The sequence below is a fragment of the Pongo abelii genome, chromosome 4 (genome assembly GCF_028885655.2).
Source record: "Pongo abelii isolate AG06213 chromosome 4, NHGRI_mPonAbe1-v2.0_pri, whole genome shotgun sequence".
NCBI lineage: Eukaryota > Metazoa > Chordata > Mammalia > Primates > Hominidae > Pongo > Pongo abelii.
In genome coordinates this window covers 171350353-171638710 of record NC_071989.2, presented here as the reverse complement: position 1 = coordinate 171638710, position 288358 = coordinate 171350353, and the positions used below count along the sequence as shown (strand labels likewise).

Sequence of the window (288358 nt, the reverse complement as noted above, 5' to 3'; positions counted from 1 at the left end):
TATTTGTTTAGCTGAGTGAAATAGATTTATCCTAAAACACCCTGGAAGAGTACACAAAGCACTGAATTAAAGCACTGATGTTTTAGTTTAAAAAGAAATGCCAGAGTGGTGCTAATGAAGTTAGATTCATAAATTTGATGCTTATCAAAATCCATTTTCTGACTATGTCTGACTTTCTGACTATGTCTGACTGAATTTGAAAATATTGTATTACTGGTCTGGATTGTTTTTTCTACTTTTCTATAATGGACAAGTTTCTGTTCTTCTTTTACTTCTCAGTTTAAGTATTATCCCTTCTGGGAAATCTCACATCCTCTAGATATCTTTTCATACTTCTCTCTTACTCTTAAAGCTCACTGTGAATAAATAACCCTAATATAATACTTATCACGTTATGTTATAATTACTTATTCAGGTATCTCTCTGCAGGTTCTTAAGTTCAATACTCCTTGAGGGGAGGACTTTTTTTCTTCATTTTTTCCCCCTCTCGCTTTTTAACCATTGTTTAATACAATGCTCAAAGTTGGATATTGGATATACCATTTAGGTTCTTCACTTGCTGGTCTCCACCATTGTCTCAGAAACGTGTTCCATGGATGATAAGTAGGATTAAGATTTAGAGAACAACTCACAAATTATCACCAACGAGAGGAACAAAAGCTCAAAGTACGTGATGGCTTCAAGGGCAGCAAACATTGGATTCCCAAACCAATTTCTATGCCAGCACATCTGCTATGGAGCCTAGAGACCTGGCTTTAAATCTTGGCTTGTCATGTATTTTGGTGTCTTTGAGTAATATATGTGACACATCAGAGTTTAACTTTTCTAATCTGTAAAATGGAATTAATTAATAAAATGTTGGTTGTAAGTAATAGAAATCCAAATCCAACTACATTGACCAGAAAGGGAAGCTGATTGACTGTAATCCAAGGGGCATTTTGGCTTTAGGCATAGTTTAGTGCAGAGGTTCAAAAGATGTTTCTGGGTCAGTGTTACTCTTTTTGTCTGTCAGCCTTCTTATCCTCTGCTCAGCTTCACTCTCAAACTCTTCCAGTATTGGAAAAGAAGGCCTCTGTCACCCCCAGACTTATATCCTCACAATGAATATGCCCAGAAGAACTTCCCATTCCAGCCACCTAGGCAATTACCTGATTGGCCTTGCTGGGGTTATTACTGTGGCCAGGAGATTGATGGTGCTCTCAATGGCCAGTCTAGGGTTTGCCCTTCCTCCCTTTGGTTGGAGAAGGTAGGTTTTCTTAACAGAAAACATCTTGGAACCAACCCATATGTCCATCAATGATAGACTGGATTAAGAAAATGTGGCACATATACACCATGGAATACTATGCAGCCATAAAAAGATGAGTTCATGTCCTTTGTAGGGACATGGGTGAAGCTGGAAACCATCATTCTCAGCAAGCTATCGCAAGGAAAGAAAACCAAACACCGCATGTTCTCGCTCATAGGTAGGAATTGAACAATGAGAACACTTGGATACAGGGTGAGGAACATCACACATGGGGGCCTGTCATGGGGTGGGGGGAGGGGGGAGAGATAGCATTAGGAGATATACCTAATGTAAATGACGAGTTAATGGGTGCAGCACACCAACATGGCACATGTATACATATGTAACAAACCTGCACGTTGTGCACATGTACCCTAGAACTTAAAGTATAAAAAAAAAGAAAAAACAACAACAACAGCAACAACAACAAAGAAACATCCAGGAGACCACACAGGGTATGGTATAATGTCCCAACAGAAGCCAAAGAAAGGAGAGGGACATTTCAGACAGACAAAAACCTCTGTCTCCCAGGGTCTATTACATTGAGTTGCTCTAACAAATATTTATTGAGATCATCTCTTAAAGAGTTGTTGCAGAGATTAAAGCTAATTCATGTAAAGTGCTTAACTCACAATTTAGTATATGCCCAAGACTCCAAAAAAGGTAATGGTTAGTGTCATTAATCAATTTAAACCAAAGGGAATACATTCCATATCGAACCCATACCTGGTATTCATTTACATTAAAAAGTAGTTTCTGAAGGGATTATTGATTCAAAGATTGAGTTTTAAAATGGTGACATATAGGCACTATAACTCTTTTACATTACCTTTCACCATTCAGTTTTATTTCTTTGAGAGCATTAAAACAACGATAACATCCAAATTTCAAAGCCTATTGGAAAAGTCTTGTTACAGTAAAATAATGAGTCCTCTAAGTATTTGGTATAAAAATGATTCTCATTATGAAACCCTACTGCCTTTGAAGCAACCTCTCCCTGTAGTATCCTCAAATGGATTTAATTTTCTATGACTCTCTAGAAGGGTCATATGGCTGAAAGTCAAGATGTCACTCAGTTGTGTCCCAGCATGATGAGGAGGCATTCCTCTGAAGGAGCTTTTGTATTTATCTCATTGCTGGCTTTAATTTGATTGGGAATCAATGCTTCAGAGATAAGCAAGAATCTAAAAGACTTGCTGGCCTCAGTGAAATGTAAATTCTTGGAGGAAGGTAGAGATCTAGGACCTGGTGCAGAAAGCTAGGGCCATCTGCCTAGAAAAGAAACAACTACCAATCAGGAGAGGATGTTTTTAAAACAGGCTATGGCTTCCATCTGTGGTTTTGAGCTAAATACTTAATATCTCTGGTTGTTAATGTCCATATTTCTAAAATGGAGCAACTTACTTGCTAGAGTTGAAAGATATATGCTTTAAAATATACACTCTGATCTTTCTTTAGAGGCTTTCAGATAACTCAGGGCACAATCTCTCAAGTAAAATTATTAATTAAGCAAATAAAAAATACAATAATGCTTAATTCTTTTTGCTTGATAGGGTTAGATCTCATAATGCAGAAGTTCTCATACAATGGTAATATTGGTTAATTACAAGGAACTTCCTGCCAGGACATTACAACTTTATCTATTTTAATCCACTGTTAACTCTGTGAGTTGTTTTAATAAGTCACAGAGCAGGCATTTGAACCCTGACCTTCTCTCAACTTTATTTTTCCCATGTGCTATGCTGCCTGCTCTATCTTCAATAAGAAAACAAATCAGCTGGGTGCGGTGGCTCACATCTGTAATCCCAGCACTTTGGGGGGCCGAGGAGGGTGGATCACAAGGTCAGGAGTTTGAGACCAGCCTGACCAACATGGTGAAACCCTGTCTCTACTAAAAATACAAAACAATTAGCCGCGCATGATGGCGGGTGCCTGTAGTCCCAGATACTCAGGAGGCTGAGGCAGGAGAATCACTTGAACCCGGCGGGTGGAGGTTGCAGTGAGCTGAGATCGTGCCACTGCACTCCAGCCTGGGTGACAGAATGAGACACTATCTCAAAAAACAAAACAAAAAACAAATCATAAAAAAAAGACACAGTAAGACACAGTAAGATAGGATGAGAATAACAGTTAGAAATTAGGCTATGTTATAAATGGATCAAAAGGATGTAAGCCCTTGGGAGCCAATGAAAGTATCAAATGTTTCCCCACTGTTCATAGAATGGATCCACCTCATCTGGATATTACAAATGGGACACCCAAAGGCCAGAGGGCTTTGAAATATCTTGGGTATGCATAGTTTTTCAATGACTGATATATGTATGTAAATGAAATTCCATTTCTACTCACTTTTTATGTTTCCTTTAATGATTTCTAGGCAACTGTTCTTTGCATTACTTGAAGGGCCTGGAACTATTGCTACAATTTCTTAGAACCTGAGCTTCCTCTCTAGATTTGAGCACTATGATTTGGCACCATGGGTGTGGGTCTTGCTGGACCACGCTGGCAGAATATGAGCATTCTAAGGCCCTACACCAAATAAAGGTGCCTAATTGGAAGGATGATACTTCCATTTTATTTTAGCATTATAAAGGATTACAGCTGGAGGGAGGAAAATCAGCCCAAGCAATCTTGTCTTTTGCCTCCTCTCAGGCATGATTCTTACACTCACTTCCTTTCTTTCTTTTTTTTTTCTACTTCTGGTTTCTGCTGTTCAGTTTGTTATTCTGATAAGCACATACTCAAGAGGGAACAAAATTGCAGGGCTGCCATCCTTGATGCATATTAAAACTTTCTCTGTGTTAAGGAGCTAGAGGCATGGTGTTACCAAAAAATAGAAAATCACATTGCACAACTTACTAAGTCTACCAAAATCATAATGTGTCTCCATGGTAAGCTATTGATTGCTTGCTTTGAGATGAAGCTATGCTGAATCTGTAGTTCAGTGTGTGACATTGACTAAAAACAAAACTCTGCAAAGGACTGAACACTGTTTGTTCCAATTGCCATTTTTCTCTGTATTTTTAAATGCAAAAACACGACCAGACCTAGTTTGCATTTGTGCCTTGGAACCACTGTTCATAATTTGAGTGACTCAACACAAATCATTGAAGCTGAATGTGTCATGTCATGCGGCAAAATTAAAATATACCTTATTGCTTTGTGGGGACATGCAGTTCCCCCAAAATTTGGGATATAAAAGACCATTTTGTGTTTTAAACAATGAAATGCTTATTAAGTAACTGCTGCATGCGAATAAAACACATTAGTTCAAGGACCGATGAAAAGCAGATGGTGCTGTCAGGTCTTCAGCACATTTTGATGGTCTCAATGCATATGTAGTTAAAGAGGAGTTTATTAATATTGCCTTACTTTTAGTATAAGTGGTCATATAATCCCATTGAAAATATCTGTAAAGCCCACTTTACAACATAAACCTCTAGGGGACCGGATATCTTTGTTATTCATTTGGAGACAAATCTTCATCTATTTCTATAGCCTTCAAATTAGAGATGTCAGGGATTCAGTTTAATAAATAAATTCAAATTTCACTTTTCTCCTTCCCTTTTTCTGCAGCTATTTTCCTTAGGACCTTTAGAGTTTTTTGTATCTAGGAGCATTTGGTCATGTGCTAACATGGAATCCTATATCTAAGATGTTCTCTGTTAAGATTTCTGACTAGTTGAGGGTGGGTTTTTGGCTTGATGCTTTTATTTGTTTAGCTCTTCTATAATCTTTCTTTATAAAATCTGTTATCTGTAACACATGATTGTTTACTCCTCCCTAGGGCTGTATATGATCTCTCTTGGTATCTTTAATAATATCCTATTACTGATAGTACTAAAAGTGGTACCTGATTTGCTGCCTATTATGTGGAGAGCAGTCTGGTAGGCACTGGAATGTAATAATGAATGATTGAGTGATCAAGGTGAGGTATTTTATTTCAAAGATCTTAAAATCTAGCTTGCCTCCCATTTGAAGGATAAAGAAAATAAGGCTCAAAGTTAATTACACACCCAAATTAACACAGGGAATAATTTCTAGAACCAAGAGTCATAAGCAGATCTATCTGACTCTAAAGCCCATACTATTTGCTCTCTGTTATACCTATTAAATTTTTTTCACACTTAATAATGGAGATCAAATGTCTCAGATTAAATACTGGAAAAGGAAAGACTGAAAAGATAATCTGTTTTATCCAGATATGATTTAGATGCCCTTCTGCAGTGTATATTCAAATGTTGTCCAATTTAAAAATAGATCAACATGCTAAGCAAATATAGAGAATGTGTAGACAAATCAAGTGATAATGGCACGTCATATGAAAGGTGCCTAGTCTGGATGAGCAATCAGAAAGGGGCATAAAAGCATATGTCAGATCTGTTTAAGAAGTTTTATGGTTCAAGAATGAAGAAAATGTTATAGGGACTTGGAAACAAGATTTATGATATTTGAATATGACAGTATTTGCCTTGGTTTTGGGTAGGTTGAGGTAACCTATAAAATTAAAAATGATATGAAAAAGAGTAATAATGATACTCATTATTTTTTATTTAACATTTATTTTGTACCATGAACTCTGCTGTCCTTTTTACATAGTAATTAATTGCTAAGAATCCATATGAACAGATGCTATTAATTCCACTGTAGAGAAGAGGAAACTGAATCAGAGAGTTTATTTGACTCTCCCAAGCTAACACAGCTAGAAATACACACAGCCTTAATTTAAATCAGGTCTGTCTGACATTTTTGTGATATTCTGCCTCTTCAGTGGAATGAAATAGCATAAAATAGCACAACTGTTGACCACAGATCCAAAAATTGAATTTGTATTTCTTCTTTATAATGCTCTGCCAATATTTTGATTCTTTCCACTTTAAAATTGTGTGTGCTGTTTTCCTTATTTATTTACATTGATTTTGAATGATTGGTTTTTGGAACCTATACTATAAACATTGTGCCTTTGAAATTTTGTTGTCAGTGAAGCTGAATTTTATTTTTGTTGATCTGTGATGGAGATGACTAAGTGGCAGTCAAAATGCTTTTTTCTTTTCTGTAGCAATAGAGACATGGTTGTATGATGGCTTCCAAGACCAAGACTACCGTTCTGGCCCCTTTCACATCTATACATGGCCATGAACCTCGTTTTTATTAATGAAATATGAGTGGAATATCTATGTACTTCTTCTGGCTTATGGCCTCTAAAAAGTGGGTGTGCTCTTTATCCTCTTCATCTGCCAGATCATAGGCATTGGCAGGGACCTACGTAAGGCAGAAGAGAAGTAGGAGCTCTATATCACTGTGAAGAAAAGAGCCACCTGCCAACACCACCTGCTTTACACCGAGAAAGAAGTGAGCGGCTATTGTGTTTGAGCTATTTGAGTTTTGTATATTTTTAGAGGACTTTAGCCTAATATAACTAACATCTCTACTATCAATAAAATAGGTCTTGTTTTCTAATAGTAACAATGGAACATTATTCTATGTTTTATCTTCTATAGAACATCTTAAAATGATGCCTTTGCAAGCTACCTAGTAACTATTTTAATTTCTTTATGACATGAATTTAGAATTGGGTTGTAAACTGTGGCCTGAATACTTAAGTCAGACTTTTTCTGCTGCAAAGTGAAGAATAAATTTTGATCATGCTTTTAACAATCATATCATGCTCTAGGGCATAATGAATAAATGTTTATTGAAGTCTTGTATGTGTCCAATCACAGAGCCTTAGATGTACTTTGCAGTGAATCCATCTTCAGGAAAAGACATTTCTTTTTACAAATGTACCTGAATATTATGCAACATGTTTCATATTTTCTTCACAACCAGATAATTTTGTTCTTTCTAAATTGTTATTGTTCTTTAAAAATTTAATTTCTCATCTGAGTAAAAGTTACCTGACCATTGTAGATGGCTTTGAGAGAGAAGCTTACGGTTAGGCAAATCCTGAGAGGCATTCTAGATGAAGACTTAGGTTAGGAGCACTGCCACCTACAGAGTCTTTAAGTAATATCCAATCCCTTCTACTTTGTGTACACTGGAAGAGTGGCCTCTCATGCAGGCATTTTGAATACATGCTAAAAGTAATTATTTTCAAGCAATTTCTCTCGTGGTCAGGAAGAACAAAGGACAACATTCTCTCAATTCAGCTTTTATTTGAATTTAATCATTTATTCCTATTTTTTGGTCAATAAGACTCCCCAGTACTGATTTGGTGGCCAGAGCCTACATTTATTGCCTTTCCTGAGTAACCGTGCCGTGTAGTGCTTGGAGAATGATCAGTGAAGGTTTAAAAAATTAACTTACCTAGGGCTGGAGCAGAACACTTTTGCTAGAGAACAACTTCTCACTTTGAAACCCAATTAACAAATTCTCAGAGCAGAGAAGAAGGAAAACGCAGAAAAGCAGAGCAGGCAAAAAAAGAAAAAAAAAAGACTGTTGTATAAGTAAAGTTTCCCACCTTCTCTTGAGCCTCCAAAGATTTTCTCATGGATTTCTTTGTCATGGCCTTGGAAGGCAGTCTCATTAGCAGATTGAACCTGGGAACATCTGACCTATGTTCATATTAGTATGTTTGTAATGTTTTCTTTTTCTCCGAAAGGTTTTTAAAGTAATCACTTGAGTTACACTAAATTGGGTTCAAATTCTAGTCCTCAGGCTTTCTAGCACTGTGGTTCTAGTCTCAGTTAGCTGCCTGCAAATTACAGGTGATAATATTTATCACAAATACAGTTGTTGTGAGAAGCAAATAAGTTACTGCCTTAAAGGGCTCTGCTCAGTTTTTCTTTCTTTTTTTTTTAATTATACTTTAAGTTTTAGGGTACATATGCACAACGTGCAGGTTAGTTACATATGTATACATGTGCCGTGTTGGTGTGCTGCACCCATTAACTAGTCATTTAACATTAGGTATATCTTCTAATGCTATCCCTCCCCCATCCCCCCACCCCACAACAGGCCCCGCATGTTCTCACTCATAGGTGGGAATTGAACAATGAGAACACATGGACACAGGAAGGGGAACATCAAGTTTTATTTTTTTTAATAGTAAATGCTAAATAAATGTCAGCCCTTCTTCTGTTGTTGTTGGTATTGGTTGTTTATAGCACAAGTATGTCGTCGTAAATTCTGTTTTCCCTTCAGATTAATGCCTTCTTCTTCTTTAGTAGTTGTAATGCATTTAATCCTGTTTGTAGCATTAAGATAATTTTATATCTTTAACATGACTCTCCTCTTTTCCTTGATACCTTCCATTTCATAGTTGGTTAGTGATTCTATTTCCTCTATGTCCAAACACTTTAGAAGAAAGCGTTATTACAACACACATTTAATTGAAAATTTTAGATGGTTCCTAAATGATAGCAATTGAATGCTTTTTTTCATCTAATTTTTATGGTGTTTACCACCTTAAAAGTGGTAAGAAAAGTCCAATTAAATAAAAATTCTGGTGTATATATTGTGAGCTAATTTAAAGTCTGACATTATTGAGAGATATTATAGTGTGATTATCTAGATTGCGGACCTGGAGCCAGACTATTGAGATTTGAATCTTGTCTTTGACTCTTAATGGTTGTGTGTCTTTTTAAGATCACTTCAACTCTCTGAGCCTCAGCTCTTCATCTGTAAAATGGGCACAAAGATAGTGTTCACTTCGTAGGGCTGCCATGAGTATGAAATTAGCTAATGTATGTAGAACACTTAGAATAGTACCTACTTAATAATAAACCTTCTATGTTTTGGCTTTGTTGTTGTTAGTATTATTATTATAGATCTCACTGGTTTTATAGCTTGATGATGAGTTTGCTATTGTGCTTTGTATATGACTTGCTTATTATATAAACTTTAAGTATTGTGTGTTTCACAAAGCACTGAGGAACCGTTTAAATTTTTAAAGGTATAGTGTGTAATGAGATCAGTGATCCCCATTGTAAACATATATCACTTGACTTACCTCTGGCTTACCTGCTGGAGTGGGCCAGAACGGATTCAAGTGGACCCACTGCCACACTACTGTCATAACTCCTAACTAGCTATAAGAAGAAGGCAGTATGCTAGGCTAGAACTGATAAATATTAAAAAAATGGACAGAATTGAGAGGTATTTAAGATTCATGTAAATCACTAACTTTACATATTTTATGATTAACTGGATATGAAGGTAAGATGTAAGTTTTAAGAGGGACACATGTTTCCCACTTGCACAACAAGATAGATCAAAGATCAAATTACTGTAATAAAGAAAGGGACAAAAAGTAGGTTGGAAGATGAAATGACCTTAAGTTTTATTTTGGACATGTGGAGCTTCAGGTCCTTTAGGATCTTTGAAAGGAAATGTCAACTCGTCAGTTGGACACACGTGGTTAGTTGAAGCTCCAAGGAGAGAGCTAAGAGACAAGCATACATTTTGTGAGCCATCATCATATATGCACCTATAAAGCTAGGGGATGAGTGAGATCACTGAGTCAGAGAAACTTGAGTAATAGAAGAATAATTAGGAATTAGCTTTGAGAAATGCCACAATTTTATAGCCAGGCAGTGGAGTCTAAGAGAGAGAGAAAGGAGAGAGCGGAACAGAGAGAGAGAGAGAGATAAAGAGAGGTTAGAGAAGAGAGTCAGAAAAGAGGTAGAGAAAGAGGTAGAGAGATAGTGAGTGAGAGAGAGGGGAAGAGAAAAGGAAGGAGAGGAAGGGAGAGGGAGGGAGAATAAAAGAGAAAGTAAGAGAGGGGAGGAGAAAAGGAGAGGGAAGTAGAAGGAGGCAAGAAACTTCCAGAGAGAAAGGAAAATCAGAAACTTGTACACAGGACCCAAGGAAAGAGAGAAAGAGAAGGATAAGCCAATTTAAGATGGGGATAAGAAGAGAAAGGAAAGCGGGCAAATGAACACAAGTATAGATGGCTTTTCCAGCAAATTTATCTAGGAAGGGGGGAAGAGTGACAGGACAGAGGTTAATACAAACATTAGGGTCAGGAGAATATTTAAATTAATTAATCACCATTCTTAAAAGGGAGTTTCTTGTGTATTTAAAGCCAATGGAAATAAACAATTGAAGAGAATTTAAAGATTCTAGAGAGAAAAGTTATTATAGACAGGTTATATATGCCATATTGCAAAGGTGGCAGGGAGGGTACAAGCAACAGGTGCAGAAGGGAGTCACTAGAACAGTGGTTCCCAGCTGGGAGTGATTTTGCCTCTTCTCTTCCCTTAGCACTTTTGGGTAATTCTGGAGATACTTTTTTTTTTTTTTTTTATTGAGATGGAGTCTCGCTCTGTTGCCCAGGCTGGAGTGCAGTGGTGCAATCTCGCTGTAACCTCTGCCTCCCAGGTTCAAGCGATTCTCCTGTCTCAGCCTCCTGAGTAGCTGGGACTACAGTCTCCCACCACCATGCCTGGCTAATTTTCATGTTTTTAGTAGAGGCATGGTTTCACCATGTTAGCCAGGCTGGTCTCGAACTCCTGACCTCAAATGATCCACCCACCTCAGCCTCCCAAATTGCTGGGGTTACAGCCATGAGCGACTGCACCCAGCCTGGAGCTACTTTGGTTGTCACAACTGTGGACAGTGCTGCTACTGGCATTTAGTGGGTTGATGCCAGAGAGTGCTAAACATCCTACAATGCATAGGACTGCCCCCTATGACAAAGAATCCAAAATGTCAGTAAGGTCAATGATGAGAAGCCATGTATATAAGGACAGAAAACAACTTCAATGTAGGAGAAAGGGAGAATAGGATGGGGAGAGAAGTAAGTATATTTTTAAGTTCAATATTAAGCACATCATGATTACTCAATAAATATTAGCCATGATTTTTGTCATGTGGTTAGATTTTGTAAATACAAAAATAAATACAAAAATATTTCTCATTATGTTGTTACTTCCTAGTAACACCTAAGTAATAAGAATTTTTTTAAAAAGGCTCTCAGTTGATTTTGTTAGAGTTATTATAATTTATTTTTAAGCATGAATTTGAATATTATAGGTGCTCTTGGCCTCGCCCATAATGAATTTTACCCTCTTTTATTTAAAAAGTTATTGACATCTTCTGTACCTAAGTCACCTGAATTAAATTTGACATACCTAAGAATAAACTAGATTTATTTTTCTTAAATAATATACAAAGTGTCTGGTGGTTTTTGTAGAATTATGGCATAGTGGAAAAAACCTTGGGTCCAATGAGCCTTTCTTTAACCCCCAGTTTTAAGCATTTGCTAGCTAAATAAGGTATGTTACTTAATCACTGTAGGTGTTCATGTGTTTATCCTATAACATGGAAATAGGGCCATTCTTCTCACAAGTGACTATATGCATTAGAGACTGATATCTGCAAAGCATCCAGCTCTAGGTCTGGAATATCCTGAAACCTGAGAAAATGCTAGCAATTGGTGCTTCTGCTGTTGGTGATAATAATAAGGATTTCTTTTAGGCCTACTAAGCACATTATAAAATATTCATTGGTCAAAATGCCCACTGTGGCATATTGGGGATGTACAACTGTTTTTAGTTGTTCATGGTAAATACAGAAATAATTCTTGAATCCTTATTTTCACATCAAGTTTAAAAGTTTATGTATCTAAAAATCAGAAATTATTTGCCCCTGAGTTTTATAAAATGAATTTTTCTTGTTTGATACTATTTCTGTTATAATGAACTCATAGACCCATAGGTACTGATGCTCAGAAGTTATTAGCAGTAAGTTATTAGGTTTTTTTTTTTTTACAAAACTAAGATAAAAACAAACAAAACCACACCAGTTTTTAGGCTGGTCTTTGGTAGTTTCATGTCTGTCCTGTGATATAAAAGTATAAAACAGCAAGAGTTCCCAGGTACAGGCCTGGTCCCAAATCAGAAGTGTTGAAAATACACTTTTGGTCAGAAACCAAGGCTAGGGTAAGATGGAGACAAATCAAGAGGCCTGGACAAGAGCCTGTGTTGATGTTCTTGGCCTCTGTTGGAATCTGTGTTCTCAATCTTGCATTGATCAATGACAAAAAATATAGAGGACAGGACAGTGTAGTGCATACTTAATTTCTTCCCCCTCCCACGTGATAACAGCACCTCCTTTTCCTTTTGGAAATTACCTTTCCTCTGTGCAGTTTTGTTGAAATAACCAAAGTATTCTGGCTTGTCTTAGCATAGTGTTCCAAATTAAGCCACACATGTTCCTGTGGGAATTTGACTATTGAGCAGAGTTTCCCTAATTCTTGTTCTTTCCTGAATCTGGCTCACTAGTATTATCTTTGAATCTGTGTTATATGACAACCTTCCATAAAATTCCTTACCTTTTGTGCTTATTTAACGTTGGTTTATATTGATTACAACGAACAAAATCCTAATGGACACATGAAGTACTAATACTAGAGACTAGATAAATAGTAACAGTTAGTCATGGGACTGGGGAATGACTGGAGAAGTATAATTGTTTAGTAGCTAAGGGCCAATGGGAAATATCTGCCTATCATTTTCATACTCAACAAGACTATCTAACTATGTCTTTAAAAAATCCCAGGGAGAGGGTGGTTTCATCTCCATTAAGATATGAATATCTCACTGACTTCCTTGCAAATCGTTTCCATTTTTCTAAGACTCTTTTGCTTGGATCACAGTATTATTCAATCAAACAAGACGCATTTTTTTTGAATGAACACATTTATTCTGATGCTTTGAGTTTGCAGTTGCCAAAAAGGAAATCAAAGCAATTCATTCATAAAAATAGATTGGGTTGCATGTGCTCATCTTTCATCATTGTGTTCAAGGTAGAGCTATGCTTCTATTTTAAGAATGAAAAACAAATTTCTAGAAGAGATAAATTGGCATTGAAGAATCCCTATGTAATCGGAAGACTTAGAGGCAAATAATAATTGTAATTTGGACCCAGAGATTGAAGCCACTTCAATAATGATTTTTTGTTTCTCTCCTCTGGCCTATATAGGAGTAACAAATGCTTAATGTCCTGATGGACATAACCATCGTAAACATGATGATTATTCCTGGTATGATGTCATCCTTGCAGATCACTGGATTGAAGGCTCCAATTGCTTGCCATGTCTCATCTAAGCAAAAATGAATGTTTCTGAAGATGCAGTAACATATGTTTAGGCTGTGAAAAAAAAGTGGGATGATAGTCTATCTATAAACGACTTACTAGCCAGAAAGTATTTATTATTCTTTGGTTTTTTTCTAACAGAGTTTTTTTTTTATTAATAGCAGACTGTGAAGATCCATGCCAGGTCAGTCATACATGGGATTTCAAGATTGTTTATTGTTCTCCCCAAGGAAAATTGTATGCAAATGTAGCAGAACTGGGTATAAACAGAGTATGGCAGGCTCAATTTTCATTATCAACTAAGTCAGCATCTCAGAATGTATTCCAGTTTTGGATTTTTTTAATTTACAAAGTAGTACAGCATTTTCACCAAGATTTAGAGGGGTACCTGCTAAACATGTTTACAAGATTTTTTCACTATGTTTTAACTCACACAGTAGTCTTTTGTTAATAGAAAAAGCAAAAAGAATAGGGAATTAGTATTAGACAAGACATCAATGCACAAAGAAACACAATCTTTATATACATGAAAATATTTTAAAGGTCAGAACCATAGGCTCTGGATTTCAGTAATAGAGTCAAACACATAACTTAAAAGTGTCATGCAACCAAAACACAGCACATGTAGAATCTAGATCTGACTTTGCCATAATTTACTATATGACCTCGAAAAAGTCACGTATTTAACTCAACATCCATATAGATAGTATCGGGGGAAATTCAGCCAGATGTCGGGGGAAATTCAGCCAGATGTCGGGGGAAATTTAGCCAGATATTGGGCAAAATTCACCCCCGATATTTCACATAGGTTCTTTTCTATTTTCCCTAAGCATCAGCTGATTTGAGAAATAAAGGGACAGAGTACAAAAGAGAGAAATTTTAAAGCTGGGCAGCCGGGGGATACATCACATGTCGGTAGGTTCTGTGATGTCCCCTGAGCCGTAAAACCAGCAAGTTTTTATTGGAGATTTTCGAAAGGGGAGGGAGTATATGAATAGGGCGTGGGTCACAGAGATCACGTGCTTCACAAGGTAATAAGATATCACAAGGCAAATGGAGGCAGGGCGAGATCACAGGACCACAGGACTGGGGCAAAATTAAAATTGCTAATGAAGTTTCGGGCACGCATTGTCATTGATAACATCTTATCAGGAGACAGGGTTTGAGGGCAGGCAACCCCTCTGACAAAAAATTTATGAGGCGGGAATTTCCTTGTCCTAATAAGCCTGGGAGCGCTATGGGAGACTGGTGCTTATTTCATCCCTACAGCTCGACCATAAAAGACGGCCGCACCCAAGGGGGCCATTTTAGAGGCCCACCCTCAGGGACCCATTCTCTTTCTCAGGGATGTTCCTTGCTGAGAAAAATAATTCAGTGATATTTCTCCCATTTGCTTTTGAAAGAAGAGAAACATGGCTCTGTTCCACCCAGCTCACTGGCGGTCACAGTTTAAGGTTATCTCTCTTGTTCCCTGAACATTGTTGTTATCCTTTTCTTTTTTCAAGGTGCCCTGATTTCATATTGTTCAAACACACATGCTGTACAAACAATTTGTGCAGTTAACACAATCATTACAGGGTCCTGAGGCGACATACATCCTCCTCAGTTTACGAAAATGATGGGATTAAGATTTTTTTTTTATTATTATTATACTTTAAGTTTTAAGGTACATGTGCACAATGTACAGGTTAGTTACATATGTATACATGTGCCATGCTGGTGCACTGCACCCACTAACTCATCATCTAGCATTTGGTATATCTCCCAATGCTATCCCTCCCCCCTCCCCCCACCCCACAACAGTCCCCAGAGTGTGATGTTCCCCTTCCTGTGTCCATGTGTTCTCATTGTTCAATTCCCACCTATGAGTGAGAATACGCGGTGTTTGGTTTTTTGTTCTTGCAATAGTTTACTGAGAATGATGATTTCCAGTTTAATCCATGTCCATGCAAAGGACATGAATTCATCATTTTTTAGGGCTGCATAGTATTCCATGGTGTATATGTGCCACATTGTCTTAATCCAGTCTATCATTGTTGGACATTTGGGTTGGTTCCAAGTCTTTGCTATAGTGAATAATGCTGCCATAAACATACCTGTGCATGCGTCTTCATAGCAGCATGATTTATAGTCCTTTGGGTATATACCCAGTAATGGGGTGGCTGGATCAAATGGTATCTCTAGTTCTAGATCCCTGAGGAATCGCCACACTGACTTCCACAATGGTTGAACTAGTTTACGGTCCCACCAACAGTGTAAAAGTGTTCCTATTTCTCCACATCGTCTCCAGCACCTGTTGTTTCCTGACTTTTTAATGATTGCCATTGTAACTGGTGTGAGAGGGTATCTCATTGTGGTTTTGATTTGCATTTCTCTGATGGCCAGTGATGATGAGCATTTTTTCATGTGTTTTTTGGCTGCATAAATGTCTTCTTTTGAGAAGTGTCTGTTCATGTCCTTTGCCCACTTTTTGATGGGGTTGTTTGTTTTTTTCTTGTAAATTTGTTTGAGTTCATTGTAGATTCTGGATATTAGCCCTTTGTCAGATGAGTAGGTTGCGAAAATTTTCTCCCATTTTGTAGGTTGCCTGTTCACTCTGATGGTAGTTTCTTTTGCTGTGCAGAAGCTCTTTAGTTTAATTAGATCCCATTTGTCAATTTTGGCTTTTGTTGCCATTGCTTTTGGTGTTTTAGACATGAAGTCCTTGCCCATGCCTATGTCCTGAATGGTATTGCCTAGGTTTTCTCCTAGGGTTTTTATGGTTTTTGGTCTAACATTTAAGTCTTTAATCCATCTTGAATTGATTTTTGTATAAGGTGTAAGGAAGGGATCCAGTTTTAGCTTTCTACATATGGCTAGCCAGTTTTCCCAGCACCATTTATTAAATAGAGAATCCTTTCCCCATTGCTTGTTTTTCTCAGGTTTCTCAAAGATCAGATAGTTGTAGATATGCAGCGTTATTTCTGAGGGCTCTGTTCTGTTCCATTGATCTATATCTCTGTTTTGGTACCAGTACCATGCTGTTTTGGTTACTGTAGCCTTGTAGTATAGTTTGAAGTCAGGTAGCATGATGCCTCCAGCTTTGTTCTTTTGGCTTAGGATTGACTTGGTGATGCGGGCTCTTTTTTGGTTCCATATGAACTTTAAAGTAGTTTTTTCCAATTCTGTGAAGAAAGTCATTGGTAGCTTGATGGGGATGGCATTGAATCTGTAAATTACCTTGGGCAGTATGGCCATTTTCACAATATTGATTCTTCCTACCCATGAGCATGGAATGTTCTTCCATTTGTTTGTATCCTCTTTTATTTCCTTGAGCAGTGGTTTGTAGTTCTCCTTGAAGAGGTCCTTCACGTCCCTTGTAAGTTGGATTCCTGGGTATTTTATTCTCTTTGAAGCAATTGTGAATGGGAGTTCACTCATGATTTGGCTCTCTGTCTGTTGTTGGTGTATAAGAATGCTTGTGATTTTTGTACATTGATTTTGTATCCTGACACTTTGCTGAAGTTGCTTATCAGCTTAAGGAGATTTTGTCCCGAGACAATGGGGTTTTCTAGATATACAATCATGTCATCTGCAAACAGGGACAACTCGACTTTCTCTTTGTCTAATTGAATACCCATTATTTCCTTCTCCTGCCTAATTGCCCTGGCCAGAACTTCCAACACTATGTTGAATAGGAGTGCTGAGAGAGGGCATCCCTGTCTTGTGCCGGTTTTCAAAGGGAATGCTTCCAGTTTTTGCCCATTCTGTATGATATTGGCTTTGGGTTTGTCACAGATAGCTCTTATTATTTTGAGATACGTCCCATCAATACCTAATTTAATGAGAGTTTTTAGCATGAAGGGTTGTTGAATTTTGTCAAAGGCCTTTTCTGCATCTATTGAGATAATCATGTGGTTTTTGTCTCTGGTTCTGTTTATATGCTGGATTACATTTATTGATTTGCGTTTATTGAACCAGCCTTGCATCCCAGGGATGAAGCCCACTTGATCATGGTGGATAAGCTTTTTGATGTGCTACTGGATTTGGTTTGCCAGTATTTTATTGAGGATTTTTGCATCAATGTTCATCAAGGATATTGGTCTAAAATTCTCTTTTTTTGGTTGTGTCTCTGCCAGGCTTTGGTATCAGGATGATGTTGGCCTCATAAAATGAGTTAGGGAGGATTCCCTCTTTTTCTATTGATTGGAATAGTTTCAGAAGGAATGCTACCAGTTCTTCCTTGTACCTCTGGTAGAATTCGGCTGTGAATCCATCTGGTCCTGGACTTTTTTTGGTTGGTAAGCTATTGATTATTGCCACAATTTCAGCTCCTGTTATTGGTCTATTCAGAGATTCAACTTCTTCCTGGTTTAGTCTTGGGAGAGTGTATGTGTGGAGGAATTTATCCATTTCTTCTAGATTTTCTAGTTTATTTGTATAGAGGTGTTTGTAGTATTCTCTGATGGTAGTTTGTATTTCTGTGGGATCGGTGGTGATATCCCCTTTATCATTTTTTATTGCATCTATTTGATTCTTCTCTCTTTTTCTCTTTATAAGTCTTGCTAGCGGTCTATCAATTTTGTTGATCTTTTCAAAAAACCAGCTCCTGGATTCATTAATTTTTTGAAGGGGTTTTTGTGTCTCTGTTTCCTTCAGTTCTGCTCTGATTTTAGTTATTTCTTGCCTTCTGATAGCTTTTGAATGTGTTTGCTCTTGCTTTTCTAGTTCTTTTAATTGTGAGGTTAGGGTGTTGATTTTGGATCTTTCCTGCTTTCTCTTATGGGCATTTAGTGCTATAAATTTCCCTCTACACACTGCTTTGAATGCGTCCCAGAGATTCTGGTATGTTGTGTCTTTGTTCTCATTGGTTTCAAGGAACATCTTTATTTCTGCCTTCATTTCGTTATGTACCCAGTAGTCATTCAGGAGCAGGTTGTTCAGTTTCCATGCAGTTGAGCGGTTTTGAGTGAGATTCTTAATCCTGAGTTCTAGTTTGATTGCACTGTGATCTGAGAGATAGTTTTTATAATTTCTGTTCTTCTACATTTGCTGAGGAGAGCTTTACTTCCAACTATGTGGTCAATTTTGGAATAGGTGTGGTGTGGTGCTGAAAAAAATGTATATCTGTTGATTTGGGGTGGAGAGTTCTGTAGATGTCTATTAGGTCCGCTTGGTGCAGAGCTGAGTTCAATTCCTGGGTATCCTTGTTGACTTTCTGTCTCATAGATCTGTCTAATGTTGACAGTGGGGTGTTAAAGTCTCCCATTATTAATGTGTGGGAGTCTAAGTCTCTTTGTAGGTCACTCAGGACTTGCTTTATGAATCTGGGTGCTCCTGTATTGGGTGCATATATATTTAGGATAGTTAGCTCTTCTTGTTGAATTGATCCCTTTACCATTATGTAATGGCGTTCTTTGTCTCTTTTGATCTTTGTTGGTTTAAAGTCTGTTTTATCAGAGACTAGGATTGCAACCCCTGCCTTTTTTTGCTTTCCATTTGCTTGGTAGATCTTCCTCCATCCTTTTATTTTGAGCTTATGTGTGTCTCTGCACATGAGATGGGTTTCCTGAATACAGCACACTGATGAGTCTTGACTCTTTATCCAATTTGCCAGTCTGTGTCTTTTAATTGGAGCATTTAGTCCATTTACATTTAAAGTTAATATTGTTATGTGTGAATTTGATCCTGTCATTATGATGTTAGCTGGCTATTTTGCTCATTAGTTGATGTAGTCTCTTCCTAGTCTCGATGGTCTTTACATTTTGGCATGATTTTGCAGCGGCTGGTACCGGTTGTGCCTTTCCATGTTTAGCGCTTCCTTCAGGAGCTCTTGTAGGGTAGGCCTGGTGGTGACAAAATCTCTCAGCATTTGCTTGTCTGTAAAGTATTTTATTTCTCCTTCACTTATGAAGCTTAGTTTGGCTGGATATGAAATTCTGGGTTGAAAATTGTTTTCTTTAAGAATGTTGAATATTGGCCCCCACTCTCTTCTGGCTTGTAGAGTTTCTGCCGAGAGATCCACTGTTAGTCTGATGGGCTTTCCTTTGTGGGTGACCCGACCTTTGTCTCTGGTTGCCCTTAACATTTTTTCCTTCATTTCAACTTTGGTGAATCTGACAATGATGTGTCTTGGAGTTGCTCTTCTCGAGGAGTATCTTTGTGGTGTTCTCTGTATTTCCTGAATCTGAATGTTGGCCTGCCTTGCTAGATTGGGGAAGTTCTCCTGGATAATGTCCTACAGAGTGTTTTCCAACTTGGTTCCATTCTCCCCATCACTTTCAGGTACACCAATCAAACATAGATTTGGTCTTTTCACATAGTCCCATATTTCTTGGAGGCTTTGCTCATTTCTTTTTATTCTTTTTTCTCTAAACTTCCCTTCTCACTTCATTTCATTCATTTCATCTTCCATCGCTGATACCCTTTCTTCCAGTTGATCGCATTGGCTCCTGAGGCTTCTGCATTCTTCACGTAGTTCTCGTTCCTTTGTTTTCAGCTCCATTAGCTCCTTTAAGCACTTCTCTGTATTGGTTATTCTAGTTATACATTCTTCTAAATTTTTTTCAGTTTTCAACTTCTTTGCCTTTGGTTTGAATATCCTCCCGTAGCTCAGAGTAATTTGATCGTCTGAAGCCTTCTTCTCTCAGCTCGTCAAAGTCATTCTCCGTCCAGCTTTGTTCCGTTGCTGGTGAGGAACTGTGTTCCTTTGGAGGAAGAGAGGCACTCTGCTTTTTAGAGTTTCCAGTTTTTCTGCTCTGTTTTTTCCCCATCTTTGTGGTTTTATCTACTTTTGGTCTTTGATGATGGTGATGTACAGATGGGTTTTTGGTGTGGATGTCCTTTCTGTTTGTCAGTTTTCCTTCTAACAGACAGGATCCTCAGCTGCAGGTCTGTTGGAGTACCGGCCGTGTGAGGTGTCAGTCTGCCCCTGCTGGGGGGGTGCCTCCCAGTTAGGCTGCTCGGGGGTCAGGGGTCAGGGACCCTCTTGAGGAGGCAGTCTGCCCGTTCTCAGATCTCCACCGGCGTGCTGGGAGAACCACTGCTCTCTTCAAAGCTGTCAGACAGGGACATTTAAGTCTGCATGGGTTACTGCTGTCTTTTTGCATGTCTGTGCCCTGCCCCCAGAGGTGGAGCCTACAGAGGCAGGCAGGCCTCCTTCAGCTGTGGTGGGCTCCACCCAGTTGGAGCTTCCAGGCTGCTTTGTTTACCTAAGCAAGCCTGGGCAATGGTGGGCGCCCCTCCCCCAGCCTCACTGCTGCCTTGCAGTTGATCTCAGACTGCTGTGCTAGGAATCAGCGAGGCTCCGTGGGCGTAGGACCCTCTGAGCCAGGTGCGGGATATAATCTCCTGGTGCTCCATTTTTTAAGCCCATCGGAAAAGCACAGTATTTGGGTGGGAGTGACCCGATTTTCCAGGTGCCGTCTGTCACCCCTTTCTTTGACTAGGAAAGGGAACTCCCTGACCCCTTGTGCTTCCCGAGTGAGGCAATGCCTCGCCCTTCTTCGGCTCACGCACGATGCGCGCACCCACTGACCTGCGCCCACGGTCTGGCACTCCCTAGTGAGATGAACCCAGTACCTCAGATGGAAATGCAGAATTCACCCATCTTCTGTGTCGCTCACGCTGGGAGCTGTAGACCGGAGCTGTTCCTATTTGGCCATCTTGGCTCCCGACCAAAACAGGGATTAAGATATTAAAGTAAAGACAGGCACAGGAAATCACAAGGGTATTGACTGGGGAAGTGATAAGTGTCCATGAAATCTTCACAATTTATGTTCAGAGATTGCAGTAAAGACAGGTGTAAGAAATTATAAAAGTATTAATTTGGGGAACTAATAAATCTCCATGAAATCGTCACAGTTTATGTTCTTCCACCATGGCTTCAGCTGGTCCCTCCATTTGGGGTCCCTGACTTCCCGCAACAAGATAGTATTGGTTTACTATCTATAAAATAAAATAAAATGGCTGAACATTAGGTCAGGATTTTATCTTCTTGACTCTGAGTTAGATCTAGGTCACAGAAATGTTTTATTTGATCACCATATAATTTTTAGAAATTGAGGCTGATGCATTTCGTCAGGGGATTATCTGTCATTTTCTACAAGCTCTATCACTGTCTGATGTCTTTTATCTTTTCATTACCTGACTGGTCCCTGATGACAATTGATTCTATGACTCCTTTCAGGAGATAGTATGTGTGGACAATTATGGTCTCAAAATCTTATTCTGAGTATCTGGATTTAGAATGAGCCAGCTAATCCTGTTTGAGCTTACTCAATGCACTTGAATAGCAGAAAGAATAAGGAGACAAATTATGTAATTAATTTGATTGTGTAGTCAGTTATGACTTTAGAGTAAATTTCTAATTTTCCCAGGTATGTATACAAAATCTAGGAAAGTTTTGGTATTTATTTGATTATGTATAACCTCAGAGAAATATGTGCATCCTGTATAAACCAAGAAGTTTTCAAATTGCACAGCTCATGGAAAATTCTTTATTTAAATGTATGCAAATGGTCTGAAATGGGATAGTGAGCTTTACATTAAAAAAAAAACAAGTCATTTTCAATTGGGCTATAGCTTATTTCACGGAACAGTTTTCATTTTTACAATATATCTCAATATTGTATTTCTAGGATTACCTTCTAATAAAATCAATTTTTCTCATTTCAAGTAATTTCTGTGAAGATAAGTTTTAAAAAGTTTATTTTCAAAATAGAAGCAATTCTTGCCTTCATTAATAGGAATGATAGACAAATTGCATGTTCACATTGCAAAGTGTTTGTTTTTAATCATGCACTTGGCAGTAGCATCCAAGCCACAAGCGCTCACTGTGAAAATGGTGTTGTGAACAGGAAGTAATTGTTCCTTTTGTCTCCTTTTACCATCCAGAAGCATCGTCCTCAGAATAATGGCATGTTAGCATATTACTCAAAGATTTTTATACTGGAGAAATCTATTTCTACAGGATGACAAAGTCTTTCCTTTGTCCAATACAATTAGTTTAAAAATTACTGTTACAGCCTCAATTTTAAAATTGTCTGGTTGTAAGAGTCTTTGGAGTATACCTAGGATATCTTCTCTAGAGCACTCTGTCAGTTGATTGATTATCTAGCCTATGCCTGAACCTTTGTAATGACAGAAAGTTCATTACTTTGTTGCATCATCTTTTTACTTGTGGAGAGCTATAATTGCTAGGCATTTTTTTTTTTGAGACAGAGTCTCACTCTCTCACCCAGGCTGGAGTACAGTGGTGTGATCTCGGCTCACTGCAAGCTCCACCTCCTGGGTTCACTCCATTCTCCTGCCTCAGCCTCCCCAGTAGCTGGGACTACAGGTGCCTGCCACCACGCCTGGCTAATTTTTTGTATTTTTAGTAGAGATGGGGTTTCACCTTGTTAGGCAGGATGGTCTTGATCTCCTGACCTCGTGATCTGTCTTGCTAGGCATATTTTAATTCACATTTCTTTTGCTAATGTACTTTTCTAATGACAATACTAAAACTTTACTTGTCCTGGGTAATCATCCTTGATGGCTTCAAAGTTTGTTCCTGTGGCACAGTTTCCAAATACTTCACCTATCCCTTCTTAAAGGCTCTCAAAGTTCTGAGCGGTGTCTCCTTGATGTGACCTGTACAGAATATTGTGCCCTGTTGTGTCCCTTGAGCTAGACAATAGTTTTATTTTTGTAGTCTCAGATTTTATTAGCTTTTTAGCACCCGTTCATTAAAATGTCCATGAGAGATTATAATCTTTTTTATAGTATAGTTTTAAGTATATTCTCATATCCTATATTTAGACAATTGACTTATTTTGTTTTCTTGTTGTTTTTGTTTTATTGATTTGATACATTGCAAGATCTTCATAGACAGTTGACTTATTTTGAACAATTGAATTTTTGACTTTAAATGCATAACTTCACATTTACCTACTATCTAATTTTATTATTGCAATAAGTTTTAAAGATATGGAGGAAATATGTTACTTCCATTTTTATTGATAAAATAGTGATTTACAAAGAAACTTGAACTTATATAACAAATTAGCAGCAACATTAAATATCAGAACCAACCAATGCATTTTTGATTTGATGGGATAATGTCCAGCATTGACTAATAATTTAGAAATGCTTTAACATGGTAACCTCTGTTGGTAACAAATAGTTGGGATAAGAAACAAAACTGCTGATTATTTAATCCATTCCCCTCTTTTTACTTGATTACTGTCAAAATTTTTTTCATATTTCTATATAACTCCTTAATATTGGAAGACTTTTTCTTTATCCAGTTATGCAAATCAGTCATGCAACAGAGAAGATCTACATTTGATATTGCTTTATGCTATGGAGCTGTAGGCATTATGTTTTAGAGCTACATGGTTCTTTCCGGATCTACAGCTATAACAGGCATTTATCTTACCAAACTGAATATTTGCTCAGTTTGAGTCTCAGGTTTGGCTGTTTATATCCAGTGTTTAAATGAAAATTCTCTGGTGACAAAGCTGGAAATTACTGCACGTTTTAGCTTTTACCTAACAGGAACAATTAGAAAATGAGAAATTAGAGTTTCAGTGACTTGTAGATTAGCATCTTCCTTATTTTCCAAAAGATTCCTTAAATGTTCTGCTTAGTTGTCTTTTCTGCAGATATTTCTGCACTGAATAGTACCTTCCTCTGAGTTGGAATAGAGTACATATTTATCAGCCTCAAACCAACAGTGCAGACTCTCTTTAAATACATGAAATAGCTGGGAAATGCTTACCTGAAAACAAGTTTTTTCTTTACACAGTCATGTGTAACCCTTATGTGATGGCTTGTCCCATCCCCGTATATAGATTGGTGTGGGCAGGTGCTACTGACAAACCTTTCAATTCTAGCTCAGAGCTACAAAATTCCTTGTCCAAGGGCACAGAATCCACTCACTTAGTATTAATGTTCAAAAAATGCCAAAGACGGTTCTGTTCTCTCAAGCATTCCATTTGGTCTAATTGAGCTTCACTAACCTTTTCTCTTTGACAGAACAACTTTGAATGCATGTCAGGAGGAAGCTTTATAAATATTTATTGAATAAAATAGCTTATTTGGATACGAAATGAGTTTAGAGATGGGAATTAAGGCCAGTGAAACTCTAACTTTCTGATGTAGAAAGCGTGTGCTGGGAGAATGCCCAACATCAAATTTTAAATAATAACTGATTTTGTTTTCAGTATTAAATCTAATATACTGCTATATTAGAACTAGGGAACTTGCATTTGTCAGTGGCTTATGAAAACTTATGGAAGGAATAGAAATCATCAGTTGGTATATCATTCATTTGTCTAATTATTCATTCCTCAAATTTTTCTAGGAATGACTTAAGGTCATTTACAAAAATACATGTTTTAATTATATAAGGAAAATCTAAACAAAGCAACAAAATATAATAAATCTGGGGATGGTGTGTGTAACAAAATTGTGTTATTCGCTCTGTTCCAGTAAATAATGTAGGTGCTGGCCTCTGAAAATTTGAAGAGGTTTTACAATTTGTTGTCCTGTTTAATATGGATCAGAATGAGTCACCATGAATTCATCTTTTTAGGCTACAGAAATGTTGAAAGACATAGACTTCCCAAAAGTATATAAAGATTAAAACACCAAGTCAGAACTTGCTTGTTATATTCATATGGGTATTATTAAGAGATGAGGGATTGTGGAGAGAGAGGCATAATTGTCTGGGGGTTTAGAGTTGTGGATTTCTGGACTTGTCCCTTCTAAACATCACTCATTCGTTTCATAGGCCCAAACTGTGATGGATTTTGGGTGCAGAAGATTTCACAGTTGAATAGAATATGGTCTCTTCTTTCAAAACTTTACAGTGCTGTGGCACAGAAAACACTGAGGCAAGTTCTAAAATTAGAAAGTGTACAACTCTACAGGGACAGAATTCTGTGAGATGGAATGCTAAAGCCCTCATCATGTGATCTGAGTATTAAAGATTGACAATTCGGAAATCACAAAGTAAAGAAAGAGGAAAAAATACAGAATAGGGAAAACAAATTTCAAAGAGATATTGAACAGCATACCTATCTTAAATCTGGTGCTGGAAGAAAGGTTGTGAATATATTTTTGAAAGTAGTACAACTTACTTAACAATGATACTGGGTTTCCATGAGTTGTATTTTCCGTACTACCCAAAATAAGCATCTCTGATAAGCAAGACTTAGTGCTTTAATTAACATTACAGGTTTAAAATAAAAAAATAAGAAATATACTTGTTTTAAGTTAAATAAGTTTTTCTCTACAATTCTCATTCTTTTGCTTTATATAATCGTGATAATTATTGCTGATCTCTCTGTTGCTATCAAATACCACCCCTGGAAAGTTTAGGATTGTTCCTTAAAATGTACGGTTAATAAAATCTGAATAAATCTACTTTGGTTAGAATACACACGTGAAGAATGGGCTGAGTGAGTAAGCTGTAGCAGGAAGAAATGGTTTTCTGGAAATAGAAGCAGAGGAAGCTTTTGTGATTAAACATAAATCCTTTGAGTATTCTATTAGTTAGGGGGCCATTTTTGTAAATAATGCTCTCTTTTGAAGATGCAAAGCTAAGAAAACTTTTTTTATTTTTTTTATTATTCTTTAAGTTTTAGGGTACATGTGCACAACGTGCAGGTTAGTTACATATGTATACATGTGCCACGTTGGTGTGCTGCACCCATTAACTCGTCATTTAACATTAGGTATATCTCCTAATGCTATCCCTCCCCCCTCACCCCACCCCACAACAGGCCCCAGTGTTTGATGTTCCCCTTCCTGTGTCCATGTGTTCTCATTGTTCAATTCCAGAAAACTTTTCTTTCATGGGAGAGCAGTTAAAATAATTGTTCTTAAAGTGAAAAAAATGAGTCATATTCTGTCTTTAACATATACTAGTTTAATGTAAGGGAAAATGCTCATTTTCTCCAACACTGTTTTTGTTGTTGTTGTTGTTTTTGTTTTTTTGTTTGTTCCCCAAAAGGGAGATAATCCAATCTGATTCTTCAGACCATGGAACAGTGGTTGGGCTATTGCTGCTAGTGGTCAGGGCCACTGTGCATCTTTTCTTTCTACTTTCTTTTCCTTGTTTCTAGGACTTGTAAGGCGACTAAGTTGAACTTGTATATGGGAGGGTCAGTTCCCCATCTTATACCTCTCTGCTTCCTCTTAGAACATTCCCTAAACCTTAGGAAATCATCCTGATTGGATTGCATCTGGTAGGATAGAGAAGCCCTCTTAGGGCTTGAGTCTAAAGTGATGTGTTTGATCCAGGTTACAAGAAAGTCTTGAATTTGGTAGGAATACTATCCCACTAAGAATTAAAGCAACTATCAAATTTTTATCCAGGAATTAAAGGCAGTATACTATAACATTTCTTCACTATCAAATGTTTTATCTCTTTCTAAATCCATTCAACAAACGAGACTCTTTCAGCAGAGATGTTTTAGATACTAAAGCATCCCAGTAATTTCTTTTTGCATAAGGTGGTGGGTTTCTTCAGATATAATAAAACTAGCATCTTCAAACTTCAAAAAAAAAGCAACATTTTGGGTTTCTGTTTCATAGTAATGTATGTATTTAGCTTCCTCAGCAATCATACAAGAAATATTTGATGAAAGGGGAATGTGGGGTCCTAGACTTTTAATCAAATTTTATGAAATTGTGCCTCAAATACCATCGCAATAACTAATATTTGCTTTTGAAGATTAGATATCCAGAGACTTTAAAAAATGACACTATCTGAGCTTGGGCTTGTTAAATAATTTATCACATCTTTAAAATGGTATTAACCCTAGCTCAAAGGGTTTAAAGAATAAAATGAGATACTATACATTGCACATTGCCTATTGGCATATAGTCAAACCCTAAGTATTTGAGGGCAGGAAATTGGTTTATTCACTATTGTTTCTTCAACACTCAGTATATTGTGTACACACACACACACTCTCTCTCTTCCTAAATGAATGAAATGAAAGAAGGGAATGTTAAAACTTTTTCAGAGTGCAGAATAATCAATCATCTGTTTGGCTTTCTGGAATATTATTTCTAATTGGTATGGGAAGGAAAACAGAAGAGACCTTTTGCAAAGTAAAATAAAAAGACCTCGTGTTTTTGTTAAATTTGACAGTTTCCCAGCAGCAGAGGACAATGGTTATCTGAAGAATTTGAGAAGAAGCAAGAGATAAGATACTCATTTATGATGCAGTTTTAAAGCTAATTTTTAATGTTTTCATTCAAAACATACTGTGTGCTTACGTGTGTATACATATGTGTATATTATACAGCTATGTATATAAGTTGTACATTAATTATCAAATAATGACAAATTATATTAAAATTATTTTCCCAAATCAGAATGCAGTTGGATTTATTTAAACTAGACTATATAATTGGGTGATATGTCCTGCATACTACATAAAATGCAAGCTATACATTTATTTTAACTTGATATTTTATGGACAAATCACAGTCATAAATGGGGTTTCTCCTGTCAGAATATTTAATCTGTGGCTTTTTCAGGAAAACGCTAAACTTTTGCAAACTTTCTTTTCCATCTGCTTATGAATTGGTTGCTTGAGCTATTTAAGTTTTCTTTTCCTAAAAGAAAGACAAAGGAAGTAAAACAATCGAATACAGAAGAAAAAAATCATACATACTTCTATTTTTATAACTCTCATTCTGTTTTTTTCTTGTCATATCATCATTCCAATAAAGAAAATGGTGCTTCAAACATGTGATTGTGAATAAGTAATCCCAAAGATTTTGGAATATTTCCTTATGTACAACTTGATTTAAATATACATTATTTTCTTACTCTTCAAAATGGTCAATAATATCACTCAGGTCTCTACTTCATCTTTTAAATGTAATTTTTAGGGCTTTTAAAATTACTTTTCTGTGCATGGTTTCCTGAGGAACCACTTAATAAAATATTTATGTTTCTAAATAGGGGATTGTTATTTGAAAATTTATTAATCATCTTTATCATTCTGTTGTCAAGAGCTTTGTAGTAGCTACTTTTTTGAGATTTCTGCTATGGACATAGACAACTGTGTATATACCCCTCTCCTCAAATGACCATCAACAGTTGGTCATAAATTACCCAAATTATTTTGATTATTTCTCAAAGTAATTTCAAATTAAAGTATGGTGAGATAACATATTAATTTGGATGCTGCGGGGCTGCCATGTGAACTTGGAAGCAGAGAAACCAGTCTCTAGGGAAAGAAACATAAAGCAGATACACAAAGAAAAGAAGAGATGAGAGACTGTGTGAACATGAACAAGAGGGTGAAAGAGAGAGGGAGAGAGAGGAGAAGCAAAGACAGACACTGATGCATATTAAGGAACCTTCATCTGAAACCAATAATTAGAGAATATACATTCATTCTTTTATTTGTTTAATACATTTTTGCTATTATGTGTCAGGTACTGTTAAAGATTCTCATGATAAAAGTGGTAAATGTGAGACTTAAGCCTCTTTCTCATGGAGATTTTATTCTAGTGAGACAAGTTCTCAGTGAATAAACAAAGATATATTATAATTGAGTATAATGATGAGTCATGTGATGCATCAAGAGTAGAATAAAGGGTTAACTTGTGAGTGGAGAGGAGAGAAAAAGCTGTGATGAGGTAACATTTTCAGAGCCTATACTAGGCAACTAACACTACTAATTTTCTGTTTTACAATTATTTCCCTGGAGTTGCTAGCTCAGTAATTATATGATCATAAGTTGCTGTAGGTAATGGCATAATCACATGTTTTCTTTCTGTATACGAAGGATTAATACATTTACAACCTCCACTATCCCTTTCTTGGCTGTCCTGACATTTGACTCCTGAGCAGACACCACATATTTTTGTTTTCATTTTTGTTAGAGAAGTCCCCGCCCATTCCTGGTACTGATCTTGTTATTTTTAGAGTAATTACTGCTAGCTGCTACAAAACACAAATCCCATAATCTCAGTGGCTTGACCCAATATAAGTGCATTTCTTATCTCACAGTCCAAAGCAGTTTGGGAAGCTCTCCAAAGTGGCCCTCCTCCAAATGGTGAGTCAAGAATCCCAGCATCTTCAATCTTCTAGCTATGCCATCTGGAACATGCGGCCTTTAAGGTCATTACAGCTGAGGAAGAGGGAGATAGAGGATGCCCACCATTTCCTAATTGCCTTGGAGATAGTCACTGTTGCCATTCAAATTTCTTTGAATTAATCTCATGGCTCCAACCCAACTATATGGGGATTAGGAAATGTGCAAAAGAATGGGGATGTTTGTTGAACATTAACAATGACTTCTACAAGGGATATATTTTGAAACCAGAGCCACAGGTTTTGGTGGTGGATGGAATGTAAGGATGGGAGAAAAAGTGGAAAAGCAGAGGTGATTCCTAAGTTTTGGCTTGTGTAATTGGGAGAATGGTTGCAAAACGTCATGGGTATAAGTACAAACCTGGCTTTGACAGTATTCAGAGGTGGGCTTTACTATATAGCTGCAGCCATAGCTGTTATTTCTTGGTACCATTATAATTGATTTAGAGATATGATTATATACCTTATTTTATAAAATTCTTTTTAGTTCATAAAGATGGGGTGCTTATTTTCTCTAAATTTGATATTCAGCTCCATATTCAGCTCCATATTCAGCTTTTATGGCATGTAGAATTTTGTTACATTTATTTATTCAACATATCATTCCAGAACACATATTAAATGCTTATTATGTACTAGATACTAAAGATTTAAAAATAAATAAGATATAATTCTTTATCTCAAGGAGCTCAAAAGTAAGTACAAATTTTAAAACAGTGATAAGCCTAAGTTTGTGACATTTTTATCTCATATGAAGACAGGGGAATATATCAAGTGACCTTTTAATATTTCTTCCGAATCTGTCTGTGGTTTGATGAGTCTAGGAATATTTGGAGCACTTTCCACCATCTAAATTTATTTTAACTGTCTGGTTTGAGCTCTAAGCTGACTGAATCTGGCATTGATTCTGCTAAGATTGTCCCTTATGGGCTTGGTAGCAAATATAAAGCAGATGTTCATAAAATATTTTAGGATAGCATACTTTGGCTATTAAAAGCAGTATGTAAAAACGAATTTCCTTCTAGCATGTTATGTGTAGCCAAATAAAATAACTTGATGAGGTGGAAAAATCTCCAAAATGCTCATCGCCTGTTGGGTTCATCTCAGCTTTGGAGGAGTCATAGGTCACTGAATTAATAAATTAATTAAGCAAATTGTTAAACAACAAAAAAGGTGCTGCTCTAGGTACGTGGGATAGAACAGTGACATACATGGACAGAAATCCTCTCTCAGGGAGAATATATTTGAGAGGAGGAAGTATAATAGGCAGAATAATGGTCTCAAAGGATGCCTACATACCAGTCTCTGGAACCTGTGACTGTGTTACCTTATATGGCAAAAGGGACTTTGCAAATATGATTAAGTTAAGAATTTTGAGATGGTAAGATTATCATAGATTATCAGGCTGCCCATTATAATTACAAGGATTCTCACGTGAAAAAGTGGAAAGCAGAAGAGTTAGCTCAGAGAAGGAGATGTGACCACAGAAGTAGAGGCCCGAGTACTGGGACTGTTAGCTTTGCAAAAGGAGAAATGGGGCCACGAGCCAAGGGATGCCAGCAATCTCCAGAGGCTGGAGGGTGCAAAGAAATGGATTCTCTTCTATAGCCTCTAGAAGAAACAAAGCCCTGCTGACGCCTTGGATTTTAGCTCGGTAATTTCCATCTTGAACTTCTGACCTCCTGAACTGTAAGATTATAAATTTGTGTTATTTTAAGACGGAGTGTGTAGTAACTTGTTACAATGGCAATAGGAACCTAGTATAGGAAGCTAAGAAATAACAAATAAGTAAAACACCTATAATGACATATAATAAATGCTTGGAAAATTAAAAGTTTTGAAGAAGGAGGGGGTGGGGTGATACTTTCAAATAGATAAGTTGGAAAATGATTAATGGGTCAGTGAAATTTGGCAAAGATCTGAGGCTGGTGAAGGAGTGAACCATCAGATACGTGAGGGAAAGCGTCCCAAGCAGAGAAAACAGTAAGCTCAGAGTCCAGAGTGTTGCTTGGTGTGTTTAAAAAATGAGAAAGGGTCCAGTGAGCCTGAAGCTCAGTGAGATATGGCCAGGTGCTAGGAGAGGAGATCAGAGAGAACAAGGAGTTAGAGTTCTAAGGCAGTGCTTCTTAAATCTAGAGATGCCTGTCAGATGCTCTTATTAAGAGCTGCACAATTAGTGAGGACCACATATCACCTCCAGATATTCTTATTTAATTCATTTGTGCTGAGTTTCAGGCTGGAGTAGTGGTTAAAGATCTCCAGGTGATTCTAATGTACATCCAGGGTTGAGAACCACTGGTATCAGGTCTTGCAGACTATTCTAACAAACAAAACAAAACAAAGAACTGGGTTAGACTCTGATTGGGATAAGAAGTTGTGGAATGGTTTTCAGGAAAGAAATGAAATAACTTGGTATTTTAACATGACTGTTTTGGCTGCTGTATTGAAAACAGATTGCATGGTATTTAAAGCAACAAAACTAGCTAATATCAGCAAGAGAATGTGGGGAGAATTTTTTTAAAATGGAAAAGGACTAGGAAGTGATTTTGGGGGCATGATGAATTGGGAAAATAACTTACAAACAAGAAGAAATAGTGTCCAGGGAAATAGAAAAAAATGAAAACAGATGACTATGGTGTCTATAATCTAAGTAAATAATGTGTTTCAAGGAGTACAAGAAATAAAATGCATGTCACAACTGGATGGATTCTCAGTCAAGCAGACTCTGAAACCAATTGTAGCATATGCAATTTTCATTAGGGGCTACCAGTGGGAGTTAAATCTGTGGAAGGAAGTGGAAGGAAGCAAGTCAGGGCAGTGAGAGAGGTAGAGCTGAAATGCTGGTATGATGACAGCCTAGGTTGATCCCACAGAATTAAAATGGCCCATCAAAATTGTCCCTTTCTGGGCAGAACTGTCTGGGCTTTCACCCCCCACTCCCACCACAACTAGTCTTTGAATGTGTGCTTCTTTGGGAAGGGTGTATCCTTGAACTCAGTGACTCTCTACCACTGAGGAAATCCCTTACGGGTCTAACCGCTGAAGGATGCTTAGTTGCAGTCACTCCTAGTAGCTGAGGCCACAAATCTTCTTGAGGGGCACATCATTGTGCCTACTAAAATTCATCTCTGGCACTCAGATTCTTTTCATTATACATATTCAAAGAGCAGTTCCCCCAAGATTCCAATGGGCCCCTCTGCCTGGGGTAAACCACTTCTCACCAAGTATCAGCCTGTAGGAAGAGTCAGAGGCCTATGGAGTACACACCCACTCCTTTTAAAGGCAACATCCAGACATTGTACATTTAATTTTTTTTTCACTTCCCAATGGCCAAAACTTTATCACGTGGCCAAGCACAGATGCAAGGTTTGCTGGGGAATGTGGTAAAGCTGTGTGGTTACATGCCCATCCAAATCTCTATGAGGGGTAGGGAACTGAATGTTAGGGGACAAGCTAAATTCAGCCATACCTGTACTATGCACAGTAATTTCCATATCGAAATTTACATTCAACCTACCACGTGATTTTATCTAAATTTAACTGTAAGATTAGCTCAAAGTAAAATTTTTCGTGTGTGATGGACTTCACATTTGCACTAATCAGTCTAATCCCAGAGCTTAGATTAACTACTATGGTGTACTGCTATTCTATAATAACATTGACAGCAGGAAAGGAGTTTGTTTTTCCAAGTTTTCTTTATCTGCTACCCTTAGTATATGTATTTCTGATTTATCTCAGGGTATTTTCTTCTAAGTCACTCCTTCATTTCTCCGGATTTCATTGTAGGGCTTTTGACAGAGTAAATGGTTAAGCAATATTAACTGACAGATGTATCAACTGAGACTTTATATTACAGGTCAGCTACCACTTTGTGTTTTTATTGAGTTGAAATTCAAGTTCCTGAAAAGTCAAAAGCAAGGAACATCTACGTGTAAATTTGGCATAGGATTATTGCTCGCAGAACAAAAGATGGGGAATAATAGCCATAATAATTCCTGATGGTTGTGTTTGAAATCTTTTAAAAAATGTTTTTGGAGAGTCTTAGTTTCTCTTCAGTTTTTACTATTATAAACTATGTTGATATAAAATTTTTGTGCTTCTTTTGTGTTTACTCAGTGTTTGTGATATGACATTTTTCTAAGTGCATTTTTCTTCTTCATATTTTTCCTTTTGAATTCTGAGACTAAATTGGTGTCAAAATTGGTGAAAATAATCGGAGTGGTCCTGTAAGATATTTTGGCAAAATATATCAGGAGCTTTATACTATTTATTCCTTGATTTATTAATTTACATTTGGAGGAAGTGCAACTCAAAAAAAAAAACCACTAAACATGAAAAAATCATGCACAAAAATATTTATATCAAATAAATAATAGTTTCTAATAGTAAAAACTGAAACTAAATATCCAACTATAAAAGAATTGTTGAATAAACTTAGTCATTCAATACAAAATAGGTAGTCATTAAAAATAACAAAATATTCATAATCATAAGTAAAAACAAGATACTGATAGCCAGCATGTACTCAGCGTTTACTATATGACACTTTTCTAAGTGCATTACATTTTTAACCTCATTGAATTCTGGTAACAACTCTGTAAAGGAAGTAGTGATATCATTCCTGTTATGCACATAAGGAAGTCTAGGAACAGAACATTTGTAGTATTTTGACAAAGGTCATAAAGAAAATAATTGACAAGGGTGATATTTCAACCAAGACATTGAGGCTTCAGAACCCATGCTCTTAATTGCCAAATGATGTTGCCTCGTCTTTATAGTAACTAGATTTGGTGAGGCAAAATTTTATCTCCTTAAGGACAGCAACGATTTTTGCAACTGGAAGTTTGTCTTGAAATTAATGAGCTCATTTACATAAGGTACCCCGGAACATTTTCAGAGAGATAGGATCAAGACCCAACTCTTTTCTCCTAAGATAGTTGGACTGAGGTAGCCCTGAGTGAGGCCCTGGGATCAGGTCAAAGCAATGTGACCTAAGAAGTGAAATGTCAATAAAAGTAGAAAGGCACAGCATGATTGAATAGGCTCTTTCCTGCTCTAAAACTACAGGTCAAAGGAAATGGTATTGTTCTCTTATGGGTGACATGGGGATATACTCTATGCAAGCAAGGCTTGTGCTTCAGCAAAATGGCTTTTGTGACTGAATCCAAATAGTTATAATATTGGAATCCAAGGCCAGTGATGGTGTAAAACATCCTTAGATCCTATATCACTGATGGAAAGATTGCCTGCCTCCCATCTTAAAGAAATTCTGTGACCTGCCTGGAAAGGCATTAACTTCTTCTAAAGAAGGTTCAGGCCCAAGCATTAGCATTGGAACTGTACAAGATGCTGCTATGTTTCAGCATTGACAGGGGCAATTGCCTTTTTTTCAGGTTTCATTTCAACCCCATGTTTTGGGAACTGTTTGGACCAGACTAATCAGCTCTAAATTCTGGAATCTTCCACCTTCTTTATCTTCAAAGGGATGGGCACATATTCTGGCTAAGGTAAGAAAACTAGAGCAAATAGTACTTGTCCTTTGGATGAGAGAATGATGGGTGAAGCGTGTGTGTGCGTGTGTGTGTGTGTGTGTGTGTGTGTAAAGAACATGACATTCAGATTTAAATACTGTACATTGGACCCAAACTATAAAGATAAACAGCATGGTTTCAATAGATGATTGATGCTTTGAAAAACAAAACAGATCATACTTGAGGAAGAGAAATGGGAGGAAATACACTAACACATTAACGTTGTTTTATGCTAGTGGCTCTTGGGATAGTAAAAATGTTCTTTATATTTAACCTTTTCTTTAAGGCATAGGCATTACCTTTCTGATAAAAAATAAAGGTAATATTAACTTTGTAATAACTATTATTGGGGAATGAGTTGTGTTTCTTCGTGATTTTTAAGTTATTAAACATATCAATTTTCTTACTCTATTATTTAAATAAATTTCCTTATTCACTGGACCAGTTGAAGAAGAATCAGTATTTAAAAAAAATTGTGTTCAATATCTCCATAGACCGGACATGATTCAGCATTTTACTTATATAGTACGCTGCCTTCTAAACAGACCACAGAAGGACCTTAGGGAAACACCAAAGATGTGTATTTTTGATCTATGCTCACCGTAAATCTCAAGGAAATGAGATCAGCCCTTTACTCAATTCATCTCAAAATGCCCAAATCGGCCATGCATTAAAATTTAGTGGTTCAGGAAAATGCTCTCCAATGTCATCTTCATAACCTCTTACAGGGAGCAAGGGTAATTCTATAAAGTTGTTCCCTGCATTTTAACATCCTTTTAGTCTGCACCTTTGGCGTGTGAAAATTAAATTAAGAGAAACAAATTAAATTACCAAATGTTATCATATGCTGGCTTTTTGCATTCCTCTAAATCTAAAATGATTTAGGTTTGTTTTTGAAGGTTGCATGGGGTTGCTAACCTGGAGAAAATCACCAAAACAGATTTATTCACCTAGTGAGCAGTCCCTGATTTCACTGGTTTCTTTTCAGAGAGGTAACTTGAAGTAAATGCTGTCAGTAAAGGCTTTGCTTTTCTTAATGCTGATTTTATGGTCCTGGGAAAAGATAATAGAATGCAAGATATATGGTTAGTCCCAGTAAGCAAATCAGGGCGCATATAACCTTTGAGAGTTCAAATACTTAATAGTAGACCTCTTTTACATTTTGGAGTGGTGATCCAATCAGGGTCACTGTGTACTGCTGTTTGTGTAGTGCGCTGCAGGATTCCACGGAGTGATATTCACTGTACTATCTGGTGAATGCGATAAATCAGGAGAAATTATTAAGTGTTATGGTGGTGTACTAGAAAGAACATTGCTCTGAGAACTAGAAAAATGTGATTCTTTCCCTGACTTTGCTAAGGTTGAGCCATGATTTTGATGGAAATTGTAAAGAATAAATACATAATCTGGGTTATCTTCATGATTACTTTATATCAGGAATGGCCATTCTATTTTCGTGCCTGTTTTTTCATTTCATTTAACATGATATTGACAAGAAATTTAAAATGGAAGCAATTGGCATTTTAGAAATAACAGCTTTATTGAGATGGACTCACATAGCATACAATTCATCTGTTTAAAGTATACAGTTTTTCATATATTCACAAAACTGTGCAATCATTGTCACAATTTTAGAACAATTTCACCACTCCAAAAAGAAGCCTCATTCCCACACCCCCTGCAAACAAGAATCATACCACTTGACTAACGAGCCACCTAGAAGCCTTATTCCAATTAGCAGTCAGGTCCCATTTCCCTCCAACTTCTCAGAAACCCTAGGGAAACACTTATCTTTCTGTATCTATACATTTGCCTTTTCTGGACATTTCATACAGATGGAATCATGCAATAGGTTGTCTTTTGTGACTGACTTCTTTCATTTAGCATAATGTTTCAATGTTTGTCCATGTTGCTGCATAAATCAGAACTTCATTCCTTTTTATTGTTAAATATATTTCATTGTGTGGATATACTACATTTACTCATCAATTCATCACTTGATTGATGCTTGAGTTGTTCTCACTTTTTGGCTATTATGAAGAATGCTGCTATGAATGTGTGTTAACAAGTTTTTGTATGAACATGTTTTTTATTTCCTTGGGATATATACTTAGGAGTAGAATTTTTGGGTAAATGGTGAATATGTTTAATATTTTGTGGCATGTCTAGATTGTAAAATGCTGTAGCATTTTACAGTTCTACAAGCAGTGTGTGATGGATCCATTTTCTCCTCAAGAACAGTTGTTATTACCTGTCCTTTTCATTATAGCCAACCTAATGCATACAAAGTAGTAACTCAATGTGCTTTTGGTTTGCATTTCCCTGGTGGCTAATGATGTGCTTATTGGCCATTTGTATACCTTCTTTGGAAAACTGTTTATTCAGCAATCAATTTTTAATTGAGTGTTTCTCAAACAGCAATACTTTTATAGAACCTTGAAAGATTCAAATTCATAGTAGGTTTGAGAATATTTGATGTTTTTCATTCTAGCTTTAATATTCCATCATTTTATATGATATGTGTGATGTGAAGGGGTTATATAGCCCACAGTATCCCTCCCCACCAGGCTGTAAGCTCCAAGAAGACAAAGATGGTCTCTTCCAGTAATTGTTGTTTGTAGCAACTAGTAGAGTGCTTCTAATATGATAGATACTAAAACAATATTTGATGGATGAATAAACTGAGACACTTTTGTTCAAAGACACTGATTCTATATTTCTGGAGCTGATTATATTATCTTTTCTACACCCCCTCCCCCTAGAATATATGTATTTTGAAATCCTTAAAAGTTATATAAATCTTAATCATTTGCAACTTAAACAAAAAATTACTACTTTGATCTGAGAGAAATGCCATACCTGTCAGGAAAAAAAGATGACTCAGATCTTAACTTTCAGATTTTTAGAAGTATTTTCTTATTTCTGTCACTGGTCCGTATTCACCAAGGGCCTGGCACAAAACATCTAGGTTAATGCTGTAATATAATAATCAGAGGCTATTGTTTTTCTGGTGAAGTAATATTCTATATATCCTGGCCCTGGTTATTCTAAGCAGTCTCTTTTATCGATTTTGCAAATGGAAGATGAACCCCAAAATGCCTCCCGGCAGCCTGCTCATTGGTAAGTCTCGGGGAGTGAAATGTTGTCCCTCCTATCCTCAGCAAGCAGCTATAAAAGAAGCCAGGGGTTATGTGCTAAATTGTGTTCCCATAAATTTGAATCATTGAAATCTTAATTTCCCATTATCTCTGAATTTGACTGTATTTGGAGAAAGGATCTGTAGAGAGGTAATTAAATTAAAATTAGGTCTTAAGAGTGGTCGCTAATCCAATATGACTTGTGTTTTTCTGAGAGGAGGTTAGTAAACAGACACACACACAGCAGAGACTATGAGAAGCTACAGGGAGAATAAGGCTATCTGCAAAACAAGCAGGGAGGCCTTGGAGGAAACCAACTCTACTGACACCTTGATCTCAGACTTCTAGCCTCCAGGATTGTGGGGAAAATAAAATTTCTGTTGTTTAAGCCACCAGTCTCTGGTACTAATCTGCCCAAATGAGATCTGCCCAAATCTCATGTGGAGTTGTACCCTCCAGTGTTGGAGGTGGGACCTGGTGGGAGGTGACTGCATCATGGGGGTATGTGTCTCATGAATGGTTTAGCACCATCCTCCCTTGGTGCTGTATAGTGAGTGAGTTCTCATGAGATCTGGTTGTTTTACAAGTGTAAAGCACCTCCCCGCTGCCCCAAACTTCCTCCTGCTCCAGCCATGTAAAACCCAGCTTGCATCCCCTTTGCCTTCCGCCATGACTGTGTTTCCTGAGGCCTCCCCAGAAGCAGATGCTGCCATGCTTCCTGTACAGCCTGCAGAACCATGAGTCAATTATTCTTTTCTTTATAAATTACCCAGTCTCAGGTATTTCCTTATAGCAGTGTGAGAACAAACTAATACAGAGGGTTTATCTTGAATTTACTGTGGCAGCATTCTTGGCTTTCTACTAGGGGAATAGAGAGAACTGGGAAGATGAGATGATATGTGTCTACCCAAAAACAGAAGAATCTAGAACAAAAGCATTCATATCCTTTATCCTTTCATTAAACATTTCCTCAATATTGCTCTGAGCTGAGAGCCGGGACTACTTTTCTAGTTTCAAAGGCCACATTTTAAATAAAAAAGAGCAGGTAGGCATTCAAAATAACAAATGAAAACTTTCTGTGTTTAGCATTTGAGCTTAAATGATGGACTGCTACAATGTGGCTATGGTTTTCTTTTCTCTTTCTTTTGTTTTTAATTTTTGTTCCCTTAATATTTTCCTACGTCATTAGGAGTTATTAGAACACTAAAACCACAAATATCCTGATGTTAACTTTTTCCTTGGGGTAAGATATAAATAACAAAATTTATTATATTAACTGTTTTTAAAGGTACAGCTCCATGGCATTAAGAATATTCAGGTTGTTGTGCAGTCACCACCATCCATCTTCCAAACTTTTTAAAAAAATCTTCCCCAACTCTGGTGATATCTTTTAAAATAAGTGTTTCCATTGAAACCGTACCCCTTTCTTACACCTTGTAGAAAAATTAACTCAAGATGGATTAAAGACTTAGATATAAAACCCAAAACTATAAAAACCCTAGAAGAAAATCTAGGCAATACCACTCATGACACAGGCACGGGCAAAGATTTCAATTTCAACAAAAGCAAAAATTGGCAAATGGGATCTAATTAAACTAAAAAGCATCTTCACAACAAAAGAAACTAACATCAGAATAAACAGGCAACCTACAGAATGGGAGAAAAATTTTGCAATCTATCCAACTTACAAAGGTCTAATATCCAGAATCTATAAGGAACTTAAGTGAATTTACAAGAAAAAAACAAACAACCCCATTAAAAAGTGGGCAAAGGACATGAATGGACACTTCTCAAAAGAAGACATTTATGTGGCCAACAAACATATTAAAAAAAGCTCAACACAACTGATCATTACAGAAATGCAAATCAAAACCACAATGAGATACGATCTCACTCCAGTGGGAATGGCAATTATTAAAAAGTCAAGAAACAACAGATGCTGGCGAGGCTGTGGAGAAATAGAAGCTCTTTTACACTGTTGGTGGGAATGTAAATTAATTCAACCATTGTGGAAGACAGTGTGGCGATTTTTTAAAGATCTAGAACCAGAAATACCATTTGACCCAGCAATCCCATTGCTGGGTATATAAAGGAATATAAATCATTCTAATGATATATACATATCATTTAGATATATATATATAAATATATAAATATAGTTATATATATAAATCATTATAATGATACACACATGCGTATGTTCATTGCAGCACTATTCACAGTAGCAAAGACATGGAATCAACCCAAGTGCCCATCAATGATAGACTGGATAAAAGAAATGTGGTACATATACACCATGGAATACTATGCAGACACAAAAAGGAATGAGATAATGTTCTTTGCAGGGACGTGGATGGAGCTGGAAGTCATTATCCTCAGCAAACTAATGCAGGAACAGAAAACCAAACAGCACATGTTCTCACTTGTAAGTGGGAGCTGAACAATGAGAACACATGGACACACGGAGGGGGAAAAACACACATTGGGACCTATGCGGGGATGGGGAAGGGGAGGGAGAGCATCGGGATAAGTAGCTAATGCATGTGGGGCTTAATACCTAGGTGATGGGTTGATAGGTGCAGTAAAACACAATGGCACATGTTTATCTATGTAACAAACCTGCACATCTTACACATGTATTCTGGAACTTAAACAAAATTTTTTTTAAAAAATAAATTTTTCCTTTTAATTTGTAGCTGGATGAGTAATTCTTACTGCTTTTGTTTTAGTTTTTGCTTTTGAGACCGTCTCCTCTGTCACTCAGGCTGGAGTATAGTGGTGTGATCATGGGTCACAGCAGCCTCAAACTCATGGGCTTAAGTGATCCTCCTGCCTTGGCCTTCCAGAGTGCTGGAATTACAGCCAGGAGCCACTGTACCTGGACTGTGTGAATAATTCTAATAAGCATGGGAGGAAGTTTCCAGTGAAGTCCTATAGGATTTCTCTCTCCTTCCCAAGCTCTCTTCTTCCTCCCTTTCTTCCTGTCTCTCTCCACTTTTTCCCATCCAATGTCCTTCATAAATAAGACCCTTTATAAGTGTGACTACAGAATGATTTCTTTGTTTTCTTTCATAATATCTTTTGTGAATGCTGTCATTGTTTATATTTAGCATAACAATGGATATAATAGATTTTCTTTCTTCTGGTTAATATATGTCTACTGTTTATATTACATTATTGTTTACCTTTTGCCATTTTATTTTTACTGGTGGGGACAAGCTGCTATTTTGGAGTTTTATTGTATATTCCATTGCTCTAATGACCTCATACCTTTGTCATAGTAACATACATTTATCTGCTATATGAAAGTAATTTATAAATAATTTCTCCTTATAATAAACTCTATTTTTCTGTTTCCTTATTGTCCAAAAAGAGATATTGAGAATAGTCTACCTCTACATCCTATTCGTTTTTTAATGATCTATTCATTTGTTTATTTTTTTCTGAGATATCTTAGTACTTCTAGCACCAGACTATTATGATGTTTTCACTAACAGTATGTATTTTCTACGCCAACAAGCCTCACTGGGTGCTTAAATTATGTATTTGCAGCCACTGTATCATTATCCATTTAAATTGAACTGTGTGCTCTGCAAAGTTAATTGCTTGCCCTTATTCAGTTTCTTCTCTTATAATGATGTCTCCATCCTAACATTTGTATTTCCGGTTACAGTTCTTTCCTAAATTTTTTTCTCAGAAAAATTTTAAAAATTTATTTAATCACGGTTTTTCTATGTTCATGTGTTGCTTTTTCTTTCTGGATTACCTATTATTTGTGGTTAGTACTCTTGGATTTATCCTCCAACTCTCTAATGTTTTCTTATTATTTCCCTTCTTCTTTATTATTATTTTTGCATTATCTTATGGCAAAATCTTAATCTTTTTTTTTAATGGCATCTTATGTGGAATTCTTCAGTGGTTTTAATCTCTTAATTTTTCAGGTTACTAATTTGGATTTCAACAATGCCCATTCAATTAATTCCTGAACTTTATAGCTGTATACTTTCAATTTCAATTTCTGACTCTTAATGCTCAAGTTGAGCTATAAGATAGATATCTAAACTTAGTATTATTGGAAAGAATAAAGCTAGAAATCATCTGTATCAGTGATCTCAGAAAATATGTTAGCATCGACAATCAACACTTATCTGCTCAGTATGATTGTTTCATGGCCAAAAGCCCAGGTTATATTTCACTGATAGTTCACACTTCTTTAGAGCTTCCTCTATATGTCATACAAATTAAATATGTAAAACAATAATGCAATCTATATAGGAGATGAAGAGATTCTCAAAAGCATTTAAATATTACTTAATATTTATGAGATATTTCATAAAATTTTAGACCATCTCTTATACTGCCGATTGCTGATTTCACAATTTTCTATCTTCCCCTAACAAGGTTTCTTAAGAACAAGCTTTGTAATGACTAAATGGGAATATAATTGAATTGTCATGTACATTAATGAAGTTAATTCAGAGAAATATTTTCTAACCTTCTGTTTTTAAAGCAGCAAAACACTTAAAAATGGTATCTTATGTGGAATTATTTTGTGATTTTAAGATACGTCTACAAATTTTTCAATGCCCCTTCCTCCAGCAGGTGGAGTCTAATTCTTCTTGCTTTGAGTGTGGGCTAGACTTAGGGACTCATCTCTAATAGACAGAATATGGCAGAAATGGCAGGGAGCAACTAGGTCAAGAAGGACACTGCTCGCTCTCTTGAGTCACTCACTCTGAAAGAGGCCAACTGCCATGTCATGAGCACCAGCCATATGAAGAAGCCCATGTGGAAAGGAACCAAGGCCTCTAGCTAACAGCCATGTTAATTAGTCATCCTGGAGCCAGATGGTGCAGCATTGGCCAACATCTTAATTGCAACCTCATGCGTGTCCCTGAATCATAACAACACATCTCAGCTGCTCCCAGATTGCTGACTCTCAAAACTGTGTAAGAAAATAAATAATAAATTTTAAGTGGTTAACCTTAGGAATAATTTGTTACACAGTAATAGCTAGCTAATGCTAGTGCCAATATATAAAATAGTGTTAAGTAGAACTGCTATTTTCACAGAGGATGAGGGAGAAACCAGAAGAAATTCAACTCTCTGGGCCTCTCCTTCATCCCCAGCTGTGATCTGAGAAACACCTCAGCATGGCCATAATAACTTACAGAAAATGGATTGTGATACATTTGTGTAAAATCCACTTTGTAGTCTTGAAATGATGATTCAACTTGATATTATTTGCTGAGTCAGAAATATCTTCCTGTAAGGAAAGGAAAGAAGATCCTTGCTCTACCACATCCTAACTTTCCCTAACTTGTTCTTTAATAGCCAAGGCAAGAGATTACCTACAAACCGAAGTGATGTATCATTTCTTTCCCAGTTTTTGAACATGGAGAGAAGCTCTTTGGTATTCCATATGCTGTGTGTGTATACATTGGATGCATGTATATGCGTGCATGTGGATATTCTGAAATTATATTTATTGTTAAAGCTCTTCTTTGGGATCTATGAAAGCTGTTTTGGTGTAACAAGACCAAAATTCAATCCTTGGCATATCACCTTCCTGTAATGGGAAATTTGAAAAACTATTCATCTTTTGGAAGCTCAGTTTTCTTAACTGTAAAATGAGAATAATATTTATAGCTCAAAGAATTTTCAAAATGACATGAGGTCTTTTTGGCAATATATATGTTTGTATGTCTTTACACAATTTCTATCACAAAGTAGGCACTTAATAAATGTTTTTTATTTTTCTCTTTACCACTGCTTTTCACTTTTTCCTTGTTGCAAAAATATTAACTGAAATAATAATTCACATTCTTCTCTCTCTCATTCTTTCGTCTTGTCTCAAAAATAAAGCAGCTTAAACCTAATATAAATTAAAATCAACTATGTATAGAAACCCCATTCGCTGGATTTTTTTGCTTCGTCCATGTTTTCTTTTTTTAGTTTATTATTTCTATTTCCATTCTAAAGAGATTTATTGTATGTATGGTGCTTTTTTTGTTGAATAAGCTGATTCAAATCCTTTCTTTTTTTAATTTTATTTTATTATTATTATACTTTAAGTTTTAGGGTACATGTGCACAATGTGCAAGTTAGTTACATATGTATACATGTGCCATGCTGGTGTGCTGCACCAATTAACTCGTCATTTAGCATTAGGTATATCTCCTAAAGCTGTCCCTCCCCCCTCCCCCCACCCAACAACAGTCCCCTGAGTGTGATGTTCCCCTTCCTGTGTCCATGTGTTCTCATTTTTCAATTCCCACTTATGAGTGAGAATATGCGGTGTTTGGTTTTTTGTTCTTGAGATAGTTTACTGAGAATGATGATTTCCAATTTCATCCATGTCCCTACAAAGGACATGAACTCATCATTTTTTATGGCTGCATAGTATTCCATGGTGTATATGTGCCACATTTTCTTAATCCAGTCTATCATTTTTGGACATTTGGGTTGGTTCCAAGTCTTTGCTATTGTGAATAGTGCCGCAATAAACATACGTGTGCATGTGTCTTTACAGAAGCATGATTTATAGTCCTTTGGGTATATACCCAGTAATGGGATGGCTGGGTCAAATGGTATTTCTAATTCTAGATCCCTGAGGAATCACCACACTGATTTCCACAATGGTTGAACTAGTTTACAGTCCCACCAACAGTGTAAAAGTGTTCCTATTTCTCCACATCCTCTCCAGCACCTGTTGTTTCCTGACTTTTTAATGATTGCCATTCTAACTAGTGTGAGATGGTATCTCATTGTGGTTTTGATTTGCATTTCTCTGATGGCCAGTGATGGTGAGCATTTTTTCATGTGTTTTTTGGCTGCATAAATGTCTTCTTTTGAGAAGTGTCTGTTCATGTCCTTTGCCCACTTTTTGATGGCATTGTTTGTTTTTTTCTTGTAAATTTGTTTGAGTTCATTGTAGATTCTGGATATTAGCCCTTTGTCAGATGAGTAGGTTGCGAAAATTTTCTCCCATTTTGTAGGTTGCCTGTTCACTCTGATGGTAGTTTCTTTTGCTGTGCAGAAGCTTTTTAGTTTAATTAGATCCCATTTGTCAATTTTGGCTTTTGTTGCCATTGCTTTTGGTGTTTTAGATGTGAAGTCCTTACCCATGCCTATGTGCAGAATGTTACCATGCCTGGGTTTTCTTCTAGGGTTTTTATGGTTTTAGGTCTAACGTTTAAGTCTTTAATCCATCTTGAATTGATTTTTGTATAAGGTGTAAGGAAGGGATCCAGTTTCAGCTTTCTACATATGGCTAGCCAGTTTTCCCAGTACCATTTATTAAATAGGGAATCCTTTCCCCATTGCTTGTTTTTCTCAGGTTTGTCAAAGATCAGATAGTTGTAGATATGCAGCATTATTTCTGAGGGCTCTGTTCTGTTCCATTGATCTATATCTCTGTTTTGGTACCAGTACCATGCTGTTTTGGTTACTGTAGCCTTGTAGTATAGTTTGAAGTCAGGTAGCGTGATTCCTCCAGCTTTGTTCTTTTGGCTTAGGATTGACTTGGCAATGTGGGCTCTTTTTTGGTTCCATATGAACTTTAAAGTAGTTTTCTCCAATTCTGTGAAGAAAGTCATTGGTAGCTTGATGGGATGTCATTGAATCTGTAAATTACCTTGGGCAGTATGGCCATTTTCACGATACTGATTCTTTCTAACCATGAGCATGGAATGTTCTTCCATTTGTTTGTATCCTCTTTTATTTCATTGAGCAGTGGTTTGTAGTTCTCCTTGAAGAGGTCCTTCATGTCCCTTGTAAGTTGGATTCCTAGGTATTTTATTTTCTTTGAAGCAATTGTGAATGGGAGTTCACTCATGATTTGGCTCTCTGTTTGTCTGTTGTTGGTGTATAAGAATGCTTGTGATTTTTGTACATTGATTTTGTATCCTGAGACTTTGCTGAAGTTGCTTATCAGCTTAAGGAGATTTTGGACTGAGACTATGGGGTTTTCTAGATATACAATCATGTCATCTGCAAACAGGGACAATTTGACTTCCTCTTTTCCTAATCGAATACCCTTTATTTCCTTCTCCTGCCTAATTGCCCTGGCCAGAACTTCCAACACTATGTTGAATAGGAGTGGTGAGAAAGGGCATCCCTGTCTTGTGCCAGTTTTCAAAGGGAATGCTTCCAGTTTTTGCCCATTCAGTATGATATTGGCTGTGAGTTTGTCATAGATAGCTCTTATTATTTTGAGATATGTCCCATCAATACCTAATTTATTGAGAGTTTTTAGCATGAAGCGTTGTTGAATTTTGTCAAAGGCCTTTTCTGCATCTATTGAGATAATCATGTGGTTTTTGTCTCTGGTTCTGTTTATATGCTGGATTACATTTATTGATTTGTGTACTTTGAGCCAGCCTTGCATTCCAGGGATGAAGCCCACTTGATCATGGTGGATAAACTTTTTGATGTGCTGCTGGATTCAGTTTGCCAGTATTTTATTGAGGATTTTTGCATCAATGTTCATCAAGGATATTGGTCTAAAATTCTCTTTTTTTGTTGTGTCTCTGCCTGGCTTTGGTATCAGGATGATGCTGGCCTCATAAAATGAGTTAGGGAGGATTCCCTCTTTTTCTATTGATTGGAATAGTTTCAGAAGGAATGGTACCAGTTCCTCCTTGTACCTCTGGTAGAATTCGGCTGTGAATCCATCTGGTCCTGGACTCTTTTTGGTTGGTAAGCTATTGATTATTGCCACAATTTCAGCTCCTGTTATTGGTCTATTCAGAGATTCAACTTCTTCCTGGTTTAGTCTTGGGAGGGTGTATGTGTCGAGGAATTCATCCATTTCTTCTAGATTTTCTAGTTTATTTGTGTAGAGGTGTTTGTAGTATTCTCTGATGGTAGTTTGTATTTCTGTGGGATAGGTGGTGATATCCCCTTTATCATTTTTTATTGCATCTATTTGATTCTTCTCTCTTTTCTTCTTTATTAGTCTTGCTAGCAGTCTATCAATTTTGTTGCTCTTTTCAAAAAACCAGCTCTTGGATTCATTAATTTTTTGAGGGGTTTTTTGTGTCTCTATTTCCTTCAGTTCTGCTCTGATTTTAGTTATTTCTTGCCTTCTGCTAGCTTTTGAATGTGTTTACTCTTGCTTTTCTGGTTCTTTTAATTGTGATGTTAGGGTGTCAATTTTGGATCTTTCCTGCTTTCTCTTATGGGCATTTAGTGCTATAAATTTCCCTCTACACACTGCTTTGAATGTGTCCCAGAGATTCTGGTATGTTGTGTCTTTGTTCTCGTTGGTTTCAAAGTACATCTTTATTTCTGCCTTCATTTCGTTATGTACCCAGTAGTCATTCAGGAGCAGGTTGTTCATTTTCCATGTAGTTGAGCGGTTTTGAGTGAGATTCTTAATCCTGAGTTCTAGTTTGATTGCACTGTGGTCTGAGAGACAGTTTGTTATAATTTCTGATCTTTTACATTTGCTGAGGAGTGCTTTACTTCCAACTATGTGGTTAATTTTGGAATAGGTGTGGTGTGGTGCTGAAAAGAATGTATATTCTGTTGATTTGGGGTGGAGAGTTCTGTAGATGTCTATTAGGTCCGCTTGGTGCAGAGGTGAGTTCAATTCCTGGGTGTCCTTGTTAACTTTCTGTCTCGTTGATCTGTCTAATGTTGACAGTGGGGTGTTAAAGTCTCCCATTATTATTGTGTGGGAGTCTCTCCTTTCTAAAAGTAGGGAAGGTTTATATTTATAAATTAAACAGTTATGCAAACAAACAAACAAACATACTTTGGTTTCCTAAACGGAAAGATATTTAGATTAATAGAAAATAAATTGAAACTCTTGAACACTGGACATTCAATATCCTTTAAGCTGTGACATATTTGTTTTTAATACACATAATGGTTGAGAATGACAGCTATAAATGACTTCCATGGACTCTCATAGGCTTAAGAATAATGCATTTATGTAACACTTTTTCTTATTCTTAGTATTGAGAACTATAAGAAACTTTCTGTTACTTTTTTTGATTGAAGACTATTCATAAGTTAAAATTGTACTGACCTGGGGCCTCAGCCAGATGCTTAAGATGAATCAATACAAATTTTAGTAAAGTGAGGTGTAGAAAAATTCCTGAATGTCTGTCCTCTATTCTCCCCTTAGGATTTAATATTCTTTTTTCAAATCAAAATACCTGATGCTTATTTAATACATTTTCTATCATTCCTTTTGTTGCCAGCTATGTATATCAGAATGCATTTGCTAGTTATCTTTGCATAGATTCAGTTACAGCCCCACAAGAAAAGGAATATATAGATAGGAATGTGAAGATTTTAGATTGCCCTATTTTATGCATACAATTAAGGTCATTTTTGTTATACAATGTGGATTATTGCCAAGTCCCATGTGGTAGGGTTCTGAATGATTGCATATTAGATATAACACAAGCTCTAGCCTTTGTTATGCTATCAGTGGTGTAGAAGAGGCTGAGAATAAGAGACTGAAGAACACATGGTTTTGTTAGAGTTTACACATTTCTAACTTAACATATCTAACCGGGAACTAAAGGTTATCTCTCTCCATTTTATAAATCACATTTAAATGGCAGGAAAACATTTTAAATATCAAAAATATTAACACAGGTTCTGCTTAAATCAGTACTCCATCTGTAAAAACAAAACATTCTCTATAAAAATCTAACTAGAAGCCAGTTTCTTATTTTATTTTATTTAGAGATAGAGTCTTACTATATTGCCCAGGATGGAGTGCAGTGGCTATTCACAGGTGTGATCCTACTACTAATCAGCATGGGAGTTTTTTTTTTTTTTAAGTTGCAAGATTTTTGAAAATTTTATGTGTTGTGTGTTTTATTTGTATGTTATTGTATTGTACTGTATTTTTTTAAGTTCCAGGATACATGTGCAGGATGTGCAGATTTGTTACGTAGGTAAACGTGTGCCATGGTCATTTGCTGCTCCTATCAACCCATCACCTAGGTATTAATCCTAGCATGCATTAGCTCTTTTCCCTAATGTTCTCCCCCACTGACCCCTGCCCTTCCGCAGCAGGCCCAGTGTGTGTTGTTCCCCTCCCTGCGTCCATGTGTTCTCATTGTTCAGCTCCCACTTATAAGTGAGAACAAAGCGTGGGAGTTTTGACCTGCTCTGTTTCTGACCCGGGCCAGTTCACCTCTCCTTAGGCAATGTGGGTGGGGGTCTTCTGCTCCAGAGAAGTTATCATATTAATGCCGAACTCAGTGCCTTAGTGCAGCCACCAAGCAGTATAGTGTTCTGCAGCCCAGAACTCCTGGACTCAAACTGTCCTCCTCCATCACCCTCCAGAGTAGTTGAGACTACAGGTACACGCCACCACACCTGGCCTATTTCTCATTTTAAATGAGACAAATTATGATAATCCTCCCAACCAATTTCTTAAAATACAGATAAAACACAGGGAAACACCCACATATAAATATAAACTATTATTTTAGGATATAACATACTTTAAACATTAATTTGTAACCACTAAAATAACAATATGAGTTTTAACTAAAAGGGTAATAAAAGGAAACCACCCTCCCCCCAATTAAGGAATTTCTAGAAAGAACCAGTGGCCTATACAGAAGAAAGAAATACTTTCCCCAAAGTGACCTTTCCCAGAAAACCCTAGAATAACATGATTATTAAAGGCATCAAGGTCTGGGAGAGCAAGTGGGCTGTGAGCTGTTGCATAGGATGATTGATCAATGCCTTCATGCCCCAGCTTCTGGGAGGATGGCTTAGTGTTTGCCCACAGGTTAACGACTGAGCCCATTTCTCCAGATAAAGTTGGAGATCTATAGGAGGACACTGTCTTAGTGAGCTTTGAGACAGAGAAAGTATCAGGCTCTGCCCCACATAAATTTAAGGACAGGTAAGGAGCTTCCAACACTAGAAAGGCATGCTTCTTCTCTTCTCTAAAAGAAAACTCCAGGAGATTTGTTTCCCTTCCCTCAACACTCCCTCAGGTGACTCTTGGAACTTTAGTTCTTTATTCACTGCAAAGCAGACAAGACATTTTGCTTAGATGTAGGAAATACACTTTAGCTTCTAATAGGAATCAAACTAAAAGCTCATTCATATATATCCACCATGAACAAAGATTTGTTCTGTAATAGATTGATAATCAGACATATATTGTTTCTAATCTGCATCACAGGATGAAACAAATCAATAAAGTGATGTCTAAAAATGTGCTGAAGGAGAAGAACATTAGAGTTAAAACCCAATTTCAGTTAAGCTTCACAAATGAGGACAGAATAAACCAAATTTTAGACTTAATCAGGAATTAAAACATTTATGCCCAAACCTAAATCTGGCTTTTGCTTAATATACTTCATCAAAAAATAAGTAAATTTGAAAAAAAGAGTAAAGTTTAGTATATAAAATATTGTGTTGAGTGTAATCATGTAAACTCATAGTTAATTCTAAATAAATGTTGATAATGCAGATTTGACAATCTGGAACAAAAATTACAAATTATTTCAACTAAATCTAGGAAATGAAAAAAGGAAAGATAAAATATACGGTAACATCTTAACTCATTCAAGGGATACAGTGTAGATATTAATTATAGTCAATAATACAATGTAGATAAGTATAATAGTTACATAATTAACTATTACATTTGTGTGTATATAAATATATATGCATATACATATATATAGGTATATATATATCTCTCTCTCTCCAAACAAATAAAAGAAAAGGAAGAGGAAGTAACGTAAAGTATATCCAGCTTGGCAAGTTTTGAAAAAGAAAATGTATACCACTTGGAAATATGATACACAAAATGAGATGAATAACTGACTCCAAATAATAATGATTCTAATGTTTAAAGTATATTTTCCCATGAAAAGTTTATCTAAAGTGATCACACAATTCATTTAGTGTGTGATCCAGACTTTATGCACTATATCCATGTAACAAAACTTCACTTGTACCCCTTAAATGCATACAAATAAAAATAAACAAATAAATCAATTTAGAAGATATTTATAAGAAACATGTAACAATTTAAAATATAGATTGAGCATCCCTTATCCTAAATGTTTGGGATCAGAAGTATTTTGGATTTTGAATTCTTTTTGATTTTGGAATGTTTGCATTATACTTACAGGTTGAATATTCAAAAATCCCAAAATCTAAAATTCAAAATGCTATAATGAGCATTTCCTTTGAGCATGATGTCGGTGCTCAAAATAATTTCAGGTTTTGGACTTCTTTGAATTTCTGACTTGGGATCCTCAACCTGTATAAGAATGTGGAAATTATTATAGAAATAAAAACACATAGAGACAGCAATGATTATATAAGAAAAAATTGAATTCAAGGCAAAAAGCATTAGATCAAATGGAAATATTTAATATAGTTTAACTACAGAAGTCACTGAGAAGTTATGGAAATAATATGGAAACATAATACAAACAACAGCTTCTAGCATCATGGTGTCAATTGTTAAAGAGAAAAAGAGAACTTGATAAAATACATTAATTAATTCATTTAATCAACAAATATATTTTGAATACTTCAACTGTTTGTGTTAGGTATCAGGGATATAGCAATAAAACAAAACATAAAAAGTCTTCATCTTCAAGGAATTCACATTCTATTGTAGGGAGAATAATCACTCACCAAAATACATCCATTAGATGAGATGTTAATAAGTAATTTAAAGAAAAATAAAGCATAAAGAATAATGAGTCAGGGCTATTTTATACAAGGTAGTCAGGGGAGGCCTCCTCAAAGATTTGATATTTGTGTGCATAGCACAAGGGAAAAACAATACAAGCCATGCTTGTATCTTATGCAGTAGCATCCCAGGAAGAAGAAACGGCCAATACAATGCAAGGTAGGATCATGTCTAGACAGGAGGTCAGACTAGATGGAGTGGAATAAATATGAAATCAAAAAGCAAACAGGAGGCCAGATCATGCAAGGAATAATATGTCATAGTAAAGACTTTGGATATTATTCTATGAAATAAGGAAATAAGTCTTATAATCTGATTTTGTATTATGATTGTATATTTAAAGCAATCTGTACTGCAGTGAAGAGAATAGTCAATAAGGGTGCAAGCATTGACACAGGCAGAATAGCTAAGAGATGATGATAGCTTGAATCAGAGTGGTAGAAATGAAGGTTGTCAGAGGGTAATGAGACTCTGCGTTTTGAAGGCTTGTGTTTGTTGACATATTGTCATGAGATGAGAGTAAATTAAAAGTCAAGAATGACTCTAGAGTTTTGGCTTGGGCAACTGAAGGAATGGAGTGCCATCTATAAGATAAGAAAGATCGTAGGAAACACTAGTTTGAGGGAACTACTCAAGAGTTCTATTTATGACCTGATTAGGTTGAGATGTCTATAAGACAGTCAAATGGAGATGCTGATTTGGCAGTAGAATATATGAGTCTGGATTTTACGGATAGTGTCTAACCTGGATGTGGAAATGTAGAGTTGGCAGTACTTATAATATACTAATACATACATTGCTTTAGAATGGGTCCAAAGTCTGACCTTGAGCACTTCAATGATTAGAAGAGAAGGGACTAGAGGATAAAAGAGTGAAGGAGTAGGAAGATAATCAAAGACCAAGTGAAGTGCTTTAAGAAGGAAGGAGCTATGAAATGACAATTGTTATTGATAAACCAAGTAAGATAAGGATTGATCATTGACTGTTGAATTTGGTATTTTGAGAAATGATATGAAAAATACTCTGATAAGAAGAGATAATGTAAGAAGAAGAAATGAACACTGAAATTATAAATAGCTTTTTGGAGGGGCTTTGTTGTAAAGAGGAACAGGGATACGGGACAATAGCTGGTATACAGGAAGAATTCCTTTTAGTTGCATAGTTATGATTTTAGTATGTTTTCATGCTGATGGGACTGAGACAGTAAAGAAAGGGAAATTGAGAGGGAACCAGAGAAAAATTGCAATAATAGTGTTTCTGAGATACTCAGACTTGACATGTAAGTGAACAGGTGCACAGCCCTATGTTAATCAGAAATTAATACAAAAAAGATAAGTTGAGTTATGCTAAAGTGAAAAATGTCCCCAATCTTTCAGTGGAGTAAAATAACAAACGTTCATTTGTCACTTAAAATTTATTTGCATTGTGGATCTGACCTGGCTTTGTTCTGTGTTGTCTTTGTTCCATAATCCAGGTTGACAAAGTAGTCTTTAGCTGGAACATTTCCTACAGACAGCAAAAACCAGACATGTGAACCATGAAATGGCTTCTATACTTCTGATCAGAGTATACACGTTTTATTTCTTCCAAGATTTCATTAATGAAACCAAGTCATGCAGTCACTCCTGGGCTGAATGAGATGGGGATGTATAATCTTCCCATAAATTGGGAAGTCGATGAAAGTTTCTGCTGGTAACATTGCTCCTTCTATGGCAAATCTCACTGGTTGTTTTTTGTTTGTTTGTTTTTGTTGGGGGGGGTAGCAAGGGGGGGGAGTTATCAGTACTTTCTTATCTTCTTCTATTTCTTAGAAATCAAACTCACCTGATAATCTTTAGTAATTTATTCCTTTTCCATAGACTCCTCTTGGTTTTACTATTTATCCTCCACTGCAAATCATCCTATTATTCTCTTACTTTTCATTAGAGCATTAAATACATACCCCAAATTACTAGTGACTGTGAACAATTCTTTTTTTAAAGGAGGGCTTTATCTTCAAACACCCGCAGAAGGTAAGAGAAAATGTTTGCAATAAAGCAAAGGAAGGAACTCAGAACAGTTAGATTTCCATACAAAACAGTTTATGCTAATCCACTTCTGCCTCTTGGAATATGCAGTAAATGTACTTTTCCCTATTCAACCAAAAATCCTGGACATTATATCTAAAAAAACATAAGAAGACTGAAATGAAAATAAATAGGCAGACCAGCTAAAGACTTTGGTACTCAAGGCATGAGATGGTGGTGAATTCCCTAGGTTTTCTTTGTTTCTTTCTCTTTTTTTTTTTTTGCCTCCCACATCTCAGACATGGAGCTGAAGAAGCTGGCAACCTAGAAACACCAACTGATGCAGTCAAAAAAAGCTTGAACGAAAGCAATCTCTCTCTTGTCAAAGGACCAGGAAGAGTGTGACCTAGCAAGGCAAAAACATTTAGATAACTGCTCTATTCTAGCCAAACACCACAGAAAGACTGTATTTCCACTTCCATCCACACCCCAAAAATAAAGCCTAGTGGTGAGCCTAGTCTCATGAGGCTCCCTCCCACCAGCAGTGGGATAATGTCAGAGAAGGTCAAATAGGGACCTGGGACTTTCCTTTCAAGAAAACCATAATGAGCTTCCTCTGCTGTGATGTGGCTGATAATCACCTGGGGAACCTGAACTTCTATCTCCACCCATCAGTAAAGAGGTGACACCTTGACCCACCGAGGTGCTGTCAGAGGTGGCCTAGTTGAGACTCAGAACATTCACTAGCAACTGAACATTAACAAATACTGACCCTGCACTGTGGTCTCAGTGAGGCCACATGGGAAGCAATAACCAGGCACTTTTACCCCTCCCAGCCAAGGAGGCATCAGTGGAGGCCCAGTAGAAAGACAGAATTTCCAAATACCCAGCCATAAAAAGGAGCCACCCCCTGAGGTGTTAGTAAAGAGCAAGTGAAGAACCGGGACTTCTACCACTGCCTGGCAATAATGAAGCAATATATCTCCCTTCCTCTGCTGAAGCAGTACCAGAGAAAGCCAGCAAAAACAAAAGGTTAAATAAAATTCAGAATAATACCCAATATATCCAGACTTCGTAGAAAATAACTTGTCATAGCAAAAGCCAGGAAGATGGCATACTGAAAAAAAATCAACATATGTCAATGTCAGGATGACGTGGATGTTAGAACCATTCGAAAAATATTTTAAAGCAGCCATAATAAAAATGTTTCAATAAGAAATTATGAACATACTTGAAACAAAAAAAGTATCAAAAAAATAGAAAGTCTGTATTAGTCCTTTTTCATACTGCTGTAAAGAACTGCCTGAAATTGAGTAATTTATTAAAAAAAGAGAAGTAATTGACTCACAGTTCAGTATGGCTGGGCAGGCCTCAGGAAACTTACAAACATGGCAAAGGCGAAGGGGAAGCAAGGCACCTTCTTCACAAGGTGACAGAAAAGAGAGTGAATGAAGGAGAAACTACCAAACAGTATGAAACCATCAGATGTCGTGACAACTCACTCACTGTTACCATAACAGCATGGGGGAAACCACCCCATGATCCAATTACCTCCACCTGATGTCTCCCTTGACAAGCCGTGATTATGGGGATTATAATTCTGGATGAGATTTGGGTGAGGACACAAAGCTTAACCATATCAAAGTCTTAGCAAAAAACAAAATAGGTTTATAAGAAACCAATAGATATTTCAGAGCTGAAGAAATACAACAACCAAAACAAACGACTCAGTTCATGGGCTCAGAGCAGAATGGAGGGGAAAGAGGAAAGACTCAGCGAACAGAAAGATAGAACAATGAAAATTACCCAATCTGAGCAACAAGGAAATAATGCAATTAAAAAATTAAGAAGGTCTCTGGAACCCAATGGACTGTAATTAAATATCTAACATTTATGTCATTGGCATTCCAGAAGGAGAGAGTAAACACAGCAGGGATCAAAAAGTACTTGATGGCTGCAACTTCCCGAATATGGCAAAAAAAAACTTAATTTTACAAATTCAAGAATCTGAGCAAATTCTGAACAGGATAAACCCAAAGAAATTCACACGAAGACACACCATAAAACTTCTACTACTATTAATACATACAAAGAAAAATCTTGAAAGCAAGGAGAGAGAGAGAGAGAAAAAAAAGTCATACCTTACCTATAGATGAACAAAAATTCAGATACAGTGAATTTCTAATTAGGAACCATGGAGGCCAGACACAAGTAGCACAATATTTTTAAATGCTGAAAGGAAAGAATTCTCAACCCCAAATCCTAAACTCGGTGAAAATATCCTTTAGGAATGAAAAGGAAATCAAGATATTCTCAAATGAGGAAAAACACTGAGAACTTCATTTCTGCAGACTTACCCTAAAAAAATGACTAAAATAAGTTCCCTAAACAAAATACAAATGGCAATAGATGCTATGTTGAAATATAAGGAAAAAAGAATCAGTAGCAAAAATACAAAAAAAAGTCTCTTGAATTTTCTAAACCTTTTATGGTTGAAGCAAAAATTATCTAATTTCATTATAAGTGTACATAGTGAAATATTTAAGAAAATTATATTACTAATGGAGGAGTTTAAAGAGACTGAAAGGGAGGTATGGTATATATACTATACATGAATTTATAAAATCAGGATAGTAGCAGATTAGATAAATCAAAATTGAATTCCAAAAAATGTTCAAGTATTCTACAGAAAGGCAAGAAAGAGAAGAGACAAACATAGAAAAAAATACCAAAAAGTGAAATGGCATATTTAAGTTCTAATATGTTAACAATGATATTAATGTAAGTGGTCTAAATACATTAGTTAAAATACATAGATTGGCAGGGTAGATAAAAAAAAATCACCTCCATGTCCACTAACAAAAAAATAATCCAAGGACTTTCTGTATATAAGAAACTCACCTCAAATATAAAGATATAGTCAGGTTGAAATTAAAGGGGAAAAGATGAATCAAAAGAAAGCATATTAACATCAGATGTTAATATCAGATAAAGTAGGCTTCAGAACAAAGTAGTATTCCAGAGATAGACATTATATAATGATATCTTCCACAAACATTGATTATATAATCAGTCTTCCACAAAGACATAGGAATCGTAAATATGACACTGTACAATACCAAACAACAGAGTAACAAAATATGTCAAATAAAAACCAAAAGGAAAAGAGAGAGAGAGTGAGAACTGAACTAAAATGAGTACATAAATCCACAATTATAGTTGGGCTTTAACACCCTTTACTCAGCAATTTATATAAATAATAGAAAATCAGCCTATAGAAATGCCATAAAAACTATTTACAAACATAATGTAATAAATAGTTATAAAATATTTCACCCAAAATATTAGAATATACATTTTTTAGTGTACATGGAACATGTGCCAATGTAGAACATATCTAGGGTCTTAAAAATAATCTGAACAAATTTTAAAAAATTGAAATAATACATATTGCATTCTGTGACCAAGGAATCAAACTGGAAATGAATAATAGAAAAATATCAGGAACGTCTACAAACACTTGACAACTAAACCAAACAGGTCTAAAAAATTTCTATGGGTAAAAGAGAAAGCCTCAAGAAAAAATAAAAAACAATATTGAACTAATGAAAAGGAAAATGCTATGTATCAGAATGGTGAAATGTGGCAAAGTAGTGCTGAGAGGAAAATTTATAGCACAAAATACATACATATGAGATAAAGAAATATGATAAATCAGTAACCCAAGCTTCCATATCGGTAACCTAGAAAAAGAAGAGCCAAGTAAACCCAAAGTAGAAGGAAGAAAATAATAAGGATAAGAGCAGAAATAAATGAAACTGAAAATAGGAAAACAGGATGATAGAATATATGTTTGAAACAGAGAGTTAACTCTTAGAAACCATGATTGGCAAACCTCTAGCAAGAGTGACAAAGAAGAGAGAGAGAAAGAAAGAATACATTTTACTAAAATCAGGAATGAAACAGAAAATATCACTACAGACCTTGAGACATCAAAAATAACATGCGTATATTAGAAACATTTCTACAAAAATAAATTTGACAACTTAGAATAAATGGATGAACTTCTCAAAATATACAAACTGATACACATCACCCAGCATAAAATGGTAGTTTGAGGAGCCCTGTAACTATTAAGGAAATTAAATTTGTAAATAAAAATCTTCCAAAAAATTAAATTAATTCCAACAGCCACATGGTTTCTCTAGAGAATTCTACAAAACATTTAAAAGAGAATTAACACTGAATTCTATATAAATTCTTCCAGAAAATATGAGGGAATATTTTTCAATTCATATTATAAAGCTAGTGTTACCTTGATACCAATGACAGGCAAAGACAATATAAGAAAATGCTGTGTGTGTGTGTGTGTGTGTGTCTATGTGTGCATGTGTGTGACATATAGGGAAATATAATTGAGCAATACATAAAAAGAATACTATACCATTACCAACCTGGGTTTATTTCTTAAATGCAAGGTTGGTTTAATATTGAAAAATCTATCCGTTAGTATACTATATTAACCAGCTATAGAAAAAAAATTACCTGATAGAAGTATTTGACAAAATTTTTCATTTCTTAAAAATTTACAGAAATCCACAGCTAGAATTTTACTTAATATTAAAAGACTAAATGCTTTTCCCCTAAGATTAAGAACAAAAAAAGGATAACTGTTTTCATCACTCTTATTCAACATATAATTCTGGAACTTCTAACCAGTGCAATAGGCAAATAAAAGAAATGAAATACACACAGATGAAAACAAATATATAAAATTGTCCCCATTTTCAGATGGCATGGTTTTCCACACAAAATATCCAAATTATCTAAAAAAACTCCTAAAACTGACAATTGAATTTGTCACGGTATTAAGATACAACATAAGCTTCCAAAAATTTGTCTTATTTGTACATATTAGCAATGAACATGGGACATCAAAGGTAAAAATACAATGCTACTTACAATCATTAAAAAATTAAAATAGAGGTAAATCTAACAGAACATGTATGCTGAAAACTACAAAATACTGATGAAAAAATTCAAAGAAGAATTAAGTGGAGAAATCTATAGCATATTCGCCAATGAGAAGACTCAACATCAAGATGCCAATTTTTCCTAAACTAACATACAGATTTAACACAAATCCTATCAAAATCCCAGAAAAAAAATACAGACAATATCATTCTAAAATAAAAAGACAAAGGAACTGGAATGGCTTAAAAATATATAAAGTGGGAGAAACCAGTTTACCTGATTTCAAAACTTATTTATATGTCTATAGTAATACGACTCTGTGATACTGTCAGAGACAGAGACCAATGGAACACAACAGAAACCCAGAAATAGACCCACACAAATATGTCCAACTGGTTGCTGACAAAGGAGCAAATTGATTTCATTGAGGAAAGATTTTTTTTAAAATTTTTTAACAAATGGTGCAGGATATCATAAACACAAAAAAAGAACCTCAACTTCAGTCTTACACACTATACAAACATTAAGTTAAAATTGATCATGAGTTTCAGTGTAAAACAAAACTATATAACGCTTAAAAAATCGTAAGAGAAAATATTCAGGATCTAGAGAAAAGCAAAATATTCTTAGATCTGACATTGAAAGCATAATACATACAATGAAAAACTGACAAAGTAGACTTCAAAATTAAAAACTTTGTTCTGTGAAAAGTTCTACTAAGAAGATGAAAAGACAAGTTACAGCCTGGGAAAAAAACATTTGCTAACCATACCCCCGACAAAGAACTAGAACTACAGTATATAAAGATCTCTCAAAGGTCAGCAGTAAAAAACAAAACCAAACAGTCCGATTAGAAAAATGAGCAAAAGGCAAAAGAGAATGTACAGATGGCAAATAGGCACACAAAAAATATCATCAATGTCATTTGCTTTTAGGGAAACACAAATTAAAACCTAACATGTGAATACCTAATGGTATACCTAAACATAACAACACTAAATGCTGGTGAGGATGTCAAGAAACTGGATCATTCATACATCACTTGTGGAAATATTAAAGGGTACATCCATTTTGCAAAATGGTTTGTCAGTTTCTTAAATAACTACGCATGCAACTATCATATGACTTATTAATTGCATTTCTAGGCATTCGTCCCAGAGAAATGAAAACTGACGTTTACACAATAGCTTGTAAACGAATGTTTATATAAGGTTTATTTGTAATCATCAAAAATTGGAAACAACCCAGGTGTCTTTCAGTGAAAGGTTAAATAAACCATGATACATCCATACCATGTTATACTATCTACCAATAAAAAGGAACAAACTATTAATACATGCAAGATCCCGATGATAGGTCTGTGTATTGTGTGGTTATGTTTATAAAGAGGCAACACGAGGGATCCTCTTGGTGATGGGAATGTTCCGCAACTTGATGGTATCAATGTTGGGATATCCTAGTTGGAATATTGTACTACAGTATTATAGAATGTTACCATTGAGAAAAACTGGTTAAAGCCTGCACAAGAGCTACCTACATTATTTATTAAAAGTAAATATTAATCTAAAATTATCTTAAAATAAATGGCTTAATTAAGAAAGAAAAAGTTATATTATTTTTTCTTATTTTTTATAGACTGGTATTTAAGTATACTTACATAAATCAAAAGATACACAGCCATCTTCCTCTATGACAAGTAGGAATTGACTCAGTACATATCTAACAATAACATTTATTTATCTTTGTTTTTGAGATGGAGTCTCACTCTATTGTCCAGGCAGGACTGCAGTGGCATGATCTGGCTCACTGCAACCTCCACCTCCAGGTTCAAGTGATTCTCCTGCTTCAGCCTCCAGAGTAGCTGGGACTACAGGTGCCATCAACACGCCTGGCCAATTTTTTTATTTTTAGTAGAGATGAGGTTTCGCCATGTTGCCCAGGCTGGTCTCGAACTCCTGAGCTCAAGTGATCCTCCCGCCTTGGCCCCGCAAAGTGCTAGGATTACAGGTGGGAGCCACCGGACCCGGCCAATAACATTTAAAGCTCAGACACTTATTCATAAATCATTCACACAACTTAAGCAAATACTCCACAGCTGTGAGCCTATGTGCAAAAGCTCCAATCATGGAGTTGAGAGCTCAGCATAGTGCTTAGGAGAGATTTTAGCTTTCATAAAGACAGCTAAAAGTGAAGTCACAAATTTGACACTCAAATGTTAAACAAACAGAGCTTTGTAACTCTGAAGACATACCCTCTACCAAATATACTTGGCTACTGCCAACCTAAAATAATTAAGAATTCTAGGCCGGGTGCGGTGGCTTACGCCTGTAATCCCAGCACTTTGGGAGGCCAAGGCGGGCGGATCATGAGGTCAGGAGATGGATACCATCCTGGTTAACAGGGTGAAACCACGTCTCTACTAAAAATACAAAAAATTAGCTGGGTGCAGTGGCGGGCGCCTGTAGTCCCAGCTACTCGGGAGGCTGAGACAAGGGAATGGCGTGAACCCGGGAGGCAGAGCTTGCAGTGAGCCGAAATCGCGCCACTGCACTCCAGCCTGGGTGACAGAGCGAGACTCCGTCTCAGAAAAACAAACAAAAAAAAACAACAAAAAAAGAATTCTGTAGAAACATAGACAGTTTAATATATATGATTTTGACTTGAGTAGATTGGATCTGGATTATCAAAAGGTTGCTTTTAGATTTTTATTGTATAAAAACCATATTTATCTTTTGTGCTTTCTGGAAAGTTGAGGCCAGAAAGACAATTTATGCTAAAGGCTTTGCTACTGACTTTTTTTTTTTTTTTTTTTTTTTTTTTTTTTTTTCGCAAAAACAAGGTCTCACTCTGTTGTCCAGGCTGCAGTAGCGTGATCATGGCATCATGGCCTACTGCAACCTCTACCTCCTGCACTCGCGCGATCTTCCCACCTCAGCCTCCCGAGTATCTGGGACTACATGAGCATCCCACTAAGCCCGGCTAATTTTTTGTATTTTTAGTAGAGACGGGGTTTCACTATGTTGCCCAGGCTGGTCTCGACCTCCTGGGCTCAAGCAATCCACCTGCCTGGGCCTTCCACAGTACTCGGGTTACACGCATGAGCCACTGCACCTGGTCCTATTGACTCCTAAAGTCAAGTGGCTAGGTTTTCCTTGTGTTCATAATTTTGCTGACTCATTATTCAGACTGGCAAAATGATTTCTGTGTAATGATTTTCTGTGAACATGCTTTTATAGTTACTTTCAGGCTCTTTTGAGTCACTGTTCACCAATGCAATCTATAATATTACATGGTTAGATTCACAAAGGAGTTCTCATTTTTGTTCTCAAATTTGAATATCCAGTGACAGAACTAACGGTTCTGGATCATATAGGACCGCAATAATGACTTATTGGCTCCTGTTGAGTTTATGCAGCAGAAATTAAATGTTTTTAAACATTTAAGCTTCTCAAACTAGGTTGCATGTTTTCTAATACCTTGGTTTCCCACCCAATATCTTTCTTCTTCCAAGGTTGAGATCTGTGATTTGCTGCAACTAAATCTCATATCCTGTGTGCTGCAAAGAGCCTTTCTGGGCTCTGACAATTTGGGGATCCATCGGCTGTCACAATTTGTTGGCGTTACCTGCCCTTGAGTCCACCTGTCAATCACAAGCCATATCTCACACTACACTTCTCTCAGTCTTTTGGTTCCTGCTTGCTCTGTCACGAATGGCACCTTAGTCTTGACAGAAGCTGATTACCCCAGCCTAAGCAGGGTTATGCCTTGTTTAGGTGTTGAGTTGGGTTATGCAAATAAGGCATTGAATATTTTGAAATCAACTACATTTTAAAAAGGGGGGTTAAAGTATAATAAATCATAAAGTGGGATATTTATTTTGGAATGAGTGAAAGCTCAATAATTATTTGCTGACTGGTATATTTTCTACATTTTAGTATTGACCCAAGAGGTCAATTACATATAGGTCAAATTGTACAAATGAAGCACTGCAAATGAATGCAGTGATAATGCATACAGACTGGACAGGAAAAAAAGCTGGCATTTAACCAAACAAAGCTGTAACTTTTAATGACTTGTCTTTTTAACATGCTTCTCTGTCAATTACTGTCACAGAATCATATTAACATAAAGCAGTCTTTGTTTCTGATTTACTTTTTGTATTAAGGCCATGCATCTTTTGTCTTCGTTGCCTTGGCTTAAATGTGTGACTTCTAACATCATTTATGCATTATTGGAATCAATAAAATATTGAAACAATGGGGATTATGTTCTGGGTGTTTCTGTGATCATAATTTTTATCTTCAAAGTAAAAAATGCAGGTCACAGGATAATGAGATACCAAAAAACAAGAAACTTCTTTATTTCTATGGAGACTTATGCGATGATTTTATTTGAAATTGGCTGTTTCAAAGACATAATTTTGCAGTGTTTTGAACACAAAAGTGCTTTAAGTTAGATTCTTTCCTTTGATCATATTCTATCTGATCAGGGTATGTCAGCTAAACACTAAACTCCCTATGGGAGCTTGTTGTCACCATGGCAACCAGAGTGCAGTTTCCAATATCTGTGTAATGAAGTTCTGACATGTTTTCAGCACAAGGTGCTAAGTGGAGGTTTGTTTCACTAATTAGGTGGCAAAAATAATCAATTCCTTCGTCATCAATGATTTCACAAATTATACAGTAGATAAACCTGAAAAATTTTCTTAACTAGTACTTTGTATCTTAGAGAAGTAAAATAATAAAGTCATTTCTAAATTTCTCTGGTTAACTAGTAGGATAATTATTGTATCCTGAGGATGAAATTAATACTATTCTAGTTCTTTAGAGGTTTATAATTGAATTTATACTATTCTAGTTCTTTAGGGGTTTATAATTGAGGTAAACTTATGAGATACGTAAACCCAAAAATAGGTTGCTATGAAATTTTTCTAAATAGAATATGGACCAAGGTCTCTTAATTCAGAGCAAGTAGGAAGAACTACATAACAATTCCTAAATACGGACACCCTTAGTTCAGGGACTTACAAGTGACCAGGATTGTTGAGATAGTGGGTTTTCCTTAAATGAAGGGTCAACCGTTCCCTAGAACAATTGGAAGAGTTGCCCTTTCCACTCGCCTCTCCATGGTCCTCAATAATGAAAACTTCTTTATTCTACAGTTAATCAGAACCCTCCACTCTTTTCCCCTTTGTCTACTCCTGGCCCTTTCTCAAACCCTGTTTTCATAAATGCACAGGGTTCATGATTGAGAAAAAAATCAAAGGGAAGCCTAGTGATAATTACTTTGTCTAAGACTCAAGGAGCGACATGTTCACTTTTTGATCAAGGATGTACACTTAGGCCAAAACCTTCTTTGAGTCTTTGTTTCTACTTTAGCCTGGGCTAGGGGAGGAGAAAGACTGTTCTCAGGATATACGCTGAGATGTAACCCTGAGATATATTTATGAAGCACCTAATATAGCACCTAGCACATAATATGTAAAGAATAATGGGTATCTATTTTTCAAAATAATAGTGATCATGGTGAAGTTAATACAGTGTGGGCTATATATGCTGCCATAATATGGGATAGGCTGTGCATAGTGAAATAATCTAGGACAGACCATGCATGGTCAAATAATGTGGGGAAGACTATACGTTGTTCAGGAATTCAGGGAAGGAAAATATTATGTCATAATGAATTGATTGTATTCATTGATATAAGAAAGAATGACATTTTAGTGAGCAGAAGAGAGTTTAGAAGGATATTCTTTTTTATTTTATTTTATTTTATTATTATTACACTTTAAGTTTTAGGGTACATGTGCACAATGTGCAGGTTAGTTACATATGTATACATGTGCCATGCTGAGTGCTGCACCAATTAACTCGTCATTTAGCATTAGGTATATCTCCTAATGTTATCCCTCCCCCCTCCCTCCACCCCACAACAGTCCCTAGAGTGTGTTGTTCCCCTTCCTGTGTCCATGTGTTCTCATTGTTCAATTCCCACCTATGAGTGAGAATATGCGGTGTTTGGTTTTTTGTCCTTGTGATAGTTTACTGAGAATGATGATTTCCAATTTCATCCATGTCCCTACAAAGGACATGAACTCATCATTCTTATGGCTGCATAGTATTCCATGGTGTATATGTGCCACATTTTCTTAATCCAGTCTATCATTGTTGGACATTTGGGTTGGTTCCAAGTCTTTGCTATTGTGAATAGTGCCACAATAAACATACCTGTGCACGTGTCTTTATAGCAGCATGATTTATATTCCTTTGGGTATATACCCAGTAATGGGATGGCTGGGTCAAATGGTATTTCTAGTTCTAGATCCCTGAGGAATCGCCACACTGACTTCCACAATGGTTGAACTAGTTTACATTCCCACCAACGGTGTAAAAGTGTTCTGATTTCTCCACATCCTCTCCAGCATCTGTTGTTTCCTGACTTTTTAATGATTGCCATTCTAACTGGTGTGAGATGGTATCTCATTGTGGTTTTGATTTGCATTTCTCTGATGGCCAGTGATGGTGAGCATTTTTTCATGTGTTTTTTGGCTGCATAAATGTCTTCTTTTGAGAAGTGTCTGTTCATGTCCTTTGCCCACTTTTTGATGGGGTTGTTTGTTTTTTTCTTGTAAATTTGTTTGAGTTCATTGTAGATTCTGGATATTAGCCCTTTGTCAGGCTGTGAAAATTTTCTCCCATTTTGTAGGCTGCCTGTTCACTCTGATGGTAGTTTCTTTTGCTGTGCAGAAGCTCTTTAGTTTCATTAGATCCTATTTGTCAATTTTGGCTTTTGTTGCCATTTCTTTTGGTGTTTTAGACATGAAATCCTTGCCCATGCCTATGTGCGGAATGGTAATGCCTAGGTTTTCTTCTAGGGTTTTTATGGTTTTAGGTCTAACATTTAAGTCTTTAATCCATCTTGAATTGATTTTTGTGTAAGGTGTAAGGAAGGGATCCAGTTTCAGCTTTCTACATATGGCTAGCCAGTTTTCCCAGCACCATTTATTAAATAGGGAATCCTTTCCCCATTGCTTGTTTTTCTCAGGTTTGTCAAAGATCAGATGGTGCTAGATATGCGGCATTATTTCTGAGAGCTCTGTTCTGTTCCATTGATCTATATCTCTGTTTTGATACCAGTACCATGCTGTTTTGGTTACGGTAGCCTTGTAGTATAGTTTGAAGTCAGGTAGTGTGGTGTCTCCAACTTTGTTCTTTTGGCTTAGGATTGACTTGGCGATGCAGGCTATTTTTTGGTTCCATATGAACTTTAAAGTAGTTTTTTCCAATTCTGTGAAGAAAGTCATTGGTAGCTTGATGGGGATGGCCTTGAATCTGTAAATTACCTTGGGCAGTATGGCCATTTTCACGATATTGATTCTTCCTACCCATGAGCATGGAATATTCTTCCATTTGTTTGTATCCTCTTTTATTTCCTTGAGCAGTGGTTTGTAGTTCTCCTTGAAGAGGTCCTTCACGTCCCTTGTAAGTTGGATTCCTAAGTATTTTATTCTCTTTGAAGCAATTATGAATGGGATTTCACTCATGATTTGGCTCTCTGTTTTTCTGTTGTTGGTGTATAAGAATGCTTGTGATTTTTGTGCATTGACTTTGTATCCTGAGACTTTACTGAAGTTGCTTATCAGCTTAAGGAGATTTTGTCCTGAGACAATGGGGTTTTCTAGATATACAATCATGTCATCTGCAAACAGGGACAATTCGACTTCCTCTTTTGCTAATTGAATATCCATTATTTCCTTCTCCTGCCTAAGTGCCCTGGCCAGAACTTCCAACACTATGTTGAATAGGAGTGGTGAGAGAGGGCATCCCTGTCTTATGCCAGTTTTCAAAGAGAATGCTTCCAGTTTTTGCCCATTCAGTATGATATTGGCTGTGGGTTTGTCATAGATAGCTCTTATTATTTTGAGATACATCCCATCAATACCTAATTTATTGAGAGTTTTTAGCATGAAGGGTTGTTGAATTTTGTCAAAGGCCTTTTCTGCATCTATTGAAATAATCATGTGGTTTGTGTCTCTGGTTCTGTTTATATGCTGAATTACATTTATTGATTTGCATATATTGATCCAGCCTTGCATCCCAGGGATGAAGCCCACTTGATCATGGTGGATAAGCTTTTTGATGTGCTACTGGATTCGGTTTGCCAGTATTTTATTGAGGATTTTTGCATCAATGTTCATCAAGGATATTGGTCTAAAATTCTCTTTTTTGGTTGTGTCTCTGCCTGGCTTTGGTATCAGGATGATGCTGGCCTCATAAAATGAGTTAGGGAGGATTCCCTCTTTTTCTATTGATTGGAATAGTTTCAGAAGGAATGGTACCAGTTCCTCCTTGTACCTCTGGTAGAATTCGGCTGTGAATCCATCTGGTCCTGGACTCTTTGGTTGGTAAGCTATTGATTATTGCCACAATTTCAGAGCCTGTTATTGGTCTATTCAGAGATTCAACTTCTTCCTGGTTTAGTCTTAGGAGGGTGTATGTGTCGAGGAATTTATCCATTTCTTCTAGATTTTCTAGTTTATTTGTATAGAGGTGTTTGTAGTATTCTCTGAAGGTAGTTTGTATTTCTGTGGGATCGGTTGTGGTATCCCCTTTATCATTTTTTATTGCATCTATTTGATTCTTCTCTCTTTTCTTCTTTATTAGTCTTGCTAGCGGTCTATCAATTTTGTTGATCTTTTCAAAAAACCAGCTACTGGATTCATTAATTTTTTGAAGGGTTTTTTGTGTCTCTATTTCCTTCAGTTCTGCTCTGATTTTAGTTATTTCTTGCCTTCTGCTAGCTTTTGAATGTGTTTTCTCTTGCTTTTCTAGTTCTTTTAATTGTGATGTTAGGGTGTCAATTTTGGATCTTTCCTGCTTTCTCTTGGGCATTTAGTGGTATAAATTTCCCTCTACACACTGCTTTGAAAGTGTCCCAGAGATTCTGGTATGTTGTGTCTTTGTTCTCATTGGTTTCAAAGAACATCTTTATTTCTGCCTTCATTTTGTTATGTACCCAGTAGTCATTCAGGAGCAGGTTGTTCAGTTTCCATGTAGTTGAGCAGTTTTGAGTGAGATTCTTAATCCTGAGTTCTAGTTTGATTGCACTGTGATCTGAGAAATAGTTTGTTATAATTTCTGTTCTTCTACATTTGCTGAGGGGTGCTTTACTTCCAAGTATGTGGTCAATTTTTGAATAGGTGTGGCGTGGTGCTGAAAAAGATGTATATTCTGTTGATTTGGGGTGGAGAGTTCTGTAGATGTCTATTAGGTCCGCTTGGTGCAGAGCTGAGTTCAATTCCTGGGTATCCTTGTTTACTTTCTGTCTCATGGATCTGTCTAATGTTGACAGTGGGGTGTTAAAGTCTCCCATTATTATTGTGTGAGAGTCTAAGTCTTTTTGTAGGTCACTCAGGACTTGCTTTATGAATCTGGGTGCTCCTGTATTGGGTGCATATATATTTAGGATAGTTAGTTCTTCTTGTTGAATTGATCCCTTTACTATTATGTAATGGCCTTGTTTGTCTCTTTTGATCTTTTTTGGTTTAAAGTCTGTTTTAGCAGAGACTAGGATTGCAACCCCTGCCTTTTTTTGTTTTCCGTTTGCTTGGTAGATCTTCCTCCATCCTTTTATTTTGAGCCTATGTGTGTCTCTGCATGTGAGATGGGTTTCCTGAATACAGCACACTGATGAGTCTTGACTCTTTATCCAATTTGCCAGTCTATGTCTTTAATTGGAGCATTTAGCCCATTTACGTTTAAAGTTAATATTGTTATGTGTGAATTTGATCCTGTCATTATGATGTTAGCTGGTTATTTTGCTGGTTAGTTGATGCAGTTTCTTCCTAGCCTCGATGGTCTTTACAATTTGGCATGATTTTGCAGTGGCTTGTACCGGTTGTTCCTTTCCATGTTTAGTGCTTCCTTCAGGAGCCCTTTTCGGGCAGGCCTGGTGGTGACAAAATCTCTCAGCATTTGCTTGTCTGTAAAGGATTTTATTTCTCCTTCACTTATGAAGCTTAGTTTGGCTGGATATGAAATTCTGGGTTGAAAATTCTTTTCTTGAAGAATGTTGAATATTGGCCCCCTCTCTCTTCTGGCTTGCAGAGTTTCTGCCGAGAGATCTGCTGTTAGTCTGATGGGCTTCCCTTTGTTTGTAACCCGACCTTTCTCTCTGGCTGCCCTTAACATTTTTTCCTTCATTTCAACTTTGGTGAATCTGACAATTATGTGTCTTGGAGTTGCTCTTCTCGAGGAGTATCTTTGTGGCGTTGTCTGTATTTCCCGAATCTGAATGTTGGCCTGCCTTGCTAGATTGGGGAAGTTCTCCTGGATAATATCCTGCAGAGTGTTTTCCAACTTGGTTCCATTCTCCCCGTCACTTTCAGGTACACCAATTAGATGTAGATTTGGTCTTTTCATATAGTCCCATATTTCTTGGAGGCTTTGTTCGTTTCTTTTTATTCTTTTTTCTCTAAACTTCCCTTCTCACTTCATTTCATTCATTTCATCTTCCATCACTGATACCCTTTCTTCCATTTGATTGCATCGGCTCCTGAGGCTTCTGCATTCTTCACGTAGTTCTCGAGCCTTGGCTTTCAGCTCCATCAGCTCCTTTGAGCACTTCTCTGTATTGGTTATTCTAGGTATACATTCGTCTAAATTTTTTTCAAAGTTTTTAACTTCTTTGCCTTTGGTTTGAATTTCCTCCTGTAGCTCGGAGTAGTTTGATCGTCTGAAGCCTTCTTCTCTCAACTCGTCAAAGTCATTCTCCCTCCAGCTTTGTTCTGTTGCTGGTGAGGAGCTGCGTTCCTTTGGAGGAGGAGAGGCACTCTGCTTTTTAGAGTTTCCAGTTTTTCTGCTCTGTTTTTTCCCCATCTTTGTGGTTTTATCTACTTTTGGTCTTTGATGATGGTGATGTACAGATGGGTTTTTGGTGTGGATGTCCTTTCTGTTTGTTAGTTTTCCTTCTAACAGACAGGACCCTCAGCTGCAGGTCTGTTGGAGTTTGCTAGAGGTCCACTCCAGACCCTGTTTGCCTGGTTAACAGCAGCGGTGGCTGCAGAACAGCGGATTTTCATGAACCGCGAATGCTCCTGTCTGATTATCCCTCTGGAAGTTTTGTCTCAGAGGAGTACCCGGCCATGTGAGGCGACAGTCTGCCCCTACTGGGGGGTGCCTCCCAGTTAGGCTGCTCAGGGGTCAGGGGTCTGGGACCCACTTGAGGAGGCAGTCTGCCCGTTCTCAGATCTCCAGCTGGGTGCTGGGAGAACCACTGGTCTCTTCAAAGCTCAGATGGAAATGCAGAAATCACCCGTCTTCTGCGCCGCTTACGCTGGGAGCTGTAGACCAGAGGTGTTCCTATTCGACCATCTTGGCTGCCCCTTGAGAAAGGGGATGTGGGGTAACCGGGCCAGTCTGCCCTTCCCTTGTACTTGGACAGTCTCCTCCCTGCAGAGAATCTGCATCTCCAGCTACCCATCCGCCACTACCATATCCCTAAAGTTCAGAGAGGCTGAAGTGGAGAGGTCTAGGCTTCCTTCCCGGCTCCTCCCACATTGCAGCCCAGCTGTGAGCAGAGAGCAGGCATCAGACACTGAGGCCATAAGATTATCATGACCTAGGAAATTAGAAACAGGGAATGAACAATGTTTGTATGAAGGACAATGTCAAGTAAAGTGGCAATATGGTTGATCTGGGAGGTCATATGTGAGGTGGTTTAGGTCATTTTCTTTACTCTCACAGAGGAGGGTGAGATGCAAAGATAATCTTATAATATTTTCCATCTCAGGGCTGACTAAGCTGTTCTTGCTATCTAAGTGCATGACAGCCCCTTGTATTACTTCCTGGTGGTCTTACACGGAGATATGGGCTTGGATAAAGTGGATGAGCTTACCAAATACAAGAGAATCTTTTTTTTTTTTTTTGGTCAAAGTATATTCTCCAGGACAGCCTACGTGGTCCACCAGTGACCCTGAGTCTAGATTCTCTTCACATGGTCTCTTCAATAAGCGAGGGTCTGCGAGTTATTTTCAATGTTTCAAATGCCTAATGGAGACCATATATTACCTACTCTCAGTTTATATCTGCATACCAAATTAAACTGAAATCCAACAATTTTTCACTCTAGCTCTTGCTGATCTGTGGTAATTATGCAGTCACATGTGTCTTCATGGTTCAGAAATTCTTAATACATATGGTTTGACAGATATTTTACAAAAGCTCAGGGTCCGTGATTAATATGGATTGGATGTGTGTCTCTGCCCGAATCTCATATTAAAATGCAGTCTCCAACACTGGAGACTGGACCTGGGGGAGGTGATGGGATCATGGGGGGAGGTGACTGGATCATGAGGGAAGGTTTCTCATGAATGGTTTAGCACAGTCCCTCTTGGTGCTGTCCTCATGATGGTGAGTGAGTTCTCTTGAGATCTAGTCATTAAGTGTGTAGCACCTCCCTCCTCACTCTTATGCTCCTGCTCTGGCCATGGGATGTGCCTGCTCTCCCTTTGCCTTCCACCATGATTACAAATTTCCTGAGGCCTCTCCAGAAGCTGAGCAGATCCCAGTATCATGCTTCCTGTACAGCCTGCAGAACCATGAGCTAGTTAAACTCCTTTTCTTTATTAATTACCCATTCTCAGGTATTTCTTTATAGCAATGTGAGAATGGACTAATACAATGATGTAGAAAAGGAAATAAAAGAGAATTACAGTGGTAAAATTTGGAGAATTACCGATTTGTTCATTCCCTCATTCATTCCACAGAAAATTAGTTGAACCACTACTGTGTGCCAGGCACTTTTCCCCACATTGTGGACACAAATATGAATACAGTAAAGGGTTATTCTAATAATAAGCTTCGAGTCATTCTTTTAAGAAAAAAATGACTCTCATTAGTATACCTTAGAATCATTCAGCATTATCCATATTTGCCAAAGCTGAGACTGCCTTGGGTTTATCTCTGAAGAGAAAAGAAAAAAATTCATTGAAAACAAGGTGTCAATAGTTGTTCTTTTCAGGCAGTATTAAGAAGTATTAAGATTGAGTATTAAGAAAATACATAAGTGCTAACTCTCCATTAAGTAAGCCACTCATTGTCTGGGTGGAGAGTTAGCTCTTGTTTATTTTCAATAAAATTACCTCCAAAAGAAACTCAACCAGATAGAAACAACTCATTTTATTTGATAAAATAATGAAAGAATTCACAAATTATTATGGGTGTGTGTTGTCCCTGCTTCTGTATTTCTGCGCCTCACAGCTGTATTAATATGGTTACTCTAATAAAAGAAACAGATGTTGGCTGGGAAAGCAAGGCTACAAAAGCCACACAGACAATTGCATAATTAGCCTTCAACTATATATTGTACCTTGTTGAAAGCAGTGGCATGAACCTATAGGAATCTATTAATACAATAGAGATCAGCAAATCCCACACGTTTGTGAAACCCACCGTTTTCTCCTGTGCTTTGTCTTCTCTCCTTTGATCAAAATTAGTGTGACAAATGCTTAGACATGAACTTTTTAAAATACCTTTTATCATTTCAATTAATCTGCCTAAATTAAGGAGCAAGTTTTCCAATTTTCAGAAATTTAATTGCCTATAGTTACTGTTCTAAAGTGGCAAAACACAAGGGGACATTGAACTGCTGCTACTTTACATAGCATTAAAAGGCATTTTGATAGATTCCTAGTCTTCCCCAGGTCACCATGCCATTGCATTTCCCAAAGAGCTGAGTATGAGTTAGAATGCTTTCAACAACCACTATTACAAAACCCTATCAACAGTGGCTTCAATATTAAAGGCAGTCATTCACCTTAGATAACAAGAGGTCTGGGGGTATGTGGATCCAAGGTTGACTCAGTAGCAGTTGTTGGTGCAGCATCTCTGGTTCTCTTGTTCCTTCCTTCATGGCTAGAGGATGGTGGCAGCATTGTTCTGCCTCAGGTCTTTATAGGTAAGAATCTTACACAGGAAGCAAAACAGGTGAATATAAAAAGGTTTTCTTGGTGTGACTCTTTTCAAGGAGGAAAATCTTTCTCTGGCACATACAATGAATTTAGAGTACTTTGTATTGGCAAGAATTGAATCACCTGTTCATTCTAAGACCAATTGCAGGTAAGGGAAATATCATTTTAATGATTTGCTTAGACCACTTATAAGTCATTCCTCATAGCTAGGCACATGGCTGCTCAAACAAAATTAGATAGTTATCAAGGAAGAAAGGTTGGCTATTGTGTAGGCACTTTAGAATACCTACTAGAGGGCTCTGATGTAAACACAGGTCTTTCCTTAATTGTTATAGCTTTACTTCTTTACTAATGTGCTATACCATTAGCAACTTATAATTGTACAGTTTCAAATTTTCACAAGGGGTTAACATTCAGTTTATCTTATTTGTTCTTCCAAGCCACCCAGTGGAGAAAGTAGAAGTGGGTATAATTTCCAGTATTTCACTGATATGCAGAAGTTCCTAGGTGAAGGAACTTGCCCAGGGTTGCACAACTTAAAAAATGTAATCTGGATTTTAATGTCTTCTTACTGCAATCTGATGCTCCTTTTAAAAAATATTCCACTGTAGTCTTTTGTAGCAATGAAAGTCACTTTGTCTTCCTCCTTGGCCATGCTTGTGAATAGCAGAGGAAGTCCTTGACTTTCTCTTCACCTCATGCTACAGGACTGTTATGAAATTAGAAAGAAGGAGGTTTGTAATCCCATAAGACCATGTGTCCTTCATTAATTAATTCAAGAATAATTTATTAAGTATCACCTCTACCAAGCACTGTAGTAAGTTATGAGGATAATAGAAGACAAGACATTCATGGTTACTGAAACTTAGAATCTGAGAAAAGTGATCAAACATGGGATAATCAATCACATTAAAGTCTGAGACATGATTTGAAGGGGAAGTATAGGGTTTGTTGAAAGTACTTAGTCAAAGCATCAAGTCCGATCAATGGGAAAGGTGGTTAGAAAAAATTTCCAGAAGAATTGCTATTTAATCGGAAACTCTGAAGGTCACAAAGAGGGAAAAGACAGTGGTCAATATGCAGTAATTGCTCAATAAATGTTTTTGAGTGTCTTTACAAAAACACCCTTATTGAGATATAATTCACATAGCATACAATTCACCCATTTAAAGTGTATGCTTTAATGGATTCTAGTATATTCTGAGGGTTGTATGTCCATGAACAAAATTGATTCTAGAACATTTTTATTACTACAGAAAGAAACCACATATCCCCTACCCATTACCCGACCAAAATCCTCGTATATCCACCCCACTAATCTATTTACTGTCTCTATAAATTTGTTTATTCTAGACATTCCATAGAGAGAAATTATAACATATGTAGTTTCTTTGTAACTTTATCCTTTTAACTAGCATGTTTTCAAAGTTAATTTGTGTTGAAGCATGCAACAGTACTTCATTCCTTTTTATTGCCAAATACTATTCCATTTTATGGATATAACACATTTTATTTATTCACTCATCATTTGATGGGCATTTGGGTTGTTCCTATTTGTTTAGTTATTATAAATAATGCTGCTATGAACATTCATGCGTAAGGTTTTTTTTTTGTGGACATATGCTTTCACCTATACCTGTGAGTGACATTACTGCATCAATGTTTAACATTTTGAGAAACTGCCAGGCTGTTTTTCAAAGGAACTGCACCATTTTACATTCTCACCAACAATGTATGATGGTTTCATATCCTTACCAACACTTGCTATTTGTCCTTTGTTTTGATTATAACCATCCTAGTGTGTGTAAAGTGATATCTCATTATGGGTTTCATTTTAATTTTCTTGGTGGCTAATAAAGTTGAGAATCTTTTCATGTGCTTATTGGTTAGTTGCATATCTTTTTTGTCCTTCATGGTGCAAAAGTATTTAATCAACACATCACTACAGAAAAACACATAGCTTGTAGCTCATTGATGTGAAAAGTCAGTACAGATCCTTGCTTTTACTTTTAGAAACTCAAAGAATTGGGAATTAAGCTGCTCCTTTTTTTTCCTAGATATGTGACATATCTGTTTTCTTGTAAGTAATATTCTACCAAACATCGTACTAAACCAAAGCAGACAGATGACCAGTAAAGCTATTTACTACCTTCTCCTCATATTGAGCTCAATCAGTGGAATACTATCTTGGTAGAAGAGATTTTTATAGGAAGAAGAAATTATAGCATCTGTACCTACCCCAACAGTGAACCTAACAAACTGGTTTATACAGAAAGGATTTTCTGCAAATATGCACAGACACATTTAACATGGTATAGGAACAGGGTACCTTTTAGTCTGTCTCCAACACACAGCATACATTCATTGGTGCACAGTAAAATAGGAGCAAAGGACAATGTAGGAAGCATTTTTGCCTTCATAGCACTAAAGAGTACAAATCACATAGCATATAATACTTTGATCTTTGAATAATCATGAAAATTCCAAGATTATAGCCACTAGGTAAGCTTGAGTATTCATCTCTCTCTCTCTCTTTGTCTCTCTCTCTCTCTCTCTCTCTATATATATATATATATTTTTTTTTAAATAATGCTTAAGATAGACTTCTAGAAACAGTGATACTACATCAGGACCAGAAGAAGACATAGTGACACAATGACTGCAAATGTTAAGACTAGTAGTTGACTTTCACATGTAGTTTTTAGGTAAAGGTCATCTCTTTCATCAGTTGATTCCTAAAGCCAAGACAAGCTGTCATCATAGAAGATTCCGAAATATCAAGACAGGCAGCTGGCTTGACTAACACGCTAGGTAAATATAAAAAACCCATTGAGACTGAAGGACTGAAATTCTGAACCATGTACAAAAGAGCTGTGAGTGCGCAAAAAGATTCATGCAAAGCTCCTGGGACAAAAAGGGCTCCTGATGGTGGGTTATTCCATGCTGTTAACACACCAACATGTATGCTGGGCCAGGGGTCCTCCGGGTGAAATGCTTGATGTGGGCTTTCTTCAGAGGGGTCTGACTCAGAAGCATCTGAGAGCAGTGTTTACTTGGGGAGGAGAGGAGTATTAGGGTTCCTAAACACTTCAGGCATACTAAGGTTCATGAATACAAGAAGGTGTTTCAGGAGAAATATGTCAAGGAGGGTTAGGTCATTTTGGTTTTGGCCCATCAATACATAACGTGAGGGAATAGTTGCAGAACACAGTAAGTCTTTCCAAAATATATTCTTAAGTCATTATTAGCTGAGCCTATTGGCCTTTTGGGCTGGTGACATCCAGAATGATCTCATTCATTGTCTGGAGGTAGGACCTAGTGCTTCAGATCATTCTGGGAAGCTAACATAGAAGATGATTTACACAATGAAGTCACCAGTAAACCACTGCTTAAGTCCAATCCTAGCCTTGTTTTTCTTCTTTGTAGTCCAGAAATCGTTCTTTAAATGCTATCAAACCTGCAAATGTGAACAGTATGTCAAATATGTCACCAACTACTTCATCTTTATGGTGCTGTAATGTCGTAAAGGCTGCCATGTTAAATCCAAGCATCTGCCCCAGCAGCTGGTCTTTAAGAAATATATTCATTAAAAGAAGGCATGTAGATGAGTTTATTCTCTAACGTGTCTTCAAATTCCTGACAGTATTTGTCCAAGAAATTTCTCTGTAATAACTAAAACTCGTTATCTACCATAATGTAGTATAAATATCCAGCTACAGCATAAAATTGTTCAGCAGAGATGCAGGAGAAAGACAGTAAGAAGTTATCTTCCTCTAAAGTGTTCATCCTCCCTCTGGAGCAGGACTTTCGGTCTCCTATCCCACCTGCGACCCAACGGATGGCTCTGTGTGTTGCTGCGGCTGCCTCTGTACAACCCTGCTTTGGATGACTGTCTATCAAATTCTTTGCCATTTTTAAATTGGGCTATTTATCTTCTTATTATATACTTGTAAGAATTCTTTATCTATTCTTGGTGTAAGTCCCTCATCAGATATATTATTTACACAAAATTTCTACTACGTTGAATTCTTTTTACCTTCTTACTGGTGTCATTTGAAGCAAAAGAAAAAAAGGTTTCAGTCAGGCGCGGTGGCTCACACCTGTAATCCCAGCACTTTGGGAGGCCAAGGCCAGTGGATCACCTGAGGTCAGAACTTCAAGACCAACCTGACCAACATGGCGAAACCCCGTCACTAATAAAAACACAAAATGAACCAGGCTTGGTGGTGGGTTCCTGTAGTCCCAGCTACTTGGGAGGCTCAGGCAGGAGAATCACTTGAACCCGAGAGGCAGAGGTTGCAGTGAGCTGACATTGTGCCATTGCACTCCAGCCTAGGCAACAAGAGGGAAACTCTATCTCAAGAAAAAAAAAAAAAGTTTTCAATTTTGATGATGCCTGGTCATTTGTTTTTGTTGACAATGATGCTTGTGTTTTGTGTCAGATATTTTAAAAAATTGCATAATTTGGGATCATGAAGATTTTCTTTTAAGGTTTTATGGTTATTTTTATTGCTTCTAAGATTCTATAGTTTTGTTATAGCTCTGAACTCTTAGGACTTTGATTACGTTTTGAGTTAATTTTTATATAAGATGTCAATTGAATGGTTGAGATTCTACTTCCAGTAAGTCTGTGCTAACTGTGGGACTGTGGTCTGTGTATCAACATCAGCCTCACTTGGGAATCTTTTTCAAAATGCAAATACTCAGGTCCCCATCTCAAATCTCTCAATCATAACCTTTGAGGGTATAGCAGAGAATCTGCATTTTCACAAGTTCACAGGTGGTTCTTATATACTCTAAAATTTGAAAGGTGTTGCCTTAGAAAGTTGCAAACAACTTTACCATTTATTCCTACTAACTAACCTCCTCTCCAGCTCTACCATGGGAAAGTACCACTTTAGTGGTAACTGACAGAACATCTTTTATTTTAAAATGGTAGATAGTAACCCTCAACAATCAACAAAGGGTGACTCAACATCTCTGACTGTTTCAAACCAAAAGAGCTAAAGGATCATCTTGTCCAACTACTGCTTTTAATATAGGAGAGTTCATGATGAAATCCAGAGTCTATATTTTCATATGGTTTAAACACTGGCTTAAATTTATGTTCCAGTAAAACCTTTCTGTGGACTAACAAAAGTCTGTAGACTCTAATTTTGTGGGCTCTGACTTATGACACACATTCACACACACACACACACACACATACACACACATGTTTTGTTTTTTGGGCTTTTTTTCTTTTTTTTTGAGATGGAGTCTTGCTGTGTTGCCCAGGCTGAAGTGCAGTGGCGCGATCTCAGCTCTCTGCAAGCTCCGCCTCCGAGGTTCATGCCATTCTCCTGCCTTAGCCTCCCGAGTAGCTGGGACTACAGGTGTCCGCCACTGCACCTGGCTAATTTTTTTTTTTTTTTTTTTTTTTTTTTTTTTTTTGTATTTTTAGTAGAGACAGGGTTTCACCGTGTTAGCCAGGATGGTCTTGATCTCTTGACCTCGTGATCCACCCACCTCGGCCTCCCAAAGTGCTGGGATTACAGGCATGAGCCACCGCACCCGGCCTGTTTTTTGGATTTTTTTTGAGACGGACTCTTGCTCTGTCTCCCAGGCTGGAGTGCAGTGGCATAATCTCAGCTCACTGCAACCTCTACCTCCTGGGTTGAAGCGATTCTCTTTCCTTAGCCTCCTGAGTAGCTGGAATTACAGGTGCGCACCACGAAGCCCAGCTAATTTTTATATTTTTGGTAGAGACAGGGTTTCATCATGTTGGTCAGGCTGGTCTCGAACTCCTGACTTTGTGATCCACCAGCCTTGGCTTCCCAAAGTGCTGGGATTACAGGCATAAGCCACCGCATCCAGCCACACATTAGTTTTTAAAAATTGCCTTTCAAATATATTAGGACGTGAGCAAATAAAAAATTATATTTCTTGGTGAAATGTTTGTTCTGAGGAAAAACAGTTATTTTATAAATTGTCTTTAGCTTGAAAACTGAGAAGACATAGTAATACAATATACATAGTTCTAGGCTTATCATAGTTTACTGATGTATTCTGTAATGTGGTTAGCTATTTATTCCAGCTTTTTCTGATATATTTTGATGTGGCAAGCATCTCAGCAGTAAATAGAATATACAAAAGACAATTTCAGAGTATGTAATTTTGATCACACGCTTTTAAAGGAGGAAGACAGTCAACCTATTAAAGAAAACTCAACTTATTCATGAATTCTAGGATACATGGGTTTATTTGAATAAGAGATTAAAAACACCGTATACCCTGAACACATGTATCATTTGGTAACTCTTAAAATAATTATTTGAAACTAGATGGTATTGAATATTGTCCTTTTTATCTATGTCCATTACATACAAACACCCACACACATTCACACACATGCATTAAAAATAAGCCATTCAAACCATGCCAGTCTCCTGTATATCTAGAATATACTGTATCCTGGTCCATCAAATAATTCTACAAAAGGACTGAATCACCAAATCACTGCTTATAAGTAGGTTTGGTCTCATAGTTGGAGCTTTTGAACACACAGATTATTATAATTGCAGATTAAGCAAAAGCTCTATGTTGGCTTGTATTCATGTCATGTCTTTTATGAAATGTCAACTCCTCTCTATTTTTTAAGAGAAAGGCAAATTATTATTGCACAGATGGAAAAATTTCTGGCCTACATGGGAATGATTTCCCTTCCCATTGCCAAGGATAAAAAACAGCACAAGTACAGTTGTTCCTGCCAGGTAGAGCTTTCATCTCAAATAAGTTTTGGCGTGTAAGATTTATACTTATGACATAAACATTTGTAGCTCTCCATGGAGATGAGAAGTGTTTAAGAACTTAAACTCTGTAGCCACATAGACCTGCATTCAAATACTGCTTCTACCAGCTACTAGCTATGCAACTCTGGACACATCACAATTCTAAGTCTCAGTCACTTCCTTTCTGAAACTGAAGGAGTGTGGATACCTACCTCCTTGTCCTTATTTGAAGACAAATAACATAAATTCGTGCATTCCAAATAATCCAGTTAAATCCATGAACCCATTCTGTAATTTCAAGTTTACTTACAGAAGGGCTAAAGGTGATGACCTAAAGAGTACCAAGTTTTAAATGAAACCTTTTCAGAGAATGTACTCATCCCTTCTAATGACTATCTCTTACTTTTATGATCCTAAGTAAATATGCATTAGTAATTAATTTTCTGGTTGAGCCGTCTTGTAGATTTCTCTAAGCGTCATTCATTTGTATAAACCCAATCTCAAATATCCATAGAATTTGTAACTCCAAGTGCACAGTTGACTTCATAGCTCTCAACTGATGTATATTTTCCGATGCCTAACTTTCAGAGAGTGTTAACTTGACAGATAAGAAATATTTTTGTCTTTTCTTTCCGTCATGGATCTTGCTGAGAGAAACGCCTAGAAAGCCCATGAGAATGGAAGGGAGAGAAGCTCTTTATTGTGGTTTGGCCAATGACTGCTGTTTTTAACATGCCAGTTCCTATAAGCAAAACACAAAAAGAAAATTGCACTTAAAAAATAGTGTTCCATGCGATCTGCAGACAAGTCTGGAAATTCACTTGGGTTTCTCAGGAAATTAAAAAGCAGGAAAAATTGTACCAAAAAGATTAAGACAATTTTTAGATTACAAACATTTTCTGGGCAAGGATTCAAACCAATTCAAATAAGCAGCATAGAGGAGAACAAGGGAGGATTCAAGGACGACTGGGTAACACAAAATTGCAGGGTTAGATTAATAGGTATGGGTGGGAAGGCTTCCTATCAGGTTTAAGCAGTGAGCGTGTCTAAATAATGCTGAGAAAATTGAGTTAGAAAGTGTACACACAACACTTAGGAACCATGATGATTGCATTTCTGCTTAAACCAGAGATCGAGCTAACGGAAATCTTTTTTCTGTTTATTCACATGTGCAAGAGAGAAAGGACATCTAGAATTAAATCTGAAGGCAAGCTCATGAGCTGAGCTTGTTGTCTGCAACTCTAATACAATGATCCTGGTTGCAGATCTTTTTAAAAGTGCTTTTACTTACTTAGCTTCTCACTTATGTCAAATAAAATTTAAACAGTGAAAGTGCATAAGCTCAATTTCAGAAGGTTGGAGAAGCAAGCATAATCATTTTTCTAAAATTTTGTATATAATCATCATGGCAGTCAAAGTTGATTTTACAAATATTTCTGTTTAGTTTTTCATTCAGTCTTTCTGAAAGAGTACATATTTGCTAAATCCAAGCTTTAAACCTGATAGTTTTTTATTTGTGGAAAAACTGGACTACCTTGCTTGGAAAAGAGAATGTTGTACTATTTTCATAGAATATTTCTAATGCTATTAAAAAAGAAGGTGGAAAGAGAGGGGTGATTCAGATAATCAGTTAATATTTGTAAACCTAACAACAATATGCATTTTCATGCCCTTCCTTCATACATAAAATTACTTTCCCCAAATATCTGGCAGTTTTAAGTAGTCAATACCATTCTTTAAAACTTATAGTACGTAACGCAAGTGTTTAGTTTCCTCTTAGAAAGCAACTGAAACAATCTCTCGATACCCTGAGGAAAAAAAATGAATTTAATAAAAAGCTTTAGGAATTCACAGAGTAGACTAAAGGCTGGAGAATCAGACTTGTAAGGTATAAGGAGGGCAGGAGAGGTAGAGGAAAAGCTTACCTAAGGCTTGGAATCAGGGGGCTCGGTATCATATTTAAGAATACAACAGGCCAGACGCGGTGGCTCATGCCTGTAATCCTAGCAGTTTGGGAGGTCGAGGCACGTAAATCACGAGGTCAGGAGTTCAAGGCCAGCCTGGCCAAGATGGTGAAACCCCCATCTCTACTAAAAGTATAAAAATTAGCTGGGCGTGGTGGCACACACCTGTAATCTCAGCTACTAGAGAGCCTGAGGAGGCAGAGAATTGCTTAAACCTGGGAGGTGGAGTTTGCAGTGAGCCAAGATCGTGCCCTTGCACTCCAGCCTGGGCAAAAAGAGTGAAACTCAGTCTCAAAAAAAAATTTAAAAAAGTAATACAACTGTTTGGCCGGGGGCAGTGCCTCACACCTGTAATCCCAGCACTTTGGGAGGCCAAAGCGGGTGGATCACAAGGTCAAGAGATAGAGACCATCCTGGCCAACATGGTGAAACCCCATCTCTACAAAAATTCAAAAATTAGCTGGGTGTGGTGGCTCAGGCCTGTAGTCCCAGCTACTCAGGAGGCTGAGGCAGGAGAATCTCTTGAACCCGGGAGGCGGAGGTTGCAGTGAGCCGACACCACGCCACTGCACTCCAGCCTGGCAACAGAGTGAGACTCTGTCTCAAAAAAAAAAGAATACAACTGTTCTGGCTGGGCGCAGTGGCTCGCACCTGTAATTGCAGCACTTTGGGATGCCAAGACAGGTGAATCACCTGAGGTCAGGAGTTGAAAACCAGCCTGGCCAACATGGTGAAACTGCGTCTCCACTAAAAATACAAAATTAGCTGGGCGTGGTGGCACATGGCTGTAATTCCATCTACTCGGGGCAGGGGTGGGGTGGGGGCGCTGAGGCAGGAGAATCCCTTGAACCCAGGAGGCGGAGATTGCAGTGAGCCGAAATTGCACCGTACTCCAGCCTGGACAATGAGGGCGAAACTCCATCTCAAAAAAAAAAAAAACAAACAAACAACTGTCCTTCCTGTTTACCTCCCAATCAAGTAAAAAAGAGTCAACTGGGGACCATGTGATTTGTGCATGTATGTTCATATGGCTGTTAATTAAGTGGGCAGAATAGGATTCTATAGCTCTTGTCTGCCTAGCTTCTATAGAGGGATGTGATGTTCAGTAACCCACCAATTCCAATTATATTTGCAACGAAGAATTGCCCTCCAAGGAGGAAAGGTGTTGAATGCTTCACACATACACACACACACACACACACACACACACACACACACACAGTCTGTCTCTCTTTTTATACAAATACACTCTAGTGCTCAAAAAATGCTTGTTTAATTTATAGCATTTGAGTCAGGTAAGATTAAATGAACCTAGTGTAGCAATACAGTTATCTGTAATGACTTGCTAATAAAGGTTTGTTAGAGCTAGTCACAGCTTACAAAGAAAATTCCAGAATATGTATTCTATAAAAGTATACATGTTTTTATTGCTATATAATGGTCATACATATTTGGGGGTATATGTAATATTTTGATAGCTAGATACAATGTGTAATGATCAAATCAGAGTAACTGGGACATCTGTCAACTAAAACAGTTGCCTTTTCTTTGTGTTGAAAACATTAAAATTCTTCTTTTCTAGCTATTTTGAAATAAACAAATTGTTGTTAACTATAATTTCCCTAGTGTACTATCTGTATTCTATGAATTTAAAATTGGTACAAAGTAAATAGTATTTCTGGTGAAAGTTTCCTTTGAAGACATTGGGGAAGAATCATGATTCACCAAGATGTCATGGTTTAAAGGACCTTTTTTTTTTTTAGAGAGGGAGTCTCACTTTACTGTCCAAGCTGAAGTGTAGTGTTGCAATCACAGGTCACTGAAATCTCAAATTCCTGGCTCAAGTAATCTTCCCATCTCAGTCTTTTGAGTAGCTGGAACCATAGGTGTGTGCCACCATGCCCAGGTATTTTTAAAATTTTTTTGGAGAAAGGGGGTAGATGTAGAGATGAGGACTCTTTATGAGGTGTCATTATGAGGCCCAGGCTGGTCTTGAACTCCTGGGCTCAAGCAACCCTCCCGCCTTAGCCTCCCAAAGTGTGGGATTATAAGCGTGAATCACTGTGTGACTCATAAATTATTTAAATAAATCATTTAGGCTAAGGACATGTTTATACTTTGACTTTTTCTTGTTGTTTCTGTTGCTCTTGTTCCAAACTACTTTTGAGGCTTGCCTAAGAGCATAAGGAGTTGAATTTTAATCTTCTAAATGAAAAACTCCATATTTCATTAAAGAAAACATATGCAGATTTTTTTCTGAATTACAGTGACTATGAATTTATTTCACTGGAATGCAATTTAAAACCATTACACTAATTTCTTATGCAAATGTATCAAAATTGACATCAATTTTTATTTTGTTTATAACTCATTGAACACTTAGTCATGTAAATGGGGAAAAGTGACTTGATATCAAAACAGAAATAAAGTAGGAATTAAACTGGCAATTTCCAAAAGCATAGTTAAATTATTTCAGAGGAAAATCCCTGGATGAGTGGCAGCAATCCATCAGGACAAGCAAAGTTGTAGTCCATTCTCGGAGAATCTAAGCCATGGGTTGCAGTAAATCGGGTTCCTTGTGAAGTGTCATGGCGTCCTTCAAAGTCTTCACTAGCATGTTGGATATTGTTTGTACTGCTCAGTGTTCTTGGTTGCAAACAACGAAAGAAGACTTTGGCTGATTAAACAGACAATGAATTTGTTAAAAGGATATTGGGAGTTTGTATAATTGTTGAGGTCCTAAAAACAAAACTCAAAGTTAGCAGCCAGAAACTATGTTCAAAACTGGATAATCAATTGGCTCATTGATAAAACTGAAAGTTTTGCTTGGTCCTATAATTTTCAGATACTGCTACTGTTGTTATAAAGAGAAAGTGATCCATTATTACCCCCCTCACTTTTTTAATGACTGGTTCTGATGCACTTACCAGGCTGTGGCTAGGTCACATGCCTCTGTCACAGCACTGTAGCTCTTACGGTGGAAGATGGATAGTCATAAGATGAGGAAGTCTGGAAACACAAGAAAGAGGTTCAGTAGTCTGAAAGTGGGAGTGTAGAATTCGTTCTTTATTTTCTGTAGGGGATTCATAAAAACCCCACAAATTACACTCTAATATAACCACATGTAAAGCATATTTTAAAGGATATTTCAAAAGAGCCTCCAAAATATTTTCCCTCATCAGCATTTCCAATTAGTTAAAGTAAACATCTTAAAAATATGTATTAAGGCCAGTCGCGATGGCTCAAGCCTGTAATCCCAGCACTTTGGGAGGCCGAGTCAGGCAGATCACCTGAGGTTGGGAGTTTGAGAACAGCCTGGCCAACATGGCAAAACCTCTTCTCTACTAAAAATACAAAAATTAGCCAGGCATGGTGGCATGTGCCTGTAATCCCAGCTTACTTGGGACACTGAGCCAGGAGAGTTGCTTGAACTTGGGAGGTAGAAGCTGCAGTGACCCGAGATAGATTATGCCATTGCACTACAGCCTGGGCAACAGAGCGAGACTCCGTCTCAAAAAAAAAAAATTATATATATGTATATATATAGAGAGAGGTTGTGATTGACTTGGGCCATGTGACTGACTTGGGCCAAAGCAGAAAGAGTAGGTGTTTTCTGGGGATATAGGGAGCTTTCTTTCTTTGATAGTTAAAAAAAAGCTGTATATATATATATATATATATATATATATATATATATATACACACACACACACATACACACACATATATATATTGCACATTTGGAAGAAGGATGCGAATAAGCTCCTATCACCATAAATATTAAGTAAAATTTTTTCCTGGTTGACAGAATGGAACATGGGAAGATGATTACATTTTTGAAGGATGGAGGAATGTGGCAGGGCAAAAGTCTAGGGAGCAACTTTATTACTATCCCCTGAATTTTCAGTCAAATACTAATCCAGGTGATATTGTGAAAGAACTTTGCAGAAGACATTTTGGAATATTAATCAACTCACTTTAACATAAGGAGATTGTCTTGGTGAGCCCAGTGTAATCTTGAGTCTTTAAAAGCAGAAGTGGGAAGCAAGATGTAGATGTAGATGAGAGAAGCAAGAGGAGAAATGAGGCTAACAGGGAGGTCAGAGAGATGCAAAGCATGAAAACCAACTGCTGTTGGCTTTGAAGATGGAGTGAAGAAAGCTATGAGCCAAGGATGAGCATTTCAACTGCCAGAAGTTGAGAATGACCCACTTCACCCACTGCTACCAGCCAGCAAGAAAATGAGAACCTCAGACATACAATTGTAAAGATCTGAATTTGGCTAACAACCTGAATAACCTTGGAAACAAATTTGTCCCTGGAGATGCCAAAAAGTAACACAGTAACATGTTGATTCTGGCTTTGCAAAACCTGGAACAGAAAACTAGCTGAGCCCAGGAATGCCCAGATATCTAACCCACAGAATTCTCATATAATAAATTTCTGTTGTTTAAGTCACTCTGTTTGTAGTAATTTGTTTTGGTAGCAATAGAAAACTAATAAAAGGACAGAAGTGGCTGAGATGTGGAATAAAAGCTGGTCTTTTAACAAGTGAGCAGTATAGATAAGACAACATACCAGCACCAAGTGTCTTGGGTATAGATATTCGGAGATGGGAAGTAGAATTTGGAAAGAAGAGGAAAAGTACTGTGAAAAGCAATTTGAAGACTATTGAAGACATATTTGATCTTCATTCCTGATCTTGGGTTTCCACCCTGAATATACCTCTTTTTATAGAATATTACCGTGATTTTCAGATCAAAAGATCTTTGCTTTAAATCTGCAAGAATGACCAATAAAAATGGAGGACAATTTAAAATTTCTACAGGTTGGTGCAGTGAGCAAAATATATTTCATTGATCCACAGACCCCCCCTCAAATGTAGTCAGAACACTTTTCAGTATTTTCCTGAATGAATATGTGTGTGTAGTCATAAAGTATGCCAATATTAGGTACTGAATATTTATATAGAAAGTAATCCTTCATTTCCCAAACACTGAATGTATTTTTTAAACAATGACAATATTTGCTTTTATTTGTTTATCCTTCTATAATTATAAACATTTGAGTAGGTTTTGGTTTAAAAATAGAAAAAAAAGATAGTAACAGATGGGTTGAATTATTTCCAAATAGACGTTTGTTTTAATAGCCTGTGATAAGAAGATAAAGACTTTAGGTCCAACGGATGTAACCCTGTTAAAAGTTTGTTGTCAGACTTTAATATATGATCAAATTGAGAATTTTGGAATGTTGGAAGACACTCAGATTAGGATACCTATAATGTCCCGGGATTGACAACAACTGAGCAATTTTGGAGGTAATTAGGGAGAATCAAAGTACCGCAGCTAGAAGTAGCTAGAAGTAGGAGTAGAATGTTCCATGAGCTAGAGTTAGGATTAGAATACCACATTGCACACATGTACCCTACAACTTAAAGTATAATAATAATAATAAAAAGATTACCGTGTATTTTTATTCATATTGTCTTTTGACCAATCACCTGAGGCTGCATTTCAAGTGCGGCAAAACACTGAAAAAGTAACTTAAAACTGACAAATTAGGAACAATGTATATTAAAAACAAAATGAACAATAAAAATATTCCTCTATATCAGCCACGACTCTTTGCTGTAATAATTGAAAATGGTAATTTAAAATAACTTTTAAAATAAAATAACTTTATTGACTCACATAATTTGAAAGTCTATAGGTAAATACGGCCTTGTCACTGGCTCTAAGACATCACTGGGGACCCTCTGAGTTGTCAGCCATATCTTAAGGTTTGTTTCTATCATAATAGAAAAAAATGAATGTCCCATTCCTAGTTGTCAAACAAATCATATCACACTACCCAAAAAGAGAGACAGAAATGGCTTCCGATAGCTTTTTTTTTTTTTAAATTAACTATCAAAGAAAGAAAGCGCCCTATATCCCCAGAAAACACCTACTCTTTCTGCTTTGGCCCCAAGTCAGTCACATGCCTTAGTTTTTGTTTGTTTGTTTGTTTGTTTGTTTGTTTGTTTTTGGGACAGAGTGTCGCTCTGTCGCCCAGGCTGGAGTGCAGTGGCACAATCTCGGCTCACTGCAAGCTCCACCTCCCAAGTTCACGCCATTCTCCTGCCTCAGCATCCGGAGTAGCTGGGACTACAGGTTCCCGCCACCACGCCCAGCTAATTTTTTGTATTTTTTAGTAGAGATGGGGTTTCATACCGTGTTAGCCAGGATGGTCTCGATCTCCTGACCTCGTGATCTGCCCGCCTCAGCCTCCCAAAGTGCTGGGATTACAGGCGTGAGCCACCACGCCTGGCCTGCATGCCTTATTTCTTACCCCATCTCAATTACAGGAAATTGTCATATGCTGACTAGCTCAGGCCTAGGTTAGTTGAATTAATAGAACCCACAACTGGGAGATAGAGTCCATCTCTACCAAACACATGGCTTCACAAAATAATTGTTGGGGTAACTATTTTAATGCCCACTATGATCTCCATCTGAAAAATCTCAGACTCCTTCCTTGATTCCTTAGAAAAGATTAACTCCCATAATAATTTGCACATCTCTCATGATAAGAATTTTTGCACTTCGTAGATATTCTATGTCTGCTGCTGAATTTTTGTCTCAAATTTTATAGTGAAAATTGTCAAACATACAGATAAGTTGAAAGAATTATAGATTCAACATTTTGTATTTACTCCCCACCTAGATTCCACAATTATCATTTTGCTATATTTGCATTATCACATATCTGTCCATATGTGTATCTATCCATTAATCAAATTTACTATATTCTGTTGGATTCTAGTCTGTTTGAAGGAAAGAGAACTTTTGTATTGTTCAATGTTGTATCCCCTACATACTAGCATAATATCTGACATATAGAAAGATCTCAATAAACATTAGGGAAGGAAGAGAAGGAGATAAGGAAGGACAGAGTCAGAGAGGCAAAGATCACTTTTTCTGTGTGAAATGAGGGCTTATTTTCAGCTTAACCAGGGCAACATGTACCACAATAGGTCACGGCTCAATTTAAGAGGTCACTGAGCAATTTCGTATGTTAAAGTCAACATGAATTTTAGACCATGTCTTTGAAAATGAGTACAAAATTAGGGATATTAATGTTTTTTCAGTAGTTGGGTGCATGATCAGAAATCCACATACACATTCATATCTACTTAGCCAGACATCATTCAAAACATAGTTTATGAAATAGTTTTGGTGGAATTAAACTTGAAATGTTCATAATTGTGTAATTAATTATAATCAACTTTGATTACACTTGCTAATTAATGCAAGTTCATAAGCATGGCACTTTGTGCAGTGACTCACAGCAGTAGGTGTGACGAGGATGGTGGTTTGAGTATGATAATACATTCAAGAATTCTTCTTTATGGTTTCTTCTAAAAACCTCCAACAGGCAGCTTCTAAAGGTCAGTGGGGTCACATTTGTCCTTTCATATCCAGACTATTGGCAAAGGTTAAGGGTTCATTTGGCAATCAACTACAATGTCAGTTCAAGTGCTGCTAGAGCCATCTGTGAAGTGATTGTGTCAGCAGGGTAACAGAAAGACACTACACCTACCTGCTAGAACAGAGAGGTGACCTGCCAATAGCGTTTAAGGAGAACAACATTTAACCTATGCGACTGCTGCAGGAATCATTTCAGATTCCCTTTAAAATAGAAAAAATATCAGTAACCTTGCAGTTGGAATTGGGACATCTGCTTCTACAGGCTCAGAGATACCATGGTTCTCAACATGCAGAAGGTAGATGCGTCTAATTTTATCCCTTTTTTATTCCTTAAGTGGAAGGTAAACTCAGGAAGCAAGCCTTATACAAGTTAAATACTTTTTTTTATTTTCAAAAAAGACATTTCTGTTGGGAATGTAAAAACTGGTCTATGTTTATGATTTAAAATTGTCTTCCTGTTGTGAAATGTATTTTAGTGATTAATGCAAACAACAAATCTTTGCAGTTTTATGTGTGTATCATGTGTTCCTATTGATTACACATAAACGTTCTTTTGTATTCTTTATCAATAAACCTGAGTAGCACAGAAAATTTTATTATCCCCATTTAATTGATGAGAACATTGACAATCAGAGGAAAAGAAACTGATACGCCTTTAGGACTAGGTCTACTGCCTCATAACTTTGTTGTATTGCCTTATCCCTTGACAACTATCTTCTTGCCTTATGAATAAGCTATGTCTTTTCTGTCAATAATGCTATATTTTCACAACAAAAAGAATCTATAGAATTTTTGGAGCCAATGAGAGAATAAGTGGATATGTTTACCTATATTATGTTGGGTTTGTGTAGTGATTTGCGGGGCTAAGGCTAACTATCTGTTTTATGCAACTGCCGCCCTTTTTTTCCTTAATTGCCTTCCAACATAGACAGTAGAATTTCCATATGAAGGTGATTTTTAATCTGAAATAAGCAATCTCAATTTTGTATGTGGGTTGCATCTTGTTGAATATTTCTTTCATTTGGGACAAATTACACTAATAGGACTCTTTCTGGTCCAAGTGCCAGAAACCCACTTACGAAGCTTACACAAAACAGGACTTTTATAGCCTTGGGAAATAAAAATCTACCTGAGAAGGTCTAAGCTTCTGACAGAGCTGAGTCCAGGCACTCAAATGATATTTTCAGGACTTTCTCTTTCCTTTGTTTGAGTACGCTTCCTTTTAGGGTGACGTTAGTCTCTGGCAAGACTTCCTTTAAGGTAGAAGAAGAATTAATAGCAGATCCAGGCTTACATCCTATTCACTTGGCAGTACTGGTTCATTTTTTTGCGTGAACATACATTGTTTATAAATAAAAATAATACGTACTTACGGTGTACAGCATGATGTTTTGAAATATGTATATGTTATAAAATGATAACCACAATAAATCTAATTAACATATCCATTACCTTGCATAGTTACCATTGTGCATGTGTGATGAGAACACCTAATATCTATATTATTAGCAAATTTCTAGTATATAATATATTATTATTAACTGTAGTTTGGGAGGCCGAGATAGGCAGATCACGACGTCAGGAGATTGAGACCATCCTGGCTAACATAGTGAAACCCTGTCTCTACTAAAAAAATACAAAAAATTAGCCGGGTGTGCTGGTGGGCACCTATAGTCCCAGCTACTTGGGAGGCTGAGGCAGGAGAATGGTGGGAACCCGGGAGGCAGAGCTTGCAGTGAGCCGAGATCGTGCCACTGCACTCCAGCCTGGGTGACAGAGCGAGACTCTGTCTCAAAAAAAAAAAAACAAAAACAAACAAACAAAAAAACTGTAGTCACCATATTTTACATTAGATTTCCAGAACTTATTCATCTTATAATTAAAAATATGTGTTCTGTAACCAACATCCCATTTCCCTCATGCCTTGACACTTGATAACTATACTTCTACTCTCTGTTTCTGAGTCAACTTTTTAAGACTCTACAAGGAATATTTGTCTTCCTATATCTGGCTTATTTTACTTAACATAATGTCCTCCAGGTTTATCCATATTGCAAATAGCAGAATTTCCTTCTCTTTTAAAGCTGAATAATATTCCACTGTGTGTGTATATACACATATGTTGTATAGGTACAATTTCTACATATACAATATACAATCTAAGTATCTCTTGAAGATGAATAGATAAATAAGTTGTAATATATACTGTTATATATATATGTACTTATAATAGATATTATACTTTTCTAATCCCTTGGTCTGTTGGGAAACATTTAGATTGTTACCATATTTTGACTACTGTGAATAATGCTGCAATGAACATACGAGTGCAGATGTACTTCTGAATAGTGATTTTATTTTCTTTGGATAGACACCTAGAAGTGAGATTGCTGCTGGATCATCTGGTAGCTTTTTTTTCTTTGAGGAGCCTTCATGCTGTTTTCCATAAATTTTTACCAATTTATATTCCTATCAACAGTATATAAGAGCTCCCTTTTCTCTAAATCCGTACCAGCACTTGTTATCATTTGCCTTTTTTGATGATAGCCACCCTGACAGGTATGAGGTATTATCTCCTGTGGTTTTCATTTGCATTCCCATGATGATTAGTAATGGTGAACGTCTTTTTATATCTCTTTTGGTCATTTGTATGTTTTCTTTAGAAATATGTCTATTCAGTTCCTTTGCCTGTATTTTGACTGGGTTGTTAGCTTTTTTTTTTTTTTTTTTTTGCAATTGAGTTGAATGAGTTTCTTCTATATTTTGCATATTAACTCCGTATCAGATATATGGCTTGCAAATATTTTCCCTCATTCTGTAAGCTGCCTTTTCATTTTGTTGGCTACTTTCTTTGCTGCACAGTAACTTTCTAGTTTGATGTAGTCCCATTTGTCTATTTTTGCTTTTGCTTCCTGTGATTTTTGGCTCATATCTAAAAAATAATTGCCAGGACTAATGCCATGGAGATTTTCCCCTATTTTCTTCTAGGTGTTTTACAGTTTAGGTCTTCTTAATATATTAGGAGTTTAATGCATTGTAAGTTGATTTTTGTTTATGATAAACCATAAAGATCCAATTTTATTTTATTTTTGCATATGGATATTCAGTTTTCTGAACAACATTTATTTAAGTGTCTATCTTTCCCCATTGAATATATTTGATGCCTTTATCAACAAGTAGTTGATTGTATATATATGAGTTAATTTCTGGGCTTTCTATTCTTTTCTATTGACCTATGTGTCTTTTTTTATGTCAATACCACACTGTTTTGATTTCTATAGCTTTGTAATATAATTTGAAGACAGGGCATGTGATGCCTTCAGCTTTGCTCTTGTTCAAGATTGTTTTAGCTATTTGGAGACTTTTACAGTTTCATATGTATTTTTGGATTTTTTTTCTATTTCTATGAAAAAATACCAGTGGAATTTTAATAGGTATCTGTAGATTCCTTTGAATAGAATGAACATTTTGACAATATAGATTATTTTGATTCATAAACATGAGACATATTTCCATTTACTTATGACTCCTTCCATTTATTTTATCAATATTTTATAGTTTTTCAGTGTACATATATTTTGCCCACTTGGATAAATTTATTCCTAAGTATTTTTTGATGCTATTGTAAATGAGATTGTTTTCTTAATTTCTTTATCAATAGTCTGTTGTTAATATACAGAAATACTACTGATTTTTGTGTGCTGATCTTGTATCCTGCAACTTGCCTGCATTTTCTTCTTATTTATAAGAGGTTTTTGGTAGAGTCTTTAGTGTCTTCTATATATGAACTAATGTTATATGCACACAGAAACAATTTAGCTTCTTCCTTTTTAATTTGGATGCCTTTTCTTCCTTTTTCTTTTCTTACTCTCTTTCCTTTTTGCCTACATGCTCTAGTGAGGACTTTCAGACCTATGTTCAATAGAAAGGATAAGAGTGGGAATCCTTGTATTATTCCTGATCTTAGAGGAGAATTTTCAGCTCTTCACCACTAAGTATGATGTTAGCTGTGGGCTTGTCATATATAGCATTTATTATATTGAAGAACATTCCTTCTATACCTAGCTGTTGAGAATTCTAATCATGAAAAGATGTTGAATTTTGTCAAAAGATTTTCTAAATCTGTGGGGATGATCATATGATTTTTATCCTTAATTCTATTAATGTGGTATATTACATTTATTGATCAGCATTCCTTTTTGAAGGATACTGTCTTTCCTAACTCAGTCCCCTAAAGAAGTCTTAGGCTTGAGGACATTGGCCTGTATTGGATCATTTGGCCATACTGAATTAATTAAAATATGTACCTCTGAATGATGATATGCTTAACCCCCAATCTCTGGGCTAGTCTCAGACCCGTTTTTTCACATTATATGTGCATAAGGTGGGATAGTACTTTAGAATAAAATCAAGGCATTATTTAGGAGACAGGAAAGGGGACATTGACAGATTCAGTGACATCACTACATCAAGTTTAAATAAAATGATGGGTTACATATGAGGAAAAGAGAGACAAAAATATTATTTTACAAGGCATAGGTTTTTTCTGGTTTTTTTTTTAGGAGTCTTGCTCTGTTGCCCAGGCTGGAGTGCAGTGGTGTGATCATGGCTCACTGAAACCTCTGCCTCCTGGATTCAAGCAAGCAATTCTCCTTTCTCAGCCTCCCGAGTAGCTGAGATTACAGGTGCCTGCCACCACACCTGACTAATTTTTGTATTTTAGTAGAGATGGGGTTTCACCATGTTGGTCAGGCTGGTCTCAAATACCTGACCTCAAATGATCTGACCACCTTGGCCTCCCAAAGTGCTGGAATTACAGGCATGAGCCACCTCACCTGGCCAGTTTTTTGAAAGCCATAAGTTGACTTTAATTCCATGGTATAAATCAGTTATTTATAGTTAAAATAGAAAATATTATGAAATATCAAATATTTGTGGAGTATCAATACAGATCATAGTATTCCAAAGCCCAGTAAACATTTAAAGATTGTAAGTAAAGGATAAGCATTAGCAAACCAATTAATTGGTTGGTGTCATATCTTTACTTTTACTGACAAATAAAAACATAATTTGAAAGTGAAATTTATTTAATTTATTACCATTTTTTTCTTCTGGTCATTATATGTTGGCCAACTTAATTTTATGAATATATACATTCCTTGCCAAAATATTATCTTTGCAAAGCCCAGGAAGCTTTTAAAAATATTTTCTATTTTCCCTGGAAAACATACTTCAGAACATCACCCAGGATGACTTCCTGAACCTAGCAAGACAGGCCAACATTCAAAGTCAGGAAATGCCAGAAAATTCCAGTGAGATACTCCGTGAGAAGACCATCTTCAAGACATATAATCATCAGATTCTCCAAGGTCAAAATCAAAGAAAAAGTGTCCAAGGCAGCCAGAGAGAAAGGCAAGGTCACCTATAAAGGGAAGCCCATCAGACTAACAGAAGACCTCCCCGTGGAAACCCTACAAGCTAGAAGAGATTGGGGGCCAATATTCAACATTCTTAAAGAAAAGAATTTCCAACCCAGGATTTCATATCCAGCCAAATTAAGCTTCATAAGCAAAGGAGAAATAAGATCCTCTTCAGATAAAAAAATGCTGAGGGAATTTGTTACCACCAGACCTGCCTTACAAGAGCTCCTGAGGGAAGCACTAAATACGGAAATGAAAAACTGTTACCAGCCGCTACAAAAACACACTGAAGCACACAGACAAGTGACACTATGAAACACATAAACAAGACTGCATAATAACCAACTAACATCATGCTGACAGGATCAAATTGACACATAATGTTACTAATCTTAAATGTAAATAGGCTAAATGCCCCAATTAAAAGACACAGAATGGCAAGCTGGATAAAGAACCAAGACCTATTGGTATGCTGTCTTCAAGAGACCCATCACACATACAAAGACATATAGGCGCAAAATAAAGGATGGAGGAAAATTTACCAAGCAAATGGAAAACTGAAAAAAGCAAGAGTTACCCTCCTAGTTTCTGACAAAACAATCTTTAAAGCAACAAAGATCAAAAAAGACAAAGAAGGGCATTACATAATGGTAAAGGGTTCAATTCAACGAGAAGAGCTAACTATCCTAAGTATATATGCACTCAGTACAAGAACACCCAGTTTCATAACACAATTTGTTAGAGACCTACAAAGATACTTAGATGGCCACAGAATAATAGTGGAGACTTTAACGCCCCATTGACACTATTAGTTCACCAAGACAGAAAATTCACAGATATTCAGGACCCGAACTCAGCTCCGGAACAAGTGTACCTGATAGATATCTATAGAACTCTCCACTCAAAAACAAAAGAATATACATTCTTCTCATCACCACACAGCAGTTACTCTAAAATTGATCACATAATCAGAAGTAAAACACTTCTCAGCAAATGCAACAGTATTGAAATCATAACAAACAGTCTCTCAGGCCACAGCTCAATCAAATTAGAACTCAAGTTTAAGAAGTTCACTCAAAACCATATAACCACATGGAAATTGAACAACCTGCTCCTGAATTACTTTTGGGTAAATAATGAAATTAAGACAGAAATCAAGAAGCTCTTTGAAACGAATGAGGAAAGAGATACAGTTTACCATAATCTCTGGGACTCAGCTAAACCAGGATTAAGAGGGAAATTTATAGCACTAAATGCCCACATCAAAAAGCTAGAAATATCTCAAGTTATCAACCTAACATCACAACTAAAACAATTAGAGAACCAAGAGCAAACAAACCCCAAAGCTAGCAGAAAACAAGAAATAACCAAGATCAGAGCTGGACTGGAGAAGACAGAGAAAAGAAAAACCCTTCAAAAGATCAAGAAATCCAGGAGTTTTTTTGTTTGTTAGTTTTGGAAAAAAAATAAAATAGATTACTAGCTAGACTAATAAAGAAGAAAAGAGAAAAGATTCAAATAGGCACGATTAGAAATCATAAGGGATATATCACCACTGACCCCACAGAAAAAGAAACAACCATCAGAAAATACTATAAACAACTCTACATATATAAACTAGAAAATTTAGGAGAAATTGATAAATTCCTGGACACATCCACCCACCAAGACTTAACCAGGAAGAAATTAAATCCCTGAATAGACCAATAACAAATTCTGAAATTGAGGCACCAATAAATAGCCTACCAGTCAAAAATAGCCCAGGACCAGATGGATTCACAGCTGAATTCTACCAGAGTTACAAAGAAGAGCTGGTACCATTCCTGTTGAAACTATTCCAAACAATTGACAAAGAGGGACTCTTTCTTCCCTAACTCATTCTATGAGGCCAGCATTATGCTGATACCAAAACCTGGCAGAGATAAAACAACAAAATAAAGAAAACTCCAGGCCAATATCCTTGATGAACATTGATGCAAATATCCTCAAAAAAAAAAAAAAAAAATACTGGCAAGCTGAATCCAGCAGCACATCAAAAAGCTTATCCACCACGATCAAGCTGTCTTCATCCCAGGGATATTAGTTTGGTTCAACATATGCAAATCAATAAGTGTGATTCATCACATAAACTGATCTAAAGACAAAAAACACATGGTTGTCTCAATAAATGCAGAAAAGGCGTTTGATAAAATCCAACATCTTTTCATGTTAAAAACACTCAATAAACTAGGTATTGAAGAAACATAACCCCCCAAAATAAGACCCATATATGACAAACCCACAGCCAAAATCATGCTGAATGGGCAAAAGATGAAGCATTCCCCTTGAAAACCAACACAAGGCAAAGATGTCCTCTCTTGCCACACTTATTCAACACAGTATTGGAAGTTCTGGCCAAGGCAATCAGGCAAGGAAGAGAAATAAGGGGTATTCAAATAAGGGGTATTTAGATAGGAAAAGAGGAAGTGAAACTATCTTTGTTTTGCAGATGATATGATCCTACATCTAGAAAACCCCATCATCTCAGCCCCAAAACTTCTTAAGCTGATAAGCAAGTTCAGCAAAGTCTCAGGATAAAAAAAATCAATGTGCAAAAATTGCTAGCATTCTTATACACCAACAACAGGCAAGTTGAGAGCCAAATAGTAAATGATCTCCTGTTCACTATTGTCACAAAAAGAATAACATGCTTTGGAATGTAGCTAAGAAGGGAAGTGAAGAACATCTTCAAGAACTGCAAACCACTGCTCAAAGAAATCAGAGAGGACACAAACAAATAGAAAAACATTCCATACTTATGGATAGGAAGAATCATATCACGAGAATGGTCATACTGCTCAAAGCAATTTATAGATTCAATGCTTTCCCCTTTAAACTACCATTGACATTCTTTGCAGAATTAGAAAAAAAGCTGTTTTAAAATTCATATGAAACCAAAAGAACCCAAATAGCCAAGGCAATCCTAAACAAAAAGAACAATGCCAGAGCCATCACATTACCCAACTTTATACTACAAGGCTACAGTAACCAAAACAGCATGATACTGGTAAAAAAAAAGCAGACACATAGTCCAATGGAACATAATAAATAGCCCAGAAATAAAGCTGCACACCCACAACCAACTGATCTTCGACAAAGGTGACAAAAGTAAGCGATGGGAAAAGACTCTGTATTTAGTAAATTGTGCTGGGATAACTGGCTAGCCATAGACAGAAGATTGAAGCTGGACCCTTCCTTACAACATATATAAAAATCAATTGAAGATAGATTAAAGACTTAAATGTAAAACTTAAAATTATAAAAACCCTAGAATATAATCTAGGAACTACCATTCTGAACATAGGCCTCAGCAAAGATTTCATAATGAAGATGCCAAAAGCAATTGCAATAAAAACAAAAATTGACAAATTGGACCTAATTAAATAAAACAGCTTCTGTACAGGAAAAGAAACTACCAACAAAGTTAATAGACAACCTACAGGAGAAAATATTTACAAACTATGCATCTGACAAAGATCTAAAATCCAGAATGTATAAGGAAATTACATTAACAAGAAAAAAACAAACAACCCCACTAAAAAGTGGGCAAAGGACATCAACAGACAGTTCTCAAAAGAAGACATACATGCAGCCAATAAATATATCAAAAAAGCTCAACATTACTGATCATTAGAGAAATGTAAATCAAAACCACAATGAGATACCATCTCACACCAGTCAGAATGCCTATTATTAAAAAATTAAAAAAAAAAAAAACAGATGCTGGTGAAGTTATGAAGAAAAAGGCACACTTTTACACTGTTGGGGGGAGTGTAAATTAGCTCAATCATTGTAGAAGACAGTGTGGCAATTCCTCAAAGACCTAAAGGCAGAAATACCATTCAACCCAACAATCCCATTACTAGGTATATACCCAAAGGAATATAAATTGTTAAATTATAAAGATACATACACACGTATGTTTATTGCAGCACTATTTACAATAGCAAAGACATGTAATCAATCCGAATGCACATCAATGATAGATTGGATAAAAAAAAATGTAGTACATAGGTACCATGGAATACTATGCAGCCATAAAAAGGAATGAGATCATGTCCTTTACAGGGACAGGATGGAGCTGGAGGCCATTATCAGTAGCAAACTAATGCAGGAGCAGAAAACCAAATACCATGTGTTTTCATTTATAAGTGGGGGCTGAATGATGAGAACACATAGACACATGGTCGAGGGGAACAACATACACTGGTGCCTGTCCAAGGGTGGGATGGCAAAAGGGAGAGCATCAGGCAACATAGCTAGTGGATGCTCGGCTTAATTTTTAGGTGATGGGATGGTTTGTGCAGCAAACCACCATGGCACACATTTACCTATGTAAGAAACCTGGACATCCTGCTCATGTACCTCTGAATTTAGAATAAAAGTTGGAAACAAAAATATATTTATTTTCAATTTTCATTTTCACATGCTAAGAGAATTCAGAAAGAATATGTCAACAAGAGTTGGCACCTTGATGGTCATCAAATTTTTGTTTGCATAAAACTGTTATGCAAACAAAAGCATCCTGGATGAAAATTAATTTCCTCCAATCCAGTCTGGTGCTGGATTATAGTGAACTATAATTGGACAGGGACCGTCAAACACAGTGGTCAAATATTTGGGCCTTAGAATCAAACAGCACTAGGTGGCATTCCAGCTTTGCCACTTCCCAGCTATGTGACTTTGAAGAGGTTACCTTGTCAATTTTCAGTTTCCTCATCTTTGAAATTAAGAACAAATGATCTCCTTCAAAAGACTGTTGTAATTCTGTGAGACACAACACTTGAAACATTTATTGTAGTTCTGGTGCGAAATAAACATTCAGTTGGCCATTCTTTATCTCTTTATTGAAACACGGTAGTTAGTGACTGCCAAACCATAGTGAATCGGGGTATAACCTTTCTTAGCTGGCTGTTTGAAACTCTGATTTGCTATATAGGTGAACTACCTTCTCATTAGTGAAGCCACTTGGAAATACACTACTTGTTCCTAATATGAATGCATTACAGTTTCATCAGCTTCAGTGTGCACAAGACTGTAATTAACTAGTAAAATGAACATAGACCATCTAAAAGTCATTAAAGTATGGAAGAAAATTCCATTTGAACAAAAGTAAAATTCCCTGCATGTTTACTCACTTAGCAGAAGCCATTTGAGGAGACATAATTTACTCCGTAATGTGTCAGCAGATCATGGATGAAACTGCTTGTTTTGTCATGAAATGCAGCTAACATTAACTGAAATATCATTAACTGAAACTGAATGCTTGGCTCTACAATCTGTGAAACAAACATAAAAATCTTTCATATATTTTGTTAGTTTTGCAGTATGAATATTAGAACATCAGGTTTTCATTAATTCTTTCCTGTATTTATATATATTGTAGTAAATGACTTTTCTAAGATGTCCTTAAGGAATACTCATAAAAGAATTAATATCCCTATCTCTTTGCCATTGGACACAGGTAAATCAGTGTTTGTAACAAATGCCAAGCCTAGATAACCTGAATTATATCCCTAGTCTTCAAAGACTGACATTCTGAGATTAAATGGAATCTGATAATGTTTTGAAAAAGGAAAGAAAAAAAGCTGTCCCTATTCACCGGACTTGGTGGAGAGAGGGATTTGCTGCTAATCACTGCAAAGTGTTCGGGACATTAGGATGACAATTAGTTGTGTACCTTGCTGAAGTGATGCCTTAAATAGCTGACAGAGCTTTCTTTGGTAAGTACTTTTGTACCTGCCAATGGGTTCACCTTGCCTGCTGCCTAGACAGACCTGATTTATCAAGACATGGGAATTGCAATAGAAAAAGAGTAACGCATGCAGAGCCAGCTCTGCAGGAGACTGGAGTTTTATTATTACCCAAATCAGCCTCCTGGAGCATTCAGGGATCAGAGCTTTTAAAGACAACTTGGTGGGTGTGGGGAAGCCAGTGAGCCGGGAGTGCTGATTGTTCAGGTCAGAGATGGAAATTGTAGGGAGTGGAAGCAGTCTTCTTGCCACTGAGTCAGTTCCTGGGTTCCTCCCAAAGTTAGTTCAGCCAATGCCCAGGAATGAACAAGGAGGGCAGCTTGAAGGCTAGAAGCAAGATGGAGGTGGTTAGGTCAGATCTCTTTCACTGTCTCAGTTGCAGTTTTGCAGTGGTGGTTTCACTTTGCCTAACTCAGACTGCTCTTACTCTGTCTTGCATTATTATTATTTTTAGCATCTTCAAAAGAAGAGAAATGAAAGAATATTGCACAAGTGCAAAATCTACCTTGTAAACTCAAATGTATGAAACGATTTTGAGGACATAATTGTAACAGGGTCTTGATATTGACTAAAATGAAATTGCATCATCAGAGAAAGATGCAAGAGGCAGATAAAGGAGAGGGCTCCTGGAGAATCTCCAACCTGCCTGCACACTGGGAGAACAAGGTAGAGCAATGTGCAAGGGTCTTGTGCAAGGGGGAGGAGCCTGGCCTCTTCAGCTCGGGTGTGGTGGTCTGGAATCAGTCTGTGAGGTGGGGGCCTGTTAGAAGAACCCCCTCTCATTTTGCTGAGAGTTTATTTATTTTTTCTTTTTTTCTTTTCACCCAATATATTCCACTCTACTCACCCTTCAGGTGTCCATGTTCCTAATCTTTCCTCGTTGTATGACAGGAACCCGGTTTTAGTTGAACTAAGGAGCAAAATTCTGGAAGACTATTATGCCATCTCTTTACTCTTTTATTGAAAATCACACACACACACACACACACACACACACACGCACACACGCCATGTACGTGACTGTTTTGAGCTCGTTCTTGTGCTGATAACTGTTAACCTAGAAAAAAATAAGAGCATCTCTGCCTTAAAGCTGCATGTAATCCTCTATAAGATTATGTAGATTCAATAATTACTCAGTAATTTACATATCGATACATTAGTATTATGTCAACAACTGTTTCTAAAATACAAAATGCTAGATTACAAACTTCATTGATTTATAGGACATAAGAGCTATTAAAAGCTTTAAGTATACTAAAGGATTCTATAACTTTTTTAGTAGAACCCATATTTTAACAACATTTTAGTCTTAAAAATTTCAAATATAGAGAAAACTTGAAATAATTTTAGAGTGAATACCATATTCTAAGAACCTAGAATCTACCATTAAAATGTTAACTATAAATCCTTTATCATATATCTATCAATATATGCACAGAAATCTACTTTAAAATTAAATCTTACATGTAACCTCAGTATTTCCTAAAACAGGTAATAAATGCAGTGCTTCTCTGGTCACAACAGAACTCAGTGCCCAAAAGTCTACTTGTTCTGGTTAGCTCTTCCCTAAGGGAAACAACATCTTTGTCAGTTCGACTGTGCACAATTTAACAACCAATGATCTAGTCAAAGTTTCCTGATTATTTTTAAGATAAAAAAACAAATGAAGATGCAGTAACTTGCTGCTATGAATGCAAGGCTGCCTTTTAAGCTGCTGCCAGACCTGAAACTAGAATTTATTTTTCTCTGTCTTTGTTGCTGATGTACTACTGTTTAAAAATCACTTTTGAGTTGCTTAAATAGGTGTCAGGCTAGCCTCATCCATCTGCATATTTTGTATTCTGAAAGCATTGCAACTAGTGTGGTGCTGGTTAGAATGAGTGTGTAGTCTGGGTGCGGTGGCTCATACCTGTAATCCCAGCACTTTGGGAGGCTGAGGCGGGAAGATCACAAGGTCAGGAGTTCGAGACCAACCTGACCAATATAGTGAAACCCTGTCTCTACTAAAAATACAAAAATTAGCTGGGCGTGGTGGTGAGCACCTGTGGTCCCAGCTACTCGGGAGGCTGAGAAGAATCGGTTGAACTTGGGAGGTGGAGGTTGCAATGAGCCAAGATGGCGCCACTGCACTCCAGCCTGGGCGACAGAGCAAGACTCCGTCTCAAAAAAAAAAGAATGAGTGTGTAATAGCTTAGCCCATGTGATACAAGCAAAGTAGTTATTTTTGGGCAAAGGTCAGGGTTATATTTTGGCTTTGAGGGCAAAGGTAATTCTTGGGATCATCAGAAAATTAAATCTTACTGTAGGCTTAGATCATTGTATAAATACTCTTAAGTAACAGCTCTTTCCTTGCTGTTAGATCAATTTATTCTCGGGTTTACTCATGCATTTATTCATACGGCTTCTCTTTGGTAGTCTTACCTTCTTAAGTCAGCTGCATACATAGCATTTGATTTTTTTTAAATACAGGACTTGGATATTTATGATTTCCTCTATGGAAGTATTTTTCCTTTAGCTTTTTCAGAGGTTGACTTCTTAACCTTCAGGCTCCCATTAAATATCGCTTCCTCAGAAATGCCTTGCTCAGCTCACTTCAGGCTGTCTCACTCAGTCACTGCAAAACACATCACTTACTGCATTTCTTTCACAGCACTTATCACCATCTGTAATTATCTGGCTTTTGTTTTGGTTGTTTATTTTCTCTTTGATATTCAACACATGTTGCAGGAGGGCAGGTCCAGAACAAAAGCCTAGCTTATATTTAATGCTCCTTTATCCATATCTTTGTGTTTATTTGAATATCTGCTTTGAATATCTACTATGTGGCAGTCATGGTTTAGACTCCAAAACATTGCAACAGATAAAATAGACAACACCTTTGCTTTTGTCAATTTTATGTTTTCGTAAGGAACAGCAAAGACACATCATATAAGTAGGTAAATAAAATGACAAAAATCTACAATAAATTGAAACATAGGGAGAGGATGGAGAGTGATGGAAGGTGATCTTTTAAACATGGTAGTCGAGTCAGATGCCGTGGCTCTTGCCTGTAATCCCATCACTTGGGGAGTCTGAGGCGGGAGAATTGCTTAAGGCCAGGAGTTTGAAACCAGCCTCGGCAACTTGGCAAAATCCCATCTCAACAACAACAACAACAACAACAAAAATAGCCAGGTGTCATGGTGCTTGCCTGTAGTCACAGCTACTTGGGAGACTGAGGTGGGAGGATTGCCTGAGTCCAGGAGTTCGAGGCTGCAGTGAGCTGTGATCATGCCATCTCACTCCAGCATGAGCAACAGAGTGAGACCCTATCTCAAAAAAAAATATTAAAAAAAAATAAACATGGCAGTCAGAGAAAGTGTTCTTGGGAGGTGCTGTTTCAGTACTAGTATGAATAAAGTGAGGGAGGAAGTCATTGAGACATCTGGGAGAAGAGCCTTCCAGACAGAAGTAATAGAATATGCAAAATCCCTGAGGTTTTTGTCATGTTCAAAGAACAAGAAAAATTTCATTAAGCCTGGAGAGACGGGGCTGCAATACAAAATCATAAGAGATATTCAGGGACCATGTAAAACATTTACATTGTATTTATAAAAAAAGGTGATAGCATCAGAGGTTTCTGTAGAGAGCAATGATTGATTTTATTTATATTGGGCAAGAGTCACTCTGGCTAATGCGTGGAGAACAGCATGACACTGGGGCGTAAAAGTACAACAAGAACTAGTTAGAAGGGCGCTGAATGGTCCAGGTCAGAGATGATGGTGCCATTGAAGCAGAATAGGCTCTGGGAGCCAGGAACCTAAGGACTTCCTAGAACTAAATCGAATAGAAAAAACCCCAACTTTCTAAGACCAAGTGAATAACTTTGTAACTTTACTTCAGCTATGACAGGAAACATCCTCTTCATTTGCATAGGGTGTACACCAAGTAACCAATGGGAAACCTCTATAGGATATTTAAACCCCAGAAAATTCTGTAACCTGGCTCTTGAGCCACTTGCTCAGGCACACTCCCACCCTGTGGAATGTGCTTCTGTTTTCAATAAGTCTCTGCTTTTGTTGTTTCATTCTTTCCTTGCTTTGTTTGTGCGTTTTGTCCTATTCTTTGTTCAAAATGCCAAGAATCTGGACACCCTCCACCAGTAACACATGGTTTGGGCAGTGGAATAGGTAACATGTGGTCAGAATTGGGGTATGTTCTGAGGGAAGTAACAGCAAAATTTGCTTATGGATTGCGGTATAAAACTACATTTTCTTTATCCATTCTTCATTCATCTTTCAGTGAACATTTGTGTTGTTTTCATATTGGGCTCTTAAGAACTTAGCCTTAAATATGAAGGAAATCCTACCATATATGACAACATGGAGAACCTGGAAGACATTATGCTAAGTGAGGTATGTGTGACACGGGACAAATACTGCATGATTCCACTTACACGAGGAATCATTTTAAATTAAGTAGAAAATAGAATGATGGTTTCCATGAGCTAGTAGGATGAGGACATGGGGATTTGTTGTTTAATGGGTACAAGTTTTCATTTGTATGAGACGAATGAGGTTCTAAAGATCTGCCGTACATCATAGTGCCTGTGGTTAACGATGTATTGGATGCTTAAATGTTTACGAGGATGGACCTCATGTTAAACGTTCTTACCACAAAAACAAAAGCAAAAGAGATACATCAAAACTTTTGGAGGTGATGGAAATATCTATTACATTGATTATGGTGATGATTTCACAGGTTTATGAATATGTCCAAACTGATCAAATTGTATTAAATGTGTGCAGGTTTTGCATATCAGTTACACCTCAAAAAAGCTTTTAAAATAATTTTGATAGTATATAATACATCGGCCATAATTTTTTAAAAAAATTAATGCAATTTTTAAATTCTGAGAACTGGAAAAATGCCATTCTTATTTACTGAGAAAAGGAAGAGTAAGGAACGCACACGGAAGAAAAATAAAGAGTTTGGTTTTGGACATGTTAAATTTGAGGCATCCAAGAGAAAAAATTAAGGAGGCAGATGGATCTAAGAGCCTTAAGTTCAGAGGAAAGACTGGAGAAACTAAATTGTGAGTCATAAGTATGAAGATGGAATATAAACAAGGAGAAAGTCTAGGATCACCTAAGGAATGGGGGCAGATAATTGAAAGAAGATATCCCAGGACAGATCTTCTGTATTTAGAGTTTGGGAAGAAAGTAAAGATTCAGCAAAGGAGACACTGAAGTAGGAGGCTAGTGAGGTAGGAGGAAAAAAGTATATGGTATCACATAATGCAGTGACAGTATTTCTAGAAGAAAGGAGTGATCAGCTACTTCAAATGTTAGTTAATAGGCATAATAATATAATAATTAAAAGTGGCCATTGAATCTTTTCATGTAGAAGTCACTACTGACCTTGATTTGGTGATTTGGTGATTAGGGAGAATTAAAAAAAGGATGTAAGAATAACAAATGGAGACAGCATTTAAAAATGTTGTCATAAAAAGAAGTAGATAAGGCAGTAAAAACTGAAGAAGGATGTGAAATAGAGATTATTGTTAAATGCCAGAATTATCACAAAAATATTTATTTAATGACAGAAATTATCCAGTGAAGAAGACATTAATGATGAATGAGATTAATGATGAATGTGCAGACAACTGCAGAAATAATATTCTGGAGCGAACAAGAGGTGATGGTACAAACAAATGGAGAAAGAGCAATTTATCATTAAGTTAGGGAAAGATAGTGGGACAAGAATTAAGAATTTGTTGGTTAAGGGAGTTAGTTAAATGATGGACTTGGAATCTAAATTGGTTAGGGAGGAAAATGAGAATATAAGGGAGAAGGTTCAACAAATCAAAAGTGTCTATGTGGTTAAAGAGTTAGTGATATCAGGCTATTTGAGGGAAATGAGATTTAATAGGGACAGATAAGAAAAAAAATCAGAGTGGGGAAGCTATTCACAGTGGAAAAGTCAAGAGTGGAGCCATTTTTCAACTTTTTATAATCCCTCAGGAAATTCTATTTTAATTAATTAAATCTGTGTATTTATTCATCTATCAAAACAAAACATATATTTATGTATTCCTTCTTACTTGCCTTTCTTCCTTTATTTTAAAGAACACTGTTGTCTTCCCCCATTTTAAAAAATGATGACATTAATTGATCTGGGCTGGAGAACCAGGACTTCTACATACACACACACACACACACACACACACACACACGCACATATATATATATACACAATTTTCAGACAGGACCTTGCTCTGTTGCCCCAGGCTGGAGTTCAGTGAGTGAGAGCGTGATCTTAGCTCACTGCAGCCTCAATTTCCTGGGCTGAAGTGATCCTACCACCTCATCCTCCTGAGTAGCTGGGACTACAGGTGTGCACCACCATGCCTGGCTAATTTTTGCATTTTCTTTTTTTAGAGTTGGGGTTTCACCATGTTGCCTAAGACTGGTCTTGAACTCCTGAGCTCAAGAGATCTGCCCGCCTCAGCCACCCAGAGTGCTGGAATTACAGGCATGAGCCATGATGCGTGGCTGACACTGCTACATAAAAAAGCTTCCAAGATGCTGTCAAGGAGAACATCTGGCTTAAGATACAAGTTTGCATCTTCACCTACACATTGAAATCATTTGACAGATACACACACATACATGAAAACACATACACATTTCTCAAGTTATTTGAAGCAAGAAAATGAAGGTAATGGGTGCATTGTTTATTTGAATTGTGAAATCACAAATAAAAAAATGGAAGATGCAAGAAAGTATTTGAACAAGGTGCTAATATCCTGAAGGAATATAAAAGCCAATCTGTAGTTGGCAGGTACAGGTTTGGAAGCAAATGGTGCAGTCTGACACAAAGAGCAGGGAAGTTCCATCAGGGAGAAGGCAAGAATGGTGATTTGAATGCAGCAATGAGAGGCAAGGTCATCAGTTACTCATCTCCAGGTCTAGGATGTAGCAGTTAAAAACCCCAATTATTAATCTTTTCAAAAAACCAGCTACTGGATTCATTGATTTTTTGAAGGGTTTTTGTGTCTCTGTCTCCTTCAGTTCTGCTCTGATCTTAGTTATTTATTGTCTTCTGCTAGCTTTTGAATTTGTTTGCTCTTGTTTCTCTACTTCTTTTAATTGTGATGTTAGGGTGTCGATTTTAGATCTTCCCACTTTCTGATGTGGGCATTTAGTGCTATAAATTTCCCTCTAAACACTGCTTTAGCTGTGTCACAGAGATTCTGGTATGAACATTCCATGCTCATGGATAGGAAGAATCAATATCGTGAAAATCGCCACACTGCCCAAAGTAATTTATAGACTCAGTGCTATTCCCTTCAAGCTACCATTGACTTTCTTCACAGAATTAGTAAAAACTACTTTAAATTTCATATGGAAACAAAAAAGGGTCCTTGTAGTCAAGACAATCCTAAGCAAAAAGAACAAAGTTGGAGGCATCATGCTACCTGATTTCGAACTATGCTACAGTAACCAACACAGCATGGTACTGGTACCAAAACAGATATATAGACCAATGGAACAGAACAGAAGCCTCAGAAATAACACTACACATCTACAACCATTCAATCTTCGACAAACCTGATGAAAACAAGCAATAGGGAAAGGATTCCCTATTTAATAAATGGTGTTGGGAAAACTGGCTAGCCATATGCAGAAAACTGAAACTGGACGCCTTCTTTACACCTTATACAAAAATTAATTCAAGATGGATTAAAGACTTCAACATAAGACTGAAAACAATAAAAGAAGAAAACCTAGCCAATACTATTCAGGACATAGGCATGGGCAAAGACTTCATGACTAAAAGACCAAAAGAAATTGCAACAAAAGCTGAAACTGACAAATGGGATCTAATTCACCTAAAGAGCTTCTGAACAGCAAAATAAACTACCATCAGAGTGAACAGGCAACGTACAGAATGGGATAAAATTTTGGCAATCTATCCATCTGTCAAAGGTCTAATATCCATACCCTACAAGGAACTTAAATAAATTTACAAGAAAAAAGCAAACAACCCCATCAAAAAGTGGGTGAAGGATATGAACAGACACTTCTCAAAAGAAGACATGTATGCTGCCAACAAACATAAGAAAAAAAGTTCATCATCACTGGTCATTAGAGAAGTGCAAATTAAAACCACAAGGAGATACCATCTCATGACAGTTAGAATGGCAATCATTAAAAAGTCAGGAAACAACAGATGCTGGAGAGGATGCGGAGAAATAGGAACACTTTTACACTATTGGTGGGAGTGTAAATTAGTTCAACCATTGTGGAAGACAGTGTGGCAATTCCTCAAGGATCTAGAACCAGAAATACCATTTGACCCAGCAATACCATTACTGGGTATATACCCAAAGGAATATAAATCATTCTACTATAAAGACATATGTACATGTATGTTTATGGCAGCACTATTAACAATAGCAAAGACTTGGAACCAACCCAAATCCAGGATAAAGAATATATATGTAGGTAATAATAACAATGGAGCCATTAAAGTGTTAAAACGTATATTAATAAAGTATTTAAATAAAATATTTTAATAGAGGTAGTTCTTTTAATTTTATTTTTTAAGAATACTGATAGCTGTATTTTGTAAAAGATCTAAGGCACAGTTTAAATTGTTAAATATTAATAAGATAGTATAAAATTTGTTTTAGCAATAAGATTAGATGTTGCATTTAACCTATTTAAAATAATTGTTCTTACCCCATAGAAGATGTGTGATAATGCACATAAATATTTTAAGCTATATTTTAAATACATGAATCCTTCAAAATTATAATTTATCTAATACACAAAACATTATAATATAGTACATGGGCCCATGGGCTTGAGTAAAATATATAATTTTAACCATGGGCAGTGGGATATGTAGTCAGAGACTATGTATGTGTATGAAAAAATTTTAATGTTTCTTTTTAATAAAATAACTTACTTTTGTAAATTTTAAATGATTAATACATTTTACTATCCTTATTATGGTTCTTCTTTAAAAATCAATAAGTTGTTTATAAAATCCTGAGCTAGATATCTTTCCTCTTTGCAAGTTATTAAGATATTAGTATTCTTCTCCCATGTCTTAACTAAAGACACATCAAAAAGGGTATTTGCTATGCAAGTCCACGCTGTATGCTTACTGGAGGCTTGTTATACAACCAGAAATATTGGAAGAATTCCTTAAAGAGAGGCCTTATTTTTTAGGAAATTCTATCGATAGGCCTAAGGTGATGGATTTCATATAGAAATGTTATTTGCAGTTATAAATATTTCTTATGGCAGCAACATTATTAATAATCTGTTATTTAAAATGCATAACATATCACTTCACAATTACATTGTGGCTCTGGTGGTTCTTAACATTTGAACCCTGGACTAATAGCATCACCTGGGTACTTTTAAAAATGAAAGTTCTCTAACCCCATCCCAGATCCACTGAATGACAAACTTTGGGAAAGAGGCCCAGAAATTTATGTTTAATAAGCCTCCCAGGTGAGTGTGATGCATGCTAAAATTTGAGACCTCCTGAACTATATAATCGCCCTTTGGTTAAACCATGGAAAATGTCAACAATAGCAACACAGAAAGAATGTTTATTTTACACAGTAAGCAAAATTCAGTATTTTTAGCTCCCACTCTTTCCTCGAGATAGGCTAGAAATTAAAATGCTCGATTAAAGTTTTGTGAAAATTACTAAATCTACCAAATATTTTACTCCCAGGGAGACAAGGCAGTCAGAAAGTTTTATGAGTTTGGAGTGTGAGGCAGTAATTCGTAAGGGTTACTATGATTTCTTTCCTAAATGTTTATGCTTATTTGAGTAAATCAGTTAATTTACTAAAACTGGTAATACTATGCATTAAGAATCTTCCAGAAATATTCCACAGCCCTCTAAACTAGCATGAAAAATATAGTCTTAATTGAGTATTAATTTTAGTTATTTACAATTGTGATTACGTACAGAGGAAATCCCAAACACAAATGCTTTCATGGGTCGGGGTGGTAACTTGGCTGAAGGAGATCAGGTGGAATGGAATCATCATTTGTACCCAGAGAATTGCTTTCTTTCATTTATGCTAAAATAGCCAGGCCTTCTAGTTTGTCATGATCTTTTCTCACAAAGACATGGGAGGAGATAATAAATCCCATTTCTTCTGATTCTAGGAAAACTGCTATGCAAACACAGTGATGAGTATGAACAAACACTCCATCTCAGTGTGAGACAGGGAATAATTAGAGGTGGAGATTGTGACAAACTTCAGGTGATGTAACATCTTAATGGCAGGATGGGGGCTGCTAGATGGGAAGGAGCTTTTTTTAACACCTGCCAGTCATAGCTGGTTAGAATGTGAAGTCTTCAAAATATTTAGCCCCAACTCTTTCCACAAGATAGGCCAGAAATCAAAATTTCCATTGAAACTTCCCAAATTGGCCCAATAGTTCCTACAATATATGGCAGTTAGCAAACTTTATGTAAAAGGCTTTATTGAGGTGAAAAGTGAACTCACCATCTTCTTTTTTTGTCTTTGAGAAAAGAATGTGAATGCAGGAGGTTCAGGAGTTTTCCTCATGATACATACATCAAAAATTTCTGAATTAGAACTATATAATATCTTTAATCAGACAAAAGTAAGGGGGCATATTTTCCTAGCATGTTAATCTTTCCCTGGTTTTTAATGAGCAGATTTTAGAGGTGGCATCACCTTTAGATCAGTAGAAAACTATTATTTTTGACAACAACTAATTATACCCTTAAAGGCTCAGGGTAGCATCCAACAATATCTAGTTTACTTACTTATAGTAGCTTAATCATAAGAAGCTTTTGTCAAATTTCTTCTTTGTCACTTACCCCTACACACTCTGTTCCCATTTCTCTTTTCATTATAGGCAGTCCTCCTATCATGCTTAATGAATTTATTTTTATTTATGTGTATTCTTGCTAAATATATATTGTTGCTTTATATGGAGATATTTTTTTAATTTATGTAAAAGCAATTGAGTTTATAAAGGAACTGTAAATTACTACAAAATCTCCAGCTATGTTAATCTGTAAGGTGACAAACAATTATTTAAACTGAAAATGATTTCTACCTTATTGAGATACAGTGATAGATAATTTTTATAAGATAATCCGACAGTTTTTATGGCAGTTATGATTTTGAAAGATAATTTTCATTTTTTCCTTAATTTTCTCTTTTTCCAGTAGAGCATAATATTTGAGTAAGCTCCAAATCTAAAAAAAAAAAAAAAACTGTTTTGCTGTTTCTTTCCATTAATTTTAGGGTAAATATACCTAGTTAACTAAAATAATTAAATGCATATATTGAGAGTAAAAAACTCACATTAAAATTTATTTAAAGTATCATAAAATAAAGCACTCAAATATTTGGAGCTATGTACTAAAATGACAAACAATTATATAAATAAAGTAACATTTAAGTTTAATGTTCTCTTGCCCTTAGGTATTAAGTTTATTTTTCTCATTCATTTTCTCAAGTGACAATATGTAGACATAAAAATAGACATATTATCAAACCATACTACATAATGGATAATTATTACTTTGGAGATACAGTAAAAAGATTTCTCCTGTGTCTTTACATCAACACTTTTTTTCTGAGTGACAGTACATTTTCTGTTGCTAACATTTCATTTCTTGACTGTCATATTTGCTGCAACATTTTCTCCTCTGGTTCTAAGGTATTCTGTCAGTCTCAGATTCCCAAGAAAGGACATGGTCTTCTAAATATGGACAGAAGAAGTATTGTAAAAGAGGAAAATGAAATGCATTCAGAAATAATCCAGGCAACATTGAAACATTACATTGTATAATAATCTTACTTTTGAATATAGATATAAATATACTAAATAGTCATTTTCAAAGTATATCTACAGCATAATAAATAATTTTATGTGATTCAGTTGACTTTATTTTAGGAAGGTAAGCTTGGTTCAACATCTCTAATGAATCACATTAATAAACAAAGCGGAACAAAATTGTCCGGGGTGCTGCTAAAGATCATTATAGAGAATTAAACCCAAGTTCCTAAAGAAAACACATAATAAACTAATACCGAAAAAATTTTAAAAAATGCTTACATTATTAAATCAAATGAGAACCTCAAATATAACAATGAAACACTTGAGATATTTCTATTAATAGGAACTAAAACAAGGATTCCAACTATTAATGTGTTTTGTCCACAGTTTTTGGAAATGCTAGCCTATGTAATGAGATAAGAAAATTAAATAATAAGTAAACATTAGTTTCAGTGGAAGAATATACCCAGAGAGGGTTTTCATGAAGAAGAAGGATTGCATGAGGGGTGCAAGCTTGACATAAAGAGGGTTGGGATTTAAGGTAGAAGAAAGCCTGAATAGGGAACCTCTTGCCATTTGCCATTCCTGGTTATAAAGATCCTTGAGAATTTGAAAGTCAAAGGTGCCATTTTTGGGCCATCCGCTGTCATTAACTAATTTGTATTGGGGCCAGACCATGCTACAATTAAAAAACTAAAGGCTTTGGCTTTAGGCTCCCCTGTAAGCCAAATTTGGCAAGGTTGTGAAGGAGAAAGCTCAATGGGGAAGAATGTGGGATTGTTTGACACCCAAGTGGAGTGGTAAGAGGAGGCTGAGGGTGTCTGTTTTTGTTCTAGGCATCCCCAGACAAAAGGCAGAGACCCAGAATCCTCTTTCTGAAGAGGATGGTTAAGCTGAGAACAAACTGGGCATCTCTAAGATTTCTGCTAGCTTACTCCCCACTGGTCCTCCGAGGACAGGGATGGCAGACCTGACTTCCCTGGGTACTGTGAGAAAGCCAGGGGAAAGCAAATCTTATCAGTCAGCTGGATTAGTGTTTGATGCTGGATGTTCTGATTGGAATTGGCAAAGGGCCTCCAAGACTGGAGCCATGCAAGGAAGAGGCAGAGAGAGGGAGAGAGAGAGAGACAGAGACAGAGACATTGAGGAGGGAGGAAGAGGGGACAAGGGTGAGAGAGTGAAATACCCATTGTGGACAGTCAGAGGTGAATTCCTGAGACTTGAGGGTTTTGAGAGCCCACCAGCGAGTAGCCCCAGCCCCACCCTAGCAGTTCCCTTCAGATTAGTTTTCCTTCTTATGCAAATTGCTCAAAAAATGAAGTGACAGGAAAGATGGAGTGTGTGGCCAGAGACTCTCAGGGTCCAGGAGTTAGTGTAGGACAAGCTGCTGCTGCCAACTGCTTCCTGGGTTCCAAGAGAGCCTCTACCCCCAACACCCATACTGGGTTTTGGCACTAAATGTAAGAGTTAAAGAGTTAAAGAAAGAAGAAAAAACACAAAAAGTGGCTCAGCAGTCAAAGACAGGTTTATTTTGGAGAATAAACCTGAGAGGGGCTTCTGGCTACTTTCAGTCAGGAGCATTGTCTCTTACAGACTAAAGAGTATTTAAGAGTTTAGGGAGGGAGGCTAGGCATGGTGGCTCATGCCTGTAATCCCAGCACTTTGGGAGGCTGAGGCGGGTGGATCATGAGGTCAGGAGATTGAGACCATTCTGGCTAACACGGTGAAACCCCGTCTCTACTAAAAATACAAAAAATTAGCCGGGCGTGGTGGTGGGCACCTGTGGTCCCAGCTACTCGGGAGGCTGAGGCAGGAGAATGGTGTGAACCCAGGAGGCGGAGCTTGCAGTGAGCCGAGATCGCACCACTGCACTCCAGCCTGGGCGACAGAGCAAAACTTTGTCTCAAAAAAAAAAAAAAAAAAATAGTTTAGGGAGGGAGAGCTTTTCACAGGCTCAGAATGTTTCTGTGTGGAGGAGAGTTTTATTGCAGGATTGGAATCTCTCTGGTGGGAGGGGAGCTTATCTTGGGGGCTGGCCTGTTTTTGGTCAGAGAGGGGTTTATCTCAGGGTTGGAATGTTTCTGGTCAGAGATGTCACTTGTGGCTTATGGTCATGCTGACATTAGTCATTAGGCTGATGTTTTGGGGCTGGATTTAATCAAGGGGAACTTAAAATGATGCTGTTTGTCCAACAAAGCAATGCTCCTTCTCTGTCACTTGGCAGAAAGGTATTCATCTTCAAAATTATTGGATAATCGCTGTTCATAGGATGAGACAACTCCCTAAATATAATAATGTAAACCTATTATGAAGTCTCAGGCATGTTATCACTGATTATTCTTTGTCAGACTTGGAGGTCTGGAGTCACATGAAATGGAGTAATAGAAAGAAATTAAGAGAACCTACCCAATGAGGATAATTATTATAATATTACCAGTAATTAAAGGAGAGTTCCCAAGGGAAGAGCCTAAAGGAACATGGCTCTTTGGCTTATTGTTATGGCATTAGCAAAGAGTGTTCTTTTCACTCAATAGGAAAAAATATCACAGTTCCTTTGGTGTGTATCCTACAGTGGACTTCATTAAGCCAATGGTCAATAAAGGCCGGGAAAAATTGTGACAAACTGCAGAGATATTGCATATCGTACCTGTAAAATCATAGTGCATCTCACTAACTCTAGCACTATTTTATGTTCAAGTTAAGATCTTTTAAAAATAATGAATTTGGGCAATCTTTCAGGACTCGTTAAAACAAGTCTTCATCCAATAGTTCATCAACTGGGTCGTGCCTGAAAGTTTTGAGTAACAAACATATTTCAAATAGTTAAACTAACTGCCAATATTTAACAGTCAACAACTTCACACAAAGTCTATACTTCTTTCTTCTTGTGTAGAAAAATGGCATAATAATATAGCACCAGACTCTATTCCTACATGGCAGACATCAACTGTAGGTTAGAAGCTGCTGTTACCTATCTTACCTGCCTATCTGTAGACTTTGGAGACAGTGACCTCTAACATTGTGAGTGGCTCTATTTTTTCATTTTTCCTGAGACAGAAGCAAATTTAATGTGAATGCCACTATTCCAGGTAATCATCTTAAAAGTTTCCCTTGGGTGATTCGATTCTACTTTTGGACAGGAACACTGTGTTTTTGTTTGTTTGTTTGTTTTTTGAGACGGAGTCTCACTCTGTCGCTCAGGCTGGAGGCAGTGATGTGATCTCGGCTCACTGCAAGCTGCACCTCCCGGGTTCATGCCATTCTCCTGCCTCAGCCTCTCGAGTAGCTGGGACTGTAGGCACCTGCTACCACGTCCAGCTAATTTTTTTTTTTATTTTTACTAGAGACAGGGTTTCAAGTTCACCGTGTTAGCCAGGATGGTCTCGATCTCCTGACCTCGTGATCCACCCGCCTCGGCCTCCCAAAGTGCTGGGATCTTAGGTGTGAGCCACCGTGCCCAGCCAGGAATACTTTTTAGTATGAAAATAAGTTGCAACTTGAAGTGTTCACATATCCTTCACAGATAGAAGCAGAAGTAGACTGCGAGTTGATTTCTGGATTTCAGCTTTTGTTCATTTGTTTGTTTTTGCTTAAAACCTGCTATAGCCTCCCAGCAGAGAATAATCACTTACAAGGCATCACTGTGATTACAGTTTGACTGTTTTTAATAAGTCTATCTCAAGACAGATGAACAAGATTGTGAGTAAGAAAATAGTTTGAAATCCAGTTATAAAAAGGTATTTTTTTTTTTGAGACAGGGTCTTGCTCTGTTGCCCAGGCTGGAATGCAATGGAACGATCTCTTCTCACTGCAACTTCCACATCCCTGGCTCAAGCAATTCTCATGCCTCAGCCTCCTGAGTAGCTGGGATTACAGGCGTGTGCCACCACACCTGGCTAATTTTTGTATTTTTAGTACAGACGAGGTTTCACCATGTTGGCCAGGCTGGTTTCGAACTCCTGACCTCAAGTGATTCACCCGCCTTGGCCTCCCAAAGTGCTAGGATTACAGGCATGAGCCACCACGCCCGGCTGCTGTTAAAATAAGATATTAATGTTCAGTGATGGCGGCCTGAAGCTTTGTGAACATTTGCTACCAAGAGATACGTTAAAACTAAAACCCCAGTATAAACTGGAAACGAAGGGAAGAGTAGCAGTAAAAAGTGCTAGTTATACTAGGCCTTTGTTTGGAAGAATTTACAAAGACTAATTTTATTAATTTTATTTCGTTTTTTATTACAGCATCATGGGCGTTTCCTGCAAGAGTTAGTTCTCCGGAAAAACGATGTTAAGGTGGGAACAAAGCCATTAAGCCATTAATCCTAAACAGCCCAGTGGGACAGCTGTCAAAAAAATTAATTAATCTGGCCTAATTGAGCCCAAATATTAGGGTATAGGCAACTTAGATTAAATCTACAGCCATAAATTATTTTGACAGATTTAACCAGGTGAATCAGCTTCATTGAAACCACAGTTAAATTGCCGGGCACAGTGGCTCACACCTGTAATCCCAGCACTTTGGGAGGCTGAGGTGGGTGGATCACAAGGTCAAGAGGTTGAGACCAGCCTGGCCAAAATGGTGAAACCTTGTCTCTACTAAAAATACAAAAATTAGCTGGGCATGGTGGCACACACCTGTAGTCCTAGCTACTCAGGAGGCTGAGGCAGGAGAATTGATTGAACCTGGGAGGCAGAGATTACAGTGAGCTGAGATCACACCACTGCACTCTACTCTAGCCTGGCAGCAGAGCTAGATTCCGTCTCAAAAAAAAAAAAGAAAAGAAACCACAGTTAAATCACATTTCTGAAAGGGCACCAACGTATTTTAAATAGGAATGGAGAAACAAAATTATCAGTACTAATAGCCAGCATTTATTTGGACAATGTGCTAAGTAAGCACTTTGCACATGTATCTCATTTAACAGCCATAACCACCCAATGATATAAGTTATCCACATTTGAAAGATGTAAACCCAGAGTTTAGAGGAGCCAAATAAGTTGTCCTACGTCATGTGGATAGTCAGAGAAGGGTAAATCTGAGAATCAATTTTCCTTTATGTTGTACTCTTCCCTGTAGAGAACAGAGGAGTGCGGGGTACTTATAAGTTAAATTGATTTTTTATTTTTCTACTCTGGTGATTCCTAAAGCATTTATGGTCCAGTTAAATTAGTCAGAGACCCATTGGTTGTCTCTCAAACATGACCATTTTCTTCTCTGTTTCAATATTTGTGTTTGCCTCCTGTTTTGCTAATGATTTCAAGTTGCTTATCAGATGTGACAATATGTCATCTGTGAAGCTATTTTTCTTTTTTTTATTGTACTTTAAGTTTTAGGGTACATGTGCACAACGTGCAGGTTTGTTACATATGTATACATCTGCCATGTTGGTGTGCTGCACCCATTAACTTGTCATTTACATTAGTTATATCTCCTAATGCTATCTCTCCCCGCTCCCCCAACCCCACAACAGGCCCTGGGGTGTGATGTTCCCCTTCCTGTGTCCAAGTGTTCTCATTGTTCAATTCCCACCTATGAATGAGAACATGCGGTGTTTGGTTTTTTGTCCTTGCAATAGTTTGCTGAGAATGATGGTTTCCAGCTTCCTCCATGTCCCTACAAAGGACATGAATTCATCCTTTTTTATGGCTGCATAGTATTCCATGGTGTATATGAGCCACATTTTCTTAATCCAGGCTATCATTGTTGGACATTTGGGTTGGTTCCAAGTCTTTGCTATTGTGAATAGTGCCGCAATAAACATACATGTGCATGTGTCCTTATAGCAGCATGATTTATACTCCTTGGGGTATATACCCAGTAATGGGATGGCTGGGTCAAATGGCATTTCTAGTTCTAGATCCCTGAAGAATCGCCACACTGACTTCCACAATGGTTGAACTAGTTTACAGTCCCTCAAACAGTGTAAAAGTGTTCCTATTTCTCCACATCCTCTCCAGCACCTGTTGTTTGCTGACTTTTTAATGATCGCCATTCTAACTGGTGTGAGATGGTATTTCATTGTGGTTTTGATTTGCATTTCTCTGATGGCCAGTGATGATGAGCACTTTTTTGTGTGTCTTTTGGCTGCATAAATGTCTTCTTTTGAGAAGTGTCTGTTCATATCCTTCAGCCACTTGTTGATGGGGTTGTTTGTTTTTTCTTGTAAATTTGTTTGAGTGCTTTGTAGATTCTGGATATTAGCCCTTTGTCAGATGAGTAGATTGCAAAAATTTTCTCCCATTCTGTAGGTTGCCTGTTCACTGTGATGGTGGTTTCTTTTGCTGTGCAGAAGCTCTTTAGTTTAATAAGATCCCATTTGTCAATTTTGGCTTTTGTTGCCGTTGCTTTTGGTATTTTAGACATGAAGTCCTTGCCCATGCCTATGTCCTGAATGGTATTGCCTAGGTTTTCTTCTAGGGTTTTTATGGTTTTAGGTGTAACATTTAGGTCTTTAATCCATCTTGAATTAATTTTTGTATAAAGTGTAAGAAGGGATACAGTTTCAGCTTTCTACATATGGCTAGCCAGTTTTCCCAGCACCATTTATTAAATAGGGAATTCTTTCCCCATTTCTTGTTTTTGTCAGGTTTGTCAAAGATCAGATAGTTGTAGATGTATGGCATTATTTCTGAGGGCTCTGTTCTGTTCCATGGGTCTGTATCTCTGTTTTGGTACCAGTACCAGGCTGTTTTGGTTACTGTAGCCTTATAGTATAGTTTGAAGTCAGGTAGCGTGATGCCTCCAGCTTTGTTCTTTTGGCTTGGGATTGACTTGGCAATGTGGGCTCTTTTTTGGTTCCATATGAACTTTAAAGTAGTTTTTTCCAATTCTGTGAAGAAAGTCATTGGTAGCTTGATGGGGATGGCATTGAATCTATAAATTACCTTGGGCAGTATGGCCATTTTCACGATATTGATTCTTCCTATCCATGAGCATGGAATGTTCTTCCATTTGTTTGTATCCTCTTTTATTTCATTGAGCAGTGGTTTGTAGTTCTCCTATTTTTCTAGAGAAACCCTATGTATCTGTGTGTTCAAAAGATTCTAAATCTTAGACAGTCTTGATGACTCCTATAGTAATAACAGTAATGATGATGGCACCAACAAAATCATCATCAGTAAACATCTATTAAACACTTACCATGTACCATGCACAATGCTGAAATTTTATTCAAAGCCTGGGGACTTTATAGCATCAAAATCCTATAATTGCAACATAGGAAAATGGCATCTCGCAAACAATACTCATTTGACATTGAAAAATGTTTGACTTCTTTATACATCCAGAATACTACATGGAAAATACTGTCTTCCTCATAGAGTTATTGTGAAATTCTCATGAGAAAATGTAAATGAATACAAAAACAATAAATTCATCAGAATACATTTGAAGGCTTTGGAATAAGATGAACCTAGATTAGGGTTGCCCAATTTAGCAAATAAAAATATAGGATACCCAGTTAAATTTGAATGTCAGATAAACAACAATGTTTAAAAATATCTCTTAATTATTGCACGTCCCTCAGTAGGAGTGTGACCTTAGGCAATTTCTGTAAATCGCAATTTCCCTATCTCTAATAGAGCCACCACTTGGTTCTTACGGAGTTGTGAAGATAAGTCAGCAGCGTAAAGTACTTAGCACTCAGTCTGTCACAGAATAGTTGATCAGTAGACTGTTAATTTTGAACACTTCAACTGTCAGATCCCTAAATGATGTGAAGTTATCTTTCCAAAATTACTTGTAGCCGTTCAGTAGCTAACAACAAGTCTATGATTATGGGGGAGTTAAAGATCTAGCAGCTGAATTTTAAAATTAAGGTATTTCAGAACTAAATAAATATTTGATGTTATCTTATCCAGTGGATATCTTTCTTATGAATAAGAAAGAGGTAGAAAATCAGATAAGCCTAGAGCCACTGATAGTATATAAATCTCTTAAATATTCATCAATTTTTTTTCTAATGTAGCAACCTATCTTACAGGAGATGTTGCTGAAAGATAGTTCATCTCTCTAGTTTTACCTGTCTCTATTATCTATGTCATCAGCTAGGCACCTTTAGCAGTTTCAAGTTTCTTTTTGTAACACGAATAATATTTTGTTCTATCTTGTAGATACAGCATGTGGTAACTTATCTAACTACATTTGAGTTAATAAACAGTAGTATTTTTAAATCATTGCTAATAGAATATTCTTTCCAAGCATGAGTCTTAGTCACCAATCACCATCATCTACATGTGAAAATATGACGAACTTTGTACACTTCCTCAGCAAGCTTTTTAAGTACGTCTGACTTCTCACCCTAGTAGCAGAAAATAGCTTGCCTTGGAGCACTGACTTCATCTCTAGTTTATTTTTATCCAAAACAAATATTAAGACCTTTTCCAATCGATAATGAGCAGGTCAGTTTTGCTGACACTGAGCTCTTCAATAGGCACTTTGCAAAGTGAGGCTCATTTGCATTCAACTACACATCATTCTGCAAGGTGTAATTCACATTTCTCATCATGAGTATAATTTTCCCTTAACTTTGTTGCAACATAGAACATAAGTACTGATTTTTTTTTAACTCTAAAGTATTAATTTTCATATATGACATCATTTTAAAAGATCATTCCAAATTTCCATCTGGATGTTGTGAACTGCTCATTTTACAGACATTAGATGTTATTATTTACTATCTGCAGAGTTCAAATAATTTACCTCACATAAGACAGACTTGGGTTTGTATTTTTAGTCCTGATACCTACAAAATGTATTCTATTAGGCCAGTTACTTAAATACTCTGAATTTCAGTTTTCTTATTTTGAAGATGAACACACAAATAGTACTTACAGTGTAGGAATTTTGTGAGGATTAAATGAAATTGCATGGAAAGCACTTGGCCTAGGGACTCACAGCAAATATAAAGAAAGTCTATGTTTTCTTTCAATTACCATCATTATACTTTTAATTTTTCTATTGTTTTCTTGATTATTCCATTGCTACTTCTAATAATTCAATTTATATATTAAAGAAGATTACTTCGTGGAAATACATATGAATCTTAGGTAACTTTGGCAATGAAATCAGGTAACAGACTTTTGTTAGCAGAGGAGAGTTAATGGAGGAAAAGGGGCCATGAAATTCAATGTTGTGATCATCCCTAATAACTATGTCATTTTTGTTAATGCTTTCATGGAATAATTCCTGACAGTTGATTACATGGTGTGTCTCAGTTTATATATGATTGAGAAATAAAAAGTGGTGGCTGACCTAGGTGTGATGATACTTTTTAAAAACATTTTTTAATTTTTGTGAATACATAGTAGCTGTATATATTTTTCGGGTACATCAGATGTTTTTTGATACAGGCATGCAACGTGAAATAATCACTTCATGGAGAATGGGGTATCCATCCTCTCAAACATGCACCCCTTGTGTTACAAACAATCTAATTACACTGTTTTAGTTATTTTAAAATGTACAATTAAGTAAAGGTGTGATGATACTTGGTTTAGTTTCAGAATCCACAGTTCTACTGGCTATTGAGAATCACGGTCAGCAAATCAAGATGGTGTATAAAATAGCAAGTGACCAGCAAGAAGACATTATATAGCAAACACAGAAACTGCTATATAAAGATTTCTGAATGTGTTTCAGTTTTGGAAGACATCTATATGAAGTTCAGAGAAGGTACTTGTCTTGGGAATAGAATTAGTTGGGTTGCTTTCCAGCACATGAATCCAGAAGAAAATTGCTTTAAAGGTCATGAAACCTGATACTAAATACTCTAGATAGAAAAAAACATTGTCATGATGAAAGCAGGTTAGACTCAATGTTTTGTTAACTATTCAGCAGATAACATTTGAGAAAAAACTACAGAAAGAACTGTCTTCCATTTTCTTCTACTTTTTTATTCATTATAATGTACAGTGTATGGTTTTGCAATCAATAAGATAAAAACAAGGTTGCTTGTAAAAATTGGTATAAATATACCTGCAGTTTTTAAAAGAGACTTGTTATTGCTACTATCATTATTTATAATTATCAAGTCATTAGAGTATGGCCTCCGCTGACACCAGACTGTGAGTTTAAACCTTGTGCCATCACTTACTAGCTGTGGGACTTGGGCTGTATCTCAGTTTCATCACCTGTAATACGGGTTCCTGCTGAGTGGATTCAATGAGTTAATACTTATAACATAGAACAGAAGAAACTAAGTATGCTGCAATTACTAAGTGTTAACTATTAAAGCATTGAGTAAAATGCATGCTATTCCTTATATTGCAATTTTTAAACTCATGCCAGAATATGATATGTATTATATATTTTATAATTCCCCAAATATGTTATTTATTCATAAGACTAGAGAGATGAACATAGCAGACAGATGCCCAGGATGTGTTGGTTGTAAGAATAAAGAGTCATCATAATGGTCATAATTTAAATCATATCTAGTAAGAAAATAATATTTTCTTATATAACGTGCATCTTCCATATACTTCTATTAATATTGAAACAATCCACTTTTTGAAGATTTGTGAGTTTTTTAAAAAATAAATATTTTCCTGTTTGCTGAGTAAGTCCCAGGGACTGGAAGTAATTTTTAAATACTGCATATGACTGTCAGATTTTCAGTCATGATCATCATGATATCAATGTTTCATTCTGATGACTGTGGTAGGGAAGGCACTGTGAAGTTGGGTAACAGAAACAAAAATTTTTGAAGAGCACAGTCTATGCTGTGATGTTCAAATAACTCCAGGTATCATTGGAATTTATTTGAGTTCAAATTTACTCCAAAAATTAGTATACATTTTTCAAAAGTCATACAAATGGCCTATTTACACACAGTAGTCTATCTGACAGAAATCATACTAAAAATCTGCCAAGAAAGACACGCCATTACTTGCCATTTGCAGCTTAATTTGCAAATGAAGAATAGTATGCATTCAAAAAATTGGTGCTTGTTCTCTGTTACTCCACTGTTGCATATAATAATAATTATTATCATAGCAACATATATTGGGCATTTACCATGTGCTAGGTACCTTACTAAATCTTACGTGCTGTCTCATTTAAACACCCAATAATGCTATCAATTAGTCAGTCTTGTTATTTTCACATTTTATCCTTAGGAAACTATAGCCTAAAGAATTTACCTGACATGGTAACCAAACTAATATGTGGCAGTCCAGGATTGAACCCAGGTCTCTGTTCTTCAGTCTCTATTTATCCCAGAATCAGTATGATGGACGATGAGAGCTGGTCCAGTGCTCAAGGATCATCTAATCTCAATACATCTTCTTGATTTTACTCTGTTACATTCTATATTCATAAGAAATATGTTTAAAGTTATTTGATCCGTTGACGTTGTATTTATTAACTAGGAAATAAGCTTACTACTTAAAAGTATAGTGGAAAGGGCCTGTTTTCGCTTCAACATTTGAACATGAAGTGTAATCTAATAGTCCTCAGTGTTTGAGTTGCTCTACTCTGACCATATACAATTAACTGATTTATGGAATCGACATTAAATGATATGGAAGGTGAACAAGTTACTCCCTTTTCAATTCTTGTGCAACCAAAATTAGCCACAGCATTACTCTGGACATCAATGCTCTAACTCTCTTGACCATAAGGTAATTTTTATTTTTTAGAGTGGTCCTCACAATTCACAATCCTCAGCATCAGGTTATCAACAGTGTATAGATAGAATTAAATACTATCATTTTGCTTAATTTATTGTTAGTGTAATTTTTGTCAATTTTAAAGAATATACTTTCATTTATGGGAGGGATACATGTAAAATTTGTTTATGTAAATAAAGTAATAGCAGTATAAGTTTCATTTGGGTGTAACAGTATTGCAATAGAAGTAAAATAATGGTTGATGTTTGGAAAGCACTGTAATTCAAGTAATTGTTGAGAATCACACAGCTTTGAGTTTAAATTCTGCCACTCAGTCCAGCTGCCTCCCCTACTGTATACCCTACCCTGCCAGTGTGTCCTACTGTCTAAACCTCAGAAAAATCATTAATCTCTTAGCATTTCCAACTGAAAATATGAGATACAGGATATGAGAATACAAATGTTACAGAATTATTTTCTTATTAAATGTCTCTCTCTCTATTACACCTAGTACTTAGCGCAGGGATAGGTATCTTGTAGTAATCATCCATAGGGTGAGGTAATAATGTTATTCTTTTCCAGGTTTTTATTCTCTTTCTCATTTCCATGCCTCATATTGGTTATCACAGTATCAAAAATTGAATATCACATTAAGTGAACTGACAAAAAGCTGAATTTTCTAGAATTTAACAATCTCTACCTCTGAGTAAATTTAGTCTCTTTATGTTATGAGAATAGTATTTATAACAATAACGGTTATTGGAGTATCAAAATTGCTCATGCAATGAAGTAGTTATATAAAATATTTAAATTATTTAATTAAGTCATCTTTTTTAAAAATCACAAGTCATGCAAATCCTGAGTGGTTATATATAACCAGAATTGTGAGATGAATAAGAACGTGACCACACATCTTTGTCATCAAGAAAAATAAGGGTCAGGAAATTAAATTTCCTTACAGATACCTCTAAACAGTTTTTCTGGGATTTACTGGAAAAAAATAAATGGTGATGGACCATGATTTTATGTTCTTAATAACAGGAAGTGGCAGAGCAACTTTTCTTATGTGCTTCTGATGGGATTAAATCTGGTTGCATGGGAATAAATGTCTGAATTCCATGGAGACTCTAAAATTCATACTAAGATTTTTCCTGTTACAGGGCCTTTGCACATGATGATTTTATTGACTGCAGCATGCCAACCCACCATGTGTTGGCTTTTTCTTTTCCTTTACATTATTGCTTCTTACTGTGCTTACAAATCATCTGACATCTAGAGACCTTGTTCAAAAGCAGACAGGGATTCAGAAAGTTTTGAGTAAGCCCTGAGATTCTTTATTTCGAATAAGCTCCTAAGTAATGATGATGCTTTCAACCCCAGGCCATTTGTTGAAAATAGATGTTTTATTATCTCCTTAAAAGAACCTTCCATGATCTTGTCATTTAAAGTAGTTTTCTCCCTGTTATTCCTATTCCAGTACTTTATTTATTTAATAACATTTATATCACAACTTTATTTTATTTGCTTGCTTTTTGCTTGTCTATTGTTTCTAGATTGTAAACTGCTCAAGGTCAGGGACTAGATTATGTTGCTCACAATATGTCTAGGTCCTGACACCTAGTAGAAGCTCAATAAATAGATAAGCAAATAAATAAAAAAAACTACCCCTAGGTTACACCAGTGTGTCATAGTTTTACCTAGATCAATGGTTCTAAAATTTTAGAATACATCAGAATCCCCCAAAAGGGCTTGTTAAAATGAAGATTGCTGGAATACCCAATGCAAAGGTTCTGATTTAGTAGGTTTGGGGTCTAAGTTCCAAGGTCATGCTGATTCTGCTCATCCAGAAAACACACTTTGAAAACAACTGACCTGTAACACAAGATACAGTTTACTAATCACCAGTCTCAAAAGATTATGCTGAAAAGCTGATGCCAGTCCTGAATAAATATTTGATTTAATTTCTCTACTTATTTGGCACTTAGGATTCAGTTTTCAGTATTAACCTAACAATTGTGAGTATATATATATATATAATTACTGTTCATTTTATTTTGCATATATATATATATATATGCAAAATATATATATATATATCCTCGAGGAAAGGAGAGGGAAGATTTGATGCCCATTCCTGCAGCAGATCTTATGAATTGCAGTCACACCAGGTTTCTTTTTAAGTCCCAAGTAATGTCGCTCGCTCACTGCTTTTTGACATTTTGCAAGCATCAAGGCTAGCCCTTGAGATCATTCACTTTGTTTGATTTCCTTCACAATAGCTCAGAGCCCAGTAAAACTTCTCTTTCTTTTCTCTTTCTTTTTCTTTTAGCATTCAAAACCTCACCTTCTTGCTCAGATTGTATTCTCTTTTCTTTTCTGTTTGCAATGATGAAGCATCACAGGAAAATGGAAGCAAATGAATAATTGCTGCATAAGCTTTCTAGAGCATGGAAAAACATTGAAGTCATTATTGTAAAGTACGCTGTGAATTTTAAGAAGGTCTATATGATATCTCATTCTTCCTCTAATTATCTCCAGCAAATAGTAACATGGGTAATGAGAATTAGAATTTTGGCCACAGGCAGATATTAATGTGAAATAGCATTTTCATTTAAATATTGATTAATAAAGAGGTATATTAAAGGGAAATTAAGCATGTATTCAGTGTAAAAAAGTTAATATCAACAAGCCTTCTTAAAGATGTGTATTTTAATAGGTTTTGAATTAAGCTTGATTTAAAGGCTGTCAGAAATGTCTCTCTGCATGAAGATAATTTTAATAAATTCAAAAATATGTCATTTTTTCACAATAAACCCAAGAACCATATGAAATAACATTATTTTTATTTGAAATGACTAATCCTTATAATTACATTTTAATTTTCCACTGCATTTTTCTTCTTGAAAGTCTCCCTCCACATCAAGATCTAATAAAATTGTGATGAAAATTATTGCTTAAATTATACACAAAAGGGTTGAAAATCATCAAAATTTGAAAGAAAATATTTTATGTTTCCAACACAGCTCTCTAAACTGTATTTTATTGTCTCTCTAAGTTCTCACATTATTCTCATATAATTTCCTAAGCCATTATCTGATTAGTTCTGTGATGCCTGAGAATTTAATATTTTCTCTAGTTTTTAAAACCAGATTGGGATTAGGACTTCATAATATATGGTGTTAATTTGAGGTAATAAAACAGAAACATATCTTGGCATTTAATTTTGTTTATCTTTTTGGAAAATTTCCATTGCTCTACATCAACCAGTGATATGAGAGAAAATGTGATATGGAAGTCATAAGGTCTGCCATTTTATTACAAGTTTATTTGAGCTAATTATAGCGTAAATGTCATATTGGTTTTCAGCAATTCATTTGCTGGACAGTTCTTCAAGCAGCCAGGAGAAAGCTGCTAGAGACAGTTTCAGCAATGCAGAGACTCCTTAATTAAGCTCTGGCTGATGTTCCAGAACCTCTCTTCAGAGCCTGGGGAAATAACAGTACTGTATTTATTTAGAAGGTACCTCTTGCCCTAAGGCTTTCAGGTCTTCATAATACAATCTGTATGCCAGTCTGTCCTAAATAGAAAAAACAAGCATTTTGTTTAAATTTATAGCAAGTGCCTGTACTTTTCTGCAAATGTGAATTTCATTGATTAAAACATTTCAGATTCCAATCTATCTTTGGTCCTCATCAAAACAGTCCTATCTATAAGGAAGTAGTAAGGAAAAAAATAGGAGTCTTTCTGTTCTTGATTAATCTTCAACCAAGCTTACTTTATATGACTACATAGTTACAAATCTGATTAGGTAAATTAGAAATTATTCCCTTGAGAGAATTTAATATTTTCTCTAGTTTTTAAAACCAGGGAAGATTATACTTATTTGCATATTTAACTATTTATATGTAATTATGTTTTCTCTCCCATCTTACCCACCAAACTTATTCCAGGAATATTGAAAGTGGCTTATAAAAGAATACACAGTAGAGAAGGAATGAAAAAAATTAAAACAAGACCAAAAGATGAGGCAAAGATAAATAAAGATATGGAAATAACATAAAGCCAGAGGGTAAAATATAGGCCTTACAACCTCACACAGAACTTTACCAAAGAGTATACAGAGATGGCAAATGAGCAAATGAAAAGATATTCAACATCATCGGCCATTAGGGGAATGAAAATTATGACCACCTTTTTGCACTAATAAAGAATGGCTAAAATAGCAGGTACTTTAGAAAATGTAAAACAACTGGCATTTTCATACACTGCTGTTGGGAATGCAAAATGCCACTAAGAAACAGTTTGGTAGTTTATTACATAGATAAAAATACAATTACCTTATGACCCAGCAACTCCTCATCTGGGTGTTTACCTTACAGAAGTGAAGTTATATTCACGCAAAACATATATTTATAGCAACTCTGTTCATAATTGCCAACAACTGGAACAAAACCCCCAAAATCCTTCAATGGGTAAATGGGTAAATTCTAGTATATCTATACAATGGGATACTTCTCAAAAATAAAAAGGAATAAACTATTGATACATGAAAAATTATGCATGTAAATCAAAGGCATTATGCTGAGTGAAAGTAGCTAGTCCTATAGGGCTACATACTGTATGGTTTTATTTATAAAATATTCTGGAAAAAATGGTATTGATGAAGAACAGATTAACAGAACACAGGATGGGGCAGAGGAAGAGCATGATTACAAAGTGGTGGGATAGAACATGAGGGAGTTTTCTGGGTGAGAGAACTGTTCTGTATCTTGATTGTGGTGATACTTTCATAAATATGTATATTTAAGTGCATATAATTATACACTGAAAAAGCCAACTTTATTGAATGATAATTTAATAAATAAGATAATTTTAAAAAAACCCTCACACATTTGCAAGAATTAAAACCACAATTTTGCAGCTGAGTTCTATCCATAGGCCAAAGAATATAACAGTACTCATAGATAAAATCAAGCTAGCTACTCAAGATCATATCTATTCCTAATAGAATAATATAATACATATGTCTAATACAATAAAAACATCTTTTTAATAACCTGAAGTATAGATCAGTAATAAATCACAATTGTATTGTACCTCATGCATGTATGACCACTTCTTTTTGTCTTTTTCATGCCTCTGTTCCTTTATCTGCTTTTAAAGTATAGGTATTCTCTAGGTTATGTCTTTCATCCTAATTTATTCTAGCTCAGAAACATCTCCCTGAAAAATTGTTTTCAGTCCAATAGCTTAACCTAAAATCTTGCTGAAGATGACTTCCAAATTTGTACCTGAAGTCCTAATATCTTATTATCTCTCTTTACAGTTCTGTGTGTGATATACCCTCTTAGATACCACACTAATCCAAAAAATCCCCATACCCCAAACAATTTAATTAGTAGTCTTTCTTCTAAAATCTAAGATTCTTCTGAAATCACTGACCATTAAAGCTAGAAGCATCATCATATTTCACCAACTCCTTATACTCACCCTCTCTCATAAAATTAGTTACTAAATACAGTTGATACTTTCAATTTTGCATTTTTCCCATCATAAAAACGTAAAGCCTTAGTCATATGTACTTTGGAATATTACAGCAACTTTCCTTATGGTCCTTTGGCTCCTATCTGTTGTGTCTAAACTTCATTTCTATACTCTTGTTAGCATTACTTTATAAAATCAGATTGATTCTTCCTAGGTTGCCTGAAAATCTTTTATTCTCACAGAAATGAAAAATCCAAACTTCATATGGTATTTAACATCTTCAATAATCTTGTGACATTATCTAGCACTGAGTACATCCTCATCACTACCTACCAATGTCCCATCCACCTGGACTGTAGCCTCTTCATATGTTTTGCTGTTCCTTGTAGCTGTTGTATTCCTGGCCGAATACCTCAATTTATATGGGTGATATCCTGTATATGTGATACCTCGCTCTCCTCTCATTTCCTCTCCTCTCGTGTCCTCTCCTCTCTGTTCTCCCTGTGAAAATTCTATGTACTTCACATCTCTACTCTTACACCATATATTTTATATAGACTCCCTTAGTACAGGAGTTTGGAATTCATTTTACCCTCCTTTGAGCATTCACAGAATGAATTTATACATCCACTTACGGCATTAATTTCTTTATTTTTATTTGTTTTATTATGCATGTCTATCATCTTCCCCACTGGGATTATAACCTTCTTAAGCAATGCAATCATATATGAATACACTTCCTTGCCTTAAATCCTTTTTGGGAAAAGGTACAGCACAAGTACATATATAAATAAATAATCTTCATTTTCTTGTTAGATCTGGAACAATGCCCCTCACTTATAAGATATACAATGAATGTTTACCCTATGAATAAATGGATGAATGAACAGCAGACAGGTTAAGCAGGCTAGGGAGTGTTGGAAATGTTACCCTGTATATTACAATTACAGGAAGATTATCATTAACAATAATGTGTTATTACAAATACCATTCTGCATGATCAGTTAATGTCAAAATTTATTTATTGTGCAGTTGCACATATCTCCAAAGGCCAAATTATATTTTTACCCTATCATTCACCTGCTCAAAAATTCAATGTCTGCCTGCGTGTGCTTCAGATCAAATTTAAAGTTTCCTTTTTTTGCATGGATGACATTTTTATTAGCTGTGCTCTTTAGTATGCCAACACATATCTGACTATATGAATACTGTATTTCTCAGTATTTTCTATGATCCTCCCTCCCTCTTTTCTTATTTATTTATTTATTTATTTATTTATTTAGAGTCGGAGTCTTGCTCTGTATCCCAGGCTGGAGTGAAGTGGCACAATCTCGGCTCACTACAACCTCCATCTCCCAGGTTCAGGCAACTTTCTGCCTCAGCCTCCTGAGTAGCTGGGATTACAGGTGCCTGCCACCATGACTGGCTATTTTTTCTTTCTTTCTTTTTTTTTTTTTTGTATTTTTAGTAGACACAGGGTTTCACCATCTTGGCCAGGCTGGTCTTGAACTCCTGACCTTGTGATCCAGCCGCCTCAGCCTCCCAAAGTGCTGGGATTACAGGCGTAGAGCCACCGTGCCCAGCCTCTTTCTTCTTTATTCTTCCTTTCTTCTCCACTACTCTCAGTAAGACTCATGCTCGGCTTTACTCGGTCTTCACATGACACCTGCAATAATGCCCTTTGCCTCCCCTTCATCCATGCTTCCTCCAAAATAGAAAAGCCTTTCATAATCATCACACAGCAGAAGTGAGCTACACTACATTTGCTACTCTGCTTCTTATTTCTTTAGTTGCGATTCATTTTTAGAATGTCATGCTGCCATTCATGTTCTTTATTTGGTTGTTTCAAGCATACTTGTCATTTGTTACTCGAGGTTACTGAGTAGTTTTATTTTTTTTAGTAGCCCTCATTGTTCCTAGCAAGAGTCCTCATGGGCAATTTTCTTAATCAATTGACCACTGAAAATATTAACAAGAACTGATTGAGAAGAAAAATAGACTGGTTGAGTAAAAACAAGAGTTTACTTAGCAATATTTGGTAGTGATTTTTTTTTTTAACTAAAATTGTGTACAGTAAACTCAGAAAGAATAGAGTCAATTTTCATTCGTGTTTATCTCTGGATATAGGATTTAGAGAACTTTGATATTCTTTGTACATTTCTATATTTCAACAGTTATTTTTAAATGTACTATTTTTATTGAAATAAGTAAACTAAATGTAGTACATTTTAATATTTTGTGCTGAAGTATGACTGTCAACATTTTACAAAAATCCTAATGAATCGTACATTTCCAAAGACCACATATGTTTTGCCTTCCAGGAGATATTCTACGTTATTAATAAATACATAGAGACAGTTATATATGACAGCTTCATCAAAGATATTTTACTTTATACTTGATCCTGCTCAAGGACATTATTATTCACTATAAAACAATAGAGGGCAGTAGAATAATGGTTCATAGGACTTATTTAGACAAAACTAACCAAATCCCTCATTCTAACCCTTAGAAAAATTATCAAAATAGGTCTAATGCATTTATAAAAGTAAAAAAAAAAGTTAGTGTCGTGATTTTTGCTTTTTATTTGCCAAAAATAAGGTTTACCCTCAGTGTGGAAAAGGCAACTTAGAAGTGTTCAGAATGTGATGCTATTTATTTGAACTTGTGTTAAGTTTCCTGGGCTTTGAGCTTTCCATGTGAATGCTAATAAGTAATATTTATATTTTTCATTGATCTATAATATAGGGTTTATATATTCACAAACCAGTTTAGAGAGAAAGAAAACAATCAGTTTAATCTATCTACTGAGTACTTAATGGCCGTTAACAAAATAACACCTTAAATGACTGAAGCAAACTGTTTGTTTTCAAATGCGCTTGTTCATACCAGTTATGTAAAAATCAACTTACGGCAACCGAATATCCTCAGATGCAAGGTTGACAGAGTGCATCCCAGGGAAATTCTGATTAAAGAGGCTTCTACTGATGCAATGCAGAGCCATATTGGAGCCTAATGCAAAACTAAAAAATCAGCATTACGATTTTTCAAAATGTTTATGTTTTGTTTGTCATAGATGTTTGACATTAATTTTGACTTTTAAAATATTTCATTAAAATATTGTTTATCTTAATTTCTGGTTTGCTTGTTATTTTGGTATCTCCTTATTCTGTCCCTGAGGTCAGGACCTTACTACCTATTTTCACCCTAATGCCAGTCCTGGTAGCTACTCAAACCAATACCCTGTTGAGTCACAGCAACATAAGAAAAACTTGCATTGGGGAGAATGACAGAAAAGGAAATAAAAATGTAGAGTTAATACTCAGAAAGATGATCATTAGTAGAGTGTCCTGCTATGCAGAATTCATAGTGTGATACATAATGAAATATATTTCAATAAATCATGCTTCAAGCCCCCTTGGAATGCAGCTCTCTTTCCTTCAAGAGCAAGAATGAACCTTGATTATATATGTGTCGATGTCTATATTATAAAATGCATTTGTTTAAATTCTTATTTCAGAGAGAAAAGCAAACTAAAGCAAACCACGTTGAATCTAAACATTATCTTCAATTCATATCTTCTTTCAGTAACCTGCTTTCCTCCTCAGAGCCTGGATTACCATGTCAGATCATGTCTGTCCTAAGAAAAATAATGTTAGTGCCAATAATGCTGTAGCTTCTGGAAAAACTCTACCTGCCTTAATCTCAAGGAACCTGGTGCTGTGCCATCTGACTTCCCATAAGTCGTATAAATAGAGAAAAATAATAGACAGATGGATGGATAGACAGGCAGGCAGATAGAGATAGACTAGATAGATAGATAGATAGATAGATAGATAGATAGATAGATAGATAGAGAGATGATAGATAGATAGATAGATAGACGTTGGCTTAAATGACCCAGCCAGGGACAACAAGGGAGTGAATTCTAGCCAATCTCGTGTTTCTAGTCTTGAGCTTAATAGAATTTCCTTAGGCATCCATTTAGGAGTTCAAATTGTGTACCTTGGAAAAATTGTGTAGCAATGAACGAAGAAAAAGAATTCTATCCTCAAATGAGTTGTGCCATTGCTATGTCCCCCACATTGGATAATTGTATTAAAGACTCAGAAAAGTCTTGAAGACTTTCCCTGAATGATGAAGCCAGCATTTCTCAAACCTGCTTGACAGTGGAAGAAATATTTTTTTTAAATATAACCCTAACAAATGTTTCACAGAGTTAGTACTCTGCAGAATGCAATTTAGGAAATGTTGACCTATATTTAGAATATAGCGGCTTCAGTTGTATCTTGGTGTGGGTATGGGGGATGGTTCTTAATTATTAAAAATAGGACTGATAACCATAATAACTAACATTTGAATTGAATTTTTATGTTGTCTGGGTTGGGCCCTTTCAGAAACATACAACTTTACCAGCTTCCTCTCTACTTCCCTCATGCTATATTCTTCCTTTGTCAAAGTATTAACATTTTAGAAAATTAACACACCATAAATTAGAAAATATTTGGCTTATACACCAAAATATGAATATGCATAGAATTAATAATGGATGCTTGAACATATGTGGGCTTTCAAAGCTAATAGGAGCAGCCTTTTTCATGACCTAAATTTGTATCACACCATACCACTCTCTTAGTTCTGAACATTTATATATTCATGTCGTGGTTGTTCTGCATCTCTTGTCTTTCCCAGTAAATTAATAGTTCCACAAAAGCAAGAAGTTCCTATTTCAAATGCTTTGGATCATTACTACTATATTCCCTGTGACTGTCTTTAATACCAGATATAGGTAGTGCTGTAGAATGTACTTAGTGAATAAACACATTTCTAGAACTTTGTTTTCTAAAATTTCAGACATTTTGCTATCTTTTAGATGATGCTGCACTTATTTGTGAGATATTCTATTATGTTTTTCAAATAGAACCTGTGACTTAAAAGGATGTTTCAACAGATCTAAAAGTTAGTTTTACATTTAGTAAAAGGATTTGTGTAGGAAGAGATTTACTTCCATTGCACTCCCATGCCCTAGAAAGAGACTGCCTTTAACATTAAAACCTGGGGTGGAGCCAAGATGGCCGAATAGAAACAGCTCCAGTCTACAGCTCCCAGCGTGAGCAATGCAGAAGATCGGTGATTTCTGCATTTCCAACTAAGGTACCGGGTTCATCTCATTGGGGAGTGCCGGACAGTGGGTGCAGGACAGTGGGTGCAGCGTACCATGCGTGAGCCGAAGCAGGGCGAGGCATCGCCTCACCCCGGAAGCACAAGGGGTCAGGGAATTCCATTTCCTAGTCAAAGAAAGGGGTGACAGATGGCACCTGGAAAATCGGGTCACTTTCACCCTAATACTGTGCTTTTCCAACGGGCTTATCAAATGGCACACCAGGAGATTATATCCCGCACCTGGCTCAGAGGGTCCTATGCCCACAGAGCCTCGCTCATTGCTAGCACAGCAGTCTGAGATCAAACTGCAAGGCAGCAGACAGGCTGGGGGAGGGGCACCCGCCATTGCTCAGGCTTGAGTAGGTAAACAAAGCGGCCAGGAAGCTCGAACTGGGTGGAGCCCACCACAGCTCAAGGAGGCCTGCCTGCCTCTGTAGGCTCCACCTCTGGGGGCAGGGCACAGACAAACAAAAGACAACAATAACCTCTGCAGACTTAAATGTCCCTGACTGACAGCTTTGAAGAGAGTAGTGGTTCTCCCAGCACGCAGCTTGAGATCTGAGAATGGGCAGACTGCCTCCTCAAGTGGGTCCCTGACCCCCGAGTAGCCTAACTGGGAGGCATCCCCGAGTAGGGGAAGACTGACACCTCACACGGCCAGGTACTCCTCTGAGACAAAACTTCCAGAGGAATGATCAGGCAGCAGCATTTGCAGTTCACCAATATCTGCTGTCCTGCAGCCACCGCTGCTGATACCCAGGCAAACAGAGTCTGGAGTAGACCTCCAGTAAACTCCAACAGACCTGCAGCTGAGGGTCCTGACTGTTAGAAGGAAAACTAACAAACAGGAAGGACATCCACACGAAAAACCCACCTGTACGTCACCATCATCAAAGACCAAAGGTAGATAAAACCACAAAGACGGGGAAAAAACAGAGCAGAAAAACTGGAAACTCTAAAAATCAGAGCACCTCTCCTCCTCCAAAGGAACGCAGCTCCTCACCAGCAATGGAACAAAGCTGGAAGGAGAATGACTTTGATGAGTTGAGAGAAGAAGGCTTCAGAAGATCAAACTACTCCGAACTGAAGGAGGAAGTTCGAACCAATGGCAAAGAAGTTAAAAACTTTGAAAAAAAATTAGAATGGATAACTAGAATAACCAATGCAGAGAAGTCCTTAAAGGACCTGATGGAGCTGAAAACCACGGCACGAGAACTATGTGACAAATGCACAAGCCTCAGTAACCGATGCGATCAACTGGAAGAAAGAGTATCAGTGATGGAAGACGAAATGAATTAAATGAAGCATGAAGAGAAGTTTAGAGAAAAAAGAACAAAAAGAAATGAACAAAGTCTCCAAGAAATATGGGACTATGTGAAAAGACCAAATCTACATCTAATTGGTGTACCTGAAAGTGATGGGGAGAATGGAACCAAGTTGGAAAACACTCTGTAGGATATTATCCAGGAGAACTTCCCCAATCTAGCAAGGCAGGCCAACATTCAAATTCAGGAAATACAGAGAACGCCACAAAGATACTCCTCGAGAAGAGCTACTCCAAGACACATAATTGTCAGATTCACCAAAGTTGAAATGAAGGAAAAAATGTTAAGGGCAGCCAGAGAGAAAGATCGGGTTTCCCACAAAGGGAAGCCCATCAGACTAACAGCAGATCTCTCGGCAGGAACTCTGCAAGCCAGAAGAGAGTGGGGGCCAATATTCAACATTCTTAAAGAAACGAATTTTCAACCCAGAATTTCATATCCGGCCGAGCTAAGCTTCATAAGTGAAGGAGAAGTAGAATACTTTACAGACAAGCAAATGCTGAGAGATTTTGTCACCACCAGGCCTGCCCTGCAAGAGCTCCTGAAGGAAGCACTAAACATGGAAAGGAACAGCCAGTACTAGCCACTGCAAAAACGTGCCAAATTGTAAAGACCATCAAGGCTGGGAAGAAACTGCCTCAACTAACGAGCAAAATAACCAGCTAACATCATAATGACAGGGCCAAATTCACACATAACAATACTAACCTTAAATGCAAATGGGCTAAATGCTCCAATTAAAAGACACAGACTGGCAAATTGGATAAGGAGTCAAGTCCCATCAGTGTGCTGTATTCAGGAAACCCATCTCACGTGCAGAGACACACATAGGCTCAAAATAAAGGGATGAAGGAAGATCTACCTTGCAAATGGAAAACAAAAAAAGGCAGGGGTTGCAATCCTAGTCTCTGATAAAACAGACTTTAAACCAACAAAGATCAAAAGAGACAGAGAAGACCATTACATAATGGTAAAGGGATCAATTCAACAAGAAGAACTAACTATCCTAAATATATATGCACCCAATACAGGAGCACCCAGATTCATAAAGCAAGTCCTTAGTGACCTACAAAATGACTTGGACTCCCACACAATAATAATGGGAGACTTTAATACCCCGCTGTCAACATTAGACAGATCAACAAGACAGAAAGTTAAGAAGGATATCCAGGAATTGAACACAGCTCTGCACCAAGTGGACCTAATAGACATCTATAGAACTCTCCACCCTAAATCAACAGAATATACATTCCTTTCAGCACCACACCACACCTATTCCAAAATTGACCACATAGTTGGAAGTAAAGCACTCCTCAGCAAATGTAAAAGAACAGAATTTATAACAAACTGTCTCTCAGACCACAGTGCAATCAAACTAGAACTCAGGATTAAGAAACTCACTCAAAACAGCTCAACTACATGGAAACTGAACAACCTGCTCCTGAATGACTACTGGGTATATAATGAAATGAAGGCAGAAATAGAGATGTTCTTTGAAACCAAAGAGAACAAAGACACGACATACCAGAATCTTTGAGACACATTTAAAGTAATGTGTCTCAAATTGCTTTATAGGGAAATTTATAGCACTAAATGCCCATAAGAGAAAGCAGGAAAGATCTAAAATTGACACCCTAACATCACAATTAAAAGAACTAGAAAAGCAAGAGCAAACACATTCAAAAGCTAGCAGAAGTCAAGAAATAACTAAGATCAGAGCAGAACTGAAGGAAATAGAGACACAAAAAACCCTTCAAAAAATCAATGAATCCAGGAGCTGGTTTTTTGAAAAGATCAACAAAATTGATAGACCCCAAGCAAGACTAATAAAGAAGAAAAGAGAGAAGAATCAAATAGATGCAACAAAAAATGACAAAGGGGATATCACCACTGATCCCACAGAAATACAAAATACCATCAGAGAATAATATAAACATCTCTATGCAAATAAACTAGAAAATCTAGAAGAAATGGATAAATTCCTCGACACATACACTCTCCCAAGACTAAACCAGGAAGAAGTTGAATCTCTGAATAGACCAATAACAGGCTCTGAAATTGAGGCAATAATTAATAGCTTACCAACCCAAAAATTCCAGGACCAGATGGATTCACAGCCGAATACTACCAGGGGTACAAGGAGGAGCTGGTACTATTCCTTCTGAAACTATTCCAATCAATAGAAAAAGAGAGAATCCTCCCTAACTCACTTTATGAGGCTGGCATCATCCTGATACCAAAGCCTGGCAGAGACACAACCAAAAAAGAGAATTTTAGACCAATATCCTTGATGAACATTGACACAAAAATCCTCAATAAAAGACTGGCAAACCGAATCCAGAAGCACATCAAAAAGCTTATCCACCATGATCAAGTGGGCTTCATCCCTTGGACGCAAGGCTGGTTCAACATATGAAAATCAATAAATGTAAACCAGTATATAAACAGAACCAAAGACAAAAACCACATGATTATCTCAATAGATGCAGAAAAGGCCTTTGACAAAATTCAACAACCCTTCATGCTAAAAATTCTCAATAAATTAGGTATTGATGGACGTATCTCAAAATAATAAGAGGTATCTATGACAAACCCACAGCCAATATCATACTGAATGGACAAAAACTAGAAGCATTCACTTTGAAAACTGGCACAAGACAGGGATGCCCTGTCTCACAACTCCTATTCAACATAGTGTTGGAAGTTCTGGCCAGGGAAATTAGGCAGGAGAAGGAAATAAGGGGCATTCAATTAGGCAAAGAGGAAGTCAAATTGTCCCTGTTTGCAGATGACATGATTGTATATCTAGAAAATCCCATCGTTTCAGCCCAAAATCTCCTTAAGCTGATAAGCAACTTCAGCAAAGTCTCAGGATACAAAATCAATGTACAAAAATCACAAGCATTCTTATACACCAATAACAGACAAACAGAGAGCCAAATCATGAGTGAACTCCCATTCACAATTGCTTCAAAGAGAATAAAATACCTAGGAATCCAACTTACAAGGGACGTGAAGGACCTCTTCAAGGAGAACTACAAACCACTGCTCAATGAAATAAAAGAGGATACAAACAAATGGAAGAACATTCCATGCTCATCAGTAGCTCATCGTGAAAATGGCCATACTCATCGTGAAAATGGCCATGCTCATCGTGAAAATGGCCATACTGCCCAAGGTAATTTATAGATTCAATGCCATCCCCATCAAGCTACCGATGACTTTCTTCACAGAATTGGAAAAAACTGTTCATATGGAACCAAAAAAGAGCCCGCATTGCCAAGTCAATCCTAAACCAAAAGAACAAAGCTGGAGGCATCACACTACCTGACTTCAAATTATACTATAAGGCTACAGTAACCAAAACAACATGGTACTGGTACCAAAACAGAGATATAGATCAATGGAACAGAACAGAGCCCTCAGAAATAATACCGCATATCTACAACTACCTGATCTTTGACAAACCTGACAAAAGCAAGCAATGGGGAAAGGATTCCCTATTTAATAAATGGTGCTGGGAAAACTGGCTAGCCATATAGAGAAAGCTGAAACTGGATCCCTTCCTTATACCTTATACAAAAATTAATTCAAGATGGATCAAAGACTTACATGTTAGACCTAAAACCATAAAAACCCTAGAAGAAAACCTAGGCAATGCCATTCAGGACATAGGCATGGGCAAGGACTTCATGTCTGAAACACCAAAAGCAATGGCAACAAAAGCCAAAATTGACAAATGGGATCTAATTAAACTAAAGAGCTTCTGCACAGCAAAAGAAACTACCATCAGAGTGAACAGGCAACCTACAGAATGGGAGAAAATTTTTGCAACCTACTCATCTGACAAAGGGCTGATATCCAGAATCTACAATGAACTCAAACAAATTTACAAGAAAAAAACAAACAACCCCATCACAAAGTGGGCAAAGGATATGAACAGACACTTCTCAAAAGAAGACATTTATGCAGCCAAAAAACACATGAAATAATGCTCATCATCACTGGCCATCAGAGAAATACAAATCAAAACCACAATGAGATACCATCTCACACCAGTTAGAATGGCAATCATTAAAAAGTCAGGAAACAACAGGTGCTGGAGAGGATGTGGAGAAATAGGAACACTTTTACACTGTTGGTGGAACTGTAAACTAGTTCAACTATTGTGGAAGTCAGTGCGGTGATTCCTCAGGGATCTAGAACTAGAAATATCATTTGACCCAGCCATCCCATTACTGGGTATATATCCAAAGGATTATAAATCATGCTGCTATAAAGACAGATGCACACATATGTTTATTGTGGCACTATTCACAATAGGAAAGACTTGGAACCAACCCAAATGTCCAACAATGATAGACTGGATTAAGAAAATGTGGCACATGTACACCATGGAATACTATGCAGCCATAAAAAATGATGAGTTCATGTCCTTTGTAGGGACATGGATGAAATTGGAAACCATCATTCTCAGCAAACTATTGCAAGGACAAAAAACCAAACACTGCATGTTCTCACTTATAGGTGGGAATTGAACAATGAGTACACATGGACACAGGAAGGAGAACATCACACACCGGACACTGCTGGGTGGGGGAAGGAGGGAGGGATAGCATTAGGAGATATACCTAATGCTAAATTACGAGTTAATGGGTGCAGCACACCAACATGGTACATGTATTCATATGTATCAAACCTGCACATTGTGCACATGTACCCTAAAACTTAAAGTATAATAATAATAAAAAATAAAAAACATTAAAACCTAAAGCTATGGTATACATTTTTTTCTTCTATTTTAGGATGTTACAGCATATCCAAACTTACAAATAAACAAGAAGATGATACTTAGGCTGTGACCATGGTGTAACCATTATTTATTTATTTATTATTATTATTTTTTGAGACAGAGTCTCACTCTGTTGCCAGGCTGGAATGCAGTGGTGCAATCTCAGATCACTGCAACCTCTGCCTCCCAGGTTCAAGCTATTCTCCTGCCTCAGCCTCCCGAATAGCTGGGACTACAGGTGCACGCCACCATGCTCAGCTGATTTTTCAATTTTTAGTAGAGGTGGGGTTTCACCATGTTGGTCAGGATGATCTTCATCTCTTGACCTCATGATCCGCCCGCCTTGGCCTCCCTAAGTGCTGGGATTACAGGCATGAACCACCACACCCAGCCCAGAACCACTCTTTTACATGTCCCAGACATAAATGTTATTCTGTCTGATCAAGAAATGTTAGGTCATACTGTGATCAGTTTGATATTTCTGTATGTTTATCAACTACTCAGTTGTGTGATTGAAACGTGATGGTCAAGTTGATAGGACCTTTTAGTTGGGAGGGTCTTCTTGAAGTTTAATCTGTAGGCATCATCTTTAAACTTGTAAAGGTGGACACAAAATTCTTGCTCATTCAGTGAAATAATGATTTTGAGACTCTATATCTACAACTTTGGTGGCTACTGAGGATTTCCTTCTTCAACTCATTATTGTTGTCACCAAGCATCTACCACCTTTTAATGATATTCTCTCTTGACTTGAAAAAGCACAACGCTTAAAGGTTTTATATAATTTTTTTTTCTGGCAAATGACTTCACCTCCTTTGAGGTTAGTGTGGTTGCAAGGGATAATTACACACACACATACATGCATATATACGTGTGTGTGTATATATACTGTATACATACACATATACATCTATACATATGTGTGTGTATATATGTATACATATGCGTGTGCATATATGTATACATATGTGTGTGTATATATATGTGTGTGTATACACATATACACCAACACACATATATACACACATGTATGTATACACAAACATATGTATATCACACATATACAAAAACACACACACACATATGCACACATCAGCTCACAATTCCAGTCATTGGATGTTAATCTACTTTGAATGTTTATCTCTTGAAGATAGTTCTTAGAACAATTCAAGAGGCAATCCAATTCTGTTTTAATTTATAGATCATTAAATGTTGCTAGAAAGAAGTAAGAGAGTCATTATAAATATAAACTGCCTCATAACTATATTGACCCAACATCTAACAACGTTGACCTACTTGCAGTGTATATTTAATTAAAATAACATTAGACAGAACAAAATTAACTTTAGAGTATAACTGAAGCAAATGGCTATAATAAATACAATTATCTATGACCTTGTTTCACATCATTGAAAGACTTTTATCAATATGTCTTCTGGAAGATAATTGTCTATTAATATTTGGGTGTGAAGTATTTCCTGATGAACATTTAATGTTTACTTACCATCAGGATAATAGGGGTTTTTCCAGTCTGAATGTTTGTAGTATTATTTACAAAGGAGATAGTTTAATGACTAAATAATTCTTCATAATACATGAAAGAAAAAGAACCACTTGAGATTTAAATTAAAACCCTTAAATTTAAAAAAATGGCAGAAAAAGTTGTTTCCAAACTTTCTAATGAAGGAGAATGAAAAATAAGCATAATCAGCATAGAAAATGTAGGTGGGGCTGGGTGCAGTGGCTCACACCTGTAATCCCAGCACTTTGGGAGGCTGAGGTGGGAGGATCACTTGACGTCAGGAGTTCAAGACCAGCCTGGCCAACATGATGAAAACCCGTCTTTACTGAAAATACAAAAGTTAGCCAGGCATGATGGTGGGTGCCTGTAAACCCAGTGACTCGGGAGGCTGAGGCAGTAGCATTGCTGAGGTGGAGGTTGCAGTGAGCCAAGTTGGTACCCCTGTACCCCAGCCTGGGCAACAGAGTGAGACTCTGTCTCCACACACAAAAAATGGAAGTCATTCTACTGTGAAGACACATACACACGTATGTTTATTGCAGCACTGTTCACAATAGCAAAGACTTGGAACCAACCCAAATGCCCATCAGTGATAGACTGGGTAAAGAAAATGTGGCACATATACACCATAGAATACTATGCAGCCATAGAAAAGGGTGAGTTAATGTCCTTTGCAGGGACATGGATGAAGCAGGAAACCATTTCTCAGCAAACTAACACAAGAACAGAAAACCAAATACTGCATGTTCTCACTCATAAGTGGGAGTTGAAGAATGAGAACACATGGACACAGGGAGGGAAACATCACACACTAGGGCCTGTAGGGGAGTGGGGCTCTAGGGGAAGAATAGCATTAGGAGAAATACCTAATGTAGTTGATGGGCTGATGGGTGCAGCAAATCAACATGGCACGTGTATACCTATGTAACAAACCTGCACGTTCTGCACATGTATCCCAGAACTTAAAGTATAATTTAAAAAAAATGTATCGGAAGTGTATGTGGGTGTACTTAGGTGGTGTGCAAAAAAGAAATTGGATGATTCAGCTCATTTCCATTTCCTAAAGGCAATAATAGAGCAATTTGGTTTAGCTGTAATACTATGTCAGCAAGTAAATGTTACCAGAATTTAGGAGAAAAAGGGATGCCAAAAAGCTTTTGATTGTGATAAAAGTTCTTTTATTTTGGTGGTAGAACATAGCAGTCTAAGGCTATTTAAATGTCATAGTTCCTTTAGTTCATAAGCATTTCTGGAATCTCTCCTTAGGAAGAATTTCACAGTAAGTAAAGTGTAACATCTACAATATCACTCCTTCTTGGTTTGAGCATGGCAGGCTAGTGCCTTTGCTGCTGCATAGGGTTTTATTTGTTTTTAGATGCGTATAGGTAGTTACAAATTAAAATGTAAAAAGGTGAGCAATTTGGCCACTCGGTTGTAACTATTATATAAGAGGACTAAATTTTACCCTGTGAGGACAGACTGCAAAACTAGTAGAAGAAATGTAGCTCTTTAAATGTCTTAAAACTTCTCATTCAGAGTTACTTTGGACCAACTGAAAACAGAAGAGATGATCCATCATCATGAGCTCCTGAGGCCCTGGGAGGATTCCAGATTCTCTTCCTCAGTACACACTCAAAACATCCCAAGGTAGGGAAAGAATTCCATTTGGACACACGCTAGTACTAGCAAAATGTTTCTTTAACTACAAAAACTAACACAGAAGTTAGTACTAATAATCCTGCAGGATTCTAAAACCGATGTTTCCAAGATGGTGGGAAGTGGATGGAGAGTAGGAAAACTATCATCTCAAGGAAGTGATAGTAATGTACCTGTGTTAAAAGAAACAATATTGTATTCTACAGGAGACTACATCCATCTTACTTACCACTGGAAACCCATGCCTAGCATTGCTAGCACAGAGTAAGTGCTCAAGAAACGTTTGACAACACAAACCTGCCATCATAATAAGGAATCACGACCTTATTGTTATCACTGATTGTCCTTCCTGATATTTTGGTCATGCCCCACATGTGCCTTCTCTCTTCCAGGAGAAGCTTAAAACCATGGCTGGCCTGGCTGGGCGCGGTGGCTCATGCCTGTAATCCCAGCACTTTGGGAGCCCAAGGTGGGCGGATCACGAGGTCAGGAGTTCAAGACCAGCCTGGCCAATATGGTGAAACCCCGCTTCTACTAAAAATACAAAAGTTAGCCAGGCGTGGTGGCGGGCGCCTGTCATCCTAGCTACTCGGGGGGCTGAGGCAGAGAATTGCTTGAACCCAGGAGGTGGAGGTTGCAGTGAGCCGAGATCACGACACTGCATTCCCGCCTTGGCAACAGAGTCAGACTCTGTCTCAAAAAAAAAAAAAAAAAAAGAGAACAACAAAACATGGTTGGACTGGGGTAAAGGGAAGAAGATGAATCTAAAGACCTGAGGAAATCTTAAAGGAGGAAGTAATAGTAAAAGTTCTCCAGTTTTCAGACACAAACCTTTCTCCAGAAGATTGGACCGTAGCTGTTTGCTGCAATTGAGAAACGGAGCAGTGAATATGCTTTACTAGCTCATTGACAATTAAAATGACAATAATTACTTAAGTACATAATGAGAATTCCTGATTCCAAACATAGTATCTAGAAGTTTCCAAATATGGTGATATAATGCACAGACATCTTTTGAGTAATTGCTACTTGGGCTTTCCTTCCAATTCCAACTCCTGAGGAAGAGGACTAAAGAATGCAGAGGGCAAATATGAACAAAATTTTGCAAAAGTTCTGGGGTTGCCGCCCTGTGGGATTCTCAGTTGCTTTTGATTAAATTTTTATTGTTTTAAATATCTTGTTAAATTTAAAACTCAGCATATAACCATTTTCTCCTTTATGTGATTCAGATGTTTATTAGTAAAAATATTCTACATAATGTGTAATGCTCGATAATTATATTCCTAATGTTTATTTTATATATTTTTACATAACAAATATTTTTATATAGATATTTATATAGATATTAACTTTTTATACCCCAAATTGAAAATAGAATTAATATAAAATATAATGCGCATGTGTAAGTCACTAAGAATGGGTGTTCTTAGTTGTTGATGGAAAGCAAAACCAAATGGAAAACAATATTTATCAGCTAGAAATATATGATTCATCATTCCTTCAATGGGATGAGTATTTCTCTTCTATGAGTTTCCACGTCATGTTAGCTGTTTGACCTCATTGATTTGCTTGGAGTCTTACTAAATTGAAAATAGCAGTCAGCACAAAATTTGCTTTTCAGTAAGATCCTGGCAATTTTGATGATGGACCCTTTTTCATAGTTTAACAAAACTCATACTCTGGCAAGTGACTTTGCTGTTATGCTGGTGTAGATTTCTCATGACCATTGAAAAATTCTGGAATATATGCAGCTTTTGAAATATCTTATTATGATCTTTTTGTCGTAAATTTGAATGAATCCAGCCAACAACCTTGAATTAACTTCTAAATTGAGCTCACATTTTTTTCTTCATGTGGCCTTTCCTGAGCCTTCCTCTACAGGCCAATGCCTTACAGCTGTAAGAGTTTCCCAGGGCAGCTGTAACCGATGACCACAAATGGGTGGCTTAAAACAATAGAAATTGGCCAGGCGTGGTGGCTTACACCTGTAATCCTAGCACGTTGGGAGGCTGAGGCGGGCAGATTGCCTGAGGTTGAGAGTTTGAGACCAGCCTGGCCAAAATTAGCTGGGTATCGTGGCAGGCGCCTGTAATCCCAGCCACTTGGGAGACTGAGGCAGGAGAATCGCTTGAATCCGGGAAGCAGAATCTGCAGTGAGCCCGAGATCGTGCCATTGCACGGCAGCCTGGGCAACAAGAGCAAAACTTGGTCTCAAAAAAAAAAAAAAAAAACAAAGAATAAAAAAGACAAAAAACAGAAATTAATTCACGAATGCTTTAGGAGGGAAGAAATCAGAAATCCAGATGTTGGCAGGATTAGTTCCTTCTGGTGGCTTTGAGGGAAAGTCTGTTCCATGCCTCTGTCCTGGTTTCTGCTGGGTGCCAGAAATCTTGGGCATTGCTTCGCTTGTAGCTGCATGGCTCTGATTCCTGCCACTCTAATGCCTTCTTCTCTGTATGCCCTCTCTTCTTTCTATAGGAACACCAGTCATTAAAAGTAGGGCTCACCCTGGTCCAGCCTGACCTCATTTTAACCGATTATATCAGCAAAGACCTTATTTCCGAATAAGGCCACATTCCACATTCTAAGGTTCCAGTTGAACATGAATTTTGGGAGATACTATCCTACTACTACTCTGTTTTCTAGATTCTTCTTCAAAGTTAAACAAACCTCAGACTGTGTCAATTCTCTGGAGCGGATTTCTTATTACCACTGGAGCAGTCTAGAGTCCATAAAATATACTGTGACTCTCTGTTGGGACAGAGTCCTGTTTCTGTACTTCAATAACATCTGTGTGCAAATTTATCTTATTAGTTACCATTCCAAAACAAAATCATTTCCATAACTTTTTTTTCTCCTTTAGAATGCAAGATTTTTGAGGAACGGTAATGCAGTGGCACTATTGAAATCTCATATTTCAGCACCTGTCCAGAATATACAGGCAAAATGTTGACATAGTTTACTGAATTGTTCATTTCTTTATCCTTGCATTTATTTAATACCTTTGGATTATTCAAATACTTACTGAATGCCTACTATGTGATGCCATAACCAATATAGCAATGGGAGAAGATAATAATCTATTTTTAATCACACATCTGTTATGGATCACACACCTATTTAAATATTTGTTCAACAATTTCCTGGTAAGTAGGCGTATGTACACATAGTTTAGCATACAATTTGACAGAGTTCATAGAACCCAGAGATCTGTGAATTCTTGGTTAAAAATTCCTGGCATTTGTCCTATGTAAACTATTTATCTTGCTTTAATTTTCTCATTCTCGGAATATTTGCAAGGCTCCTCATAATATATTATACTTGTCTTATCTGTTGGAATCCCTTTGGCATAACAAATCTCAGCTAGTATCTCATTAGACCAGTATAATTTAATTTTTCTCACTTAAATCTTTTGGAGATCAGAAAATGATACCCTGAAATGAAGGCCTCAGAAGCATCCTCAGAAGCAAAAGTTTTTCTCTGACCTTCACCTGCCTTCCTGTATCTGGCCCCTTGTTTCCCTTAAGGCTAGCCATAGAAACTATAATCTCTCTTCCCCAAGGTGGGTCATAGAAACCAGAATCCCTTTTCCCCAAAGCCAGCCATAAAACCTGAGAACATTACTCAAATCTTCCCCTCTGCCTCTCTGTGTAAAAACTGGACCTAAAGAAATTATCTGACCTACATTTTTTTGACTGCAGGTTTTAAGACCCCCATTCCAGACAGGGTCCTGCCCCATACCTGAAAGGAAAAACGGCTGCACAGACAAGCCAGGAAGAATCTAAACAGTCAGGTCGTTGGGGGGCTTCCCTGTTCCATCTATTAGCATTAGATCTTACCCTTTTTGCCCAATCATATTTCTATATGGTTGTTTATACTTTGTTGAACCCAAGTATAAAAATGGAGTTTCCCTTGTATCTTTGAGATCTTCATTCTGAAGGCTCCTATGTCACATGAAAGTATGATTAAATACATTTGTATTTGTTTTATCCTGTTAATCTGTCTTTTATCGGTGATTTTCAGTGACTCAGAGGGCGAAAGGGGAACTTTCTTCTTGGCGCTACGAAACTAATTGTAGAGGTTGGCAGTTGCTGAAATTTGTTCAGTTCCTCAATGACTTTATCCAAACCCAACCCCTTTCAAATATCTACTCTCCCTTCCTTAGGCGAGGTATTGACTTTGACAGCATGGTTTCATTCAAATAGAGGAAGCAGTGGTTGGCTAAGAAAATAATCTTACCTTCTTTTACCTCCTATTAGAGGGCAAAATTCTTTCCATTAACACACCAGAAGACTTCCTGTTCTGTGGAATTAGCCAGAAGAGAGTAACATAGAAACCTCTGGGTGCAAGCAATACTGGCAGATTAATATCTATCCATGACCAGATTTGATCTATAGTTAGATCTGTAATACAGAAATCTGCATTTCTTGTAAAAATAGAAATCAGAGTTTCTTATTTTCTCATCCTGAGAATGCAGCAAACAAAGTTTTCTATTGTCTCCACTTCTAAAAGCTGATTAGCAATAAAGATACGAGTAGAAATGCAGCTAGCAACTTCTTGTCTAGGGCTGATATTACCTTATAATATTGAGTTTCCAAAGCAGTTCAGTAATGAGAAGGAACTGGCAAGATTAGCACTTTTAGAATGGAATTGGGACAATAATTATGAATGTTTCTAAATTTCCTTCAAGAAAAACATGCACATGTATAGTAGCAGGTGTTTTTCTTCTGATCAGCATTCATTGCTCTCTCTTCAGGTAACCTCAATTTAATTTTGCATTGTGGAATCACCATTCTCTCATATTCATGATTTCAAGAACTCTGAGCCTACCCTATTATTCCAGGAATTGACAAGTGAGCCACATCTGGCCAATTATCATAATCCACCTCTCACCCATCAGTATTTGCTTTTGATATGCACAATGTGAGGAAAATAAGACAGAAATCTGTAACTTTGGCTGAAACTATCTAGAAGTAGACACAGTCTGATATGGTTTGGATATTTATCCCCACCCGAATCTCATGTTGAAATGTAATTCCCAGTGTTGGAGGTGATGCCTGGTGGCAGGTATTTTGGTTATAGAGGTAGATCCTTCATAGCTTGGTGCTTTCCTCATGATAGAGAGTTCTGGAGAGCCGGTTGTTTTAAGGTGTGGCACCTCACCTCCCTCTCTTCCTCCTGCTCCCACCATGTGAAGTGTCTGCTCTTGCTTCACCTTGCGTCTGCCATGAGCAAAAGCTCTTTGATGCCTCCCCAGAAGCCAAGCGCCATGCTTCCTGCACAGCCTGCAGAACCATGAGCCAATTAATTCTCCTTTCTTTATGAGTGACCCAGTCTCCTATTTCCTTATAGCAATGCAAGAATGGCCTAATATGCAATCTTTATGCTAATATTGTGAAGTTGGTGGAGTAGATAAGGCTGAATGACAACTTGGCAATAACTCAAGGGAAGGAGGAAGAGAAGAAAGAGACTCCTTTATTTACTGAACATTAGCTATACTACAGGCAGTATTTGAAGCATTTTACATAAAGTATCTTATGCAGTCTTCCTACAATTCTATAAAGTAACACTATTGCTTTGATTTTCAGATGAGATTTAAGAGATGAAGTGACTCATCCAAGATTACACAGTGCCAAGAAAGAATTTGAACTCATATCTCTGGAATATAGAGATGGTTTTTTTTTTTTTTTTACCATCTCACTCCATTCTGAGTAGTGATAACTTAAGAATATATATATTAATTTATGCACATGGTAAAGTTAGTATGATATTTTGAGATGGAATTATGTATAGTGTAGTGTTTCTTTGTTACATTATATAAACTGCATTGATCCTGGTGGGGGATTTCATTTCTGATCAGAGAATGTTTCCAATGACCAAATTGGTGACTGTGAAATAACTGTCCTCTATGGTTTGCTGGACCAAATGGACATTGCCAGTTGTCCTCCATGTAAGAATAATTGGGTAGCATAGCTACTGACAACCACATTTGGGTTAATAAAACCACCATCCACCCACTTGCTCAGGATAAAATCAAGGGTCCCTTAACCTCCTTCTTCCTTTTTTCTTATTGCTTACATCCATTAGCAAGTCAAGTCTATTTTATATCCAACATATATTTTGGATTTATTTACCTCAATCTCCTCTGCTGGCCCTAGTCATATCGCTATTCTAGTGGAAATACTGCAACAACCTGCCTCTTGCAGTTGATGCTCCTGCTGCACTGTTGCATCCTTTAGTTCATCCTTCACAAAGTCACTTGACTGATCTACAAATAGAAATCATATTGTTTCACTTCCCTGGTTAAAATGCTTCAAATGGCTTCAAATTGCAATTAGAATAAAGTTTTAATGTATTACCATGTCTACCAGACTCTAATAACTTCCTTCTACCTGCCCCTAAAGTCACCCCATCATTCTCTTTCTCCTTCCTACACTGTAGCAACCCTAGCCTTTCTTTTTTTTTTTTTAATTTCTTTGGCACACTGAAGTTGTCTCTGTTTTGGGGATTTTGCATTTGCTGTTCTCTCTTCTCAAAATTCTATATTCTTTTGTCTTTGTAAAGCTAATGTCTACTCATCATTTAGCTGTCAGCTCAAATGTCACCCTTACGGATGACTTTTCTCAGCACCCTACCCAAAATAACTCAGTGTGTGAGCCACCTCTCTCCCACTAGCCTGTTTTATTTTCTTCACAGAATATGTCACTATTTGAAATTGTCTTATTTATGTATTTGTTTATGTTTTTCCTTGTCTTCCTTCCCTTCAACTTACTCAAGTCCCAGTAGACTTGAAGTCTCGTGAGGGTAGGGACCTGCTTTACCTTGTGCATAGAATAGCATCTAGCATTCACTATATGCTAAATAATAATTATTGAATGAATGAATTGGATTTGGAATGAAAATCAGTGAGAATCAACATGAAAAGTTGACCTGAGTCCATTTCTCAGTATCTGTTTACCTCTTTTTATGCATGTATGCATTTATTCTGCTTTGGATACAACTGGGAAAACATACAACTCTTAAAATATTGAACATCAAAATATATTTTGATATATTTTGAATTGGCTGTTCAGAGGGACTGCAGACAGTAGTGACCCTACAAAGCTGACTTTTGTGGGAGAGAATTGCATCTGCAGTGAAAATCTGCATGGGTGTTGCCAGTCTTTCTCTGAGGCCCTCCCTTCTCTAACTCTAGAAAAGGTTGAGTAAGAGTCTGACACTTTTAAAGGTCTGAAAGAAATATTTACCATCTAGGTAAATAACAGGACAAGTTTTCCTGGCCAGGCCTCCTCTTCTCCCTCTCCCATAACCTGTTTTGCCACCACAAACTGTTCTGCCATGCTCCCAGCTTCCATTCTTTTTATAATTTCAAGATGGCATAAAAGCATCAACCATCTGGCCATTTCTTGGAGTTGTCATATTTAGTATAACTCCCGTGCACGCAAGTGCACATAAAAATGTGAATGTCTTTTCCCTATTAATCTGTGTATTATCAGTTTGTTTTATGGACTCAAATTATTGAAGCATTAAAGGAAAAGTGTAAACCTCTTTACACAACTGAGGGAGCCACAGAACCCTGTGGAAATGTGACTTTATGAGAAAAAGGCTATCTATACTGCATTACTTGTGTAGCCCTATACCTTTGAACCCAAATGTTCAATATGAAAATCAAAGAAGAAAGCTTTTATTTGAAAATGAAATCTCTACAGAGGGGATTAGCATGTTGTTGACATTTGTACCCAAAATTTCTTTCCCAGAAACAAATAATCACCAGGGGTGAAGGACAAACAGCCACACAGTTTCCATCAATAGCAGCCACCATACTTATTTTTTTTCTTAGCTCAAATATATTCAATTTTACAATCATCATTAAATCAAAAATATCCGCTGCCTCTAAAAGATTGTGTATACACACACCCCCCACAGACACGCACTAGAAATGAATGTTTTATAAAGCCTAATAGGCTAGATTGTATCTTGCTATTTTCATAATGTCACAGCACAGCATTTCTTTAATTTTGGATGGAAAATAAAATGTTTTATTAATCAGCAAAATAAGATTATTCATTGCAGATGGTTATCATGTTCATGGAGACACATGACTCAAAGTTAATTATAGGTAGCTTTCAACTTACTAATCTGTTGGTTATCCAAAATTTATTCCAACCACTTGTGGCCTTTTCCATAGAAATAATACCGTGAAGCAAATTCATGGGTGTATCAGTGCTGTTCAATAGACCTCTCAATAATAATGGAAATATTCTATATTTGCACTGTCCATATATGACAGCCACTAGGCACATGTGGCTGCTGAGCACTGAAAAGATGGCTAGAATAATTGAGTAACTGATTTTTTTTTTTTTTTTTTTTTTGAGACGGAGTCTCACTCTGTCACCCAGGCTGGAGTGCAGTGGTACGATCTCAGCTCACTGCAACCTCCACCTCCCGGGTTTCAGTGATTCTCCTGCCTCAGCCTCCCAAGTAGCTGAGATTACAGGCATGCACCACCATGCCCAACTAATTTTTGTATTTTTAATAGAGACAGGGATTCACCATGCTGGCCAGGCTGGTCTCGAACTACCTCATTATCCACCTGCTGATTTCTAAATTTTATTTAACTTTAATTAATTTAATTTAAATAGCCATATGTGTGGCTAGTGGCTTCTGTATTAGACAGCACAGATAGATAACAATATCCTTAATGAAACTATACATTCAGAACTGGACAGTATGAATTAAACTATCTACAAAAATATTACCTTACCAAAGATCATGCAATTACCTTTTTCATAAAACATTTGCATTTTGACTATGAGAACAAATTTGGACAAATAGGCCAGTCATTTTGCTGAAACTCATAGACACCTCTTGCTTATATAAAGAATTCCAGGAACTAGAGGTTAATCACAAACTGGTTTACTGGTAATAACTATTCCAAGACGTACTGTATGCTTTAGCCAATCATCCTGTCACTAATTTTTGTTAACCCATGGTATTACTATATGAATAGACTGAGACTGCCTTGCTATATCTCTTCAGTTTATCCTTAAAAATCTGCTCGTAACTGTCCCAACTTGGAGCACCTCTCAAACTTAGTGTATAAGTGTGTTTTCTGGGTTGCAATCCTCAAATTTGGCTCAAATAGGCTCTCTACTTATGTTAATTTTGCCTCACTTTTTCCTTTTAGTCAACAGCGGTTATTGTCAAACCATCATCTACATTGGTAAGTTATGTGTGATAATCAGGTACTCTGAAAGGGCAGTGGGGGAGAGTTTAGAAGCAAGGGGTCCTTCTATGATACAGTGGAGTCATATACTAGTAGATTTACATTATGTCTTTACTTTAGAACTTAAACTCTTAAAATAGTTAATAAATCTATTACATATATTAAGATATGAAGACAATATTAAAACTGGTCAACCAATGTGCAAGGACAAACACTTTAGAATCCTTCACTCACCCTCCACCCCTTACCTCTAGGAACTTCATAATTGTATTTAAAGCAAAATGATTAGATTTTTATACATCTGCATATAGACTTTCTATTTTTCTTTCCTTTGTCTACTTCAGTGTTTCTCAACTTTTAGTAACCAAATTATTTTATGAACTAGGTTGAGTACACAGAATTATGTGAACTGTATTTCACAGGTAATTTAAGGGCAATTTTTACATAATTGATTCTTGCCTTCCGTGCTGAGTTGACTAACTTCTGTGTGACTCTTCTACCTCTTTCAATGCTTAATCCTTGCTCTTTTGCTAAAAATTATTTCCCCCCAAGGTTATGAAGTAGATCAATTGAGCGTTGCTTTAACCACATTTAAAGCATTTTTTAAAAAATTCAAACCTGCAATTATCTGATTTTTCAAAGGGTTTGTATGCTCAAAGGCCTAATTGCTAAAAGCAGAGTTTCAAATAACCTAATACTCTTCAAGCTTCTGAATGCTGAATGATACTGTCTATTTCCATCTCTCTCTTTTTTAATGTGTGTCAGGCCAGCAGAAGCTATACATTTTTTAGAATCTTTTCAGGGACAACTTACGAAAAATTTTCTTTGATTTTAATTGCAGAAAAGTTAGTATTCCTTTTTCTACTTATTGGACTTTTAAAATAAGTTTCTTAATCTCTGCTTACCTAGAAATCATATTAGATAATTTAAGATTGTTCAATAATTCATCTCTTTATATAAAATAGTAAATTCCTCAGCATCATGCTGGTGGCTATTTGGGAAGCAAAACAAAATAGTACCAGTATTTAGATATTTTACAATATAGTTGTCACAAAGTAATCATAGATGAAACAAGTGTGAATGATTACCATTTTAGGGCTTGGTTTTAAGTTACCAACTATTTTACAAGTCTACTTGTGTCAAAGTGTTTAAACCAGTGATTTTTTAGAAGCATATACTTGTTTTGTAAATCCTCTTGCAGGTTAACAAATTCTGATCAACATATAAAATATAATTTGTACTTCCGAACATAAACACACACACACACACACACAATTGATATTTCTCTGACAGAAAATTTTGCTTATATTCTTAAAAGATGGATGTTTACCAGGAACCTACATTTAGAAAAAATACTTGGATAATTTATTGAATCAGAATAGCCCAAGTCTTACCATCTTGAAGAAACTCTAAGAATTACAGTCCTCTGTACTGAAGTGTGTCTGCATCATTCATTTGACACTGTCTTAAATTATTCTACAGTAGCGTATGCAAATGTGCTCACTTTTTGACAAAAGCAAATACTTCTTTGTATCTTGCTTTTAACACCAAATGGTAAGATGGGTGAGAGAAGGGACATAGTGGCTCATGTTCTTGAACAATTCCAAAAAGTGTAGGTTCATGTTGCATACTGGGTCACCCATGTTCATTTGCAAGGGCTTCTACTCCGTAATGATATCATGCATATATTTCCTCATAAAATTAATTTTGCTGTCTGCATTTCTTAGCTTAGATCTTATTTTCTGATCATGTCACAATTTATCAACTTATTTCTACAAATATTATTAAGTACTTTTGATGTGCCGGCAACTTTACTAGGTATTTTTAAATGGTTGTTGCTTGGAAAGAATTCATAGTGTAGTGACATTATCTTTTCATTTATTATTCCACAGTCTTATTTACCTTCTTTATCACTTTGATTTGTAAGACTGTCATAGATATTTACTGAGCACTTACCAGAAGCTCAATATTTACTGAATAAAAGAAAATATAAATGTGCAGGACACTGTACTAGGCCCTGAAGTTTAAAAAATCAGTTACGTTGCGTGTGTGTTGAAGTGGAATTCTGAAACTGCAAACACACTAAGAAGCCAGGAATTATTTTTCTTTTTTCTGTAATATGAGAAAACATATTATTATTCTCTTTCCCCCTAGAAAAAGACACAAAAGACAAATCTAATGAATGAAACTTAAATATGGCTTCAAAACTCATTACATTTACTCAGAAGAGAGGCTGTGTTCTTTAGGTTTTCAGTCTTAGGACTCAGAAATCAGATTGAAAAAAAAAAATCCCATTACCACCACCCATGTTCTTCTGACGCAAATAGCTGTTACACAGCATGACATCCCTCCATGTGGCCCTACCTAGGCAGAATTGCTGCTCCTTGAGATAGATTTAACCTTTATTACTGGGATAAGTGCACTTTTCAAGCTGTAGCACAGAAATGCTCTTCCAAGGGGAGTCAAGGAGCAATAAGGACTCTATGTTGAGTGAGGAATTAGGGGATAAGGATGGCCTTATGAATTTTTAAAATATATTTGGCCTTTTTTTAAGCTAAGAGAAAAATCTGGTTCTCAATTTAAAAAGAATTCTATAACATAAAGAAGAGTCTGTATTAGATATTCCTAACCTTTTTCTACCTTTTAGTAATGCTACAATATTTTATTTGTATAATTGTCCAATAAGCTTTATTGAACTGTAGTAAGGAGCCAAGCATTGAAGACCTAATCGTTGGTCTTAAAGAGCTCCCATCATGCATGAGAGAATATCACATGTGGCAGGATTTCTGGTACCATAAGTCAGACTCACATAACTAAAATTTAGAGCTAAGCAACCCGTAACAACTCTGTAATAATGATTTGCATCTAATGCCGTACGAGAGGAAAACTGCTTAAACTGGGTTAGTGACAAGTTTAAACAGAAATGGGTTTGACTATTGTACTGTGGGCTGGGGAGAGAGGAGATAAAGGTATTCCTATTGCAAAGAGGGTATAAAGGAATATGTGGGCCGACTCAATAAACTAGATTTCACAGTGGATCATGAGCTTCAGACAAGTGGACTCTTGAACACTGCATGATGACTGGTCCAGATGTGATCAAGAAAAATGGTTAATTTTTTTTTATTTTGGGAAAATAAGATTTGTTAGTTAAAAGTTTTAATCACTTAGAAGGACTTGTTGAGCTGCAGAGTACTTCACTGTGTGGATAAACCAGTGTTAAAGGGCATCTCATTTAGTTAGCGATTGTTGAAATGTTGTGGAGTATGAGAATTGAAGCATAAGTGAGGGGGCATCAGCAGCATCAAAATCAGAATATTATTTGTAAGTCAATATAAGTTCAGGGAAGTTCCAGAAATATAACCTGGGAGAGATTTTAAGGAATTTTATTTCCCATGTGTACAGAAGAGGATGAGGAGTCAGTACAAATTGGGTAGTGCATTCAAGAGTTAGCGGGATGTGGAAACATTAGGATAATATGTGAAAAATTATGTGTAACTATTCACTGGCAGTTTTCTAATCGGCTCATTCCTACCCATGAGTTGTTTTACTGTGAATTGGGCTAATATGGGCCACCTAGGTCCCATTATCTTTATTGGCATTCCTGCTCACATTCTTAAAAGATTCACCACACATAATTGAAATCACTTTCGCTTTCTTGACCCACACTAACAAGCCTGAAAGATCCAATACAAAGACCAATGTGATAGAACTTCAGATCCAAGAAGAGGATTTGGGCAGTGGTGAACAGGAAGACACAAATACCAGTGTTACACAGTGGAAAATAATTAGAGAGGGAGAGAGATAGATAGAGAGAGACAGAGAGAGAGAGAATGATTATGCACATGCTAAAAAATGGGCTTCTAAACTGATGAAGAATCAACTGAGGTAATAAATAATATTACATCCAGAAAATTCCTCAGTTTGATAACAAATTCATGATGGAGAAAAAACAACCCACAAGAATAACAAGTAAAAAATCATGTTGTGATTTCTTTCAATGACAGAAAAAATTAATATTTAACATAGATGACCTCCAAGAGAATAATGATTTGTTTTTAAGTAGCATTGTAAGAATTATTTGGAAAATATCCGAAAGAATTGTCAAAATAAAAAAAATACAATAAATTTAGTTTAAAGATCTTAACTGGCTTTTATTTATAATTCTACAATCAGGCAACATCTTATTTTGTAAAATAGAGTAAGTGTTCTGATGAGCTAAGCAGAAGAGTTTGGCTTTATAGGCAGAAAATAACTGAAGAAAGCAGAAACAGAAAACAAAAGGTGGGTTGCTCAATTCCAAGTTACTTTCCTTATGGGGTTAAAACACATGTGGACTTCCTTGTTACAATGACTCATGTTTCCTGGAATCTGTGGATTTGGGGAAAACTAGCCCCTTTCATAGTTCTGATTCATTACATGGCACTTTATACAAGTGATTCCATTCAGGTGTAGTCCGGTCTGATGGGGCCTAGTGTAGGAGCCTAAAACAATGGCCTCCCATAAATTTGTTTAGCAGTTCTAAGAAAAACATACAAGCAACCATAGTATTAAAGAATTTATTTCTGATAAACACATTTCTTGGTTTTTGAAGTCTTATGAATTTCTCCCAATAGTTCTGAACTGAGGAATGCCAAACTCTATCCTCTTTGAAGTCTTTTTCAACCTTTATCAGCCAACTAACGTATTTCGGAAAACGTGTGCATTTCTTATTCAGCAAAATATCCATAAGAAATTTTGCCACTATAGTTTAGGGAACATCTCTATCTATGAATCTTAGAAACTCAGGGAATAAATTTTAATCCAATTCACTGGAATCTTGAAATGACTACTTTGGGGGTTTTGTGGTGTGTGTGTGTGTGTGTGTGTGTGTGTGTGTGTGTGTGTACATTGTCCTTTCTAGTCAACCATAGCTACTCATTGGCAGCACCTGGGGAGCTCTGAAATAATACCAATGTGTGGGTCTCATCACCAGAAAATCTTGGCTTTTGTTTGTTCGGTTCGTTCGTTAAGATCTGGACATGAGTACTTTGTTAAAAGCTCCTCATGGGTTTTTTGTATTCTGTTATGGTTGAGAAACCCTGTTTTAGAGGAAAACAATTTTCATTTGATCTTCTAATCCTGAATAGTTTCCCAATGCTGATTAATTATATTTCTGTATGGTTTAAATTGTCAGGGTCATGGCAGAAATGAGTTCTTGTAGGAGCCATGTCTGTTTTAATCCCATTCCCAGGTGATATTTTTATAGAAGAATCTTTAAAACCAGTAAGCGTGATCCAAAGTTAGTTCCCAAAGGTCAGTGTGAGAATGGTCTTTTAGTCTGTCTGTCTCAATAATTATTATCATGCATTACTATAGAAAGTTATTGGAACAGAAGTTTCACCTGCAACATCTCTTAATTTGACCACATTAAACAGTTGTGAATAAAAAACTGATGTTTCTATTTTAAAAATTGAGAAACTGAACAAAAACATATTGACTTATGTCTGAACAAGCCATCTCTTTAGAGTTCACTATGATTGGTTAGAATTGCTTCAAGACCTACTTTGCTGAAAGGAATTAACTTCATATTGACATAAACCAATAGAAGAGGTTGATATTGGCAGTTAATGCAAGATGTTAATTAGAAAGGCAGATAAGTAATATAGATGAGAACAGAAATTAAATGTCACGAAGAAAAATATTCTAAGTTTAGAGACGGAATCATTTACACTTAATATGACTTCTGCTTCTGATTCTTAAATACCTTTTTCCCTAATAGCTTCTTTCTTGATACGTGATTGCACTTGACTTTTTGGTGCACCTTGGCTGATTAGCTAGCTGGCTTCATCAGGATGAAAATGTGTGTGTTTTTCAGGAGGAGAGGTGTTGCAAGAGGCTTCAAGAAAAATAAAATATTTCTACAGTGTTAATGTTTATGATAGAGTGAATAAAAAGTGTGGACACAAAGTAGCCAAATTTCTCTTAGAAGTCAATTGCTTCACTCCTACCATATTCTTGTGCGATCCCAAAGACATCTCAATGACCTTTTCAATGTATTATCTTGGGACACTGGCTGCTCATGACAACACACTTAGAATGTAGCTCTACTGCAGCAGAAAGAATTCTAATCCCAGTCAGGGGATATAAAGTTCATGAGACTCTGCAGAGAAGGAGGGCACTATTTTAGGCAAAAGAAAATCTCTCTGAAGAATCCGCCAGCAATTTACCAAAGTTCAATAAGCCTATTATTGTGTTTTAAATAAGCTGTGCTACTTTATTACCCTTAATAATAAATATACATTAAAATTTATTTAAAAAGTCACAGGGGATGCTCTAGATTAGAAGCAATTTTTGAAGTTTAGTAGACTGAGTTCCTTTATTGCATGAAAATATTAAATTATTACTTTTTAAAAAATCAAAATATTTGTGCATAGCATGTTGTCCAGAAATACATTTTCAAATAGCTTATGTGTTTATAACTATTTCGTTTTGCAAACATTTTTGAAACATTGTGTAGACAGATTATCTAGAGAATTATCAGCGGGTATATCACATGGGAAAATTTCCCCTCCAACACAAACATACAACCACACTAGGACACTATGAGGAGTTTTTATGTCCTCTAAATTCAAGAGAGATTTTCTTTTCTCCCTCATGTCTTAGCAATAAAGTAATCCTCTCCTCTGCAGTGGATAAGGGAATAATCAGACAAATAGAAGTGAGTGTGCCAGGGATATTATGATGAAAGAAGGCAGCCAAACTTAAATTTCATTTTATGGTCAACTTACAAACGGTTGTCATTGTTTTCCAACAGTGAACAGTAGGGCTGACATGGATGGGTGGTAAGCTCCAGGATATTTTTCTACCTAAAGATCTATCTTTCCTTTCCTGTAGAATATCACAAATTGCTTCATGAAAAAATGTTGTTAGCCACTTGCATCTAGCATAGCTCTTCTTGGACTGCAAATTCAGTTGTCCTTCCTATTTATGTTAGTATGGGTTGAGTTTAATAACTTAAGGTTATTTAATTATCAATTTTCAGTTTATACTATGTGGTACCTGATATATTGTAGGCAGGTACCACATAGGCTTAATGGTGTAAGAGCAGATTAGTCTGCCTTTGAAATAGCAAGGAAAAGAAACTATCGATAATTTTAGCAGAAAATAAATGTACCTAAGGTTATTGGTAAGGTACAGGCCAGATATCCAATTATAACTTCCCTCCCTTACCTTTTGTATACTTTTGAATGAAGTATATAAAAGTATACAAAAGGTATACTTTTGGCTGCTTGACCAGCCAACAGGTGGATGTGAAACTCCACCCCAGGTTTTTCTGCTGGGAAATTGAGTCTTGCCCGATTCATGGCCGAAAGTGATTTTCCAATTGTTTCTACTTCTTAAATTACCCAGGTTTCTCTTGTGCTTGACCTAAGAAGTTTGGTGCTTCATATATATTCCTTTTACATTTTTATAATCCTGTACATAGGAGTTTCTTTCTACTGAAAATTTAATTTCTCTCCAAATGTAAATACAGTATGTAAATATAAACTATCCTGAAGAAAAACATCACTGATTTCTTAGTCTCTTTGCCTCAAAACAAACAAGAAAATCAACAAACAAATGAACACATAGCCTACTTCTTCTGCAAGATCACATGGTATTTTGGTTCCGGAGGGTAACATATTTTTTTGAAAAAATCTTTTTCTTTTGCTAACTTGTGCATCTGGCTGACCTGATGTTTGTGATTTGTCACTTTAGTTGACATTAAGCTTTTATTTCCAGGACAATTACTACATGTGCTATTGAATTGTACCCTTGCTAATTAAGGCCAAGACTCTTTAAACAAGTGTATGAAATATGATAAGCTTGGTGAGTCATTTAAAAAGAGGCAGCTGCTGAGTGGGAAATCAACCTAAAATTTGCTGTGCTAAGGTCAAGTCTCCACATTTGAAGTTAAGTGGAAGATGATTATAAGAATTTGTATGGTTTGCATAGAACTTAATTTCTTAATTATGGGGAGATTTGTGGTTTGCTTTCTCTGCCTTAATGTGCCATGAAGGATGAAATAAGGCTCAACTCACTACCTACCTCTGTTGTAAACGTAAAGGGTTAAATTAACTCATAATCAAGAAACATTCGTTTTCAAAATAGCAGAGTCAGCTACTACGGTATGATGTAGTTTTCTTGCTAGGAACACATTTCATGTAATATTGGGGTCATTTCTTCATTTCTGTGGGTAGGGTCTGGAGAGTTTCATGTATGTAGCAGCTCCTAGAATTCAGTGTCATGAATTTTCCTGTAGGGAGGGGTGGCTGACTTTGCAATGACTTTTACTCTTACCTGTGAAGCCAGTGAAGTTTAATTTGCACACCTCTCACAGCAGGAGGAATTGTAGGCGTTATTCCACCTGTCCTAAGCTCTTCTGACTTTCTCTATGGCTTCCCTGATGGAAGATGCTAGAATATGCCAGATTCTTTTTTTTTTTTCCTCAGAAGTTTCAGCAGTCCTCTCAGGCCCTTTCTCTCTCACTCTTCTTGTAAGCTCTTGTTTCTAGAGTAGTTGGTATGTTTATTTTTTTTGCCCTAAAGCCAAAACGTGATACATTGCATTACCTAACAAACCAAATATACAGTGTTTAAAACTTTTGAAAGAAATGTCTTTAAAATATAGATGAAGACTGTAAATAGACTACTTAAAAATCAATTTTTCTAAATGTGAGCCATTATTTAGTCAATTTGTTAAAGCACGAATTCCATTATGTTGTTGACACATTGTTAGTTATTGTTTGGCTTTTTTCCATCTGTCCAAGGAAAGATACATGAAGAAATTAAAAATGAATATGGTGCTTTCTAAAAATTCTTCATTTTAAGTAAAAATGTTGTATAAATTTACCAAACTATAAAGTCATTTTCAGATTGCTGTGAGTGCATGTCATTTTTATTCCCATCTGTTATAAAATGCCTTTGGGATTGAATGTGGATATGTATGGCCTTAAGCCCCATAGCAGCAATATCTTCAAAATCCTCTTTGAACATTGATTAAAACAACAATGAAATTAATGAGCTCTTCATAAATTAAATGGTCATTGTGCACTGTATAATTTTTTGGTGAATTGGATTACGAGATAGTTGTATAAAAAGCTAATCATTTTTCTTCTATATTTAATCCTTCTATACTTGAGAGCTTTAATTCAGAATCCAAATGATGTTTTTGCCTAGAGGGGAAACTATATTTCTAAAATCAACTAAATAATTGGACATCTGCCTATTTATATTTTTTAATAGAGTAACTTCCCCAAGTATATTTTTAAGGTTCTGTTGAAGGTTTCATCCCTATAGTCTTTATTTAACTAAATATATATTTCCACGTAATTTGAAAAAAATATACAGAATACAGATTTACTAAATAAACACAAATACACTTATAAAATACACAGAAATTACAGAATTAAACCTTTCATCTGAAACACAAAAAAATACATGGGAATAGATAGATAGATAGATAGATAGAGAGATAGATAGATAGATAGATAGATAGATAGACAGATAGATAGAAAAATGGAAAGAGATAAGGTTTTGTGTAGTATTTCCATAGAAACTTAAAAGAATGTTAAAGTTATACAATTTGGGACTATTGCTTCACTTATTTTCCTGTACAAACCATATATATCTGTGCATAAGTTGTAAAAGTGAAACAGAACAGGGACACCCTCTAAGGGGGCTGCTGGGCACCCTGCAACACCCCCCAACCAGCATGGAAATAAAGGAAAATCTTGAGTTCCTTCAAGGGAACCTAACTAAGCAACTAACTAGCGCTAAGAAGTAAATGAGTAACTTTAGAAGCAAGAAGGTAACAGTAGCTTAAAACAATAGCCATGGAGGTTAGAATTATGAGATGTTCCCTACAGAAACTAAAGATAACTTATGTTTCTGAGTTGTGTTTCAGAAACCTGGACCGCCCCCCCCCCCCCCCACCCCACCATAGCGATTCACTGGCAGGTAGACCTCAGACATAGGAGAACTGAGGACTGACCTCTGACAGCTGTTCTTTGTTCTGAAATTCTTCCTGAGGGGTTTGGAGAAAGTCACACCTGCAGTCAGAGCAACATTCTTTTCTGCTGACCCCAAAGTTCAGACAAAGCTTCACCTTCTTTACCAACTGAAAATCAGAAAAATCTTTGAATCTACCTATGGCCTGTAAGCCCCTGCTTTGAGATGTCTTGTCTTTTTAGGTCAAATCAATGTATAGCCTCTATGTATTGATGTGTGAGGTTGCCTTAACTGCCTCCCTGCTATTAAAAATCCTTACCTGCATACCATTGGGAAAATTGGGTCTTACCTTTGAGCTACCCAATCTACCTTGCTTGGTGCCCTGCAAATACCCTCCTTTCTCTCACTGCAAACCTCTGTGTGGATATATGGCTTTATTGTACATAAGAGTGGATTCCTCTTCAGTTTGATAACAGAAGTATGGTAAAGGAGTGGCATATCTACTTACCTAGCTTCTTTATATTCTCAATTCTTTCAAAAAGCCAGGTAAAACCATTCAATGCATGACTGTCCTAACATCTGATTCCAGAATCTTTGAGAAAGTTTGAAGACAAAGAATCAAGGATGATGATCATCTAAGATGAGTTAAAACATTTAGATATATGAATACTCAGTATTGCTTTTTGTAATACCATGGTTTGTGTTTTCCAATGCAAAGAAAAAGATAAACTAGTTTCTATATATCTGCATCTGGTATCTTCTGTGCCCAATTATCTGTTAACAATTCCTTTTTCCCTTTTTTATCTTGTATATCTTCTTCTTCTAACTTCTTTCTAAAAGAAGAATTTAAATATCATCAAATACCTATATTATATATATAATTTATATATGAGATATATTTTTGATATGATACATAAAATACACACATATATACATATACATACACACATATACATACATATGTATACATACATACATATGTATGCATATGTGTGTGTGAATATATATATATATATATGTATACAAATATGGTTGGTGCAAAACTAATTGCAGTCTTGGCATTGAAAGTAATGGGAAAACCCACAATTATTTTGCACCAACCTATATGGTATATATTCATATATGTACCATATTTTAACACTTTAATAAGTGTTAAAAATATTATTTCTAAATGCATCAGGCTTTAATTTTGTTATACACTGATAGCACACTGTAAGGGACGTGAGCAAAAATAATGGGGGCTTTTCATTTTTTGCAATAAATTATTTTCTGCTATTCATTTGGCAGAGGCCTCTAATAAACTTGTTTGTTTCTGTTGGCTTCATTTCAGTTCAAAACTGGAAATAGTGGATGCTTCAGAGTCATTTAATGCTATTTTACTTAGAACCATTATGCTCCTGTCATTTTGCAAAATTATGGGTAAGTTTATATATATATATATATATATATATATATATATCATATATTCTAATCTAATATCCCTATCAAACTAGTAGCATCCCTTGTTCTTTTCTTCGAGGGTCAACTTGCTTGAGAGAATGTCTCTACTCGTTTATCTCTTGTACATCAAACATTAAACATATGATCATTTGTCTTCTTCCCTTACCACTCTGTTGAATCCAATCTCAACAAAGATAGGAAAAAGTCTCTAGATGTTAAATACGATGACCATTTTTCAGGCATTATTTGACTTGATCTCTCTACATTGTTTGTCACTATTTATAACAACTACTTCTCCCCTAAAACATATTATTCTCTTGGGTCATGTGACATTAAACTCTCTCTTCTTCCATTTCTTACTGTGGATAATTCTTTCTGGGTTTTTTGGGGTTTTTTTGTTTGTTTGTTTGCTTGTTTTCAGGGCCCTCTGACCATGTTAGTTCTAGTGTGTCTCTGAGGTTTGCACTAAGCCTGCTTTTCTCTAGTCTCTATACTCTCTAAGATACCTCACTTGATCTCACAGGCTTTAAGAGGTGATTAGGTCATGAGGACTCTTCCCTTATGAATGGTTAAATGCATTATCCAGAAAGTGGGTTAGTTATTGTGGGAGTAAGATCCTGATTAAAAAAAATGAAAATTTCCTAATTTTCTCCATCTCTTGTGCTCACTTTTCTGCTCTTTAGCCTTGTACCCTTTTGCCATGTGATGAGGCCTTTGCCAGAGGCCTGTGCTGTGCTCTTGGACTTCCCAACCTCCAGAACCATGAGCCGAATACATTTCTATTGTTTATAAACTACCCAGGCTTTGGCATTCTGTTATAGCAGCAGAAAATGTACTAAGACAACCAGCATGCTCATCATTTTAATGAGGACTTGGCATCTATAATTTTTACCTAGATGTTTCAAAAAACCAATTATTATTAATTAAATGTTAAAAAATCATAACTAGATTAACATTTTAGCTTGCAATGGCCATTAAACTTGACTTCTCCTCCCTTTTGCCAGTATTTTTCAATTGAGCAGTGACACATCTATAATAATATCACAGCTGCGAATCCATGTGCTGTACCATACCCAAGGCCCAGTGGGACCCGCAGGTCCACTAGGCAATCATTTATGAAAATTACAAAGCACATTAAAATGAATTTTCCTCCTGGATGTGGATGTCTACATATGTAGCTTAGGAAATGCAAAGCCAGCTACAAGATATTATTTTCTCATCATGGGAAAAGCAATTAGTATGCTAAAAAGCACGTGTCCTTCTAGGTCATTTTAGTTGCAAAATTTTTGCATGCAAAGTTGTCTTATTAAGGATAAACAGGGCTTTCTTGTGAAAAGAGACAGCAGCAATCTGAGTTTCTGATAACACACACACACACACACACAGAGCACATAAAGTTAAAAATTAGAAAAGCAACACTATTCACAACAATTTGGAATCTGCTGATTGTAATTTTTGCAAATAACTACAAATAGATACCCATTTTAGAAAATGTAATTGTGGAACACCTTGTTAAAAGTATAGCATACTTAGGTTACAATTTTGTAGGACACTTAGGGTGATACACATGCCAGTATCATTCCAGCCTTTGAAAACATGCTGTTTAAAAAAAAGAAATAAATATCTTTATTAAGTTCTTTGTGATTTCCAAGAAAAGACAAGGTCAAATTATCTTCTTTGCTGTGGATTTATTATAAGGACACATAGAAAGGAAAATAGCTGGGGAAACATCCTTGGCAGCTTGACATTTATTTTGGGTCTCAGACTTCCAAGCTCATATAAATGATCTCATGGAGAATTGGAGGCTGAGCTCAGTATTATTTAAAATATTGGGGCTAAACTCCAGTACCTCGCTTCTTCCTGCGTACCTAGAATTTGTATTTCCCAGAGAGAGGATTTGATTAGGATAAAATACCACCTCAGGGAGCAATTGCTTGTATCATATCCGATCTCCACAGAGTGAACTTTCTTAGATATCATTCACTGGTCCCACCAAAGAAAGCCAGTGATGTTTTGTTGATGCTGCACGTATGACGTAGGCAATTATATTCCAGAGAAACCACTTGGACTTGCTTTTCTATAAGAAACATACTGTGAAAGACTGTAAGTGCTGGCATAAAATAAACTTCTTTCAACATTACTAAACCTTTTTTCAAAATCTAAAATAAAATTTGAAGCCCTAGAACACTTGCTAGAGTAGGTTACGTCATACTGTGGTAACAACGTAGGTCCCAAATGCCAGTGGCTTAACACAGCAAAGATATATTTCTTGCTCATTCAATCTGCAGATCAGAGACCATGCCACATTTGAAATCTGAACACCACATTTGACTACAAAGCAGGCCAGAATGCTTTAATTTTATTTATTTATTTATTTATTTTGAGACGGAGTCTCACTCTGTTGCCCAGGCTAGAGTGTAGTGGCGCCATCTCAGCTCACTGCAAGCTTCGCCTCCCGGGTTCACACTATTCTCCTGCCTCAGCCTCCTGAGTAGCTGGGACTACAGGTGCCCGCCACCACGCCCAGCCAATTTTTTGTATTTTTAGTAGAGACAGGGTTTCACTGTGTTAGCCAGGATGGTCTTGATCTCCTGACCTCATGATCCGCCTGCCTTGGCCTCCCAAAGTGCTGGGATTACAGGCGTGAGCCACCGCGCCAGGCCTACTTAAATATTTTGACATCATCATCATCATCTCAAAGTCTCATTCCCGGGGAATAAAGAATTTAGCAAACTCAAACCCATGCTATATACTGTATGTCGAGTAATACCTATTAATTCCACACATAGTCAATTGTCCAGAGCTAGTCACATAACCTCAGCTTCAGTCAGGTGCAATGGGAAGTATGGAGAGGCATATACAGTGAGTACACAATTCTGTTGTCACACTCAGTTTCCTCGTTTTTAAAATGGTCATGCTCACAATAAGGTACAGGATTATTATGAATCAGTGATACATAGTAATTTGGGACCACTGTATAACAAACGAAATAATAAATCTAATGTGCTTAGCACAGATTTGTCAGATAGCAAGTACTAAAGAAATATTAACCACCATTACTATCGCGCCAGAAAAGGAACTATTTGTATGACAGTTGCCTAGTGTTTCACAGATTATTTTTATAGTACATTATAATTTTAAGATCACTTCAAAACAATTTCATAAACTTTAGATATATTTTATTTCCTCCATCTATTTTTTCCTTGTTGATTCTACTTTCATCTGATTGAATGACATTTTGACAATAGCTTGAAACACTTCAACATTTGATTTTATCATAATAACTGAAAACATTGTTTTCAAGAGGGAGCTTGGTTTATGACTGCAGGTACCCATGTATTTGGATTAGACCTAGATGTTGGACATCAGGAGCTTTTTAACCAAAAGTTGATGCTCTTTCCATAGATTTAATGGGCCATATTTATTCAAATCCATTCAAGTCAGCATGTTAATTTTGTGCATATAACCGTGTTCTAGAAGCTACAAAGATGAATCAGATATATCCGTGGCCTCAAAAAGTTACAATATTGATGACTACATAGAACAAAAATGTACATAGTGATAGTACATGCAGATTAAGTTCTAGGGGTCAGTAACATGTATAATATTCAGCCAGGTAGCTGTGGAAGGTAACTCAAAAGAGAAGGGTTTTAGACATAATGTCAATTGATGTCCAGGATTTTGGAAGGTGGAGAGAGCAGTCCCTGGTCTAGAAATAAAAAATGTTATGGAGGACACTTAGAAAAAATAGACCAAGCTCATGTAAAGGGCTTTTGAAGGCTATAGTGACAAATACTTCTTAACCTGCTAAGTAAAGTGGATCTGCAGAAAGTTTATTTTTATTTTTTTCACATATCATAGCCAGGTTTTACATAGACAAATCTTTCCCACTGTTTTTTAAAAACTAGAAAATTTTTCTTCAATTGAGCATTTTTTTCCAATAAAAAGTGTGAAACACTATGTCTCCAAAAGCTGTTTGACCTTGTACTGCCACTTTTTGTTCTGAAATACTTTTCCAATTAACTTTCAGTCCATTCTACACCTGCTAAAACAGATGAAACAATGCCCCTAATATAGATGGTAACAGCTAATGTGTATATAAGTTAATGCTGCAGCTTTTCATTTTTCATTCTGAGACTTTTGGGAGCCTTGAAGGAGTTGGGGGGAAATCAAATAAGGTAGAATTTGAAAAGTGTTTAAAATAAATTAATGGAAGGCCTGATACTTTTGCATGTATAAGAAATTTTCCAGTAAGATTTCTTTACTTGTTGGATCTATCACATAGGAGGATGATGTGATTAGTATATTCAACCTTAATATTTGGAAAACTGATTAGATTAAATAGAACATGACAATAGATTGAAATTATATTTGAATGATGTGTTCACTGTTGGTTTGTGAAGAAAAATTTCACCAGAAAAAGTTTATTAAATCTGGAGAAATTAGACCTTAGAAAGGATAGCTTTCAAAATAATGCCTTGTCGAATTGTAAATACATTCTGTTTTGTTACAAGCCACTGGAAAAAAATAGTTATATTGTCATTTAGTAATAACCTTTCTTAAAAAGTTCTGGTTGAATATTTTTAAAATAACTGCTAATTATGTACAGCACTGTCCTGCAACAAACCATAGAGCATGCATTTTAAATATTAAGTAGTAATATGAATTATATAAAAAGCCTTGTTATAATTACATGTGCCAAAAAACAGGGCAAATTATGATAAATATTAACTTTTAGTCTGTTTACATATGTAAAAAGATGTGTATAGGTGCCCGGATAAGTGTTAAAATAAAAATATTATTTCTAAATGCATCAGGCTTTAGTTTTGTTATACGTTGATGGCACAATGTAAGAGACATGAGCAAAAATAATGGGGACTTTTCATTTTTTGCAATGGATTATTTTCTGCTATTCATTTGGCAGAGGCCTGTAATAAACTTGTTTGTTTCTGTTGGCTTCGTTTCAGTTCAAAACTGGAAACAGTGGATGCTTCAGAGTCATTTAATGCTATTTTACTTAGAACCATTATAGTCTTGTCATTTTGCAAAATTATCTGTGAGAAATGATTCTCAGCAAGTATTCTTGGATATGAGAAATAATTTCTACTATTTAGCCAAACAACATCAATTTCAGTTTGTACTCAGTGTAAATACAAATACCTAAAGACAGTGTTGTTAAAGAATAAGTGACAACCTACAGAATGAGAGAAAATATCTGTAAACTATACATTTGACAAGCAGTTAATATCCAAAATAGATAAGGAACTCAAACAACTCAACAACAGAAAATAAAATAACCTAATTTAAAAATGAGCAAAAGATCTAAGTCGAAATTTATCAAAAAAAGACATAGAAATTGTCAACAGGTATATAAAAAATTACTCAACATCACTAAACATCAAGGAAATGTAAATCAAAACCACAATGGGATATCATCTCTCCCCAGTTAGAAAGTCTAGTATCAAAGACAAAGATAACAGGTATTGGCATGGATGTGGAGAAAGGGGAAACTTTACACACTATCAGAGAAAATGTAAATTAGTACAGCTACTATGAAATATAGTATGGAATTTTTCAAAAATTAAAAATAGAACTAACATATTATTCAGCAATTTCTCTACTGAGTATATATTTAAAAAAGGAAATCAGCATTTTCAAGATATACCTGTACTATCATGTTCACTAAAGCACTATTCACAATAGCCAAGACATAGAATCAACCTAATTTCAATTGATAGGTGAATGAATAAGGAAACTGTGTTGTATATATACAGAATGAAATACTACTGAGTCATAAAAGGAAAAGAATCCTGTAATTTGCAACTACATGAATGAACCTGGAGGACATTATGTCAAATAAAATAAGCCAGGCACAGAAAGACAAGAACCTCATGATCTCACTTATAACTGGAATCTTAAAAATTTTATATTATAGAAGGTAGAGAGTATAATAGTGGTTACCAGAGGCAGAGGTGGTTGGCAGAGATAGAGAGATGGGAAGATGTTTTTGGTCAAAGGATACCTAATAAGAGAGAGGAAAATTTCAAGAGATCTATTGTGCAGCAAGGTGACTATAGTTAAGGGTGATATATTCTATTCATAAAAAAGTAAGAAAGTGGATATTTGTTATGTGTTCTTACCACAGAAATAATAACTATTTTTTATAAAAGGATAACTAGAGGTAATGCATTTGTTAATTAGTTACATTTAACCATTTCACAATGTGTGTGTATATGTGTGTTTGTGTGTGTGTGTGTATATATATATATAAAATGCTGTATATATAATGAATGTATACATTATATACTTTAAATCACGTGCATGACAAAAACATACAATGACATCTGTCATCTTAGCAAAGTAAAAACAAAGATGGTATTGTTGATGAGAATATACTGACATGCTATATTGTTAGGTAATGTCTATGGAATTTTTTTTCATAATTAATAGCATTAAATTAAAAACTCTCTCTTTACCAACATTATGATGTATTTATAATCTGAGATGTATTATATTAATAACTATCAACCTGAGATAAATGCAGACACTTTCCTTCTAAAAACGACTGTGTTATTTTATCTTTTTCTCTTCTTTAGTTCTGTATCAAGGAAACTCACAAGTTTCTGAGAATAGAGACTTGACTTGCCAGAGTGGGACTTTGTAGAAAGAAGCTTGATATGGTAATTGAAGGGCAATGCTCTTAAAGATATGAACTATTTGGTGAGTTCAGGATATGCCATCTCAAAGCCGAGATGACAGAATGGGATAAGGACATACAGCTTCCAAGTTGTTCTTTAAACTCATCTCCAAAAGGCTAAAATCTCATTTTATTATATTTGATAATATATTGAAAAATAGCAACAGCTTATTGATTATTACTATGTTTTTATTACTTGATTTATGATTATTCCACCAATCTATATTAAGTTTAATTTAAATACTTTTTAAATTTGCATATGTAATCAGTTCTTTTTCTAGAAATTCTATTTTCTTCTGTTGAGCTGTAGGTCAATTTTCTTACTCAGTGCCAGATAGTTTAAATTATGGTAGATTTGTAAGGTATTTACTTTTCAGTAATCGTAGGCCATAGAATAATTTATCTATTTCTTCCCTTCTCTTTCACCAAATATTTTCCACACACTTGCCCTCTTTTGAGCCTGATTTCTGAGGTGTGACAAAGCTCTTGTGTTGTTCATAATATGCCATTATGATATGCATTCCCACATAAACATCATTGCTCCACATTGAGGTGCTCTGAGGAAACCGTGCCTTCCTGCCCATCTGCACATTTTCCCTTTATTTTTTTTACTTGAACCAACAGCCATGCATCCCATACAAACCACTTCCTCTCCCATAGTTTTCAGCTCAGGATGAGAAATTTTTGTTTCAACTAGTGTAAGTCATTCATTGAGAGGGATAATAACTCGGTAGGGATCAAGGGATGACTAGAAAAGGGTTAAGACAGAGTTATATTTTCCAAGTAAAAGGAAAACAAACATGAGGAAATAACTCAAGGCGCACTAAGTTTCACGTCTGGATAAATGTTGACTTCATCATTATGGTCTTCATGCGCAACAACTCTCTTAAGGAATAACGTCAGAGCAATTCTGAAATCTCCTCATGCATGCATAAATTATAGCTTTTGTTCTCATTTACATGCAATAACCAGTAGATGCTCCTGGAAACTAGCTAGCGAAATATACATTTCTCTCAGCCATTGTAAACATCTATTCACGTTTCTTCCAAAAAAGCATTTTCTTATGAAGCTACATTAGGAGTTGGCATACTCTGTAGCATTTTTTCTATAAAAAGAAGCTGTTTGAAAATTTGTTGGTAGTCTGCCCCACGTTTGTGGAAAGAATTACCATATTTGTACCTACAGGCAATTTTTCTGTCTGATATTTTTTTCATAACAATGATTTCCAAAAATGTAGTTGTGCATTAGAATACCTGAGGGAGTTTTACAAAAGCTAGACAAACAGCTCTCTAGATCTGGTGAATCAGGATCCCTAGGCTGGGAGCAGTAATCTGCATTTTTATCAAGATGTGTGTATTAGTCTGTTCTCACACGGATATTAAGAATACTACTGGAGGCTGGGTACTTATAAAGGAAAGAGGTTTCTTTGACTCACAGTTCTGGAGGCTTAACAGGCAGCATGGCTGGGAGCCCTCAGGAAACTTACAATCATGGCAGAAGGCAAACGGGAAGCAGGTACCTTCTTCACAAGGTGGCAGGAGGGAGATGTGAGAGAATGAGGAAGTGCCACACTTTAAAACCTTCATCTCCCAATGCTATCCCTCCCCCCTCCCCCCACCCCTTGCAGCGCACCAGCATGGCACATGTATACATATGTAACTTACCTGCACGTTGCGCACATGTACCATAGAGTCTAAAGTATAATAATAATAATAATAAAGGAAAAAAAAAAAAAAGAAGATGAAATTTGAATCCAGGTAGGCTTGGGTTCTGTGTTAGTCTGCTTGGAATGCCATAATAAAATTCCACAACTTGAGTGGCTTAAAAAAAAAACCTTCATCTCTCATGAGAACTTACTATCACAAGAAAAGCATGGGGGAAACCGCCCCCATGATCCAGTCACCTCCCACCTGGTCCCTCCACTGACACTTGGGGATTATAATTCAGGATGAGATTTGGGTGGGGACACAGAGCCAAACCATATCACTCGGTGACAGTTTACTTACCTGGATCTCGAAAACACTGCTCTGAATCTTTGCACGCCCATTCTGAACATCTTAGATGAATAGATCTTAAACCTGGTCAGTTATCTAAATCATCTTGAGAGATTTTGAAATACTTAATATTTGCAGGTCCCATCCACAAAGTCATGACTATGTAGATCTGAATATGGTCAACCAGAATCTGGAATTTTCAAAAGCATCTCAGATGATGCTTCTCAGAGCTATATTTAGGAATGCCACCTTAAAACATATCAGTAGTAATCTTATCTTTAGCATTCTGCAGGTATGGAAAAATCCGAATTTGGCAATCATCTGATTTTTTTAATACACAGAGTAAATGAAAGTATTTGACGGCTTAAATGTGAAAATGTAAAAGAGCTCTTATTTACATTTCTTAAAAATAAAGTTATTACACTGTTGTGTTTTTTAAAAAATGTGCTAGATTTCCATTGAGCTGTTTCGTACATTTTACCTATTACAGATATGTGTATATATACAAATGGAATATCTGAAGTGATTCTCCTTCCTAGTTATCATATTATCCTGTTCAATCCCTGAAAATTTATTAGAATGTTTTATTTATTTGTTTATTATGTCTTTCCTTCTTAGAATGTTAACTCCATGGGGATAAGAACTCTATGCTATGTTCAATAGTCTGCTCCTAGGGCCTAGAGCATTGGCTGGTACATGGTTGGTGCTCAGTACACAATTATTGAAAGAACAGATGTATATTATACATGTGTATAATATTCATGTGTGGATAGTATATCTAAAACATATATCTATATATGAAATTGACATACTAACCAATTATTCATACACATGCACACATACACAATACCGGTATAATTTCCTAGCTGCCAACAAAAGCACATTTTATTAATCATGAAATTTCTCTTGTACACAAAGGCATTTGAGCCTCTTTCAAATCCCAAATAAAAAGGGAGTTTAGTAGTCAAAAACATAAATTCATTTCTTTCATTTGAGAGGGACCTGGAGGAAGTGATTTGGATTTTCTAATAGCATTTTTTTAAGAGGAGTCACACTGCTCCTCAGGTGGTGTGAATCACTCACACTTAATGTACCATGTGAAGAGCAGCTGAATCATCCAGGAATCACGCTGCCTTACGAGGAATGTGTCAACTATTTAGTCTTCATTCACATGATGGAAAGTGTAGTTAACGACACTGTTATATTGTCACATTGCCGAACTCTAGAATCAAGTCACTAAAAATATTTTCTCACTTTGTAAGATAGTGAGGATTCTAAAAGCTTACCTTTAAAAAATATCTTTAAAAGATGAGGTCTTTATAGCAGCATGATTTATAGTCCTTTGGGTATATACCCAGTAATGGGATGGCTGGGTCGAATGGAATTTCTAGTTCTAGATCCCTGAGGAATCGCCACACTGACTTCCACAAGGGTTGAACTAGTTTACAGTCCCACCAACAGTGTAAAAGTGTTCCTATTTCTCCACATCCTCTCCAGCACCTGTTGTTTCCTGACTTTTTAATGATTGCTGCTATAAAGACACATGCACACGTATGTTTATTGTGGCATTATTCACAATAGCAAAGACTTGGAACCAACCCAAATGTCCAACAATGATAGACTGGATTAAGAAAATGTGGCACATATACACCATGGAATACTATGCAGCCATAAAAAATGATGAGTTCACGTCCTTTGTAGGGACATGGATTAAATTGGAAATCATCATTCTCAGTAAACTATCGCAAGAACAAAAAACCAAACACCGCATATTCTCACTCATAGGTGGGAATTGAACAATGAGAACACATGGACACAGGAAGGGGAACATCACACTCTGGGGACTGTTGTGGGGTGGGGGGAGGGGGGAGGGATAGCATTGGGAGATATACCTAATGCTAGATGACGAGTTGGTGGGTGCAGTGCACCAGCATGGCACATGTATACATATGTAACTTACCTGCACATTGCGCACAGGTACCATAAAACCTAAAGTATAATAATAATAATAATAATAATAAAAGAAAAAAAAAAAAAAAAGATGAGGTCTTTATAACTGCATATTTTGTCTCTGGGTAGTAACCTTTCCAATTGAAGAGTGTGTCTCAGAGGTGTTTCCTTAGGGACTTCTTGGTTCCTCAGCCAGGTTATAACACTAAGTGTGCCTCTGCATAGGGAGACTGGTGAAGGTAGGGCATATTAATTATTTTCTTCACTTATACATTCATTCATTACAGAATCTCTACTCCAGTACCTTTTTTATTTCAGGTACTGTGTCAGGCACCCTCTAGGAAGTGAAGGAGAGTAATAATGATGGATTCAGTACAATGTGATGGGTGCTAGGACAGTGGTATATACAGAGGCCTCTGAGACAAAGAAGAAGGGAGGGCATCTATAGGCAGTGGTATCAGGGATGGCTACTTGGAGCTGCAGGTACTTGTGCTGAGTCTTGAGGATGGATAACATTTACTCATTCTACACATATTTATTGAGTGCCTTCTTCGGAACTAGGCTTAATTGTGGACATGCTGTGGAGAAACAAAACGGACATGGACACTGCCCTCATGGAACTTGCAGCCTGGGAGGGAGTGCAGACAAAAATCAAATAGTCTCCCAGTAAAAATATGTGATAAGTGAGGGAAAAATGCAAAAAGCTATAAGAGCATTGCAGCTGGATTTTCATTAATTACTCAGGGTAAACGTTTCTTTGAAGAAATGGCATTTAAGCTGACATCTTGTTAAGGAGAAGTTAGCTAAGCAAGGACAGAGAGAAGAGAGCATCCCAGATCACAAGAAGAGAGTTCCCTTTATTTTTTTCAAAGAACTTTGGTCTAAAAAAATGCAAAAATAAAGAAAATGGGGTTTTACATCATTAACTTTACTGAATATTATGTTAACTTAAAATTTTAGAACTAAGCCAAAAGTACGGATTTGAAAAGTAATACAAAAATAACCTGGAAAATGTCTTTATTCTTTTTAAAATTTTCCTCTGTTTTGTTTTTAATTTTTAATTTTTATGGGTAGATAGTAGATATATATATTTATAGGGTACATGAGATATTTTGATACAGACATGCGATGGGTAATAATCACATCAAGGTAAATGGGGTATCTATCATCTCAAGCATTTATAATTTCTTTGTGTTACAAACATTCCAATAATAGTTTTTTAGTGATTTTAAAATGGATAATAGATTACTGTTGACTGTAATTATTCAGTTGTGCTATCAAACACTAGATCTTATTCATTCTAAGTATTTTTTTATGCTCTGTGGTTTTATTTGTTTATTTTTCAATTCTCAAAGCTGAACAAGGGGTATTTTAGAAATAGTCATCAAAATGTTGTTTGAATTTTTTCAATTATGTAGTCACTTTTGATTTTATGACTTTATTGCTATTGGGTTTTTATTTTTTTGATTTTCACACATCAGCTTATATTTGGCCCAATGCAGCCACAGAACACTGTAAAATACATACAGACTATACCCACTGTAGAATTACGACCTTTCTAACTTTTCACTCTTCAATAAACTTTTCTATTTATTGCCCTCTAGCCATAATAATTCACTCTTTTCAGACTGTATTCTCCTCTGTCTGTCTACATTTTCAGTAAATGTCTGTTCTTAGTATTACAGTCATGCAATACAGCAGATTCGTTAGCTCTCTACTTCTGGATTTCAGTGACACAAATGCTTTCTCATGTGTAAAGGGGCAAAGGCTTTCATTTGGTTTTTAATCTAAGAGGGCAATAGATAAATCACAGTTTCTGAATCTATACTCCAAGTCTTCTTTGAGGAACTGACATTTAAACTGAACATCAATGGAACTGGCCGTGTAGTAACAAGAAACAGAAGAGCACTCCAAGTGAATAAGGGAGAGACAGACATATCAGGCAGTGGGAACTGGCATGTACAAAGACTCTGAGGATGGAAACATTATGACTCATTTAAGGAACCATTGTTAGTTGTGAAGGCTATATTGAAGTGTAAATACAGAGAAAAAAGAAACAGAAGTGTTTCAGTATTTGTTTTATTCAGAGGAAGGAAATGAGAGAAAGGAAAATGAGAAATGATTGATGCTTATAGTGAACATTTGTGGCTTTGTCTCTCCAGCATCAGTTCTTGTTTCATCTAGCAACAGCATCCCACTTTCCATGGGTTCCTCTCTTCCCCTAAGTCCAGCTGGTTTGATGAGAGTTGAATGAACCTCTGGTTCTAAGCCTGCCTACCAATCTGATAATTGTATCTCCTTGTCCAAAACTATTGTTTCAGAGTTTGACTTATTACCCAATTAGGGACAATGACCTCAATTCCAGAAACTTTTCCAACACTGTTGGGAGAATGGCATCTCTCTTTTAAAGAAAATTGGAGCTGGAAGCTTGTAAGGGTAGCATAGCAAAGGCCTAATAGAGAGTAAATCCAATAGAGAGGAATAGAGATTAACGATGGTGAGAAAACTGCCAGCATGTAAGATATTGTTTGGCCCTCTAGGCACAATCACATCCTAAGCTACAGGCATTTCAGTGACATGAGCCAAAACATTTGCTTTTAACATAAAGTAAGCTTGGGTTGGGTTTCTGTTCTTGCAGTTAAACTGTCCTACATAATACAAAGTTTAATAGGACAAAGTTTTGTTACCCTAAAACGTCAACATTTCTGGAGCTTCTCAGATTAATTTCAATAGCACACCACGGGGTTCCGTCATCTTAATTTACCAAATTGACAGCTTGTCATTATGTTGAACTTACCTTTTTAAAAAAAATTATAATAGGAAAATATTCCATTTGTCAGCTTTCTAGTTTTTTTTCCTAAAACTAGTAACACATTACGAGTAAATGCGTATTCTATATTAAAGTTTTACTTCTATCCCAAAATCATGCATAGTAAACTGTTTCTTGCTTTTTCTAGAAATGTCTTGCTGGAAAAAAAATTTGATCTTAAGCCCTTGGCTGTCCAACGATAGATGTTTTATTTTTAGGATTATGTTTTTTGTTTATTCTACAACAAATGTTATGTCCTTCAACTGATATTCGAGAATGTTAAGCAATTTTTGCATCTTTCTGAAGCCAGTAAAGATTTAGCTTCCTCAAATGATTGCCTAGAGCCTACATAATTTGCCTTAAGTCTTACAAGATATTTGATCTGCCAATTCAAATAGTATTTTCAGTAATTTATTTTTTATTTTATTGATCTGATAAACTGACTGAAACAGAAACTGAGGTACTAATGTCAAAAAATGAGAAGGTTTAGTGAGGCAAAGCCTATACTTAAAGTTAATGACATATTTATAGAGATAAAAAGAGCTGCTGTATTACATTGCAGATTTAAATTTTAAAAATTCCAATGTTAAAAAACAAACATTTTAATATATTCACAATCTCTAATCCAAATACACAAATACTATTTCCCCTAATTCCACACACAGTTGGAGAAATATTAAGGAGCACCCTAAACCCCAATTATATGTGGATATTTTAAAGGCACAATAGATCTACTAAGTTTGAGGTAATGAGAGCTGATTTGAGTAGAAGGCATGCAAAAATGGCATGGTGAAAAGGAACACTCATCCACAAAAACTACCCTGTTGAGAAGATACAGGCTCTTGTTTCTTAAAGAGACATTTGGGCAAATGGTCAAGTAAACAGACTAGAACCCGGCTTTGAAAATGATGAGAAAATTGTGCCTGTTGATGGGGAAAAATGTGAGAGAGGTAGAGAATAAGCATAGAGTATTTATTAAGAGACTTGGCTTAGCTGACAGTTAAATGCAAATTAAAATTTGAACCCACAACTTACTAACAGAGTGGTCTTGGTCAAGTGAATTCACTTTTTTAATTGCATTTTAATTTTTTATTTTTTATTTTTTATTTTTTTTTTGAGACGGAGTCTTGCTTGGTCGCCCAGGCTGGAGTGCAGTGGCAGGATCTCCACTCACTGCAAGCTCCGCCTCCCAGATTCAAGTCATTCTCCTGCCTCAGCCTCCCGAGTAGCTGGGGTTACAGGTGCCTGCAACCACGCCCAGCAAATTTTTTGTATTTTTAGTAGAGACGGGGTTTCACCGTGTTAGCCAGGATGGTTTCCATCTCCTGACCTCGTGATCCGTCCGCCTCAGCCTCTCAAAGTGCTGGGATTACAGGCGTGAGCCACCACGCCTGGCCCACGCCCAGCAATTTTTAATTTTTATGGATTCATAATTGTACATATTTAGGGGATGTATGCAATATTTTAATACAAGCGCATAATGTTTAATGATCAAGTCAGAATAATAAGGAAATCCATCACCTCAAGCATTTATTATTTACTCATTAGGAACATTCCAATTACATTCTTTTAGTTATATTAAAATATATAACATTATTGTTAACTATAGTTGCCTTATTGTGCTACTGAACATTAGATCTTATTTCTTTTATCTAACTGTATTTTTGTACCCGTTAACCAACCCATGTTTAATCCCCCTGACCCACCATCCTTCCCAGCCTCTGGGAACCATTATTCTACCCTCTACCTCCATGAGATCAACATTTTAGCTCCCACATATGAACGAGACATGCAGTATTTGTCATTCTGTGCCTAGCTTATTCCATGAAATACGACCTCCAGTTCCATCCATGTTGTTATAAATGGTGGGATTTTATTTTTTAATTGCTGAATAATATGCCATTGTCTATATATACACCACGTTTTCTTTATTCATTCATCTATTGATGGACACTTAGGTTGATTCCATATCCTGGCTATTGTGAATAGTGCTGCAATAAACGTGGAAGTGCAGATATTTCTTCAATATAGTGAATTCCTTTTTTTTTGAGGGGGGTGGGTACACAGACAATAGTGGAATTGCTGGATCATATGTTAGTTCTATTGTTAGTTTTTTGAGGGACCTCCAAACTGTTTTCCATAGTGGCTGTAGCAATTTATATTCCCACCAAAGTGTACAAAGTTTCTTCTTTCTCTGCCTCCTCACCAGCATCTGTTATTGCCTTTTTTGTGAAAGCCATTTTAACTGATATCTCACTGCAATTTTGATTTGAATTTCTCTGATGATTAGCCATGTTGAGCATGTTTTCATATACATGTTGGCCATTTGTATGTCTTCTTTTGAAAAATGTCTATTCAGATGTTTTGCCCATTTTTAAATCAGATATATTTTGCTATTGAGTTGATTGAACTTCTTATATGTTCTGGTTATTAATCACTTGTCAGAGGGTCAGTTTCTCTCATTCTGTGGGTTATGTTTTCATTTTGTTATTGTTGTCTTTGCTGTGCAGAAGCTTTTTAGCTTGATGTGATCTCGTTTGTCCATTTTTATTTTGTTGCCTGTGCTTTTGGGGTCTTAAGAAATCTTTGCTCAAATCAGTGTCTTAGAGCATTTCCTCAATATTTTCTTCCAGTAGTTTGATAGTTTCAAATATTAAATTTAAATATTTGATCCATTTTTATTTGATTTTTTCTATATGTTGAGGCATGGGGTTTAATTTCATTCTTCTGCCTGTGGATAACCAGTTTCCTCAGCACGATTTATTGAAGAGACTGTCCTTTCCCCAAAGAATGCTCTTGACAGCTTTGTCAAAAATGAGTTGACTATAAATGTGCAGTTTTATTTCTGGGTTCTCTATTCGGTTCCATTGGTCTATGTATCTGCTTTTATACCAATACCATACTCTTTTGGTTACTATAGCTTTGCAATATAATTTGAAGTCAGACAAAGTGATGCTTTCAGCTCTGTTCTTTTTGCTTAGGATTGCTTTGGCTATTTGGGGTCTTTTGTGGTTCCATATAAATTTTGAGTTTTTTTTTTTCTATTTCTGTGAAAAATGAATAGACTTCACTTTTAACTTGAATAAGTAACTCTTGGGGAATCTCAGTTATCTCATCATGGCAAGTGGCTTGATATGGATGTCAGTTTCTTCACGTATATAAAAAATAGATGATATCAACATTATTGAACTGTTGAGAAATTTAATGAGACCATTTATATAAAGCTCTTGGTAGAGTGATATTTAATAAGAAGTCAGCAAATGTTAAATATTATAATAATTATGATTATGATGGTGGCAGCAAATTATTATTTGGGATTCTGGAAGTTAAGAGGATCTGAGAAGACCATATTATTCAGCAAAACAACAAAAACAGCAACAATAAAAAACTAGCACTAGCTTGAGGACAGACACTTAGTCTTAGAAGGACATTATGTTTCTCAAATAATATTCTGCTGTCTGCAAAGTAGGAATCGCACAAAGATAGTAGGTCAGTAAGGGTGGATTGTGAGAGGGATAGAGAGAGATATTGAAAGTGTCTAGCCTATTCTGCCCCATGCCCTCAGCACTCCACAGATTTCAGGGCTTGTATAAAGCTCAATTCTATTCCGATACACAAGGCCTAATGGAGTTGGGATTACTTTGACACTTTTCATCTGGTTCAACATTATCAAATGAGGACATCCAAGAGCTTCAAATCAGACCATTAGTAGATCCAGCTGTGTGAATTAGAAAGGACAAAGGCACGCAGGGATATGAAACTACACAATCCATGCGAAGCTCTTGGCACAATGCCCCACAAATACTACTTGTAATTGTGGTGATTTCCTCCTTGACACTTTCTACTCTTGACTTACCTGATAACTAGGGTTGCCAGATTTAGCAAATAAATAATACAAGGTGCTCTGTTACATTTGCTTACCAGAGAAGGTATGACTAATTTTCAATATAGGTATTTCCCAAATGTTGCGTATATTTAATAACCTCAGTGATAACCCACTTTCCTGGATTTCCTTTTTTTGCTTGCTACACATTCTGAGTCTTCTCCAGTGGTTCCTCCTCCTCATGAACTACACTGACCTCATATCCCATGTGTCAAACTTCTTCCTACCCTGTAAACTTAGCATATGTTATTGTCTTTGTCTGGAAAAAAAAACATTCTGCCACTGTTAGCCTGGCCGCATTAGGCTCATCCTTTAAGTCTGGACATACTCATATTGTCCTCACATGAAGTTAAATGCTTCATCATATAGTTTCACAGCACAATTTGCAGCACATATTACATTTGTTGAGTGCTGATTGCTAATTTTCAGCTAAACTCTATGGGGCAAGAACTATGTTTGACTTAATGTCTACTGAGTCTCCTGCACTTGGGACAGTAAACCTAATTAATAAACGTGTAGAATGTAGCAGGAATAACCTTTGTTACTATGATTACTAACAAGCACTAGCATTTTGCTCTGCATTTTTCCAACATATTTCAAAGACATTGAAAAGTGCACTTCTATTACATACTAATGAGATGTTAGTCAACAACAAGTTTTCATTGAGTATTGGTCATTCCTGTTTTCTAATATGATAATACAAATTTACTGAGCACCTGTAATGTCCCAGGTGCTGTGGGAAGTGCTTACAATACTCAGTTGTATCCACAGTCAATCATAATAAAATCAATTGTAATTCACAGAACAATAGTTCACAGAACATTAATTAATAATTTAGAATAATTAATAGCTGTTAACTTAATATTTGTCAGGATACTGATATTTGAAAAAAGTTACTTATAAACCAAGGACAATACTCAATATGGGCAGGACAACTCAAGAAATCAAGCACAAAACAGAAAGTTTTTGGTGAGTAAAGGGAGTTAGTGGCAGCATAAAGAAATAATGTCACAAGCTGCAGGAATCTGATTCTTTCTTTTCCAATATTTAGAGGTCATTTCTGTCTAGATGATGACTATTACAATTATTAGACTCAAATAACATACTCTCTTATTGACTGTAAATTTCTACGTAATATCTTATCATCTTTGTTTTACTAAGCCATTAAAAAATGACTGTCATAACTCATCCCACCAGAAATATTATAATTTTCTAAATATTGTCATTTCTTCAATTGCAAATATTTTTAAATGATGTTCTGTGTTGAAAACCCATAGAAGTCTTATCAATAACATAGTTACAAATTATTTCTTTGTTGTGAATGGCTTCCATATGTTGAGTAATTTCACTCTTGTTAGGTATATTTTTATTCAGTTTCTGCAAATGATATTATCTACATTTGTTTTAAATGCTTGGTATCTACCCTTTCTGAGGACTGCAACTTCCTGTTCCCATATTGCAAGGTGTTTTAAATTATTCAGAGACAAGAGAAAATGTTAAACAAAAGTATTGTCAAGATTTGGCTATAGTTACTAGACTATATTAATGCAAGTTTCTACAATAAAATCAAAGTTGGATACAACCACATTTTCATATTATTTATCTAATTTTAATACATGTTTAAGAGAAGTTTAATGTACTTGCTGACATACTTTGCTTTATCGTGCTTTTTTCTTGTGCTTCAAATATATTGTGTTTTATAGAAATTGATGGTTTGTGGCAATCCTGTGTCAAACAAGTCTTTTGGAGTCATTTGTCCAATAGCGTCTGCTCACTTGGTGCCTCTGTGTCACATTTTGATAATTCTCACAATTTATTTATTTATTCATTTATTTATTTTGAGACAGTCTCGCTCTGTCACCAGGCTAGAGTGCAGTGGCTCAATCTCGGCTTGCTGCAACCTCTGCCTCCCGGGTTCAAGTGATTCTCCTGCCTCAGCCTCCCGAGTATCTGGGATTACATGCTCACGCCACCATGCCCAGTTAATTTTTGTATTTTTAGTAGAGACGGGGTTTCATCATGTTGGCCAGGATGGTCTCAATCTCTTGACCTGGTGATCTGTCTGCCTCGGCCTCCAAAGCACTGGGATTACAGGCGTGAGCCAATTCTCGCAATATTTTAAACTTTTTCAGTTTTATAATACATATTATGGTGTTCTTTGATCAGGGATCTTGATATGACTATTGAAATTATTTTGAGGGTACCACAAACCACATGAATATAAGATGATTGACTTAATCAATAAATGCATGTGTTCTGACTGATTCACCAACTGGTTGTTCTCTCATCACTCTCTCTCTCTTCAAGCCTTACTATTCTCTGAGACACAACAATATTGAAATTAATCCTGTTAATAACCCTACAGTGGGCTCTAAATGTTCAAGTGAAAGAAGGAGTTGCAAGTCTCTCACTTTAAATAAAAATCTAGAAATTATTTAGTTTAGTGAGGAAGGTACATCAGAAGCTGAAATAGGCCAAAAAGCTAGGTCTCTTGGGCCAAATAGTTAACCAAGTTGTGCATGCAAGGAAAAGTTCTTGACAGAAATTAAAAGTGCTACTCCAATGAACACACAAATGATAAGAAAGTGAAATAGCCTTAATCCTGATATTCAGAAGGTTTTAGTGGTCTGGATGGAAGATCAAACCGGCCACAGCAGTTCCTTAAGTCAAAAACCTAATCCAGAGCAAGGTCCTAACTGTCTTCAATTCTATGAAGGCTAAGAGAGATAAGGAAGCTGCAGAATAGAAGCTGGAAGCTAACAGAGGTTGGTTCATGAAGTTTAAGGAAAGAAGACATCTCCACACCGTAAAAATACCATGGTCAGAAGCAAGTGCTACTGTAGAAACCTCAGCAAGTTATCCAGAAGATGTAGCTGAGATAACTGAAGGTGACTATGTGTCTGGAGTTGGTTCCTTCCAGTGGGTTCGTGGTCTTGCTGACTTCAAGAATGAAGCCGCCGACCTTCACAGCGTAACAGCTCTTAAAGATGGCACAGACTCAAAGAGTGGGCAGTAGCAAGATTTATTGTGAAGAGTGAAAGAACAAAGCTTCCACAGTGTGGAAGGGGACCCGAGTGGGTTGCCACTGCTGGCTGGGGTGGCCAGCTTTTATTCCCTTATTTGTCCCTGCCCATGTCCTGCTGATTGGTCCATTTTACAAACCTCTAGCTAGCCACAGAGCGGTGATTGGTGCATTTTGCAATCCTAGCTAGAGTGCTGATTGGTGCATTTTACAATCCTCTTGTAAGACAGAAAAGTTCTCCAAGTCCCCACCTGACCCAGAAGTTCAGCTGGCTTCACCTCTCAACTATACAAAACAACAGATTTTCAATGTGGATGGAAGAGTCTTATATTGAAAAAAGATGTCATTTAGGACTTTAATAGCTAGAGAGGAGAAGTCAATGTCTGGCTTCAAAGCTTCGAAATACAGGCTGACTTTCTTGTTAGCAGCTAATGCAGCTTGTTACTTTAAGTGGAAATCAGTGCCTATTTACCATTCCAAAAGTTCTAGGGCCCTTAAGCTTTATGCTAAATCTACTCTGCTTCTGCTCTATACATGGAATGACAAAGCCTGGATGACAGCCCTTTTATGTTTACAGCATGCTTTAGCGAACACTATAAGCCCACTGTTAAGAACTGCTGTTCAGAAAAAAAGATTTATTTCAAAACATTACTACTCTTTGGCAATGCATCTGGTCACTCGGTAGCTCTGAGGGAAATGTGCATGAAGATTAATATTGTTTTCATGCTTCCCAGCACAACATCCATTCTGCAGCCTATAGACCAAGGAGTAATTTAGACTTTGAACTCTTATTATTTAAGAAATCTTTTTCATAAGGCTAGAGCTACCATAGACAGTGATTCCTCTTATGAATTTAGGTAAAGTAAATTGAAACCCTTCTGGAAAGAATCCACTATTCTGCATGCCATTAAGAAAATTCATGATGCATGTGAGGGTGTGAAAATACCAACATTAACAAGAGTTTGGCAGAAGTAAATTCTGACCTTCCTGGATGACTATGAGGGGTTCAAAATTTCAGTGGAAGAAGTCACTGCAGATGTGGCAAAAATAGCAAGAAGACTAGAATTAGAAGTGGAGCTTGAAGATGTGACTGAATTGCTGCAATCTCATGATAAAACTTTAATAGATGAGCAGTTGCTTCTTATGAATGAACGAAAAAACAAAGTGTTTTTTTTTTGAGATAGAATATACTCCTGGTGAAGATGCTGTGAACATTGTTAAAATGATAACAAAAGATTTGGAATACTACATAGACTTAATCGATAAAACAGCAGCAGGGTTTGAGAGAAGTAAATTCAGTTTTGAAAGATGTTCAAGTGTGGGTAAAATGCTACCAAACAGCATCATACAGAGAAAACTTTCATGGAAAGGAGAGTAAATTAATGTGGCAAACTTCACTGTTGTCTTACTTCAACCCATTTCCACAGCCACCCCAACATGCAGCAACCACCACTTGATTAGTCAGCAGCCATCAACATCAAGGCAAGATGTTCCACCACAAAAATGTGACTTGCTGAAGACTCAGATAATCATTAGCATTTGTAGTAATAAAGTATGTTTAATTAAGGTACATTTTTACACATAACGATATTGTACACTTAATAGATTATACCACAGTATAATCATAATTTTATATGCACTGGGAAACCAAAATATTTGTGTGACTTGCTTTATTGCAAATTGGTTTTATCATGGTAGTCTGGAGCCAAACCCACAATATATCTGTGGTATGCCTGTATGTAAAAATGTACAGATCTAAAGTGTTCAACTTTTTGAATTATCACAGCCTGAACACACCTTTGTAACCCACCGCATAGATCAAAAGTAGACTATTTCCAGCATACTAAAAGCTAGTCTCTGGCTTCTATATCACTATCTTCATTCTACTCACCAAAGATAAAAGGTGTTCTTAGTTTCAACATCTTAATTTAAATAAGTTGCCTTATATAAAATAGTTACCATTATATGTAGAAATGACGTTATACAGAATATGTTTTTGTGTCCAGTTTTATGAGCTTGTGTTTTTTCAGTCTCTTGTAGAAAGATGAACAGTGTATTTATCATCTCAGCTTCTTAGCCACAACTTTTTGATCACATTCTCAGATGATGCTTTGGAATTTATGTATCCATAGTGGAAAAGTGGCACTGGATGTAGGGCTCATTTTTTTGTGTGCTTTCTTTCTCTACATGATCTTGGCCCTCAAATCTTCACTGCCTTATCTCCAGTGTCTTCAAACATAATTCTTTTTTATATTTTGAGCAGCTTTTCTAGTTGTTCTCAGTGTACATGTTGATCAGCAACAGGCTAATTCTTTATCAATATGAGTATAAATCAAGTGAAGCAATTTTCTTGTTGTAGAATTAATTGTTCTTTCAGTTTTACTGGCTAATTTTATGGTACAAAAGTTTAATTGTCTTGCTTCTTATCCTGTAGAAGCTCCTTTTCATAGAGACTTACCTCTTCTTCTCAAGCATCCACCTACCATACCCTCCTCGCTTCCCACAGGACAAGTACTACTTTCTTCAACACAAATATTTCCTCTTGGTGTCTATCTTGCATCCATAATGCACTCTGTAATCTTGAGTGACATGTCATACTTCTACCAGGTACTTGCTCACCAGCATCTCCACACTGTTCAGAATGGGTAAGGGAAAGAAAGGAAAGATTATTTTTATCTCCAAGAGTAAGGATGAATAGCCGTTATCTGTTCTATTTCAAGTTCCCAAAAGGTAAAGTCTATGGATTTGCTGCATCCTTCAATACTTGAGTTACTAAGTAGCATGTATCTCCAAATAAGTTTTTATCTGAAGCAAAACAACGTTTCCTGCATAAATCTCATTTTCTCTATTACTAGGGTTCTGATTCTGACTTTCAAGTCTCATGGCTCTCTGCAGCAAACTGAGAAGCTGCACATTCTCTGTTTGTTTGCCTAGGGTGTGTCAGTGACATAAAACGTCAAACATTCTTTAAATCTTAGTCTATTTTCTACTTTGGGAATGGTGGCTCCAATGACTTTGCTCTATTTAGTGCCTCTCTGATGTAAATGGAGTGTGTGTTGTGTGTGTGTGTGTGTGTGTGTGTGTACCATTTCCTCTTACCATGCACTATGGCTTTATTCTTATGTTGCTCTCTATTATTCCCCCTTAAATTGGTCAAATATAAAACTGTATTCATTTTCTCCTGGAGAAATGGTAACAGCTGTACTCCTGCTCCTTTACAGTCTTTCTGTTGACCCTCTCATTTTCTCTCCCTGAGATTATTATGGTCCCTGATGAAGAATCTCATTCTATCTCTTCTTATTTTCTGATTGCTTCCACTGTTTGTTCCATGTAACACAGCCTTCCTGTAACATAGCTCCGATACCATTAAGCTGTTAAAATTTTTCAGTATCCCCTCACTGTCAAACAAATAAAATTAAAATTACTTAGTCTGTGATCTTATACGGGGCTCATTACAATACAAAAAATCAAATCTCACTTACTTTAGCTTAAGTTATTAAAATATATTGATAGGAAATGGTGGCAGATGCCTATTGCTCCTTGGTCACCGGCATATACTTCTCTTCTACAACCCTATTTCCTGCTTTGTCTTGGAAAATTATATTTCTCTTATTATATGTTGTCTTATTGTAGACTGCATACCAAAACACCCTGCCCTACTCTGGCCAAAGGGCGAGTAACAACTCTCTTGACTAGTACATGGTCTAGTTAGTCAAATCAGGCTCCCTTTCAACCCTTTCAGGACTTTGAGTCTTGATTAGAGAGATGGGAGATAGATCAAATAGATTCCTGTAACTCTAGTAGCAGCACCCAATCAGAATGGCCAAAATCTTCAGCAGTTTAGTTACTCCAAACTGCCTTGGCTTTTGTTCTCATTTAATCTCTTGTTTCTTTCCTGAAATGAGACATTCAGTCATTAACTAAGCTACCTAGTTTATCTCCAATCTTTTCAAGTTTTGCTTAGCTTATCCAAAATATTTCTTTGTGGTTTTGCAATCAATATAAACTGATAGAAGAGGAATAGGGAGAACTGAGGCATAGCAAGAGCAGAGCATACAGAGAAGATTTGGTGGACCACAACTAGAATTACTATATGGGTAAGAAACAGGGCAAGTTTTCCTTCTGTCTGTCTCTCTTTCTGGGATCACATGGTCTCTTTTCTCTGCTTCTACCTAATTTTCTCCTCTCTATCCACATTGGTTTTTTCTGACTCAAATAAATCTGCCCTCAGATTATCTGCTTCAACCCTTACTCAAAGTGCTGTCCAAATCGAAAAGCTCATACAGACCATCTTGAATCTTTGTTTGTAACAAATACGAATTTCTAAAAGAAAATATGTGATTGTCCTGGATTTGATCTTGTGCCCAATCTGGTTAAACCAGGTGGGGCCAATGTTGTGTATAATATAAACCATGCTCCTCTGGATTAAGTATGTTCTCCAAGAAGGGAATATTGGGGTTGGGGGAAAAATTGATATCTCTAGTGTATTTTAATTATATGGTCTTCTGTTCAGTCCTTTATGTGCTTTGGTTCCAATTTGTGTGTGAACTATCTATGTGCCTTTCTATTTCTGTGTCTTATTGACTCAATGTCTATTGAATTAAAAATTGTGACTATTCTTGAAGGACTTCTTTAAATGTTTCCTGATCCACAGAGTCATTCCTTTTTGTTCTTAACATACAGTCTTACCTGAAAATAACCACTCTTTATTCTAAAATTCCATAAAAGATAGTATTTATTTTATGACAGAATTATTAATACATCTTAACTGTATTAAAATTATTATACATGCTTAATGAACGTTATTATCTTGAAAGCCACAGGAAGGCAGAAAATTTATCTAATTTATTCTGTCTACTATAGTGTATTTTAATTAATATACTGGCATACATATTTGCTCAGTAAAAAAATAAAATTTTTAGGAATATAATTTTTTTTAAAGAAATAGGGTCTCACTCTGTGGTCCATGTTGGAGTACAGTGGTGCCTGATATCACAGCTCACTGCAGCCTTGAATTTCTGGGCTCAAGCAATCCTCCTGTCTCAGCCTCCGAAAGAGCTGGGATTACAGACTTGTGCCACCATGTCTGGAAGTGAATACAATCTTGAGTGAAATCTTTTTATGTTCTATGAATAAGGATTTCTGGTCAACACATCAATATTGACAATTTCTTTAAGAATTGAGCTGTCTTTAGGGTACTTAGTTCAAATGGCTTCATTACATTTTTATAATACTCTAAAGCATCAGAAAACAGACGCTTAACATTTGTCATTATGAAAGTTAAGAATAGAAAAATGGTTGGTGTAACATCAAATAACTTGCTGGATGGGCCTTCAGTCATAAAAGTCCACGTTTCTCACTAACCTATCTAGGGATTCACACATAGGCTTGCTGTTGATGCCACTTGGACTTGTATCTTAGGTTAAAAAAAAGAAATTTGAAAGTTACTACGTTTTAGTTGAATTAGCTAGATACATGCAATTTTCCACATTTTTTTTCATATGCTAAATTACTAAAAAATTGAGGTTATAGAGTTTCAGTTATATGATATGGTTAAAATACCAACATTTTATGAGATTTAGGAGAAATATATTTAAATAAATTTATAATATTTTACATAAAACTAAACGCTAAACTGAAAAAATCTAGCAGTTTATGCATCATTACAAAGATTAATTAATTACTCATGTAGGAGAGAAACAACAACACATGATATATGAGGGTATATGCATTCCCTGCTATAGCCAGAGGGTGCAGTGATTGTTGATCTGTGACTGCTTAGATAATGCTGTCTGTTTAAAGGTCTCCAAATTTTACAAACAAAATCGCCACTCTCCTTCAAACAGGAAATGCGTGACCTTCCACAGTAATTTAACTTCTATGTTTACTCATCTTGAAAATGATAATGTCATAATTAACATGACTCCTGTGTGAGACAATGGATATTTTCTTCCTTGCTTTTGAAGATGTTTTCTATAAAGCAGCATGAGCTCTTCCGAGAAAGCTGTGGTGTAATGAGCATTTTTTTTAAATTAGAAGTCATAGTGAGAGGCTAGTTAGCTGGAGAGCAGGCCATATAGGACTCAGATCATAGGCTACAGTCTTATGTGATCAGACGCATCTGGTTCTGTAAGTCTTGACGTATTCTCCAACTTTTGTAAGTCTTGACCTATTCTCCAACCTCAGAAACCCTTTTTAAAAGTGATTGTCCACACCTATAGTGATCTCATTTTCCACAAAGATGACAAGAACATCCACTGGGGAAAATTCAGTCTCTTTAATAAATGGTGCTGGGAAAACTGGATATACATATGCAGAAGAACGAAACTAGACCCCATGTTTCACCATATACAAAAATTAAATAAAAATGGATTACAGACTTGAATCTAAGACCTCAAACTATGAAACTACTACAAGAACACATTAGGGAAAATCTCTAAGACATTGGTCTGGACAAACATTTCTTGAGCGATACATCGTGAGCACAGGCAACCAAAACAAAAATGGACAAATGACATTACATCAAGTTAAAAGGCTTCTGCACAGCAAAGGATACAATCAACAAAGTGAACAGATAACCCACAGAATGAGACAAAATATTTGCAAGCTACCAATCTGACAAAAGATTAAGAACCAGAATATATAAGGAGCTAAAACAATTCTACAGGCAAAAAATCTAATGATCCAGTCAAAAATAGGCAAAAAATTTGAATATGACATTTCTCAAAAGAAGGCAGACAAAAGACAAACAGGTATATGAAAAGGTGCTTAACATTACTAATTGTCAAGTAATGCAAATCAAAACTATAATGTGATATCTCAGTCCTGTTAAAATGACTTAGATCCAATAGACAGGCAATGACAAATGCTGGCGAGGATGTGGAGAAAAGAAAGCCATTGTATGCTGTTGGTGGGAATGTGTTAATAAATTAGTACAACCACTATGGAGAAGAGTTTGCAGGTTCCTAAAAAAAACTAAAAATTGAGCTACCATATCATGCAGCAATCCTACTGCTGGGTATATACCTAAAATAAAGGAAATCAGTATATCAAAGAGATATCTGCATTCCTGTGTTTGTGCAGCACTGTTGGCAATAGCTATGATTCAGAAGCAACCTAAGTGTCCATCAAGAGATAAATGAATAAAGAAAATGTGCTGCATATACACAATGAGGTACTGTTTGGCCATAAAAAAAAAAGAGATCCAGTCATTTGCAACAAGATGGATGAAATTGGAGATCATTAAGTGAAATAAGCCAGACACAGAAAGACAACCATCTCATGTTCTCACTTATTTGTGGGATCTAAAAATGAAAACAATTGAACTTACGAACATAGACAGTAGACAGATTGGAGAAGGTAGTCGGGGGCTGGAAGGGAGATATGAATGGGTAATGGGTACAAAACATAGTCAGGATGAATAAGGCCTACTATTTGATCACACAGAAGGGTGACTATAGTCAATAATGACTTAACTGTGCATTTTAAAGTAACTTAAAGAGTGTAATTGGATTATTTGTAACTTAAAGGATAAATGCTTGAGGGGATGGATACCCCATTTTCCACAATGTGTTTATTTCATATTGCAAGCCTGTATCAAAACATCTCATGTATGCCATAAATATATACATCTACTATGTAACCACAAAAATAAAAAATAAAAAAAATAAATTATTATCATTGATCAGAAAGAGCGAGAAATGGCAGTTTTTAAAAAGAGATACTGTAAGAAAAGTCTTTTAATTACCCTCTATTTTGTCTGCCTTAGCTCTTTGTTTTGTCGTATTGCAGAGCTATGCTTATAGAAAATCAGTTTTAAATTCATCGCTTACACTTAAAATAATATAAAAACTCAAAACTACAACTAAATATTGACGATACATTTGACTGAGATTTCTTTCCATCTGGGAATTTGAGGCTCTTTATACTATGCCCTTATGGTAGGGCAGGATCCCAGTGGAATATACCTCTTTGTTATGCATACATAAACCTGAATTTTGCTTTTTTAAAAGCAAAATATAAAAGCAAAATTCACAGATTAAATTTGTGAAGAAAACATATCTACTTCTGCTTGTTAAATTACTGTTCCAGAGAATGGATCAGCATAAACAATCTTAGGTTTTATTGTAGACTAGAGCTAATCTAATTGATACTGATAGGGAGTGTGGTACATTTGTCAAGAATGACTTTGGGGTCAGCCAGCCTGGGTGTGACTTTCTGTTTTACTTACTTGACATGTTATCAAAGCTTCCAATGTAATTCTTTGCAAGATGAGGGTTTAGTGGATACCTGTTATTTTGGTCAGCACAGCATGCATTCAGCTCCTTTCTAATAACAGCTTCCTGGGCTTCTTTTGGGAGCTAGCATTCCCTTAGATTCAATGTTTACATTTCAGATGGTGCTAAACCTGCTCTGTGAATTCAGAGGTAAGCACATGACTTAGGCATAGTCAAAGAGTATGAGTGAGCAATAATGCTAAGATTTTAGGTGAAATTACTAGAAAATCTAATGGGATGGCAAGTCTGGAAGGGTGTTTAAACATTTTTAAACAAATGTGCTTCCAACTAAAGTCAGCACAATGGAAAACAATTACTGGAGAGAATGAGAGAACCAATAAAATGTTATGTGGGCACCTGAGTCTTGCTCTGCTTAAAGTCAGATGACTCCTTTATGACTTCAATTTTAGAAACAAATGAATATTGTTTATTTTGAAAAAAGAGTGTTGAATAATAAAAAGTAAAATTAGAATGTTTATAATCTTGTAGGAATTTTATGATTATAGAGTATTTGCCATAGTACCCACTAACTGTTTGATGACATTTGTTTGTGTGAACACCTATCTTGGTCAATCTAGATCAATGACTGAGTCTTACCAACAGTACTTATCTGAAGATTGAGGGAGGCAACCATGATATACTTTTACAGAATTTTTTCTTAGCAATAACAAGCAACTTTTAGAAACAGAACACATAATTTTCAAAAAATTAGGACATATCCTTCCATGAAACTATACTGGAATGCATTTATAGAGCATGGTCCATGTGTCAGATATATTTTCTTGTTCTCAGGTATTTTTCCTCTTCCTAGCTAAAGCCAGACTCTCACTTTACAATATTAGTGCCAAGACTCTATAGGACAAACAGCCTAAGAGTAAAAACAATAGTAACACATGTAAATAATACATAAAAAACATGGATTACACTAGAACTAGAGACACTCTGAGTCATGTCTGGCTAAAGATTTTCACTAGTATCTTTGGAAGAGATAATAAAAATATATCTAATTCCATTATTTGAGTACAATCATTCTTAATTTTTTGTAACCTCCATCATTTCTAGAAACTTCTGCATTTAGAGTACCTTTTATGATATGCAGATCTTGGCCAAAAGGCACAGATCCTATTACACCATTTCATCCAATATTCTGGTGCCCAGAATGGGTACATCATGGAGAATGTTACCTTAAAAAGCTCAGCATCTGGAGCTCTTAAACATCTGCAGACATATCTGCATGTAGAAAGTGTATGGACTTCTCAGCATCTATCCCGACATTCCCATGCAATACTCTTTTACCATGGAGAATTCAACTTCACAAATGGCATTAAAAATTGCATCTTTGAGAGTCTTATAATAGCGCTGTTAACATATTAGCAATCTGTTAGCAGTCTGGACTGTCATGAGCAAGAACCCACGCACAGTATGAGCTATCATTTATTTTTGGTCACACCAAGAAAGTACAACATTTATTTTAATAAACTAAGACATAAAAATCCCCAGCAGGTTGAGATACACCAAATGGGATATTGATAGACGACAAAATGTTGTTGACTCTTTTTAAGGACAGAGGACAGACTGGGAGCTTGCAGCTTGTTTTTAACTCTTATAAAAATAGGCAAGCCATTCTCTTGGTCACTCTAGGAAGAAATCTCAATTACTGTGTTAGTTTTCTTCTCAAGTGGTGATTGGTTGATGCCATTATTTACAATCCACGAGGATTGTTTTTCAAAGAGATACTCTGTTGGAAACATGAAACAGTGTGCTCTTAGCCAGCTGTACTGAGTTATTTTTATTCCCCTTTGGGAATAGTGAAGTATGATTCTGCACATACAGTACATGATTATGGCAAGACATTTTTAAATGGGAAACTATTGGGCATGAATGTGTAGGTACCAGGGTGAAAATTGGGCAGTGCCTGCAGAACGTAATTCATAATACCTATCTCTGGTGGTTGATATTCTGAAAAGGAGAAGCTTATAATCATCTTATTATATATAATGCATGTATACTAAGGAAATAACTTTTATGTTTATTTTTTGAATTTGGTCTTTCCTTTGAAGTCAGAAGAAGAAAATTACTGACTTGAAACTCAGAGGCTGAAGAAAAGAAAATAGAAATAGGGCTTTGGTGAGGAACCATAGACCTGGTGTGCAGTGCACAGACTGTACTTGCATAAGAATTACATATTTTGAGCGGGTTTTTCCAAGCCCCCAAAATGAAGGAATTTCTGCAGGAGAATGGCCATCCCAGGTGGGAAGCAATTTTAAACATAGTGGCTTCCTCACTAGAAAGCTGGGAGCTGAGTAAGAGACATCGTTAGTACAATAACATACTGTGCAAGATGAAAACTGCATCAGCAGAGAGATCCTATGATGTTTATGTGGGACAAATCATTTCTCTGTTTTCTTTGCACTTAGAGTAGAAGTAGTCACATACTTTTCTTTTTTTCCTTCTGAAAAGCTTCTTTTTTTCGGAAACTCATAAACCATTGCCCACAACCATACCTGGCTGTTTTCTCAAGAGTGAGCTCTTAATCTCATTCTCTTTGGTTGTTGAAAAATTGGGTGAACTGACCTGGTTAAGATGAGTTCTGAAGAGATAGGACAGGCAGTGGAAATATTTCTTACCTACAATGACACATTGATGGAGCCCAAGGAAAAGTCCAGTTGCATAGATTATGAGGGCCAGAGTTCAAAATAGTATACGCATAAGTTTGCAAAACAAGTTGCAGGCATTTGGAACTGGAGTACTGAGCTTGGCAATTTCAAGAGTAGGTTGAAAAGGTGAGTTGATGTGAAACTTCTGGCATCCAGACTTTTTCAGGAAGCTGTTGTATGGAAGAGATACATTCACTTAAAAGGTCTGAGGACATTTACTCCATATAACAGTATTAGAAATGCAGCTGTGAGTAAAACACTATACTGGCTCTCATGAGGCTTACAGCCTCATACCAGTTTTTATCAGCAAGATATTGCTTTTCTCAGGAAAAGATTTGGCTTTTAAATTGTTTTCAGTGGATTGTATGTCAGGTTATGTGTTTGTTTTAAATAAGCCAATGTACAATAATCTGCAGTAAAAAAACTTTCTTTTTATCTTTTCCCAATTCATCATGAAAATGAAATGTGCTGATCAAACATTTCATCAGGCAATGTATAGATTTTTGGATTGTACAAAGTGATTAATTTTCTGGAACTATGTTTAATCTTCTGGAGATAAACTAAAAAGATGAATGTTTCAATTGGCAGGAATAGCTGCTCATTAATCACTGTTGTCAACATTGAAAAAAGAAAGAAAGGAGAAAAGCAAGCAAGCAAGCAAGTAAGAAAAGACAAGCCTCCTTGAAGTACTTTGTGAAAACTTATCTCCTTGCCTTAATGTGGTCAGTAGCCACAGCTTTATTAACCCATGGCAATTGACCCAATTAAATCACACTTTTATGTCTTTTCAATTTTTATTTCACTAGGAATTTTTCTCCACTTTGATATTCCATATCTCTATAGCACTTTTGCTACTTAGATTCTCTCTAATGTCTTACTGATTTAATTATTTTTACCTTTTGAAACTACTTAATTTCCAGACATAAATGATTTTGTCATAAGAACATACTTCAGAGAAATATCAATTTTTAAAACACACAAGGTAATATAATGTTTTAAATAATAAACGTTGACATGTTTTGGATTTGTGTCCCCAACCAAATCTCATGTTAAATTGTAAACCCCAGTGTTGGAGGAGGGGCCTTGTGGGAGGTGATTTGATCATGGGATCAAATTTCCCCCTTGCTATTACCACGATAGTGAGTGAGTTCTCATGGGATCTGGTTGTTTAGAAGTGTGTAGCATCTCCCCCTTTGCTCTCGTCCTCCCTGGTCGTGTGAAGAAATGCCCCCTTCCTTTTCACCTTCTGCCATGAGTGTAAGTTTCCTGAGGCCTCCCAAGCCACGCTTCCTGTACAGCCTGTGGAATCATGTGCCAACTAAACCTCTTTTCTTTATAAATTACACAGTATCAGGTATTTTTTATAGCAGTGTGAGAACAGACTAATATAGAAAATTGGTACCAAGAAGTGGGGCACAGCTATAAAGACACCTGAAAGTGTGGAAGCAGCTTTGGAATTGGGTAATGGGAAGAGGTTGGAAGAGTGTGGAGGGCTCCGAAGGAGATAGGAAGATGATGGAAAGTTTGGAACTTCCTAGAGACTTCTTAAATTATTGTGACCAAACTGATGGTTGTGATATGGCCAATGAAGTCCAGGCTGAAGAGGTCTCAGATGGAGATGTGGAAATTACTGAGAACTTAAGCAAGGATCACTTTTGTTACGTCTTGGCAAAGAGGTTGGAGGTATTGTGCCCCTGCTCTAGAAATCTATGAACTTTGACCTTGAGAGTGATGATTTAGGCCATGTGATGGAAGAAATTTCTAAGCAGCAAAACATTCAAGACATGACCTGGCTGCTTCTCAAAGCTTATGCTCATATTCATGAGCAAAAAATATGTAGAACTAGAACTTATATTTAAAAGGGAAGCAGAACATAAAAGTTTGAAAAGTTTGCAGCCTGGCCATATGGTGGGAAAGAAAAACCCATTTTGGGGGAGGAATTCAAGCTGCCTTCAGAAATTTGCATAAGTAAAGGGGAGCCAAATGTTGATCGCCAGGATAATGGGGATAATGCCTTGAAGGCATTTCAGAGACCTACAAGGCAGCTTCTCCCATTGCAGGCCTGGAAGTGTAGGAGGGAAGAATGGTTTTGTGGGCCAGGGCCCGGGCCTTCCTGCTCTGTGCAGTCTCAGGACATGGCCCTCTGCATTGTAGCTGCTCCAGCTCCATCAATGGCTAAAAGGAGCCAATGGGCAGCTCAGGCTGTTGCTTTAGAAGGTGCAAACCATAAGACTTTGTGGCTTTCACATGGTATTAAATCTGTAGGGGTGCAGAGTGTGAGAGTTGAGGCTTGGGAGCCTGCACCTGTATTTCAGAGGATGTATGGAAATGCCTGGATGTCCAGGCAGAAGTCTGCTGCAAGGGTGGAGGCTTCATGGAGAATGTCTACTAGGGCAGTGCCAAGATGAAATGTAGGTTTGGAACCCCCACACAGAGTCTTCACTGGGGCACTGCCTATTGGAGCTGTGAGAAGAGGGTCACCATCCTTCAGACCCCAGAATAGAATGGTAGATCCACTGACAGCTTGTACCATGCTTTTGGAAAAGCCTCAGGCATTCAACACCCTGTGAAAGCCCATGAAAGCAGCTGCAGGGGCTGTACCCTGCAGAGCCATAGAAGCAGAGCTGCCCAAGGCCTTGGGAGTCCACCCCTTGGATCAGTGTTGCCTGGATCTGACACATGGAGTCAAAGGAGATTATTTTGGAGCTTGAAGATTTAATGACTGCCCTGCTGGGTTTTGGACTTGCACAAGGTCTGTCACCCCTGCTTTTGGCTGATTTCTCCCCTTTGGAAAGGGAGTATTTACCCAATGCATTTCCCCCCATTTCATCTTGGAAGTAACTAACTTGTTTTTTATTTTATAGGCCAATAAGTGGGTGCAACTAACCTTGTCTCAGATGAGACTTTAGACTGTGGACTTTTGAGTTAATGCTGAAGTGAGTTAAGACTTGAGGGACTATTGAGAAGGAATGATTGTCTTTTGCAATGTGAGAAGGACATGAGATTTGGGAAGGGCCAGGGGCGGAATGATATGGTTTGGATTTGTGTCCCCACCCAAATCTCATTTCAAATTGTAATCTCCAGTGTTGAAGGAGGGGCCTGGTGGGAAGTGATTGAATCCTGAGGGCAGACTCTCCTTGCTCTCCCTGTGATAGTGAGTCAGTTTTCATGAGATCTTGTTGTTTAAAAGTGTGTAGCACCTCCCCTTTCTCTCTCTTCCTCTGCTCTGACCACGTGAAGAGGTGCCTTCTTCCTCTTCACCTTCTGCCATGATTGTAAGTTTCCTGAGGCCTCCTCAGCCATGCTTCATGTACAGCCTGTGGAACCATGAGCCAATTAAATCTCTTTTCTTTATAAATTATCCAGACTTAGATATTTCTTTTTATCAGTGCAAAAATGGACTAATACATATGTGTTATTAAGTTCTACTGGATATTTGTAATTTCTAGTTTCAGAATTTCAAAACCAATAACTTCCTGTCATACTAAGTCATGCAGCCCATACAAATAGTGAGTTTTAGAAAATAAGAGCCTGGATTTTGCATCTTGTTGCATACCTAATGTTGAAATCATTCCTAAAACTTTTTTTTGATTGGAGAAGCTGATACTAAATCTCTCAAGGTGAAGTCTGTTGCCATCATTGCCCTTGTATATATAACAGCTTAATTGGCTTTTCTGTTCTTAGGAACCTAGGAAGTCCACTGTTTCAGAAAGAGCTATGAGGAATAATTTTGCCATTCTGTGAGAAATTTAAATTAGCCCAATGATTTTTGTGAAAAAGAACTTATTTAATCAACTCCTAGAGGACAGAAAATAAAAATGTCCCATTGCTGACAGTCATATCCCAGCCTTTCTTGGTTAAAGCACAGGTGTTAACAAAAGAATATCCTCTGAGTGTGAGAACCATTCACTTCATTGAACTGGTAATGACATTCATTATAACTATAAAGAACCATGTATGTGAATATCTTGCCATTCATCAGCTGAATAGTCTTGGGTAAATTACTTAATTCTTTGCACACAAGATGCTACAATTGGAAAATGGGCATAATAATAAAACCTATCTCATAGAGTTGTTATACACACCTAATGAGTTACTATTATAAAGCACTTGAATACGACCATTTGAGAAGCACTTTATTGTTTTGGTGCTCTATAAAGAAAATTACAAGGACACTAGAATAAAACAATATAGTGTCTCCATGATTACTTGCACACTGAGTCTTCATCAAATATTAGATTTCCATCCTCAATTCCTTTTCCTATATGAGAAAAGAAGTGGATTAAACAACTATCTTCAAAGTATATGAGAGTCTTCAGAGTGTGGTCATTAGTTGTCAGGCTGCCTAGGTTCAAACCCTCACTACTATGCACTTCTGCGATCTTAGGCAAAAATCTTAAACCACACTGTGTTGTATTTCTCTTGTTTGTGAAACAATAGTATTTGAAACATAAAATTATTTTATGAGTGTTAATTAACATGATGGATGATAAAGATTTAGCCATTACAATGCTATTGTAAATTTTCTTTTCTTTTTTTCTTTTACTTTAAGTTACGGGATACCTGTGCTGAAAGTGCAGGTTTGTTACATAGCTATACATGTGCCATGGTGGTTTGCTGCACCTATCAACCCGTCATCTAGGTTTTAAGCACCACATGCGTTAGGTATTTGTTCTAATGTTCTCCCTCCCTTTTCTCCCAACCTCTGACAAGCCCTGGCATGTGATGTTCCCCTCCCTGTGTCCATGTGTTCTCACTGTTCAACTTCCACTTATGAGTGACAACATGCAGTGCTTGGTTTTCTGTTCCTGTGATAGTTTGCTGAGAATTATGGTTTCCAGCTTCATCCATGTCCCTGCAAAGGACATGAGCTCATTCTTCTGTATGGGTGCATAGTATTCCATGAAGTATATGTGCTACATTTTCTTTATCCAGTCTATCATTGATGGACATTTGGGTTGGTTCCAAGTCTTTGCTATTGTAAATAGTGCTGCAATAAACATATGTGTGCATGTGTGTGTCTTTATAGTAGAATAATTTATAATCTTTGGGTATATACCCAGTAATGGGATTGCTGGGTCAAATGGTATTTCTGGTTCTAGATCTTTGAGGAATCACCACACTGTCTTCCACAATGGTTGACTAATTTACACTCCCACCAACAGTGTATAAGTGTTCCTATTTCTCCACATTCTCACCAGCATCTGTTCTTTCCAGACTTTTTAATAATCGCCATTCTAACTGCCATGAGATGGTATCTCATTGTGGTTTTGGTTTGCATTTCTCTAATGACCCATGATGACGAGCTTTTTTCATGTTTGTTGTCTGCATAAATGTCTTCTTTTGAGAAGTGTCTGTTCATATTCTTCACCCACTGTTTGATGGGCTTGTTTGTTTTTTTTCTTGTAATTTTTATAAAGTTCCTTGTATATTCTGGATATTAGACCTTTGTCAGATGGATAGATTGCAAAAAATTTCTCCCATTTGTAGGTTGCCTGTTCACTCTGATGATACACTTTCTTTTGCTGAGCAGAAGCTCTTTAGTTTAATTAGATCCCATTTATCAATTTTGGCTTTTGTTACAATTGCTTTTGGTGTTTTCGTCGTGAAGTTTTTGCCCATGCCTATGTCCTGATTGGTATGGCCTAGGTTTTCTTCAAGGGTTTTTATGGTTTTGGTTTTATGTTTAAGTCTTTAATCCATCTTGAGTTAATTTTTGTATAAGGTATAAGGAAGGGGTCCAATTTCTGTTTTCTGCATATGACTAGCCAGTTTTCCCAGCACCATTTATTAAACAGGGAATCCTTTCCCCATTGCTTGTTTTTGTCAGGTTTGTCAAAGAACAGATGGTTTTAGATGTGTAATGTTATTTCTGAGATCTCTGTTCTGTTCCATTGGTCTATATATCTGTTTTGGTACTGGTACCATGCTGTTTTGGTTACTGTAGCCTTAGTTTGAAGTCAGGTAGTGTGATGCCTCCAGCTTTGTTCTTTTTGCTTAGGATTGTCTTGGATATGTGGGTTCTTTTTTGGTTCCATATGACATTTAAAGTAGTTTTTTTCTAATTCTGTGAAGAAAGTCAATGGTAACTTGATGGGAATAACATTGAATCTATAAATTACTTTGGGCAGTTTGGCCATTTTCCTGATATTGATTCTTCCTATCCATGAGTGTGGAATTTTTTCCATTTGTTTGTGTCCTCTCTTATTTCCTTGAATAGTGGTTTCTGGTTGTCCTTGAAGAGGTCCTTCATGTTCCTTGTAAGTTCTATTCCTAGGTATTTTATTCTCTTTGTAGTAATTGTGAATGGGAGTTCACTGATGATTTGGCCCTCTGCGTGTCTATTATTGGTGTATAAGAATTCTTGTGATTTTTGCACATGGATTTTGTAACCTGAGACTTCGCTAAAGTTCCTTGTCATACTAAGGAGTTTTTGGGCTGAGACGATGGGGTTTTCCAAATATACAATCATGTCATCTGTAGAGATAATTTGACTTCCTCTCGTCCTATTTGAGTACCCCTTATTTCTTTCTCTTGCCTGATTGCTATGGCCAGAACTTCCAACACTATGTTGAATAGGAGTAGTGAGAAAGGGCATGCTTGTCTTGTGCCGGTTTTCAAGGGGAGTGCTTCCCATTCCCTTTGACAATCCCTTATGACAAACCCATAGCCAATATCATACTGAATGGGCATTCAATATGATGGGCATTCAGTATGATATCAGCTATGGGTTTGTCATAAATAGCTCTTATTATTTTGAGATATGTTCCATCAATACTTAGTTTATTGAGAGTTTTTAGCATAAAGCGGTGTTGAATTTTATCGAAGGCCTTTTCTGCATCTATTGAGATAATCATGAGATTTTTGTCATTGGTCCTGTTTATGTAATGGATTATGTTTACTGATTTGCACATGTTGAACCAGCCTTGCATCCCAGAGATGAAGTCGACTTGAACATAGTAGATAAGCTTTTTCATGTGCTGTTGGATTCTGTTTGCCAGTATTTTATTGAGGATTTTCATGTTGAGGTTCAGGGATATTGGCCTGAAATTTTCTTTGTGTGTGTGTGTGTGTCTCTAACAGGTTTTGGTATCAGGATGATGCTGGCCTCATAAAATGAGTTAGGGAGGAGTCCCTCTATTTCTATTGTTAGGAATAGTTTCAGAAGGAATGGTACCAGCTCCTTTTTGTACCTCTAGTAGAATTTGACTGTGAATCCTTCTGGTACTTGGCTTTTTTTGGTTGGTAGGATATTAATTACTGCCTCAATTTCAGAACTTGTTATTGGTCTATTCAGGGATTCGACTTCTTCCTGATTTAGCCTTGGGAGGGTGTATGAGTCCAGGAATTTATCCATTTATTCTAGATTTTCTAGTGTATTTGCATAGAAGTGTTTATTGTATTCTCTGATTGTAGTTTGTATTTCTGTGGGATCAGGGGTGATATCCTCTTTATCATTTTTATTGTATCTATTTGATTGTTCTCTCTTTTCTTCTTTATTAGTCTGGCTAGCAGTCTATCTATTTTGTTAATCTTTCAAAGAACCAGCTCCTGGATTCATTGATTTTTTAAAAGGTTTCTCATGTCTCTATCTCCTTCAGTTCTGCTCTGATTTTAGTTATTTTTTGTCTTCTGCTAGCTTTTGAATTTGTTTGTTCTTTCTTCTCTAGTTCTTTTACTTGTGATGTTAGGGTGTTTATTTTAGACCTTTCCTACTTTCTGATGTGAGCATTTAATGCTATAAATTTCCCTCTTAACACTGCTTTAGCTTTGTCTGATAGATTCTGGTATGTTGTCTCTTTGTTTTCATTGCTTTCAAAGAACTTATTTATTTCTGCCTTAATTTCATTATTTACCCAGCAGTCATTCAGGAGCCGGCTGTTCAGTTTCTATGTAGTTGTGCAGTTTTGAGTGAGTTTCTTAATTCTCAGTTCTAATTTGATTGAACTGTGGTCTGAATGTTTGTTATGATTTCCATTCTTTTGCATTTGCTGTGGAGTGTTTTACTTCCAATTATGTGGTTGATTTTAGAATAAGTGCTATGTGGTGCTGAGAAGAATGTATATTCTGTTGACTTGTGGTGGAGAGTTCTGTAGATGTCTGTTAGTTCTGCTTGGTCCAGAGCTGAATTCAAGTCCTGAATATCCTTGTTGATTTTCTGTCTTGTTGAATTGTCTAATATTGACAGTGGAGTGTTAAAGTCTCCCACTGTTATTGTGTGGGAGTCTTTGTAGGTCTCTAAGAGCTTGCTTTATGAGTCTGGGTGCACCTGTATTGGGTGCATATATATTTAGAATAGTTAGTTCTTTTTGTTGCATTGATCCCTTCTCCATTATGTGATGCCCTTCTTTGTCCATTTTGATCTTTGTTGGTTTAAAGTCGGTTTTATCTGAGACTAGGATTGCAACCCCTGCTTTTTTTTTGCTTTCCGTTTGCTTGGTAAATTTTCCTTCATCCCTTTATTTTGAGCCTATGTGTGTCTTTGCACGTGAGATGGGTCTCCTGAATATAGCACACTGGTTGGTCTTGACTCTTTATCCAATTTGCCCATGTGTGTCTTTTAATTGGGACATTTAGCCCATTGACATTTAAGGTTAGTATTGTTATGTGTGAATTTGATCCTGTTATTATAATTCTAGCTGGTTATTTTGCACAATAGTTGATGTAATTTCTTCATAGTGTTGTTGGTCTTCATATTTTGGTGTGTTTTTGCAGTGGCTGGTACCGGGTTTTCCTTTGCATATTTAGTGCTTCCTTCAGGAGGCAGGCCTGGTGGTGAAAAAATCCCTCAGCATTTTCTAGTCTGTAAAGGATTTTATTTTTCCTTCACTTATGAAGCTTAGTTTGGCTGCATATAAAATTCTGGATTGAAAATTTTATTCTTTAAGAATATTGAATATTGGCCCCTACACTCCTTTAACTTGTAGCATTTCTGCAGAGAGATCTGCTGTTAGTCTTATGAGATTCCCTTTGTAGGTAACCTGACCTTTCTTTCTGGCTGCCCTTAACATTTTTTCCTTCATTTCAACCTTGGGTAATCTGATGATTATGTGTCTTGGGGTTGCTCTTCTTGAAGAATATCTTAATGATGTTTCTGTATTTCCTGAATTTGAATGTTGGCCTGTCTCACTGGGTTGGGTAAGTTCTCCTGAATAATATCCTGAAGTGTGTTTTCCCAGTTGGTTCCATTCTCCCCATCACTTTCAGGGACCCCAATCAATTGTAGGTTTGGTCTTTTCACATATTTCTTGGAGGCTTTGTTCATTCCTTTTCATTCCTTTTTGTCTAATCTTGTCTTCATGCCTTATTTTAGTAAGTTGATCTTCAATCTCTGATATCCTTTCTTCCACTTGATCAATTTGGCTATTGATACTTGTTTATGCTTCACGAAGTTCTTGTACTGGGTTTTTCAGCTCCATCAGGTCATTTATGTTCTTCTCTAAACTGATTATTCTAGTTAGCAGTTCCTGTAACCTTTGTGAAGATTCTTAGCTTCCTTGTATTGGGTTAGAACCTGCTCTTCTAGCTCTGAGGAGTTTGTTATTACCCACCTTCTGAAGCCTACTTCTGTCAATTCATCAAACTCATTCTCCATCTAGTTTTGTGCCCTTGCTGGAGAGGAGTTGTGATCATTTGGAGGAGAAGAGGCATTCTGGTGTTTCGAATTTTCAGCATTTTTGGGCTATTTTTTCCTCATCTTTGTGGATTTATCTACCTTTGATCTTTGATGCTGATTACCTTTGGATGAGATTTCTGTGTGGGGGTCCTTTTTATTATGCTGATGTTACTGCTTTCTGTTTGTTAATTTTTCTTCTAACAGTCAGGCCTCCCATTTGCAGGTCTGCTGTGATTTGCTAGAGGTCCACTCCACACCCTATTTGCCTGGGTATCACCAGCAGAGGCTGCAGAACAGCAAAGATTGCTGCCTGCTCCTTCCTCTGGAAACTTTATCCTAGAGGGGCACCAGCCTGATGCCAGCCAGAGCTCTCCTGTATTAGGTGTCTGTCAACCCCAGTTGGGAGGTCTCTCCCAGTTAGGAAGCATGGGGGTCAGAAACCCACTTGAGGAGGCAGCCTGTCCCTTATCAGAGCTCGAGTGCTCTGCTGGGAGAACCCTCCTTGTCAGGATCTGCTGCTCTCTTCAGAGCAGCCAGGCAAGAATGTTTAGCTCTGCTGAAGCTGCACCCACAGCCGCTCCTTCCCCCAGCTGCTCTGTTCCAGGGAGATGGGAGATTTATCTATAAGCCTCTGATGGGGGCTGCTGCCTTTCTGTCAGAGATGCCCTGCCCAGTGAAGAGGAATAGCAGATGGGACAGAGAGGCAGTCTGGCCACAGCCACTTTGCTGTGCTGTGTTGAGTTCCACCCAGTCCAAATTTCCAGGCTTCTTTGGCACTGTCAGGGGAAAAACACCTATTCAAGCCTCATTAATGGTGGACTGATCCTCCCCACCAAGCTTGATCATCCCAGGTCAACTTCAGACTGCTGTGCAGGCAGTGAGAATTTCAAGCCAGTGCTTCTTAGCTTGCTGGGACCAGTGGGAGTGGGATCTGCTGAGTGAGACCACTTGACTCCCTGACTTCCACCCCCTTTCCTGGGGAGTGAATGGTTCTGTCTCGCTGGAGTTCCAGGTGCCACTGGGGGCAGGGGGTGTGGGGGGAACAAAAAAAAAAACTCCTGCAGCTAGCTAGGTGTCTGCCCAAACAGATGCCCAGTTTTTAAACCCAGGTCTCTGATGGTGTAGGCACACAAGGGACTCTCCTGATCTGAAGAATGCAAAAACTGTGGGAAAAATGTAGTATCTGGGCTGGATAGCATAGTCCCTCATGGCTTCCCTTGGCTGGGAAAGGGAGGCCCCCTGCTCCTCATACTTCCTGGGTGAGGCAATGCCCCACCCTGCTTCTGCTAGCCCTCCATGGGCTGCAGTCACTGCCTAACCAGTCCCAATGAGATGAACAGTGTACCTTAGTTGGAAATGTAGAAATCACTCACCTTCTGCATGGGTCTCGCTGGGAGCTGCAGACCAGAGCTGTTCCTACTCGGCCATCTTGCCAGATCCCCCTGTAAATTTTTAATGATGCTGTTTTTATTATTATTGCTACATATGTAATATATATGTAATATGCATTAAGACAGTTGAATAAAATATTAAACCAATAGATGACAGAGTGTAACGTTTTTCACCCAATTTGGACTGGTTAGTTATTTTATGTCTTTTTATTTAAAGAATGATTTCTCAACTATTTTTATTATTATTATTGGCACACTTATGAATTTAGCTAATAGTGTCATAAAACTAAGTAAAATAGGGTGTCAAAACAAGCTAAAAAATAAGAAACTATTTCTTCCCTGGTCACGTAAATACTAGCATCATTGTACTTAAATATATGAAGTTGAGTATTTTATTATCCAGGTAGCTTTCTAACTATGTGAAATGATTGCTTTCCTTATAAAAAGTATAAAATGAGCTTCTGAAATTTTGCCCTAGATTGCAGAGGCGGAAGAGAAAGAGTTGTCAGGAACACGTTGGAACCAGATTCAGGGCATGATATGTACCCAGGGGATCATAACGAAGCCTGGGCTGGAAAAAGAGTTTGATAGTTCAACTTTCATGAAAAATGTGGAGTGGAAAGGAGTGAAAAATCTGGTTTCCTTCTCCACTGTTTTCCATTTCAGTATTGAAGTATTTCAATTCTCTGGACAATAAAATAAGAGAGTACATGATAGATGGCTGTCAAAGGCAATATTGTTCTTCAGCACCATTAATATTTTAAGTTTACACTAAAATAGCAGGTGGGACCTCTATGGTGATTTTGGCTTAAGGCAATGCTAAATCCTGAGAATTGCTGAAGCACTTTGAAGAACAGCACCCCAAACTCTATTCCACAAGCTGGCTTTGATGATTGATAAATTGTAATGGCAATTAATGTAGTTAATTTCAACAATTAAAGAGATACCTATTTTCTTTCAAGTTTTGCTATAGTATGCAGCATTTTTTTCAAAGATACTCAGACTCAATTGCTGTTTGCCTCAGGTTTTGTATTCATCACCTGCCTTCCTACAGCTCTTCGGCAGGTCTCTCTGACATGAACCCACCTGAGGTATGTCAGCGTGCTTCCACTGCCCAATTGTTCTATACTCCAAATCAAAAGAATGACATCCTTCTCTAGTGTTCTGGAGTTCTGAAAATTGGATGCTTTATTTGAAAACACAAAGAAAATGTGACTCTTTCTGATGTTGTTCTTCTCTCTACAGGGAGGCCATTACATTAACGCCTTCAGCTTTTCGCACAGCCCATATTGCTTTGGTGGAAGCTTTGAAATGTCTGGTCATTATAACTCAGTCACTCAAGACCCTTCACTTAAAAATTCTAGTTATGGAATAATTGTGATGCCATAGGAAGAAAATTAAGCAAGCTGTCTACTCTTGGGAAATGTTAACAAATGCCTGTGCATACTGTGAAGAGTCCACGGGGAAGAAAATGAGCCACACAAGGTCAGAATAACTTACTATGCTGTTAATAATATCTTCCTGGTTATTGAGGGGCTATTCATTTTTATTAAATACCAAAACACTGAGGCACTGAAAATATTGAACTCTAGTTGTTTTGATGAAAAATATAGATTTTTTTTTATTTTAGCTAACAGTTTTTGAAAGCTGATTATTGGTCAGGCTCTATGCCTAAGACTTTATATATATATATATATTCCTTCACCTAATCTTCACAATGATCTATGATCTAAGGCTTTTATGAAGATTCAATCAGAAAACATATAGAAAATATTTGCAATAAATGGCTTCTGACACATAGTAATTGTCGTATTATGATTTTTCTTATTTATTGCAATTAGGTGAGACTTAAGCACACATAGGCATAATATATATGATCATAAATGCTTGCACTAATTGCAATGACCAAAAAAATTTAAACACATTTGAATTATTAATTGACTTAAGGGAAGTGTCTCTGACTTGGTTCCTTCAGATGTTCCCACCTATATTTATTATACACTGATCACTATGAAGACATAAAGATTTGTTAAAAGTGGCCTTTGAAGGGCATGTAATTGTGTCCAGAATTGGTGGGTTCTTGGTCTCACTGACTTCAAGAATGAAGCCGCGGACCCTCACGGTAAGTGTTACAGTTCTTAAAGGAGGCATGTCCAGAGTTTGTTCCTTCTGATGTTCAGATGTGTTTGGAGTTTCTTCCTTCTGGTGGGTTCGTGGTCTCGCTGGCTCAGGAGTGAAGTTGCAGACCTTTGCGGTGAGTGTTACAGCTTTTAAGACGGCACATCTGGGGTTGTTCGTTCCTCCCAGTGGGTTCGTGGTCTCGCTGGCTTCAGGAGTGAAGCTGCAGACCTTCTCGGTGAGTGTTACAGCTCATAAAGGTGGTGTGGACCCAAAGAGTGAGCAGTAGCAAGATTTATTGCAAAGAGCAAAAGAATAAAGCTTCCGCAGTGTGGAAGGGGACCCAAGCGGGTTGCCCCTGCTGGCTTGGGCAGCCTGCTTTTATTCTCTTATCTGGCCCCACCCACATCCTGCTGATTGGTCCATTTTACAGAGAGCCAATTGGTCTATTTTACAGAGAGCTGATTGGTCCATTTCGACCGAGTGCTGATTGGTGCATTTACAATCCCTGAGCTAGACACAAAAGTTCTCCACCTCCCCACTAGATTAGCTAGATACAGAGTGTCGATTGGTGTATTTACAAACCCTGAGCTAGACACAGAGTGCTGATTGGTGCATTTACAAACCTTGAGCTAGATACAGAGTGACGATTGGTGCATTCACAATCCCTTAGCTAGACATAAATATTCTCTAAGTCCCCACCAGGTTAACTAGATACAGAGTGCTGATTGGTACATTCACAAACCCTGAACTAGACACAGGGTGCTGATTGGTGTGTTTACAAACCTTGAGCTAGATACAGAGTGCCGATTGGTGTATTCACAATCCCTTAGCTAGACATAAAGATTGTCCAAGTCCCCACCAGATTAGCTAGATACAGAGTGCTGATTGGTGCATCCACAAACCCTGAGCTAGACACAGGGTGCTGATTGGTATGTTTACAAACCTTGAGCTAGATACAGGGTGCTGATTGGTGTATTTACAATCCCCTAGCTAGACATAAAGGTTCTCCAAGTCCCCACCAGACTCAGGATCCCAGCTGGCTTCTCCCAGTGGATCCTGCACTGGGGCCACAGGTGGAGCTGCCTTCCAGTCCTGTGTCGTGCGCCTGCACTCCTCAGCCCTTGGGCAGTCTATGGGACCGGGAGATGTGGAGCAGTGGGCAGTGCTCGTCAGGGAGGCTCAGGCCGTGCAGGAGCCCATGGCGGGGGGAGGGGAGGCTCAGACATGGTGGGCTGCAGGTGCCAAGCCCTGCCCCATGGGGAGGCAGCTAAGGCCCAGCAAGAAATCGAGCACAGCACCAGTGGGCTGGCACTGCTGGGGGACCTGGTGCACCCTCCGCAGCTGCTGGCCCAGGTGCTAAGCCCCTCACTACCCGGGGCCAGCGGGGCCAGCCAGCCACTCTGAGTGTGGGGCCCACCAAGCCCATGCCCACCTGGAAGTCTAGCTGGCCCGCAAGCACCGCATGCAGCCCTGGTTCTCGCCCGTGCTTCTCCCTCCACATCTCCCCGCAGGCTGAGGGAGCCGGCTCCGGCCTCAGCCATCTGAGGAAGGGGCTCCCACAGTGCAGTAGTGGGCTGAAGGGCTCCTCAAGCGCAGCCAGAATGGGCGCCGAGGCCGAGGAGGCACCAAGAGCGAGTGAGGGCTGCGAGGGCTGCCAGCACGCTGTCACCTCTCATAATGAAATTGGAAAATCATTCTAAGCTTGCAGAAAACTTATGGAATAATAGATATTGGTATACAGTCAAATGCTAAATGGTAAGATGTAGGCGATTGACTAAAAATAGAGTTTGGAGAATTTTCCTGGAGGAAATAAAGCTTGCTGAAGTCTTCAAATTTGAAAATTTAGGTGATTTTATTTTAAAGAGGAAAGGAAAGGAAAAAAAAAAAAAAAAAACCTACTGTAAGTACTACCCAAAGTTTCTTTCCATGGTGAACAGTGGGAAATGAGTTCTTAAAGATTCTTGGTGCTCATTGATGGGAACAATCAATATTGTTAAAATGGCCATACTACCCAAAGCAATTTACAGATTCAATGCTATTCTTATAAAACTACCAATGCCATTCTTCACAGAACTAGAAAAAGCTATTTTAAAATTCATATGGATCCAAAAAAGAGCCTGAAAAGCCAAAGCAATTCTAAACAGAAAGAAAAAGCTAGAGGCATCACGTTACCTGACTCCAAACTATACTACAAGGCTACAGTAACCAAAAAGGCATGGTACTGGTAGAAAAACAGACACATAGACCAATGGAACAGAATAAAGAGCCCAGAAATACAGCTGCACAGTTAAAACCATCTGATCCTCAATAAAGGTGACAAGATCAAGCAATGGGGAAAAGTCTTCCTATTCAATAAATAGTTTGGGGATAACTGGCTAGCCATATACAGAAGATTGAAGCTGGATGCCTTCCTTACACTATATACAAAAATCAACCCAAGATTGATTAAAAACTTAAATGTAAAACTTAAACATTTAAAAATCCTGGAAGATAACCTAGGAAATACTATTCTGAACATAGGCCTTGGCAAAGATTTTGTGATGAAGATGCCAAAAGCAATTGCAACAAAAACAAAAATTCACAGATGGGACCTAATTAAACTAAACAGCTTCTGGACAGGAGAAGAAACTACTGACAGGAGTAAACAGACAACCTACAGAATGGGAGAAAACATTTGCAATCTATGCAGCTGACAAAGGTCTAATATCCAGAATCTATAAGGAGCTTTAACTAACAAGCAAAGGGCCAGGCATAGTGGCTCACACCTGTAATCCTAACACTTTGGGAGGCCAAGGTGGGTGGATCTTCTGAGGTCAGGAGCTCGAGACCAGCCTGACCAACATGGTGAAACCCTGTCTCTACTAAAACTACAAAAATTAGCCAGGTGTGGTGCCTGTAATCCCAGCTATTGGGAGGCTGAGGCAGGAGAATTGCTTCAACCTGGGAAGTGGAGATTGCAGTGAGCCAAGGTCACACCACTGCACTCCAGCCTGGGAGACAGAGTGAGTTAACATCTCAAAAAAAAAAAAAAAAAGGAACAAGCAAAAAACAATGCCATTAAAAAGTGTGCAAAGGACATGAACAAACACTTCTCAAAACAAGTCATAATGTGGCCAACAAGGATATGAAAAAATGCTCAACATCACTAATCTCTAAAGCAGGGATCCCCAACCACTGGGCTGTGGACCGCTAGAAGTCTGTGGCATTAAATTCTTATGGGAGCATGAATGCTATTGTGAACTGCACAAAGGATCTAGGTTGTGTACTCCACTCCTTATGAGAATCTAATGCCTGATGATCTGAGGTGGAACAATTTTATCCTGAAACCATCCCACCTCATCCATGGAAAAATTGTCATCCACAAAACTGGTCTCTGGTGCCCAAAAGGTTGGAAACTGCTGCTTTAGAGAAATGCAAATCAAAACCCCAATGAAATACTATCTCACACCAGTCAGAATGATTATTGTTAAAAAGTAAAAAAATAACAGATGCTGTTGAGGTTGTGGAGAAAAGGGAATGCTTATACATTCGTGGGAATGTAAATTAATTCAGGAATGTAAATTAATTCAGCCATTGTGGTTGTGGAATGTAAATTAATTCAGCCATTGTGGAAAGCAGTTTGGCAATTTCTCAAAGAACTTAAAGTAGAACTACCATTCAACCCAGCAATCCTATTGGTGAGTACATACCCAAAAGAATATAAATCATTTGACCATAAAGGCACAGGCACTCATATATTCATTGCAGCTCTATCACAGTAGCAAAGCCATGGAATCAATCTAAATGCCCATCAATGGTAGACTGGAGGAAGAAAATGTGGTACATATACATCATGGAATACTACACGGCCATAAAAAAGAATGAAGTCGTGGTCCTTTGCAGCAACATGCATGGAACTGCAGGCTGGGATCCTAAGTGAATTAATGCAGGAACAAAAAGTAAAATACCACATGTTCTCTTATAAATGGAAGCTAAATATTGAGTAAACATAGACATAATGAAAGGAACAACAGACACTGGGGGCTACTTGGAGGTAGAGGGTGGTAGGAGTCAGAGGATTGAAAAAAACTACCTATTTGGTACTATGCTCATTACCTGGGTGGCAAAATAATCTGTACAACAAACCGCTATGACATGCAATTTGCCTACATAACAAACTTGCACATGTACTCCTGAACCTAAAATAAAATTTTAAAAAAATTTAAATAAAATTTTTAAAAAGATTATATAATAAAAGGTTATTATCTAATCTTTGACCAAAAGTACACGGAAAAATCTATGGTTCATCACAAATATAATTCCACACTGTTTGTCTTAGAACCCAGTATTCGATTTCTTAACTCCACCCAAAGACCTTTAATTGGACCTAAAACAAATGTTCTGTGCCTGGACATCGGGAGGGCTAAAGCCGGCATCTCTCTAACTAGCCCCTCCTACACCCCAACCCTACTCCTGAGTGAAAGTTGAAGACAATCTACCTTCTCAGAGTTGAATGGATGTGCTAAAGCTACAAGAAAAATGTCAGGACTGACATTTTAGGCTGAAGTGAATCTGCTAATTTCAATTTGGGTTATTAGCATTTGAGGCCTTTCATTTCTCTCTCTTCTCCTTCTCATCTTCCCCTTACTTATATGCTCCCCTTTGTCTGTCATAGTTATTTATTTATTAATGTTTTATAACCTACTTTGAAAAATGAAACCGCTGGAAACAAATGCTCATATACTCTTGCAATCTTGTTAGTTATCTACATTTGCAAGATGTCTTCATGAAACATGAGGTAGGACTTCTATTTACAACTATTCCCCCATACATTATCTGTGCTTTCCATACTCTGTGCTTTGCTTCTCATAGATCTCTCTTTCTCTGATGTCCTTTTCACCTTCTATGATAAGCAGAATAATGCTACTCCTCCAAACACGAAATGTATTTTCTTAATCCCTGGAATCCATGTATATGTTAGGTTACATGGAAAAATTGAATTAAGGTTGCAGATAAAATTAAGATTGCTACCAATTGACCTTGAAATAGAGAGATTATCACGAATTATCCAACTGACCTGGTATAAACACAAAGGTATTTTATTTATTTATTTTTGAGAGGGTGTCTCGCTCTGTCACCCAGGCTGGAGTGCAGTGGCCTGATCTTGGCTCACTGCAACCTCCGCCTCCTGGGTTCAAGCGATTCTCCTGCCTCAGCTTCCCTAGTAGCTGGGATTAGAGGCACACGCCACTACCCTGGCTAATTTTTATATTTTTAGTAGAGATGGGGTTTCACCATGTTGGCCAGGCTGGTCTTGAATGCCTGACCTCAAGTGATCCGCCTGCCTCAGCCTCCCAAAGTGAACACAAAAGATTTAAAATGTGGAAAAGGAATACAGAAGAGGAGAGTTATAGGAAGATGTTACTACATAAGAAAGACACAGACAGATGCAAAGTTGATAGCTTTGAAGGTGGAGGAAGAAGATCACACACCAAGAAATGTGGGCAGCTTCCAGAAGCTGAAAAGGTAAAGAAACAGAAACTCCCACAGAACCTTCAGAGAGTAATGCCTATACTTTGATTTTTAGCCAAGGAGACTCATGCCAAACTCCCAGACTACAGAACTGTAATGTAATAAACTAATGATGTTTCAGCTACTAAATTTGTGTCAATTTGTTACAACAGCAACAGGAAACCTTCACAATTCAAAATACATAGTGTAGATTCCATGATCCTTGCAGCTCCATGGTGACATTTGATGTCTTTCACAACTGCTGAAACTATGATACATAGAAGAAACTTAGTACAATGTCTGTTGGATTGATGAACAGATAGAGGCCTCATCATGGAAAAGTAGCAATCTAGATGTTATACCAGCTTGAGGAATTATGACGACCAGAATACATGGGGACAGTTGGTTTCTACTCAGTAGGGAATATACCATAGGTATATCGGTAAGGAATGGTATTGAGATATGTACCTGAAATCCAGCAAAAGAGGACATAGATGAGATCAAGTACTGCTGCAGAAAATCAAGTACTAGAGAAGAGGAACAAAATAGGATCTGCCAAGGCAGAGAAAGTATTAGAAATAAAGAGCAGGTCAAGGGAAAGTGAGGCCTTCCCTGAGACTGAGAGGTTTCTGGCTATGGGGGTTATGTGTATGGGGTACGCTTTCCTAAGGTGGGGTTTAAGCTAATTGATTTGGACCTAATGGGTGACTCTGGATTATATCCATTCACTGTGATTACTTTGTTGTTATTGTTGTTTTAACTGAAAAATATCTTAATGCTTCAATGCTTAAACTTTGAAATGGACCAGACTGAGTTCTATTTCTATGTCTTTTACAGACTATGTGGGCCTGAGTTCCTGATTTGTAAATTTTGAGTAACAACCATACTTACATCACAGAGTTGACATAACACATTTAAATATCTTAGGGCCCAACATCCCAGTAAGCCTACCAATGAATGATAACTTTCATTACTACAATGATAAATACATAATATTTATAAATTTAGCAAAACGAAGGCCTGTGATGTTTGGCACACTGATGTCCCCATCAATTGCAGCTAAAAAAGTGACCTATTTTCCTAAAGGTTCTAAAATTGGAAAATTCTACATTCCACTCCAGTGCAGCCTTATGGAGCATTCTACTTAACGTTACAGAAAGATGTGTTAATTTTAGCTGTCACAGCTGTATATTTATTAAATGCAAGCCTTTCATCAACAAGAGCAGAAATTTCAAAACACATGCAGGCATTCTCTTACATAATTAGAACATGTAAGTTGTTGACATTTCTGTTCCAAATGGTTTACAAAATCATGAAATGTATAAGTATATACATACGTATTCTAGGCCCTGTAGGTATTAAAAGGAATATAATGCCACCTATAGCCCCCAAAAAGAACATTTTAAATATATAAAATGATTATTGAGGACAACATTGTGTATAATAAACTGCTAATTTTGTGCAACAGAAAACTGGTAAATGAACATTTTAAAAACCAAATGTTAGTTGTGTGTTTGAGAAAATGACATTTAAAAGAGCACTACAAGAGACTGATGGTGGCTACAATAATCTAAGAAGCCTTCATTGAAAAGTGGGATTTTATTTGGGGTTTGAAGCACGAATCGGTGGAGAGCAATGGTGGTAATTTCTGAAAGGAGAAATGGTATCAGAAAGGAATTAGAGGAAGTGAGACCATATTAACAAATGAGGGACAGTGATAGCTATCCACCTCCAAGTAAAGTTGTGTAGAGGAGACACCTGGAAATGATTTCAATTTCTGGAAATTTTGTTCAAGTCCCCTAGTCACCCCAGGGCTGGCATTTAGTAAATGACCTCCCAAACCTAGTCCTATTATTTTTGTCATAGCTTGACCTTGGCTCTTTGTTTTAATATGTAACTCATGGTTACTTTACTTAGACTGGCAGTGGAAAAAGAGAAATGGAAAGAGATAAAGTAAGAAAATCAGATTTAATGTTAAGCTAACCATGTCTTCTCACAAGAAGTTCAGGCTTCTCTACTAATTGGCTCTATTATATATAATTTGACTGTTGAGAAAGTTTTTGCACGAGAAGGAAAATAAATGAGGAGCAATATGCTGATGTTCAAGTATCAGACTCATTAATTAGGTATGTATTAATTAATTCTAATAGCCTATTTGCTGTGCCTCAAGGAATTGATAGGGAGGTAAAAGAGATTTTATTTCAAGCCAATCTTTTTTAAAGTTTTATGATAAGGCTAAGACAATATTATTGTGTAAATGTTCTAATCCTGGATGGATAAAACCTTGTCATTTTCTCAAATTTAGTCATTTGCTTACTCAATTAAAATTTTAAAATATACACTTGTTCATGTATCACTTTCATTATTTTGCCATATTTGCACATCAAAACCTTGTTAATTTTAAATATTTCTTTCTACATCAATTTACCAATTTATTAATTAAATGTATTTTAAGAGAAGACAAATTTTGCTCTGAAAAGAAAATACACATAGTATTAGTATAGTAAAACCAAAATATTGTTAAACCTTATCTATAAATATGGCTGCCTCTTGAAGATTATGAGTCAGAAGGATTCACTCTCTTAGTTAAAAAAGCAAGATTTGTAAAAGGAGGAATCACAGATAATAAAAAGAGCATAAATTACTCACAATGTGGTTTAATATTATTTTACCCTATGTCCAGGAACTGTATAAAAGCATCTACCCTACCGCTGCTTCTGTGAGAGACAGCTGTGACAGGAAAAGAAGGCAAAATAGGTGATATGACCCTTTCACTACCTAACTGGGCAGGGACACAGTTCTGTTTTTCATACTTCACACACTCTCTATCAGTTTTAGTATTTGCATCCTCTACTCTTATATAGGTAATTTATACCTAAGTAATTTTGAAAATTTTCATAATATTCCACTATAATTTTAATGTTCTACAGTATTTTAACCTCAGTAAAACCGATCCATTCATTTATTCATTAACTCATTTAAAATGTTCATTGAATATTTACCTGATGTAGGACATTTTTCTGGGTACCAGAGACTCAGTAGCTAATAAAACAGACAAAAAGAATTCCCTGTCTTCAGGAAAAGAAATAATTAACAAATAAATGTTATATAGGTAGATAGCGCTTCAGGAAAAGAAATAATTAACAAATAAATGTTATATAGGTAGCTAGCTATAAATATAGATACTGATGTGTAGATAATGATCAGTGGTATAGAGGAATATAATGTAGGAAAAAAGGAAATATAGAGAATTTTCAAAATGAAGGGCAGAAAAGAACTCAATGGAAACATGATATTTGGCCTAAGCCCCGACTGAGATGAAGAATGAAATTGCTATCACGAATATCAAATATATTGAAGAAGAATGTTCCAGGCAGAGGAATGAGCTTGAATATACCCTTATGCAATGAGAGATGAGATCAGGTAGGATATTTTAAGTCATTGAATGGGTTTTGGCTTTGACTCTGGGTAAAATAGGCAGTCATTGGTGGTTTAGAAATGATATGTTTTGAGGTACATTTCAAAAAATCACTAGACTTCTGTGTAAATAATTAACTGTTTCATTATTAAGAAACTGTGGGGTAGCTGAAGATAGCAAAACAGTTAGATGGCTATGGACATTACCTAGGCAAGAGATACTCTTGATTTGGACCAGAGCGGTAGTAGAGGTAATGAGTTTTCTGAAGATATTGGAAAATAGAGCCAATAGATAATGCTGGTTGATTGAAAGTCGGGAATGAATCCAAAGGTTTGGCCTTAGCAATGAGAAGGATTACATTTCCATTAACTGAGATGGACAAGATTGGGTGAGGAGTAAATGCGGGGGAATGAGGAGAGGAAAAACTTAGATCAATATACTATAATTTTGAGATGTCTATTATTATACGTACAAGTAGAGATAGATGTCTGATAACCTGTTGAACATTTAAGAATGAAAGTTCATAGGAGCAGTTTGGATTAGAAAAATAAATTTGGGAGATATTATTTTTAGATAGTATTTTGAAATAATAAAACTACACAAATCAATATAACAATAAGCATAGACAGCTTAAAACTGAACTTTGTTTAGTGGTTGGGGATGTGAGGTGAAATAAGCAAAGAAGATGAAAGAATGACAAGTGAGGTAGTAGAAAACCTAGGTGTATGTGGAGTCCTGAAAGTCAAGTGAGGAAAATTATTCCGTCAAGATGGATGAAATGATCAATGTGCAGAGAGTTCAAGAATGATGAAGTCTGAGGCTTAAGTATTGTATTTGACCATATGAAGGTTACTGGTTACTTTGATGACAGCACATGTAATGAAGGATTGGAGACCACAGACAGTTAGGAAGGAATCAATAAAAAATGAATGGGAAGACATTGGAAAAAGAGAGTAGATAAAACGTTCAGAGAGTTTTGATGTCAATAAGAATGAAATATTGGTGTGAGATGGAGAGGAAAATGAGGTCAAGAGAGGATTTGCTTTATATGACGGTAGAAATTACAATGTATGTGTAAGCTGAGGGAAAACATCTAGAAGAGAGAGAAGAAATTATGGTGTCAGGATGATGTGAGTAAACCACTGGATCCACATCCTTGAATAGGCAAAAGAACATGGCATCTAGTGCATGAATGGAAGAGTTGGATTTCAGTGATAATGTGAACAGCATATTTGTAGCATTGGGAAAAAACAAAAGGACCATGTGGGCCAAAGTAGTCTCTCTTACATAACTGAATCTTTCTTTCATTTTATACAAGTTATATAATCTTCAATGGCTTTTTTGTGTTCTTTATATCCTAGAATTTCTTCCAAGGCACAGATTAAATTTTCTTCTCTTCAAAGCCTTCTTTAGTAACAATAGTTCATATGGTTGACTGTCCATCTTGAATGCCAATAACACACAGTAATGGATACAACATATTTTGGTATTTACATATAATCAATTGTTCTGTCGTCTACTTCTATATCAAAAGCCAAAGATCTCTCTACTATATTGACACAACCACCTTATGAACTCATATGCATTTTTAAGGCCCTAATAAGTTCCTCTTTATTTTTGAGAAACCATCTGTGAGTTCCCCCATAGTTTAATCCTTTCTGCTTTTAGTCTCTAGAACACTAAGGACATATTTCTACTATACCAATTCTCCATCTTCATTATAAATATTCTTGCTGATCTTCCTTATGGAGTCTTTTGAGTAGGGATTTTATGTTATTTATATTTACATTGTCATCCTAGGCAGATCGTCTTGTGCATCATAGGTGCTGAAATTGTGAATGAAGAAATAAAACAAAATGCTAGCATTATGTTTGGATATGAGTATGATTGACTTATGTCAATCATATGATATGAGCTGATTGACTTACACTAAATTATTGTACCACACAATTTAAAAACATTATTACTTATGGGTACTAAAAGTAGTGATTCCATTTCCTTAAAAAAATTATTAAATGGAATTGAGACATAGGAAGGAAGACCACTTATTCCTGACATGAGGCAGAGTATGTGTATTATTGTTTATTATGGTAAATACAAGTCTTATTGATAATGGTCTTAGTCTAGAAATGCTTCAACCTGAGGCATTCATGAAGAGTGTTTCATTTTCATTGAGGCTTATGTTTTATTCTCTTCTTTAGAGTCCTTTACTTAACTCCTCTCATTTTAACAGTTGGTCTGTGTCCCAATTTTACTGTTTATTTCATTGAATCACATATTTACCAAATAATTATTACTGTCTACATTATACTAATGTCATTATATTAGTTCTGGAATAATTTAATGTTGTCTATTTCCTCATGACAAATGTTCAGAAAAGAAATTAGAAAATTAGGAAAGAAATAAATAGAAAAGATAAAAGCAAGGTATGTCCAGGTAATTTTACTGATAGTGGATTGTTGATTCAGATTTGTGAGGCAGCTTCAGGCACACTAGGAAAGTTTATTGAGATAATTTATAACTGCCACATAATACATACCTGTCAGCCTTCCTTCTGTTTCTCTAATGAACTAATATCTGGAGCTTCCATCTCCCCTGGAACCTTTATATATCAAGAATACTCTTACCTTAACTCTTCCTTTTGCTGGAAAATTCTACATTTTCATATTTTGGTTTAGATGTCATCTCCTCTAATCAAAATTGCACCCCTCATCCACTCCTTTCTAATTCCTTATTTTATCTCAGTCACCATGTTTTCTCAAAATGTCTACAGCAATTAGAGACTAGCATGTATTTCTGTGCTTAAGTAAGCTTTATCTAGCACAGTACTTGGCATACAGTTTGCAATTAATACATATTTGTTAATGAATGAATGAATATTACATGTGCATGGATGGATGCATGCACGGAAGGATGGACGGTGAATATGTGTGTGTAAAACTTGGGCCTATTATTTTTCACTGTGAACTTAGGATATCTAATATTATGGTGTTAGGCCATTCTTGCATTGTTGTAAATATCTGAGATTGTGTAATTTATAAGGAAAGGGGTTTAACTGGCTCACAGTTCTGCAGGCTTTACAGGAAGCATGGTGCCAACATCTGCTCAGCTTTTGGTGATTGCCTCCGGAAGCTTACAATCATGGAAAAAGGTGAAGAGAGAGCAGGCATCTCACATGACAGGAACAAGAAACATGGAAAGGGAGGTGCCCTAGTTTTAAACAACCATATCTCACGAGTACTCACTCACTATCATTAGGACAGCACCAAGCCATGGGGCATCCTCTCCCATGATCTAATCATGTCCCACCAGACCCCACCTCCAACATTGAGATTACAACTCAACATGAGGCTTGGAGCGTACATCCAAACTATATAATTCCAACCCTGGCCCCTCAAATCTCTGTCCTTCTCACATTGCAAAATATAAGAATCTCTTTCCAATAATACCCCAGATTATTAGCTTATTCCAGCATTAACTTAAAAGTCTAAAGTCTCATTTGAGGCAATGCAAGTTCCTTTTACCTATGAGCCTGAAAAATCAAAAACAAATCATTTACTTACAAGATCAGGTGGGGATATAGGCATTAGGTAAACATTCCCATTCCAAAAGAGATAAATCAGTCAAAAGAAAGGGGCTACAGGCCCCATGCAAGTCTGAAACCCAGCGGGGCAGCTGTTAAATCTTAAAGCTCCAAAATAGTCTCCTTTGAGTCCATGTCCCACATCCTGGACACACTGTTTCAAGGGCCGGGTTCCCAAGGCTTTGGGCAGTTCTGACCCTGTGGTTCTGCAGGGTTTAGCTCCCACAGCTGCTTTTACAGGTTGGAATTTAGTGCTTGCAGATTTTCCAGGTGCAGGGTGCAAGCTTCCAGTAGCTTTACCATTTTGGGGTCTGGAAGATGGTGGCCTCCTTCCCACAGCTCCACTAGGCAGTGCCCTGGTGAGAACTCTGTCTTGGGTCTCCAACCCCACATTTCCCCTTGGCACTGCCCTAGTAGGGTTTCCCTGTGTGGGCTCCACCCCTGTAGCAGGCTTCTGCCTGGGCACCTAGGCTTTTCCACACATCCTCTGAAATTTGGGTGGAGGCTGCCAAGCCTCTTTTACTCTTGCATTCTGTGTGCCCACAGACTTAATACCACATGGGAGCTGCCAAGGCTTACAGTGGCTTACACCCCACCTGCAGCCTGAGCTGTACCTGGGGTCCTCTGAACCAAGGCTAATGCAGGAGTTGCCTGGATGTGGGGAGCAGTCTCTTGAGCCTGTGCTGTGTCTTATGTCCTGAGCAGTGTACTAAGGCTGTGGAGCCCTGACTTCTGAAACCATTTTTCCTATCTAGACAAAGCCATTCTTTCCTCCTACAGCCTGTGATGGGAGGGGTTGCCTAGAAGATTTCTCAAAAGCCTTCAAATCCTGTTTCCTATTGCCTTGGATATCAGCACTTGGCTTTTTTTTTTAGTTATGCAAATCTCTCGCAAGTGGTGGCTCCACAGCCTGCTTGACTTCTTCCCCTGAAAGTGGGCTTTTCTTTTCTACCACATGGCCTGCCTGCAAGTTTTCCAAATTAATAGACTCGCTTCCCTTTAAAATTTAAGTTCCAGATTTATTTCATTTCTTTGCCTGCATCAGAGCATAGGCTCTTAGAAGCAGCTAGGTCACACCTCGAATGCTTGGGTGCTTAGAAATTTCTTCCACCAAATATCCAAGGTCATCACTACCATGTTCAAACTTTCACAGATCCCAAGAGTGAGGACAGAATACAATACAGCTAGGTCCTTTGCTAAGGCATAACAAAGGTGATCCTTGGTCCAGTTCCTGATACATTCCTCATTTTCATCTGAGACCTCATTCATTGTTTATATCACAACTAGCATTTTGATCACAACCATTTAACCAGTCTCTAAGAAGTTCCAAATTTTTCCTGTCTTCTTCTGAACCCTCCAAATTCTTCCAATCTCTGCCTGTTACCCAGTTCCAAAGCTGCTTCAACATTTTTGGGTATCTTTACAGCAAGTGCCAATTTTCTGTGTTAGGCTCTTTTTGCATTGCTATAAAGAAACACCTTGGAGTGGGTAATTTGTAAGAAAAACGTTTAATTTGCTCATGGTTCTGCAGGCTGTGTAGGAAGTATGGTGCCACCATCTGCTTGGCTTCTGATGAAGGCTTCAGGAAGCTTAAAATCATGGTGGAAGAGGAAGTGGGAGCAGATATCTCACCTGGTGGGAGTAGGAACAAAAAAGATGGGGGCATGTGCCATGCTTTTAAGTGAGCAGATCTCATGAGAACTTCCTATCATGAGAACACCACCAAGCTAGAAGGCATCTGACTCCATGACCCGATACCCTCCCACCAGGCCTCACTTTCAAAACTGGGGGTTGCAACTCAACATAATATTTGGGATATCCAAAATATATCAATTATTAAGGATTTTTTGTGTGTATTAAGTAAAATAGGATAGTTGCTAGCTTTCATTAAAAAGCGATTTTAATGATTGTGGAATGTGTCATTGAATAGATGTACCATACAGTCTCCATTTTAAGTCAAACATGATGAGAAGCCTTTATTAATGCATCAATTCTATTCTTCACAATGATCCTGAAATGCAAATAGTATTATTATTTTACAGATTGAGAATCTGAGGCTTGGTAAAATCAATCACACTTCTTAAGTTTCTGTAGCCAATATGTAGAAGAACTGAGTATTAAAACTGGAACTGACTTCTAAAATGATTACTCTTTCCATTAAACCAAGCTACATTTATGTAGACTGTTAACATTGTCATAATACTATTAATAAATCCACCATAAATATATAGTACTTTATGAATTATTTTCCAAATAAACCTTGATTATAATAAATTATTGGTACATTGGTAAAAAATATAATATTAATACTCATTGCAATAATCATGATGATATATACAGGTTGCAAAATGGTGGCCTCTGAAACAAATATAGATTTTTTTGAGGGGGGAGGAAGAAAGGGAAGTAGTAAAGTGTTTTTTAAAATTTAAGCCAATGCTTTGTGAATTGCGAGAATTCTCACACAAACACACACACACATACATACATGTACACACATATCCAGATATTTGGATTCCTCTAAAGAATCTATAGTTATTTTAATACTGGACTCCATTTTTGCTAGAGATGTGAGTTTGAACCTGACCTACTGCCACTTTAGTGAGATAGCATCTTCTAGTTCACCATTTCCAGCAGGCCAGTTTATTTAGACAACCTGTCGAGTAACTGTAGACATTTGCATTTTTAGTCAATTAAATAGTAAGTTGAAGAACTCTTTTTTACATGCAATCTTAAGAAAATTTAATTTTCCTTATTCTTTATTTCTCTATGTAGCTGAGTTATACCAATGGCTGTAAAATGTAAGAAGGGGGAAGTTCTGACTTCTGAAGATGGCAGCCTCTTTCTGTCTCTAGGGGCACTATATTAAATGTTATTAACAGAGCTTGAAAAACTCTACTGCAAAAATTACCCTTAATGTGAAAATGAAGTAATAAAATTACTTTTAATCACTGAAGAAAAATTTATATCTAATTCCATGATACTGATAAATGCTTGATTAAGCTATTAATAGCATACATTTGAGAAGAGAGAAAAATCTAAGATTAATCATCATCCAAAACCCCAGACTGAGTTTCAGTTTATACTAAATGTTCACTTTTAGGAGAAATTTCATAGAATCACTTTAATCTGAACTGTTTTAAAAAGAGCATAAACAAACAAAAACATAGTTAATTATCCCCAAGTCACCATGATAATTCTTTTGTGTTTTCAGTGACATGAGGTTAATGGGCTGAGAGATAAGAGAAACATTTTATAATTTAAAATTATATATATATTGTTTTGCCCATGACTGTACAAGTCTCAGATTAAACAGCTCTTGTATTACATACAAGAGCTAATGAATGGCCTAATGAATGGTTCAGCTATCTGTTGTATGAGGATAACTGATGATCAAAACAAGTCTATAAGTTTGCCTTCAATCTTTTAAAGAAAAGATTGAGGAAAAAACAATAAATACACACATAATGAATCTGTGATATTCATGTAACCATGCAAAAAAAAAATATCTGTTACTCTGGCCTCCTTTATTTAAAAAAGGCAAAAGAGAAGCCAATAGGATGAAAATTGTCCTTTAGAAAGCTGACAAACTTCAATACCATAGTTAAACCAGACTCCCTTCAAATGTAGGGTTTTTATGTCTAACCTTGAAATGTAATAATAAGATATAAATCTACCACATGCAACTATTTGAGGATGTGTATCAATGTCACCTGAGCCCTCCTGATTATAAACAAACAGTACCTGCTAGCCAATACTTTAATTAGAACTTTACCAGCATTATTTTATTATTCAATTAATTTACAACTACACAGGTCTGGACATAAAAAATACAAGGATGTTCCACTGATATCCAGATAATCATTGTATATTTACATGAAATGCTACCATTCCATACAAACATCTTCAGGATTCAAAAAATGTCATAGCTTAAAATGTTTAAAAAATACTACTGTCAGGAGTGATAATCTTAGGAATTTTGTAGTCTTTCACATGAAAGATGCATTGTGAATTTAGGGAACCATAGTTTTGGGAACACTGGCTATAGATGTGCACTTAAGAGCCTGGTACCAAGTAGGAAAATGACTTGGATCTATTTAAATATGCTCAATTACTTTCACATCCAAGGGTTGTAAATACCATCAAGTTGACTCAATATTCTCTGATATTTCTTTCTGCATACATTTATTTTACTTACTTATTTAAAGACAGAGTCTCACTCTATTGCCCAGACTGGAGTGCAGTAACGTGATCTCTGCTCACTGCAACCTCCACCTCCCATGTTCAAGTGATTCTCCTGCCTCAGCCTCCCAAGTAGCTGGAATTACAGGCGCACACCACCATGCCTGGCTAATTTTTTTTTTTATTTTTAGTAGAGTCAGGGTTTCATCATGTTGGCCAGGCTGGTCTCGAGCTCCTGGGCTCAAGTGATCTGCCCGCCTCAGCCTCCCAAAGTGCTGGGATTACAGGCGTGGGCCACTGCACCCAGTCCTTTCTGCATAAATTTAAATAAATATTTCTAAAATATATATATAAGAAGTCAAGTAGTAAGGACTGTTTTCCTTTTTTCATAGATAATAAAGGGAAATGAAAAATAAACCATTCTCATATTCAATAATGAAGGTATATTTTATACTAGTTCAGTAATTTTAAATATATTGACATCATATTCATTACCTTAACTATTTTTACTATATCATATAGCTAAAAACTAATATGTATTGGACACTTTTGTGTCATGAATTGCACTAAGTGTTTGATATGCACTATTCACAAGTAACTCTATTTGGTATAAGGCATCTGCAGATAAATATATATATTTTTTGAGACCAAGTCTCACTCTGTCACCCAGAATGAAGGGCAGTGGCAGGATCTCAGCTCACTGCAACCTCCGCCTCCTAGGTTCTAACAGGTGATTCTTGTGCTTCAGTCTCCTGAGTAGCTGGGACTACAGGCACACACCACCACACCTGGATAACTTTATATTTTTTAGTAGAGATGGAGTTTTGCCATGTTGGCTAGGCTAGTTTTGAACCCCTGGCCTCAAGTGATCCACCCGCTTTGACTTATCAAAGTGCTGGAATTACAGGCATGAGCCACTGCACCCAGCCAAATAAATTCAAATAACTTATTCACATTTGGTTGCCAAGGGATTCAGAATTTTATTTCAGCTCCATCCAAATCCAAATCCCACAGAGGAATACTACATTATTGTCCCAGGATAATAATATAGATTTACACAAATACACACATACACACAACACATTTATACAGATGCACAGTGTACATCCATATTCAAGCACACATAGAAACACGTCTGCACACATACATACATGGATAAAACATAAATTATTTTTAAAATGAATTATATATGAATTATTGAGAGAAATATATAAAATGAGCATAACTATATATGTGTGTATGTATGGGGTAATTTCCTAAATCTTCATAATCAAGCAGAATTCTAGTACCAAACCCACCACCTTTGTTTTAACCTTTATTGCCTCCTGAAAACTCAATTTCTATCACTGTCATTGCAATTTTACTGGTCATCCAATGTGACATTCATAATCTTTATTAATTATTTCATCCATTCTTACTTCCCATATCCAATCTTTCACCCTGTGCATCATGCTTTTGTTGAAGCAAAAACTTCCTTTCTCTTTTGTGGGCAGTTGATCTTAGTTGCTTTTTTTAATATACTTTCACAAAGTGTCTTCCTGTCAGATAATCCTTGCTTATGTATTAACTGATGAGTTTGATTTGCTATTTCTTTTTGAGAAATATATATGTTAATTAGACTAATACAATTTCACAAACTAAATGTATCTCTATTTTTACCCATAAGAGAGGGAGATAGAGTGTGTGTGTGAGAGAGAGAGAGAGAGAGAAAGAGACAGAGAGATATGAACAGTGGCTTTACCAGGAGTCAAAATTGCTGGGATGTAGGCCTAACTCCAATAATAACTAGCTCTATTAACCTTTGGCAGGTAGCGCTTATTTTGTCTCAATATCGTCTCTTGTCAAAAATGATTTATATATGCATATTGCAACATCAAGTGTCTGTGAGAACTAAGTCTGAGGTTTAAAACTCTTTAAGCTTCTTCTGGTCTAATATGTGAAGACCCCAGCCTCCAGCTCTACATACATGTAAATACTATACTCAATTTAAAAAGAAAAAAAACCCAAAAATATATAGCTGAGTTCAAAAATGGCAATGTGGTGAGTTCCACATACCCATTCCCCAGCAAAACAAGCAATGCAGATGAAAATTCAAAACAACAATGGCAGCAACAGAACAATATAAAAAATCTCTGGAAATTGTACTAAGGACATACAGAATTGAAGAAACACTTATTTAAGAAAATCTAAAATTCAATAAGAACAGCAAGAATTTGTGGCATTCGAGCCCTGACCTACTTACTACTTCCCCACCCCAGCTAAGTCTGATGGAAGTGCTAATCCACATGAGTGTAGGGAAACATGTGTCAAGAAGTTGGGGTTTTGTCTCCTGTCAATTCCCAATCAAGGCTTTCCATATCTCATATTGAGAGTTAGGCTGCCAGCCCTTCTCTCTTCTGCACCTTTGAGTTGAAGAAGGTAAATACATGCGGAGTGCAACTAAGAAGTTAAGGGCTCTCTTTCTCCCCACAGCCCTACTTTTAGGACAGTGGTTCCACCTTGGCCATGGAAGGATGAGAATACTGGGGCCCCAACCACACTTCTTCCAGCTTAATCTTAGGTATAGTTTTCATGCAAGGAAAGGCAAGCCAAGAACACCAGAGATTCCTGTCCTCCCAGCACCCAGAGTAGTGTCTCTGAATGTTTGCTCATGAGTACAGTCAGTTCATAAAACAAAAGACTGCAAAGCTCTTACCAAATGAACTGACAATACTTGAAACAAAGAATGAAGAAATGAAAACCCTATGAGCACTCTCAGAGACAACAGCTCCTCTCAATTAACAGCAATAAGGTTTACAATAGGCTACCTATCTTAGCAGAGAGAATCATTGAAAGAGATAGAAAAAAAAAAAGCCATTCTGCTATTCTGTGGTCAGAACAAACCTCGAATACTGTCTTCATAAATTATCCCTGTCCAGATTTTATTAGATTCAACTGCTGGGCAATTTATGCCTCAAGGAATTATCAAAACCAATAAAGCAGCCAACTCATAATTAACATGGCCTAATAGGTCAGTATATAACAAAATGAAGCATCCATCTTAAGACAGAGTTCCGAGAGACAGTTGAAAACAGCCCTGCTAAAACCACTGTCATCCCAGCATCCCAGAGTGACTGTGCACATGCCAATGGCTGCCTGCTATAAGGAGCAACAGTAAGTCTTCACACTGGAAGAAAAATAAATGTCACTAAAATAGCCTAGTCAAGTCACAAAACACGTGAAGAGAGGGCAAAAACAAACCCTGAAAGGGGGATATTATTATGCAGTATATTACAAGCAATTCCTAGTTGTCAAAAAAATCAAGGAGACATAAAAAGGAACGGAAATGTGTAACCCATACACAGGAGGAAAAAAAGACAGACAACATGAACTGTCTATAAAAGAAACAAAATATCATATTCAACAAAGACTTCCAAGTAGCTGATAATAATATCTTCCAAAAAAGTTAAAAAGTAAACATGCTTAAATAAATAAAAGAAGGTATGAAGACAATGTTTTATCAGATAGAGAATATTAAAGAAGAAATGGAAGTTATATTTATAAAAGAACCAAATGGAAACTTTGGTGTTGAAAATTAAAGCAGTCAAAATGAATACAAACGTATATAAAAATGGTATATATACACATACACATTTATATACATATATATACAAGTATATACATATATATGAAAACTCAAAAGGAGGCTTTAATTGACAGAATAAAATGTCTGTAAACTTTGAAATAGATTGATGGAGATTCAGTGCCATCCCCATCAAGCTACCAATGACTTTCTTCACAGAATTGGAAAAAAGTACCTTAAAGTTCATATGGAACCAAAAAACAGCCCGCATCGCCAAGTCAATCCTAAGCCAAAAGAACAAAGCTGGAGGCATCACACTACCTGACTTCAAACTATACTACAAGGCTACAGTAACCAAAACAGCATGGTACTGGTACCAAAACAGAGATATAGATCAATGGAACAGAACAGAGCCCTCAGAAATAATGCCGCATATCTACAACCATCTGATCTTTGACAAACCTGAGAAAAACAAGCAATGGGGAAAGGATTCCCTATTTAATAAATGGTGCTGGGAAAACTGGCTAGCCATATGTAGAAAGCTGAAACTGGATCCCTTCCTTACACCTTATACAAAAATTAATTCAAGATGGATTAAAGACTTAAACGTTAGACCTAAAACCATAAAAACCCTAGAAGAAAACCTAGGCATTACCATTCAGGACATAGGCATGGGCAAGGACTTCATGTCTAAAATACCAAAAGCAATGGCAACAAAAGCCAAAATTGACAAATGGGATCTAATGAAACTAAAGAGCTTCTGCACAGCAAAAGAAACTACCATCAGAGTGAACAGGCAACCTACAAAATGGGAGAAAATTTTCGCAACCTAATCGTCTGACAAAGGGCTAACATCCAGAATCTACAATGAACTCCAACAAATTTACAAGAGAAAAACAAACAACCCCATCAAAAAGTGGGCGAAGGACATGAACAGACACTTCTCAAAAGAAGACATTTATGCAGCCAAAAGACACATGAAAAAATGCTCACCATCACTGGCCATCAGAGAAATGCAAATCAAAACCACAATGAGATACCATCTCACACCAGTTAGAATGGCAATCATTAAAATGTCAGGAAACAACAGGTGCTGGAGAGGATGTGGAGAAATAGGAACACTTTTACACCGTTGGTGGGACTGTAAACTAGTTCAACCCTTGTGGAAGTCAGTGTGGCGATTCCTCAGGGATCTAGAACTAGAAATACAATTTGACCCAGCCATCCCATTACTGGGTATACACCCAAAGGACTATAAATCATGCTGCTATAAAGACACATGCACACATATGTTTATTGCAGCACTATTCACAATAGCAAAAACTTGGAACCAACCCAAATGTCCAACAATGATAGACTGGATTAAGAAAATGTGGCACATATACACCATGGAATGCTATGCAGCCATAAAAAATGATGAGTTCATGTCCTTTGTAGGGACATGGATGAAATTGGAAATCATCATTCTCAGTAAACTATCGCAAGGACAAAAAAGCAAACACCGCATGTTCTCACTCATAGGTGGGAATTGAACAATGAGAACACATGGACACAGGAAGGGGAACATCACACTCTGGGGACTGTTGTGGGGTGGGGGGAGGGGGGAGGGATAGCATTAGGAGATACACCTAATGCTAAATGGCGAGTTAATGGGTGCAGCACACCAGCATGGCACATGTATACATATGTAACTAACCTGCACATTGTGCACATATACCCTAAAACTTAAAGTATAATAATAATAATTAAAAAAAAGAATCTTCATAAGATCTTCATTCTATTTTCTCTATGAAGAAAATAGAATGAAGAAAAATAAAAGAACCACAGAGAAATATACAGTATCTTTAAGGTCACCAACATTTGTGTAATGGCAGTAGCAAGATTGAGAGAAAGAGAAAGGAGCAGAGAAATATATTAAAGAAAGAAAGCTGAAAACGTCTGAAATTTGTTGAGAAGCAGTAATCTAAACATTTAAGAAACTCTATAAGCTCCAAGTAGGATAAATACAAAGAGATCCACACCCAGACACAGCACACTAAAAATCCTGAAAGCCAATAATAAAAAGAAAATATTGAACACAGCAAGAGAAGATGCCTTGTCACATGTAAGAGGGGCCCAAAAAGATCAGCAGCTGATTTAACATTGGAAACCATAAAGGCCAGAAGACAGTGGGATGACACATTCAAAGTGCTGAAACAACAACAACAACAACAACAAAAACAAAAACAGATATGTGACCCAAAATTCTTATATCCAGTAAAGCAAGTTTTCAAAAATCCAGACAAAATAAAGACCTTTCCAGATAAGCAAGAAATGAGAGAATTTGCTGCTAGAAGACCTGTCTTACCAGAAATACTGAAGGAGATTCATCAGACAGAAGCAAGTAAACCCAAATGGAAATTTGAATGTATTCCAGAAAACAAACAGGATTAGGAAAGGTAAATTATACAATTATACAAGGGCAGTATAAACGTATGTTTTCCTTCATTTATTACCTGATTCAAAAAGCAAGTGTACACAACAAAACTAAATACGTGGAGGAAATGTTACTAAAATCTTTAACCATTATTATTTTTTGTTTTCTGTTATTTATTCATTTACTTTTTTATTTTCCAACTTTTCTTTTAGATTCAGTGGGTGCATGTGCAGGTTTGTTACCTGGGTATATTGCATGATGCTGAGGTTTTAGGAAGGAATGATTTCATCACCCATCTACAGAGTATAATAACCTACAGTTTTTCAACCCTTTCTCCCCTTTCTCCTCCTCTTCCAGTAGTTCTCAGTATCTACTGATGCTATCTTTCTGTCCTTGAGTACCCTACTGATGCTATCTTTCTGTCCTTGAGTACCCAACATTTAGTTCCCACTTATAAGTGAAAACATGCAGTATTTGATTTTCTGTGTCTGCATTAATTCACAGGATGATGGCCTCCAGCTGCATCCATATTGCTGCAAAGGACATGAGTTAATTCCATTTTATGACTGTGTAGTATTCCCTGATGTATATATAGCATATTTTCTTTAGTCTACTGTTGATGGGCATTCAGGTTGATTCCATGTCTTTGCTAATTGTGAATAGTGCTGCAATGAACATGCTAGAGTATGTGTCTTTTGGGTAGAACAATTTGTTTTCTTTTGAATATGTACTCAGTAATGGGATTGCTAGGTTGAATGGTAGTTCTGTTTTAAGTTTTTGAGAAATCTCCAAACTGCTTTTCACAGTGGCTGAACTAATTTACATTCCCATTAACAGAGTATAAGCCTTCCCTTTTCTCCACAGCTGTGTCAACATCTGTTGTTTTTTTGACTTTTTAATAGCCTTTCTGACTGGCGTGAAATGGTATTTCATTATGGTTTTGATTTGCATTTCTCTGATGATTGGTGATGATGAGCATTTTTTCATATACTTGTTGGCTGTTTGTCTTCTTTTGAGAACTGTCTCTTTATGTCTTTTGTCCATGTTTAAATAAAATTATTTGTTTTTTTGCTTGTTCAGTTATTCATGTTTTTTTAATACATTCTGGACATTAGACCTTTGTTGAATGCATAGTTCGTGAATATTTTCTCCATTTTGTAGGTTGTCTGTGTACTCTATGGATAGCTTCTTTTGCTGTGCAGAAGTTCTTCAGTTTAATTAGGTCCAACTTATCAATTTTTGTTTCTGTTTCAATTCCTTTTGCTGACTTAGTCATAAATTCTTTACCAAGGTCCATGTCCAGAATGGTGTGTTCTAGGTTTTACTCTAAGATTCTTATATTTTGAGATCTTACCTTTAAACCCATAATCCATCTAGAGTTAATTTTTGTATATGGTGAAATATAGGAATACAGTTGCATTCTTCTGAATATGGCTGGCTAATCAGTTATCCCAGACCGTTTATTGAATGGGGAGTCCTTTCTCCATTGCTTATTTTTATCAATGTTGTCAAAGATTAGATGGATGTAAGTATGCAGCTTTATTTCTGGATTCTCTAGTCTGTTCCATTGGTCTAGTTTTGTACTATTACCATGCTGTTTTGGTTACTGTAGCCTTGTAGTACAGTTTGAAGTTAGGCAATATGATGCCTCTAACTCTTCTTTTTGCTTAGGATTGCTTTGGTTATTCAGGCTCTTTTTTGATTCCATAAGAATTTTAGAATAGTTTTTTTATAGTTCTGTGAAAAATGATATTGACATTCATAATTTGATAGAAATAGCATTGGATTTATAGATTGCTTTGGGCAGTATGTCCATTTTAACAATACTGATTCTTCCAATCTATGAGTATGAAAAATTTTTCTATTTGCATGTGTCATATCTGATTTATTTTAGCAGTATATTATAGTTCTCCTTGAAGAGGTCTTTCACCTCCTTGGTTAGACATATTCTGGGTATTATATTCTATCATATTGTATTTTTCTGACTATTATAAGTGGGATCGTGTTCTTGATTTGACTCTCAACTTGAATATTGTTGGTATATAGAAATGCTAATTTTTGTACATTGATTTTGTATCCTGAAGCTTTGATGAGGTCATTTTCAGTTCTAAGAGCCCTTTAGTGGGGTCTTTAGGATTTTCAACGTACAGAATCATATTATCCATGAAGAGAGATAGTTTGCCCTCTTTTCCTATTTGTATGTCTTTTATTTCTTTTTCTTGCCCTAGTGCTCTGGCTAGCACTTCCAGTAGTATGCCAAATTGTCTAGTTTTCTCCTCAGTTCTGTTGGCTTTTTCTTCATGTATTTTGAGACTCTGTTGTCTATTTTATATATGGTCATCTATGATTATAATCGTTATAACTTGCTGATGGATTGACCCTTTTTATTCTAAAATATCATTTATCTTTAGTAACCTTTTTAAAATTTTTAGAAATATTTAGCAGTAACATAAAGGACGTGAGTGGAAGCAAGACATTAACTTATATATACAGGATTAAATGAGAAAATTAGAAATAGTAAATAAGAAGGCATAGATAGCATCAAAAATATATACTGCACTCCTTTCTTTTTTCAGCTTTTTAAATAGACATCAAATTATATAAAGTAATAATTATAATAATTTATGTTGTTTCTATAATACAATTAGAAGTAATATGTTTAATAATAATATCACAAAAAGAGAAGAGGAAATAGAGATAGGAGTAATGTTTTCAAATCTCACTTGGATTAAATTAGTATACATCTAAAATAGATTCTGATAAGTTGTATATTATAAACCCTACATAGATCCCTCAAAATTAACTCAAGAAGGTCAGGCATGGTGGCTCTTACCTGTAATCTCAGAACTTTCGGAGGCCAAAGCAGGAGGATTGCTTGAGCTCAGAAGTTTGAGCCTGGATTACATGGCAAAATCCTGTATCTACAAAAAATCTAAAAATCAACTGGGCATGGTGGAACATGCCTGTAGTCCTAGCTACTGGGGAGACTGAGGTAGAAGGATGTGGCTTGAGCCCAGGAGGTGGAGGTTGCAGTGAGTCATGATGGAGCCACTGCATTCCAGCCTGGGTGACAGAGCAAGACCCTGTCTCAAATAATAATAATAATAATAATAATAATAATAATAATAATAATAATAATAATAATAAATAACTCAAGAATATTGTGAAAAACTCATTAAATAAATTAAAATATTTTACTATATTTACTTAATGCAAAACAAACTTTAAAAGAGAAATAAAGGAACAAAAAAGCCATGAAACATATAGAAAACAAGTAACATGGTAAATAAAAATTCAACTCTATTATAATAACATTAAATATAAAGGGATAAAATAATGAAAAGGCAAAGATTATCAGACTGGATTTAAAAAGAAAAATATATCCTATTGTGTGCTGTCTACAGAAGGCAGACTTTAGATTCAAATACATAAATAGGTTAAATATAAAAGATGAAAAAAGATGTATAATACAAAGAGGAAACATAAAAATACTGAGGTGGTGTATCCAGGCATTGTGGTGCATGCCTGTAGTCACATCTGCTTGGGAGGTTAAGGAGCAGGGATCACTTGATCCAAGGAGTTCAAAGCCAGCCTGGAAAACAGAGAGACCCTGTCTCAAAGGAAGAAAATAATACTGGAGTGGCTATGCTAACATCAGGCAAAACTGACTTAAATTTTTAAATAAATTTTAAATTAAAAAATTATAAAATGTTAAAGATAAAATATATTGTAGAATGAAAAGAGGCTCATCAGAAAGTTATAACAACTACAACCATATATGTAATAAAAGATTGTAAAATAGCAGTCACTTTGGAAAAAAGTCTGGCAGTGACATAAAATAATAACCATAAAGTTATCATTTGACCCAACAATTCCACTCCCCAGGCAAATGACAACAATAAATACTTAAAAATGTATACATTCATTTTCATAGCAGCATTATTCATAATAGAAAAAAATGGATACAGCACAGATCTCTATCAACTAATGAATGGATAAAGAAAATGGTGGAAACATACAATTGAATATTATTTATTGACAAAAATAAATAAGTACTGATGAATACTCTAACATGATGAACCTTGAAAAAATTACACTAAGTGAATGAAACCACCTAAAAAGGACCGCATATGGAATATATCCATCTTTATGAAATGTCCAGAATAGGCAAATGTATACAGAGGAAAGTAGATTAGTGGTTTTCCACAGCTGTAGAAGAGGGAAGGATTGAGGGAAATGGATGATAGGTATGTGGTTTCTTTTTGGGGTAATAAAAATATTCTAAAATTGATTGTGATAATGATGCACAACTTCATAAATACAATAAAACTTATGAATTGTATACTTTAAATAGGCGAATGGTATGGATATGTGAAATATATCCCAATAAGCCATTGAAAAGCAAATAAAAATATACCAGAAAAGAAGAATTCAAACCATAATTGTGAGCAACCAGTGACATGCAGCCCACTAGAGCATCAGAAGATAATATAGCCTACAAGAGTTGAGGTTTCAACAAGCAAATGAAAATCAGAAAGTGACCTTATGCTTCTGCGTCATGAGGAATAGATTCTAAGATTTTTGCCTTCACTGAAAACCCAAGAAGTACTGCCCCTTCTGTAAGACAGTCTAGAAAGCCTCCTCTCACTGGTCTGGAGATAAAATACAAAAGAAAGCCATAGTTAGAAATAGGACTCCCACTCTTACCTATGAAGAGATAATGGGTCACACTTCAGCACTATTTACATAATGGAAACATTATTATTTAAGATTATTAACAGAAAAACTTACTCAGAACCAATAATCCTATGCACCCTATAGAGACAAGGCAGAATCACTCCTCAGTGCATGTTGCCTTCACATTTCAGGCCACAAACAATTCTCTGGGGGCAAAAATGATATAAAAATTAAGTAATCACCTCTTATGAACACAAATTTACTGTTAAAAATTATAAAACACAAAAGATAATGAGTCACCAAGACATTCTCAAGTGCTACTAATTGGAGATTTTAAATACCAACAAACATAGGTGACATATTACATAAGATACCATAGTTGTTTCCCTAAGTGATTTTATGACTTTTCTTTACCTCATAGGTTGTGGAATAATTACTTGATTTGGGTTCTCCTGAATGTGCCACAAACTGACCTATTTCTAACTATTCCTTGCATTCTATTCTTCAGCAATTTACGTCTAGTTTTGGTCTTCTATTGCTGCCTATAATATTCCACTTCCCAAGAAATTTGCTTAAGTCCTACTTGGTGATTTTTCTCTATTTTAATATCCTTTTGGTAATTTCTGACCCAGCCTTTCATAGCCCCACTCCTGCTCTGACTGTTCGCAGATCCCCCTAAGCACACTGATTTTCTCCTCTCTCAGACATGTTGTTACTCTTCTGTTACTCCTCAATTACTTAGAACTTATTGTAGCACAGTTCTACTAGAATTGTATTTATGTTTGTCTCTCGCTATAGATGACAAATTCCTGGAAAGCAAAGACAGTTCATAATAATTCTTCTCCTTTCCACAACTTCTATCCCTCATGTATACTACAAAGATCTGCCACATAACAAGGCAAAATAATGAACATTAAAAGTCCAGTCATAAAAATAGAAATGCAAAGAAAAACCAGTTGAAAAAATTTTTACAGTCATTTACCTAAGATTTCCAACAATCTGGAAGACTTTAAGATACCAACAATGAATAGCTTGTTACCATTAGGAAGCTGAGTGAAATTAAGGAAAATCTCCTGATCTTGACTAACAGCAGTAATAATAGCTACTGGACACCGTACTCTACATGCACTGTCTCATATGATTCTCACTATAACTCAATTTTCCACTTTATGAATGAGACTTAGGTTAAGGTTAAGCAGCTTACTCATGTTATTCCAGCTGAATAGGGATGAATATCAGATTTGAAGCCAGGTCTGTTTGATTTCTTAACTACTTCAGAGTCATAATTTTTTTCCAGTATGTTTACCAATGCAGAAAAAAAAACAGGATTATGCTGTGAGGAAATGTGGACATTTTCTAGAGTTTCTGATTTCTTGTCTAGGCAATTTACTTCCACAAATTAAAAGAGCCATGATTACCAGATCCGTTTACTCACTATTAAGAATATATTGTCACATGGCATTTCTTCATTTCTCCCCTTTATCCACCCAAGTCAACATCAATTTACTTTGATGTTGCACTAAGCAATCAGATTTTGACAGTTTCAATTTGTATTATACAAATTCTTTTGTATAATGTGGGAAAATTATGATTAAAAGATGTGTACAGTAATAGACACTTGAAAACAGAACGTCTATCAAGTGTTGCCATATCTCTGATTTAAAATGTTTATGGATTCATAGCAAGGTGCCTGTTGGTAACTAAGATATTCATCCATCTTCCCTGGCATATATTAATCATACTCTTGGCACATGTTCAAAGAATAATGAAAAAGTTACTGTCTTAAAAAAAGATGGAGAAAAAATATTTGATTTGTTGTTAAGAAAAAAATTATTAATAATACATTTATAAACCATAGAGCATAGTTTAAATCCTTAATGTGGCATAGTGAGAAGATCTGAACATTAGAGCCAGAAAATCAAGTTTAAATGAATCCCAATTTTTCTACTTAGTAGCTGTGTGATTGAGAAAGTCACTCAATTTCTTAGACTTCTTTTCTTACTGATCTATTTAATTAATAGATAACATTTGCTTTAAAATGTTATCCATAGAAATCCAATCAATTAAATTGGGGAAAAACCCATAGTTCAATACCTGAAATAATTAATATTATCTCACTTTGTTAAAAATCTTTGATGATATCTTAGAAGAATTCAGCAGGTCATTTGCTGATTATCTATAAAAACATTATCTATAAACTATATATGTAAAAATATGTATAAATATAACCTCTTAATTACAAATAACATCTAACTATAAATAACCATAAAATTATATATATAAATGTAATCATATTAAAGTGTTAAGGAGATATTTTAATTTATGAAGTATACAGCTTTAGAATCATATGACTGGATGCAGATACTGGGTCTACCATATACCATCTTTGTGATCTGGAGTAAGTCACCCAAATGCAGAAAGCCTCAGTAACATTGTCTGTAAAGTGGGCATACGAATAGAACTTGCTTCATTTTGTTTTTCTGAAAAGTAAATGATGTATGTTTAATATAGCAGTCTGTATACAGTGCTGTATAAAACTATATATATTCACTCTGTATATAGTGAATACTCAGTAGATGCTAGGCAATTCTGTTATCTCCACTTAATCAATGAGGAAAAAGAGGTTCAGTTAAGTGCTTTGCCTAAAAATTAACAGAATCAGGACTTGAATTTGGTTCCATTCAATTTTAAAACTCATTCTCTTTCTCCTACAACATTTAGCCATTTACATTCTGCTGATTCACCTACCCTGTTCATGGAATGTTGTCTTTGTGCTCTGATATATCTGATGCCTGTAATGATTATCTTGCAATACAAAATGATTTAATTGTGGCTCACCAATAAAATGATCCCATCCTCCATATGAAATAATTTCAACTTGCTTTTAGTTGGTTCCTTCTTAAAATTAAATTTGAGACCATCAGGAGGGTCTCAGTATGAAAATAAAATCATAGAAGAATAATGTTAATTTAATCCACATTAACAGCAAGCATAATTATTACAATCCATTGTAAAAATATGTGTGAAACTTGCATATGAATGGTTTTAATTAACAAAATATCATTAACTGATAATTATATAGTAATTTTGCATTTATTATTAGAATTTATAAATGTTATGTTATTTCACCCTTACAAAAGCTTTAAAAGATAGGTTAGAAAAGTGTTTTTATAGACAGTAATGAAACCAATGCTCAGGGAATTAATAGGATGAGACCAATACTACAGTGTTAGTAGGTGATAGGGCTGAATTTGAATCCAAGATGCCTGATTGTAGGGGTACACTCCTGGGCATCACTATTATCCAGCCCAAGTACTTTCAGTATGAAATCAGAAGAGCTTTATAATTCAGTTACCTCCAACTTAAAGACCGGTGCATTGTTTTCCCCAACTGACATTTCTTCAAAAACAAATACAGAATGAATGGCATTTAAAATAAAAAGCAGTCACTGTTTTTTATGCTGGACATTATGTTGACAAATGAGACAGGCTAGTTTAGGGTGAATGCTTGTTATTGCAAGGGATCTAGAGTATATTTGTGTATGTCAAATGAGGCTTCAACTGCATGTCCTCCATGTGGCCACCAATGGAAATACACCATGACATAAACTGATAAAGTGGGGAGATTGTTTTCTGTGTTCTATCCATCTCTATGAGAAATGTGTCATTACCCAGCCTGCAATTGCATCCTTCCCACTGATAGCCTTTCTGTATATCTAGTCAGACCTTGGTAAAAAATTAAATTATGATAAGACAATAAAACACTACATGTTATGTCCTCAAGTCTGAAGATACAGTGGTATGGAGAAATATATACATGATTTGCTTGTCAGCACACCTTTGCTTATCAGAAAGAAGTTTCAGACAGCTGTATGAAAATGACTCATAAATTCTGACCATCCCTAAAGGGAAAAAAATCACTTTATCAAAATGACAACCAACCAGGTCATGTGCTCTTTTGCTCTATGATTTCCATGTCATGGCCCTCAGTTTCCTAATCAAAATCTCTTTGGCTTTTTGCCCTCTGTTCTGCAAACTCTGATTCTATTTATAACTACAGATCATCCACTCTGAGACATGGAGCTGATACAGATACAAAAGAATCATTAGATGAATCAGTGATTGACAAGTTCTATAAATATATGGAGCATGGGATAGAATATGAAAGACAACAAAAGCAAAATCTTATTCTTATAATTTTTAATTTAGGTAGCAGAATATGGGAGTTAACAGTTCAGCTTCTTGGCCTGAATCCATTCTCTTCTCACTAGCTGTGACCCTGGACAATTTAACTTCTCAATTCGTTCAGTTTTCTAATCTCTAGAATTGGATAACCAGGGTGTGTAAGCATTCAAAGTTTTTGAGAATTTAATACAGTAAAATATTTTAATTGCTTAGAATAGTTTATAGTATTAAAAAGCCATCAGTAAATATTACCTATTATAATCATTTGATCCCTTCACACATTCTGTGAAATTGGCACATTCAGCAGTAGGCTCAATTCATATGTGAAAAAAATATGCCCCGAATGGTCAAATGAAAGAAGGCTACCTCTAGCATGTCAGGGTGAGGAGGCTGGCAAATCCTCTCCCCAAAAGCAATTACACACTTGGATAGAACTGCCAAAAATGACTCTATATGCTCTGGGAGGCAGCCCAAAGCATACAGCAAGCTGAGATGAGGTTTTTTGGTTTTTCTTTTCGTTAGAAAGTACTAAATTTCAGACGAGAATAGTCGGAGTTTATAGCGTTCTTGCCTGGAGCAATCCCTTTCACCCAGTCTCTCAGCTAAGTTGGCATGGTGATTCTATCACAGAAGACAATCTAAGAAAATCAGCAGTTCTGAGGCTGGAAAAGGGATTAATTAATTTCTAGTGGAAGACAGTAAACCCATATCCAGCAGAGGAAGGGAAAGGCCTCAATGTAGCCTAGACAAAGATTGTAGTCCAATTTGAAGTGAGCAACAGACTAACCAGGGATTTAGCAGGAGGATCTGGGAGGCAAGATGGCCGGAGACAGGCTTGACATACTCTAAGTATGTCTGGCTGAACACAGAGCCTGCACACATTTGCTTCAAAGGTTGGAGATGGTTCAATATATCCACATATTACTGGCTTGCAGGAGGCTGGACACACATCCAAAAGATATACGAGAGGTTCCAGCAAAAAGTAAATCAGGGCGGATTGAAAACCGCCTAGCTTTGAGTTTATCATCCAGACTACACACAGACACGTGAACCAATCCTGTGCTGCACAATACTGTGAGCAAGTGCCTCTTTAAGTTTTCCTCCCAAGCCTCCTTGTTTGCCTCACCTTAGTCCTGGCCCTGCAATGCAGACATACAGCTACTTCTAGGCTGCCATGCTTAAAATAATAATAACAATCATAATAAATTGAACATCAGCTGACATGCACTGTAAGAAAGACAGATATAATTAATTTAGTCGGGACATGATATTTAAAAAAAATTTCAGGGGGGAAAATAAAAATCAGAAACCAGAGTTGTTGCTATATTATCTAGAATGTCTCCTTCAGAGACTTCCAATAGTATTTCTTGAAAGGCAAGTCTGCTAGCAATATATTCTATTAGTCTTGGTTTATCTACAAATACCTTTTCTCCCCATCATTTATGAAGGATAGTTTTGCTGTATAAAGAATTCTTGTCCAATTTTTTCTTTTATTTCAGTCATTCATCCTATTGCTTTGTGGCTTCCATTATATCAGATTAGAAGTCTGCCATTCATCATATTCTTGTTCCATTGTACTGAGGAATTATTTTTCCCTTTATGCCTAACTCAAAGTCATGACAATTTTATGCTATGTTAGCTAAAAAAAAATTTATAGTTTTATTAAGGTTTTGGATTTACACGTATGTTTGTCTAAGTTTTTTATGTATTGCTATAATAGGATACCACAGACTGGGTAACTTATAAATAAATTACATTTTTTTCTTACCATTCTGGAGGCCAAGACATCCAAGGTCAAAGGGCCTACATCTGGTGAAGGTCTTCTTGCTGCTTTATCCCATGGTGGAAGGCAGATGAGTAAGAGAGCACAATAGAACAAGCCAGCAAGAGGGGGTCAAACCTGCTTTTATAAAAAGGCCACTCTCTTAACAACTAACACAGTCTCATGATTCTGACACTAATTCATTCACAAGGGCAGAGTCCTCATAACCTAATAACCTCTTATTAGGCCCTACTTCACAGCACTTCTGTATTGGGTATTAAGTTTCTAATACATGAACTTTGGGGACACATTTAAATCCTGGCAATATCCATTTTGAGTTGCCTTTTGTATATGGTGTTGATTTACAGACAGAATATTGTTTTTACTTTCTTTTTATTTCTTTTTCATCTAAGTATATCCCATTGTTTCTACTCTATTTGGCAAAATAGCTATCTTTTCTCCATCAAATTACCTTTGTATTTGTGCAAAAAATCAATTGTCCATATAGTTCTGGGACTATTTCTGGACTCTATAGTGTATTTGAGCAAAATGTACATTGTGACATCATTGAGTGTTGTGTTCTAGAAATATGAAAAAATGTCAATTACTAAAATTTGTTTGATAATGTTGTTCTGGTCTTCTATATATTTCTATATCTTTCTTTCTTTACAGTCCTAGAAGATATCATCCTGTATGTTCCTTCTTGTTTTGTTTCTTCAGTGTTGTTTTTGGACTTTGTTTACCTCTGGATGCTTTTAATATTTCTAGTTTACATGTTTCATTAATTTTTCAGAGAACTACTTGATACTTACAACATACCTGTAGATTTGTGTTAGTGTTTCAGAGACTATAAGCATAGAGGTTAGAAATAGCAAATAAATAAAAAACCGGCAGTGTAATTGAGCAGGTACTTATGGAAGCTTTTCTTTTCCCAAATGACACTAGTATGAAAACAAAAATTTATGCTTTGTCTTTCTTTGCTGGCATTGTTTTTTCTTGTCTAATCTGTCAATGAAGACATAGTTATTCAAGGATCATTTTATCTTGTAGGAGTCCCCCCACTTATCACTGCCCAAAACCTTATCTGTTGAGTTTTATGCAGCTGCAGGTATCAAACAACCCAGTTTCTTAAGTGGTAAATGCCCTCAGAGCAGCTGAGGCTTCAGTCATTACGTAAGTCTAGTGGGGAGAGAGCTAGGTGTACGGATATAGATTTTAATATACATAGGCATAAATATACATATAAACGTGCACATACACACATATATACATAAAATTACTATATTGGACAGAAGAGATTATCCTACTGTGTGTTATATGTATCATTATGTATAATTCGTTTAACTCAAACTGAAAAAATACTCATGAATAAAATTATCTATTTCAGTAGTTACTTGTCTGATTTAAAGTTAGCTTAGGGCAAATATAACTTCCCTACTGAATTTTTTGAAATGAAATTCTGGGAAATATGAAGTAAATAGATCATAGGCACTATAATAGCCAACTAAATCATTTACAATTTTTTCAAAAAAAAATTTTTTTCAGAAATTGATGTTGACCAAATCCTCTTCTTTTCTCTTAGGAATACTCCTTGGTTCAATTTTTTCTCCATAACTCCAAAACTTAACTTACAGAGATTTTCTAAATACAAAATTTCCTTCATATTATGTTTGTTTTTCTTTTACTCTTATAATTCATAATAGCTTTTTTGTTCCTAGCACATGAAATTTTTAGTCTTTTTATGATGGTCGATTTATGAGAAACATGTTCACTTCCTCATTAATTTGATCTGTCGCTATATCCAATGATTGTTCTCTCTCTGGAAAGAAACTGGTCATGCAAATTTCCATGTAGAGTGGTATTTAAGAAATCAGGAGCTACAAAACAAAAAAGGAACTCTCATGGAATTAGAATTATAATAATCTACTAAAACTTATGAAATAGCTGGTTATAAAAATATAAGATAAAACCCTTCACGTAGTAGAAGAAAAACAAGTATGTTTTATACTAAACCTTCTCCTTGCTGTGGGCTGCTTTTACTATAGGATGGGACATTTTGTTATCATGCTGTTTTGGAGCTTATAGAGTGGAAAATTAGTACAGGATTCCAACGATACTTGTCAAATATCTATTTTGTTCCAAGACACCAATATAACCTATCATGAAGTCTGAAAAAAATCATAATAATATTGTTAAGTAGATCCCATTAATAAGTAAGTGGGTCAAATGAGTTATCAACTACAAATTATTGGAAAGTAACTAATCGCCAGAGAGTGAATCTGGTGGTCCACATTTCAGGTTTTGTAGTTTTAATACTCCCAACATACTTAATTTGTGAATATTATTGTGAAGTCTATTAAATGTAATAATCAGGGCTTTCAGAAATAAAGTTAGTAATTGCAGGTTCTACAATTTATCAGTGCTAGAAGTAGGATCCATTTGACACTTAAGACTGCTATAAACCACCACATGGGGCCTCAAGTTTTGGCTAAATTTTTCCACCCAGGTGGCATTGGCAAATATATTTTAAAATTTAAGACCTACTGATCTACCATGACAAATAATGATTTAACTAGCATCCAAATAAGTCTGTATCACCTTTAAACACATCATGCTGGATTTTAGTAACAATCAACTAATCCACATCCTAACTGTATGCAAAGATTGAAACTACATATAGAATCATGCACGTTTTATGTTGTAAATGATCTAAGAAATCTTATGTTTTCAAATCTTGAGAACTTTACATTTCACTTGCCTGCAGCAAATAATATGACCAAAATCCCTTTAATCAAAGTGGATTCATCATTACAAAATAAAACATGATTTTAATAAAAACATAAACCACATCTTTAAATACAAAATCTTTTTTTCAGCTGAAATAGATGATTTTAGAAAGGACAAAGGATACTTCTTAAGACAACAATTTAAAAAATGGTGAAGAAATGCAGCCTCCAAAAGAAACTTTCATCAGAGCAAACAGACAACCTACAGAATGGGAGAAAAAATTTGCAATCTATCAATCTGACAAAGGTCTAATATCCAGCATCTTTGAGGAACTTAAACAAATTTACCAGAAAAAGAAACCCGTTACTGTAGCCTTGTAGTATAGTTTGAAGTCAGGTAGTGTGATGCCTCCAGCTTTGTTCTTTTGGCTTAGGATTGACTTGGCGATGGGGGCTCTTTTTTGGTTCCATATGAACTCAGTTTTTTCCAATTCTGTGAAGAAAGTCATTGGTAGCTTGATGGGGATGGCATTGAATCTGTAAATTACCTTGGGCAGTATGGCCATTTTCATGATATTGATTCTTCCTACCCATGAGCATGGAATGTTCTTCCATTTGTTTGTATCCTCTTTTATTTCCTTGAGCAGTGGTTTGTAGTTCGCCTTGAAGAGGTCCTTCACGTCCCTTGTAAGTTGGATTCCTAGGTATTTTATTCTCTTTGAAGCAATTGTGAATGGGAGTTCACTCATGATTTGGCTCTCTGTTTGTCTGTTGTTGGTGTATAAGAATGCTTGTGATTTTTGTACATTGATTTTGTATCCTGAGATTTTGCTGAAGTTGCTTATCAGCTTAAGGAGATTTTGGGCTGAGACGATGGGGTTTTCTAGATATACAATCATGTCGTCTGCAAACAGGGACAATTTGACTTCCTCTTTTCCTAATTGAATACCCATTATTTCCTTCTCTTGCCTAACTGCCCTGGCCAGAACTTCCAACACTACGTTGAATAGGAGTGGTGAGAGAGGGCATCCCTGTGTTGTGCCAGTTTTCAAAGGGAATGCTTCCAGTTTTTGCCCATTCAGTATGATATTGGCTGTGGGTTTGTCATAGATAGCTCTTATTATTTTGAGATACATCCCATCAATACCTAATTTATTGAGAGTTTTTAGCATGATGGGTTGTTGAATTTTGTCAAAGGCCTTTTCTGCATCTATTGAGATAATCATGTGGTTTTTGTCTTTGGTTCTGTTTATATGCTGGATTACATTTATTGATTTGCGTATATTGAACCAGCCTTGCATCCCAGGGATGAAGCCCACTTGATCATGGTGGATAAGCTTTTTGATGTGCTGCTGGATTCGGTTTGCCAGTATTTTATTGAGGATTTTTGCATCAATGTTCATCAAGGATATTGGTCTAAAATTCTCTTTTTTGGTACCAAAACAGAGATATAGATCAATGGAACAGAACAGAGCCCTCAGAAATAATGCCGCATATCTACAACTATCTCATCTTTGACAAACGTGAGAAAAAGAAGCAATGGGGAAAGGATTCCCTATTTAATAAATGGTGCTGGGAAAACTGGCTAGCCATATAGAGAAAGCTGAAACTGGATCCCTTCCTTACACCTTATACAAAAATCAATTCAAGATGGATTAAAGACTTAAACGTTAGACCTAAAACCATAAAAACCCTAGAAGAAAACCTAGGCATTACCATTCAGGACATAGGCATGGGCAAGGACTTCATGTCTAAAACACCAAAAGCAATGGCAACAAAAGCCAAAATTGACAAATGGGATCTAATGAAACTAAAGAGCTTCTGCACAGCAAAAGAAACTACCATCAGAGTGAACAGGCAACCTACAAAATGGGAGAAAATTTTTGCAACCTACTCATCTGACAAAGGTCTAACATCCAGAATCTACAATGAACTCAAACAAATTTACAAGAAAAAAACAAACAACCCCATCAAAAAGTGGGCAAAGGACATGAACAGACACTTCTCAAAAGAAGACATTTATGCAGCCAAAAAACACATGAAAAAATGCTCACCATCACTGGCCATCAGAGAAATGCAAATCAAAACCACAATGAGATGCCATCTCACACCAGTTAGAATGGCAATCATTAAAAAGTCAGGAAACAACAGGTGCTGGAGAGGATGTGGAGAAACAGGAACACTTTTACACTGTTGGTGGGACTGTAAACTAGTTCAACCATTGTGGAAGTCAGTGTGGCGATTCCTCAGGGATCTAGAACTAGAAATAGCATTTGACCCAGCCATCCCATTACTGGGTATATACCCAAAGGACTATAAATCATGCTGCTATAAAGACACATGCACACGTATGTTTATAGCGGCACTATTCACAATAGCAAAGACTTGGAACCAACCCAAATGTCCAACAATGATAGACTGGATTAAGAAAATGTGGCACATATACACCATGGAATACTATGCAGCCATAAAAAAGGATGAGTTCATGTCCTTTGTAGGGACATGGATGAAATTGGAAATCATCATTCTCAGTAAACTATCATAAGAACAAAAAACCAAACACCACATATTCTCACTCATAGGTGGGAATTGAACACTGAGAACACGTGGACACAGGAAGGGGAACATCACACTCTGGGGACTGTTGTGGGGTGGGGGGAGGGGGCAGGGATAGCATTGGGAGATATATCTAATGCTAGATGACGAGTTAGTGGGTGCAGCACACCAGCATGGCACATGTATACATATGTAACTAACCTGCACATTGTGCACATGTACCCTAAAACCAAAAGTATAATAATAATAAATAAATAGAAGAAACCCATTAAAAAGTGGGCAAAGGACATGAATAGACACTTCTCAAAAGAAGACATACATGTGGCCAAGAAACTTATGGAAGAAAGCTCAAAATCACTGATTATTAGAGAAATGCAAATAAAAACCACAATGAGATGCAATCTCATACAGTCAGACTAGCTATTATTAAAAAGTCAAAAATAGCAGATGCTGGCGAGGTTGTGGAGGAAAAGGAATGCTTTTACACTGTTGGAGGGAATATAAATTAGTTCAATCATTGTGGAAGACAGTGTGGTGATTCCTCCAAGACCTAGAGGCAGAAATACCATTTGACCTAGCAATCCCACTACTGGGTATATACCCAAAGTGATATAAATCATTCTGTTATAAAGATACATGCACCTGTATGTCCATTGCAGCACTATTCATAAGAGCAAAGACATGGAATCAACCTAAATGCCCATCAATGACAGACTGGATAAAGAAAATGTGGGACACATACACTACAGGATACTACGCAGCCATAAAAAGGAATGAGATCATATCCTTTGTAGGGACATGGATGTAGCTGGATGCCATTACCCTAAGCAAACTAATACAGGAACAGAAAGCCAAATACCACATGTTGTCACTTATAAGTGGGAGCTGAATGATGAGAACATATGGACACATGGGAATGAGAAACACTGGGGCCTGTTGGAGGGTGGGGGTGGGAGGAGGGAAGATATCAGGAAAAATAGCGAATGGATGCTAGGTGACTGGGTGATCTGTGCAGGAAACCACCATGGCACATGTACCCCTTGACTTAAAAGTTGGAAATCAAAAAAATAAAAGAATAAAAAAGAAATGCATCCTTCAAGGCCTTCAGGTACATGTCTCCAAGGTATATAGGGCATACCAGTTTCAATAAACCAAATAGCTTTCTATGGATTATTTTGTTCATTCATCCAATTTTAAACTTCCATTTTAGTGCTTGCAGCAGTTTATTATCAGTGTTATCAGTGCTGATGCCTACTTTTATAATCTTGCTGTTTCTTAGAGGTGCATTTTATAGAGCTGTGCTAACTCTGCCTTTGCGATATATTGCCTATACCAAAATTCTTAAACAATCTCTTTCATATCTTTAGCTCCCTTGTTTGCACTTATTATTGAGTTACTGATAAATTGTATCAAGGTAAATGGAATTTTTATCATATTTAATTTTCTTCTGAGGTACTGTTTTCTGGTTAACAACATTTTCTTGCTCTCTGATAGTGTCTCTTTAATCTTCTGAATGCTGCAATTATAGAACGGTCTTCTAAAAACATTACGAAATTAGCAAACAAAAGCTTTTCCTATATTCAATTTAAATGCCTTCCCCATAAACTATTTTTCAGCACTTATTAACCCACAGCTACATATAAAAAAATAGTGCTGAGATTCTACTTTAGAACTGAGTATACGGAATACTAAAAAGTTTTACAGAACAATCATATATACTTGAATAATATATAATAAACTCATTTCTGAAGTGTAACCCTATCATATGTTTTCTCATTTATTTCAATAACATCTTTCATCTGTATGTGGTCTTTGGCTAATGACAGAATGGCTTTATTTAAGTCTCTTTATATGTGTGTGTATATATATATATGTGAATACACAAAAAATTATTAAACAATTATAGGAAGTCGATCTGACTTTCTTTTTTTTTTTTTTTTTGAGAAGGAGTTTCGCTCTTGTTGCCCAGGCTGGAGTGCAATGGTGTGATCTCAGCTCATGGCAACTTCCGCCTCCCGGTCTTAAGCGATTCTCCTGCCTCAGCCTCCTGAGTAGCTGGGATTACAAGCATGCACCACCACGCCTGGCTAATTTTGTATTTTTAATAGAGACGGGGTTTCTCCATGTTGGTCGGGCTGGTCTCAAATTCCTGACTTCAAGTGATCCGCTTGTCTTGGCCTCCCAAAGTGCTGGGAGAAAAGGAGTGAGCCATCGTGCCCGGCCGAGCTGACCTTTTTGTCTGGCTTCAAATACCATTCTGACCAGCACTGCAAATTTGTGCAGAGAAAACTAACTTAAAGTCATGATAATTGAAGTTTTGTAATGTGTTTTATCATTTAAAAATATACACACATATTGACTTTACATTTTGCCTTAATTAAATCTAGTAATTGACAATTTTCAAAGAGTATAAAAAGAAAATTCTGGAATTACCATCAAAATTTAAAATGGATAAAAATTCTTTCTCTATTTTCTGGATTGTCTTGAATTATCTTCATGGATCTACTATTTTTAAAAACTTCTTTTTATCTCTATTCCTTGCTTTTAAACTTTCCTTGTAACTGCTCAAAGACTGGAGTCCAACTAAAAACAGTCATAATTCTAGGTTGTTAACTTTGTAGTGAAAAATAAAAGAAGCGGAGAAAACTAAAAACAATAGAGCATATGAAAATCTCTATTTTTGTGGCAAATTCAAATGTATACTAATGGTCTTGTTTTGATCACTTTATATATTACTGGAGGAGATATCAGTGAATCAAACAAAATCTATATCCCAAGTGTCATAGACTGTAGCAGAAAATAGTTAATCTTGTGAAAAAATGAATAATAAGAATGTACAATTCTTAAACATCTAATTAATATGCTTATGCATGCAACAAATATTTAATATACACACGCACAAAGGCACTATACAAAATAACTCACATTTTGGTCTTTAAGAGATTACCATAGTTACATATACAACAAGTCACATAAGAAAGATGTGAAAATTGACTTGTCACTTTAATTTTGAAATACCTGAAATAGACCTCTGCCTTCCAGGAATGGAGGAGTAAATTTTCTGGCTTCTAGAAATGGAGAAGTAGCTAGGCCAAACTTATTGCAAGAAAAACATTGTACAATCTCAACAAAATACAAGAAGTAGCTATTTGAAGGTATTGAAAAGAGACCAAAAGTTGGGAGAAATTAGAGGAACATACATCTGAAAAGATAAACTGTCATATTTCGATTCTGCTAGAGTAGCAGAGAGATGCTGTTTATTAGTTTGAGGTTGGAAGGTATTGAATTTGAAAGAATAGCCAGCAAGTAAGAACAAGAGAGTGGAGGTATTCAGGAGGAAGAGCCATAAAAGACCAAAAGTCTACATTTAAAATCCACCCAAAGCATTGAATGAATACTAACTTATGTACGCAAAGGTGACACCCTAAAGAGTATAGTGAAAAAATAGCAGCCAGAAGCTGAACGAACTTTGCAGAGATTTCACTGACTTCCCACTTCAGAGCAGATAAAAATGGAATTTGAGTTCAACCAAGTCAAATGCCTGTAAAAAACAAATCTACAGAGGAATGTATCAAAATGCAGATTTTCTAAAACTTAATATTTGTAAAATCCAACATACAATTAGAAACTACTGAACATACGATGAAACAGAAATATATGACCCATATTCAAGAAAATAAACATTCAAAGAAAACAACCCTGAGATAATTACACATTATAATGAATACAAAAGGACTTTAAAAAACCCTACTGTAAATATATTTAAGTACTTAAAAGAAAATACATGCATAATAAGTAGAGACAGACTATCAACACAAATATAGAAACAAAACAAAATGAAATAAAAATTCTACAGCTGAAAAGCACAATAACTGATATAAAAATACTTGGAAAGGGTTCAGAAAATAATATCAATGGCAGAAATAAAATAACCAATGATCTTGTGGATAAATAGAAGGAAATCATATAATCTTATGAACTAAAGAAAAAAAATAGAAAAAAAAAGAAGTGTCTTAGAAGCCTATATGACAATATTCAGTGAAATCTATTATATGTGTGACTGGAATTCTGGAAGGACCAGAGACAGATCATGGACATTGAGGAAGAAAAACATGAAGAAATAATGGCTGAAAATGTTCCAAATTTGGTAACAGACATTCATTTATAGACTCAAGAAGCTCAATACAATAGTCTAGAAGTATAAATGCAATAACAAGTATATACCTGGACATGTGATATTAAAATGTTGATATCCAAAGATAAAGAGAAAATCCTGAAAGTCACCAAAGAATATTGAAATATTACAAATAGGAGAAGAGTTATTCAAATTAGGAATGACTTATCAGAAACATTAATGGACAAATGAGAGTGGAACATCTTTAAAATGCTGAAAGAAAATAACTGTAAAAGGAAAATTATTTAAAAGGTATTTAAATACCTTTTAAAAGGAAAAGTAAAATAAAGATATTTCAGATAAAAATTGGAATACTTCATTGTCAGAAGATGTGGCCTAAAGGAAATTCTTCAGGCTGGAAGAAAGTTACACCAAATGATAATTTAAATCAACGGGATGAAAGTGGTAATTATCTCAATTTTATAGTTGAGAAAATTGAGGCATAGATAAAGTTTTGTCCCTGAGTACAGAAACCAGGAAACTCAAAATACAGAAATAGGAAATTTATTTTTCATGTTGTTAACCTTTGTAGTTGATGTTTTAACTTACAGATAGACAGATAGGTAGACAGATAGATAGATAGATAGATAGATAGATAGATAGATAGACCAATAGAGATAGAGATATCTTTTACCTATGTATCTATAAAAGATATTTATATATATATATCTTTTATATATATAAAGATATCTCTATCTCTGTATATTGCTGTATCCCTTAAAAGTCACAAAGACAAACATAAATTATAAATGGAATTACACAAATACCATTTCTTAACTATACACCTTTCTCAAAGTACAAGCTCCCAATTTTTTATTGTTTTACATTTAATTTGACAATGATGTCTCAATTTGTTTGACTATGGAGTTAAATATAGTATCAACTCCTTTCCGAAGGGAAAATAACAAAAAAATTGGTGAACTCTGTCAGTACTCAAATATAACCAAAGAAATAGTAATTCTAAAGAGATTTTGGTCAATGTATTCAGAGATTAGCAATGCAAAAACATGTACACACATACATACATAAATGTAGAAACATTCAAACTCATACACTTTTTACTAACAAAACCCACAAATTCTAAATCCTGCATTTCTTGGTGAATGGATCAGAAAATTAATCCTAGAATACTCTTCAGTACCTGATTACAAAAAAAGGTTTTACAAACTGACTCATTGAAAATATTGGCTGGGCACAGTGGCTCAGGCGTGTAATCCCAGCACTTTGGGAGGCCGAGGTGGGTGTATCACCTGAGGCCAGGAGTTCAAGCAACCTGGCCAGTATGGTGAAATCTCGCCTCTACTAAAAATACAAAAATTAGCCGGGCATGATGGCATATGCCTGTAGCCCCAGCTACTCTGGATGAGGCAAGAGAATTGCTCAAACTGAGGAGGCGGAGGTTGCAGTTAGCCCAGATTGTACCACTGCACTCCAGCCTGGGTGACACAGCGAGACTCCATTTCCAAAAAAAAAAAAAAAAAAAAAAAAATAGGAAAATATACGGGAGTGTAGCAGTGGTGGTAATGTAAAGAAAGTGTAGAAGGCACAGAACAGGACTTTGGAGAAAAGGATTAAAGTCTCAGTAATATTGCTGAGCTAGCTGTATATTCTGAAAGGTTTCATTTGGTTGTTTTGTAAACTAAACAAGATAAAACAGGTTGAAAATATTGAGACGTGATATAAAATGAGAAGTATGAGGTTTTATAAGCGTCTTAACTTTTAAAGGTCATTTTTTTTTCTTTTTTTGAGACAGAGTCTTGCCTGCCCTGTCACCCAGGCTGGAGTGCAATGGGGCAATCTCGGCTCACTGCAACCTCTGCCTCCCAGGTTCAAGCAATTCTCCTGCCTCAACCTCCCAAGTAGCTGGAATTACAGGCATGAGCCATGATACCTGGCTAATTTTTGTATTTTTAGTAGAGATGAGGTTTTGCCATATTGGCCAGGCTAGTCTTGAACTCCTGTCCTCAAGTGATCTACCTGCCTCAGCCTCCCAAAGTGCTGGGATTACAAGTGTGAGCCGCCATGCCTGGCAAAAGTCTTTTGTTTTAACTACTCAAATCATTATTGTTTTCTTCAGCTACTATTTAAATTGGAGAACGTGACACATAATCTCTCTGTAACTGGATTAAAATTGGGGAAAAATAAAATAACAGTGTGTTCTCTGTTTTCTCCAAAGCAGACAGATATCCCAATAAACAAAGTTTGCTATTCATACTATCAAGTGAAATGCTGGAAATTTACAATAAATATTGGATGGTGGAATAACAACTTTCACCATATCCAATATTTATTAAATGTCTTCAAAATTTTATATGCTTCATGATTTTCTGTTTTCTTGTTCTATCATTTACTGGAATACAGTTGGGGGATACAGCGGGGTATTGAAATCTCTTTCTATAATTACAAATTTGTCTTTTTCTCCTTGAAATGTTATCAGTTTTTTAAAAGCTCTGTTATTAGGTACAAAATGTTCAGGATGGTGATATCCTCTTGAAAAATTGATAACTTTCTTATAAAATAAATGTATCTGGTACCATTTTTTTCTGCAAAATATACTGTATCTGGTTATTATATAGTCACTTCCACTTTCTTATAGTTAATTTTAGAAAGATATAGCCTTTTTTATTTTTTATTTATTTATTTATTTTTTTTGAGACAGAGTCTTGCCCTGTCGCCCAGGCTGGAGTGCAATGGCATGATCTCAGCTTACTGCAACTTCTGCCTCTAGGGTTCAAACAATTCTCCCGTCTCACCCTTCTGAGTAACTGGGTTTACAGGCGCTCACCACCATGCCCAGCTAATTTTTGTGTTTTTAGTAGAGACAGGGTTTCACCATGTTGGCCAGGGTGGTCTCGAATTCCTGACGTCCAGTGATCCGCCCACCTCAGCCTCCCAAAGTGCTGGGATTACAGGCGTGAGCCATCAGGCCCGGCCAATACAGCTTTTTATATCCTTTAACTTTTAACTAATTTGTGTCTTTACAAGAAAATGCTTCTCATAGGCAGCATATAGATGGGTCTATCTAATCTGAAAACCTCTCACTTTTAACTGGAGTCCTTAGACCATTTATATTTAATGATTATTGTTATGGTTAGGCTTAAATCTCTCTTCTCATTATTTTTTTTCTATATATCTTACATGTTCTTTGTTTCCATGTTGCTTTTTTTTTTTTTTTGCTTTCTTCTAGAGAAAAATTTAAATTTATCTATTTTATCTCCATTGTTGATTTAGCTACAACTCTTTCTTTTGCAAAGATAGCAGTTGCTGAGTTTATAATATATATTGGACCCTTCACAGATTGTCTTCAAATGATACTATATTTCTTCTTGCAAAGTATAAGAATTTCACATTAAATAGTTTCATTTCTCAATTCCCACCTTTATGCTATTGTTGTCATTCATTTTACTTTTTTTTTTTTTTTTTTTTTTTTTGAGACAGAATCTTGCTCTGTCGCCCAGGCTGGAGTGCAGTGGCACAATCTTGATCTCGGCTCACTGCAAGCTCCGCCTCCTGGGTTCACGCCATTCTCCTGCCTCAGCTTCCCAAGTAGCTGGGAACTGCAGGCGCCTGCCACCACGCTGGGCTAATTTCATTTTACTTTTATTTAGTACAAAAACTGCAAAGCATTGTTATTTAGTGTAAAATTTTGTTAGTTACTTTGTAAAGAAATTTACATAAGAAGAAAACCAATAATATATTTTTTCTTGTTACTATTTCCAGTGTTCCTTACTCCTTTTGCATTTCTATATTTCCATTAGGTATCTTTTATTTTTCTGCCCAGAGGACTTCCTTTAATGTCTCTTGTAAGGCTGGTTTGTTAAAAAATAATTTTTTTCAGTGTTTCTAAGTCTGATAAATTCTTGATTTCATGGTTTTTTTGAAAAGATATGTTAACTCTTTTAAAAATTCTAGTTGCTAGATATATTGCTTCAGTACTTTAAACATAATGCTTTACTGTCTTCTTGCTTAGATTGATTATGATAGTAAATCCTGTTATTTTTATCTTTTCTTTCCTCTATACTTAACTCACCATTTTTTTAATTAAAAAAATCCTTAAACACTAAAATTTTTATTACTGATTTGAGTAATTCGTTTCTGAAGTGTTTGATAGAGTTTTCTTTCTGCTTCTTCTGCTTAGGGTTCATAGAGCTTTTTGGAAAATTTGGAGACATTATTTCTTCAAGTATTTTACTGCTCCTTTCTTCCCTTTGAAGACTACAATTTTATATGTAATGTATCTTAAAGTTGCCTCACAGCTCACTGATACACTTTTTCTTCTTCAATTGTTTTTCTCTTTGTGTTACATTTTGTTCATTATCTGTTGCTATGTGTTCAAGTTCACTAATCTCTATTATCTGGGCTGGAGTGCAGGGGTGTGATCATAGCTCACTGCAGCCTCAAACTTCTGGGCTCAAGCAATCCTCCTGCCTCATCTTCCCAAGCAGCTGGAACCACAGGTGCACACCACCACTTATGGGTATTTTTAAATTTTTTATTTATTGTAGAGAAGGGGTCTCACTATGTTGCCCAGGCTAATCTCAAACTCTGGGCCTCAAGCAATTCTCCTACCTCAGTCTCCTAAAGTCCTGAGATTACAGGCATGAGGCACTGTACCCAACTTGTTTTTAAGATGTGTTTAGTTTAGTGCTAATAACTCCCCAATATTGAGACAAGACCCTTGTGAGTACTCTACCCTCTAACACATAAAGATTTTACCAAGTGGTGGGATTAGGCACCCTATTCTTGTGTGAGGTGTTGACTACTCTTTATTTTCTAACGGTACTTTTTTTTTGTAAGTTTGTTTTTACTTTTTTTTCTTTGTATCCTTCGTTCCTTTGCTTCTCTTGCCTTGTTTTATTCTCATGTCCTCTTTTCCTTTTCTTTTTTTTTTTTTTTTTTCTGGTAATTTCTTTTATTATTATTATTATTATACTTTAAGTTTTAGGGTACATGTGCACAATGTGCAGGTTTGTTACATATGTATACATGTGCCATGCTGGTGTGCTGCACCCATTAATTCGTCATTTAGCATTAGGTATATCTCCTAATGCAATCCCTACCCCCTGCCCCAGCCCCACAACAGTCCCCAGAGTGTGATGTTCCGCTTCCTGTGTCCATGTGTTCTCATTGTTCAATTCCCACTTATGAGTGAGAATATGTGGTGTTTGGTTTTTTGTTCTTGCAATAGTTTACTGAGAATGATGATTTCCAGTTTCATCCATGTCCCTACAAAGGACATGAACTCATCATTTTTTATGGCTGCATAGTATTCCATGGTGTATATGTGCCACATTTTCTTAATCCAGTCTATCATTTTTGGACATTTGGGTTGGTTCCAAGTCTTTACTATTGTGAATAGTGCCACAATAAACATACGTGTGCATATGTCTTTATAGCAGCATGATTTATAGTCCTTTGGGTATATACCCAGTAATGGGATGGCTGGGTCAAATGGTATTTCTAGTTCTAGATCCCTGAGGAATCGCCACACTGACTTCCACAATGGTTGAACTAGTTCACAGTCCCACCAACAGTGTAAAAGTGTTCCTATTTCTCCACATCCTCTCCAGCACCTGTTGTTTCCTGACTTTTTAATGATTTTGCCATTCTAACTGGTGTGAGATGGTATCTCATTGTGGTTTTGATTTGCATTTCTCTGATGCCCAGTGATGGTGAGCATTTTTTCATGTGTTTTTTGGCTGCATAAATGTCTTCTTTTGAGAAGTGTCTGTTCATGTCCTTTGCCCACTTTTTGATGGGGTTGTTTGTTTTCTTCTTGTAAATTTGTTTGAGTTCATTGTAGATTCTGGATATTAGCCCTTTGTCAGATGAATAGGTTGCGAAAATTTTCTCCCATTTTGTAGGTTGCCTGTTCACTCTGATGGTAGTTTCTTTTGCTGTGCAGAAGCTCTTTACTTGAATTAGATCCCATTTGTCAATTTTGGCTTTTGTTGCCGTTGCTTTTGGTGTTTTACCAAAATCTCCTTAAGCTGATAAGCAACTTCAGCAAAGTCTCAGGATACAAAACCAATGTACAAAAATCACAAGCATTCTTATACACCAATAACAGACAAACAGAGAGCCAAATCATGAGTGAACTCTCATTCACAATTGCTTCAAAGAGAATAAAATACCTAGGAATCCAACTTACAAGGGACATGTAGGACCTCTTCAAGGAGAACTACAAACCACTGCTCAATGAAATAAAAGAGGATACAAAGAAATGGAAGAACATTCCATGCTCATGGGTAGGAAGAATCAATATCGTGAAAATGGCCATACTGCCCAAGGTAATTTATAGATTCAATGCCATCCCCATCAAGCTACCAATGACTTTCTTCACAGAATTGGAAGAAACTACTTTAAAGTTCATATGGAACCAAAAAAGAGCTCACATCGCCAAGTCAATCCTAAGCCAAAAGAACAAAGCTGGAGGCATCATGCTACCTGACTTCAAACTATACTACAAGGCTACCGTAACCAAAACAGCATGGTACTGGTACTAAAACAGAGTTATAGATCAATGGAACAGAACAGAGCCCTCAGAAATAATGCCACATATCTACAACTATCTGATCTTTTACAAACCTGAGAAAAACAAGCAATGGGGAAAGGATTCCCTATTTAATAAATGGTGCTGGGAAAACTGGCTAGCCATATGTAGAAAGCTGAATCTGGATCCCTTCCTTACACCTTATACAAAAATTAATTCAAGGTGGATTAAAGACTTAAACGTTAGACCTAAAAGCATAAAAACCCTAGAAGAAAACCTAGGCATTACCATTCAGGACATAGGCACGGGCAAGGACTTCTTTTCCTTTTCTTAATACTGCTTAAACCCCTTCATTTCTTCCATTTCTTTATTTTTTTCCTTGTATTCTTGAAATAAGTGAAAGTGCCTCAATTATAGACACAGCACTGTGCTCAGCTCTATGAGAGATACTTAGAAGTATATAATATGGCCTTTGCGACATTCTATTTAGAGAAATAGAATATGACAATTATGCTTGCATTGTCAAATGTATTTTAAACATTAAAAGTACTGAAGGTATTGTTTGCAGATGGATACATGTTAAGATCAGATAAGTAAAAAGAAATGAAGTTGGCATTTGAGGTCAGTTTACCTTTCCAAATGAAGTTCCAGACACCAGGACACAAGAAGAAAGAGTGGGGACAGGGTGTATGTAAAGTGAGATTTGTGAATCACGTTTGAACAGTCTAAATAAGCTATGCTAAATAGATTTTTTCTAGTTTTTCAAATAATTAGGACCCACTAAATGATTTTGTATATGAATGTGTTATGAACAAAGATTTTTTTCCCCCAAGACAAAGTCTTTGGGGGAAAGACTACTCTTGATGCTTCACTATTCAAATTCCATAAAAGGTACACACCAATTTACATTTATAGCTGAGAAATGGTGGTGGTGCATCTAGAAATTACTTCATTATTAAAAGTAGTCTCTTAAGTAGAATTCAAGCATCCTTAGTTACCCACCTATAATCCTGGACTCAAGGAAATATTTGAATTTCTTGTAAATATTCTCTTCTTTCTCCTAGAGACTTACTGTCATGCCAAAGTCTAGTTTGGTAGCAAGTTTTGACCTTTTGTTCTGGTCATCATCTACATGCTTACTGTTAAGCAAGTACCTATTTCTCTTTAAGTGCCCTGTGCGAGAAAAGATCCCATTTTCTAACTATACCCACATGAGCAAAATCTAGATCTTATGAAACAGGGATAACAAAAGCTGCGGCTACACTTAACTCTAGCTTGGCCAAAGTAGTTAATTTCGTCAAAGCTTCAAAAAAATTACTTTTGCAGATAAATTTTATTTGAAATGTAAATACAGTTTTGCAATGAATACTGTTCAGTACTTTCTTATTTTTAATTAATAATCAGATGTTACTTCTTTGTGCTATGAGCCCAGAATGAGAAAATTGTACCAAATGTGTCAATATTGAATAACTGTTTCCCTGATCAATTGCCAGTAAATATGAATAAATTGTATTACTTAAAATATGTGGGAGATATTTTGAACATCACAAGCCTGAACTAAAATCTTCCTTCCCTGAGCATACATCTTTAGTTTCTCAATCTTTTTTCTTTTGAAATATACCTAGAATTGACTCAAAACATTAGAAATATATATATAATTATATAAATATGTTAGAAATAGATTTGATTTTTAAGGCATCCATGTATTTATCATTTGCTTTATTAAAGTTTCTGAGACTTTTTTCCTGTTTTCATTTTTTGTTTTGAAATATCAAATTTTATCTTAGATGCAGGTGTACATGTCAAGGTTTCTTACCTGAGAATGTTGTGTGATGCTGAAGTTTGGGGTATGGATCCCATCACCCAGGTAGTGAGCACAGTACTCAATAGGTAGTTTTTCAATTCACTGTCCCCCTCACCCTCTAGTAGTCCTGAATGTCTATTGTTCCCATATTTATGTCCATGTGTGCTCAATGTTTAGCTCCCACTTATGAGAACATGTAGGGTTTGATTTTCTGTTCCTGAGTTAATTCACTTAGGTTTATGGCCTCTAGCTCCATCCATTTTGCTGCATTTTATCTTAGGCTGTCAGTACTTTATGCCATCTTACATTTCTCTGCCATTACTTTTTTTAATTCAAGTTATATTAAAAATATTTGCAAATCTTGAGAAAGGTAATTTTGCTAAAATATCTTTTTAGTCTAACTTTGTAAAATGATAAGTGATGAGTGATCCATCAAAAAATATTTACAGAATTGCAACCAGGGCTTTATCAATGTGCTATTTTATGTGGATATAAAATTAGCTCATCTCACCTGGTTAATCTTGGTGGAAAAACGTTAAATAAAATTAGACATGGGTACCATGTTTTGAAGACATACCATATGGCATCACCTGTACTACTTGCTTTATGTATGTAATCTCACATATTCATCCATAATGGCACTTATACATTTGACCTTTTCTTTATCAGTGTTTATGTATGGCAGAACAATACACATGCTTGGAGGTAAGGCTAGGTATTATATCTGAGGTGTCACATAAAATAATCTAATCTTTTAAAATCTTTCTCTAAGGAATGTATTTATGCTACTTCTCCCCTTCCCTAGTGTAAGTTTGTTTTTGTTTAACCCTTCATAACGGTGTAGTTAAATTTTCACAAAACCCTATAAATTTGAGATTATAAACCTAAATTTAAAAACTAGGAGGTGGTATAACTGGTATTTAAATCTATGACACTATAATTAATCTGTACACTTCCAATGTACAAATTAACTTTTTATGAATTACTTTGAATCATTAGTTATTTTTGCATGAGTCCCACTGCTACCCCCATTCTCACATTTATGAATAGTGTTCAGGTCTCTGTCTCATAGTCTTTGTGTGTATAGTTGTATAGTACATGGCTTTATACAGAATAGAATCTCATTACCTGTTTGTGGTTTCTTACCACAATGGTTGTAAGGCAGGACAAGGAGAATACATCAGAATTATATGGGAAGTTTTTTCAAACTTCACACACAGCCGTAAAAGATCCTAGTTGTCCCTTCTGTAGTAAGCCAATAGTACTCATGGGAATATGTAATATCCTTCAAGAATATTGGGCTGTAATACAGATTGAGGAAAACGTCCTTGCGAAAAATGACTTGGGGCTCCAGCTGCATCATCTTTTTCAGAGCAGTACTTGTCATGCTACTCAAAGTGTCTTCTGTGGACCAATGCCAATCCACAAATTCCTAAGAGTTTGTAATAAAGGCAAACATTGAGAGAAAGTGTTGAAAAGCTATAACATATCAACAGGCTTGTATGTTCTCTTTTTCTTTGTGTTTTATTTTACTATATTTCAAAATTACATTTTTAAATTCAATTCACATACAATGAATTGTAAATTAAAAATAAACAACAAATACTCACCTTTCACCACAGACAGTTTGAGGAAAAGTGAGCAGTAGCATTTTTTTTGGCATTCAGAATTCTTCTTCTTTTATTGATATTCTTGATGCAGGGCAGGCGAGCCCCAAAAGTGGGGGTTAGCATGGGTGGATTCTTGGCTTTGCTCAGGAAAGAATTCAAGAGGAGCCAGCAGTGGAAGGAAGCAAGTTAGTAGAAGCAGCAGTGTACAGCTCGGTGACTGGTCCTTGTGGATCAGGGCTAAACCCTAGGCAGTGCGCCCAGAGTAGCAGCACAGGGGCTCCTGGCTGGCAGTATTTATACCTACTTTTAACTGCATGCAAATTAAGGGGAGAGTTATTCAGAAACGTCTATAAAAGAGGCAGGGAGTTCCAGGTGTTGCCACAGCATTTGTACACTGTCATGGCGCTGGTGGGAGTGTCTTATGCTGATGAGCAGCTAGGATAACTAGAGGTTGCCTTTGGCATCATTCGCTAGTTCTAGCTGGCTTCTTCCTTTTATCCTGTCAGGACCAGGAAATAGGTCTTGCCGGTCTCCTACCTTATTCCTATGATTGGTTAACACATAGTATATGCCTAGTGTATTAGAATGTTTCCCAGAAAATGGAGATGCCTTACAGAATAGATTTGACTGTTAATATGTACTTAGTCATCGTGTACTTTGTTTCGTTAGTGAAATATCTGAAAGGGCATCAGGCAGAGAAAAGTGTGGAGTGAAAACTGCTGATGTGGTTTGGATCTGTGCCCCCATCCATATCTCATGTTGAATTGTAATCCCCAGTGCTGAAGGTGGAGTCTAGTGGGAGGTGATTAGATAATGGGGGCAGAATTCTTATTAATGGTTTAGGATTATCTCCCCTGGGACTGTAGAGTGAGTGAGTTCTCATGTGCTCTGGTTGTTTAAAGGTGTGTAGCACCATCCCACTCATTCTCTCCCTCCCACTGCTGCCATGTAAGACGTGCCTGCTTCTCCTTTGCCTTCCTTCATGATTGAAAGTTTCCTGAGGCCTCCCCAGAAGTCATCATGCTTCCTGTACAGCCTGAAGAACCATAAGTCAATTAAACTTCCATTTTTTATAAATTACCCAGTCTCAGGTATTTCTTTATAGTAATGCAAGGACGGACTAATACAACTTCCAACAACCATGTCCTGAAGTCTACCCTATCCAGAAGGCTTCTCTCTCTCTCTAATCCTGATTATTAGTAGGACTACTACTTGGAAAGGAGGGACAAACCTGTGCCACAGTGGAATGCTAAGTTTTTTGACATCCAGGCCCACATCTTCCAACTTTCAATATTGACCACTGTTTACAATGGAAATAAAGGCAACTAGGTTTCCTAAGAGAGTTAGGAGTGAAAAGAAGAGGCAGGAGGAGGTCAGTCCTAATGGTGTAACATGTTTTCTTTTCCATAGTAAAGTATAATAGTGATGTCATAGCTATGTATTTACACACTTACATTCAAGCACTCCATTCCGTGTTTCTAAGACGTAGAGAAGCTGCCCCTTCTGCTTTCTGAAAACTGAATTAAACAAGTACTTCCTTTAATATAACATAAGCTAATACACAATATCAAGGAAAGGTATTAGGCAAACAAGGTTAAATGATTTACAAGTTTTTCTTCCATCTATTCTGAATATAAATGGTGAACAGCCAGATGTGGAGAAAAGATACAAAGTAGAAGATAGAATGTTGCTATTAAAAGACTGTAGTACAAAACCAAAAAGCACAAACAAGAATAAAAATCAATAGCTAGCCTTCTATTTTCCTTTCTAAAAAGGTAGTAAAATACATTAAAGAAATACTTTCTTGTTGTATGTGACTTATAGAGATTGTGTCCATTTCTCTGTCCAAGGAAACATAAGCAGTACATCTTTATAGAGGGCAGTGTATGTCCATAAAACAAATGCTGCCAAGTAGAACATTAAAAAGGGCCTGTTGAAATATCGCCAGAAAGATAATTTAGGTTAGGCTCTCTGTTTTGATAAAAGTACATGAAGCATAATGGTAACAATCTCTACTCTCTTTTAAAGCAAAGAGGAAAAAAAAGCCTCACTCTAAAACCCTTTAAAGATATCAGAATTAATTGTAAACTATGAAATATGCCCCAGTTCTTGTTCTGATTGGAATTCAGAAAAAGAAGGAGAGAATTAAAAAAGGAAGAAGTGCTGTAAACTAAGTCACAGTGCAGTGGCATACTGATATGGAACCAAAGATCCATTTCCAACAGACCTCATTTAAATCACTGGGCTATTCAACAAGGACTGCCTTAAATGGGTCACCTTACATGAACCTCAAATTATTCCTTGTCAGGAAAGGCAGACAAACACCTATGTAGAAGGATTTCTGATTTTTTTTTTTTTTTTTTGAGCTTAGCACAGCAATTGAGAGGTAATGGACAAAAATATAAGAAAATAAAAGATAAAACCAATGGTCTGTGTTGCATGGCAACAGCGAGTTTAGAGACTAGTCCTTCACTCCTTTCAGTTACCAATATCCCCAGAGGCAAAACAGAAGCACAGAACTGTTTGGCATATAGATTTCAATACCACACAGACTTCTGCTAGAACCATATGTCTTACCCAAAGAATCATGCCACCAAATTAGGGAAAGCTTGCCTTTTGCTCAGGAAACAACCACACTTACAGATGTAATGACAGTTTGTGGGGGTGGATTCACATATCTATTTTGAAAACACTCATAAGAACAGTCCCATATAAATAAGTATGTGGACAAAAGTCTTGCACTCTTCTTTGTGCATCATTCTGGTTATAGAAATTGAGAATGTCTTGTGTATTATTTATTTATTGCTGCATAACAAATTACCCAGAAATGAGCCAATGAAAACAAACAAAATAATATTATTTCACAGATGTTCTTAGACTCAGAAATCTGAGACCAGCTTAACTGAGTACTTGTGACTCAGCATCCATTCTGTGCTTGGAGTTAAGCTGCTGATTGAGGCTACTGTCTTATCTGGAAGTGCCACTTCCAAGCTCACTCATGTGGCCATTGGCAGGAGACTCTATTTCCTCACCATGAAGGGCTCTCCATATGCTGCTTATGACGTAGTTTTACCAGAGAATAAGAACCAACAACAGAGAGAGGAAGAAAGAGTGAGAGAGAGAGAAAATAGAGAGAGAGACCACAGTGGTGGAGAGGGGCTGCCTGGAAAGCAGGTCTGAAAGGCTAGTTAACAGAGTCTACCCTCTGACTCCAAAAGATCTAAGTTTCTCCCACATGCAAAATACCCTCACATCCTGCCACGTCCCCCAGTCCCTCACCAAATCTTATCCCATTACCATGTTAGAAAAACCTGCAGTATCATCCTATCTAAATCAAGTCCAGATGAGGGTGCATCTCCTACATGAAGCTTCTTATGTGCTGCTCCCTAAATAGAGTTCCTCCTGCAAGTCTGTGAAATACACACGGTATCTGCGCCTATACACCCAACAAAAAATGATGCTAACTACTACAGACTGCAGTTTCAAAAGGGAGAATATATGAAGCACAGAGTCACAGATCCATAGCAATTTTGAAGTTCATCCAGGCAAATGTAGGAAGTTCCCTGATTAGGACTCAGTCCTGTTACTTCCTGGAAATGATTCTTCAGAACATTCAACTCCACCCTCAGAGCTTTTGGTTCTTCCCGGTAGCCAATTACTTTGCCATCTAAGTCACCCTTCCTTTGCCACGAAATGCAGCCCAGGCTTTTTGGATGAGTAGTTGCTTTAGCCTATTTCTGGCTTGTCAATATTTAGGGTTCCAAAAGTTTCTTTTCATTTTGTACTGTTTCTGTCTCTTTTTCTCCAAGCTGTCTGTGTTTCCACATCTATGATTTTTCTTAAAGATTTGATGCATCACCTTTGAATATTAATAGGATTCACTTCATTAGACAAAAGCCATACCCACAAATGTCTTCAGGATAATAACTTCTCTACCTTATCCCTTTGCTACAGAACAACATCCTTAAGTTTCTTAGTTCTATTGTTTGATTGAGAGACTGTTTGAATTATACGCTTAGAAAAAATGTCATAAGGATACAGAAAGTCTAAACAAAACTATAATAAAATTCGCCCCATTGACAGTATAGAATACTCCAGCCAACAACCAAAGAATGTGCATCCCACTCAAAGACAAATGGAAAAATCATTAAGGCAAACTGGACAATAAAGACAACCCCAATAAACTTAGAAGTAACATCATACTAAGTAGGGTCTTCCACATCAGGGTGTAAATGCACTTTTCACTTGTCCTCTTGCTAATTATAGCTAAAACTCACGGACATTATATACAAAGCCACAGAAGAAATCTATGTTAGGTGAAAAGAAGAAGCTAGACCGGCCAAGAACATTAGATACAAGGAACAGGTAGTAGATTTTCTTGGTTTTCTTTTGCTTCATTTATCACAGACTCAGTGCTGGAAAAGTCACTAACCCCCAGATGTCAATGAATGACAGTAAAAAAGCCCCAGGAAAATCCCATTCTCTCCATTCAAAGATCATAAAAGAGCAGCCTAGCAACAGAGAAAATATGTAGACAATAATTGCCATACTTCAACCTTAGCACAGGAAAACAAAGTGTGGTCTCACTCCTCAAACTCTCAGTGAAGGTGAATGGGAGCCTAGACTTTCATTCTTACCAGGATATGAAGAACATCCCTCCCCTTCCTGCCTGGGTGGTGTCAGAGATGACCAAGTGGGGACTGAAGACTTTCATCCCCCTGGTGGACAGCACATGGGACACCTAGACTTCCACTCCCACCCAGCAGTAAAAATCTGTTCATCCTCTTCCCCATTGGATTGGGGTGAGAAAAGGCCATGTGGGAAACCTGGATTTTCATGACCTTCCAGGGTACCTGACTTCCTACCTCCTTGATGTATTCAGAAGCATGAGGGGAGCAATGTGAGGCAGCCCACCCAGCTAGGGTGGCAAGAGTGGAGGACTAGTGGGAGCCTGAACTCCCATCCATCCTTGCCCAGCTGTAATGAGGTGCTATTCTTCCTCACCAGGATGTCAACAGAAACCAAGTGGGGAACAGAGACTAACTTGAGCTGAGGTTCGGTCCAGTAGCTCACATGGGTGTCCAGACTCTGTTTTTCTCTGTGCATTTATTAGCTCCACACTGGTTGGCCCCCTTCTTTGTAGGCTTTCACTTTGTGAGAGTGAAATGACTATTATCAGTTCCCAGGGCAATGCTACTATTAGTACTCATATGCAATACTGTATCTACTCTAGATATAGATATTCTATATCGAGTCAAAAAGAGAATGTTTACTTATTTAATACTTCCAACAATATATAATCCTGCAATTGAGTCTTCTTAGGGACATATTGTCTGAATTTGATCATATCTCCATTTGTTAACAAATCACCATAGGAAAGGAGTATTCATTCCCTGTCTTCTTCAAATAATTTTTAGGATATTACTGCAAAAGGGAAGATGAATGGGCATTGGGGAAGCAAGTAACAAAAGTTTGCTAAAACATAAACTCAGTGTTGGGTACACATGTATAATACCTATTATTTTGCAACTTTTTTCATTTATCAACTTATTAATTTCAAATCAAATTTTATGAAATTATTTTACTCTTCTCAGAGACTATGTGGTATTTTATTGTATAGACATATTACATCCTTTTCATGAACACGTAAGTAATTTTATGTTTTGTTTTGGTTTGGAGATGGGTTTTTTTTTGCTATTATAAGCAGTGATACAATAAATATCTTTGTGTGTAAATTTATTTTAAAACAATTCATGGAGTTACAATTTCAGTAAGTTTCAAAGAAACAATAAACACTTTTCTTTTTTGCTTTCAAGAACTCACTGGAGGATAAAACAATTTCAAGTATAAAAAAATTGATAGTCACTTGACGTTATATGAACATAGCAGATGGTAAGAGTAATGTGTAACTTTAACACATTTCAGGTTTCTGTAGCATGTTAGATATTAAAACATCATATCCTTCTTCTTCCTCAACACATTCATTTTAAGCTTCTTAAATTCTCAACCACATAGTACGGTTTATAACATTAAATAGAAAAGTGAGACGCTCGGCTTCATCTCCAATTTTAGTCAGATGCACACACACATAGCCACTTCTTCACCATAAATACTTCCGTGAGCCTGATACAGCTTAATGTTTTCTGATGCTTTTGTTCAGTGCTCCAGTTTCCTATTTTGAAATATCCCTGCTAATTTATGAGCTATCCTTAAAATGCTATGTGAGTAACAATAGCAGATGTCTCAGCACACCTATTTTGTAAAGAATATCAGGCTATCCAAGACGCTATTTACAACTATATAAATTTTATTTTCATTTCCATAAGAGAATAGTGATGAAGTTTTAGTGTAAAATGTGTTTTATAATCAGAAGGGGAGCAAATGAAAGATTTAACATCTTATTTTTTATAATTTTCATTTTCTGATGAAAGATGTTCATTTCTGTTGATTCTTTCTGCTGATGATTTTACTCCCCTTTCCTTTATCCTTCAGTCTATGTGATAAGTCATTCTTTTATACCAGTTAAGGTTAAATTGTTGAGGATTTTAATTTTATTTTTCCATTTTGAACCCTAGTACCAAGAATAAGTGTGTCTTCCCTGAATACAGAATTTGTTTAGAAATGACTCACTGAGGTTGCAATTGTTTAAAGGCTCAATGTATTTTTTTCACCTAGAAGCTGACCAATGTAGCATAAATAATTTGAATATTTATTGTATCCTCTGGGTTTTAACTGGAACCACATGCATGGTCTCCTTCATCACCAGGAAAACCATTGGGATAGAAAGTCATAAATACCTTTGTCTCGCTAATGAAGAAATTGAGCCATTTCTGCCTTTCTCTGCTCTTGTCTCTTGTACCAGTAGCTCTAGACCTATACTTTAGTCACGTTGTAGTTTTACTGTATCTGTCTACTGCCAATATATATACCCTCCATGTTTGTTTGTATTGATCTTATATTTTTTATTTTGTTTGCCTACTATTTTTTTCTTGCATTTCAGAACATTTTTCCCTTTTCTCATCATATCCCTCCTTCTGGATACTGATATCTCATATAGTACCCAGTTTCTCATATAGATCTTGTAAATATTTGTTAGATTTATACCTGTTTCATTTTAGGGCTGCTAATACAAATGGTATTGTGTTTTTAATTTTAAATTTCATTTGTTTATTGCTAGTACTTTATATAGGAAAGTAAATAACTTTTGTATAAGAACCCTGTATCCTGCAACCTTCCTATTATTGTTTATTAGTTCTAAAAGGTATTTTTTGTTTGATATTTTTAGATTTTCTACATAGACAATCATGGCATTTGTAAACAAAAACAGTTTTGTTTCTTCCTTCTCAATTTGTGTATCTTTTATGTCCATTGCTTGTCTTATTGTACTAGCTGTCAGCTATCATTTTTAAAAAATGTTACCTCACGTAATTAATCATTAATCCTATTCTATCCTAGAACTTAGATAATGTTAATACTTAGTAAAATGAGTTACCATATTTTCATCTTTTTATAATAATTGTCAGACATTTCTTCAGACCTATCTTACAGTTCACTACTATGTCCTTTAGTTGTGATAAATGTGTTAACTAATTTACCTAATCCATTTTATGATGTTAAATTTCAACAAATTGTATTCATTTTTTGCATATATCCTTTTTCAATTTTAATACTCTGTCCTTCTTATACATTCATCTTGATACTATTTTAATAACCTTAAACATACTAAAAAATGCGTGCTCTTTTGTTTCTCATTAGACCAGTATTTGGTTCTAATTTTGCCCTTGTTTTGTCTTTTGACCTTTGATCATAATGCCTTGTTTACTTGCATATCCTACATTTTTTTTTTCAATTGTCAGTACATGTTCTGTGGAAACTATAGCCATGGACTGTCTTTTTTTTTTTTTTTTTTTTTTTAATGAGACGGAGTCTTGCCCTGTCGCCCAGGCTGGAGTGCAAGGGCATGATCTCGGCTCACTGCAACTTCCACCTCCCAAGTTCAAACGATAAACGATTCTCCTGCCTCAGCCTCCCAAATAGCTGGAATTACAGGCACCTACCCCCAAGCCCAGCTATTTTTTGTATTTTTAGTAGAGATGGGTTTCACCACGTTGGAGAGGCTGGTCTCCAACTCCTGACCTCGTAATCCACTCACCTCGGCCTCTCAAAGTGCCGGGATTACAGGAATGAGCCACCACACCCAGCCGCTATGGACCTTCTTTGGAACATTGAAGACATGCTTCTCCATAGAATACATGCATGTACTCTTGACATGCAATTGTGTGTATTCTCGACCTAATATAGATTTTTAACAATGAGTTGTTATAAATATTGGTTCCATCCCTTAGTAGCTGTGTGACTTTTGGTAAGATACTGAACTTCTTCGTATAATAAGTTTTGCATTCAAAAATTGATAATTACTCAGCTAATAGTTGCTGTAAAGTCATATAGTATATATTAACTCTGAATTTTCCAACTTGACAGAAATAATTCGTAATTCTAAAAGTTGCCTCAAGCAATGTGTCATTATTTTCAAAATTAGGAATATAAAATGTATTTCTAATATATAAATGGAACTGAAATTTCAATCAAAATAATAACACTGATAAGGTAATTCCAAAGACATTTAAAATGTGTTTGTCTCTACCTATAATACTTGTTTATCTTTCCCTTGTCTTTGCAGTACATACTGGGGGAGAAAACAAGAGAATTCATTTCCCAACTGCCCCTGGCATGTACACACTATGTACACTAATGGTTATGAAGGGATAGTAGAATATTTGCTGTTTTCTGCTTTAGGTTGTTTCTGTCCAGACTAATCTTTTGGAGACTACTTGTTTTCTCTTTAGTGATTTCATCTTGTCCTCTCTTGTTCTTCCCAGGTTCACAGAAAATAGAAATTCTTTACATAGTCTTCTGATCAACAGAATCAAAGCCCTTTCTCTGTAAATACTGGCTAGAGAGTTGCTAACTTCAATAATGGAGAAATGGAAAAATCAGTTTCTTTCTCCAGTAAAACCACAAAAGCCATGGTTTTAAAAGATAATTTTATTTAGAAAATAAGGTAAGTAAAATAAAGAAAATATGATGCTTCTATATCGGGTGGATAGAATGAAAAAAAAAGAAAGAAAGTATTTTGCTGATATTACTTCTGCCACCAACAGCAACTCATCCCCAGATACCTAACAGTGATTTTCAGATGACTGGTACATGCCATGATACATGCGGTATACTCCCCGGATGGCAACAACAGGGTCTGACTCTCGTCTTCCTTTTATCATTTTATTTCACCTGGTCTGTTCATCAATGCACAGATTTATAATATTCACTCTTTTCCCACTTGTGCCATGATCCAAATGTCAGTTTTGCATTTAGCTATAAAGGCTCTGTCTTTGTTTTGTGGAAAGTGCTTTAGAAAAATGTCCTGAGGCTGGACACAGTGGCTCATGCCGTAATCCCAGCACTTTAGGAGGCTGAGGCGGGTGTATCACCTGAAGTCAGGAGTTCAAGACCAGACTGACCAACATGGTGAAACCCTGTCTCTACTACAAATACAAAAAAAATTAGCCGGGCATGGTGGCAGTTGCAGCTACTGGGGAGGCTGAGGCAGGAGAATTACTTGAACCCAGGAGGTGGAGGTTGTGATGAGCCAAGATCTCACCACTGCACTCCAGCCTGGGAGACAGAAAGAGACTTCATCTAAAAGAAGAAGGAGGAGAAGAAAGGAGACAGTGGTTTCAATCTAATGTTAGAAGCATCAGCATCAAGTAATATACTTAGATTGATCTAATAAAAATCTTTTTGAAGAGGCTCAAATTAAAATAGAAACAAAAGATTTTTTTTAGGAGGTATAGATGTAGTTGTGAGCCGAAAATATTTGCTTTGAAAGTAGCAATTTACTTTCCATGGAGTGCATACATCTGTTAAGAGCTCAGTAACATTTGCTTTGAATGTACGGTCTATAAAATCAAATTAGTCTAATCAGAATATATGACAATAAAAACAGTCTCTAATGCCTTTAAATACAGTAAATAAATGCTAGCATGCAAATATTGTTACACATTATTCAAAAGTAAATTTTGAAACTTAAAAAATCTCCAAGATTTAGAAATAAGCATGTAATATTTTGTCTTTAAGAAAAATAAGTATTTAAAATAATTATACATGAGTTTATATTTACCACTGATGGTGTAATAAAATACTAAAAGATTATATATTTACATGCTTAAAATACTTTTTCTGGATTGTTAATGATTTTCATATCATCTATACCTTTCTGTTTTTGCAAAATATTTATAATTGTCATATATTATGGTTATAATAAACACAACTTTTATTTTAGATCAAATAGAAAAGGCAAGAGAGATGTCTATTAGAGAAAAAAATGAATAAGAGAGCAGACACATATTTATTTTTTGCTTCAGCTTTGCAGGAGATAAAGGAAATTGAGTTAAATAATTGATATTCTGTTAGGTAGTTGAATGTTGCTAAGTGGTTAAGCAAAATTATGAAGCTGGGTGGAGGTATTCTGCACTGCTCTGGCAGAAAAATGCCTCTTGTATACCATTTATTTAGCCTGTATGTTGAGATAAAAGAATTAGAGATACTTCCAAAAGGTGCTACCTTATCCAAATAAATGAAATCTGCTTATTAATTTAAGTAAGCAACTGTTTCTCTGGGATCTGAAAGGGGGAATCAATATATGATATAGTCTTTTAAAATTTTATTATCTAAATAGAGAGGACAGGCTTAACATATTTGAAATGATTTTAGAACAGACTAAGTCAAGTTCTTTTGATTAAGCATAGAACAGTTTACCATAGTCTGCTGAGGAATTAGGAATTCAAATAATAAAACTATTGCTGTTTTGAGGGGATTATCAAGAGAGCTTTTATAAGAGGTCTTAAAATGAGATTGGAAGCAAAGTTTTGGATTAATGGAAGGGTAGAAGGGCAATTCCTGAAAACAGTTCAGAATAGTTCAGAAAGCAGCAGGAAAGAATCGAGAATTTTCTTCAGTCCTAAATTGGAATGAAGAGAGAGGCGTGCTCATTAGAGTAGAGTCATAGCATCTATGCATTTGTTTTGACCTTATAAATTAACTGTTCACTCTTCCTAGCAAAATATAAGTAATGTCTTTTTTTTTTTTTTTTTTTTTTTTTTTTTTTTTTTTTTTTTTTTTTTGAGATGGAGTGTTGCTCTGTTGCCAGGCTGGAGTGCAGTGGCCTGATCTTGGCTCACTGCAACCTCGACCTCCCAGGTTCAAATGATTCTCCTGCCTCAGCCTCCTGAGTGGCTGGGACTACAGGCGAGCGTCACCACACCTGGCTAATTTTGTATTTATAGTAGAGATAGGGTTTCACTATGTTGGCCAGGCTGGTCTCAAACTCCTGACCTCATGATCTGCCTGCAGCATCCCAAAGTGCTGGGATTATAGGGGTGAGCCACCACGCCTGGCAACATAACTAATCTTTAAGGGCATAGGAGGGGAGGTAAGTATATATTCTGGATTGACTAACTCATCTGCTCCAACTTTCTTTTAGTTTACCTTTCAGTACTCAGAGAGGTAAGGAACATTGATTGCAGCCAGGCTACAATCCCATTTAGGTTTCACCTTCAGAAGCGATGTGTGAACTTTGAAAAGTTGAAGTGGAAGATAAGATGGTGGCCACATTTTTGCTGCTGTTAGCTTTTCTCCTATCCAGCACAGTCTTAAAAACATTTCTCTCTCTCTTTCTCTTTTGCTTTTCCTGCAGAAACTATAGAGGATGTCTTGTGTGGAGTCCTTAGCTTTGTGAGTGCTAAAATTTAAGACATAGGAAATCATGACTTCCTGGTGGCAGCCTCATGATTCTGAGATCACAGCACATGGATGTGGTACAGCCAGCAGAGGTGGTGGTGTCTTCTCGAATTCCTGACCTTCTTTCCATGGCAGAAGAAGCAACCGTTTTGCTAATTGAGGTCTATGGTGGTGTTCCTGGAAGCTCCATCTCTAACCTATTTACCTAATCCTTCCAAAAATCTCATACTGAATCTTTTCATGTTTAAATTATTTAGAATGGTTTGTGGTATCTGTAAACACTAACCAATGCTTCCCACAATAAAATCAGCAGTATGGAAAGAAAGAAAGCAGATGGTTAAATAGTTTCTAACATAATTGCTAAAAATACAGTTAGTATGTGGGCTTGGTTAAGGATCTGTTAAGCTGCAGCTAGATGCTTTGGCACTTATGACTTGTCCACATAGTAACAATATACTCATTGATTACTACATCTTAGATTTATAGCTACTTAATAATATAACTTATTGGAGCAACTCATCTGGGCAAGAGAAATTTCTTCTTAGTCCTCTTTTGTTTTACATTCCAAGCTATACGTACAGTCATACTTCATTTTATTATGTATTGCAGATATTGCATTGTTCACAAATTGAAGATGTGCGGCAACCCCACAACAAGCAAGTCTACCAAAGCCACTTTTCAGCAGCATCTGCTCACTTCCTGTCTCTGTTTCAATTATGGTAATTCTCACAATATGCCACCACACCTGGCTAATTTTCGTATTTTTTGTGGAGACAGAGTTTCGCCATGTTGCCCAGACCAGTCCGGAACTCCTGAGTTCAAGTGATCCACCTGCCTTGGCTTCCCAAGGTGCTGAGATGACAGGTATGAGCCACCGTGCCTGGCCTGTAATCTTTGATGTTACTTTTGTAATTGTCTTTAGGTGCCACAAAGTGTGTCAATATAAAACAATGTACTTAATTAATGTATGTGTTATGACTGTTCTACCAACCAGTTATTCCCCCATCTCCCTCCATCTCCCGAGGCCCCTCTATTTCCTGAGAAAAAACAATACTGAAATTAGTCCAGTTAATATAACTCTACAATAACCTCTAGTGTTCAGCTGAAAGGAAGAGTCACACATATTTCACTTTAGATCAAAAGATAGAAATGATCAAGCTTAGTCAGGAAGGCATGCCAAAAGCTGCGATAGGCTGAAAGCTAGGCCTCTTGACACCAGTTAGCCAAGTTGTGGATGCAAAGGAAAAATTCTTGAAGGAAAGTAAAAGTGCTACTCTAGTGAACACATGAATGATAATAAAGTGAAACCACCTGATTGTTTACACGGATAAAGTTTTAGTGGTCTAGATAGATCAAAACATCCACAACATTCCCTTAAGCGAGAGACTAATCTATAGCAAGGCTCTAACAATTCCTCAGTTCTTCAATTCTAATTCTATGAAGGCTGAGAAAGATAAGGAAGCTACAGAAGAATAGTTTGAATATTATATTCAAATAATTAACAGCAGAGGTTAATATTAATATCTCTGAATATTAATAGCAGAGGTTGGTTCATGAAGTTTAAAGAAAGATGTTTCCATAACCATAAAAGTACAAGCTGAAGCAGTAAGTACTGATGTAGAAGCTACAGCAAGTTATTCTGAAGATCTAGCTAAGATAATTGATGAAGGTGGCAACACTAAACAACAGATTTTCAGTATAGACAAAATAGCCTTCTATTGGGGAAGATGCCATCTAGGACTTTCATAGGTAAAGAGGAGAAGTCAATGTCTGGCTTCAAAGCTTCAAAGGACAGGCTGACCCTCTTGTTAGGGGTTAAGACAGCTGGTAACTTTAAGTTAAAGTAAATACTCATTTAACATTCCAAAAATCCTAGGACCCTTAAGAATTGTGCTAAATTTATTCTGCCTGTGCTCTATAAATGAAACAACGAAGACTGGATGACAGCACATCTGTTTATAGCAATTTTGATAGTAAAATGCTATCAAACAGCATTGCATGTTACAGAGAAATCTTTTGTGAAATAGTCAACTGATGTGGCAAACTTCATTGTTTTAAGAAATTGCCTCAGCCACCCCTGCTTCAGCAACCTTTATTCTGATCCATCAGCATTCATCAACATCGTGACAAGATCTTCCACCAGCAAAAAGATTATGACTGGCTAAAGGCTCTGATAATTATTAATATTTTTTAGCAACAAAGCATTTTTTAATTAAGGTATATATACTTTTTAGACATAATGCTACTGCACACAATAGTCAACACTATAGTGTAAACATAACTTTTATATGCACTGGAAAACTACAAAATATTTGTGATTTGTTTTATTGTGGTATTTGCTTTATTTCAGTGGTCTGAAACCAAACACAAAATGTCTCTAAGGTGTGCCTGTATTTGATTGTTATCTTAAAAGGCAGAAATATTTAAATATTCAAATATAAAGAAATAATTGTTATTTCTTATTTACTTTCCATTTTTGTTAGATTAGCTTCACCTTTGGCAAAATAACTCTTAGTGTCCTCATCTCTGAGACGAAGGTAAAAACTCAAACCAACTTCATAGGGTTATCAAGAGGAATAAACGAATTAATGAATTGGGTCAGGAGGGTCCACAGGACCCTCCTAAGACTTGATGATTGAATGAAACAACTCACATGATTCGGGAAAGCTGCTATACTAATAGTTACTGTTTATTACAGAGAACAGATGTAGAGATTAGAATCGGCAAAGGGAAAAGGCCCATGGGGTGAAGGCCAGAAGAAACCAAGCTACAAGTTTTTCTCTCCAATGGAGTCCCATGAGGATGCACATAACTCTCCCAGCAGCAATGTGGGACGACACTTGCAAAGTATTGGCCATCAGGGAAGCTCCCCCCAGCTTTGGTCACCAGGGTTTTTATTGGTTGTCAGTCATGCACACGTTCAGTGCTTCTGTGACTGACCTCACCCACCAGACTGTAATCTCAAGAGCAAAACCAGGTATTTACCATAAATCAGACTGTTAGGATAAACTTACATGGTCAAGTTGCCATAGCATGGCCCAAGGCCTCAGGCTTAAGAAATATTATCAGGCAGGGTATTCCAGGAGATCAGAAATAGTCTCCAGGACATGAATGGGACAGGGGAGGTAGGAGGTTGTAGCAACTTGCTAAAATGGGAGACATTTCACAAGAAAAAATCAGTTGTAGAAAATCCTCATTCATCAAAAGGTCACTGTATTCTTGGGCATAAAACCTTGACTGCACGTATTTCCAGCTGTGTTTACACTAAAAATTCCCAAAGGGAATTGTTGGGAGTAACAAGAGAAAAATGATCAGTCTAAATCTACAGAGTGACTGCAGAGGCATGGGCCAGTACATGTGAATACTGAATATGCAAATCAATAAAGAAAACACATTTATTCTTGAGGCAAAAAAAGCAATGCAATGAAAAAAAAATTAAGGTTAACTTCATCAGGAAGCATTAACCATAACATGTATTCTCACTCACATACTTTAGGAAAATGAGAACAATAGCTCTAATTTATTGATTTATTTCACTCAAATATTCATTGCTACTGAATATCTATCATTCACTCATTTATTCATCCATTCATTTAATCAACATATATGGAATACCCAATATGTGATAGGTACTTTTCTAGGCATTGAACCCAACGAGAAGAGCAGATTAAAGGCCTGCTCTCATGCAACTTACTTTGTACTAAAGGAAACAGCAATAAACAAACACATAAAATCATTTCAAGTGATGTTAAATGGTACTAAGAAAATAAATAATAATTGAAGCAATAAAGCCTTAGGTTTCATAGAAGCAGTTGAACTTTGTCATTTTAACTACATATCCGGAAGCCTTAAGGAGAAGTTGAAAGACTGTCAATTCCTATAAAAATACATCTATGAGGATATTGTATTAATTTCCAAATGTGCTGTAACAAACTACTGTAAACTTGGTGGCTAAAAACAGCATATATTTATTATCTTACAGTTTTGGAGGTCAAAAATCTGAAATGGGTCTCATTGGACTAAATCAAGGTATAGCAGGGCTGTGTTCCTTCTGGATTGTTCCTTCTAGAGGAAAATTAGTTTTTCATACTTTTTCCAACTCTAAAGGCTGCCTACTTTACTTGGCTTGTGGCTTCTTTCCATCATCAAACCCAGCAATAGCTAGTAAAGTCTTTCTCATGCTGTATCACTCTTAACAGTGACTCTTCTCTCTCCCTCTTCCACCTTTTTCTAGCCCTTGGATTACTTTGGGCACACATAGATAATCTAGTATAATCTTCCTATTTTAAAGTTAACTGATTAGCCACCTTAAATCCATCTGCAATCTTAAATCCGCTTTGCCATATATCACAACATATTTATAGCTTCCGAAAATGTGGATATGGACATCTTTGTGGGAGCCATTTTTCTTCTGCCTACCACAACGAGCTGCACTTGCTTGAATGCAAAAGAAGCGATCTCTCTCTATAAAACCCAAAGACTACATTTGTTTGAGTGTTCCCTCTCTATTTTATTATGTTAAATTCGATATTTAAAAATCTAAAATTAACATCTCTTGGTCTTACAGATATTTTTTAGTGTGCAAAATGTCTTTCTCAATATTGAAAATTCATATGAGTACATGGACAATTTCACATACCCGTGTGGATTTGCGAAATATTACCTAATTTAGAGGGTAAGTAAAAAAATCAAAATAGAGTTTGCAAACCATTGTTTACTTCATGCAAGGAATTAATTATGCAAAATGTTGTTATATATGATTCTGATTATAGGTAAAGACAGCTAATATCTTCTAAAATTGTGATACAGTGGAAGAAGCTGAGGTAAAAGGCAGGCAGTAAAAGTTGCCCCAATTGGAATTAGATATTCTACACAATACCACTGAAGTGGCATGGTAGTGCAGGCTAGCCAAATTTGATTAACAATTCTCCTTTTATATCTAGGGTCAGGCATGAATAGATATGGTATTCTGCCATCCTTTATTATTTCTCTGTTAACCATAGTAAATTTTCACTCAGTTTTCTTATAATGCTTTGTTTTCTTCTTCTTGCTAGTTGAAACACAAAATTTGTATTGTATGCTACTCACCTCCTCTCTTTATGGGAAGGACGCAAATATTACTTATTACACCAAATAATTGAGTAAAACTAAGATCCATCTGGGAAATTTCCAGTGTTTAAGGGCAACTAGAAAAGGTGCATGGAGAACATGAAATAATGTAATTTGAGAATAACAAGGGCAAATCATTTTAAAATGGAGACCAAGTCCTCAGTGATCTCACTTCCCTATTACTATTTGTAAATGCTCATGATGTTTATTATGGGATGCAATTTATTTACAGTGACGGAGTTGGGGAGGATTATTGGATTTATTCAGGGTGCTAGAGGTACACATATTTCAGTGGCTAACCCTGGAGACACAGGCAAAAAATTATTAAGCAAATTTGACACCTTCAGATATCTTCCTGTCACTTAAGAGATAATGTCCAGAAAATCTATTTTATTCCAATTGGAGCACCCTCAATATGTATCTTGTTTTTTAATAAAAGAAGATTGTGAAAGGTTGTAAGTATCAAAATGTATCCTTTTGAAGTAAAGTGAGATTATGCATAGCCTACTTCTCCATTGTGACAAGTGTCATGACAGCAATCCAGTCTCAGAAGAAATTGAGACCAGGACCATCTTCTCATATTGCCAGAGGACTCCAGATTTCCCTGGATAGTCAATGATTGTAGTATCAGAAGGTATTGCTATGGACATTGTTACAACTAACTTGTGAAATGGGAAAAGTTCCCTTGTTCCCTCACAGGACGTGCGATGGTGGTGTGGCTCACTTCCTCAGTGCCCCGCTGCTGGGACCTCTAGGGGAGCATATAGATGGGCAGGCTGTGGGGCTCCGACCCCAAGGCAGTGTCTAGGGGTGAATGTTTATGGCTCCTGAAGCCCCAGTGGTTGTGTGTCACAGGGTGCTCTTTTAGTTTGCCTATAGGCGGCTTGTGTCAGCGCAATTAGACCCTCATTGTTGCAAGGAGAGAAGGCTTTCTGTATCCAGGGTTCTTGCCTTGGAGTACTGGAAGAATCGGATCACACCTGGGCTTGGAGAATGAGTGCAAGGTTTTATTGAGTGGAAGTAGCTCTCAGCAGATGGGGGACCTAGAAGGGAGATGGCTTTCCCCTGGAGTCGGCTGTCGGTAGCCCGGGCTCTTCTCTGACTACCCTGGCCAAACTCCACGTCGTTCTGCCAGTTGGTGGCCTGCTGGTGTGCCCGTGCCTGTCGGTGCTTTCCTCTAGAAGTCCAGCCACCTGTGTGTTCCTCCGCCGATGTGCTTCTCTCCACGTCCAGCCGCTTCTGTGCCTTCTTTCGCGGATCTGCTCCTCTCGACGTCCAGACTCTTGTGTATCTGCCCACTAAGGTCTCAAGTATTTGTTTTTGTTTTTGTTTTTGTTTTGAGACGGAGTTTCACTCTTGTTTCCTGGAGTATAATGGTGCATTCTTGGCTCACTGCAACCTCTGCCTCTTGGGTTCAAGAGATTCCCCTGCCTAGGCCTCCCAAGTAGCTGGGATTACAGGCATGCACCACCACGCCCGGCTAATGTTTTTGTATTTTTAGTAGAGACAGGGCTTCACCATGTTGGCCAGGCTGGTCTCGAACTCCTGACCTCAGGTGATCCACCCGCCTCAGCCTCCCAAAGTGCTGGTATCACAGGCACCAGCCACTGCATCCAGCAGGTCTCAAGTTTATATAGCTCCAGGCTAGGGTGGTCTTGGAAAATGCAACATTTGGGCTCCAAAGCCGGAGAGCCTGTCCTCATCTGGGTCCATGGGGTGGAGCCCTAGCCAGAGACCGCACTCACCTCCACCCAGTACTTCCCTTTCTCCCTTCCATATCATTTAAATGGACGACAGTCTTCCCTTCCCAGAACTCTGGTATCACTAGGATCTATTTCCCTGTGGCTGTGATTATTTAGTCTAAAAGAACATAACTTAAGACAAATGTCATTTGTCTGAAAGAATCTTTGGAGGTTTTCATGGCTCATGTGATGCATCCTATGTCTTTGAAACCAGAAAACATTCTTGTCTTTATTTAACTCAAAATAAATGAATTCATAATATTTTATGAACTCTAAAATTACAGTCATGCTTTAAGTTCCTTTCCATCTATTGTATCTCTTGTGTAAACACAACTCCATGACAGCCTGTATCTGAGGTGGGAGTGGGAGAATAATGTTGTAGTAGAAGGAAACTTACTAAGGAGATCTGCGTTTACTTACAATATATGTGGTTTATTCTGAAAGAACTTGGAGTTTTCTTTATTATTCTAAATAGTCCAAGACCAGACTGCTTGAATGCCCTAGCCCAAATGGCAAATGTCTCTCTTTCTAGAATTTATATGCAGAACAGGAAAAAACAATCATTCTTCATCTCCCTTCTTACCCTTGTTTACAAAAGACTTTAACTAGGTCTTATGTCTGGGGATTCCTTTAAAAGTATTATTCTAGTTCAGCTAGCTGAGAATGAATAGAACAAAGAGAAGTCATTATCCCAGGGAGGCTTTAAAATTTCCTGAAGTCACTTGTAATGCCATTTTAATAGCATATATAGAGAACCATTCTGGCTAAAATATCCTGGAGGGCTTGACCACTAACATCATGGAGGAATGGAGGTTAAACAAGCACAAACAAACACTAGACCAGGGTGAGAAAAACAGGACACCAGCAAAGTTCCTGCTACTCATTACGCTTGGCCATAGGCAGTACCTTCTCTCTGGAGCTGAGATTTTTCTGTCCATAAATACAGGTTTGAAAGCTCAGAAGTTGTGTCCAGAGTTGGTTCCTTCCGGTGGGTTCGTGGTCTCGCTGACTTCAAGAATGGAGCTGCGGACCTTTGCGGTGAGTGTTACAGCTCAGAAAGATGGCACAGACCCAAAGAGTGAGCAGCAGCAAGATTTATTGTGAAGAGCAAAAGAACAAAGCTTCCACAGCCTGGAAGGGGACCTGAGTGGGTTGCCCCTGCTGGCTGGGGTGACCAGCTTTTATTCCCTTATTTGTGCCTTCCCATGTTCCGTTTTTGTCCTATCAGAGTGCCCTTTTCTCAATCCTCCCTCCAATTGGCTACTTTTAGGATCCTGCTGATGGGCACGTTTTACAGAGCTCTGGTTGGTGCATTTTATAATCCTCTTGCTAGCTACAGAGCACTGATTGGTGTGTTTTACAATCCTAGCTACAGAGTGCTGATTGGTGCATTTTACAATCCTCTTGTAAGGCAAAAAAGTTCTCCAAGTCCCCACTCAACCCAGGAAGTCCAGCTGGCTTCACCTCTCAAAGTGACCTTCATCTTCACTGAAGGCTTAGGAGAAGAGGTAGAGCATTATATTGACCTATTTTACAAATTAAGCTTCCACTTGAGAATTCTCTTAGAAAAAAGATTGAATCCTAGATTTTATCTGACGTGCCTAAGAATTCTTTTGTTTTATGAAATGGAATTTTACTTATGAGTTTAATTCATTTGTTGATTGATTCTCATTAATCAAATATTTATTGAAAATATAGTCTGTGGCAATTAATGTTTAGAAATCAATGGATACTTAAAGGTTCTCTTCCACCTGGATACTGTGTGGATTTAATTAAGTTCTTATTTTCTTATAATTTCAGGCATTCCTTAAATTGGAATGTTACAAACTATTGATAAGAGAGAAATTTTGAATGTGAAAGGAGAGCTAAATTTATTTGTGGGTAGATTAAATGATATTCTATGTGGTATGATTCAAGCAGCATAAAAAAATCCTCCTGAAATATTCTACCACTACCCTTTTTCTAATTCCTAAAAATTCATAATTAATAAGTCATGAACATTAATTATGGGACTTCTAAAAAAAGGAAAAGCATCTATAGAAATGCAGGAAAAACATAAAGTCATTAATATTCAGCAATAAACATTTACTGCATATTAAATGCAGACCTATTTTGGGTTAGGCTTAGTTTATTTTTTAATACAACAACAGAGAATTCTAAAGGAAAGGAATTGTTCGATGAAGTGGAAGTACCTATGAATCTATTAATTTAATGCCTTAATACATTTTGTAGAACATACTATACCGGCATTGTGGTCTTTGAACAGTATCCCTTTTCCCTTGCCAGATTTTAAACAAAATGAGAAATAAGACAAAATGTAAGATAAGTGGGAGATGTAAATATCACCATTTTTATTAATAAAAATCAAGTTAAACAATTTAGTTTTGTGTAAAAACAAATAGACCTGTTAATTAAATCCCCAAATTAGGCAGACTTACCTATCGTGCTATGGTAATGTTGGGCTAAGGCAGCCTCTCATGTGTGCAAAGACAGACCAGGTTAGGAGTGAAGGTGTGGTAGAAAGGGAAAGAGCACCTAATCTCTGTGGGCAGCCACTCATGTCCATATAAGAAAAAAAGTCGGGGAGAGAAATTTAAGCATGTTCCATTTATTCTTTCCAAATTTATCAACTAGATAAGTCATTCCACTTCTTCTGAGGGAGTGAAGAAAGAGGCCAAGTTCAGAATTGTACCAATTGACTACCTTGACCTGGACATAAGCACTAGAATGGTTGCACTCAACAATAAAGACTGTACTGGGAATAGAAAGATGAACAAGACAGTGCACTTCCCTTCAAAGAGCTTACAGAGTCACAACCAGCAGGTAAAATAGAACACATCTCAGCTTAGAATCTTAGACGCTCACCTGTAAAATAAGAACAATGATACCAACCTCACATATTTGTTGTTTGAAATCAGTGAGATTTTGTGTATAAAGTATGTACCATTATATCTAGCTCAAGAAATAATTTAATAGATGTTTGTTTCTCATCTCTGCTTTCCACATTCAGATTGCCTCTACACTGTGTGGAATGAAATAGGTTCTATGTTTTTAAGATATTCTAGACCTCTAAGAATTCTTTAACAAATGGAAGATCAAAGTTATAAGCATTTTATTTAGGGACTGTGAGTCAGAAGATAGACATTTGATAGCATTAAACATTAAAGGAACAGAAATAAAATAAGTTAGCCTTTACTTGCCTCTGATGATGAAGACTGCTGTAGCAAACATTGGTAAAAAATAAAAAAAATTTAAAAAACCATAAAGTAATATAACTTTGTTTCTTGCAGTGCATCAGTCTTAGCCTTCAGCAACTAAATACTGAAAAAGTGTAATTGAATTCTTGAAAGACAGAATCTGTCAATCTAAAATTTTGTGAAAAGATAAGCTGTTTTTCAAGAATGAGGACAAACTAAAGGCATCATTAAAGGGAAAAAAACTGAGACTGTTTAACAACCATAGAGACTCATTTAAGAACTTTCAAGCAGAAGAGAAATGAGATTAGAATGAAAGTTTGAGTTGCAAAGAGTAAAAATGTATATAGAAATTGGTAAATATGGGATACATATGTATCCCATATTTACCATACAATAAATACAAAAATACAATATTTACAATAAATACAAAATATAATATTTATTGTGTTTTACAAATAGTGTTTGTAAAATAGTATTACATAATGCTTAATTAAAGTTGTAAAAGTAAAGTTTTGGCAAAAAAAACATAAGTTGTTAGGCTGGCAGAGTTAGTTAAACATGTAAACATATCTTATTTGAATGGAAGGCAGATACGGATTGACTTTAGAACTTGTGAAGTGTACATGTATATTTATTGAAGTTAAACACTTAAAATGGGATCTATATTTAGAAACATCTAAGTTAGTAGAGGATAAAAATTGAGACAAAATTTAAAAACTTAGTTTATTGAAAAGAAGGCAAGAATGAAGGATGTATTATAGAGTAAGTAGAACTACAACAACAACCAAAAACCCACCGAAGATGTGAGAAACATCTCAGCTTATCTATAATCCCAGTAATCATAAAGACAATAAATTCACTAGGTAGATGACAAAAATTATCATCACAGTGGAATAAAGATCAAAGTTTATGTTACTTCTAAGAGATTCACCTAAAAACACAAGGACAAGTATTAGAGTACAAGTATAAGGAATAAATATAACAGGAAAGTAATACACAAAATAAAGTTTGAACAGACAAAATAACATAAAAAAAGAAAACTTTACCAGAAAAATTTTTGAAAGGAACATCATTAGGAATAGAGGTAGTCATAGCATGAAAAAGGTCCAATTCTTGAGAGAAATACAATAATTTTATCTTGTTTGGACCTAATAGCTCCAAACACACAAATAATATAGTCAATAGATCTACAAGAAAAGCTGCACAGTTTAGTATTATAATGGCCATAATATACTACATCACTTTTGGTTACTTACATGCCAAGCAAATAAAAATGTAAAGATACAGAAGATCTGGTTATTTAAAAGTTTTGAGTGAACAGGTACCATCTATAAAATGCTTAAGCCAGCATATATCAGCAGTCCAATTTTTAAATAATTGTTATAAAGCATTTCATTGTGTGAATATAACATATTTTTTGCAACCAATTCTCATTTCTGAGGCATGACCCTTTTGACATGTCACGTCCCTATTATATTTTTCTCCATGTCAATGTAGAGAGATTTTAAAGGCCTCTTGCTGCATGAGATGGAACAGTAAGACCAGAGGGATCCTGTTTCTTCATTTATTTCAATACCAGCAACCCCATTGAGTTCATCACATCCTCATTGTATTTCTCAAGGGCAGAGAATAATTTATTGGTATAGAATTGTTGACATGTTTTTCTTCCTCAACCATTAAAATACTCATCCTTTATAGCTTTCTAAAAAGGAAGTACAAGTAAGAAATACTGGTTGTCAATTCTTCCTAGGCTTGAGTCATTCCCTCTGCAATCTCTTTCAGTTTGTATCTCCTAATGTTGATAGGATGCTGTGAGGGAGGCAGGAAGAAAATCCATCCATAAACATTTGCTACTAGACACATGAACCATTTCAGATGTGTTTCCCCAAAGACACACAACAGTTTTAAACATTGTATTAATGTGCCACACAAACAGCAATTGGGCACACTGTTTTTCTTCAGAGGCTATTTAGGTGCACACCGAGTTGTTGGTAATGAGTTTCATAAAACATGGAAGTCACCTTATCCCATCTTAACAGAGCAGCGATATTGCATGCTTAATTGTGAGAAGCATTTGGGAAATGACCTTCATAAAACCAAATGTCCAACCCTAGCAGGAGGAAATGTATAGTGTTCAAATTATTGTTGTTCTTTTGTTCAGAATTCTGAGGACGTAAACACTTATAGTATTTATGTTTTATTTTGTTTTCTACTTGAGTCAGAATCAGAATAATCAGAAAAGTTTACAATTTTTTTCCTCTATCCTAAAACAGATAATATCATAGTTTGAAGAAATATTATGTATTTAGTAGCATTTTAGAGATGCATCTTTCAATTTCTCTAATTCATTGACATCAATCATTTTTACCTGTTGAATTAGTCTCTTATAGAGGAATGCAAATTGATTATATCAGTGAAAATTGCATTTAAATATCAAGATTTATTTCTGTCTAAATATTTACATTAATTATTTTAATTACATTAATTATTTTAGCTCAACAGCCTTTAGTTCGAACCTTATTAATGATAGGTATCTCAAGATACAAAATTTGCCAAAACCTTTCCTAAATTTAAATTTTATTTTTTATTTTATTTTATTTTAATTTATTTGTATTTTAATTTAATTTCAAGAAAGGAAAAAATAGAAGAGAAAAGTTGAAACTAAACCACAAGACAATATGGTCAGAGACTTTTAATGCCCATATAGAGCCGACAGACTTGTGGTATTTGAGACTTGCTTTAACAATATCTGAAATGATAATGGCATAGAACTTTATCTGCAAATTTGGGAAGACTAATTGACCCTGACAGTAATTGTCTCGCTAGAGGAGAAGGAAGTCAAAACTAAAACTTCAGCCACTTAACCACCCCTTACAGCCAAATCCCTTGTTGATCAGTGTGGAAAAATAATGAGACCTGCTGTTTCCAAAGGACCATCTTGCTATTGTCGACACTCCAAGGTTTCTCATTTGAGACTCAAATTTATTTCACTTCCTTACATGCTCCGCGATATCTGCCTGCATTACCATAAATTATTTCCACTAGAAATGTTGAACTGAAAAACAAAGAGCACCGGGTGTTTTCGTGCAAGAGAAATGAATCTTACCCAAAGGAAATAATGGCCTCATTCCACTCTGATGCACAGCCTTGTATGTTCAGAATCTTTGCCTGCACCCCAGGTGGGGGCCATTATATAATTGTAATACAATTGCTACAAATGATTAAACACATTGCTAATCTAAACCAAAGCAAAAGCCTTCCAGTTTTCCCATCTCAAAGCATTTAACCAATATCTTCCAGTATGAAACTTGTTTCTTTTTTGTTCAGTTGGACTTGAATTCTATGCTTAGCTCTCATAAGGTTTTGTGTTCACTGTTTTGTAAACACTGCATGCCTTATTCCCATCTCCAGATGCATATGCAAATGCATATGCCCCAAAACTAATTACAGATGCATATGCTCCAAAAACCAGTTATGGTGTTAAAAGTCTTCCTGTAGAATAATCTCCTGAGGTCAGTGTTGTTATTCTTATTTAATTAATAATAATAGTTACAATAAAAGGAACAAGAACAATTCCCATAATTTTCTGAGAACTTGCTATATGACAGGCTCTGTGTGAAGTACTTCATATGCATCATTCTTCTTGAAATCTCACAGTGATCACACATGACAGATTCTAGTGTAATTCCAACATACAATGAAATAACCTAGCACTTATTAATTTTCTAAGGGTGATGCATCTTGTAATGGAGCAGAGAGTGAAACACAGATTTGTCTGACTCCAAAGAGTGAAACACAGATTTGTCTGACTCCAAGTCTAGCATCCCTTTCTCTTCTACATATCCAGAGCTTACCTATTCTTCCAGATATGACTTGAATCTCACATTCAACTATAAAGACTTCCCTATTATTCCTTTCTTTTTCTTTCTTTCTTTTTTTTTTTTAATTATACTTCAAGTTCTGGGATACATGTGCAGAACATGCAGGTTTGTTACATAGGTATACACGTGCCCATGGCACCATGGTGGTTTGCTGCACCCATTAACCCGTCATCTACATCAGGTATTTCTCCTAATGCTCTCCCTCCCCACCCCACCCCCTGACAGGCCCCGGTGTGTGATGTTCCCCTCCCTGTGTTCATGTGTTCTTGTTCTTCAACTCCCACTTATGAGTGAGAACATGAGGTGTTTGGTTTTCTGTTCCTGTATTAGTTTGCTGAGAATGATGGTTTCCAGCTTCATCCATGTGCCTGCAAAGGACATGAAGTCATCCTTTTTATGGCTGCTTAGTATTCCATGGTGTATATGTGCCACAGTTTCTCTATCCAGTCCACCATTGATGGGCATTTGGGTTGGTTCCAAGTCTTTGCTATTGTGAACAGTGCTGCTGTGATGATTCCTCAAGGATCTAAAACCAGAAGTACCTTTTGACCCAGCAATCCCATTACTGGGTATATACCCAAAGGATTATAAATCATTCTTTTTTTTATTTTTGAGACTCACTATGTCACCGAGGCTGGAGTGAAGTAGCACAATCTCAGCTCACTGCAACCTCCATCTCTTGAGCTCAAGCCATCCTCCCACCTCAGCCTCCCAAGTAGCTGGGACTACAGATGTGTGCCACCACGCCCAGCTAATGTTTGTTTTTTTTATAGACAGGATTTCACCATGTAGCCCAGGCTGGTCTCAAACTCCTGGGCTTATCTCCTACCTCAGACTCCCAAATTACTGGGACTACAGGGGTGAGCCACCACACCAGGCCCCTTCCCTCGTATTCTGAGGCTGTCTTAGTTCTGTGACTTACACAGAACATACAGCTGTTACTGTGAACTTTATTACACAATTCTTATCTTTCAGGCTTGTTGCTGTTATTCATATTTGCCGTCCTTGCATCATCAGTATTACAAAGGTGTCATCTTGGTGCTTCCTTTACAATACCTGGTTCAATGTCGAGCATATCATAGGTGCTCTCTGTACCTATTAGTGAATTCTTTTCAGGCAAGTAAGCCACGTGGGGACAGGGAGAAGGGCTTAGTTAAGTGCAGAGGAGGCTTGTTCAGAATTCCATTCTGAGTACGTCTATTTTGGCATGTACCGAAAGAAGAGCTCTTCTCACTGTTTTGCCCTTTTCATCAGATAATTAAATAAAATAGGTAGCCACTTAGCCTGATTTCCAATGCATTCTCCACTTCATTGCCTTTTAAAATCATCTTAATAAACACAAGCTGAGGTGGAAAATATTAGCAACCTCATCAGGTTATTGTTGAAACTGGGAAAAAAAAAAATCCCCTTCTAACA

The 288358-nt window shown here is 36.5% G+C and overlaps 1 pseudogene; it reads right to left on the bottom strand.

Annotated features, from left to right (window-relative positions):
- Positions 1 to 76048: 76048 nt before the first annotated feature.
- LOC100445683 (ADP-ribosylation factor-like protein 2-binding protein) lies at positions 76049 to 76519 on the bottom strand (annotated as a pseudogene).
- Positions 76520 to 288358: the final 211839 nt, after the last annotated feature.